At 50.2% G+C, this 231,370-nt stretch overlaps 7 protein-coding genes and 1 long non-coding RNA gene across 11 annotated transcripts; 4 read left to right on the plus strand and 4 right to left on the minus strand.

Moving 5' to 3' along the window:
- The first annotated feature begins 4,620 nt into the window (after positions 1–4,620).
- PIAS1 (protein inhibitor of activated STAT 1) lies at positions 4,621–59,095 on the plus strand. 2 transcript variants are annotated; one of them, XM_084293638.1, is made up of 14 exons: positions 4,621–4,651; positions 23,689–24,133; positions 36,926–37,010; positions 37,623–37,670; positions 39,174–39,264; positions 39,900–40,034; positions 42,849–42,954; positions 44,455–44,528; positions 49,784–49,944; positions 51,527–51,657; positions 51,976–52,153; positions 53,064–53,206; positions 53,531–53,568; positions 55,091–59,095. In XM_084293638.1, the coding sequence occupies exons 1-14, from the start codon at positions 4,628–4,630 to the stop codon at positions 55,385–55,387; spliced, it is 1,956 nt and encodes a 651-aa protein (XP_084149764.1). In that variant the 5' UTR covers positions 4,621–4,627; the 3' UTR covers positions 55,388–59,095. The 2 variants fall into 2 exon arrangements, with proteins under 2 accessions (XP_084149764.1, XP_084149765.1); XM_084293639.1 differs by having other exon boundaries at positions 55,291–59,095.
- Positions 59,096–60,235: 1,140 nt separating this feature from the next.
- On the minus strand, positions 60,236–63,707 carry CALML4 (calmodulin like 4; the record flags this gene model as incomplete). Its single annotated transcript, XM_084293551.1, has 5 exons — positions 60,236–60,333; positions 62,054–62,242; positions 62,474–62,614; positions 63,447–63,477; positions 63,579–63,707. 5 exons carry the CDS (start codon positions 63,705–63,707, stop codon positions 60,236–60,238), a joined length of 588 nt encoding a protein of 195 aa, XP_084149677.1.
- Positions 63,708–64,536: 829 nt separating this feature from the next.
- On the minus strand, positions 64,537–72,407 carry CLN6 (CLN6 transmembrane ER protein). The gene is made up of 7 exons (XM_084293112.1): positions 72,255–72,407; positions 70,719–70,833; positions 69,989–70,087; positions 67,366–67,554; positions 67,199–67,254; positions 65,933–66,055; positions 64,537–64,919 (listed from the first exon to the last, which is right to left on the minus strand). Exons 1-7 carry the CDS (start codon positions 72,335–72,337, stop codon positions 64,631–64,633), a joined length of 954 nt encoding a protein of 317 aa, XP_084149238.1. The 5' UTR covers positions 72,338–72,407; the 3' UTR covers positions 64,537–64,630.
- Positions 72,408–75,478: 3,071 nt separating this feature from the next.
- Positions 75,479–81,869, plus strand: FEM1B (fem-1 homolog B). Its single transcript, XM_084293104.1, has 2 exons — positions 75,479–76,093; positions 78,825–81,869. Exons 1-2 carry the CDS (start codon positions 75,846–75,848, stop codon positions 80,458–80,460), a joined length of 1,884 nt encoding a protein of 627 aa, XP_084149230.1. The 5' UTR covers positions 75,479–75,845; the 3' UTR covers positions 80,461–81,869.
- A 5,187-nt stretch (positions 81,870–87,056) lies between these two features.
- ITGA11 (integrin subunit alpha 11) lies at positions 87,057–125,216 on the minus strand (the record flags this gene model as incomplete). Its single annotated transcript, XM_084293238.1, has 30 exons — positions 87,057–87,128; positions 87,473–87,586; positions 87,808–87,903; positions 88,234–88,344; positions 88,528–88,614; positions 89,274–89,387; positions 89,470–89,560; positions 90,671–90,760; positions 91,597–91,673; positions 92,584–92,682; positions 93,873–94,080; positions 94,962–95,047; positions 95,527–95,637; positions 96,424–96,566; positions 97,700–97,866; positions 98,525–98,655; positions 99,207–99,410; positions 100,121–100,261; positions 100,401–100,549; positions 102,249–102,393; positions 103,110–103,180; positions 103,869–104,034; positions 104,189–104,333; positions 105,025–105,173; positions 106,232–106,359; positions 107,277–107,391; positions 107,650–107,741; positions 109,533–109,642; positions 119,812–119,923; positions 125,165–125,216. 30 exons carry the CDS (start codon positions 125,214–125,216, stop codon positions 87,057–87,059), a joined length of 3,576 nt encoding a protein of 1,191 aa, XP_084149364.1.
- A 38,035-nt stretch (positions 125,217–163,251) lies between these two features.
- On the plus strand, positions 163,252–176,016 carry CORO2B (coronin 2B; the record flags this gene model as incomplete). The annotated part of the gene is made up of 11 exons (XM_084293739.1): positions 163,252–163,452; positions 171,723–171,839; positions 172,671–172,820; positions 173,094–173,258; positions 173,447–173,563; positions 173,797–173,901; positions 174,005–174,101; positions 174,455–174,567; positions 174,989–175,079; positions 175,207–175,346; positions 175,779–176,016. The coding sequence occupies 11 exons, from the start codon at positions 163,252–163,254 to the stop codon at positions 175,908–175,910; spliced, it is 1,428 nt and encodes a 475-aa protein (XP_084149865.1). The 3' UTR covers positions 175,911–176,016.
- Positions 176,017–182,368: 6,352 nt separating this feature from the next.
- ANP32A (acidic nuclear phosphoprotein 32 family member A) lies at positions 182,369–202,126 on the minus strand. Of its 2 annotated transcripts, none has more exons than XM_084293706.1 (8): positions 201,927–202,126; positions 188,990–189,139; positions 188,726–188,848; positions 186,869–187,067; positions 186,569–186,655; positions 184,959–185,056; positions 183,997–184,057; positions 182,369–183,801 (listed from the first exon to the last, which is right to left on the minus strand). In XM_084293706.1, the coding sequence occupies exons 1-8, from the start codon at positions 201,978–201,980 to the stop codon at positions 183,740–183,742; spliced, it is 834 nt and encodes a 277-aa protein (XP_084149832.1). In that variant the 5' UTR covers positions 201,981–202,126; the 3' UTR covers positions 182,369–183,739. The 2 variants fall into 2 exon arrangements, with proteins under 2 accessions (XP_084149832.1, XP_084149831.1); XM_084293705.1 differs by having other exon boundaries at positions 186,569–186,667.
- A 301-nt stretch (positions 202,127–202,427) lies between these two features.
- On the plus strand, positions 202,428–204,548 carry LOC311213593. 2 transcript variants are annotated; one of them, XR_014618767.1, is made up of 3 exons: positions 202,428–202,503; positions 203,442–203,579; positions 203,853–204,548. It is a non-coding gene; the product is annotated as an uncharacterized lncRNA (long non-coding RNA). The 2 variants fall into 2 exon arrangements; XR_014618768.1 differs by having other exon boundaries at positions 202,434–202,535.
- Positions 204,549–231,370: the final 26,822 nt, after the last annotated feature.

Below are 231,370 nucleotides of genomic sequence, written 5' to 3' on the forward strand. Positions count from 1 at the left end.
TGCATAAAATCCAACGAGGCTGCATGAATGCCTTTTCTTGGGAACCCTCGGCTCCTGAAGCCTTTTTATCCCCACACACCTTGCTTTATGAGCGTGTAAAGCCCCAAATGCCCCGGACAGCAGCAAAGCACCACTGGGATCTGTGGGCTGCGTGGTGCAGTGGGACTGGTCCCCAGGGAGCCCCATGGGGAGACCTCTTTCTCTTCATCCTCACCGAAAAATGCGGTCTCCACTTGACATCACCGATGCTTCCTTTGACACAGCCCAAATATAGAATAGGTTAATTATGAAGGACGGGCCTTAAGGACATCAGCAGGGCTATGAGCAAGCACATATCACCCGCTGATATTAGGGCGGAAAGGGCTAAGCAAATAGTTGTAGAGAATGGGCTAATTGTTGTGCCTATTACTATTGTCCTGCAGCTGCAACACTTTGTATGGCAGAGCAGAGCACACAGGGAGCCGGGCTGGACTTGGCATCAGTAATCCCAGGCAGGGAACACAATCTACAGGGCATTCAAATAGCAGCGAGCACAATTAAAATTTTGAAAGATTAACGCAAAATTGCAACGCGAAAGGAGTTTTGTATCACGGCCAAGGCAGGCTACGGGTGCTTGGCGTTGTAAACTGCGCTCGTATGTGTACAGTAATAAGGCGAGTTGATATTTAGGAACTGAAAAAACAGGAAATACGCAGATGAAGCCTGTATGTGTCACGCTGTAACGCTGCATATGTAATTAAAGATTATAGTAACTCATTTACATATGCTTTCCATACTGCAATAACATTGTTATACTGGCAAGTCTGAGGATATAAAATAGGTAATGTTAACAAAGTGCTTCAGTATCTTTTTCTAATTTAGGATTTTAGGTGATTAACTCCCTCTCTGTAAATTTTAATAACACTGCCAGCAACGATGTAGTGAACGTTCTTTTTCTAAATAAGCAGCAGCCCTTGTTTTGGGCCTAATTTGAGAGATGGTGATAATATATAATAATAATATAATATAATATAATTAATATAATATTGCACTTGGATGTGTATTTAGAGGGAGATGTGTGTACAAGCTGAATGTGAGTTACTTCACATTGTTGAACTTACTGTATAGCACATTGAGCAATTCCATGTGTATTTCATATAAAGAATTAAATGGACTTATTTTATCACCTGTTGTACTAGCTACTCCATCATTCAATTTCTTCACATATATTGAAGTAATTTCCACTAAAATCTACCTCTGCAACCTTTTTATTTTTATTTTTTTCACCAGTGACACATCTAATAATGTTATGCTTCCAACAGTCTCAGAAATAAAAGATGATTTTAATTGTTTTTATTGGCTTGATTGTGTTTTTTCTATCAAAAAAGACAGTCATTGAGAATCTCTCTTTAAGTGACTTTTAACATTGATATTCAGGATCAAAAACACTTCCCCTCCCTTGCTTTTGAGCAGAAAGCAAGTTTGGACTATTGGAAAAAGGGGAAAGTCTTGGAGACTCAGACTAATGAAAACAACATGTCAGTAGAAAAACTGAATATCTGTATAAGAATGTTATTGTACCCGAACATGGTTCTCAGAAAGTGACTTATGTGACATGGGGCATTTCTGGGGAGGTTAAAGAATAGGAAAATGGAAGATACAAGGGTGGAAGGTAGATTTTGGCCAGTCATTTACTTTACTGCAATCTGGCACAAAGCAGGAAATGAACTTCTGAAAACTGAGAATTTTAAATACCCAAACTATGAATACCCAAACTTTGAATGGTTAACAAAAGCCTTTGATCTTTATTTTCATCCCTCTTCTCCTCCCTTGGCGGATGTTTGTGTGTGTGTGAGAGGTTAAAAGAAGGAAATATTGCAGTTTTTGCTCAGAAAAACAGAGGTGACTAACAAGTGGAAGTCTGTTTTGTAGTTGTTCTTAACCTGCTCTGGTAGCAGCCTTGTTGCACTGCTTGAGGGCCATGTCCTCTTGAAATGAAGACAGAATTGTGACAAATCTGAATGTTGCTATCACCGACAGAACTGCAGTAGAGCTGGAACAACTGAGAGCATCTCTGGAAATTACTGTCTGTTGACAAAGTCTTTTCTTGGCAAAGAAACCATCATTTAAGTCTCAGGAGTAGAGAGGAACAAAGTTTCATTACTTGTAAATAATTGTGTAAAAATAGAAGCACAGATTGTTTTTCACATTAAGTTCCTTCTTCAAACCAAAGTCTATACTGCATTAAAAAAGAAGGGACTATCAAAAGTCTAAACTCAAAAACAAAGGGCCTGTACTAGCTTTGTTTGTAAAAATACAGTACTTCAGGAGGACTATTTTGAACTGAATATTCTGTACCCTCTCATTTAGTTTGCTTCCTTATTTTAATGTATCTGAAGACATTCTCAGCCTGTTTTATTTAAAGCGATTTTTGAAAGAGGACACTGTGGTTTATGGCCATGTGTCAGGTTTGATAGTGTTATGCCATGATTTAGCAAAGCACTTAAGCACATGTCCACATCCCACTGATTTTGGTAGGAAGTGAAGAAGCAGAGAAAAAAAAACTGTTTGCTGTGCAGCAAGCTTCTTTCAGGAAAAAAAAAAAATAAATGAAAAGAGGATTAGTCTTTATATGATCATAGATCTTTTCGCCAAATTCTTTAAATTAGACACAAACTAACATATTAAGATCGTGTTTATTAAACATATTCAATCAATTGCAATGAAATATTCTAAACTGGGCTGGTTCAGACCACTGAAATAGATCAGCTAATTATGGTACATGTGGGTGTACTGGGTAGTCATCTGACTTTATTTTTTTTAGATATCTTGCCTAGCGCCCTCCCCCCTCCCCACACCAGCCTTTTAGACACCATGATAACTCTTCATTACATGCAGTATTAAGCCAGAGTATCTGAGTATCACTTATCAGCCTTTGCTAATTGCTCCTCATTTTCTGAATGTTTTATTCGATATGCCAATGCTGAACACCAAAAACGGTAAAAGAAATCAATGAGAATGGTGGATACTTGGCGTATCTGCAGCAGAAATGGGACGTACACATGACCTGGGGAAGAAAGTGGGGTACCAGAGAAGTCAAAAAATGCACCTGCGACTTTCTGTCAATCTGGTCTTGAGACCAAGCTGGGGAATGTTTCTGGATGAAATGCTTAGAAATTACATGTTTTTGAAGCGATGGAGGTTGTTTTCCCTTGTTCAGAGAACCAGGACTTCGCCTGCATTCTTACTAATAACAGGATGGTATCCAAAAGCTACTTAGTAGAAAGATATTTGATACTGCTATCGCATTTTTTCCTCAATGGAAACTGCCTAATTTTAAATTGTGGCTAACTATTCAGGTCATATGGGAGATATAAATTATAATTCAGTAATAATCATGAGTGGTAATCTCTTCACCACTGATTCCCTGTGTGGCCTCAAGCATGCTTCCTTCAATCTGTAGAGTGGAGACATTAATGCTTTTATATCTGGCAATGCAGATAATGTGAGTGCTTTCTGAATGCATGATGATGAATTTTATAGAAGCTATGGAAAACTAGCAAATTTGGTCTCTATCGCACACTTAAAAGGATGTACAATATTGACCTTGTGTTCCGGAAAACTTTTTCATCCTATACTCTAAGGTGAAGGCCAAGTGGAGAAAGTGCCATGGTGCTCAGTAATTACAGAGCAAGCCACAAGTAGAAGGCAGCCGAATCGAGGCAAGGGGCATGACAGATGCTAGCGTTGAAGCTGATTGACTTCACAACTGCTGCAGTCATCTTGTCAGACAGCATTTTCCCCTCTATATTATCAGGTGTGCTGTTGTACAGCTTCCACCCCAAAACGAGATGACACAGGCAATTACAGATCTTAAAGCTCTGCTCTGGTGCTTTAGGCCTCCCTAAAAAGATGCAAACGGTGGATACTCGCTGCTTTTTGTGATTAAGAGAAAAACCCAGGGAAGCTTGTATGGATTCCCTAAGAATTCTGTGCAGCGGTTCAGGAAAATAAAACTATTTTTGGATCTCATTTTTGGATTCGGGTACCGGGGGACAGAGGGCACCCTGCTCCCTCAGCCCCCGGCTCGCCCCGGGTTGTTTCGCTCCTCAGGCGTTTCAAGCCGCCGCTTCAGTGGCAGGAAACAGAGTTGAGAATTCCCATTTTTAATCAACTTCTAACTGCAGGAATGCGCATCCACCTCTCCCCTCCGGTGCTCCGCTTCGGGAGCCCCGGCACCCCGGGGTGGGGGGCAGCTCTGAGGGGAACCCAGGGACCCCTCACAGCACCGGGATGGAGGGGAGAGGGCTGCACTGTCTGTGTGTGTATGTGCTGGGGGGGGGAAACTTTCCACACTGAGCTCTGCCCGAGGGGCTGTGGGGGGGCTCATCGACCCCCAGCACTAGGAGGGGACGGTGTGTGAGTGAAGGGGGGGCGATCCACCATAGCCCCCCGGGAGGGGAGGCACAAAATGGCGCCGCGATTCAAACGCTGCGTGCCGGGGGGGGGCGAGGCGGGGATGGAAGAAGAAGAAGGAGGAGGAGGAGGAGGAGGAGGAGGAGGAGGAGGAGGAGGAGGAGGAGGGAGAAGGGGGGGGGGGGGGCGGTGTCCCGGCGGGGTTCACTGCGCCTGCGCCCGGCCTCGCAAGATGGCGGACAGTGCGGAACTAAAGGTAGAGCGCAGCGCCCGTCCCCCCGCCGAGCCCCCCGCGGCCGCTTCGTCCCCGCTCCGTGCCCCGGGGCGGGCGGGAGGGGGGGGGGGGGGAGAGGACAGCAGGGAGGCGCTGCTCGGCTTCGCTGCTTCACCGTGGGGAAGGCGAAGGGGTTGTGGAAGGGCCCTAGCTGGCTGAGCGGGGGTTGAGGTGGACGAGAGCGGGGCGGGGAAGGAAGGGAGCTGTCCTCCGCTTCCCTGCCGGGCAGTGCTCCTCGTTTGTGGGGAGCCGCTGTCGTCGCTGCCGGTGGTGGTGGTGGGGACAGCGGCTGGGTGGCCCCGGGGATGGTGTGGAGAGAGGTGGGGGGGAGAAGCAAGGAGAGGGCGGCGGCCGGGAGCCCCAACCCGGGGGTGGGAGCTCAGGGGGTGCTGAGGTGCTGGGGGGGGGCAGCACCGGGAGCCCCGAGAAGTTTCCTGAGGGGCTCCGGGAGCGGCACCGGGCACGGGGAAAGCCGCGGGGTTGGGGGTGTGGGGGCTGACAGGCGGCCTGAGCACGGGTAGGGGTGGTGGGCAGCCCGCGGTGGGGTGTCGGAGAGGGGTTATTTGTGGCCGCAAGGTTCCCAAAGAAAGTTGTTTGTGCCCTAAAAGCCCCGTGGAGAAGTGATTTCTGCCCTAAATGCGTGAAAACTCGGCGGGGGCCGCCAAGAAAGTCGGTGGGAGCCGGAGGGGGATGGAGGGGGGGATGCGGCTCGTCAGGGGCTGCAGGGTGGGTGGCGGGGGACACGCTGTGTAAGGGGGGAAAAAGGAAGAAAATTTATTAAAAAAGCAAAAGTTTCCAGCCGCTTTGCGTTGGCGAGGCGGGGGTGCGGGCTCTGCGGTGCACGGGTGTGTTGGAAAGTTTGAGAAGCTCCCTGCGGCTGTCACAGGGTCGTCGTTCGGCAGGAGGGCTTCGTTTTGGGAGCATTAACTTCAAAACGACAGAGGATGCACGGATCAGAAGTGTACCAAACATAACACAGGCTTCAGAAACTAAAAGTATGACCGGGGAACCTTTTGTCTTTCCCTAGAAGCTCTCAGCTCTCCGTGCACCAGGGGTCCTTGTGCTTTCGTTTTGAGGTGCTTACAGAGCTGGCAGGATGGAAAGGAGGAGAAATATTTTGTGCATGTTCCAACTTTTTGGGGTCTGTGTCTGCCAGGTCAGGACAAACACTTACAATTCCCTTCTGTTCTGTGTTTTTCAGGGTATGTTGCCCCCAAGATTTCTTTTTTCTTTCGAATTACGCTTCCCACATAATGGGATAAAGGGTTGAGATTTGATTCCAGCGTTAAACTTTTGTTAATCTTGGCAAGCCGAGTGGAGTGGTGTGTTTTGGTAGCTGGCTCCAGAGCTTTTGGTGCACAATAGCTGGTTTGGGTACACGTGAGCCTGACCTGAGTGCGGCGAGAAGCAGCAGGAACTAGGGGATAAAGTTTTTCTTTTTAATATGTGGTAAGGTGGCAGGATGGTGGTCCACGGGCAGCGTTAAAAGGCATGGCTTTCCTATGAAAATCAACAACTTATTGATCTCGGGAGCTTTGAAATCTGAAGCCTCTCATCCCTCGCAGGGCCGCCGGGCTCTGTGTCCATCTACGTGTTGCAGAGCTCTCTGCCAGCACGGCGGAGGGGAGAGGCCCGTCCTGCTCTCAGAGCTCTCCTGGAAGTGTGTTGGAGTCTGCTTGTCATCCCTGACTTCTTTATTGATCTCTTGCTGCAACCTGCTTCTCGAGAGCCAGCGGAGGGAAGTTATGATTTTTTTTTTTTTTCTTTAAAGTACTGTTGCTACCTCAGGGATCCGAAGGGTAAATGTCAAGCTGACTAGTTTATTTTCAATCTCACTTCGCCGCTCAGGATATTTAGTGGTGCTTGCAAGCTGGGACTGTAGGAGGGCAGCTCTGCATTCTGTGAAAAGATGTTTTTTGGTAGCTGTGAGGGCTTGGCAGTTTACATAAGGGGGAAAAAAGTTAGTTCATAAATCCATACTTTGAGGACTTCAGCGTGGAGGGGCCTGAATGCATTTTTTCTCTAGTCTGTACAAATTAAAAGAGGTGTGTGGATGCCCTCTTGGGGGGAGAGGGAAGGATGGGGGCGTGACGTTTCTGTGCAGAGTTGTGGCTGTCACACACTGGGTTATTGGGCACTGGGTGAGGTTGGTGCTCCTTGGAAAAACGAGGCTGATGGAGAGCTGTTACCTGCTGCACCCAGCTCCGAGGTATTTGCAGGCAGGAGTACATCCCCAGAAAGCACACTTCTACATTCCTTGGGTTTTGAATGTTGAAAGGAGACGTAGCTAGGAGAGGGTTTGTGATAAAGGCTCTGCTATTTGAAGAATGAGCGGTGAATTCCTTTCATTATTTTAATTTTCTTGGGTAGAATCCTTCCGCGTTTCTCCTCTGATCAATTAGCGAGTGGCATTGATTTTAGATCTAGTGACCTTTAAAACTGAAATCAAATGGAAGAGTTGCACAGTAACTCACTTGGCTGTGCAAGGTGAAGTTTGTCAGAGAAACTTGGTCACATTTTTGTCTCTAAAACTTGTCTTCCTGTGCAAAGAGCCGTGGGGTAACGTGTGGGTGTAGCGTACGTGTGTAAATAGAGCGTGACATACAACACGTGTTGTGTGTCAAATGCACAAGGTAAAATAAAAGGTCTTGCTTCTGTGAAGAAAAATAGCAGTCGTTCTTGTTTGCCACAATTTTAAATCACAAAATAATGTTTTCTGAAATTTGTTCTTACCGTGATCAAGAGTGTTTCAGTCTTTAGCCCCGTTTGAAAATGTTTGTCCTGCTGGAAAAAGAAGAAAATGAGATAAGATCAAACGTACTTTGCAGGTCCCAGACTTGTGAGGTTACTGAATTCCTTGGTGCTCTCGAAGTTTTGGATTAATCGAACCAATGTGTTGTCATTATTGTTGATGAAACAAGGTAACTGCAAAGTCTGTTCTTCGCTGGCTTACCTTCCTAGCTATAGGCAGAGGCATATGTGAATTTTCCTGATCTTAATTACTATTCGTGTATAATTGCGTGCAGACTCTAATTTATCTCCAGGTAAGCTATTTAAAGCTCTTTCTAATTGGAAGGAGTATACTTGAGTGATTAAATCTTTCCTTCAATATTTCTTACATCTCCTTAAATTGGTTATTAGATTGTTGTGATCTTTGCCTTCTCCTCCAGTCTTTTGGAAATCATTACACAGTTTGCAATAATCAATTCAATTATACGTGGATCAAAGAATGAAAAAGAAAAGCTTATGTTCTAGTATTGTCATTCTTGATACTGTCCTAAGAAGCTGCTTTGGAAAGCACACGCTGGGAGGTTTTCTCCTTTGTTCTCTCTCCTTTTAAGAAAGTGCCTTTGGGGATTGGAGAGATCCCTGGTGTGTTTCTTGTTAGACACAATTTATACTTTAAAAAAGAAAAAAAGTGAGCCAAGAGTTTGAATGAAAATTCATAATAGCATTTGCACACAATGGTGATGGAAAACAGGGCATTTAAAAACATGCGGTCGGGCACTACCCCTCCCCTAAATGCAGGGGGGAGTTCGCTGAGGGGAGAAGCTCTCAGGTGGCGGTGGTGTTAGTGCCAGGCAGAGCTCCGGTATGGAAATGTGTCTGTGCTAAATTACATTGTCAATGCTAATAAGCATAAGCTACCTATTTCGGCGTTCAATTAGAATTTTACTCTTCTGTATTATGAGCTATTTTTGCTTAATCCTTTTATAAGTTGCTGGGGTTGCGTGTTTCTGTGATTAAAGGCAATATAATCCACTTTTCATTGTTATGCGAGTCCACGGATTACGTTACTTTCATTCCCATAATTTGGCGTGTTGTCACTGTAATTGTATTTTTACCTGTATTTTGGTCTCAGTATCTTTTTTTTTCCGAGCTTTTGGTCCTCAGCGCTGGAGTTGCAGATATCAGATGACTGAAATTGGCAGCTGGGCATCACTGTTTAGCTGTCAGATTCCCAATCCATAACGCTTCTTTATGGCCGATAAAAACAGATTTGCTTCTTGTATACACGTAAATACGGCGTCAGCACATTTCTCGTGCAAACCCCTCCCAGGCCATCCTGGAAGTGTTTGTAGGCTGTGCAAATAAAGTTCTGATTTATTGCCACTTGTGAGGAGGAGGAGGAGGAGAGGTGTAACAGCCAGTCCTTCGTCGCAGTGGGCTTCTGGTTGGTTTGGGTTGCAAAGGTGTTTAGTGATCGTGGTTAAAAAGCTTAAATGGTAAGAAATGAGCAGGTAAAAAGGTTCCTCATTTAGCTTTATACAGGTAAAAAGGCTCCTCATTTAGCTTTATGCCATTAAAAAAGGGAAAAGAGCCACCCTAGGTATCGGAGAGGCTGAGGACAGCTTGTCTGGTGAGGATGGCTGTGGATCAGCCACAGAAGAGCAGTATTTAAAAGCATCCCTTGAAGCAGCAGGTAGACACAGATGTCTGCAGGTACGGGGGTGTTTGTAGGGCAGCAGCTGATCGGTGTGGTTCATCCTCTCTTCTCGCAGAAGTCAACATCTGATCTTTTTTCTCTTTAGTGCCATTATGGTGAAAAATAAAAGGGAACTTCTGAACGCTTGAGACGTGAGTGCTGTGTAATTGTGCTGAGATAGCCCAGCCCCTGCTGCGCTTCCCTGGTCCTGAGCCACTGGGCTCCGTCCCCTGCAGCAGCTGCATTTGGGGCACTTGTACCTGTCTTGCTCTGACTCGGTGCTTTAGAAAGGTTGCTTGTGGGGCCTTGGGGTCGCCCGTTGTTCAGGGGATTCGTGGCTGGGAAATGGATTGGGTTCTCTTGCAGCTCTTCTTACACGGTGATCCCGGTGTTTGGCCCTTCAGCTCCACGGGGAGGGCTCGCTACCTGCAGGCATCTCGGAAATGTTTGTTTGCTGCCGTGCTTCCACTTCAGAAACTTCTGCTTTGATGTAAGACGTTACAGGTGCCCTTCTGGAGGAAGGCTCTGCTTTATGGGCCTCCATAAAAAGAAATAAAAGTCTCAAGAAAGCCGTGAGTTTGTGAAAAATGTGGATGTGGTTTGATGTGAAGGAGTTGTTGATATTTACTGTGTGTGCTTTGCAGTCCAGCTGCCTCAGCTCGTGCTGTCAGTAAGTAGGAACTTCACCTTCGGGTAACACCCAAACGTGCCTGCAAGAATCAGAAATGTTTGCCCAGGTCTTAACAGGAGACAAAAGGGAAATAGTGTTGTTTGGGTGGCTGCTGGGACGTGCTCGAGCAGCTTTGGAGTCCTCCGTCAAGCTCAGGTATTGATTGTCTCGTTGCTCTGTCACTGCTGCAGCTCTGTGTAGAGCAGTAAGTGTGCATTTGGGCTTTTTTGAAACAAAACCGGATTTCACAATGCAAAAATTGCATATAGTACCTTCACGAAAATAAATGCCCTTCTTAAAAGTAGGTTCTTTTGCAAGTAAAAATGATAGGAGGGGGTGAGGAGAAGAAAGGACTTCTGGTAGTTTACAAAATGGATTTTATTTCTGTAGCTTAACTCGATGCTATCAAAGCTATTTGGAACAACTACAGTCATTGCCAAACCTGTGGCTATTTCAGAATAATTTAGAAGCTTTGGGGCTAAGACAAAAAGTAGAGGATATTTAAACCTTTGAAACGGAGGCTATACAGAGTTGAGGATGCACAGGATGGGAGATGCTGGCTCATCCACACTTGTTCAGATCTTCCAAAACGTTTGGTAGCAGCCAGGACCAAATTAAACCAAGTAACCTTATACTGTTGCTCACTGAGTGCTGTGACATGGACCTTTATTGTCGTTTCTGTTCTTACTCCTTTGCTGATACTCCTGTGTCTGCTACAGTTTTATTGATCCAAGAATTTCTCAGCCAGTTGCTTAATCTTATTCTCCTGCTGGGATTAGGGATGGCACGTCCCTGCTGTTATCTTCCCTCCCTGAGCATGTACTGCAGGGACAGCAGAGCCTCTGTAAACAAGCATCACGTCCTGAGACTAAGGAGATGCCTCAGTCTACTCGTGAGTAAGGCAGGCAGCAGCAGCAGGTGAGTATTACGGGGCTCATCTAGGGTAAGTGAAACAAAGAAATGCAAAGCTGGAACAGAACTAGCCCAAAGGTCAGCCAAAGCTTGACCTTTATGTCTATAGGAGATGATATATGAGAGATTTATACAGGAATTAGAACGATAATTAAGGGAGGAGGAAAAGGAGCATCTTAAATCCATCACTTGATGTGGATAACACGTGAGGCTGTGCAGCAGAGCAAAAACTGTGGATATGGTGAGGTTTGTTTAGCATGGCAAACGTGGTTTCCTTCTTCAGAACAACTTCTTGGCTGGTTTGCCACGTGAGCAGAGAGCTTGCCTCCACTCTCTTGCCACACAAAGGAATTCAGCATCACCTAGGGTGGGACGGTCAGCTGGGAATCATTCAGAGCCGAAACCTCTTGCTTAACCTCATTTATAGTCTTCTGCAAGATGTTCCTCCGCTCCCTCTGTACAGTGGGGTCTAAACTTAATCAGGCTCTTCGACTGAAAACAGCACTTGCTAGCAGGCAAAATGCAAGGTGGGATGGAAATAGCGGTGAGCCTGGTTTTGCTTGGCAATTTGGCATGGGTGCAGCTCACTTTTTGAGAAAACCAGAAGACACACACAAGCAGAGGTTAAATCCAAGAGGGACAGCGTGTTTGGTTCAGGTAAAAACTCGTAATCTGAGCTGCAGAAGTGTGCCGTAAAAAGTTGTGTGGATGAGAAAGTATGAGGAATGAATAGATCAGAACAGAGTTTCTTGAGACTCCCCTGACAAAATGATCTCACTCTTGTGCAGATGTTGTATCTGGTTTCCCTGGTGCAAAATAAGAGGCTTTGAAAGAGTCCAAGTATTTGTGTAGATTTTCTCAGCTTATTGAAAAATCTGTTAGAGACAGCTCTGCTCAGGCTATCTATGGAGTTGTTGGTACACCTATAAATATATTGCACCAAAATGAAAAATGCAGGGACTTGAGCAGTGGAACAGAAACAAAGCTGTTCTTTTTCTTAGCTTCCATGTTGATTTAGCAGTATCTCCGCAGTGAATCTGCTGAGGCCACTTGATGGCAGGACTTCAAATTTTTTTTTAATCAAGTACCAGAGCTATTGTCGGGTTGAATTGCGAGTACTTGGGATAATATTTTTCTAAGGGGTGTACACCCAGGTTTTCGTGCAGTTCTTAATTTTCACTTTTACCTCTTTGTTGCTAAAGCTCGACTCTTTCAGCTGAGAAGTAGCATTTTTGAGAGCTCTTGACAGTGTCATTTGGAAACGGCTAAAAATAGGCGTGGGTTATAAACAGAAGTTTAAGAATATAAGGCCGAGAGTACAGCTAGCCCCGTGCTGTCTCCTTACAGCTTGCAGAAGTGAATGGCTAGGGAAGGGCGAAAGGGGGAAGAGCATGAGAAATAATTTCCCCCCTCCCTGCAATCTTCCTCTGAACCTGCTGGGGGCTGCGAGCGGGGCAGGCTGTGGCAGAGCTTTCCCCAGTGCTCATACAGGTTCCTCCCCAACCTTTCTAAGCTGTTTTTTTTGTTCCCAGCATTTTGACAGGCATTTCTGTTGTTCTGCTGCTGGCTGTGTGAAGACCCTTCTCGTTTCAAGTCTTCTCATTTGAGCTTCGTGCCGTTTGGTGGAACAATGGGGCTGAACAGCTGATCCCTGTCCACTCTCCTTGTGCTCCGTGGCCTTATAAATCGCTGTCGTGTACATCCCTACGTTCTCTATTTTCAAGGTTGAGTAGTCTTAGCTTTTGCCAGATGACTTCTGTCATCCTTCTGTGAACCTTGTCACTTCGAAACTTTTTTAATTTTTTTTTTTTTTTAAGGGGAGCCCACCAAAGCCACCTGCACTTTGCGATCAGGGTGACCCAGGGATTTGCATAGCCTGTAGTGATTTATCGCTTGTCCTGTTTCTTTTTCTAATAATTTCTGGCAATGATTTGTGTGCTGGGCTGCTGCTGAGCTGATGTTTCCGTCTGTCTGTTTATCTTGGGCCCGGAAGCTTGCTCTGGAGTGGGAAAGGTCACGGCAGAGCCCATCATTTCACATGGAGAGCGAGGGCCGCCCGTCTCCACGGGCATCGCTCTCCCTTTACGCGCGTTGGATTGCTTTCGGTCTGAGGTCTTTCAGTGGTTCTTCAGCCTTACAACCACGTTGTTATGTCAGCAGCTCTGTCAACACATTGATTACTTCGTTTTCTAGGTCGTTAACAAATGGGTTAAGCTCCATGCTCCAGCATAGCCCCTGCAGAACTCCACACCTGACCTTCCTCTCTGGTTTGGACAACCTGGACAAATTCATGATAGAAGAACTTTGAATGGCAAGCTAAAGATCTCTGGCCTGTTTATTTTTATTTTTTAATAATGCTCTAAGAATACCTGGTTTGTGTGAGTACTAGGTTTTCCTAGTTTCCTTCAACCTGCACTATTCTCTTGTTTTTAAACATATGTACAACTCGGAGGTGTTGCCAAGCTGTTTTAAGGGGAAGCAGAGATGTGTTGGAACTTGTTCCCTGTGTTCACTTAATTAGATAAGTTTTTGTGAAACGTACTTCATGTTTCCCAGCATACATTCACATAGCTCAGTGAAGGACTTGAGCTAAATGTTAGTTGAAGCACTGCTTCATTCCTTGAGCCCTTTGTTATTTTTTTTTCCTGATACAAGGCTGCTCTTCTCTTTTGATACAGAGGCTGAGCAAGGCTATGAAATAATGCGATGCTTACAACTTCTTTACCTGGAAATAGAAGCTGTGTGTTACCGAGCGAGTGCATCAGGAGGCAGAAGGGTGAAGATGCTACTAAAATGCTGGGCTGAAACCCAGAAGATGCTTCTTTTGCCATGAGATCCTAACTTTTTTTTCCTTACTGCCCCTGACCCACGTGTGTGAGAAGGGGCAGGCAGAGTCCAAGTGCATGGACATGGGAAAGTCATTATTTGGATGACATTAATGAGCTACAAAAGGCTTGTATATATGCAAATTCCTGCTCAGAGAGGGGTTTGGATGAGTGCAGCTGATGAGGTGGGGCAGTGGTTTGGTGGCTGGAGCAGTGTCCCCCCATCCTGCCCCCTGCCTGGGGCTGGGAGGGCGAAGGAGCTCTGCCTTTGGGGCGGTGCTGCGGGGCCGCCCCGCGCCCTCCGCTTCCACTTGCTCAGGATTTCCGTGGAAGTTTCAGCTCGCTATCAAAGTTTTCTTAGGCAGCTCTTTCAAGCCTGGCTGTTCTCGCGGGGAAAGCCAAGTTAAACGCCGGATCGTTTCTGGAGTTTACTCGCGATGGTTTTAATGTATTTTAGATCATAGGCGTGGCTGGAACTTGGCTTATAAAACCCTTCATTCCATCATGCGGCTCGGTTCCAGGCAGGGCAGGGGTTATTGTGTGAACGGATCAATTTTCTTCGGTCTTGTTTTGATCCTGAGAAAAATGCAGTGCTCGAGGGATGAAGCAGCGGGGCAGGTGTCGGTGTGCTGAACTGATGGTGTGGGGAAATGGGGTGTCCCTCGCCCCGCTGAGCACGGATCCCTGGCGTGTCCCCGTAACGCACACCGGCATGGTTTTGGAGGGAGTGCTCCTATAGGCCCCGTCTGCGCTGTGTGTGCCAGGAAAATATTGCATAGGGAATGTATTCTTAGCTTGCTTTCTAACTCACTGCTGAATGTTTTGTCCTGGGATTAATCACGGCTAACTAATGGGTTCTTAAGCGCTGCGTGCTCGTCTCCAAGCCTGGAGGTGACACGATGCAGTTAACACACAAAAAAGTTCATTTTTCTATTGTAGACATCCCCGGAAGGCAGGAGGACAGCACCTCAAACTCTGCAGGGCGAGGTTGGCTTGGGGGTTAGGATCAGCTCTCTGAGGAGTCTGGATGCCTCTTGGCAGCCTGTGGCTGTCTGGTGGTGTCACTTGAAGCTTTTCTTTATCCTCGTCTGAATGCAGAAGAAAGGCAGGAAGGTCTGCTTCCTCTCCTATTATTCCATCATCTCTCTGCATTTTTCATAGTGAGAAGAAACCAGTCGTGGCGGGGGCTATGAAAAACGGAGCTTCCTGCTTTCTCTGCCTTTGTCCCCTGCCTCTTTTTAGAGGGGTGGCTTTCCCAGGCTCTGGTGGGCTGCTGCCCACCGTGCTGGGATCGCCGTGATTCCTGCCAGTCGTGGGGTGGTAGCACCGGGAGCATCCACTGCAAAAATCATCCACATCTTGATAACTGGACTCACCCAGGATCCTGAACCTGGCTCGGTAGGGACTAGTGAGGTTGTGGAAGCAGGAGGTGAGCTGCAGAGTTCAGCATCTCCACCTGCCTCTGGACGAGTGACATAAGGGTTGTTTTGTTTTTTTTTTAGCCAGGGACTCATTCTGCCTCTACAGTAATAAATGCATTTTGGCACTTCAGAATTGATCTGCCTCCATCTGATGTAAACGTGAGTTCTGTGTCGTGTTGTTGCATGCAATAAATAATTCATTTTTTTTAATGCGTCCCTCCAGTTAGGAATAAATTAGCTTTTAGTGTACATTCAACAGCTCTGTAACCCGTCAGACCTGTGATTTGTGTTTCGTGTTGTGCTGTGACTGACAGCGGTTCTGCAGCGTTTGGAAAACTTTCCTCTGGAGTTACTGGGTGGCCACGTGTGGCTCAGGCACAGCTTTCCTGCTGGCACCCTGTTGCTTCTCTTTAGATGCCTTATTGAGACAGGACATCAGGTGGGTAAGAGTGACTTCCCTGGGCGACTTGGGGCTGGTCGGATGTGCAGCCCTGTGCATTCCTCCAGTAAATGTCACAAGTCCTGTTCCAGTGCTGGACCATTCCCCGATTGATGCCCTCTCCTCGTTTGCTAGAATAAGCCTGAAATCCATCCCTCGTTGAGGCAGAGGAGAACTTTCCGATGAGCTGTGCTTTGGGAGCACCGATACGCAAACTCCAGGCTTCCTCGGCTTCCAGCAGCGTTAGGCAGCCCCTGCAGATCAGGGGAGATGATGTTTCACTGCGTGGTGCACCTTACCTGATACTCCGAGGAGCAGTACAAGGAGAATTTCTCACTATTCAAGCTTTTAATTCGTCCTGACGACTCACTGCCATATGCCTGCTTAAAGAGAGTGTGTGCTTTGGCTTCCTTACATCTTTCTGTGTACGCCTCTGAAGGCCATAATGGGAGACTTTTAAAAATAAAGGAATCGTGTGCAGAATGACTAGCTTTTTTTTTTTTTTTTAATTAAGAAAAAATAAGACTATATTGATGCCAGTATGATTGCTTGATGGAATATTTGTTTTTCAGTTTATTGACACAGTGGGAACTTTTGGCTCCACTGCTTATTTCTGCCATAACAATTAAGACTAATTGTTAGTGGTAATAAATTATTATCCTCGGTGGACCTGTATTAGAAGGGAGTAGGGTATTTGGGCAGTGTATTTCGTAAGTATTTGGTGTCAGGAGATTTATTTCCTTTGGGTTCCGTTTCTCCCTTTGGAAAGGGAAATCTTTTAAAGATAAATCACCGAGCGTTCCCCACGCACGACGTTTTATCTGATCTCTGACTTCCCTGGTCTTCGCTTCCTCCGGAGCTTCCTTTTCCCAATTTTCTCTTGATGGACTTGCTGTTGCTGCCGTCCCTTGTATGCTCACGTGGCTGCAGATGAAAGCACCAAACACTTTGATGCCTTTGGTGAGAACAAGGTGGTGCTGCCTCGTGGTGCACGATGCCCTTAGCTCTGTGCCCAGATCCTGCCTGGTGCTTGCTGCCTCCCTGGGGGCACATTTCTCACAGTGGAGCTTTCTGAGGAGGGTTGCTTTAAAATCTAATAGGAGATGCTAATTTTATCACATGGCATTTTGGCTTTTTTTTATTTTTTATTTTAATGAGAATTGTGAACGGATTATTCCAGTTTTTTAATTTTCCTTCTCTGGGGGCACGATTGGTTACTTTCAAGGGAAAGGAGAATCAATTACAGGCTGGCTTCAGTCTGCTGTTCAATATTTTGCAAATCGTTATCCAAATTTAATATGGTTGCTAATGAAAACTTTTTTCAGATGTCAGTATGAAAGTCAGTCGTGATGCAGCCTCTATCTTGTGTTATGCCCTAGGAAAATGGGGCAAATGAGGGAGGAAAACTCCCCAAACAACAAAACAGTAGCTCACAGAAGTCTGTTCTAGGCATCTATGTGTATAATTTCATACCCTGAAGTGTTATCTCAGATGAAGCTAACTGAATAATGAAGCTTGCAGTGGACAACCAACTCTGCAGCACTTGCTGGTAACTTAAGGCATGTGCAGAATAAGGCTCTGTGCAGTTCTGTAATGTATGGAAGTAGTATTAAAAAAAAAAAAAAAAACTTGCATGAAAACCTGCATCTATGATGGCAATAATCCGTTTTACTCAAGTGATGCTGAAGTTAGCTGGCATGCATGAAGGAATGATGCCTGTCGATGCAGTGCAGACTTAAATAGCTTTTGCAAGCGAATAACAAAACCAAGAGCAGGAGTGGAAGTCCTGAAGCTGTTGCCTGGCCTGCTGCGAGGAGGGTCTGTGAGCTGCTGGTGGGAGCCGCCTCTTTATCCTCGCTGCAATGCGAGCGCATTCATCGAATTCCAGGTGCATTCTTCCCCAGCTCTCCTTTGGAATCGACTTCCAGCAGCTCCACGTGCTTCAGGCAGATATTTGAGATATTTAGGAACTACCCAGAGCTTCATTCCCTAGGGTTCTGCTGACAAACAATAGCCGAGCAGACCCTCGCTTGGTAATTCAAATCTGGAAATCCCCAATCAGTCCAATTGTTTATGTAACCATTGTTTGTTTTAATTGGATGTTAAAAAAAAGTGTATTTTCCTTTTTGACTTAAATCACTGGGTTTAGGAATAAATGCGTGTTGATGTCCCATATGGCTTCCAGAAGCTGAAACTTCTTGGTCCTAATTTTTGTTGCTTTTTTTTTTTTTTTTTTTTGGTTAAGTGAATAGATAATATTTTGGACTATTGTTGAATGCTGTGGAAGTTATATTCTGATTTTTATTTTTCCTACTAGTGTAGGCTTTTTGAGTTACCCCTTAAGTTAGAATAGGACACTCTGCGTTCAGGCAGGTCTTTGGCCAGCTGTGTTTGCGGCTGGCTTGGGCTCCGCTGAAGTTTATTGCGTTGGAATTAGCTCTTCTGTCAGCCGGTTGGAAGGCTTAGTTAAGGATAAGAACACGGTTAATAAAAAGTAAATTTGTCTGGCAATGACCCTCTCCCAAATAGCTGCAAATAATTGTCTTCATAATTAGCCTTAGGTGTAAGCTGTTTGTCTTGAGAGGCATGTTGTTTTGTATCCAGAGATTGTCTAAACTAGCATTTCTGCAATTACTTGTCATGAAAATTATGCTAGCGCATAGCTCTGTAAAAATAATTCCCATCTGCAGGGATAAATACACGAGGGACAATTAAGGCTGAGCGCGGCTGAAAAAACCTTTTGAGTCTCCAAGACCTGGAATGAAGATTACTACTGTCAGCAATCTTATTTAATAGCAAACGTACTAATATAGCTCACCTAGTGGATCAAATCTCTTGAGAACCATAAAACTTTTGTTACGGATTAAGATAAAAATGGGCCTTGCTTTAAATCAAACCCGACTGAAACTTGATGGGAGCGTCGGGCAGGCTTCCTGCAGCACAGCCAGCGTGTTGGGGTGCTGCTGTGTGGGTTTTACCTGTACCATGTTAAAAGAATTTGGGGTTTGAGTGGACAGGCATTGAAGTGGCATTTCGGGCACACCGTCTGTTGTGCTGTGCTCTTGCCAGAAGCATTGGGAAACGGCATGGAGAGGAGATCCGGGGGCAGTCCCCTGCAGTCATTTGCCAGGGGGTGTGTGTCAAGGCTTTTAGAGGGTATGTCACGTTTCTGAGACCATAACGAATACTCTACCACATCAAAAAAAAATATATAAAAAATTTATATAAACAGCACCCAGCAGCTTGAGCTTTGCATCTCACTCACTTCACTAGCATGGGAAGAAATATGTGAACAGAGGAAAGTCCTGAATACAGCACCTGACCTTAGGAAGCCCACAAAAGGAGATGAAAACAGCCCGGATTGACTGCTGGTGGCATTTGCAGTGTACGATCATCACACTGATGCGCTCCGAGCGGATTAAAATGATTTGTGTTGCCAACTGGGTGAACGTGGAGATTTGGTCACGCAATTGTGAAAGGTTCTTTATGAGCACAGATAGAGTGGGCAAACACCGAGTGCTGCTTAACCAAAGAAACCCTATCTCCCTCTGCGTGTAATAAAAGGCAAATAAAATTTGTACCTGCCATTGGTTTGCACCTATTCTTTGAGTGCTGCCTCCTTGCCAAGCCGTGGGACGCACCACGCTGGCCGACAGCTGAGTTTCTCATTATTAAACCAAGAGGCTCCTTCCAGGCTGCAGCGCGTTGCATGTTTACGGCCGTTCTTCTGGGCTTTTGCCTCCCTTCCCTCCTGAATTACTGTGACTTCAACCTTTTAGTGGTTTGGTTGCATTAGACAAACGCAGGGAGTTACAACCTGTCACAGAGGCGCTTGAGCTTCCATGAGTCGCTTGTTTCACTCCCTCTTGCTGTTTTTCTGTGGACTGATTTCTTTTTTTTTATAGTTTCACCTCGATAGTTTCCTTGCGCAAGTCTTGCAGATAGAAACGAGGGGATGCGCCTTCATAAAAGACGGGAACATTTTTACCTTCGTGGTCTCTCCTGTTCCCAAATCTGACGTGTCGAGGAGCCCAGGAGCTCAGCCTGTGAGAGCAGAGGTAGCTCGTGCGCAGCTTTCTTCTCCAGAAGATTTATGTCACGGGTTAAAGAGCCTGTTCATGGCGTGCAGGAACTCTCCTGTATTTTTACAGCTGGATGTTGGGAACACGCTGAGATTAATTCAAGACCATTTCCATAGTAATCTAATGCTTCCTAGTCCCTTTTGTTAGGGGGGGGGAAAAAAAAAAAAGAACAATGCTGGTTCTTTCTTCTTTTTCTCTCTTCCGCCTGGTGCGAGGTGTGTTCTACTTTTCTTCCTCCTCCAGCATTGGTGGTGACGGTTAGGGAGCCGTGCAGGACCTGTTGCATAGCTCTAGGCACACGCTGTGGTGTGGTACCCAGCCAAATGGTGCTGGTTGTCCTGGCAGATATTTCGAATGCGTTTTGGAGCCTGTTCACAGCTTCTGGTTACCATAAGCATCCGGAAATAACTGCAGTTCTCCGGATAGGTCCTGGGGCTGATCCCTGGCCATGGAGAAATAACCCCTTCCAGAAAGCTTTCGGCTGATGGCTGGGGCTCTAAATGCTGCTGCTCCGAGTGGGTCAGGGGCTGCAAAATGCACGGTGACACCGCGGTGTGTGCCAGGCTTGTAAAAACCTAACCTCTAGACTTAAAGTTTTCATGCCTGAGCTTTTGGTATAGCCACTGAAGGAGCAGCAATGCGGGAAGGAGCTGGGGGCAGAACGCCCTTTCCTATCGCCAGCCTCGGGGGAGAAGTGGGTGGCTGACGAAGGATCATGCCCGTGGGTTGCTTTTGCATCCTGAAGCTGTTTTCTTTCAGCCCTTGCCATTTACCTGAAGCAGGCGTGGAGCAGGATGGATGCCCCCTTGGCTCCAGATGGGGTGGCTGAGCTCGGTTTCCTCAGCGGGCAGGAACTGGATCAAGTGCTTGGGCTCCTGGCAGGGAGAGCCACGGCCCCGATTTGGGAACAGGGGGGAAATAAAGCAGCCTCGGGATGCTTCCGTGACCCTCCTCCCTGATAAATAAAACGTGGTGGCTTCTCTCGGGGCACCCAAGGGCTCTGCTGGCTTCGGGAGCCCTGGGCGAGGGGCTGTGGGTTGGGGGGATGTTTGCAAGCAGCCAGGCGATCCTGGTGACTTAACGCAACGTCTGCGGGGAGCACGTGGCTGTGTTGTGCTGTCGAGCAGGAAATGTCAGCTGTGTGTGTGTGCAGATCAGGGTTACCTTCTAAACCCTCTGAAGGTCTGCGCAGTGAGTCAAAAAAGCGCTCCGCTAAACTGCGGCGAGTTTCTGTAGAGCTGGTTTCTGCTCTTCTACTCCTTGAAAGTTTTTCCTCTTTTCCTCACCCTCTCTCCAAACTTTAGATGCCGGGTACCAAAATGCACCATTCCCTCAGCACACCCCCTTTGTTTGATACCGGTTCTCCCGCTCCAGTTACGCAAGCAGCTTAACCTTTTCTTGGCCAAACGGCCCCAATTTCCCCTGCACTGGTGCGATGTCTGGAGGAACAGGGATGTACTTGAGGACACGACACCTCCTTACCTGTAACTGCAGTTTGCAAATCTTTCCCTCTTTGATATCTGGATTTAACTCGAACCAACCTTGAGTATTTTTTTTTTTTTTGCCTGTTCCTTCCTCTAGCGTTAGGAAGGAGCAAACAAGCCTCTTGCCTGTGCTGATAAACAGCCAGAGGTAGGGCCGGGTCTCGTCCTGGTTATCCTGGCGTCGGGAGGAAGCAGCTGCACTGCCCCAAGCGAGCCGTGGCCGCCCAGGACCAGCAAGGCTTCCCCAAGCAAAACGCCTCGTGGCTTTGCTGATGTAGTTGAGCCAGCAAAGGGCTCGAATTGCCACGAGGTGTGGCAAAAAAAAAACGTATGGACTGGTGCTTTCTGAGCCCTTTCTCTGCCTGCGGGGGGCTGCTGCCCTGGTGGGGAGGTTGGCCAGGAAAATGCAAACCGGAGCGAAACCACAAAGCTCTGTTGCTGGTTGTGATTGACTGTTGCTAATTGACCCATCTGTCGGTGCCCCTAACGTTGCAAGCAACATTTTTTGTGTTCTTTGCAAGGACTGTTTCAGGGTGGGGAAAATCTGAGGAATTTTGTTTGCTTTGGTTCGAGAGCCTGGCTGCGCGACCGGTCCTGCTGTCGGTGTGCTGACTCCTTACTCGCCTGTAACTTCAGAAATGGAGAACTTCCAGGGCGTAGCAGCAGTTTCTCACTTAGCTCAATTATTTCTTATTCCTCAGCATTTATTTTTTATTTTTTTGCCAACGGGGCCTGTAAGTTTATAGCAAAACAAGCCCACGGAGCAGCTCCGGGAGCCGGCTGCCGAGGAGGGGATGCTTGATGGTGATGGTCACAGGCGGAGCCCTTCACTGCAGCTCCTCGTTCTGCTGAAGAAATACTTGCTAAGCATTGTGGTGTGCCTCTCCGTGTTTCAGAGCTGTTTGTTTCGCTTTCCTTTCAGCTGTCAACACTTCAGCCCGTAGCAGAGGTGTCTTGAAAGAGTAAGGCGTTGCGGCTCTTACGGAGTGCCTCGGCTGTTCCCGTTCGTGGCTCCGTGACAGGCCCGTAGTTGGAGGTGTGAAGTAGGTTTTTGGGGCTTGGGGAAGGGATGTCAGCAGCCTCCTGTGGGGAAGGGATGTCAGCAGCCTCCTGGAGGAGCTGAAGTCTTCGAGCCAGCCTGCAGCGAGGCTTCTCCCGGACTTGCAGCACGGTGGTTCGGTTCTGTTGGTGCAGTTCATCAGAGCACAAGTGTTGTGGCACAGTTAGGTAAATCTACCTGGGTGCATTCCTCATTAAGTACATGAATCATCTAATCTAGGGCCATTAAATAACACGACCTATTTCAGTGCAGGGAAATAGTTCCTTTGGACACCCGTTTGGTGAAAATCTGGAGGGTTGAGGAGCTGGTAGGAGTTTCAGGCTGTTTTCACTGAAGTAGGTATAGTGTGCTTCCTACTAGGGGCACTTCAGCTGTAAGAATTGATGGCAAAAGACCTTGAGTAACACGTCTGAGTATTTAACGCAGTGAAGAACTGGAGAGGATGAGACCATTTGTACTCTGAAGGCTGTTTGCGAACGCATGTGCTGAGTTTGGTTATTCAGCAGAGGGTATATTGCAGGACCCTGACATGCCGAATTAACTAGCACACACAACATCCTGCAAGTACTATTTAGAACTTGATCTTTTGGAATTGATGACAAAGTATTCAGGGTATTGAATGGCTTCAGGCAGAAGATCCAGATAGCCGCTTGTGGCAATGGGTTGTAGGCGTCTTACTCTCACAGGTTGCTTTGCGAGTCCAAAATTCCGCAGGAATATCATTTCAGCTCATGTCGTGGGCCTTGTTATGGTGAGTAAGCCACTATCAAGGGCTGAAACAGGCTTTAAAATAGAAACCGGGCTGGTGAGCTGACTTTCTGGCTCCTGCTTGACCGGCGGGGAAGTACTTAGTGCGCGCAGGCGATTGCTGGTTTCGCTGCTTTGCATAGTGCTTTTCTCAGTTCCTGAAGAAGTGAAGCAGTTTACAAGTCCTACCAGTCTGATTCATTAGCCCATACTGGGAGACAGTAAAAGACTGCAAATGAAGATGCTAATTACCAGAGGGCAAAGCCAAGCTGCTCTATCCAAAACAAAACACGTGGCTCTGATGGGAGAAGGGGAGTTAGCAGCTCGAAACTGAAGTTCCCTGTAACTCAGTAATGGTCATACGGGGTTACACATGACTCAAGTTTTAATTTCTTCTTTTTAGCATCAATCATTTCCCTCCTTTCCTTTGAACCTGTGTGGAATAGTTATGCTGCGTGGCAAAAAGTGAGAGAGGGACTTGAAAGTGAAGTAGGGTCCTGGAGTTAAGGGCTGGCGCTGCTTTTAAGTGCAAGCACTGGAAACTTGGGTATTGTCAATCCGTGATTTTTTTTTTTTGACTTGCAGCTAGATGAATAAAATTGTTAAATGTTACAGATGTTAGCAGAAAACTGATTAGGAAATAGTTCTGTTTACAAGTTTAATTTTTTGTACTGGCAAGTTGTCCCGGGCTCAGTTTTTCACCGGTATTGCTGTCCTGAATTCCTTATGGCAAATGGAAATCCCTTGAAAATTGCTCGTTACAGACTTTGGAAGTGGATGCACCTCTCTGTGAGCAAGTCCTGGTTTCATTGCATGTCAGAAAATCAGTGGGAGAAGAGCAGTGGTGGTGTGCCTTGAAAAATGTTATGCTTAACAGGCTTAAGCCGCATCCTAATGTTAGTGTTTAGGCTGATGTAACTCAAATACTAATTTTTTGTTTTGTTTCTTTTAAGCAAATGGTTATGAGCCTTAGAGTTTCTGAACTGCAAGTACTTCTGGGCTACGCGGGGAGGAACAAGCACGGACGAAAACACGAACTTCTCACAAAAGCACTGCATTTGTTAAAGGCTGGCTGCAGTCCCGCTGTACAAATGAAAATCAAAGAACTCTATAGGCGAAGGTTCCCGCAGAAAATCATGACGCCTGCAGACTTATCTATCCCCAGCGTGCACTCGAGCTCCATGCCAGCCGCTTTGTCTCCGTCTACCATTCCACAGCTCAGTTACGATGGCCACCCCGCCACGTCACCGTTGCTTCCCGTTTCGCTCCTGGGACCTAAACACGAACTGGAACTCCCCCACCTCACATCTGCGCTCCACCCTGTCCATCCCGACATAAAACTCCAGAAGTTACCTTTTTATGACTTGTTGGATGAGCTGATCAAGCCTACCAGCCTAGGTAAGGTTGCGAACAACATTTGAAGGCTTTTTAAACTAGTAATGGAGGAATTAATCCGCTCGTGCAGTAACTGGTTAAATATTGCATCACATCGGTGTTTAGAGAATTGCTATTTTTGGTAACTTTTGGAACAGATTGTTCTACATGGAGAGGCATCTTACGTAACGCTCATTAGTTGCTTTAGCTGAGCCACTAAATGTGGTTCAAAGTTCTGTTATATTTAAGGGGTGAGTTTGAGAGGAAACAACTGAACCTTAGAAAAAGGAACTTAAAATAAAAACAACAACTCACATCTGTCTGCTTTGAGTGGTTTTTAAAAAACATTCAGCTTAATTATAAAAAAAACAAACCTTGAGTCCATCAGGCCCACAAAAATCTTCTCGTCTGTGCTGGGAAAGAATGCCAAGCTAGATATTTGCTGTGATTCCTTGGGGCCTGGACATCCGAGTTCAGGATGACTTACGGTTCTTTTGCTGTTGTGGCGACTTTTCTTGAAACGCTTTTTTTTTTGGATGAAGGTATAAATCACTCGCGTAGCTGCTGAGAATCATCTGATGCTTACAGAGCATTATATAACAGTGGGTGATTTTTCTGGTGTTGACTCCATGTAGCACTTCAGAGCGTGGCTAACTTTTAATACTCGTAAATACTGCTGAAATACAATGGTCCTGTTGATTCCCGGAGGGGCTGCTCGGATGCTGGGGCCTTCTGCTGTCTTGAAACCCTGCGCAAAAATCTCTGAGAACAGCCGGTAGGAGGAAAAGATTTCAGAGAGAAATAGGAAGGTGGTGACTGAAAAGGTTGCCCTTTGCAGAAGGGATCCCTCGTAAGCCAAAATGAGCAGGTAATTCACACTGATAATTACCCCAATAGTCTGAGCTGCTGAAGGAGGCCCGATAGTGAGCAGTGCTGGTTGTCTGCAGGCTTCTGAAGCCTGTTGCACAATTGTCACACGCGTTTTAACTGCTGCATCTGAGACGTTGTGAGGAAAAATAGAGAGTCACGCATTCAGGTCCAGGTATTCTTTTCAGAGGTATGCTGGATCTATTTAGCTCTAGTCTAAAATCTGATTGATGGGTAAGCATTCCAGGCAGTGCTGGTGGTAGGGGATAATTAGGTACTTGGAATGTGTTTCATCACTTTTACATTATAAATACTTAAAAATAACGCTGTAATTTCAACAAGACATTCCAATACAGGAATTATGGCATGCATTTATTCCTAGATGCGGTAAGAACGCTTGGCTGTCAGCACCGTGCCTGCCAAACCAGCCCCGAATTAAGAGACCATAATTCACGCTCTGTCATTTCTTATTGCTTGAGGAGTTCACATACCATAGGAGATTTTTTTTCCCCACTTTGTGGACTCTGAGTGCTAGGGTAAGAAAATGGAAGTGGATGAAACTCCAACCAAGCACCTTTTAAGTAATCTATTTTGGTTTTTTTTTCGGTTAATGTTTGGGGTTTTTGTTTTGCACATGCATTCTTCGTCTTTCTGTCTGTCTGAAGCAGTCCTATTAAAAAGCTGATTTACCCCGTGCTTTGTGGGGAAGAGAGCTTCAGTGTCCATGCACGTGAGAGTCGTTTGTTTCCTTTTGTGATGGAAAGTAACGTGGCTACGGATTGTAAAATTGTGAGCTGTAAATGTCATGAGGGCGTTTTAAAGTAATTAATGTATATGTTGATGACAAAAACGATTGGATTAATAACCAGCAACATGCATTTTTATGCACTTTCACAGTATCCCAGAATGGCTGAGCCCTCTGGCTCCATCTGGTCCTCTCCAGGTGGTCCAGGCAGGGCTACCTGTGGGGGCTGCCCAGGGCAGAACAACTTGGAGCAATGGGCTGTGCAGCTCAGGGGCTTTAAATGGAAGTGCAGAGCGGACTTGGATTTCTAACTACATAAAAAAATAGCAATTAATTGTATCAATTTCTACAGTTACTGGCTCTCCAATTTAAAAAAAAAAAAAAAAAAAGGTTTTATGAATATTTGCCCCAAATGGTTAGAGCTTCCTCGGTGCTGCAAGCAGTGTGAGTTTCCTCAAGTACCAAATTTCGAGGTTCTCTGGCTCTGTTTCCGAATGGCAGATGCATGCTGCAAACTCAGAACTTCTCCTTGGCTCCTGGCCAGCGTTGCAGGCTCTCCTGCTTGCTCTTCCCCGGCAGATTCGTCATGAGGTGGCACAAGAAACTTTGAGTTTTACTTCGTTTCCCTGCACCGCAAGAACAAACTTAGGAGCTGATGAGGGATTTTGGATGATCGTCTCCCTGCTGAAGTGGAACCTGCTGGAATGGCAGAGATGTGTGAGAGAGAATGAGGAAAACCCCACTGGTTTGGCAGTATTTGGATTCTTCTGAAATAATAGTTATGTAGTTATGTAGAAATTGGGTGAAGCACATCTTTGGATGTGATTCTCCCTTGGTCTTTCTCTATTCAAGGTGGGGCTGTTTGAAGATTGCCCTTGGTAGTCCTCTGTCCCCTCCAGAAGTAATTGTGAATTTGACAAACAATAATTTGACAAAGCCGTGGGGAAGGGAGTTGCAGAGCAGGGCACTGGAGCATGCGTTCTGTGCCCAGCTACTGTACGCAGGTAGGCAGTGCGCAAGCTAATGTGAATAACAGATAAGGAAATTAAGTCTGCTAACTATTATTTTCGATGCGAAGAACAAAAGGAGGAAATGGATGTTACCTTCTTACACTCGCTTCCTCAAAATGTAGCTCTGACCTGAGATAAGATCCCTGTGCTGGCAGCTGGCTGGGCAGGACTCACATGGAGGAGGGAACTCGGTGCTTTATCTCCCGTGCCCTGCTCACCAGCAGCTGAGGAGCCTTTCTGCAATGCCTCTGCCTGAAACACGTGCAAAAAATCAAGGGCAGAAGGTTCCTGATTAACTTTTCATTTATTTATTTATTTTTTACTTTCTCTGGCTCCAGCAGCCCATAAAACTGGAAGCAGCGAGTGGGATGCTTGCGGAGCTGCCTAGCTAGTTGAGCTTGTAAACTCGGCCTCTGCTACTTCAACCTGCTCGTCTTTGAAGAGCCCCAAATTGCACCTAGGTGCTGCTGACGGTGGGGCTCCTCTCCTGCTGCTGCCCTGCCCGGTTAGCACAGTCTCTTGCTTTGCCTTCTGAGTGTTTCAAGCACAAAACCTCTGCGTGGTGCTCTCGGAGCTGTGCAGCTAACACTGGCAGTCATGATTGTGTCAGCTGGGCTTGGGGGGTGACGGCGTTCTCCTTATCCCAAGAAGACTGTCAAGGGCCTTGCTTAGCTCAGAGGAGGAGCAGCTCTCCAAATGCAGTGCAGTTTGATCCATATTTGATAAGTCATCCTCACTGCAAAATCAAGGAAGCACCCATCTTTGGTATTTTTGTGCACGAGTCAATAAAGGATGCTCTGTTTCGAAAGTGTGTGGTGGTGGGTGAATCTGTACCCTGAGCTCTTGCAGCACTAAGGAGAGCCTGGGCACACTGCTCTGTGGTGAACAATTCCATGTCATCCAGTTTTTTTTTTGGAGGAAAAGAGATCCCATTTGGCCTCGGTGAATGTATGAAAACTGCCTCTCTCCTTGGTTTTCCGCTTAGGAACTCCTTTAAATAGGGGAAGTTTGGTTGTTAGTTTCTCAAGCGAAGCTGCAGCTTTCACTTATTTTTTTTTCCTTATTTTCAGCCCTCAGTGAGTGCATAGGCACGGCTAATTGGTTGGTTTTTAAGCGTGGGGCCAATTTTCTAAAAGAAACTTCTATCACAGATAATATCTCGTGTGTGGTGAAACGTGTTTACTATGAGCTGAGTAATGAGTACCCAAATTCTGCCAGATTCTTAGGGAAGGGACATCAGATCGTTAAACAACATCTTAAAAATCCTTCTCGTTATAGCATATGTCATTGCTAATTGCTTTAGCTCTGTGGTTTTTCCAAAAAGCGCTGTGACTGGGTTACAGGTCTTTGTTTACCTGCCTGTACCGGGAGATTAACCTTTTCTTTGCAATTTCAGGGATTAAAGAGGTTGCGGGCTATGCTGTGGGATGTACGTACACACTCCTGTAAAGCTGTGTGAAACACGTAGGGAAGATCAGCCTGGAATTTGTTTGTGCTTCTGTGCTAAGTGATGCGGAACACGATGGTGGGTCTTAAATCAGGGCCCTAAATCGGAGCTGTGGAAATGGGGCTTTTTGCCTACGTTTCTTTGCACGCGATTGATCACGGACACGATGCCTTCCTGAAGGCAGAGCCTGAAACTGGTCTGACCAAAATCTTCAGGGTGGCTGTAGTTCTAGCTACAGCTATTAAACAATTTAAATCAGGTAGAAATCTAGGTTGGAAAGTATAAAAGTTTTGTTTGGCGAGTGTTTCACCCTTTCGTCTATCAGCAGGCTGATCTGTTGCTGTGTCTAATCGGTATCATGGTTTAGATGAAAGTCACGCTTTGACTGTCTTCTCTGTTTGTTATTTTTTTAAATGTGCTTTGCGGGAGGAAGTTCAACAAAATACTCCATTCTCAGCTCGGGCCTGAGCCATCTGACTTCCTGCTCGACAGTGTTTAATTGTGCAAGAGTGAGCTGAAATCTTCGCTCCTGCTTCGTGCTGGAGCAGAGCTCGAACTACAGCGTGTTGGGCTTTCTCTTTTTGGCTTCAGCTTTTATTTGCATGTGTTATGCTTCAAGGTCACATACAGAGAATCTTTCCATAGACTGTTTCTCTCGAGTATGAGGTAGTTTTACCCAGCTGTGTAGCTCTTGTGCTACAAGAAAAGGAGAATTATTTCTTCCTCTTCACCCCAGCAGATTTCTGTCTCCCCACGCTCAGATGCCCGGGTTCCAGGACCCTGCAGGATACGACCACTTCCAGACACCGCAGCTCTGATGTAAATGGATCTAGGAAGCTATTTCACTTCCCAGGATCAGATTAGGGTATCTTTTTGATAATTTTAGTAGAAGGAATTATGGCAGACCACACAGTTTACTCAAAATACACAAGGAATCCATGAGCACTCGGTGAATAAACTCGGAGCAGGATCCGAGTGTGCTGAGGCTCGGGAGTGTTGCTCACACAGCGTGAGGGAGGAAGCTGTGCTATTACAAGGTGTATTTTTAAGACTTCCACTTGCAGCTGAGGCGCTGGTATCGCTTCACAGATGCTAGAAGTGCTGCTGGGACTTCCAGTCTTCAGCTTGGACCCTTACAGATACTTTAACCTCCCGTTAGGTTGGCTTTCAGGAAAAGGTGTTGTGGGTTGTGCTGCTCGTAGTACCGAGCTCAGCAGGGACTCTGTTATCTGATCATAAACTTCATATTTATTGTTTTGCCTTCCTCCTAGGATTATAAAACTCGTTGCTAGCTTGTTAAGACCAAAAGCACGCTAGAATGGGGGTGGGCCTCGCAGTGATGTGGCGGTGCCAGCTTCGTAGCACGGCTCCCTTGGGGTCCTTACCCACTGCCTGTGCTCGCAGGGGTAGAAGCCAAGACTACCCAGCCCGAGTGGCAGCAGTGGAGTTTTTGGGACGTGCATTGAGGTGTCTGGGTCAATCAAGAGGCTTGAGCAGGGTCTGGGGGCTCTGGTGGGCTCCTTCCCTGCAGCAGCGTGATGGAAAAGGTCTGCAGTGGGGAGCTGTGGGCCCATGGGGTTTGGGGCCACTTACTGCATGGGGTGGGATGGCAGGGGGAGAGCCCTGGCACTCACAGTCGGCGTGGAGCTGGCCCTGTTGGTCGCCAGAAATCCGTGTTGCTCAGAAACGCAGGGGTATGTGACCGACATAAAGAAAACAAACCCAAAACCCCATAAATGTCTGTCCAATTGCGTGGAGCTTCCAGCTGATCTAGTCTTTTTATACAACATATCATGAGAAGTTATAAAATGCATAATACTTATGAATTAATTGTAGCCCTTGGAGTATTTCCAGGCTATTTCTGTACGTGTATATTTAGGCACTGTTTCAAATAAGCTCTCTTTACTCCCTGCCTTTCCCACCCCCACTGTAGCTATGCCTATTGCTTCTGAGTATTAACTGTTAGCAGCGGTGACTTAAATCAAGTAGAATCTGCAAATGGTCCTCAGAGATGAGTGCAGCAGACTGACCAGAACCCGAGCTCATTTTTTATCAGTTTTAAGCCCCAGGATGTGATGCTGTCACTTGACAGCAATGTTGTGTGGTTGTGAGGGCAGCTGTAAGCCGTGGAAGCGGGCTGGGAGCTGGGCCCTGCAAACAAGGGCAGAATGGGTTTAAATTTCCTTAAAACACTTCCCTCTGAGGGGTCTCGAAGTGCCTCGAGGTGTCAAGGTTGTGCGGTGTCTGCTGGGGTAAGTGGTTGGGGTGAAGTAAAGGAACTGAGTGATGGCAGCAAGCAGGGGGGTGATGCAGAAGTGGTGGCTGGGGACATGCAGGGTGCCAGGAGCTGGGCTCGGCGGTGGTCCCGGTGCCCACAGCTCAGGTAGGAAGAGCCCTGTGCAACCCCACGGCCCTGCTCTGCCCTGCCTGGCACCCGATCCTGCTTCAAACAGGGCTGGTGCAGCTCTGGTGGCCCTCAGGAGTTGGGTACGAGGAGGTGAGACCCAGAACGGGTTGCCTGGAGAGGTGGCGGTGAGTACCCCATGGCTGGAGGTGTCCAAAAGTGGGCTGGTGGGGGCTGTGGGTGGCCTGGGCCCATCACAGGGCCTTGGGGCAGGGTCCTTGTCACCCCCAGCACCTCTGGGCCCGCTTGGTGTGGCGGCGGTGCTGCTCGGCGCTGAAAGGCTGCGGTTAATGGGAAGGAAGCGCTGGCGGATAAACACTTGCATTACCCACGAGCTTCATAAATTGTGGTGGTTTTAAAAGCGCTAGTGGGGCATCCGGAGGTGCTGCGGGTCCCCAGTGAAGGTGTATCGGTGTCTCCTCGGTTCTGCGCCACTCAGCAGCTTGCTTTTTCCCCCTGTGGCTATTACCAGGTGCTGTAGCACGCATTCGGTCTCACCTCCCAAAAATCTCCAAAAATCAGGCGTGCAACTGAGCCCCTTCCTGGATCGATGCAAGAGGACTTGGGCGAGCTGCATTATCAGTATTTAGGTACATTGTGTTATGAATTTCCTGGTTCTCTTGCTGCTGAGCATAACCCAAAGCCTGCCTGAATTTTGCCTTTTTAAAAGGTGAATGTTTGCTGTGCCTCCATCTGAACACGGCAATTTTCTTCCTAGCGTGGAGCCGGCGTGTTAAATTTTCAGCGGTGCTACTTGAAAGGGGCTCGAACGTGAATTGGTACAACGCCTTCTGCAGGAGCTGGAAAGGACGAAGAAACAAAATGTCTGGTGCGACAAAATGAGGCACCTTACATGGGGGGGGGGATGCACATGAGTATTTATGTTGGGTTGACAGCTTCTGCAGCGCTTAGGCTTTTCTGGTCAATATTTTGACAAAATTAACTGATCAAAATTACGTACTCGATTAGCTCAGTGAATAACCAATTAGACAGCTCTTGTTTAGCTTACAGCATCGAGCAAAAATTTGCTGTAGTGCTGCTCCTCTTGCTTAACATAACTGTTGCTGCTCCCAGAAATAAACATGCGATTATTCCGAATCGCTGGGAAAAGGCCAAATCAGAGAGCTCAGGCCAACAGAAAAGCGAAGGTAATTGTTATGCTATGAAATGCAAGCTTAATTTTAGCCGGTGTGTTTCTGCATAAGAAATTAATGAGTTCCCTTTGCTGTTTAATAAGCTACTCTCCGTGCAGATGGATGAAGATCAGCCTCAGTTTATTGCCCATCTGATGGTCAGCTGCTGTCGCGTTAGGAAGCATCGGTGCCTGCAGCTTCGGTGAAGGCGTGCAGGTATCTGGGTTTGAATGGGACTTTAAAGGCTGGCTTTTTCCTCAAGACAGCGAGAGGTATTTCACTGCAGAGAGATTGTGTGGCTATTTTTAGCTGTGGGTACTGGTGAGGTGGAACAGAATATTTTTAGAGCTGGGGAAAATGCAGCCACTTGAGCTGCATTCGAGCCACTTCTTTTTTCACTCTGATGCTGTAGATTTTATTTTGTTTCAAAATAAAGAGTAGAATTGGTAGATTTATCGTTATTACCTATATTCATTATCTTCGTATATAAAATACTCATATAGATTTTTTAATAAAGTGTTCTAGGCCTATGAATGGTATTCCAATGTATTAAACTAGTTTTTTGCTCAAATTTTGAAAACTCATCACTCGTGTGAAACGTTCAATAAAATATGCAAGCAGCAAGGCGTAATTGAGTCACTCTCCCTTAATGCATACCAATCCCATATGTTGTTTGGATCATTACTTGAAGGAGGAAAGCTCGAAATAATTCGGGAGACTGTGGTGGTAGTGAAATGGTAAAAAAAAAAAAGAATTATTTTGGAGGAAAAACACTGCTCTGCAATGTTTGTGCAACGTTTCGGCATGTTAGCGCGTCTTGCACTGATGCTGGGGACCTGCAGAGGCAACAGATCTGAGCATGTGCTGATTCCTGATGAATGTAGGTACGTGTCCACAAGGAAACGTGTATTTTCTTCGTTGCTCTTCCCAGCTCGAAGCTGGCTGAATGAAGTAGTAGCGAATCGTTCCCTGCAGCACCCCCTGTGAGCTGGGAAGTGGGTATTTGTATGGCTTGTCTGAGACCGTTCCCACTGATGCTCATTTAATTATACAACTTTGCTCGGAAAGCTTTTCTCTTATGCACTTTCAAAAATCTACCCTTCCAAATTCCTGAATTATTCAGGAAACTTTTTAGCAGCGAGGTAAAGCGATACTTGCGATTCATGGCATTTTTTTTTGAAATTCTTTGTTCTTAATATGTAAATGCAGAACAAAAACCCATCCACTAGACATTCGTGCGCTGTGCCTCCTCCCTGAGATTGCGGAGAAGTGGCCTACAAACCCCTCCTGCAAGCTCTAGCGTTCACAGAGTGCTGGAGAAAAGGTTATAAAATTGAATAATTTATAATTATGGGGAAAAAAAAAGCTTCTGGCAACTTTTGTCAGCGTGTTCATATGAACTGTTGCCTTGGCTAGATTCCAGCTTTATTAGATTACAAATTCTATTTTAATCCGCTCAGTTTGCAGTTGGGGATCTATTTCTGCTTTTTTTTTGTTAAATAATAATAGCAGTTTGCGGGGCATGGTTGGAGGTTTTTAGCCATAAAAAAATGATTTTCTAGTATGAAACTGTATGTTCTTATTTCTGGTTTTAATCATACTCCAGAACTGTGAAAATAAACCCTGTTTGTCTCGTCAGGATCTGTTTGGTGTTCCTAAATCCAGCAGATAACACCAGGTGAATTAACAGAAACCTGTTATCTCTTCTACTCTCTTGAAGTCCAGGCTTCCAGTATCTCCTCGCTGGGAGATCTGAAATCCTTAGAAATGGGAGCTCGTACAGTCAGAGATGAGCTTGGAAGCCTCGCATTGAGTGGTGGAGCTGCTAAATTAGCTCCGTTTAATTTGTTTTGTTGAAACTTTCATGCATCGTTTGTAGGGTAAATAGATACAGAAATAATAGATAAGGATATAAAAAGATAGTGAGGAAATGTATGGGGAAAACCACAAATGAAAAAAAAATAAAATAAAATCCTCCTTCCCCTCCCGGGACAGCCTCGCGCTTTGTTAGCAGCACGCCGTGAGGATGCGTGAGCTGTCACCCCACACCCCCTAAAAACAGGAGGGGGAAGAAAACAACCTGAAAAACCAAGCCCCAAACCCTCGGGTTTCCACTGTTGCTCCTGGCTGTTTGTTTGCTCTTGCTGGTTCCCAGTATGCCAAGAGCATAATGTAGAGGTGCTGGGCGGTGTGGCCGCACGTCGTCCTCCTCTGGCCGCACTGCTCCATCCATCAAGGGTTTTGCAGTCTTTTAAGATCAGCGTTTGGATCATCTTGCTCTAATTAACAAGTTGCTTCTTCCTCCTTTGCATTTTGGCCTCGCTCCCATGGTAATCGCAAGGCTTGCTTGTACACAAAGCAGCAGATTGGAAACGCTGCGAGGGGGATTAATGCTGCTTCCCGGGGAGGGAAGGCTGAGCGGCGCGTGGTGGAGCTCATCGCTGATCACTGGGGCCGTGGACTTGTGCTTACAGATGCTGGGATGAGTGCATCCGAAGGTAACAGCCAGTGTAAGAAGTAGTGCTGGGGGCTGGCTTGCTCTTGGAGCTGCAGCTGGCAGTGTTAGGAGGAAACCAGACCAGCCCCAAAGCCTTCCTCCGTCCCTTTTTTGCTCGAGGTGGGCTCTAGTTAAGGGTCAGTTTAACTCTAATATGTGCAGCACAGTTCCAGGTATCGCTCACCTCTGTGATGTCTTAAAGCTTTTGGGTTTCTGTTGCAAAAGAACTTGATTCAGGCAGTGGCTGTTTACTGCCTTACCTCCAGAACTGCAGCTTGTGAAGATGACTTGAATTATGAAAAGCTCCTATGTCAGCGCTGAGGAAGGAACTCTCATTTTCTGCCATTTTAATACATAATGCTTTAACTTCACCGAATCAGGAACATGATGAAACTGAAGCTGGAAACTCACTTCAAAGAATCATAGAATGGCTTGAGCTGGAAGGGACCTCAAAGACCACCTTGTGCCAACCCCTGCCACGGGCAGGGACACCACCCGCTGGGTCAGGTTGGCCAGGGCGTCATCTAACCTGGTCCTGAACACCTCCAGGGATGGGGCATCCACAGCTTCTCTGGGCAAAATCCCACTATTTAGCAAAAATAAGCATTATTTTAGTACTAGCCAGTAACGAACAGAGGGAAGGGAATGAATTTTGGGATCACTTCTGCTGGTCTGCTTTGTGTTCCTCGCTACACCAGAAAGCCTTTGCAGAAATCTGTGTTAATTCTGCCCTTAAATTGGGAATGCTGCAAAACTGGAGCAGGCCAAAAGTTGAGCAGCTGACAGGGAAACAAGATTACTTGGGAAATCTGGTTTTAGACTTTCCTTTTGTGATTTTTGGTAACTGCAGTTTAACTTTCTTAGTTTTTAGTGAAGGTAGCCTTAGCTCGATGCCTTGTCCTTGTATTAAAGGCATTGGAGTTAGCAACAAGAGCTTCCAGAGACCTTCCAGAACTTCTGTAAGAAAACCAGAGCTGGCAAATTCTAGGATAAAGCAAATAATATATAGGAAGAAAACAAAATTAATAAATTCAGGCCACTTTTAAAGATATAAAAAATATGAAATAATTTATATTCATCCCATTCTCTGGCCCGCAATGCATTATTTAACATAACTGACTTATCTCGCCTTGATTACAGGACATAACTCTGCTCCTCCCTTTTGTAACTAAAAGTAGCTATAACTTTTATTGTTTGTGGCCCGTATATGACATCTTTTATAACACATTGCGTAAGCTGTGTTTGCATTTCCTGCAAATCTTTACACTGTGATATTATGGCTGGCTGTCATCTCGAGTCCTGCGTGTTTTCACTTGAAGAAATGGAACTGAGAATATATTAAAATAAAAATGGTGTTGGATGACACTGCAGGCAGGAGTGTAAGGAAACATTCACTTGAGGCTGTGCTGCACCCCAGCCCAGCGAGAGCTTTTGGACCTGACAGCACAACCTGTTATTAATACCTGTGCTTTATTTCCTATTTCTGCACTCCAGGGAGCACTCATGGTATGCCCGTTATGATATTTGTGTAGGAAACGACCAGTAAAAAAATAAATACATGTATATAAAAAACAAATATTTTGTCATATAACTTAATGCTTTTAGAAACACTGGCTATAGCTAATATTTTCACAAAAATAGAGGTTCAGGATATAGTGCCTATTCTTGCCCATCTGGCTTTAGAGCAGCTGATAAATGAACTGCACGTGGATGCTGCATATAATGTAATAAAATGCCAAGGTCTTGTACTGCTGTCATACGAGAAAGGTATAAATGTAATTTCGTGCGATTGCTGCTGTTAATATTTATACGAAGTCAGCGTCTCTCCTTTTGTTGGCTCCAGCCTACCACATGCTGTTTTTAACCAAGGATCTGAAGTATCACCCTGAAGTATTCACTCAGCTGTCACTTAAGAATGAGTCAGGAAATGTATTGTAGTAAAACAAAAAAGGATAAATTTTTATTAGGCTATGAACAGTTGTTCTGTACTGAACATTCAAATGCTAATAACGAAATCGAACGGTGAACTTGCTCATCAATACGGGTATTGAAATGAAAGTTGTCACCTGTCAGACACTTCGCTGGGAAGATGGTGATGCTTTTGGTGTGTGTTTTTTTTTCATTTTCATAGCCATTGGGTATGGTTCTGCTGGGTGGTGGTGCCTGCAGCCCCCCAGAAGGGGTGTCTTTGATATAAGCACTCCGTTGGAGCTGTTTGCATATTATACGTTTGGTGCATCTAACTCCACAACATAGCTTCTGGAAATGTGAGAAGTTGCATGCCTTGTACTTGTCTTTCTGCAAGCTTTTACAGGGTAATCCATGATCTCATGTGTTAAAGGAAATGAAGTGATTGAGACTTCCTAAGAGGGTTGTTTTTATTTAATATCAAAGAATGCTTAATGTTGAGTTACCGTGACTGATGGTCTTAAGCTGATTTATCTCAGTTTTGCTGGTGCCTGTATTGCTTTTTTAATGTATACTTTATATATGAATATAACATCTGTTTATTGTGTTTTTATTTACAAGAGGGATTAAATGGCAAACTTCTTGTTGGCTGTAAAATGGCTTACAGAAACAGATGTAAGCCGAACTAGTGGGCTTGCCATAAAAATGTGTGTATGTATATGTAAAGGTTTAATGAAAGGAGGTTGTTCTATTAATTATTCTCTATTTGCTGTTTTTAAAGTGACGATCTCTTGTTCTCTTCTAGCATCAGATAACAGTCAGCGATTTCGAGAAACCTGCTTTGCGTTTGCACTGACGCCACAGCAAGTGCAACAAATCAGCAGCTCAATGTAAGTGAGTTTGACCAAAAATACAGCATTTAAATTTCAAGGGGGGGAAAAAAAAAAGCTCAAATACCAAACCTAGCTCACCCCACATAAACCTAGCTCACTCCACATCTTTCATTTTAAAATGCGATCTTCAGCAACACAAATGTATGCAAAGTGTCTCAGAATACTCATGTGGGGAATGTTTTTCTCCTTTGCATGTATGCTGATGGAGAAGAAAAGGGTGAGGAACTAAATAACACCACCACTGTCTGGTGGTTTCCTTTGTACTAAGTGCTGTGTAAATTCATAACTGCCCTACCTGCAGCCCTGTCTCACCCTCGGTCAGATCCTTTTAAGTTCTATGTAGATTTGGTGTAAAGATGTTCCTAAAAGTGACCAACAGAACGCTCTTTATAGTATACAAAAAAAAAAGGTAGGCAGATGAGAACATAACCGGTTTATTCACCTTGGAAAAATAAAAAGTGCAGTGTATCTTGAGTGGTGTTTTGACTGACCAGAAGGCAAGTGCGGTATGTAAAGGGGTTTACGTACCTCTTACAGCAAACTCTGACAAAACATGGAAGAACCTGTTACACAAACAGCATGTTGTAACTTGTTTTCTCTCTTTGCTAGGGATATTTCTGGGACCAAATGTGACTTCACAGTACAGGTCCAGCTAAGGTATGTATTCCTGTGATCTGTTCTCAGTGTTTTTGATTTTAAAAAAGCCAAATATTTACTCCCTGACATGTCAGGCTTTCCTGTATGGAGAAGAGTCTCATCCTGCTGTAAAGCTTGCTGTTGGCCCCCTTGGAAAAAAAGGGAAGACTTAACTACTTGTCTCTGTTCCACGCAGCTTTCCTGAAGCTCCTGGTGGCCCAACATCTGGCATGTCAAAAATTCTGCATGTACTTAGCTGTAACCAGCTAATTTCTTCCTTTTTTTGTTTTTTTGTTTTTTTTTTGGTTTTGCGTACGCTCCTCTCTTTTAGGCTGCAACCCTCAGGTTTGAGGTGCCTGGGCCTTCACAATTTATGTGCAGGGAGGGTTATTTTTTCAGCAGAGAGGTCAAACACAGTATCTTCAGGTTGTGGCAAACCACAGTCTCCTTTTTTTTAGGGAATGGAAGGCAAGACTTCAGGAGTGACCAGTTCTGGTCTTAACCCATCAGTTATTTTAGAGGCTTTGACAAACTTATCATAAGTTGATTAAATCCTACGCATCCATGTAATTCTGTGTAAGTCAGTAAAGGTGATTTCACAGCTTACTCTCCTCCACGCTGGCTGTCTTGCCTTTCATCCTCCTGGTCCTGGAGGCTGTCTCAGTTCTCTTGCACTGGGTCTGCTGCTTGCATGACCCCACAGTGAGCAGAAAACAGCTGCTTTTGGGGCTCGTTCACCGGGATGCCCCCATCTGCTGCTGATCAGCAGGTCGGGCTGGCTTGGTGTGGGGTCAGGTGGACAACAGGACAAGGAGGGAATGGCAGAAGATGGGAGCAGAAGGCAGCAGCCCTTGCTTGCAAGCAGCAGGCTGTTAGGGTCAGTGTTGAGTAGCTGTATCCCAACAGGGGGTGCTTTGGGTGGCTGGGGCCGGCCCCTGGAAGAAGCCCAGTGGAGCTAAGAAACTCCTCTTGGTTTGTCCTCTGAATATCTATGGTCTGCTCTCTTGGCCTGTACACGTTGTATAGGGCAAGCAAAGCTGTATTTTTTTCTTGTTGCTCCACCAGCAAATAAGCCTTTGAAATATCAAAGCCTCTCCAAGCTTAACTGGGAAGCTTGAGGTAGGCACCAAGATAGCATTTGATGCCGTTTGCTGGCGTTGGAGTTGAAGAGGCTGTATGTGCTGTCCTCTGCGAAGGTCTTGCGTTGAAAAGTGGTGGGAAAGAAACGTGGATGATCTCTCTCTTGTAACAGGAACCTGCACATCTGAATGAGTCCATTGTTAGGCAGACCCAGCCTGAGGAATTCAAGACATCTTGATGAGAAACCTCTGACTGCCTAGATCCAAACCTGTAATTTTGGGGTGCTTTCCTGCTTAATGATCCGCACAGCTAATCTGGGAACTTTGTTTAGCAAGATTTGGCATGTTTTCACAACTCAGTGGGAGGAAAAAATGTTCATTCTAGCAAGTGGTGGTCTTTAAATTACATCAGAAATGAGTGGTGATGGAAGCTCTTTGCTTTTAGGTTTTGTTTATCAGAAACCAGTTGTCCACAAGAAGATCACTTCCCACCCAATCTGTGTGTGAAAGTAAATGGGAAACCATGCAGCCTTCCAGTAAGTAAGATGTTATTTTGACATACATAATTGGATAGCAGTGGTAAGAGCTGTCTGTCAGGAGTTTGCCTGAGAATGTATCCTAACCTTTGTTTTCACGTTTTGGAGCATTTGAATGAAGATGGATAGATGAATGAAAAAGGTAATTAAGTAAATTGTTTCTCAGGAGACCAGCCAGTAGATCAGGAAGATTTAATACTCTGAAAGCATGACAGTAAATTTTCATTTGACAAGCATCCGCCGAGCCTGGCTAAAATTGGACTATTTTGGAGGCTGCGTGTGCTGGGAACAGAGCATCAGTGACCAACAGGAGTAGTCCTGGGGCAAAGCACGGGGTTGGGTTGAGCAATGTTAGCTTGGCAGGTTGAATAAGAGCACTGAGAGACAGCAAAGCTGCCTTTTAATATTCCAGCAGGCAGGGTTAGGGTTTGGAAAGTGTCAGGCTTAGCGTAAAGAAGAAGGACTTGTGAAATATCTCGTGTTTGCTGTCCGACAGGTGTATTTTTTAAACAGAAGAGGGAGCCTGGCTCAGGTGGGACACAGCAGATACTGCCGTGGGGTTGGGGGGAGCGGGGAGGGAGAAGGCAAAAGCACTTTTCTTATTTTGCTGAGAGAAAAAGTACTTTGATTCCCAGGGCTATCTTCCACCAACCAAAAATGGTGTTGAACCAAAGCGACCTAGCAGACCAATCAACATTACCTCACTCGTCAGATTATCGACGACGGTACCAAACACAATCGTTGTTTCGTGGACTGCAGAAATCGGAAGAGTAAGTGACTTTGCTTGGTGCACAGTGCTGTCTGAAGCTTACTGATTTCTGCTTTGGCATCTGCTTGAAAGATTTGAAAGATAAGCAAGTTTAATTGTGCAGAAAATGCTTCATGGTTTAACAGTAGGATGTTCCTTCTTTTGGTTGTGTTTCTGTTACTTTATGCTAGGCAGATAGGACACGCTCCCTTAGATCAGTAGTCCTCCAATTTTTTGGCAGTGCGAGCTCTCCTTCACCCACTGCCTGTCCATCTTTGACTTGGTGAGGGCACAGATAACAAGTTCAAGAAATAAAACTTCTTTATTTGTCCTAACTTCAGGCATTAAGCAATTCCTGACTTGGGGACTTGACAAAAACCAACTTTAATAAGTCAGTCCTTGAATCAGGGCATTGTTTCTGCTGATAACAAAACACTGGATGTGCACTGTGGCATCTGTATGGGCTTGAAAAATTCTGGCTTTGCCACGGCAACCGTGCTTTTTTTTTGAAGTCCTGTGAATTGTCCTGAGATGCAGCTTTGTCCAAGAACTGGTCTGTGTGCAAAGCCCAGGGCTCCTGAACCAGTGTGGAAAAATGCTCACAGCTCAACCACGCACAGCAGGCGGTCGTAAAACATCCCGGTGGTATTTCATTCCCTCTGTGTCATGATGGATTTCTTTGGGGTGTAAAACAGCCGCCAGTTACATCACAGAATAAATAATGGCAGAATGAGTTTTTTCAAAGTTGTCTTTTATCTAACGAGAACCACAGGTGTCAGAAATAATGATGTAAAATATACCTATTTCGGTTTGTTGCAGAAGTATCTGCACACAAATTGAGGAATCTGGTTACTGCTTTCAGTAAGGAGCTGTGCTTTTGCTTAACATGAATTTAGGGAAAATAAATGTCAAGTCTGCATGGACTCCAGGCTGTTCCCTTGTGAACTAGCTCTTTTCTCAGCTTTCATAGATATTTCAGCTGTAAAGGAGTATAATGACTAACTTCTAACTTACAGTATGAAATCAAAGATAGGGGCAAATTCTTGGTGTCCTTGATGAGAATTATGTGCTGGTCAGAACTTCCCCACTCCTAAGATCTAATGCTCCCTAATGTTGGAGGCCTTGACAGTTAAATCTGGGGAATTTTATTTTTAGATGTGCCCGTGTGGAACAAAATTTGAATTCCCCTCCTCCCTTCCCCTTAAGAGTCAGTTGCATGCCTCAACTCGTGCGCTCTACCTTTCCTGAAGTCAGAATGGTGATTTTTACACAATCTGTTTCAAGAGCCTTCTGTACAAGATGCCTTGGGCAAGTTCCTAGCTTTGTAGATTCAAGCTGTCTGTAAATAATTTCACAATGTTAATTAGCTTTTTTTCTAACTTCTATACTAATTGAGGCATTAAACAAACAAGTTAAAGCAGTAGTGGTTTTTAACGATGTGAGAGGCATTCGTTGCAAGAATAAAATATTTAAAATGTGTTTCTGATGCTATTTCCATTTGTGTAATTCTGTACTAAGATGTACGACTGAAATCCTGTCTTTGGATTCTGATGACATCCTAAATAGTGGTAGATGTCACAACTGGATGGATTTTTTGGATTTGTTTTGTTAGTGGAAACCTACATGACAGTTGCTGGGGGCTAAGGGGGGGGGGGGCAGCTCTTTCATTTCTCAATTTTAAGTATATGGATGCAGCTACAGGTTCGGAGAACGCTCTTTATATCAAAAAGTAAGTGTGAGCATGCAAATTCTGTGCTTCCCTTTTTGTTTCTAGGGTGTGGGGGTGGTGGCGATGATGCTGGTGAATGCATAGTACAACATCCCATTTTTAGAAGGATGGTCTTATCTGCTGGTAGTAGCTTGCAAGAGAAATGAAAGCTTCAGGAGCCGTAGGTGGTGCTCTGAGACCCCTCAGGGATGCCAGCAGGAGCACGGTGCCAGTCCTACCTGCCCTGTCCCTGTAGTGAAGGGGGAGCTGGTGGGGAGGTGTTTGCCCTGCCTGCATGCCAAATCACCTTCTGGAGGGGCAGAAGCGAAGATCTCCGGCTCTTTGCTGACACAGATAAGGAAAATTCGCCTGGTCTGGTCTGCCAAAGGGGAAGGACAGGCGGTGGGGAGTGGTGATTTCCTGCCCCCCTTGCTGGATCCTGAGAGTATTCCTTGGCCCCCTGGCACTGCTGAGCTCTCACTGCCTTACTGCTGCTGAGCTTCGGCAGTGGAGTAGCTGTAACATTTCACAGACAGATAAGTGCAGGAGGATAAGAAAGGAAGGCTGAACGGTGCTTCCAGACCGAGTAGGGGACCCTCCAGATGATGCATCTTAGTTATTACTTTCAGAGAGACACAACTGTTGTTTTTTTTCCTCTTTTGAAAAAGAAATCAGCTTTTATTTTTAAAAAGAAAAAGAAAAAAAGATCATATTTGGTCTGACAGCTTCCTTTGGATGTGTTGCACAGCTGTAGCACCTAACATAATTTATGTGAAATTACCCTTTTAAAATGGGCTGTAGGCTACATGTCCTGATTTAGATGTAAGACTTGTAGAAGAGCCCTAAGTGCTCCTTTGATAGCTGAAGGAATAGCTTGTTTTGCAGCTAAATCTAATCTCAGTGAAGCCCGAAGTCGCTCTTGTTGCATCTCTAAAACTGCAGCCCTGTGAGCTTCCTGCAGCACTGTGGGTTTTGTTTAGGTTGAAAACTGCCTTCTGACGTTCCCTTACTCCTTCAGAATTGCAGGGCCCTGTCATCGTGTAACAAAGTGCATAAACATTGCATAAGATGCAAGCTATCTCCTGATTAAAACGGTTTTTATTCTGATTTTTTTGTCCTGTTTTCCAGAACTATTCCATGGCAGTCTATCTGGTTAAGCAGCTATCCTCTACGGTGTTACTGCAGAGGTTGCGAGCAAAAGGCATACGGAACCCCGACCACTCTCGAGCACTAAGTATGTCTGATGCACTTCTCGTTTAAAAAGGAAAAATAGCTTTTGTAAGCGAAGATTTGAAATAGAAATAGAAATACTAACCGAGGTTTGGACTTCCTACAATTCTCTGAGTTTCGAGAATCTGATAGTGGTGTTCTTTGTATTCAGTTCCAATTCAAAGACTCAGAGGCTTTTGTTTGTACTAGGAGCCAGTCCAGGAACCCTGTTGACACTGTGTAGGGAAAAATGCAAGAGAATCTTTCAGTTCAGTCATGCTGGCTTTGTTTCTTCAGAATACAACAACTGTATTTACATAGTTAACTGGTAATTCAGTACCTCGAGCAAGCTGAACTAAATGGCAAATACTGAACCTTGATGCTGAAGTGCTGGGGGAAGGTCGTCGTCAACACGATTTCTGTTCCTTTGGCACGGTACTGTGGTTGTGGAGAGGGCTCCTGGAGATAAAGAGTCTGGCACAATGCTCCCTCCACTCCCCTCCTTCCAAATTTAGTGTGAGGTTTGCTGCTTTGTTGTTTTCTCTGACAAGTACGCAGCGGTATAATAAAAATGCGAACAGAATCTGCTACACACCTTTCTTTTCAAGGGAAAGGATGAAAATACCAACACCTGCCAGCAGCTGTTGGTCAGACTCGTTCACGCCCTGGTGGGGGATGCTCAGATGATGTGTGTTGTGCACAGCACGGGACCTTCCACAGGAGGGAAGAAATTAGCCCACCAGTAAATGCAGTGCTACAAAGCCAGTGGTATATAGCACCGGGCATTAGCTTGTGCTAATCCAGTATGATTCACAATGCACAAAAATCCAGAGTTTTTCCAGGTGGCTCCTGCTTTTTGTCTACAAGGGGACAATGGGTGTAGGTACGGTTCATAGAGCAGGAAGAATGTGGAGCTGTGACTTGTTCATTTAAACAAAAGCTGCTTATAAAACAGTCCTTATAGATAAAAATAGAGGTTGGGCAGAGATGAAAGACTTCTGTAGTTTCACTGTTATTTCACTGCAGTTATTTAAAACACAAATTTTGTCAGGGTACTTCTGTAGTTTTCTATTTCTCAGTTTGCTCTTCAGTCTTGAATCACAGGATTGCTTGATGAGTATTGCAGAGGTTTACGTAGACTTGTCCACGTTTGAATTACCAAAGTTTTTTTTTCTTGAAGTTAGCAGTAGTGTTAATGTTGCTCATTTTATTGATGGATTTTAAGTAACTTCCAGCTATGTATTTGTGTATATATGGAAAGACACATCTCTGTGTAAATATTTTTTCTAGGGATCTTGGTTTAAGATGAACTTTTCCTGTTTTTAGCTTAAATTATCATTTATGATCCTTCTAGACAATAAAGACTACTTATGTTACATATTCATTGTGCAGGTTTGAAACAGTAGTTACTACTGTTTGCTTCCAGTAAATATGATAAATTGTTTAGCACAGTTTTAAATCTGTTTTGTCATCATTTTTTTTTTAAATCACAATAAAGTTAACATTCTTTTCTTTCAAATAACAGTTAAAGAGAAACTGACCGCGGATCCCGACAGCGAAATAGCAACAACAAGCTTAAGAGTTTCTCTTCTTTGTCCAGTAAGTGTTCTTGATACCCTCACAACTGATTCTGATCAAAAGGAAAAAACAAGCTGTTCACAGACGAGTGTTTGTAGAGGTTAGCTTGAGCACTACCTTTGTGGGGATGGGATTCTAAACTGAGCTTAAGCATGTGCTTTGGCCCTGAGCAGATGAGTTATTCCCTTTACTTGAAAATGCTGTGCAAAATTACATGTAAGCATACATTTAAATCTATCACTAGATCATGTGAATGTGCAGCTTGGGTCCTTGGTTGTGATAAAACCACTCTCAGCAGTAAGGTAGGTGAATCTATCTATTAAAAACAGCTCTTCAGATGGTGTCTGTAGCCAAAGAGTTGAGCATCTTTTAGTTGATTATATACGTGTGTACACTTAAAATATTTCATCAACTTAGATGAAAAATGAAGCAATGTCCTAGAGGATGTTCAAACAAAATTTGTCCCAACTTTGAAGTCGGAGAGTCCGATTCCAGTGAGTTTCTTGGCCTGTTAATTGTTTAACCAAATACATGCAGGGATAAGCAGTAGGTTGTACCTGGATTTGTTACCATTGTCTGAACTGCACAATATCAATATTATGTGTGCTTTCTTTTAAGCTTTGGGACATGGTGCTATTCTTGTTTTAAATATCATGCACCTCCAGAATACTGAATTGTTCTGTGTTGATTGACACATTGTCTTTATTGCCGTATAACTTTTTAACCTCTCGTCAAGATTAAGGATGCATCTGTTTCCTGGTTTGGCTCAATCCACTCAAGCTTGACACGAAATTCTCAGTTCTGAAATCTAAAGAAAGTTGACTTCATTTATTCTTAGAAAATGATTTTTCAAGTTACTAAATACCTGCTTATACTCTAACAACGTAAAGATAAACTTTTTACGAAGCAAACCTTTTATATCTAACTGCACATTTAACACAGTTGTTACTTTTTTTTAAAAAAAAAGTAGATTATCTGTGTGGTATTTGCACAATCTTCAGTCTTAAGACTTACCATCAGTGTTAATATGGAGAACTGCAAGTAATATATTTACTTACAAACATGTTCTGTCTTTCTGTAAGATTTAGGAATTGTCTTTAAGATAAAATCCTGATCTGTAAACTTAAAACCTCATAACTTGAAATCTTAGAAACATATAACACTATGAATCACATCGAAACTACTGCAGATGTGGAACACCAAAGTGTTTCAGGTCCACACCTGGCAGTTCGTTTTGCTGAGTCGCTTTAGTTAATTTTTGTTGTGCAGTCAATACTTTGTTATTCTAGAAGGTATCACAGCAATAACCCTGCTGCTTTTTACGTCATTCTTCAGGCATGATGTTTTTCCCACTTTATTAGTTTCGAATACAGACAAAAGTAGTGAACAATTAGTAGGAATTAAATGACTCTAAGAGTTTAGTACCTATGTATTAATTCATTATCCTAATCTTCATGCATCTTCTGAAATTACTTTTTTTTGAAATTATTTTTTTTTTACTTCAGCCATACTTAGTTTGTCAAAACTGCCACTTCAGGCAGTCAGGTTTCTATCCTGTCTTAAGTTTTCTGGCATACTTCAGTTTGCCCTAATTGTGTCCATTTGATTTCTAAATGCATCTTCCTCCTTGCTGACTGTGATTCAGATCAGTTATTAAAGCAGGAAGATACAAGATTAGGTATTTGTAAACTTGCAATCCTAAAAACAAACGCGTCAAGTTCTACTTGTCTTTATCAGTTTTGTCAGGGATTAAAATGAAAAACTAATCAACCATTAGGCTGCAGCTTATCAGAAGTGCTACTTTCTTCAGTATTTCCTCTTTGAAACGTAGTTCTTATCTGATAGGCATACAAACAGTCTGTGGCAACATATTTGTCTCTGTCATTTTAATACTGCTTACAAAACGTGTATGCTTGAGTTTGTTCCAGCACGTTCCGAATTCTGTGCTGTTTGATCTCACTGTAGCTCTTGGAATAATCCATCACTGCAAAAGCTCTTTGGGACAGAGCCTGGCCCTTTCAAACTGTCCTGTGAAGGGAAGGATGGCTAGCAGGATTCAGACTGTCCTCAGGTCTGAATGCGTTTTTATTATAAGCTCCATATTTTCGTCTGCTGGTTTGTAATCATTTGGCTTAGGCAGATATTTTTTTTGCCTGTACTTTGTGCTCACTTTCTAATGCTTGAGTGGAAAGTGGATGCCTCGAAAGTATGCCTTGAATATGCTTTAGTCTCCAATAGCAGAACCAAAGCTTAAAATATAATGCATCTTCGGGTCTGTTGATGTGAAGATGCTGTTCCTCATATCTCATTCATTATGGGTGTGATTCTGTCACGTTATGTACATGTGTGTACTAGCAAAATAAGTGGAATTGGAGAGCTGGATAAATAAGAGTGGCAGGTTTAGATTTTATAACCTTTATTTTGCCCTAAGAAAAAGCGCAGGGCGAGACAGCTTCCTCCGAATGTGTTTTGGATTGCTGCGGAGCTTTTTTTAGCACAGAGGCCTGCTCTCCCTCAGAGACCGTGTAGCGCAGAGAAAAAGCTGCCCTTAACTGCTGGCTGAATCTAAGAATCAGCAGGCAAGGAGGCTGGGCTGAATCTGCGTTTCAGGAAGGCACTTGGATTCATGTTCCCCCTCCTCTTTCCCCCCTGGAATAAAAATAAATAAATCCTCGGGCTCTGCAGCAGGACCAAATATTTAGCTGAACAAAAATTCCAAATCTAGCATTTTACTGTAGGTTTTGCAGCGTTGTTTACAAATTCTTAGCTCCTGTTTTGGGTGCATTTTTTAACATGAAGAAATAGCAATGTTTTGTAAGCTAGTAAAAAAAAAAATAAAAATAATAATGCAGTGTTTCTTCAGCTGATGGGAGGCAGGGATCAAACAATAACACTATTGGGAAAGAGTTTTTCAAAACTTGGGATGCATCCTTTCTTTTGTGACCTTTCCTTTTTGTCAGTTCTGGCACAGCTTGGCCAGTGTGGCAGAGCTGATCCGGGATGTTCAGTGCCAAAAGTGGGGAAAGGAGACGTGGCTCGTTAACGCTGTGTGTGCTGCTTCTGTCAAAGCCAACTGCTGCATAGAAGTTACAGGCACGGTTCTTGTACCAAAAAATTGTGATTTTTTTCTGGTTTAAATCACTTGGGAGCATTTGTTCTCCCTGCAGCATGTGTCTTTGACCTGTTTGCTTTTCTTTTGCATCGCACCGAAGCATCCAGGTTTTATCTCCCCTACCGTCACTCTTGCTCCTTGCTGAGCTAGGAGACTCGTTTTGTGCCCAAAAGACAAATGAGCCATTGACCTGCCATCTGGGAGATAAGAATCCATAACAGACATGGATCAGGGGGCCTTGCTTTGTCGGGGGTTGATTATGTGATAGAAATAATGTGCTTGGTCATGGATTTTGGGGGAGGGGGTGCCAACCACATGGCGCATCCAGCACCTCCTGCTGCCTGAGCTCTCCAGCACCATTACTGCAGACTCCCCAGGGAGTTCTCTGCTCCCCTCCCATCTGGTGGCAAGTTTTGTGACAGTGACTGAAAGCCAGGGGGGGAAGAAAAACAAGCGAGATCTTGTAGCTGAGCTGAGTTTGCTGAGAACAGGGTGGAGGGGTTTCTGCTTACAGGAGATGCAAAAAGAAAAAAAAAAAAAGTGCATCATGGAGGAAGTAGTGGGCTGTGAGGAGAGCCTTTGTTCTTGATATTGTTTTTAGTTTTTTGATATTCTGAGATTGAGTGCCATCCTGTGGCACCCATCTTGTATTGCTCATAATCAGTATGCATGACCACATCGCTTGCTTAGGCCAAACCAAAAACAGTTCCTCCTCCTAGCTGCTGCTGCAGTTGGCTGAAGGTTTTCAAATCAAGTAATCGTGTATTTTGATCAATTACATATAACTTCAAAATCCTTGGTATAAATAGTTCTTAATAAATCTCTTTTTTGTGTTTTTGTTTTTTTCCCCACCGAGGGGAAAGTCCTGTTTAGATGTTCCTACTTCTTAGTTTTAGTGAGGTCAGTTAAAGCCCTTCCTAAACTGCAGCATAAGGACTTCACCAGCAAACAGCTGCCTTTTTTTTGGGGGAGAAAAAATAATAAAAATAAAAAAAAATATCTGATAAAAAAATAAATAAATATCTGATTAATGAGAGAGGACTTTCACTGCCTAATCAATTTTGCATTCGTTGTAATCATATGTCAGTGTTTGGTTTGGGTTATCATTGATTTATCATTGATCAATCTAATCCAAGTCAAGATATTCCTGTTCCTAAATTCAGTCTGGACACCTCCTGTGGGTACCACTCCTGTGTCTGTCTGCTCTGTGTAAGCACCCAGCTGTGCTTTCTGTAGTAAGCCTGGGGAAGCTCTGCTGGCCTGCAGACCCCTGCTGTTCTCCTGCTCTTCTACAAACACGAAGGAAGGGTGCTCCCCATCTGAAGGCTTATTTAGAACTTCTTTTCTCCTATGTCATCTTCCACTAACATTTGCAGACACTTTATAAAGTTGAAAAGATGTAATGTGTGGTAGGGGATAGTCAGCTGTTTGTATTTTACATCAGAAAAAGGGCAGCAAACGTTCAGGGTAACTCAAGTGTATGCATAGCAGTGGTGTTTAGCACAGGGGAGGACGTATAAAATAGCTTCTTAAGAGTTAACAGGCGTGACTTATTTTGTGAGTAGTCACTTTCTGACAGCTCCTTGGAGAAGACAGTGAAAATAACAGAGAAAAGTACCAGGAAATGAGCTGTAACACTGCAAATGCATTTCTGTATGCTTGCTTCTGAGTGTAAAGTCGAGTAAGTAATTATAGCAGTGCCCTGATGGATGCAAGGTGGACAGCAGTTTGAATACACACTTTGTCAATTGTCAACTATGAATGAATAGGAGAGGACTGACCCATGTTCACCAGATTTTACAACACTAACAATCACAGAGAACTGTTTTTTGTGGTTTGTCCAGGACACTGGTATGCTACAGATGGTTGGTGGGCTCTGCATGTTGATGAGGGGAGTATGGAGGATGTAGTCCTTGGTTTCCTTCATCAAATGTAGTTAAAAATTTGATTTTTAGTAACATTTGTGTTGACAATCAAACCTACATATGAGGAAGGAGGGAGTAATGTACTATGGCATTTGTTCTAATTGAAACTTAAATTTGTGAGTTCCTTCTCAAGTAGAATTCATCCTGTCCCTGTATCTATTCAGACAGAAGACAGAAAAGCCCTGCTTGTTAATTTAATGACAAAGTGATGCAATCTTGTTTTTTTTTTTCTCTTACAGCTTGGTAAAATGCGGCTAACTATACCGTGTAGGGCCTTGACTTGTTCGCACCTGCAATGCTTTGATGCAACTTTGTATATCCAAATGAACGAAAAGAAACCAACTTGGGTTTGCCCTGTCTGCGACAAGAAGGCTCCCTACGAACATCTCATTATTGATGGGTAAGTACAGCTTAAACCAAAACGAAGGGTATAATTTACACTTGTGTTACTGCATTTGTGCAGTACAGAATACGTTGCTCTGCAGTCCTGGTTATCTGGCTGTGAGATGCTTTAAGCTACCTCGTCTTTTAATTTCCCTGCTGTTAGGAACTATTAACGAGTTGCATCTTCATTCAGTGTTCTGGAAGAATTGTGGTGGTCAGACCGTTATAATTAATAGCAATGAAAGGTGTTCTTTTCAATCCCAGGTAGACTTTCTGAGCTATTGTGCCTAAAGGACAGTTATTCTTTTTAACATTCCATATTTCTGGATTTCTAGGTGAAAACAGCACATTCCATTTTTTTTTTTCCCTTTTTTAAAATGGGGGCAACTGCACAGATCTGCCAATTGATAAGACATTCATGTTAGATCAAATTGATACTGCCACCTTGCCCCCAGGACGTACATACGATTTCACACTTGAGGGGTTGCTATATAGAGAAAGTGACAGAGATTGATTCCCTCCTACTGGCTACCTGCAGAACATTAGGAAACAAATATCAGTCTCTATGAAGAAATGCTGGATAAGAATTCCTGGGTTTGCAGTTTGATTCCTTAGACAGGAGCCTTTTTTCTGGAGTGTGATAAAGGAGGAGAACAGGTAGAGTATCTTGGAGAACTATGTATGAATGTTTTATGGAAAAGAATAAATAAAACAAAACAAAACTGAAAACCACCCACACGCCTTTTTGGAGACATTTAAGGCTTCCACAGGCTGCTTTAGATTCAGGAAGCCCTGAGCTTACATGTCCTCTGCTTTGGATCAAGGAACTGTAGGGTTCCTTCTTCTAGCTTTACAGCCTATACCAATAGAGGCTAACAGTAAATAATTCAAACAGTGTGTCATCCTTATTTCTTCTTGTGTTGCCCAGTGTGGATGGTGGCATTTAGGTGACGTAGCAGCAGAATCCCAGAGAGAAAGTTCTTTCTAGAAAATCTTTTAATCTGGGAAAAAGCAAACTTTCTCACTAATTAAAGCAACACTCTTTGCTAGGCGAGAACCACATGAATAGTCTTGGTCAGAAGCTGGAATTCCCTCTGGGAGTGATGTTGTGCCAGCATCCTAGACGCTTTAGGAGGCACAGCAGGGAGAAGAGTCTGAGTTTAGATTCCCATGCTCAGACTTTGTTAGGAAGTTTTCACTTAAAAAGGAAAAAGAGGAAATACTAGCCTTGAAATATTCAGCTGTAGGGATTGCTTTAATTACTTCCTCAGTTAAATATTGTTGAATATAAATGGGAGTAACTGAGATTTTTCATTTTTCCTTCATTTTGGGAAATGGAAGGTTCTGTGTTTTGAGATTTGGAGGATCCTACACCTGTTGTTTAAGTGAATGTGCAGATTTGTATTGTAAATTTATTTTTAGTTTTCAATAATTCCTTTTCCTTAAGGAATCAGATAAGGAAGGGTTAGAACAACAAAGTTCTCAAGTCTTTTTCAAAACTTATTCAAACTTATGCTAATAATAAAGACAGTGAATTTACTGAATTAGAAATGAGCTAAGCTCTTTTTGAGGACTGATAAAAAATTTTTGATCGACAGGTTGTTCATGGAAATCCTGAAGTATTGTACAGACTGCGATGAAATTCAGTTTAAGGAGGATGGATCGTGGGCTCCTATGAGATCGAAGAAGGAGGTGCAGGAAGTAACTACATCTTACAATGGAGTTGATGGTAAGTCATGTTTTGGGACATACAGACCGCCTGCCAGACTGTTGAGCGGTGCACTTGTTGGTATTCCTTTAACTTTGATACAAGGTGCTTATTTTTGCACTTTTTTTGTAGCTTTTGATAAACATTTGTGGGAAAGATTACTTGAGTAATACCTGCTTGGGGCTGGTGTTACTTCTAAGGTATAAGGAATGTTATATAATATTGTCTTCTATTCTAAGTTGTAAGCTTTGTGTATGAAGGCATATCATAATTGTGATGTTACGATGATTGTAGGGTTGCTGAAAGCTACAGCTAATAATGTTGTTTGACTTTGTGTAGGATGCATAAGCTCTTCCATGGAACATCAGGTGTCTTCTCACCAACAATCAAATAAAAATAAGAAGGTAGAAGTGATCGATTTAACCATTGATAGCTCATCAGATGAAGAGGAGGAAGAACCATCTGCGAAGAGAAGCTGTCCTTCCATATCTCCAGCATCACCATTGAATAATAAGGGGTGAGAATTAAGTATGCAGACCAATGCAGAGAGAACGTATTCACAATGGAAATATTGATGAATTTCAAGAGAAATTGTATCTAGAAAGTTCTGTATTCAGATTACATCCTAAGTTAGAAGTTAATAGCAAAGGAATTCAGTCTCTTCTGGGAAAGCCTGAAAAGATTGCAATACAAGAATGTTACATATGTTGTACGTAACAGAAGGTATCATACTTATAACATTACATATATAAGGGATGTGCAGCACATAAAGATAAATATATACAAATTCCTATAGTTGTGAAAAAGTAACCGAGTTTTTAGCTGTGTAACAATGGAGTTTTTTAATTGCATTTGTGAAAATGAGTACAAAACCATGCAAGAAGTGGTGGCTTAGAAGTATGTTTTTGTGGGTTTGAAAGTGCTTTTGTTCTATGGAGAAACAGAAAAGCAGCACATCTGGAGAGAGCAATGAGAAACGACCTTGGGTGTGGTATGGGAGTGTGGGTTTTGCCAGTGATTACTACCAGTAGTATAGTGATCAAGAATGCTGGAATAACCTGATTATACAAGTAGCCAAGCTGTTAATAGCACACTGTTTACACAAACACGTAGGGATGAAAATTGAGGCTGAATCTAAGGGATTGTGCAGACTCATTGAGGTGCTGGAGCACTGGAGATGGTGCAAGACTCACTGAGGTGCTGGAGCAGCATCTTGGTACTCTCCAGTGAAGCTTTGAGATTTAGTAGGGGAGTTGTTGCACATCTCTCACAATGTTCATTATGTGTATTGAAAAGTTGACTTTGTGTTAATTTTGAGAATAGGTATAACCTGCATGGGACAGCAATAAAAACTTTCAAATGCTGTACTTTTAGCCTTAAAGCCAATATTATATTTTACACTCATAACAAACCCTCGTTTCTTCCAGCATTTTAAACTTACCACATCAAGCATCTCCTGTGTCAAGAACACCAAGCCTTCCAGCTGTTGACACCAGTTACATCAACACGTCGCTTATCCAAGACTACAGGCATCCATTCCATATGACACCTATGCCTTATGACTTGCAAGGTGAGCTTCTGTTTGTTCATAGCTGTAAGTACAGCTCTGTAAGCAATACCATTACAAAAGGATTTAAACAGTCATTTTACAATCCAGTACTACAAAATACTATTCTACACCCACAGAAGATGAAATGGTATTTTAAAAGAAAGTTTAGGTTAGTGTCTTAAGGTTTTAAAAGCCTGACTTCAGACTCTCTTCATTACCAGAGGTTGCAAGAAGTGTAATCAGTTTTATGCTGATTACATTTATTTCATTTGAAAATAGGGTGGAAAAAAAAATGGGAGGTGCTTTTTTAAAGAAGCTGAACTTCTTTTTTTTGGCTCTTTACAGGTTTAGACTTCTTCCCTTTCCTGTCAGGAGACAATCAGGTAAGTTGAGGAGAATCAAGTCATATAGCAGATTTCTTTTCTGACTTCTTTTCTGACTTCTTTTCTGAGAAGGGGTTGCTGGCATGAGTGTTTAGGTGAGGAAGGAGCAGACTTACGATGCAGTTGTGAGTGCAGGCAGGCTGCAGCTTTTTCATATACAGAGAAACTGTAAGCAGACATAAGCATTGCCACCCTATTGGTGTAGGATAAGATATAACATAGGTAAACACTTCACTTCTCAAGGGTTTTAAGCTTGTCATCTGCAGCTGGACCTGCAGCCATGGCTGAGGATCATTCTACAATGCACCAGCCACCTCCTGAATTTTTCAGACCTTATGTCTGGCCTTTTGCTGCCTGACAGCACTGGGCCCCACCAATGGGACTCTTGACAGTCCTCTACACAATTCTGAGAGTCAGGGCAGCTCCTTTTTTTTGAGGTCATTTGCCTGTTCACTCCATTTGCCACTTTTTTGTAAGTGCTTACTGAAACAGGCTAGATTGGTGCTCTCTCCTCCAGTTTTGGGAACTAAACGGTTCGTTCTCAAAGGGAGTCTGGGTTGGCAAGCCCTCTCATTTGATTGCTTTTCTCCTGTGCCTTCAAGAAGAGAGGGGAGTCTGGGGTAGTTCACCTTCCATTTTATCCCTTCATGCCTGTTCTGCCATCTCAAGTAGGAGAATCCTATTAAATGTAGAAGGGATACTTCCATAACAAAGCTAATTCTGACTAGAGCCTGTGTAGTAGAATTTCATTTCAGAAAAGCTGTCTTGACTATCCTGATATTCAATAAAAAACACAGACATGAGAATTACTCTGAAATGAGTACTACAGAAATCTGGCATAACTATACCAGTGCATGAGTGTCAGGGAACAAGGCCAAATAGCCTGCTTGATGTTTCATCAAAGTGGAGAGAAATACCAAGAGTAAAATCACCTTACAGGTAAATTGCATTTAAAATCTGATCATTGATAGCTGAAGTTCTTGCATTTTGGGGGCTGCCTATCAAAGAGATTAACTTCAGACAGCCCTTGCTGCCTTCTGATGGAGCTAAACGTGCTATTTCTAAATGTATTTTTCACTGAAGTACGCTTTCCTCCACCAGCAGTGATTAGCACATAGTTTTACCAGCTCTGGTTGGTGACCTCTGAGTGGAGGAAAGGGATGGCAAAATGATTCTTTGAATTTTGGGGAATTTTTCTAACCAGGAGTTTTATGAAGAGGTAAAAGAGTGCTGCTTCTTACAACTTCTGTTTGGGTGTCTTACAGTACTGTTACATTTCTAGTGATTGTGCTTGCTAATGCCAGTATTTCCAATTTTTTCTTTGGCTTCAGAAATCAGGGGCTGCAGAGGTAAAAGTTCACTGCATCGATCCACTTACCTTACAGAAAGGTTGAGTAGACGAGCTGGTGTGAAATCCAGAAGCTGTCAGAGCTGTAGCTTACAAGTATATTCTCTTGTGCTGGTCTGAATCAAAACTATGGTGTCTGAAATGTAACTTGAAAATGTTGTTTTTCCCCCCCAGCATTACAACACATCCCTTCTTGCTGCTGCAGCTGCGGCAGTTTCCGCATCAGATGATCAAGAACTCTTACACTCTCGTTTTTTCCCATATACTTCATCTCAGATGTTTCTCGATCAGCTAAATGCAGGAGGAAGCAGTTCTCTGCCAGCCACAAATGGTAGCAATAGTGGCAGTAACAGCAGTCTTGTTTCCTCCAACAGCCTGCGAGAGAGTCATGGTCATCCAGTTGCAAGTAGGAGCAGCACGGACACGGCGTCTATCTTTGGTATCATACCAGACATTATTTCATTGGACTGATTTTTGGAGCAAATGAACTTGTCAGCGGAAGTCTTTGTGCTTGATTTTACTTTATGTTAGAAACATAGACAAGTTTTTTTCCTTTTTTAGGGAAAAAAATTTACATGTACAGAGAACAAAACTATATTTTCAGTTTTACTTTTGTATATAAACCTAAAATGGCCTCACTGGTAAAAATAACAAAAAAACACAAAAAGAAAAAAAAAAAAAAAAGAAGGAACTTCAGTTCAATTTTATGGATGCTGAAGATTTTACACCTGTGCATTTGTCATGTGAGTTACTTTTTTTCCCCTTTAGTTTGGACACAAATGGCATTATTTTTCTTCACAGTTACATAAATGGGAAAGGAACTGAACTTTTGAAGTTCAAACGTGTAGGAGGGTATTTTTTTTTTTTTGCCTCTTAGAGACATTTATATGTGGTGGTGGAATCTAATTCCCCCATCTCATTTTTAGTGCAGAATTTTATTATGCTTGAAGTGGAATAAACCCTACCCAGACTGTTCCATACCATTCCCTCTGTTTGCAGGACAGCCTTTCAGGACTGTGTTTTGTCACTTCTGGTTCTGTGTGACCCTCTGTTCAGATGACATTTTTTTGGAACTCCATGCTTCAATCAGGCATGTTGCAAGCTCATTAGTGCACCAATTATTCTCGAGGGCCAGACTCAATAAAATCTTAGGCTGAGAAATTACTTGGCTGTGCTTATGTGGGACAAGACAGAATTTTTTTATAGAATCTAGCCCCGACTAAAAGCATCGACATATTTGACTGTAGGTTTTTGTTTCTAATAACTTGCTATGAAATCCTTTGAAAATAACTGAAAATCCTAATCAAAATATTAAGCATGTGTCAGTTTTAACTTTGTGGAACTGCTTGTGCTTTCCAGTTAGCCATGCGTGTATAAGCGGCCTACTGAAGCGAGGCCTATCTCGTTCTGTCTGGGAAAACCTACTTTTAGCTGCCGTAGATCAAATTCCTGCTTAAAAGCGAACTTTTCAACAAAAGGAAGAACATACAAATACCAACGCGCTATTGCATGGTTTGTGCAGCTGGTAATGGTTTTGGTACACTGTCTCTTGATTTCACATTCATCAAAATTGCGTTGATATTACGTGTCCAATGCGAGTCTGCTAAACCAAAAACTAATCCCAAATGCCCTACCCTGCACTTAAATGAATTTCTGCCTATTGAAGTCTCTTAGGGTAGCGGGTTTCATATTCAGTTTTCTCTTTTTGGACTTGCAATTACTGATTTCCCAGTTTTTCAGTATGTTTATGTTGAACTTTTTGAGCCACACTTACTTCCTGGTTTCTTTTCTGGTTTTTTTTTTTTTTTTTTTTAGGTTGTGCATGACATAGGAAAATCTTTTTTTAAGAACTGGTGGATCATTTGGGCTGATCCATTCTTGTTACAGAGAGAAATGTGTAAATAGCTGGAATGCAGTTTTTCAGGAGATTCTTTAAAGTAAGAGTGGGGGGAGGGAAGGAGGTGATTCTCTTGCGTCCCAAAGTCCACGTCAGAGAGAGTAAATATTTCCTCTGGTGTGAAAAATATTTTTTTAACTGGTTGAAAGTGCAGGTAACAAGTTTATCAGGAAAGAGAGTAAGGAATACTAAAAATAGCAGATTGTTGTCTGAATTTTTAATGTCCAAAACTGCAGCTAGTTGCTTTGAGCATTGACAAGGGCCACCTTTTGCCTATGAAGTTGTCTCAAAATCTTGCATTACTTAAAAAAGAAAAAAAAAAAGAAAAAAAGAAAAAAAAAAAAGAAAAAAAACTTTAATCCAAGTAGCATTAGGTATTGCTGTATGATCAGTTGTATGGTTATTTGAAAGGTTCACATGATTATGTGGCATCAAAATTGTTTTTAGTGTTTTTACAGCATCCCTCTGCCACTAAATAGTTGACTTGAATTTTGAAAACAAATGTTTGTGTTTATATGTATATGTGTGTGTATATATGTATTTATAGATCTGTGTGTGTGAGTTAAAAGTGAGTTAAATAGTTTTTCCCATGCATGTGTATTTCATACATATCTGGCTGATATATATATATATATTTCACCATACACCAGTTTTATAATTTATTAAATGTCAGTTAAAAAATAAATAAAAGGATAGAAAATGGGAAATACTTATTTTTTAAACTCAGTCTGATTTTGAAGTGATTAAACCTACATTAGGAATATGTCTCATACATTTTAGTCATGAATCCTAACCTGGTAACTTCAGAGCATATGCTTTGCTATGATACCTTTTGTAAATCTGGAGTAACTCCGGTCCTTCCCCACTGCCATCCGGGTAACTGGGAGCGTGCGTGTCCCCAGCTGCTGGAGCACCTAAGAGAAATTCTGGAGAGCTTTTGCTGATGATTGCACAACGTTGCCGTTGCCTGTATTGTTCAAGGTGAGCTGAAAAACAGCTTGCGTCAGTTTTGACGATGGTATTAAAATCCTGTTAATTCACGTATAAAATTAATCGTGGCAAGCGTATGGTAACACAGAACCATTCTGGCACCTTTCTGCCTGTGTTAGTTTTTGGAAAGTGAGGTCAACTGATGATGTCTTCCACTTCCTCACAAGTTCCCCCAAAGGGAAGGAAGGCCGCTCAGTTCTCTGCAAACTCATTTTCTAACCTCATTGCTCTACAGAGAAGGGGGAGAAGTGTTCCCAAGTCCTCCTTTGTGGTATTAATCCCATATGCTTTGTGAGTTTTCCTACTTCATGCTAAGGTGTTCTTTATAGGTGATAATTCTCTGTGCCTCTGACCACAGTTAACATTACTTGGTAGAAGTCTCAGTCTGAGTTCTCGAAGTTCCCTGCAAATGTATCTCCAGAGGTTAATCCCCGTTAGTTTGCAGTAACTGAAGATGCAGCGAGGTGACCCAGCACGTGCCTGGCTCGCGGTACTGCTGGCTTTGCTGTAGCTTCTGAAGCTCCTGTAATCCTTGGGCCGGTGGCTTCGTGTCCTCAAATTCTTCACTAGAAGGGTTTGGGGTGCGCACACGCCTGCGTGATGTGTGTAGGTACATCCACACGTGGCATGGGGAAATGCCGCTGCTCCAAGAGCAGGGTGGAAGCAGCTCTCAATCACTCTCGTGGGCATTATTGGTGTGTCTTTGGGAAGAACAGAACACACTGAGCTATAACCTAGAGCGTGCATTGCAAACACCGTGGTACGTCCACAGTTAAAGGCGAGATAGCGATTTGGGCTTGCCCATCCCTCTCCACGGCAAGGATTCAGTAAGGCAAGGATTGAGTAAGCCTTCCAAGGACGGGCTGCCTGATAGGTTTTCCTTGGGCTGTCTTGGAGCTGCCTCCTAACACAGAGCTAAGGACTGGGAGGAGAACAAGCTGGAAGTTAATTCTTTGCTGCAGTTCAACATTTCAGGGTTTTAAGCACACTTTAAATATTTGCAGAAAGGGTTTTGTTTTGTCAGTGTAACTGTTTTTCTTTTTTTTTCTTTTTTTTTTTTTTTTTAACCAGAGCTTAGATTTCTAACAAGGGAAAATTGCTGGTGGTCCCCGAAAGTGCTGCTGTTAATTGTTTTAATTAACAAAGGGAAAAATGTATATAAGCAGAATATTAAAATTACCATTAATTCCATGAATTTAAATCTGTCATTCATTGCCTTAAAACTTTCTCTTAGTTTCCATACGGCATGCCAAACCAGTAAATGGCTTTTAAAAATGTATAGTAGACCAATGTCAGTTTGTATAAAAGTACCAAGTGAAAATATTTATTATATGCATTGGAAAAAATGGTTTACCTATTGAATGTTACCTGTTTATGTAGAAATCTTTAGATGTAATAAAAAGCATTCAGCTATGTTGTGTTCTCTAAAAAAAAAAAAAAAAAGGGAGGGGGGGGTTTGCAGGGTGCTTTCTGTGAGCTCAGAGTTGCAGAGGAGCCTCTTGAGCAGGAATGCTTTGCTTGGAAATGTTTTGTGGCGTGGAGTGGTTCAGGCTTGGCTCTCCCAGCTCTGACAATGCTGCTTTGTTTTGTGAGTACACGTGAAGTGCGGTTCCCTTTTGCTAGCTTTTCTGCTTTTATTTGGGTAGTGTTTACCCAGCCTGAGAGGGCAGCACCAGCCTGCTGCCATACGGGTGTGTTCTGGGGTGATCCGAAGCGATTCTGAGCTGATCAATCCCTGGAACATCTGAGCTTTTATTTTGTCTGCAGATGAACAGATTTGTTAATCAGCTGTTCTGGTTAATAGAGAAGTATTAAGCACGGTGCTGGATCATTTCTAATTTAGCTATTGATGCATCTTGGAAACAAATCATCCTGAATGAACTCCTTGTTTCATAAGCTAATTGTATTCACTCAAAGCGAGCCAGGGTCTTGCTCCCTTGCCCTGCTACGAAGCACCAAAGCTCTGGAGCAGCTCCCGTGGGCAGGAGGCTGCAGCCTGCGGGCGGACTCGGGGTGCCCAGAGGCTCTGCACCAAGGTAGGTGAGGTTTTGGCCAAGTGTCGAGATGAACGGGGCATAGTGGGGACAGTTACAGGGAAACGGTGTCCCTGCTGTTAGCTGGAACCTGCTCCTGTTCTAGGGAATCCCAAGCTGTATGGCACACCATGGACGTAAGTGCACTTGTTGAAATAAGAGTTGTTTTTTTTTAAGCACGACACGTTTGACACAAGGAAATGTTACATCCCGTTTATTTAAATATCAGCTCACACTTCGCAGCAGAGCTTCTCTGGAAATGGGGTGGGAAGCTGTGTAAGTGCAGTCGCAAGGCAGAATGGGGATCCTTAAAGGCAAATGCTGATTCCTGAGTCCAAGCAGTAAGGAGGAAAAACTGAAAAAAGTTTCAGGTCCTGCCCTTATCAAATCTCCTGAATTTCAGTAGTCGACTGTAGGAATACAAATGGCGTGGGCAAATTCTTCATATCTTATTGTTCCATTTGGTCCAATCTTAGCCTCTTTTAGCAGGTCATCAACTGAAAGAAAGCACAAAAGAAAATACAAAGATCAGATTTGGTACATATAATGGATGTTTCAATATTCAAAATAAGAGGTTTTCAAAGTGAGTTTCCAGGATCACTCGCAGGTGCCAGCCAGTTTTAAGCTCAAATTGATTTTGATTTGATCTTGGTGTCAGTGTCTAACTTTTTAATAAAAATTTGGAGCAGACATTTTCTCTGAGTTCCTGTGAAGTGTGGTGCTGGTAATGAAGCTCTTGCTGGGTCACACCAGCTGAAGATCGGTTCCTGAGGCTTCCCCATGGAAAAGATCCACAGATTGAATCCAAATCAGCGTATAACCACTCTTGGTAGGTTGGGTTGTTGGGTTTGAGTAACAAAATTATTCCTATTCAGTTTAGCTGAACTAAGTGCTTATATAGATTACATGCCCGGCTTTAAGTAGATTTGTGTGCCACCTCTAATATCAGCTTTGTGTTTGAAAGCAAAGCATCCCCCTCTTGGCTGTGGCTCCAGCTGAAACCCATTCCTGGAGAAGCGGTAACTGCGGTCACCGCCTGGCAGCAGCGATGCTCCTCGGGCTGGCGTTGGGAATGCCTCGGGGGTGATGTCAGTTATTGGACTTAAAACGTTCCTTTCTGCAACAACTAAACCACTAAGAGGTATTTTCCCATGAAATAGTAAAACGTCAGTAAAATAAGAAGCACATGAGGAATTATGCATAGAAAATACTTGCAGGCAGGTATCGGTGTATGGATAAAGGGATATGGGACCAGCAAGGCGCTCCGGGGAGCTGCAGACACGGAAGGTAAGGAATGATCCCTTGCTTCCAGATCTAATCCTCTCAAAGAGAATATTCTGATGGAAATCGAATGCTTCTAACGGCATAAATTCGGAAATAATTATTCCCAGAACACTGAGAAATAACACAGAAGAAAAACGTGTCGGTTCTCATTTGGTACGAGTACATTAGAGGAAAACGAAGCGCGAGCTTTTCTGGAAGCCCTGTAAATGAAGGTATGTGCCAGTAGTTACTGAACAGCCGCAGATGCTAATGAAATTGAGTCTGCTCTGGCATCAAATATTTATGGCAGCTTAGCAAGCTGGAGTTCAGCGTGTCAAGCCAAAGGGGGAATTTCTTGTTGAGAAGAAGCATCGCTTGCTTCGTGGGATCTATGGTGCTGCGTTAGGAGCTGGCGGATGGGCTGCACATTTACTCCCAGAGTAATGGGAAATCCCCCCCGCGCCTCCCGAAGCTTCTCTGTGTAATAGTGGTTCTTGCTGGGATGCCTTTAATTAGGGTTAATGCCTCCGTGTCTTCACTGTTTGTTCAGCTCTCATAATAGCTCCGAAAGTGTTTTCAGATGTAAATAGCTGCATAAACTATTATTCCAGTTAAACAATTGAGGAAAACGCTCAACGTTGTGCCTTGCTGGCACATCACCCGTAAGGCTGGCTCAGCTGATGGGTGCACCAGGATGGACAAACCTTGTCCTGATGAAATCCAAATCTCCTTTACCATCAGGAAGGCCCTCAAGGAGCCTGACGGGGGCTGCACAACCCCAGAACCTTGGTAAAACTGCGGTAAAATGCCCCCCTTGCCTGCCTCAAACCGCTAGTAGGGGTTTCTGGTGCCCCAATTTTGGCACAGGGGAGCAGCTTTCAGACAGGCAGGACTATTTTTCTCAGCTCAGGAGCACACACTACGTCTCTGCTACATCTCTGTCTGGTGAAATACCTTCTTCCTCAGAGAGCTTTTCTCCCAAGTTTGTCAGCTTGGCCCTCAGCTCCGAGACGGTGATGACCCCTCTCTTCTGCCTGTCTATCATGGACAAGGCCGTGAGGATTTCCTTCTCGGGCTCCTCCTGCTTCGTTTGCCTGTACATTATGTTCAGGAAAGTGGAGAAATCCAGTTCAGCATTTCGCTCTGGGGGGGGGGGGGGGGAAGAAAAAAGAAAAAAGAGCAGATTCTTTACGAGGGGCTCAGTGCTGCAGTCCCCACCCAGCCCTAACACCCTCCTCTGTCCTCCCCCCAAAAAAAACAACCAACCAAACAAAAACCCCTGCCAGGACCAGATAGTTTAACTTCAATGTGCTCATCATTTTTTTTTTTTCTGGCCGTAGCCCAGCTTGATTCCCTCGGCTGCCCTGGACTCACCGATTTTGTGCAGGTGAAGGTGCCTCTGCACCTCCCCTGGCGTGGGGCTGGCTCCCAGGCACCGCATCACGGCCATCAGGTCGCTGGCTTTGATCTTGCCTTTCTGTTTCTTGTCGTACAGGGAGAAGCATTCCTTGAACTCTAATTAAAAACCAAAACTCGCCGTTATGCCATGTAAGGTTACCTCGAGCTGCAGCCCTGCTCCTGCTGCCTGCGGGGCGGCGTTGGTCGGGTTCCAGCGGGGATATTGTGTCTGCCTCCGGTGTCTCCTTTCACAGAGATACAGGATGGGAAGGTTGAAGGGAGGGGGGAAAGGACCCAGAATATACTGCCAAGGGTAATTAAAAGTCCAGGCTGACAACTAACTGAGCTGATTAGGGTCCTTCGGTCTAATGAGGGAAGTCTGAAAGCGGAGGCTGGTCTGCAGCCGAGTTCAGGACCATTAGGAAGCGTTTTTCTCCCCGTTCCTGGGGGCAGGAGGGGAGCTGGAGGCAGGGATCGGTCCCTGCCGGTGCTGCCCTGCAGGTGGACAGCTGGACCTTCAAATGCCAGGTGAAGGAAGGGGTAATGCAAAGCACAGTGGGGTTTGCAGAGGAGCTGGGAGAACCCAAAACCCCAAAACCAGCCTCTTCCACACCCCCCCATCACCCCCATCCTCGGTGCCTGTGTGGGGGCCGGGTGCCCATGGGGGCTGTGGCCCCGGCTGCCCCCTCCCATGCTGCTGAGCCGCAGCTTAACAGCTTTGCAGTAATACTTGCAGTAATACTCTTACTCCAGCTCTCTTCCGTGTTTCTCGTAGCAAACCCTTCCTGCTCGAGGCAGGGGCCCCCTTCCCACAGCCAGTCCCCATTTCTCGCCCCGAGCCCCCGCTGCCCCGGACTGGCAGCGAGGGTTTGTCCCCTCACCCCTCTTTGCTCTGATCAGAGGTGAAATGATTGTAGGTGAAAAAAAAAAAATACAAAAAAGTACTTACCATTAATTTGATCCTGTGACAGAAATTTTGCCTGCAGCGAGAAAAAAGGGAGAGAACAGCACCACAACTTTAAAATCTGGAAGGGGGGGGCGCAGGGGGGTGCGGTTTGTATCAGCCCAAGCCCTCGCTCACCATTATTTTGGGTCTTTCCGTGCGTTTCAGGCTGTGGGGACGGGCGGCTGCTGCCTTCGGTGTCAGAAGGGCTAAAGTCCGCCAGCCCTGGGTGGCGAGGCAGGGCTGTAATAAATACCCCGCTGCCATGGCTACCGGGCCTGATCCCTGCCCGGCCGCATCCCGCAGGGCCCCGAGCTCTTACACAGGGCCGGGAGAGGAGGATTTGAGCCCAGATGCCGAAGCAGAGGGGGGTCTGCAGGAGCTGGTTGGGTTTAAAACCTTTTTTTTGGGGGGAGGCAGCAGCCTCTGGCTTGTGGGGCCTAGCCCGGGTAGCTGCGCTGTGTCTTATGGCCCCTTGTGGTGCCAGGCTTCTGGCACTCGGTTGACATGCAGGGTATTAAAAAGCAAGGATTATGTATAAAAATGCTGAGCAGAACTCACTGTTTTGTCCGAAAAGAATAAAAACTGAGCCACCAGCTCAGCTGGGTGCTGCTGTGCCCTGCTGGATCCACCGGCAGCCCCTAAATAATGCCTTCAATGAGCGCTGCCCCTAAATAATGCCTTCAATGAGCGCTGCAGCACGGCCGTATCCTTCCCAGCCTGCTACACCCCAAGGCACCGGGTCCTTGAGTCCTTGGGATGAAGATTCTCCCCTCAGGGAACAACTGCTTCAAGTACGGCAAGTCACTCGGCTTTTATCAAACGTTTTTATTCAGTCTGTTTTGCTATTAACTTTATTTTTTAACCACGTGGGTTCTGTCACACCGGGGTTTGGTACAGACTTTGTGGACATAAACCATGACAGGGATTCAGCTGGGGTTGGAGGAGCTCAGCTCCATCACCTGAGTATTGAGCGGGTACAGAAAATAATGCTACCGGGGGGGGCGTAGGGGACCTGCAGGATCAGCCCTTTGTGCTTGGGGGCTCGTACGAAACCTCCCCTCCTTAGCTGGGTCTGGGTAACACAGGACATGCCTTGCGCCTACGTCAGTCAAGGAATTTATTTGAAATGCCTCTACATTAGAAAAACTATTTTTTTTTTCCTTTGAATCACTCAGAAATATCAAAACTTATAAACTTTCCTTTCCTGCGTGGAGGTTGTTCATGTGCAGGGTGTAAAAAGCCCATGGCTCAGGAATATAGATCACGCCAGGGTACTTCTTCCTGAGGATTTTGTCATTCCACAGCCAAATCACCCAGACAGCAATGAGGACCAGCGTTATGATGAACGAGTAGAAGAGGAAAAGCCCATTGCTGTCCAGGACGAGTCCTTTGCGTTTCTGGTGCATCACCAAAGCCATCATGGCGAAGAAAGTGAAGATGTAGAGGATGAAGATCTGCCCCTCTGTCACGAGATACCTGCAAAGCAAAAGGAGCCGTCAGTGCTCTTCGTGGGGAGCTGGGCTCTGCAGCCAGGTGAGCCGAGCTGTGCTGCTGCCTTGGGCAGCCCTAAAATTCACGTTTTCCACGAGTAGTTGTCCAGGCTGTTTGTAGTTGACAGTAAGAGCTCCTAGCAGTAAGTATCCTACATATTTTTCCTTTATTAAAGCAGGAATTGGGGGAGAGGCAGCAAACTCATCGGGAGCGGAAGAAACCAGATGTTTGGGATGACAGCTCCTGGGAGAGCCCATGTGGGTGGAGGGGCAGGTGGGGTTAGCAAACGGGTGCCTCCTTGCAGAGACCTTGCTGAGGAGCTGCTGGGCTGCCAGGAGGAAGGAGAGGAACTGCACTCAATGCGTCTTAAATCACCAGCACACAAATTGCAGAGACTCACGCTGATGTATTTAAAGGAAGTGCAGTGGGGTAACTGGGAACTGACCAAATCATCCTGATGATTTTGACTATCAATAATTAATTTACTGTATAAGAACAGGCTCAGCAGGGGGGGCAAAGCCACAAGCAAGAGAGAGCATCATCTCTGAAGATGAATGGGAAGTTGTTTGGCTGCCATCAGGGAAACAGTTTGGGAAGATGAGGCTACTGAAAATGAGAAATAAATAAGACCTCTCTCAAAAGGCTATTTGGACCCGCAGGGCAAGCCAAGGAGGCAGCGTAACAGCATCAGGCAGGCAGCCTGGGCTCTACGTAAAATCTCTTTACCACTGGTGAGAGCATCCCTGTTACCACAAATGGCCTGAGACCAGGTGGATGTGCTGTGGGCACCAGGAGATCACCCCAAAATCTGTGCTGAAGCTCTCCCAGCTGGTAAAGGCTACACAGGCTGCCCATTGAAATGAGATTTGATTTTTCCAGGCTTGCATAGGAGGAGCTACAGCAACTTCTGCTCTGGGAGAGCTCCTGCTGCACCCTGCAGAGCCTCCTGTGCTGCTCCCTTCATCCCGCACCTCTCCGAGACGACAGAAGCCACTTACCAGTAATAAAGGCTGCTCGGCCCCATCAGCAGCAAGGCAGCCACCGGCATCCTGCTCTCATCTTCAACAGGAGTGAAGCAGCCGGTGAAATATATGAACAGGATCAGAAAGAAAGGGATGTACCTGCGAGCAGAGACAGAGCTCCCGTGGGTGGTGTGACCCCACAAAGCGGCACCGCGGTGCGCCGAGCCCTGGTTTACCTCCCCTCCTGTGCCATGGTGGCTGCAAAGGTGCAACCAGCGTCACAGCTGCTGAAAACAGCCTGGTGTGGGGCTGCTGAAGGTAACAAGACTTGTGGGGCCCTCATGGGAAAGGCCAGAATTTGCTGTTTAGCTCAAGTGCTCAGCCCAACACTTGTGGTTGTTGCCCTCGTGGGCTCAGAAGGCTGCGTGAGGGCAGTGGGGTGAGCTGTGATGTGCCAAAAGCTGAACGGCAGGCAAGCAGGATGCGGACCAGGATCTGAACAAGCTAGAAGTTTTGTTTTTAATTTTGGGATTTGCTTCGTGCTGCCTGAGGAACAGCAAAGCAACCTGAAAAGGGCAGAGATCTCCCTGTCCCCTGCCTGGGATGTGTAAGGATAACCAGCAGCGGATAAAGGGCAGAGCTCTGGGGCTGCAGAGGTTTGAGCACGGGGTGTGCTTGCACTGGGGGTGAGGCAGCACGCAGTCACACAGAACCAGGCACACGGTGCTTGTAGGATCAGCCTGGGGCAGCACTGCTGCTGTGGTGGTGAAATCTGTCCCTGAATTACCACGGGAGCAGCGTGGCCAAGCAGCCTCTGCCACTGCAGACACAAGGGCGCCTGCCCTCTGGCCGCAGGGTCACCAAATGGCTGCGTGGTGGAGGAGGAGAACAAGCACAGGGCCAGTGAGACAGGGCAAAATCAGGCTGTTTCAGCTGGTCTCCAGCAGAGCAAAACCCTCAACAAGTCTTCAGCGGCCTCAGCCTGGCACTGTAGCTGGCCTGGGAAAGGTGGCTGAGGGAAGAGAAGAGCAGGGCTGCTCCTGCTGCTCCCCACAGCTGTCAAACAAGCTGCACATCCTCGAAATATCAGTGAGAATGACAGGGGCAGAAAAAAAAAACCTAGCAGGAATGGGCAATTTTCCAAGGGAGAGAGCCACTGTAATTACACTAGCTGTGAGAATATTATTCCTAGCCGGCTCTCATGAGCTGTGCTTTATTTTTTACGTATTAACCTACAAAGAGCCCTGGCCTGCCTTTCCTTGCATTGTGCTGGGGCTACCAGATAGGCTGGAAATTGCTTACCACATCGAGTGACCTAAATATTCATCGTAGTAGTACAGCAGCTCAAAGGAATCAATCTGCAATGCAACGAAACAGATTTAAAAGGGCAAAAAGGGAACAGAGCACCGCGAAACGAGAACAAGCAATTAATACTTGTTTTAAGTGCTTGTCTAAAACGTCCTCTTTACCAGTGTCTCCGGCTTCAGGTTCTTGATGATGGGGTTCTCCCTTACAGACAGATGGTGCTGGTAGCCGCTGAAAATCAGGCGATGGTTTACGGAGTCCCCAACCAGGTGGATGCTTGCGCCCATGACGAACATGATGATGCTGACGTACACCATGGAGCGTGGCAAGGTCTTAGGGGAGCGCTCGATGAGCTGAAAGTGCAGAGATGGTGAACAGTCAGGAGGCACGAGCAGAGAGGGGCGAGGCCGTGACAAACTCTGCCCTCTCCCACTTTTACAAGGGCTTGGAAACGTCACCTTGAGACCTGCGGAGATGTTTCGCTGCCATAGCAGAGGTGAGCTGCTGCCCACAGCTGCCAGCACCCTGCCTGGATGTGTCCACCCCAGGCAGATCAGTGTGACCGACCCCAAGGGAATGCGCTTCCCTGACCACAGCTGCTTTCCCTACAAAACATCTCAGACGTGTTTCTACCAGCCTGGGTGGTTTTCAGTTTCCACTACGCACTCCTCTTCCTTTTTGCAACAAACAAACCACATTTTTGGCCTTGCTGAAGCTTTCTGCAAAGCAGCACCCTCACCTGAGCCAAGGCTTCGGCTGCAGCAGTGTCCCGGCACTTCTACTGCAGCACTCAAAGCAGCTCAGCCACCAGATGTGATCAAACCATGATTAATTAGAAACAAAAAGGCAGCTGCTTTCTAGAGCTCCTTGCCTCTTTGGAAGCCTCCCTGTGCCCTCCAGTGGCGAGCAGAACCTCCAGCAGCACTCCCACGGCGCTCAGCACGGACACTTGTTCCTTTGTACCTCTGCTGGATCGCTTTCAGAGGCCTCTTGGTGAGTTGGTGGTGTTTTTTTTTTTCTTTTCCTTCCTAATGGAATTGGACTCAACCCTCCCTGTGTGTTTGGCTCTAAAGAAGAGGCTTCAACCAATCTGCTACGTAAGAAAACTCTGCCTGCTGACACACCGGGGCTGTGGGTGAGGCAGCCCTGGGAATACCAGCGGTGGATTTAATGATGAGCTCTCCCTGTCCCATCTTGTGGTCTGCCCGGGTCTGGGTGGAGGCAGGCACGTGAGGCTGACGTGGAGCCCGGGGAGCCTGCGGCGAGATCTTGCAAGCCCGGTTGGGGAAGAGAAACAGGGGTGGCTTAACCCGCACGGAGCTCCCTGCTCAGCTTGCAGAGCAGGGAAGGTCTCCAAATACATCGCTAAGGTGCTTCAGCCTCTGGGACCCAGCCCCTCTCCAAGCATCTGCTGGAGGATCCTTTGCCTCCCCGTGCTGCCAAAGCAGCTTTGCAGCCCTTCGTCTGCATAAACAGGGAAAAGCTCCTTATTTGTAATTAATTTTGAGGCTTAGCTTTCCCTTTCTCTGTAACTGCTGCGTGAACGTCAGAGGATTCAGGGAGAGGGGAGGAGAACAAAAGGCTCGGGGAAGCTCTCCTCTGATGGAAAGAGAAGGCTGGAGGTGTCCTTCAGGGGGACAGCAGGTAACAGAAATGCACCAAAGGCAGCAGGTTTTAACCTGACAGAGTACTGAGCCTGCAGAAATCAGCTGTGTCAGGCTCGGACAGGTCTGACCAAGTTTCATAGCATTAGGTTCCCCCAGAGGACCAGGTGCTAAATATTTCTTTCCGGCCACAGTGGTGTTTAAAACCTCCCAGGCAGACTCAGGAGAGAGAGAGAGAAGCATTTACATCTTGGGACATAATTTACTTTCCAGCTAATGAAGGTTAAAATACATTTATAATTGCTTTCTCCTATCTTCTGGCTGCTAAGTATTTAATATGAAAAGATTTCTAATGATACTGGAGTCTAACCTCATAAACGGTCTGCACGATCCGGTGGCTGGCAGATGAAGCTAGATAAAATCAAGCTAAAGATATGATTCTGATGTCAAAGAGCAAGTGTAATTAAGCACTGAGCAATTTAGAAAATCTACTACAGCTCCAGCTGTCTGGGAAGGTTTTTAAGTTGTGGGCACACGTCATCACAGACACACGTTAGGTCAGCCAAGGTGAAGGGCTCTGAATTCTCCTGAATCTGGAGTTTCCGAGCCAAGTGCCTTGCTTTGTGTATTCAGGGAGCAGGAGTAATGAGCAAAAGGCTTTCTGCTGGGCTTGAATTTCTACAGCCTTCTCCTCGAATCTGTGCTGCTGTCAAAGGCAGGAGGCTGAGCTGCCAGGGGAACGTGCAGAACCCAGTCTGAGCAGGTTTGTTCCAGCCCGTAAAACACAGGCAGAGCAGCCAGCCTGGTCTCCTACTGCTTCGTCGCCAACAAACTGCACAAAAGTAAGAGACTGTGTGATTTGTCTCATCTATTGCCTATGGCTGGCTACTGGACAATTGTTAAAAATGTTTTTTCCAGCATGCAGAGAGGTGGGGAGATGGTCTGTGAGCTGTATGAAGGTGGGTACTGCTTCAGTCCTTAACAGCTGGCATCATAAATTCTTTCTGGAGTAGAAAACCTCGAGTATACAGTAGGACCAATCACTAGCAGGAGTGTGTGAGTAACTTCTCCTTTGTTCAGTAAGTTCCTAAGAAATTCTTAGCCTTTACAAAGCAGTGGTACTTGCCCTGCTTTTACAACTAGTGATATTTTAAAAAGTTACCACCAAAGCCTTGAGGTTTACCTTTAGCAGAAGAAAGGGTGTGATAACGTTGTAAGCCATGTGAAAATAATCTCCAGCACTCGGTTTGTTTAGAGGAAACCACTCCAAAGGCAGGATTATCTGAGGAGAGGGGAAAAAGGCACATCAGGACATCCCCGTGACCCAGCTCCCAGTTACCGTGCTTGGCTTTCGAAGCACCTGCAGCCCTGTAACCAGCTCCAGGACAGGGAAGGAGAAGATCTTTGCTCTGGACTTAAACCCCTCACTCCTGCAGCGCTGCCAAAAGCTGAGGCTGTGACATTGTGTGGCCCAGGGAGTGAGAAAGCAGCGGGGAATCCGACAGCAGCGGATCTCTGCTAAGGTGCTGTCATGTTCAGGTATCAGCAGGAAAAAGCAACCTCACGTTACTGAGGGCAAAGACCACTTTTGTCCTGCCATGCACCAGCTGGACAGCAGCAGCCCCAGGCTCAGGATGTCCAGGTACAGGGAAGAGCAGCAGAAACCTCTCCAGGTAATATTTATGTCATGAAAATGTGAATTTGTGGGACAGGCGCTGCAGAACTGCGTTATCCAGATACCTTCCCTGTGCCTGGAACCCCACACCAACACCTCGTGGTGGTCCTCGTTTCAAGGACAGCTCCTCCAGGGTTGTCCCCTGGGTGCAGAAATCAGCTCACCCCTCTGCAGGGGAAGTTCTGGGCCACCCCAAATGAGCGCGAGGCCAGCAAAGCAGCGAGCCTGCTGTGCTCACCATAGCAATGGGACGGCCGAAGTCCAGCACCCAGTTCTGCAGCGTGAAGTAGAACCAGAGATCGAGGTGAAACTGGGAGGTCTTGAAGTTGTCCTCATTCTTGCCAGCTCCATGCCTGGAGGGGGACAAAAGTCACAGTGTCAGCCCAGCACCACCGCTTTCTGGATGGGGATCGCTCCAGTTTTGCACCACTACGATTATTTCTCCCTCTCCTCAAGATTTTTGTCAAGAGTGAGTGTTTTGGGTGAGCTGTTTGGGTGTATCAGAGCCCTGCTGGCTCTGTGCAGCAGCACTGCCGCCGCCTGCTGCGGACGTGCAGCAGATAAGGGATGGGGAAACAGCCCAAATACCTGGGGTCATGCAACAGGTCCCTGAGGAGGCAGGGAGCAGGCTCCAGGTCTGCGTCCCCACCCAAAACCTGCGCTGTCCTGGCAGATGGTCGGAGATCTGTGGCACATTTACGAAGTTGAGGCTCCAAAGAGAGGAGGAGACAAAGCAGCACGAGTAAAAGCTGTCGCATCCCAGTAAGAAGGCTCTCCCCAGCTGAGCAGGGAGCATAAAGGCAGGATGAGAAGCTTAAGTGCTGAATTAAGTGCACCTATTTTTAACTTTTGCATGACAAAGCAAAATTAAACTCCCGGGGCACTTCTGCCAAACGCTTAAAAAAGTATCCGTGCCCGCTGGTGCTGGGGCCCGGGGATGCTCAGGATGCGCTGTCACCTTCATCCTCCTCTCTGGAGATCCTTCTGTCCTCTACCTCTGCAGAGCAGGGGCTGCTCCAAGCCCAAGGAAGTTTTTCCATCGAGCAGCCCTCCGGCTCCCTCGTCTCTTCCCTGGTGCTGAGAGCGGAGGGGGAGCAGGCAGCCAGGAGCTGTGCTACGAGAGCATGGGGTCTGCAGCGAGGGGTGGGCAGGGTGGTGGCGTCCCGTAAAATTTGGGATGTCCTGGGTGAGCCAGGACGGCCCCAGGGAGCTGGCGAGAAGCTGTCAAAGCCTTGAGAAGTTGGGGTTCCCTCTGCAAGCCGTGGCTGAGCCTGCACGAGGCTGGAGACCCCATTGATGTGGGACCCCCTGGGGCACCGCAGCATCTCGGGGAAGGCGGTGGGACCCGGGACAAGGTGGGGGGATCCAGGACAAGGTGGGGGGATCCAGGATAAGGTGGGGGGACCCGGGATAAGAGCCCAGGTAGCCCAGGATGAGCTGGGATGGGGGGGCTGGATGGGGCTGGGGTATCAGAGGGGAGCCCATAATGATCCCAGAGAGGTGCAGGGGGGAGATGGGGTCCCCTAACCCGGCTTGGGGTGCAGGGGGGAGATGCCTGAAGCTGGGGGGACCCCAACCCGGGTGTGGGGTCAGGATAACACTGGGGTGTCCTGGGGGTGCTTGGGGGGGGTTCAGGATCCCCCAGAGGCTGCTGGATGGGGTTGGGGCACGCTGCGGGGGGATGCTGCTGGGGTGCGGGGCTCCGGCGTCCCTAAAACAGCCCCGGTCCCATCCCCGCCCCTCTCCCCGTCCCCCCCCGGTCCCCGCCGCTCACCTGCCGGGGTAGAGCGGCCCGGGGGGCTGCGGGGAGCCCGGGGCAGCCGCCGGGAACGGCCTCCGCCTCGCCGAGCCCTGCATGAGCCCGGGGAGCCCGGCCCGGCCCGGCCCGGCCCGGCTCGGCTCGGAGCGGCTCCGCCCGGGCCCCGCCTCGGCGCCGGGGGCGGGCGGCGGCTGCGCGGCCTTGGGAGGTGGGGGGGGGGGGACACAAAAGGGGGGCCTTTAGGGGCTTCGTTACCGCTCCTGGAATCGATTTGGAGGGTCGATATTTTATTTTTCACTATTTTATTTTCATTTCTTATTTTTTTTCATCAATTGGATTTTTATTCTCTTTAGGCCTCCTCTCGTCGTTTTATTATTTTTGGTGCCATTTATTTATTTATTTATTTATTTATTATTTGGAGGATCAATATTTCATTTTTCACCATTTTATTTTCATTTCTTATTTTTTTCATTAATAGTATTTTTATTCTCTTTAGTCCTCTTCTCATCATTTTATTATTTTTGGTGCCATTCCTTTATTTATTCCTTTATTCCTTTATTCCTTTATTCCTTTATTCCTTTATTCCTTTATTTATTTATTTATTTATTTATTATTCTATTCCCGTATTTTTATCGTTTTTATTAATGCTGTTACTGTAAGCACCAAGCACACGCACACTGACACTTGTCCCGTGTTTGCACGCAGTGCTGCTCCAAAGGATCAGCGCCGGGGCTGAAATCCCTGCGGTTCAGCCCCAAAACGTGGAGCAGCCCGGCTGCGCATCACCGTGTGGGCCCAGTGCCACCCTGCTGCCTCTTCCTCCTTGGCAACCTCGTGCTGGGGCTGGGCGGTGCGGAGGAAAAGCCCCGAGTGCTGTTATTTCCTGGATCTGAGCACAATAATTCGCAACGCTCCCATGGTGTTTGCCCCAGCTTTCACCCACACCCTGCAGACTGCAGGGACCCACGGCACCCGGGGCTGGATGGGCGCAGAAAGGAGCTGCCGTGGTGTTGGAGAGGAGCCGTGAGCCCAGCTTTTCGGAGGGGCAGTGCTCAGGGAATCGGCCGGGCCCACGGCCTTCCCCTCGGCGGTCTGTCCCTCTGTTCCACAGGGAAAAGCCGGGCAGCTTACTCGCTTTCCCCGTCCAAAGCACACTCAGATAATCTTTGCTATTTTTAAAGTAGAGGAAGGGGAGAAGCACAATGTTTAACTCTTTCAGGGCTCCTCAGATAAAGAAACAAGAACTACTGGCATTGAAGTACCTCCGTGTGCTCAGAGTACCTCCATAGACTCACACACCCTCAGGATCAGCCCCTTGCTGGCTGCACTGCAGTAATTCCACTGAAACACTTGTGTTTTTGTTTCTTTGTTGGTGTAAATCTGCGTAGATGAGAGGGTAATTGCAGAATAATAACTTCAGATGGTGCCACACTGACAAACTGTGGTCCTGAGTGCAGCCAGCTTGGAGTGAGGGGATTCCTGCTGAAGGCGATGAGGCTGCAGGACACGAGGGATGGTGGCAGTGCTCCACCACAGGCACCTTCTTGTACACTTGGGCAGCCGTGGCTTTGGTTGGTTAAAAAAAAAAAGCCTGCGAAGTGGAGGAGATCATTGATGTAATGGAGACAGGCTCCGCTGACACTGAGCGTGAACCCTGCTTGTCGGGCTGCAGCTCGGGGGCGCGTGTGCCTGTCAGGAGCTGATCCCCGTTGACTGAACACCGCGGCGCTGACCGCCTCCAGCCCGGCATCGCCCCCAATCTCCTCAGCGCTCGTTTTGGCGATGTGCGGCCTGACCAGTGCTGCCATGCATAATGCAGGGGGCCCAGCTGCCTCGCGACTTTCCACCGGGCTCTGGTTGCACGGCGTTAAATTAACTATTCATACGGCCGACACCGTATCCCCTTCAGCACAATGGCTCGCGGCAGGTGGCGGCGCAGGCTGGGGGTCGCCTATCGCTTTACTCGACGTGCCCTCGGCAGCACCTTGGGGTGCTGCTGGTGGTGGGGGATGCTGGGGGGTCCTGGTACAGTGGTGGAGAGCCCCGTTTTGGTGGTTGGGGCTGCCTTGGGGTCGCCTGTTGCTTTACTTGACGTGCCCTCAGCAGCACCTTGGGGTGCGGTGGGTGGTAGGGACTGCTAGGGGGTCCCACTACAGTGGTGGAGAGCCCCAGTTTGGTGGTGGGGGCTGCCTGGGGGTCCTGGTTTGGTGGTGGGGGCTGCCAGGGGGTCCCAGTACAGTGGTGGAGAGCCCCAATTTGGTGGTGGGGGCTGCCTGGGGGTCCCAGTACAGTGGTGGGGGCTGCCAGGGGGACTTGGCTTGGTGGTGGGGGCTACGGGGGTCCCGGTTTGGTGGAGGGGAGCCCCAGTTCGGTGGTGGGGGCTGCCTGAGGGTCCCGGTTTGGTGGTGGGGGCTGCTTGGGGGTCCTGGTTTGGTGGTGGGGGCTACTGGGGGGTCCTGGTTTGGTGGTGGGGAGCCCCACTTTGGTGGTGGGGGCTGCCTGAGGGTCCTGGTTTGGTGGTGGGGACTGCCAGGGGGTCCCAGTACAGTGGTGGGGAGCCCCAATTTGGTGGTGGAGGCTGCCTGGGGGTCCCAGTTTGGTGGTGGGGGCTGCCAGGGGGTCTTGGCTTGGTAGGGGGGGCTACGGGGGTCCCGGTTTGGTGGTGGGGGCTACTGGGGGGTCCTGGTTTGGTGGTGGGGAGCCCCACTTTGGTGGTGGGGGCTGCCTGAGGGTCCTGGTTTGGTGGTGGGGGCTGCTTGGGGGTCCTGGTTTGGTGGTGGGAGCTTCTGGGGGGTCTTGGCTTGGTGGCCACGACGTGCTGAGGGGAATGGCGGGGGCACACCACTGATGGGCTGCACAGCAAGGACTTGGATCTGGGGATGAGGCTCTGAGGCCGGGCACAGGCAGCCCACAGGCGGGTGGGTAAAAACTGCTGCCCTTTTCTGTAAAAATAAACACACAAAATAATAATAATAATAATAAATAAATTCAGCCTGAACCCAACTGCAAACAAATCCAACCCAAACCCAATCCCAGGCCTGAGGAGGGCAGGAGGAGCCCCGCAGAGGCTGGGCATGGACCCGGGGGACGGGAGGCACAACCCCAACCCCCCCCCCAAGCCCTTGCAGCCCCCGGAACTCCCGTTCGCTGCCTCCCGTTGCCGGCAGGGACCGCGGAAAACCCGTGCCCGCCGCGGCCCTTCCGCTTTCCCCCTTCCGGAGTCGGCGGCGGGGGCGGAGCGGCCGCGGACGCCCGGTGCCCGCCGCGCTCCCGGCGCTGCCCCCCGGTGCCCCCCCCACCCCCTTCCCATATCCCGGGGGTCGCGGGTTCGAATCCCCCCGGGAGCAGCAGCAGCAGAGGCAGAGGCGGAGGCGGGGGCCGCGGGTTCGAATCCCGGCGGGGACATCGGCCCACGGGGATGGGCCTGGGGTGAGGCGGCGGGCGGCGGGTGCGGGCCCCGCCGGGCTCCCGGCCCTCAGCGTGGGGCTGGCCGGGCCGCATGTGCCCCGAGGCGGCACGGAGCCGCAGCCCGAGCCGGGAGCCGGGGTGGTGGCGGCTGAGGAGGCGAAGAAGGAGAAGGAGGAGGAGGAGGAGAAGGAGGCGGCGATGGAGGGGCTGGCAGGGTACGTCTACAAGGCAGCGAGCGAGGGCAGGGTGCTGACCTTGGCCGCCCTGCTGCTGAACCGCTCCGAGAGCGACATCAAGTACCTGCTGGGCTACGTCAGCCAGCACGGCGGGCAGCGCTCCACGCCGCTCATCATCGCCGCCCGCAACGGCCACGCCAAGGTGGTGAGGCTGCTCCTCGAGCACTACCGCGTGCAGACCCAGCAGACGGGCACGGTGCGCTTCGACGGGTAGGTGGAGGGGTTTTGGGGGGCGTCACGCCTCGCCCGGCCTCGTCCCTGAGCGTCGCGTGCCTTTGGGATGAGGCTGGGTGAGGAGATCTGGGGGCCGTGGGGGTGAGGCTGGTGGCCAAAAGGGTTTTTCTGTGACATCACGCGGTGTGGTGTGGTGTTGTGCGCCTCTGGAGGCACTAAGTGAGGGTCAGGGAAGGGCACGAGGTGAGGGGCGGTGATTCTTCATCGCCACCCGTCACTGTGGGGATAGGCAGGAGGGGAAGGTGGCAGCCAGGAGGGAAAAGTGGTGACCAGGAAGAAAAGGTGGCATCCAAGAGGGAAAAGTGGTGACCAGGAGGGACAGGTGGTGACCAGAAGGGAAAGGTGGTGACCAGGAGGCACACATGGCATTTTAGGGCAGGAGCTGCACAGGGAGCTGGGTACACTGGTACAAACCCCAAGCCCAGCTCTGGTGAACAGCGGTGGTGAAAGGAAAGAGAAACGAGCACTGCTCTGCCACAGACACTGCCGCCGAGCCCTCTGAATGGGTTGGTTTGGGGAGATGCAGCCAGGTCGTTGCAGAAAGCCTGGTTGTAAACACATCTTCGTCTCCTCACAGCATCACTGTGTACTTTTTGGCACATCACTAAGCGAGCACGGTCACTGTTCTGTCACATTTTTGGAGTAATGCTGCTCATCCTCCCATTAAATCTGCACAGAGTCGTGCTCACACCTCCCTGAGCTGTGCTGCCATGACCTTCCTTACCTCTCCTGTTTATAAAATCTCCCACAACGCTCACCAAGTAGTCGTCCCTACGTCATGCTTAAAAATACGGCTGACTAAGCCCGCAGGTACGTTGTTGGCCCTCTGAACAGCGTCAGGTTTTGCAGGTAGCTGACTGTGTGCAGCTCCCATCAGATACGGGGCGGGATCACACTGCCCCCCCTCCTGATATCTTTCATCTGGCTCCAGCTTTACGGGCTGTAGCTGTGTCTGCACAGCTCCGCCCAACGCAGGGAGAGACCGATTTGGTTCTTGCTTGCTGAATGAGGGGCAGGAACTGGCTTCCCTCTGGCTTTCTGTTCCCTCTTCCAGCCCTCTTTTCACAAGTGGCTGAGACTCCCTAGGGTTGTGCCTGCCCTGATGTCAGATAAGGGAAGGGCTTCTGTTGGCAGAGCAGGCAGGGAGAGCTGTTTCCCCCTCTGCTGCTGAATTTTTTTTTCATGCCTGCTGAGCATCGATGGGGTGGTGATCTGCTTGCCGGAGCCTCTGCCTGACAGAGACACAGCTTAAAGGAGGTGTTGTTTGGGATACAATGGGCACAGTGTGCCGTTACCTCTTCCCTGGCCTCAGTAGGAGTCACAGCCTGCTGAGAAGAAAGGCAGCACATGATCCCAGCTCATGCTTGGCATTATTTTCATTTTTGTGATAAGGTGGCACAGAAACCCCACTGGGTTGGGCTCCGGGCTTTCGACTTGTAACCGGACCTGCAGCACACCGATAAATTACCCTCTGTTCGCTAGCGAGCCTTAGATCCTGCCTTACTGCTTCAGCACAAAAGTACTTTAATGTGGTTATATTGGTGCAAAATAAGGCACTTCTTGCTGTGAACAAAGGTAGCCACGTTGGTTACGCAGACATCTCTGCCTGCCAGAGCTCTTAAACAGCCTCTCAAGTGTTGTCTGGAGGTGCTGGGCTTCCAGACGGCCAGGCAGCTGCTCCTGTGCAGCCACGCGAGGGCTTTGGAAAATGATAAAAATTGCAGCCCAGCTTCACGTTGAGTCGGTGTTCCCGTGATATTTTAATTTTGGAAAATGTGACTCTCTGGACATCAGGAAATCGGATATTTGTCCCTCCTCTGCGCCTTGGGATGTGCCTTGAATGTATATTAGCTGCACCGCCTGCTTCTGCGTTTAAGGGCTACTTCAAAGGGCTGGGGGGAATGGAAAGGCCATCAGCCTTATCTGTGTAGGTAACAGCGCTGCGATTGGGAATGAGACCAGCTCAGGAAGCCGTGAGGTTTTGCTGAAGTTAGCTGTCCCCACGTTCACCAGTGCCAGCGAGCTGTCTGCAAGGCCGTAATGTAAAACAGATCTGCGAGGCCGTCCAGCTTCGCAGAGCTTCTGCTTTTGTGAATTTTACTTTATTCCTCGAGTTCTGCTTTTTTAACCCGCTCACCGGCCTGTTTGCAGCGTGCTCCCTCACACCAAAAACCGTCGGCACAGCGGAAGGGGTGGCAATTGCAGAGACCCAGAGAAGTGATTTGAAATCCCCAGGGCCAGGCTTGCTGCCACAGCCGGCGTATTGCCCAGCTGTGCTGTTACCCGTGCCCGAGTTCGGAGTCTCTTTGTCAATAGCTGAATTTAAGCTTTATCCGTTCCTCGAACGTGCCAGCTTCTGGCACAGGGGATCAAAGGCGTGGTAATTTGCTGTAGGCTGGGGGCTGGAGCCCGCAGGTAGGATCTTCAAAGCAGCCCGGGAAGTACTAGTGCAAGCTGTGGCTAAATCCCTGGGCTGCTTTGAAGTTCAGCTCCCATCTCTCCTTCCTTGAGGAGGTCCCTGTGCTGGGTAAGGCTCCTGTTGGCTAATCCACCAAGTCCCCTCGCTTTTAGATTCAGGGTAGCTGTAAAATACCTCCTGGTGGCTGGGTGCCTGCCTGCGGCACAGCACTCGGCTCTTTTTTAGAGATCCCTCGCTCTTCTCAAAGCGCAGCCCTCTGACGGCTTCTTTCTGCCCTTCCCTTCTCAGCTTTGTCATCGATGGAGCGACAGCTCTGTGGTGCGCAGCGGGGGCCGGGCACTTCGAGGTGGTCAAGCTGCTGGTGAGCCACGGCGCCAACGTCAACCACACCACGGTGACCAACTCCACTCCCCTGAGGGCCGCGTGTTTCGACGGCAGGCTGGACATCGTCAAGTACCTGGTGGAGAACAACGCCAACATCAGCATCGCCAACAAGTACGACAACACCTGCCTCATGATCGCGGCCTACAAAGGCCACACGGACGTGGTGAGGTACCTGCTGGAGCAGCACGCGGACCCCAACGCCAAGGCCCACTGCGGCGCCACGGCTTTGCACTTCGCGGCCGAGGCCGGCCACCTGGAGATCGTCAGGGAGCTGGTCAAGTGGAAGGCGGCGATGATGGTCAACGGGCACGGCATGACCCCGCTGAAGGTGGCCGCCGAGAGCTGCAAGGCCGACGTGGTGGAGCTGCTGCTGGCCCACGCCGACTGCGACCGGAGGAGCCGGATCGAGGCGCTGGAGCTGCTGGGCGCCTCGTTTGCGAACGACAGGGAAAACTACGACATCATGAAGACCTACCACTACCTGTACCTGGCCATGCTGGAGAGGTACAGAGACAGCGAGAACATCATCGAGAAGGAGGTTCTTCCGCAAATCGAGGCCTACGGAAACAGGACTGAATGCAGAACTCCTCAGGAATTAGAGTTGATAAGGCAGGACAGAGATGCCCTTCACATGGAAGGCCTCATTGTGCGGGAGAGAATCCTGGGCTCGGACAATATCGATGTGTCTCACCCCATTATTTACCGGGGGGCTGTGTACGCAGACAACATGGAGTTTGAGCAGTGTATCAAGCTGTGGCTCCATGCCTTGCATCTGAGGCAAAAAGGCAACAGGAACACTCATAAGGACCTCCTGAGGTTTGCCCAAGTCTTTTCTCAGATGATTCACTTAAACGAGCCCGTTAAAGCCAAGGACATCGAGAGTGTCCTGAGGTGCAGCGTCTTGGAAATAGAGCAGGGCATGTCCCGGATCAAAACCACCCAGGACGCCGACATCCACACAGCCATGGACAACTACGAATGCAACATTTTTACCTTCCTCTACTTGGTCTGCATCTCCACCAAGACCCAGTGCAGCGAGGAGGATCAGTCGCGGATCAACAAGCAGATTTACAACCTGATTCATCTCGATCCCAGGACGCGGGACGGCTCCAGCTTGCTGCATCACGCCGTCAATTCCAGCACGCCCGTGGATGATTTCCACACGAATGACGTCTGCAGCTTTCCGAACGCGCTCGTCACAAAGCTCTTGCTGGATTGTGGTGCCGACGTGAACGCTGTGGACAACGAAGGAAACAGCCCGCTCCACATCATCGTCCAGTACCACCGGCCCATCAGCGACTTCTTGACATTGCATTCCATCATCATTAGCCTGGTGGAGGCTGGTGCTCACACAGACATGACGAATAAGCAGAAGAAAACCCCCCTGGATAAAAGTACAACGGGGGTGTCTGAAATACTCCTTAAAACTCAAATGAAGCTGAGTCTCAAGTGCCTGGCTGCCCGAGCAGTACGGATCTATAACATCAGCTACCAAAACCAGATCCCCAGAACTCTGGAAGAATTTGTCAAGTTTCACTAGGCCACATAAGATCTTTCATGGTGGTGCTATCCCATCACGACATCCGTTGCAGACCACAGAATATATGTGTGTACATGGAGTTGTGTTTCTCTCTTCTGTCACTTTGGTTCCTTTGGATTCAGTCTGCAGCCTCAGTTCTCATGCAGATCTCGGGGGGGAAAAAAAAAAAAAGCCACAAAATTTTCCTGTAGTCAAATCTGGTGTTGGAGGTTTTGGTCATTTCTTTTAATTAAAAAAAGTAATAACTGTTTTGTTATCTCTTGTTTTTATAAACAAAAGGAAAAGATTCCTGATATAACTGGTGCAGAATGTTTTGTTTCAAACACACGTCTCTGCTGAAGATTGCTTTAAGTAGTTATACACAAAGGCACTTCTGAAAGCCCTTGTCACGCTGCTGCTGAGGCAGTGGCTTTACAAATTTTAAAACTTCCTGAAGTGAGGTAGGATTAAAAAAAAAATGGAAATTACGTGGTAGTTAAAAATGAAGTCTCAACATACAGAGCAGTCCGCTGCTCTCATACCTCACCGTCTTTTTATGCCTTTCAGTTAATGCTGAAGATGTTGGTAACATCTGAGTTTTATTTTATTTTTTAAATTAAATTTTGAACAGCAGTTATCAACAGCTACAGAAGTAAGGAATGCTCTGTTAGGAAATACAGGTTTAAATTCAGCTGTGGTGTATTCATCTAATAAAAGTTGAAACATCAAGCTCTCCGCTTCCAATGCTACAGTAAATACGGAATAACTTTTGAAAAATGAACTTGCACATTGATCTAAATGAACCAGAACCATGGTTTCTTTTTACGTAGCTAAGTTGCTCATATATAAAGAACATGCATGGATACCTAGAAATTTTATAGGGTATTTGTGTTTGTGTGTGTCCCAACATTTCAAAATGCTTTTAACTTGTTTTTGTTGTTCCAATGATCAACACGCACCTTTTTTTTGACTCAAAGTATGTAAAAGTGCACTCTGGATTCCAAATGCTGTATCTTCCTAATGGAGTAGTCTGTCGCCAAAGAGAGTCTTCCTTTGGAGCGTGATACTGCTTGAAGCTGGTTTTTCCAACAAGCGTGGAGTCTGTGCCTCCCCGAATTGGACTGGAGAATTTTTCATGATTTTTACTCCTTTCATTATGAAAATCTCTATTAAAACTGATTTTTAAAAAATTGTCCTATCATAAGATCTTTTATGATAAGCAACTGATTGTATATTAAAACCGTTGCTTGAGAAAGTACTTCTCCTTGGTAGAAGTTGCAGATGCTCCAACAGTAAAATGTCACTTGTTTTGACAGGCTACTGAGAACTCTGTTTATTTTAAACGCAGCTTTTTAACTGTCAGAAGATGAAAGAATGTTCTGTAGTTTTTTTTTAAACTATCCGGGTAGAACTTTAAGGCAGGATTTGGGCACACGTTTCTATTTGTATTACAAATAAATAAACATTGAATGTGGAATTAGTCTGTAGCTCTAGTTTTTGCCTGGTGCCAAGAATAGTGTCGCGTAGACTGTGCGATGCTGTCAGCCTTGGCTGTCGTGTCTCCTGAATGGGAAGTGCTTTAGAAACACGCCGGCTTCCAAGCTGCAAACTTTATTCTGCTGGAAGCTGCCTCCTAAAGCGAAAGTGTGTCTGTCACTTACATCTCAGGTAGGTTGGAAGTTTCAAAGACACGACGACTTGCAGCTGAAGGTCAGGCAAAATGGCAAAGCCACGCTCAGCCACCTGGGGCCTTACAGCATAAGCAGGTGTTCCCAAACAGTTAGGAAGGGGTTCGTGTTCCTGCAGGGGGCTGCCCCAAATGTCCTCCCCAAGCTGAGATGCGTCAGGAAACCTGCAGTTTGTGTTTTGCTTTAATTTACCATGGTGATTTTTAGCCTGACAGGTGGAAATATAAAGCATATTTAACTCGCTGTGGCTCCTCGAGACACGGGGAGTGCTTTTATCTCCTGCTTGAGGACCGTGTCCGCTGCTGCTGAAGCTTTGCCCCTGCTCCTCGAGCACCTTGCGAGCAGGCACCAGCTGGTTCTTGGCAATGCTGCTGGTGGCTGGCTTGGTTAAAATGAACCAACACCTGAATCAGCATTTGTGTGCTACACAAAAAGTCTTCTGTTAACCCGTGCCACGTGCTTGGAAGCCAGCTTTGATGCCGTGCTCTGCCTTTCTGTGTTTGCACATGTATAATTGATAGCGTGCATACAGATAAAATGAGAGCCCGTGGTCCTTGAATGGATTTGACCTGGGAAAGGGGGTGGGAGGTGGGGAGAGGGCTGAAAGCTTTTAGGAACTGATGCTGCTCTCTGTGTAACAAAACAGTCTGGGTTGCTCTACTGGAAACCACCACGAGTTGCTGTGCTTGATTAAGACAGTATTTCCTTGCACTGTTTTTCTCAGGGGCTGTTTCTGACGTGGAATAATCTCGGTGTTGTGTTCTTGTGAAATAACTGTGTAAAACCGCTCCTGGAACAAGCACGCATGCTGAAATGTCAGTAGGTAACAGTAAGGTCGAGGAAGATGCTCCTCCCACAGCTCTGCTTTTTAATGAGAAAAAGAAAAAGTTACACCAAAAAATCTTGTGGACGGGCTGCTTCTTCCTCCCTTCCCGTAGCTTTGGTCTGATCCTTTCCTGCCTGGGCTGCGTTGCAGGATATTTTCAGAGGTTCTGCTTTGTTCGTGCCGTTCCTGGGATGATTTCAGTATGTGAAGACCTGAAGAGAGAGTGTGCTGTTACCAGGAACAGTGATAAAGCTTTTCAGGGGGTTGGAAAGCATGTTATGGGGAGGGGAAGAGCCTGAGTCCCTGTGCTAGGCAGGAGGCTGCGTGGCGTTAAAGATTTCGTGCACGCCTCAGGGTGCGGCACAGCCCGGCCCTGCTCCCCCAGCCTGGGACCTTCCCGTTCCTTGGTCTGGAAATCTCTTTTTTTGAGCATTAAAAGCTGAAAAAGTGCCCTTGCTGTCTTTGTGGGAGTTATTTAAAGCTCTTTATAAAGCTCTGTGTGAGACGCACAGGAAAAAGGAGCCGCGTGCTGTCTCCTCCGGCAGCGATGGCTGGGTGGGTGCCTCACTTTTAATTTTTTTCCCCAAAAGGAGAGCCCCAGGTTTTGGGGTCGGCAGGGTCTGTGCCTCAGCCCCAGTGCTGCGGGGACACCACATGGGGCCAGGCCTTCCCCACACCCGGCCCAAATTCTTGCTGAGGGAGGGAGGTGCAGGACCAGGCCCTGCCTCGGGCTGTGCCAGTTTGCAGAGCTAAGGAGGTTACTGAAGAGAAAGAGGTGACGTGTTTCTTTCCAGCGGGCTTAGCAGGGCTCATTTCATTTTATTATGCCTTCCCCAGGTGCCACGGGGTGGGGAAACACTTGGTGACCCAAGGTAACTGCATAGAGCAGCTTGTCTGCCATCCTGCGCTGCCTGAGGTGCGGTGACAGACCCCAGTGGTGCAAATGGGTGCACAAATTTTACCAAAATGCCTCATTTTGGGCCTGCATGGGGACTTTGTTCTCGCCACGGGCAGGCGGTGCCCAGTGAGGCCCAGGGGGCATTGGCTGCTGGGCAGGGGACAACGGGGGTGTAAATGTATGGATGTGTAAGGGGGGGTGCACACATACAGGTAGAGTCACAGGCACGTACAGACACACCTCTGTGTATACACATGTAGATGCACACATTACAGACCTATTTTTATATACACACACCCTATAGATGTATATATATGTATAGATACATATACATACATATATATACATATATACACATATATGCATACACATAAAAATACGTATATTTAGCTGCGTGTGCACACATACATTCAAATACACCCCCAAACACACACACAGGTGTATGTACATACACACAGGCATATATATATGCATATGTAGAGCTCTACAAACACATACTATATATACACACAGAGAAGTATATACATTATGTATGTACATATTTGTATAGACACATATAATATGTTAGTATACATACATGTATGTACACGCATATATTGTATTATAATATATAATAGTACATGTTTACATATACACATGTATTTATATCTATCTATATCTATCTGTATCTATATGAATATCTATAGCTGTATCTCCTGTAGCTATAGCTATCTATAGCTACATGTACTGCTATATCTAGATCTCTCTATTTTCCACAGCTTTCAGCTCCGGGCAGTCTTATTCACGGGGGAGGCTGTGTTCCGTATTGTAGATGATGTGGGTGTGTGTATCTATGTGTGTCTATCCCACAGCTTTATTTATATATATACATATATATGTATATAAAATACACTCAGACTTCAGATACACTCTCTCTCTCTCCCCCCCTTCACCCCTCAGTGATGCACATTCTCTCCTGTGATCAGGAGATCCCGAGGGGTGTCTGTGTATTTCTGTACGTGTGTGTGCCCCCCATGTGTACGTACACCCCCTCACTCCCCAGAGCCCCCCCACGCTCACCCTTGCTGCTGGGTGGCCGTGTGCGGGGCAGCGGGGCCGTGGGCAGAGCATGGGCTGGGCCCTGCTTTTTCCAGCCCTGGGAGGAAATCCCTGCTGCTGCCACGCTTATTTTGTGGCATTGCAGAGCCACCCTGGTGTAAGACATCTTGAAAACAACCCAGGAATAGCTGCTCTGAGCTGGACATGCAGGCCATGTGGATGAAGCTTAACGTTATAGTTCAGTGTTGACAAAGTCAAGGGAAATAGCTAAGCACATTTGCACACCCTGTGCACAAACATACAGCTTGCACATCAGCCACACACCCTGGAATAAAACCCCCAATTCAGCGCCCATCCTGTCACAGAGCACCCATGGGTGCCATGAACTTGGGTTTCTCTCATGGGAGCTTTCCTTGCCCATTGCCTGCTGAAAGATACGGCCCTGCCATTGCTGATCTTGAGCTATTTTTTTGTTGTTGTTGTTGTTGTTTTCAGACTGCATTGTAATTAACGTGGCTGCTATTTTCACGGCACCAAGGTCTGGGATGCTTCTGTGCAAAGCCTTGAAAAGCAGTGAGGCTTTTTCCCCAGGAATCAAGCTCTAGACTGATTTCAGTAGGAAAATTGGGGGATCCTAAGAAAGGAGAAAAATTAAGCCGCAAAATTCAAGCACTTTGGTGAAGGCAGCGGGTGCCAGCACCACACCAGATTTTGGCTCTCCGGGGCAGCCCTGCACCCCAGCCGGTCCCAGGGACAGCCAGCAGCTGTGACATTTAGGATTTCCACCCCAGGTGAGGATGCCAGCAGTGAAAACCTGATCCCTCCCCATTTTATAGCATCAGTGGGGCTGATTCTGCAGCACGCTGGCCCCAAACCCGCATCCCCTGGCCACATGTCCCACCTGACAGCATCCCTTTAAAAGAAGGCTGCAAACCCCTTGCAGCCCATAATAAATCAGTGGCAAACCTCAGCCCTGTGGTCCTCATCCCAGGGGTAGGAGCAACGCCCCGAGTGCGTTGGGGTAGCAGAGAACGGGAGCAGAGGCTCTTTGTTTTTTTTAAAATACCGTATTTTTAATCCTTAAAAAATACTAGGACAGTATTTAACACACTTCATTACACATCAGGCGGACATATGCTTTCTTCTCCTTCATAAAATTAATATTAGCATAAATAATTCTGTTATGCAAAAAGAAAGATTTTTGTCGAACAGCACTGACCATCTGGCTTGGCGTGACACCAAATATATACACTTATAGTACACGTGCGGACCCTTGCTGGACGCAAGCTCTTCGAAACTGCTCAGTTTGTAGAAAACACTTTGAACATTTTATTTTTTTTTTGATTTTTTAAAAAAGATTTTAAAAAAGATTTCTTGATTTTTTTTTTCTCCTTTGCTTAAACAGGCAAATATTTCTAGAATAAGTATGTACAGCTGGATGCTGGAGATATGCGTTAAGGTGCTTTAATTTGCTATTATTCGTATTCAGTGCATCAAGAAGGCAAATTAAAACCTCCAGCTGATTGCTCCATGTAGCTGAGCAGTCCGAGAGCTGCAGCTTCGCTGTGCCCTGTGGGAGCCCCCCAGACCCCGCAGCCCCTCGGGACGGATTCATTATTTCCACCCCCAAGTTTGCTCTTTTTCCCCCCAGCCGAGAGATTCCCCTTCCTTGGGGCAGGGGAGCCCTGGGGTTTGACACAGCCCCACTATGAAAATTAAAAAAAAAAATCATGAAAAAATGGAAATTGCTAAAGATTGTTCCCCTGGGGATGCTGCACCTGGTTCACCCCGGGTTGTGGGGTGCGCGCTTGCCCCGTCCCTTCTGCACCACTGCCAGCCCCGCTAGGGCAGGGCTGTCCTAAAAGCAGTTTGAACCCATGGCATAGGGCCACCAAACAGGGGCTGGGTTTGTCTGCTTCTTGTTTTTTTTTTTTTTTTTTTTTGGTATTTTTTTTTTGGTGTCGTTGGTTTTTTTTTTTTTTTTTTTTTTTTTTTGGTATTTGTCTGTTTTGGACCTGTTCAGGCGATTTCACACAAAGGGGTGCGTTCTCGTCTCGTCTCTCAGCCCCCAAAGTCCCTCGGCATCGAGACGAGCATCTCCCGGTGAGCAGCGAGCGCCGAGGAGGGCGGCGAGAGGGGGCCGAGCCCCCCGGCCCCACCGGGAGCATCACTCCAGCACCTTGGCGCTCTGCTCCTCCTCCGCCTCTCTCCTGCGGCTGCCGCTTTTAAAAAATCCGAGCTGTAGGGATCAGAGAGAAGAGAAAACCCCGCTGTAACTTCAGCCTGGGGATGCCTTGCTTTTCAAGGGGTGTTGTCAGGCAGTTCAGGCCCCAGATATTAATACAGGGGAGGTGCAAAGAGGCTGGAGAAGGTTTTGATGCCCAATGGAGCATCCCCGGAGCTGGGACTGGAGGGTCCAAAGCTGTTTTCTTGCCAGGACCCCCGTGAGAGGAGGACGAGGTGGTGCTGGGGGGCTGTGGGTGTGGAGCTGGGGGCAAGGGGTCCCTCCAGGGTGGGACACCACAGATGGGGGCTCTGCCGAGCCGCAGCCACCCAAAATAGATGGCCCAGGGGGCTGCTCACCTTCCAGAGCGCGAGCACGAGCAGCGCCAGGAGCAGGAGCCCCCCTAACGTGCTCCCCAGGATGATCCAGATGGGGATCTGCGACTCCTCCGGCTTGGAGATTTCAAATGTTATCTGCAAAGAGCACAGAAACGTGATGGTGGGGATGCTGAGGGTGCTCGAAGTTTTGGGGAGCTGCTGGTGCCTGGCTCCAGCCCTTCTGCCGTCCTCGGGGCTTCGCCCTGCGGGGTCAGGGCTCGGTGCTGCAGCCTCCCCAGAGCTGCTGGGGCTTCATGGCACCGTCCTGCCCCACGTTTTTTTTGGGTTTCCCAGCCTGGGAGCTGGTCCTGGCTCACCTGGCGGCTGGGGTCCTCCTCGCGGAAGACGAAGGGGCTCCCGAAGCGTCGCTGGAGGGCGGCGTTCGTGGTGAGCTTCAGTGACTTGAACTTCAGCTGCACAAAGAGAGGCTGGAGCTGAGCACCAGGCGTGGCACAGGGCCCAGCAACCCCGGCTGGGTGCCCCCTGCTGCCCCCATGGCTTTGCCCCAGTTGATCGTGCAGGTCAGCGAGTGAGGGTGGTTAATTGCAGCAAGAAGGATTGCTTGGGATTAAATTCCCTGTGTTGGAATAAATCAGATTCGAAAGAAATCACCCCACACATACCCAGACTTCCTGGGAGAGAGAACAATTGCAGGAGAAAATAAAAACAAACATGTTTGCACCAAGTGAGGGCTCCTCGGGCGTATTTCTCAAAAGCCACGCGTCTGCTCTGGGAGGACTTACTGCTTTCAGTGACTTCATCCACAGATTGCCACGCAAGTGCAAGTTCATCTCCTCGTTGGGGGCTAGTTTCACATTGCAGTCGATGGAAACGACGTCGGAGTTGCTGTGGTTCTGCAAGGGGGGAAGGTGGTGAGGGTTGGAGCAGCACCCCTGCGGGCTCCGTGCCGTCCCCGCGTCCCCGCTGTGCCACCGAGAAGGGGACAACCCGTGGGGCACCCCTTCCATGGGGTTTCTCTGTGGTTTGGGGAGGCAGGGCTCAGCACGGGGCTGGGATCAGCCCATGGGGACACGTACCAGGAGCGGGGTGCGGGACAGGTCCTCCTCGGTGGGTGTGCTGCGGTAGTCGGTGGTGTTCCCCCAAACGTTGCAGGTTGTGTTCTCCTGGGGAGGAGCAGGCAGGGATGGGGACAGGGACACGCTGGTGCCACCTCCCCGTGTCCCACACCCATCCTGGTGGGATGGGGGGACTCGGACCTCCCGGGGGGCTTTGCTGATGTTTGGGGATCTCATCGCTGCACCGCGGCCCCGCAGGGGGGACATGGGGGTGACCACGGTGTGGGGCAGCACACGGGGCTCTCCCAACTGCTCTCATCAGGCTGTGGTGCTGCTCTCACTGGAGCACACAAAATACCCCAAAAGAGCCTGAGCTGCCCTCGATGCCCATCCCTCACACACCTCTCCTCCTTGGGGTCTGCTCCGAGCTCTGTCGCTGCTTCTGCAGCCGCTCAAGCCCCCGGTGCGCCCCAGGCACAGCCGGCTCCTTCAAGACCCTCACGAATTCATTCCATACCGGAGGGAGGTCCAGCAGGGAGAGCTACTTGGACCAAACCCGTTGGCTGCTGCCATTTTCCACGTCTCCAGCCAAGTGAACGCAGAGTGGAGAAGCTCAGGGCACGAGCCAAGACTTTAATAGGGGCGTCCGTGCCGCTGCGAGCACGGGAGGGGAGCTTACAGAGAATGGGGCACCCCCATCCCCACCTCCACACCTGCTGCCGAGGAACCCACCTGGATTTTTGGGGGCCGAAACCCCCCCTTCCTACCTGGTCCACCACGAATTCGGTCAGGAGCAGGAGGCGGTTGCCCGCCCTGGTGGCCACGGGGACGGTGAGCTTGATGGTCACCCCCTCCACGGGGAAGAAGCCCAGGTTCTGCAGCTGCGAGGACAAAGGACGGGGATGGGGGACAGGGGACGGGCAGGGTGACCACGTCCCAGCCCGGGACATCGCCCTGCTTTACCTTGAAGGTGCAGTGGAAGGGGGGGCCGATGCTGTCGTATCTCTCCAGGGAGCTGTTGGATTTGATTTCGTAGTAGTCCAGGCTGGACGCCCTGTCGTGACCGAGGAGGAGAAGTCGTGATGGGGGCTTGGAGCAAGCAGAGCATGAAGAAGCCCCTTTGCACCACCCCCAGCACCTCCAGCACCTCGATAAGCAGCTGAAAACCACCAAAACCACCCAGAGCCAGTACCCCAAGGAGAGGACCTTGGGTCTGTCTGGCTGCTTCTGGGCTGGAAACCATCGCCTGCCTCTGCCTCACATAAAAAGGACAGAGGATTTTCATGCTCTTCTGCAGAATTTTCCCCTTCTTTGTAGATTTTTTTTTATTATAACGGAGACATCCAAGGCCCTGCTCGGTGCTTTGAATCTCACATAAATCAGAGGAGGCAAATCACATTTATATCTGGAGGCTGGAGAGCAGGGAGAGGAGCCAGGAGCACCCGATGGGCGAGCTGCCCCGGCACAGGGCCCCAGGGCTCCTTGAAACGATTCCCCCTTTTCCTCTCCAGGATGCCCAAACTTGAGGCTTTTGTGCTATTACCTTTCCTCTGAGTTCTCCCTTCTCCCATAAAGGTGATTTTGGCATTTATTAAATTGAGAATCCCTCTCCCCATGGAAAATTTATGGAGTGAAGTGCCTTTATTTTCTGTGCCCCGCTGCCTCGCGCATAAAAAAAGAGTGGCTGCAGGTCTCCAAAACCTGCTAAGAATTACGGCGAGCAGTGCCAGGGAATGTGCTGCTTGGGCCCGTATTTTTCCTTGTAATCGGGTTAATAAATTATCGTCTGTGCCTGAGCTCCCTTCTTGCTCTGGACAGCGGACAGACACTGCTCTAGTTGATGCCGATGCCCAAACCCCTTCCATGCGCACCCTCCCTGCGTCCTTTTGGTGAGATGATTTTAAGTGGTGTGGCTACCGGCCCAGACACAGCTTTACAGCCCCGGCACGGGCTGCTAACACATGTTATGAACATTAATACCTACAAAAAGTCGATTTTCCCCCTTAAAAAGAAATCGCACTCACACCTTATTTAATAACACCCCTGTGTCTAAGTGCCGTGAAGCGCACACGGCACCTCCCTGCTTCTGGCTGCCGGTTTTTCTTTTTTTTGCCCCCAATTTTGTGCTTCCTTCACCCCCCCCGAGCCCTGTCCACCCGCTCACCTGGTGAAGAGCAGGTCGGCTTCATACTTGAGGTGGAAATTGAGGTGGGCGACGTTGTCCTCCTTGGTGCTCTCCTTTTCCTCACTGTCACTGAAACACCAGCGGAGCACAGGGTGAGCACCTCCCGGGGGGTTATTTTTTTTTTGGGGGGGGTGCAGGAAGCACATGGGGAAGGGCTCAACTTCTGCTTTATGGCAAAAGGCTCAAAGAGAAGCAATCTTACTCCTTTTTATGAGCCCAAGGCCATAAAAGCCAAGCTTTTGGAGGAAGGTTTCACACGCAGCAGCAGCAGCAAAGCGGTCCCGCGCGCACCAGCCCCAGCAGAGAAAACCCTTGGCTGCTCTCTGCCACGGTGATTGATGGAAACGAGAAACAAACCCTAACGAGGTTTCACTTGGCTGTCAGAAAAATTTACCTGCGCGGGGCGAGTGAGCGAGGAGGGTTTGGCGAGGCTGCTAGGAGAGGTTTTTCCTGGGAATATTTGCAGCTGAGCGAGTGGCTGCGGGGAGCAGCGGTGGCCAGAGACCCTTTGTGCTCAGCGCAGGACCTGGCAGCCACTGCCCGGCCCTCCCACACAGGGGAAAATGAGGGTTATAATCTCTAGGTAAATAAAAATAGCCTAAAATAAAAACGCAGGGCTCTGCAATAACCTATAGAAATTGGGTTTCCATGCGGTTACTCCCTGAGGAGGGTTTCTGGATGCCTCCAGCACCACCTACAGCTATGGAAGCAGCAAGCCCAGCACCAAGCAAAGCACCGCAGGGTCTGGCCCCCCCCAGAAAAACAGCTCCAGATGCAAATGGAGAGGGGGAGAAGGCAGCAGCAGCTTGGCTGCAGTGGGGAAGGTGGCAGGATCAGGGCAGGTGATGTCCCACTGACATTGCAGACCCGTGCGAAGGCAGCAGAGGGAAGAAGCAAGCGTGAACCTGTTGGCAGTCAGGTAGATCTCCATGCTCTGCAGGAAAATTGCCTTGCTGAATTCAAAATCCAGGCGAAAAGCTACCTGCGGGGGTTGGAAACAGAGGGGAGAAAATATTAAGGGGGAAAAAAACCCCAAGCGCCAGCCAGGGGAGTGCTGCTGGGCTTTGGGCACAGCCTTGCCTTCCCCGTGGGAAGCGAGGCCGTGCCGGGGATTTGCAGGATTTGCTCTCTGCCTACGCCGTGCTGCATTTTTTGCTCTGAGGCTGGAGAACAAAAAAAAAAAAAAAAAAAAGCATCCCCTTAAAAGAGGGAAATCTCCGGGGGACCGGCAGCGAGGGGCCGGCACCGCACATCTGCAGCACGGGGTCCGCTGGCGGGGGACGGGGGCCAACAACAATAAAATGTGATAAATGTCACATCTGCGCGAGCCGTGGCAATGACCTCAAACTGTCTGGGACGGCACAGCTGATTATAATATTAGCGCTCCTGCTGCTGGCCGGCCAAATTTCCATTTCCAGCTTGTCTTTGTCTTGGCAGGACCTGGCCTACCTGATGCCACGCAGATGCATTCCCAGCCCCCGTAGGTCATGGGGAGTCGGGCTGCTCCTTCCTCGCACATGGCCACAGGCATCCAAGAGGGCTTTATTTTTTTTTTATTTTATTTTTTGGGGAGCTTTAAAGCCCAGAGAGGTGCCTGGAGCTCCTCTGTCATTTTCGAGCTCCTGACAGGCGAAGGCTCTGGCCGGACGTGGTGGTTGGAAAGATTTCATCACGAGGGGCTCGGTCGGATGCCTGCAGGCACGTGGGGCGGGCAGGTGGCATCTCACGGGGAGCGTGGGGGCTTTGTGTTTGTTAATCCGAGTCAGGAAAAGGCGCAGTGGAAAGGCAGAGTGGAAAATTTGGGTCCCGCTCGTGAAAATGAAGTGGCAACCCCCTCACCCTGCACACCTGGGGCTCCCAAAGCGAAGCTGTTTTCGGGGGAACTGCCTTACCTTGGCTTTCGCTCGGAAGAAGGGGTAGCTCACGTTGCAGACTCGCTTGTTGGGGTGCTTCTCGTCGCTCATGCAGTCGATGTTGATGTCCGTGTCATCCTGAAACGGGATGCGGGGCGTTCATGACATGGGGTTTGGCCACGGGCACCAGCCCCACAGCCACACACGTCACGAAGCCAGCCAATGTGCCTCGGGAGAGGGGCAGTAACTTTCAGGGAACACAAACAAGCAAGCAAAAGCCTCCCTGCAGGCTGGCAGGGCCATTCCTGGAGAGCAGCACCTCTAACCCGCACCTTCCAGCTTCCCCAGTTAAATCTTCTGCCAAAATTCAGCTACGGAGATGAACGAATAAATCTGATTATTCTTGGCACCGTGGTCAGGAAGACGATTTGTCTGTGATCACGGCTCACAGGGAAGCATGAGGTAACTACAGATGTTATTCTGCAGGGCCACTGGCTAAGGGGTAATAATTAATTAGCTCGTCTCAATAATTGGGTGCCTGCTGCTGGAACGCCCTCCAGCTCGCCAGCGGGGCTGGGGAGCTTTTGCCCATTGCTCCCGACCGGCTCCCTCTGCTTGGCGAGCTGCTTGATGGCAGCACGAGGCTTCTGCAACCAGATGAAAATGTTTTCGGTAACCGCTGCTGCGTTGCTCTCCCTGTTACCTAGCACCGTGGGCTTTTCTTCCTCTGTTAATTAGGAGGAACCCATCACCAAACGCACTCCTCTTGCTTTGCGGGCGGCGTGCCCCACAATTTTCTGTTGGCACAGGGCTTAGGAAAACAAACCGTGGGCCACGCCACCCGCTGGAGGGTATGAAGTCACTGGGGGGGGGGGACCAGAGGGGGCTCAGCACCATCAGCAGCTTTCCCAGACCTCGCTGAGAGAGGGTTTTGCATAGGGCTGGGTGGACGAGGGGCAGGAGCGGTGCCCAGGCAGGGTGCCTGTGGCACGGAGCAGCGCTGGCCATGTGGCTACTGGCCCCTGTGTGCAGGAGGTGGACCTCAGCGGCAGCAATGCAGCCCTGACGGGAACTTGGCCACGTGCAGCGAGTATTTTTAAACCGTTGGAGTAGGAAAATAAAGAGGGGAAAATCGGTTCATCTGCATCCGACCTTAGTTCAGGCTCGGAAGATGAAAACGTTTCTCTGTTTCCAAAATAAAGAGGCCACGGATGCTCAGGAGCCAAGCCCGTACGCATGCCAAATTTACGAGGGGCAGAGAAATTTTGGGCTCTGGTTTTGGGCTCCCCAGCCGGGCAGGGGCTCCCTGCGCAGCCCCGGTGCCGTACCTTGGGGATGAGGCTGGCGAACTGGAGGTTCCTGGAGAAGGAGATGTTGAGCACGGTGCTGTAGGCGTTCTCGCCGCGGTTCTCCAGCGTCGCCTCCACGGCCACCCTCCTCCTGGTGCTCTCGATGACGAAGACGGAGGCGTCGAAGGAGAGGCTGAAGGAGGAGCAGGCGGGCGCAGCCCGGCGCAGAGCCCTCCTGCAGTACTCCCTGCGGGAGGAGGTGGCCGTGAATCCCACGGGACTCGGGCACGGACCCTGCCCCTGGGACCCTGCCCCTACCCGGGGGGGTTTAGGAATCACAGCTTCCTCTTGTGGACCAAAGAGGAACGCTATTTTCCTTCTGGTTTTTTGAATAATGGTGTCCAGCTGTCTGGGACCCAGTTATCCACCCGTAATGCAGCCGAGGAGTAAAAATAAAATAGATCTGATGCCACCGACAAAGGGTGAGGACGGCATTTAGCTCCGGCCAGGCTGAGATCGCCGTCCAGGGAAGTTCACCAACAGACTGCAGAGGCAGAACACGGAGTGATTTTGCAGACTTGGTGAGTGCTTGGGCCTTAATTTTCTTTATAAAAAAACACGGGGAAAGGAAATTATAAAAGGTTTCACATCAGGGCTGCCTCCTCCCTTTAAGAGCAGAGCAGCCAGGGCGCCGTTCTGAGGGAACGTGTCTATTCCAACAAGTAACCCCAAAAGTGATTTTCTCAGCAGAAATCACCATCGTACCAGCTCTGAGCAGGGGTTCGGGCTCCTGTGCTCCTGAGGGATGACCATTAAAAGCTCCTTAAGGGATCAGACACAGCGTGTAATTACTTCTGCTGCGTGAGTCAAGCCTGCGACTGCCAGGCGGGTAACGCCAGCCTCGCATTTCGTCCCCTGTTATTTACTGATTTCTCTTTGGGGCCCATCTCCACGGCACCAGATATCAGGAGCTTTGTGGGCTCCCTGACCAGACACCAGTTTGTTCCACCAGCAGCAGGAGCAGAATTGTCCCCAGGGACCGGGTCGCAGCTGCTGGTGGTCACTGGGGCTGCAGAGCCCCAGATTTAGGGAGCCCAGGGGGGAGGATGCTCGGTGACACCCACTCACATGGCACTGGGCACATCACTTCGGGCATCGAGGACCAGGTCAGGGACGCAGTGCTCATCCTCGTTGCATCCATTCCAGAATGGGACCTGGTGGGGACAACAAGACAGCGGGGTGATGCTCCGTGCCCCTGGCTGTGAGCTGCAGGCTGCAGGGGGTCCCGGACATCTTGTGATCACAGGAGGGATGGGGGGTCACAGCCCCAAGACAAAGCAGCAGATGGTTCCCCCAGAGATAAGCCCACTGACCAAGCTTAGCCCCAAATTGGCTTTTCAGCTCCAGCTCCGGACACCGGTGTCCTCTACAGTCCCTGAGCCCCTCCAGCTTCCAGCACCCCTGTGGGACACTAATCACTCCTGATATGCACCCAGCCTTCACCAGTTAAGCTCCTCTTAAGAAATCCCACAGCAAAACCACCCAGCAGGGAAACAAGAAACGGAGATGCTCAGCCTCTGGAAGAGCTTTGCAGGATTGCCCTTGCTGGGTGGGTTTTGCTCAGCTCCAGCTGACAGCAAGGATTCCTTGCAAAGCCCCTGGTAAGGCCCCCAGGGGAGGGATTTGCACGTACCGAGACCTTGAGTGAGGTGGGCCAGCCGTCATCCAGCATGGGGCCGCTCTCGGGGTGCTCCAGCTCGTAGTCGACGGAGAACGTCACCGGCTTCACGTAGTCAGCCGTGTCCTGGGACAGGCAGAGAGCACGGCTGAAAGGGGCAGGACCTCTCCCAGCTCTCCCCGTGCCTTGCCCCTAACGCACGAGGTGCGCTGGGCTGCTCTGCACCGAGCTCCTTCTGGAGCTCAATCCCCGGCTCCGGCTCCAGAACCGAGTTTCCCAGAAGTTCATGGCAGTTCAGGCTGGGGCTTGGGGCCGGGCCAGTCTGGCAGCTCGGCCCTCGCTGGCTTCCGAAGAATTCTCATCATTCTCTGGGAATGTTTGATTTTGGCCAGGTTTGTGCATCAGCTGTTCCCCACGAGCCATGCCGAGGGTTTTGCTGGCTCCTGCGCCTAGGGAGATGAACCTGATGGTCTGGGCTGCAGAGGATGAGAGCAGCGGGGGCTGGCACGGGGATGCAATGGCTCCCGACGGAAAATAAAAATGAATTTTCATTGATTTTGGAGCAGGAGGACCAGTCTGATCCAGGCACTGAGTGCACGCTGTCCCTGGTGCATGGTTAGTGGCTTGTAGAGGAGCGCACGGAGCAAGCTGGGGTGTGATGCAGCCCGTGCTGCAGCTCCGTGGCCCCGGTCCACCCCCGACCACATCAAACCCGGCGTGAATAAATCCGGGCTCGTGGCCCAGGCTTGTTTCCAGCCACGTGAGGCCATGGACACCCCCACCAGCGCCCTGTTGATGCATCCCCACTGCATCACTGCTTTGCGCGAGCAGAGCGGCTTCGCTGGGGCAGACACAGCCCCGCAGCAGAGGCTCCTGTCCCATCCCATCCCGTCCCATCCCGTTCCCACTTACCAGCACGTGGAAGTGGAGCCTGTCGCAGTGCTCCTGCCCCGCCAGCAGCACCAGTGCCTGGTGAGCGTGCCGCTCCCCGCTCTCGTCCAGGAGAGCCCTCGGCGTGTACCGCCGCTCGTCGATGGTGGCATTGTAGTGCAGCGCTGCAACGAGAGCAGGGCGGCTCAGGGCTCTCCCCGTCCTCACATCTCCTGTGCACCGACCCCGGGATAAAAATTGGGCTTTTGTGCACTCCAGTCCTGCCACCCTGCTGGCGCCGAGATGCCTCTGGGGGTGGAGGGCAGGGGCGCGCCGCGGGGAAATTCGACTTGGCTGCTGTTGCCTTTAACCCAAGTTTCTTTGGAATAAGCATCCACTTTCCAGGTCAAACCAGGAACTTCAAGACCGAGTAAAATTAGTGCAGGATATATAAATATTTGGCTCATATATCCACGTGCTGGCCTGTAACCCTTCTGGAGGTACTGCTGTGCTCTCCCCGCGGCTTTGCTGCAGATGTTTGCTTCCTGCAGCGCAGGGGCAGCAGCCGAGGGTCCCCAGCCGGTGCTGAGCAGGAGGAATCTGCACCCACCACAGCACCATGACACAAAACGTGCAGGGAAGCAAAGAGCTGGCAGCAGCGCTGCCCACAGGGAGGCATTTCTGGGTAAAAATCACGTGAAAATGAATACATTTGGCTCTGCTCGTGACCTGCTTTTTCCCGTGCCGGAACGCCCTGCGAGAGCGATTGCTGCCGGGTCCCGGGGGCTGAGCCGCCCTCGTCCCCTCCTGCTGAGCCACGGGCACCCCCTGGGTGGGCGCGGGGTCACGGCTATGTGCGGGGCTTTCAAAGCAGAGCCGGCCAACCCAGCCGTAAAGATCCCCTGAGCCGTTCAGCAGGGCGCACATCTGGTCCGCAGATGTGTCCCGCGGCAGGGGAAGGATGGAGGAGGTCTGCGGGACAGCCACGTCCCCTCCTGCCCTGCCCCGGGGGCTGCGAGGTGCTGAGAACAGCGCTGTCACATACATCATGGCCAGGCAAGCCTGGGACAGAGGTGAGAGGAGGCTGAGCCCTGCCAAGGGTTTGTCCTTTGGGAGCTCCTTGGCACGGCGCAGCGGTGGAGCGGGGTCCCCGCTACGCTAGCCAGGAGCAAAAAGGGTTTGAGGCTGCTGGTGGTGTGCACACCCCAAACACACCAAGCTCCTGGCTGGTTCCCCGAGCTGGGATCTCCCTCGGGGCTGGAGAGCCCCGTAATGAGTGATTTGGGGGTTTTGCAGCACCAGCAGCCCCGCTGCTTACCCACGCTGGCTGTCTGGAAGTGGGCCGAGAGGAAGACGGCGGTGAAGCAGATGAAGGCCGACATGCAGGTGGCATCCTTCCCGTTCCGCTTGCAGTCCTTGGTGAAGATGTTGATTTTGGAGGGCTCGAAGCGGATGCTGGCGTTGATCTGGACGACGCTGCGGGACCTGGGGGGGTGAGCGAGGGCCGGGAGGTCGCTGCAGCACGGGGCACCCACGCGCGGCTCAGCAGCCCCCGGGAGGCTCCCACGTCTCCAGGGGAGCCCTTTCCACACCGTTCCCAAAGGCCACCACGAGGTGCTGACCTGCCCTCAGCTCAGCTGTGTAATGTTGGAGGAATAAGATCTCCAGCATGCGTTGGCCTCCTGCTTATGGCAGTGAAGAGGCTCAGCACTGAGGGCAGGATTCGGCCCCTTGCACCCACATCAGCGTGTCTGAAGCCAGCCCCGGGGTGGGTGCAGGTGGCACAACTCTGCTGGGGCAGCTACCTCCGTCCTAACAGCCTCAAGGGGCCTTAAAAATGTTAATCAGATCGGAAAATACCGAGTTGCTTTGTTAAATAAGGAGAGAGGGAATCTGAGCGAATCATCACAGATGAAATCACTGCTATGTAGCTCCTGGGGAACTAACAAGGAAATTGCGCACAAAACAACCCTGATGTCCGGCTCGGGCTCTGCTGCATCTGAAATCCCCTGGCCCTGCTTGGAGAGGGGTTGTTATTCTGGAAAGACGGGTCGGATTTTTGGGAGGTTACTTCTCCCCTGGAAACGTGAGCGAATTGCAACGAAATTGGGGCAGGGGCAGTGCCAAATGAGACGCAGCTAACCAGAGCAGCACGGCGTTCCCAAGAGAGCCGACAGCTAAGTCCACGAGCCCATCTTCGTTCATGTCCAGCTGTCCGTGGATGCTGCATCCAAAATACATCAGGCCTGGTCCGAGGTCTGCAGCTGCTATCCGCTGAAAAAGCAAAAAAGGGGAAAAAAAAGTAATCCAGCCTGGTTTCCATCAGGAGCACCTCTGCCTGCAAAGCTGGCCTCCAGCCGCAGCCACACAGAGGGGGCTTCACACGTGAGCAGGGGCACACCGAGGGTCGCTGTACCAGTCCCTGCCACGTTACTGGGTTCCCCTTCCCCAGTAATTACACCAAACTTAATTTTGGGACTGAGAGCAGTTTCCCCTCGGAGACACCATCCAAAGATTTCTGCTGACGTCTACTGTTTCTCACAAGTGTTTCTAATATTTTCTCCAAGGCAAGTCCCTGCACTGAGCACTAAGCATTTCCCCTAATTTTTAACATGTTTTCCATACCGTACACTTGTTTTGCCTCGGGCCCACCAAAACAGAAGCTAGCTAGTGACTGTGCAAGGAGGAAATACTGAGCAGGAATTCCTGGCCCGTGGAAGTCTGTGACCAAACACCCTCCAACTGTGCTGGCGCCCACGGACATCGACTTCACGCTGGGTTTGGTTGGTGAAGGATGGGGCCAACTGAAGCCCCGGGAGCTGTACCTGCTTGTACTTCTTCAGGATGGTCTCCTGGAAGCCGAGGAAGATGTATATTGCTCCTTGGTGGTCATCCTCCAAGGGCGCCCCAACCACGACGTCGTTGTAGGAGTCCTGGTTGAGGTCGGGCACGGCGGCGATGCAGGAGCCGAAGCGGGAGTTCTGGTAGCTCTGCAGGTCCCCCAGGGCCCCGCTGGAAACAAAGCGGTTCTGTGGGGATAAAAGGGGAAAAAATAACTCAGCAGCAAGTTTGGAAAGCCAGGAAAACCCCCAAAGGCAAAAAGACAAGAAGCAACCCCTTGGAGCCCTATAAAATAAAGAGCCCGACACCTATCCACAGAGCCTTTCATCCCCTGGGTTGCTGGGATGAACGGAGGTGCTGTGGGGTGGAAACGTGCCCCTGGCAGTGGGGGCAGCTCCGGGGATGCTCTGCTGCTCCTCTGCAAAGCCCGGTGCATGCACAAGCTTGGGGAGAGCCAGGAGCTCGCAAAGAGGAGCCCAGGAAGAGGGGTGCTGAGTTGGCATGAGAAGGAAACGGGGTGAGCCTTCAGCCGAGGTGTGGGTGAGCCCCATGCTGATGGCTGCTTTGCCTCCCTTTTAAAGCAACATAAATAATTGCACGAAATTTTTGCTTTAGATATGGGGACCCCTGGTGTGCCGGGCAGCCCGCGCAGCCTTGAATTCTGAGCACCATCTTCTTGCTGCTCCCGAATCCCCAGGGCCCATCAGATTTGGGTCAGAAACTGCATTTTTTTTTTTTACCAGGATTTTAGGGCGGCAAAGCAGCAGGCAGGAAAACCAGTATGATACGTCCCACCTGTGCCCCAAAGTGCTCGTGAAAGGGACAACATCGCCTGGGGGCTGTGGGCGAGGGGACCCCAGGGACCCAGCCCCGCGGTGGTGCCCGGGTGTGCCCGTACCTCTCGCAGGGCGTAGACGTAGACCTTGCCCCTCTCCCTGCCCTCGCTGAAGTACATGGGGGCTCCCACCAGCAGCACGTCCGTGACACCATCACCATTCACATCCAGGGAGCTGATCTCGCTTCCGTAGTAGGAGCCGATCTGGGGGAAGACAGGAGAGGACGGCTCAAACCCCTTCCTTCCTCGAGCTTTGGAGCCGTGGGTGCAGGAGATCCCTGACCACGGGCAGGTTGTGCTGCTGAGCCTCTTAAACACTCTGAGCACCGTGCCCCGGCGTTACCTGCTCTCCCTTCAGCGCCTGGTGGATGGTGAGGTTGCGGTTGTTGTGCATGGTGAAGATGATGACCTTCCCCGTGTGGTTGAAGCGCGGCGCTCCCGCGACGTAGAGCCGCTCGCGCGCGGTGGACACGACGGAGGAGACGGTGTAGCCTGCATTTCGGGTGTGGGGGTGAGCAGGATCTGTCCCCCTGCTCGCCCCCCATCCCACAGCCTGCCTGGGGTCACCTCCGTGCTGCTGGCACAGCCCTGAACGTGGCTTTGCCAGCGATGCAGTGATGCAGGTAAACCCCTGTCATCACGCACGGAAGGTTTTGCTGATGCTGGGTGTGAAAATTTAGGGTGCAATAAAAGCTGTGCATCCGTCCCAACCATTGCTCACAAATACTTATGCCAAGCTAACGACCCCCAGCCATCCCAATTTCTGACCCCGCAGGATTATTTTCTGTGCTGGCACCAGCAGCGCTGCATGTCACGCACTTGCTCACGGTGGGCTTACACAGGAATATAATGCTGGGGTTGCAAAATCCCCTTTTTCAGACTTGCAGGCAGCTCCAGGCTTCTGCACATTCGCAGCTGGTTTTAAATGCTGCTTAAATTATCAGACACTCAAAGCACGGCCAACACTACAGCTGGATCAGATCCCTCAGGGTCACACCAAACTCAGTTTTCAGTAAGAGAGGGGCTGGTGGGGCTTCCAGAGCCCTTTCCCTGGGCACTGATCGTCCCTTAGTCTCTGCCTTCCCATATATTCCCCTCCTGGGAGGAGATTTCTAAGCAGAGCATCAGCCCTGAAGCACCCAGGTCCCGGAGCTGGGCTGCCGTGCCGCAGGATGCACCAGGGCTTTCTTAACATTCCTGTCTTTCCCATTGCTTCCAGTAAGCAAAACAGCACCTGGGGTTGTTTGTGTCCCCATCCACAGGGGGAAGAGCCTCCACGTGCCGGGGGGTGACCCCACAGCCCCCAAACCCTGCTCCGTGCCCAGCTGAGCGCACACAGCCCGGGCAGAGGCTGCGTTTTGCAACCAGCCTGGGATCCTCACCGCGGGGCTCCCACACATGGAACGGATTAGCACAGCAGGTATTTCCTCCCCGGGCATGAAATTTCATCAGTGTTTCTTAAACTGTTCCAGTAAGCACTGCGAATGACCCGGGCTGGACGGGGTCTGAGCTGCTTCTGCACTCGAGTTGTATTTGTGCGGCACGAAGCAGGCACCGCAGGGCTCTCCCCGGGTGCCAGGGGCAGGGCAGGTCCAAATATTAAGCAAATATTCAGCACCCAAATATTAAACTCCCAAATATGAAGAGCCCAAATATAAAGCAATTATTAAGCAGTCAAATATTGAGCCCAAATATTAAGAGCCCAAATTTTAAGAGCCCAAATTTTAAGCCCCCAAATACTAAGCCCCCAAATACTAAGCCCCCAAATATTAAGCAAATATTAAGCACCCAAATAGTAAGAACCCAAATATTAATCAAACATTAAGCACTCAAATATTAAGTGCCCAAATTTTAAGAGCCCAAATATTAAGCAAATATTAAGCAACCAAATATCAAGCACCCAATTATGAAGCACCCAAATATTAAGCAAATATTAAGTACCCAAATATTAAGCATCCAAATATTACGCACCCAAATATTAAGAGCCCAAATATTAAGCAAATATTAAGTACCCAAATATTAAGCATCCAAATATTACGAACCTAAATACTAAGAACCCAAATATAAAGCAAATATTAAGCACCGAAATATTAAGCACCCAAATATTAAGCACCCTAATATGAAGCACCCAAACATTAAGCACCCAACCACGACCGCATCCCAGCGATTGTGCCCGGCGGGGCTCCCTCACCCAGGTAGGCGCCGTGGTTCTTCAGCTCCTCGGGGAACTCCTGGAGGTAGGACTCGCGCAGTGGGATCACCTTCCCGCTGCTGGTCTCCTTCAGCACGGCCCCGTTCCAGTCGTAGGCGCCCACAGCCCCCAGCAGGATCCCATCCTGGGAGGGGGACAGCAGCCGTCGGCACAGAGCCAGAGCAAAGGGACCAAAAATCCCGTGCCAAAGCTCTGCAGGTGGCCTTTGGGATGGGTTTTGGGGCCTCTTTTCGTGCTATTTTTCTCCTATTGGAAGCAATTCTTGCCCTCACTGCCTGTAGGGGTAAAGCTGATGCATGCTGAGGATGAAATGGGTGAGGACCCAGTGGGCTGGGTTTTGTGGGGGAATGCTCACGGGGGTCCCTAATCCTGGGCTGTGTGCCCACTGAGGGCTGCAGGGTGCGGGGAGGGAAAACAGTGAACGGTCCCTCCCAGAAATCATGGGTTTTGCAGGAAGGGGCAGGAGGAAGGCCCCTTCTTAGAAAATAAAAAATAAAATAATATAAAATAAAATAAAATAAAATAATAAAATAAAATAAAATAAAATAAAATAAAATAAAATAAAATAAAATAAAATAAAGTAAAATAAAGTAAAATAAAATAAAGTAAAATAAAGTAAAATAAAGTAAAATAAAATAAAATAAAATAAAATAAAATAAAATAAAATAAAATAAAATAAAATAAAATAAAATAAAATAAAATAAAATAAAATAAAATAGGCTGAACAGCCCGAATTCACAGCCTGAACTCCTCTGCACTCCCTCCCCACCCGTTTTCCACCGGTCAGCCGCCCACAGCAAACACGCAGGCGGGAGCAAAGCAGCGGGGTCACTCTCTTACTTCCACGATGTGAGATGAGAAGCCCGTCTGGGACATCTCCAGTCCAAAGGAGATTTCATTCTTGTTGGTTCCTTCAATAAAAACAAACAAAGGCGCTGTCGTTAAGGGGAAGCTTTCCAGGAGATGATCCCTGGGTCTGGCTGGGCTGCAGGGCCACCTCCACCCTGCTGGAGCACAAAGGTGCCCGTGCCCCCCCTAAATACCTCCAACTACACATGCTCGTGCTGCTAATGAGCCACTGAATAAATGCAGAATAAATAAATAGTGGGAGTGCTGCCTCGTGTCCTAGCTGCAGACTGCAGGAGCTCATAAACGTGCGGATTCAGAGGATCTCACTTAATTATTGCAACTGGCTGAAATTCCTCACCCAGCGAAATGTTCTTCCACAGAAGTGCTGGGCTGGCTGAGATCACTGGTGGGGAGTTTATGGGCTGGTTTGACCCCAATTCCCCCAAACACAAACGTTCAGTGAAAACCCTCCACCTTTTGTTTCAAGGCTTTGTCCCAGTATGCCATTTTCTTACGAAATTTAGAGAAATGTCGTTTTAAAGACAAACAAGCGTGGAAGGAAAAAGGAAAAAAAAGCTTTTTATCAGACAAAACGTGCGTGCTGGGGTGTGTGCATCAACTGGAGGCTCCATATTCCTGCCCCCCCCAGCACGAACCATTCCCAAAATGACCCAGCACAGCAAATCTGGCTGGGATGCGTGGTGCTGAGCAGCGTGTCCCCGGGGAGGGCAGGGGAGGAGCCCCGCTCACCTTCCAGGCTAAAAATCCTTTCCCCCAGCGCGTCCACGATGTCTTTGAGCGCTGCCTCGTCGGTGACGTTGAAGAAGTGCTTGTCATCCGGGTCGCTCGCTATGAATTTTATCTCATTCAGAAAGGCTTCGGGATTGATCCCTCTTCTGTTATAATAACCCAGTACCTGGGGTTGGGAGAGGAAGGTGTCAGGCGTTTCCACGCGATGGATAAAGCTGCCCCAAAGCACCCCAAATCTTTGTGCCTGGCACCCCGCGATGGGAGCAGACTGGGGGGCTGTAAGGATGGATGTGATTCGGGTGCCCACCCCCAGCACTCACCGCCACCGCGTATCGGGTGACGTTGTCCTTCTCGCTGTCCTCGATCACCTTCTCCAGGTCTGGGCTGTCGTGCGACTCTCCATCTGTGATTACAATCATTACTCTCTTTGCCCCTTTCCGGCCACCTTTCTGAAACGCTTCCGAGCTGCAATTGAAGAGATGCCCTGGGCTGCTCAGCGTCGCCGGCGGGGTCGTGGCAGCCCCCGCGCGCTCGCCCGTGTCCCCGAGGTGTCACACAGAGCCCTGCATGCCCTGCGGTGGGACACGAGCCCCAGTGGCCAGGTCACAAAGCACAGGGGGGGAATTAAGGGGCTTCTGGCACACAGGGAGCTGCAGCAGGGTACAGGATGCTCAGGGAATGCTTTAGGACTTTGTAAAAGGGTTTTTTCCTCTAGTGGAGCTGGCTTTTTGCAGAGAGCATCCTTTAACTCGGCAGGATGCACTAAATCTGGAATATGGGTCAGGCTGCGGTAAAAATACGCAGGGACAGAGTTAGCCCTGGGTAAATGAGGAGATGGAGCTGTGGGTCGGGGCTGTGCTGGGCACCCCAGTACCCACTGGGTGAGCAGGAGAGCGGGGCAGCTGCAGGGCAGCACTGGGGGCTGAGCTCTGGGTGCTTTCAGAAAGAGGAGACACATTCAGGATCTGCTCCTGTGCCCAACCCCGGTCCCTCTGCAGCTTGAAAAGCATCAGAAGAGGACTGGGCATTTTTGGAGAAGCATGCTGAGCCCCTGCCTTGCAAACAGCAAGGAGGGATGGAGCGTGGTGGTGGTGGGGGGGAAGGGAATTAAAACAGTCACTGCAAACTCGTTGGGGTGAACGTGAGAGATTTTTACCGAGCAAACTCTATCCCATAGGCGGTCCTGGTTTCTGTGCCTCCTCTTTGCTCTATGTGACTGGCAGCCGCCACCACGTCTTTTACAGACCTGTAGTCATTTAAGTGAAACTCGTGGACCACGTCTTCTCCGTACTGAACCACGCCGACCTAGGGAGTACAGACAGGTCACACCAAGAGCACAGAGGGCTCCTGCTCCCAGGAGCACCGGGTCTGCATTTTGGGCACCCCGGCGCTGTGAGCTGCCTGGGAACCATGGGCAGCAGCACGCTGCTGGCCTGGTGCCTGCTCCACGACCCAAAAAATGCACCACGATGTTGCATGACTGAGTATCCATTTGTGTGTGCACAAGCTGCTGCAGGGGGGTTTGCCACAGATGCCTCCTAAAATTGGGCCAGGCAAAAGGATAAAATAAAAGAGGTAAAAGCGCAGCAGGAACTGGATGATATTTTGCCAGCGTTTGGGGCTAGCAGTGACAATAAATATCAAGGCCCAAGAGTGTTTGCAGTTGTGTTCACCCACGGAAGAGGAAGCCACTGGGAACAGGGACTCGGCAGTTTCTCAGCCAGTTTTGCTCCAGGTTAGCGGAGCCAGCAGCTGAGCATCTCTCACTGTGTTCCTGCTACTACTGGGACCTGACCTCCCCGGCTGTCCATGGCCACCCATAAAATCTTGATTTGCTCCAGTTTTCCTTCTATGGGACCACTGATTGGGACCAATGCTCAATTTTCTTTCCATTTTCTGCCTGCTTTTGCCCCCTGCTACACAGGTGCAGGACAAAGCGTCCGTGCTGTGTTGTGGCCCCACAGCAGCCCCAAAAAAGACAGGACAAGGTTATTTGTACAAAACACTGAGGACTCAGGAGCAGCCAGAACACATCTGCCCTCCCTTTCTTTGCTTGTCATGGAGCTGAGCACAATCCCTGCGCAACCAAGCGCACGACTGCAGGGCAATTCTCCGATATTTCCATATGATTTCATCCTCCCCATGCCTGGCCGGGGTGTGGGTTGCTGCTCTCCCCGTAGCTCATCTACGGACATTAATGTGAGCATTATTTCCATGGGCTCAGCTTTACAACGCATACGTTGGAAGTTCCTTTTGAGAAAGCACAGGGCTAAATTACGGTGCTTTTTGGCAGAAAAGAGACTTTGAGAAAAGCCGGAGGAATCTACGTGACACGGGAACGCACGAGCCGTGCACGGGCTTACTTGTATCTGGCCGGGGCCGATGTAAAATTTTTTCAAGATGTTTATCAGGAAGTGCTGAACTTCAACCCAAGGATAGATGCTGTTTGATCCGTCCAGGACTATGATTATGTCCATGTACGTCTGGCACCCTGTGAAAAATACGCGGCGCGTTATTGAACGGCCTTGGCAGCACTTGTGAAGGGGGGATTTATGGCCTCATTCCTCGCAGGCAGGTACTTGCTCTTGTGATTTGTTGGGAAGAAAAAGAAATCTTGCTTCAATCGCTCATAAAGCCCTTCACTGCAATATTCACTGCAATAGGGCAGACAGAAGCCACGTGCATCCTCTCTGCCAAGAGAAGTCTGGATAACTTTCTAAGAATAACGCCCCGCGGTCCTGTCTCTGATTCAGATTTGGGCCTCTATCCTGCCTCATAAGCTACGTACATCAAAGGGCATCCCCCTGCGGGCAGGATCCGGCCCCTGCTCCCCCCTCAGCGCCGTGTGGTGCTCCCGAGCCTTTTCTGCCTCTGCCACCCAAAAATCCCAATTCTCCCCCAAGCCAGGATGGGGAGAAGGAGCACTTGCAAAGGCTGGTGCAGGGCAGCCCTCTGTAGTTTCCTACCACCCATGGGAAAGCCAGGAAGCTCATTTTATTGCCTCAAAATCTAATCGTGTCCCCAGATCTACAAATTTGGGCCAGAACATTTAGCATCCAGTCAATGAGCTCTTTGTTTTGTGCGGCCAAGCTCTGAATTCTTCCCCTATTTTTCCTCCCGAGCCACGCTGATAAAATATTCTGGATGCTTTTTGTTCTGTTTTGGGGAGAAGAAGGTATTTTTTGTCTTCCCCGGGTGTCAGTCAGAAGGAAAATGTTTACCAGATGTCTGCGTTTGTGACCCCCTTTGAATCACTTCCCTGCAATAATTTCCTCCGCTATCTCGCCTTCTGGCAAGCACCGACGGAGCTTTGTTTGCTCAACGGTACCGAAGTGCTCAGGGCACAGAAATTTGTGCTAGTTTTGAGCTCAGGGTGAGGGCTAGAGGCTATATAAGATTTTCTCCTACTCTGCAGAGCCGGGGCCACGGTCTTGGCGAATCTGAAGTTGGCGTTGACGCGGGAGCACATCCCCGTGGTGTAGTAGGAGCTGCCGCACTCGTGGGACCAGAGCGGGCTGCAGGCCTGGGGAAAAACAAAAAGAAAGCATCAGGGGTGGGCCTGAAAATGCCACTTTTTCACTGCCTGGGTGCCGAGAGGCTGGGCAGGATGAGGTGGGGAGAGCAGGGGCTCGGAGCATCACCGCCAGGCAGAGCTAAACCCCGAAAGAGCAGAGAGGGGTGGCAAAGACCTGGAAAAAGACGTGCCCGCATGCAGACATCCAAACATGCACATCAGGGCGCACTATCTGCGTGCACCTCTACACGGACCCTTGTCCCTCACCAGGAAGCTGCTGTCCTTGGGGTTGGTGGCCAGGCTGAGCCCCAGGCGCATGTTGTCCTTCCTCTCGGACACGTTGGACAGCGTGACTCTTCCTTCGGAGAGAGGAGCTGGTTAGTGGGGCGCAGCACGCCTCGGTGCCGTGGGGTTTTTGCTTTCCCTTTTGTTTTTGCAGCAGTTCAAGATAAGACTTTTTTTTTTTTTTTTCTTTTTTTTCTCTTGCCACAGCCAACAAAAGAGAAATTCCTTCTGGAAATTAGACTGTGAGTCACCGAGTCTTACGTAGTAAATCCTTAGGAAAGAAACCCTTCTGAGCAGCTCTAGCATCTCATCCTTTATTGTCAGGCCAGCACACACTTAGTGGCTGATTTATGTTTGTGCCTTTCTCTCATTTCCCATGTCACAGTCCAGAAACCAGAAATGGCCCACGGGGCCACCCTTTATTTAGGTTAACAGGAATAGCATTTAGCCCTGGCAAAAACACTTTCTAACCATCCGTTCCCCCAGCACAGCTTCGTGAGGGCACCCAAGCTTCCTCCGCCCCGGCTGGCGATGCTTAACCCTCGGTGATGGCCAGGTGGGGACCGTGGGGGTGACAGGGATGATGGGGACAAGGGGGACGATGGGGATGAGGCTCCTGCCAGCCTTTCTGGCTCCTGGGACTGCTCTGCACAAGCAGCACAGGACAGAGCCACAATGGTCACCTCGGCCACACAGGTACCTGGCATCCCCACAGGGCAGCCCTGTGCCTGCTTTTACTCAGGTGACCTCAAGGGATTGTGCCAACAAGACAAGATAATCAAAACCAAAATAAAATAGAGTGTGCTCACGGAACTGATCTTTTCATCTGAAACTGGTTTCCAATGGGAAAAGATTGCTTTTTAGCAAGACTCAAATTTGCACACAAAAGAGGTTTATTCCCTGGAAAAATCTTGGTGTTCTCACAGCAAAAACCAACCAATAAAACACAAAAAAACCCAACAACAACAACAACAACAAGCACCACCGCAAAACAAAACAAAACAAAAGCCAAAGCAAAACAAAAAAATGCCCAACAAACCCACAATGCTTTCAAACAAAGATGTATTTGGTTCCAATCAATCAAATGCTGCAGATGAGCCAAAGCTCCTCCTCTCTTATCAGCTCTGGTAGAGACCCAGAAGAGTTCGGATTAATGATGATGACAAATAAAGTGGGAACTGCTGCTCCAGCGGGAAACCTCCCCAGACTTTGCCCCCGAGCCCCATCAGTGCTCCTCGAGAACCTGGGAAAGTCCCTGGCTCCCACGTCCCCCGCTGACATGGGGTGTGGGGCTTTGTCCCCTTTGGCCTCGCTGTCAGACGGAGACAGAGGAACCCTGACAAAGGGCCAGGCATTTCCCCCTCCTCGGGGCTGGCTGGAGATGTGTGAGACCCCCCAGATCTCTCCTCCTGCCATGGAAGGGCCCTGGGGGTGGTGGAGCTGGGCACCAGTTCCCCCAGTAGCTGGGCAGGATGGTGCTGGAGGCGAAACTTGCCTCCCTGAGCATCCCCTAGTGGGACCACAAACTCTGTGACACGTTATCAGGTGTTTGATAGTGGGGTAACTCTGCTAACTCTGTCCTGATCGAATAAACTGAACATTTTAAGCTCCTTTAAATAAATCACTTCTTTTACTCTTGCCTGATTTGCTTCATTTTACCCTGTTGATGCTTAAAGCCCAGCACCGGGAGTCATACGAACACCTGAGCTAATGACCTCGTTAAAAAATCCTCCTGAAATGTGGTCCCCATGATTTTGGGAGCAATCTGGGCAAGGCACCAAGGCGAATTTTAAAGAATAAAGCCGTGACAACGAGCAGAAGCTCATTAGAAACGCCCTGCTCCCCCCGCACCCCGTGCCCCGTACCTAGGTTGAGCTTGGTGCAGTTGCTGGGGCTGTCGCTGGTCACCGGGCACTTGTAGACATCTCCCGTCTTCTGCTGCCCGTTGGTCTCGTAGGGGGCCCCCACCACCAGCCTGCAGGAAAGAGGTGCCCGTCAGTGGCCTTCAGAAAACAGAGCGTGTTCCTGCAGGGATGGGGTCCCGACCCTCTCATCTCTTGCCTCTTGCAGGGTGAAACCCGGTCCCCACCAGCCCCAGGGGACCCTCCAAGCTGGCCAGATGAATCATGGAATCGTAGCATGGATTGGGTTGGAAGGGACCTTAAAGATCACCTAGCTCCAACCCCCGACCCCAGATGACTCGCTTGGAAGCAAAACCCATCAGGTTATGGGGTTATGAGGTCTGCAAACCCATCTGCAGCACGGGGAGGAGCAGAGGACCCCCTTGTCCCCTCCTCTCGATGCATTTTCACGGCTGGCACAGGCAGCAGGACCAGCACCGATGCCCTCAGCATCCACCCAAGGTCCCCAAGGTGGCACTTCCCACTGCTGGGATCACCTTCTGGGCATGGATGTGTGCCAAGGAGTCCTAGTTCCTGCTGAGATACCCAAAGTAATAAGCAGCTGTAGCTCACGCTGGGGTCCGTGGGGAATTTTCCCCACTAAAAAGCTAAAAATGTGAATTTTTAGGACTTTTGCACCGAGCTGGGGTTGCTCGCTAGCAAACAGCCCGAAGCTGGTGGTGGGGTCAGCAGTCTGCAGGCGAGGAGCTGGCACCCATCTGCACTTCAAAATAAGCAGAGGTTTATCAGCTGATAAAAGCACAAAGAGCCAGCGAGGGTGTGGGATGTATCTGGGACATTGCAAGCATTTTTCTCACTTTTTCCTGTGGACTTGACCAGACCAGTCGAAAGCAGCAAACCGAAGGCGGAGGAGAGCAGGACCCGAGGAATTTGGCCGTCCCTTCCAGGCTAGTTCAAAAATACCCCGAACCGCGGGTTTCTGGCATCTCCTGCTCCCGACGTGTTAGCCCAAAATAAACCCAGTCCACTGCTTTTTGATTTTACAGCCCGATTGGTGGATGCAGCCATCCCTGTCCGGATTGCTGAACAAACAGGACCTCTTTTGTTCTGGGTTGCCCTACACAACAGCTGGCGAAGCGACCGCTCCCAGCACAGATGTTCCCTGTTAGGCCAGAAACGGCCTTTTTTTTCTTTTTTCTTTTTTCTTTTTTTAAGCACTGCTTCTACAAAGACACTAAACACTCGTTCTTTTATCCCATCACTATAAAATGGGATTGCTCGCCAACTGAAAACCTCCAGAATCTAAGAAGCATTTAAGGATTCTCATGGAAATACTTCCTGTCTTACAGCTTCGCTGCTAACGAGGAGACTAATTAGGGTAAAATAACAACCATCTGGAACCGTCCCCAGTAGCATTCAGAGGCTCAGGCAGATCCGGTGCCTGTCCCTGGACCTGGATGAGGAGGTTGCTCGTGGGTCCCTGCCGTTGCCACACGATTGATGCTCACGGTCAGAAAGGGGGATGGCAGCAGATGTGAAAAGATATTGGGGGCGAGGAGGGAAAAAAAACCTTGAAGGTGGGAAGGAAAAAAGGTTGAGGTGCCTCAAAGGATGGTGTTTTCCACTCTTTGTTTCCCAAGGATTTAACACGAACAGGATTTGTGCTCCCCTGCCCCCAGATTACCCCACCATAATAAATGCCAAGCTGGGAATCCCCCAGTAATTCTCCCTCCCTCATTAACAGTGTCACACCACCCATTAATTCGCTCAGCAGCACCCAACTGCAGCATTTACGAGGACGAAGCAGCTCTGTAAAACACGAGACGATGACGACTGCACAGCAGCCCATTCCACCCATTCCCCAGCCCTACGTCAGGCCTCGAGGCTCAAAGAAAGCCCAAATATTTACAGCCGCTGCCACAAACGCAGCAGAAATGCATGAAGGGGCTGTGAAGCTCGCAGAATTTTTTGTCTCCCCAAGACAATGGCATTGTTTTCCCTTTTGGGTTAAATTGAAATGATTAAGTAGCTGAAGCTGTCAAATTCCCATGGAAAGTTGGCAGCTCAGGGGAAGATTTTTCCAGCTGTTGGGAAGGTGACGGTGCTGGCCGCAGGGCTGGGAAAAGGTTCCCCAAAGCTGGCTGGCAGTGCTGCTGCTGCTGATTGCACCAGCTCGCAGGTTACAGACCCCCTCCTTTATTTCGTGGTTTAGAAACTTGTGGTCTAAATATTTTTTTTTTTTTTGCTTGTTTGGTTTGCTCTTTTTTTTTGCTTGTTTGTTTGGTTTCATCATAAATGACCCAAATCTAATGAGAGCATCCTGAGCATCCGCAGGGAGCCGTCCCCCTCCCTGTATGCACCCAAAATCTCCCCCCTTGTCCTCCCTCAAGGGTTGCAGCCCCCGGTCCTTGCAGAGACCCGAGCAGCAGGCCTTGCATCATGGTTTGGCTAATGGAGGAAGATTTAAAAGAAAATAAGAACCAAACAAGCCCTCCCTCGCCTTCCTTTTTCATGCGCTCCTTATGGGGAAAACAAAAGCAAAAAAAAAAAAAAAGGGATTAAATGTGAAGCGCGCAGACCGCTCAGAGCAACAAGTCTGAGGACATATTTTTAACTTTTATCCTGGGAAAAAAAAAACAGAAAACCAAGATGTCAGTGGAAATGCCTGAGGAGCATCTGCTCTGCCAGTGCAGGAAGGGGAGCAGGGGCTGAGCTCCTGCTGGTCCTGCAGGAGCTGCGCGCTGGGGCGGCTGGGGCTGAGGCTGCAGGCTGTGTGAGGCTCACCTCAAGCACCAAAACGAAGCATCAAAGACAAACTGGGAATTTTCAGGGTTTTTTTGCACTGTTTTAAATGGTTTTGTCTCACGTGAATGTCAGTGGCTTGTACAGTGCCCTGCTTCTAGGCCAGCGGAGCAGCACAGACCCTGGGAGGCTGCAGCACTTTGGTGTCTAGAAAACCTGGTACCGAGTCATTGTACTTTTTTTTTTCTTTTTTTTCCCTTTAGCCCAATTATCTGGTGAAATTCCCTGTGCCACGGGCATTAATTCACGCCTGCTGTCTCAGTAGTGAACCCAGCAAACGATGCTTGGCTGGAGCACATCTTCCCCAAAACCATCCATCCGTGCTTTGAAGGCGTCGAGCGCTGGAGAATCCATCCTTTCCCCAGGGAATTTGTTGAAAATCCTCATCCTCTCAGCCTTCAGCCTCATCCCTCAGCCCCAGGCTCCAGCACCGAGCTGAAGGCACCACGAGTGGCCACGTCGTCTCCCAAGGAGGGGGCACCACCGCCACCAGGTCGCCTCGTGACACCCCCAGATCTCACCCCCGTGGTTCTGCTTGACCTGCACGGTCCCTATTTCTCTTCATTTATCAGTCTCTGGTTCATAATTTTTTAATTTCTGCTTATTGCACCTAATGTGCTCCTGGTCCCTGCCTCGCCTGCCCTCCTGCTCATACCGCGGGCCATCCTGCCCCGAGCTGTGCCCCCCAGCCCCTTCGCCCAGGCTCAGGTCACCTCCAGGCAGCAGAGAGGTGCAGTCACCACTGGTGCTGTGCACCCCGAATTAGGGATGCCCGAGACACCCCCGAGACTTTCTTCACCCCACCAGCTCCTGGCTTCTTCAGGCAGCAATCCCCTTGCTCACCGGGCTCTCTGCGCACACGGCGGAGAGGTTGCAAAGCTCATTTGGAGACCCAAAATGTTTTGATTAAATGGAAAGGAGTCAGGAAAGGAAGGTATGTCTAGCTGGTGATCCGGGAATGCAGGGATTAGGGAGGAATGGAGAAGAAACTATGCTTTTCACAGGATTTTTCAATCAATGGGACACTTAATCTCCTGCAAGGCAAATTCGCTTGTAGTTAATTTATTCAAGATGGGCCTGGATGAAGAAGTGATTAAGGAGGTTCAGGAAAAGGAGAGCTCAGCTGTGGAAAACTTTAAATTGCTTTGTGGCTCCTTGGACAGGACGTGGCAGGGGAATGGACTTCGAGATGTTTTTCTCTACATTGGCAAGGGTGGAAGAAAAAAAAAAAAATAAAGACCTGGTGGGAGTCCAGGGGGAGGCAGAGCCGGCAGAGGGATCACGGCATGGGAGGACGCGGGACCTGGAACCAAGTCCTAGACCTGGCTCTAGCAAAGCGTGCTGCCAGCCCGTGGCCACAGCCTTGATTTTGGGACACCAGTGATGCCATCCAGCCCCTCGCTCGGTGACTGTCCCATCGCACGGCGTGGGCAGGAGCAGGGGGCTCCCAGTTGCTCCTGCTCACCTCGAGCAGCCAAAGCCCTTGTGCTGGGGACCGAGTGCTTCTACAAAACCACACCTGGGACAAACGGCTGTGGCTGAGCTCCACCACGCTCTGATGGAGCTGGAGTCAGTGTCTGGTTTGTTTTCAGACCCAGAGCCATCCTCAGCATGCCCTGAGGCACAGCCAACGCCTGGCGAGGTGCAGCAGGGCCAGGAGGTGACCGAGTGCATTTCTGTGTCCAAGTTAATGGGTTAATTTTGGAAAGCACGTTTGAGAAAGGATGGTGCACAAGGCCAGGAGCGAGGTAGGCCTTTGCTTTCCTGTGTAATGGCAGTGAGAGGGCTCATCCAGCCTCCGTCCAAGGCTGGGTGCATGGCAGGGAGGTGGAGGATGAGGATGGCCACCACCAGCTCAGGGCTGAGCTAGCAGTGGCCGCAGGGGAATGTCGCACCCTTTGCAAGACTCCTCTGTCCATTGAATGCCTGCTGAATCATCCCTCAGAAGCATTCCTGGCTTCAGAGCCCCCAGTTAGCAGACAGCAGAGCAGTTGCAGAGCTCTGTCCCCACGGTTTGAGGGTTTCAAGTGGTTTCTCTCCCAAGACACGGTGCTTCCTTGCTCTGAGGTTTGGGGTTTGGGACACACCAGCCCAACAGAGACCAGACCCAGACCTGCTCCTGGACACGAGGTTTGTCCCTGTCCCCTCCTGGCCACCTTCTGCACGGGGACAGCCAGCGGGAAGCCGTCCTGCCACCGATGGGCACAGACACCCTCGGCGGTTGTTTTCCTACGGGCCGATCGGTGTTTTCCCTGCTGTACAACAAACCCTCTCATTGCAAAACAAAACATAAACACAGCTGTAATTTAACCAGCTGCTCAGGTCGAGCCAGGAGGCTCCAAATCGCACAGCCCCATCCCGCGGCTCCAAACGCTCCCCACGGACCCAGGGGGCTGCCTCCATCCATCCAGCACCCACATAATGGGAAGGGGACACCACCAGGACACGGGACCAAGGGACCAGAGCCCAAGACAAGCAGTGGCTGATGTGAGGGATGCACCAATCCTGCCATAGGAACCCCGTAGCTGTCTCAGTAAGCGCAGCTCCCGGAGCTCTCCTTAAAATAGCACACGACGGGCGTGCTGCAGAACACGGCCGAGGAGCTCGCAGAATAGTGTGGTTAGAAATAATGATACTTTATTTTTCTCGGTGTCATTTTTTCCCTTTTACTTAGGGATATCATAACCCAGAGGTGTTTACAGGCGAGGCCCCTCGGCGGTTCTTGCCTGGGCTGTGGGTTTCCAGCACTGGTTGGTGCTTTTTGTCGGCAGCAGGCACTCTGTTCATCCGGACCTGTGTGATTTCTGACTTTCTGCTGGGGGTTTCCAAAGCAAACCCCAATCTCCAACTCCAGTCCTTGCCGGGTGCCTCTCGCCTTCCCAAATTGCCCATCATCACCAGCTGATGGTGTTCGTGGGGGTTCCCACACCCCAACAGGTCACCGGCTCCATCCCGCTAACCTGCGGTGCTCTGCGACCACCCAACCCTAAATAACAAAGATGTGACCACAGAAACCTTTTCATGGTCGAGCAATATGAGATGGGAAGGAGCAACACCCCTCTAATTCATGAAGATCTGCTGCAAAATACCTCCAGCCTCACTTTTTCTCTGTCCTGATTCCTGGAGGGCAGTGAGAGCATGCGGAGCGCTGCAGCTGCGGGGTGGGAAACGATGTCTATTTTCCTGCTTAGGCCAAAATCTTTCTAAAAAAAAAAATAAATGAAAGCTGAAGAGCCTAACCTTATAGCTGATGCTCACCAGCCCTGGAGCTGATGACAACCATGCTGCTTCATGGCAAGGAAGATGTGCCCCGAGGATGTCAGATGTCCCCTGTCCTCCTCGGTGCCAGGCAGTGGGGAACGGCCCCAAAAACCCCGTGATGCTGGTAACAAAGCCCCTGCTAAATCCCCCGGAATTACACCCACAATAACACCAAAGAGGGGACGACCACGGAGCATGGGAGATGGGAAAAGGGAAGAGCGGGGCCGTGGCACATCCCGCAGCCCTGGCGTGGTGGGAGGGAGAGCCGGGAGCAGACACGGTCCCCGCGCCGAAGGAATGCTCTGCAGCTATGTACCCTTTCACCAAAATAATCCCAGCGCTCGGGTACCGGCCAAACCACAGGAGAATTGCAGCCAAGAAAGCCTCACAGTAGTAGGGAAATAGCAAACCCTTTAACTGTTTTTCCAGATCAGCACAATTACAGCTCGAAATCCACCGAGCAGACTTTTCGCTCCTCTCCCTCCTCCTGCTCCCTTCGGTCGTGCTTGGTCTGGAAACGTCACGTCTGTGCCTGGAGCTGCCGGGCACCCAGGGGGGGTTTAACCACGGGGGTCCCCTGCTGTGGTTGAGGGGCCAAATCCTGCACCCAGGCTTTGCAGCACCCCCCTGGTGCTGCTGCACAGTGAGGATGGGGCTGCACGAGCTCCAGCAGCTGGGGATGCTCTCCTGGGCGATGCCATCTTGCCAGCAGCATCAGAGAAACCCTGGCCCCAGCCAGCTCGGGAACGCTGTATTTATTATTTTTATGGCTTCTGAAGTCTAATGGATGTTTATCCCCAGGGCTTTCCTTCCACAGCCAGTTTTCCTCAAGCATCTTTATTTTTTCTTTGCATAGCTGGAAACGTGCAGCCCGCAGCCACAAGCTGGTGCAGGGCCCTGGTGATGCTCTGGCACAGCCCAGCCTCTGCCTCCTATTCCTGAATTTTTGATTTAGATGGGAAAGGTGGGGATGGAAAGCTGGGGGTGATGGCTGGGCTTTCTGCCTGGCATTGGACTCGCTGTCAGCGATCCAGCTCAGGTGGTGAAGTGCACCGCTGCTGCTTGGACTGCTCCCCAAAAAACCTGTGCCCTCCCCAGCCCTTGTCCTGCCAGCATGGGGACCCATCCCCACTCCAGCTGGGGCACAGAGCAAGCGGGGGGCTAATCCGAGATACCTGGTGGCACAGCCTGCAAGAAAAGGGCTGGAAAAGCTTCCAGGTCAGCACGAGAGTCAGCACGTGAGCAGAGCAGGGAGTTCTCCTTCCCTGGGGAGTGACACTAAGGCCAGGATGGTGGGGAGCTGAGAGAAGCCAAGAGGAGAGAGCAGGTGAAATAAGGAGGGAACCTTTTCCACTTTTTCCCTCTTTTCCCCTGATCTTGGACCTCTAAGAACGTTTCACCCTGAGCTCCAGGTGATTCTGGTTTGTTTGACCCCCCTTAACCCTAAAAATCTGAACGGATGTGAGTGGAGCAGAGGAGAAGCTCCAGGCCCTTTGGGACACCACCACCGTCACCTCTGCCCTTAAAACACCTTCATCTTCTTCAACCCAAGCTTCTGCCAGGCTGCTTCACCCTGCTCACGGCAGCCTGGGGGAGCTCAGATCCCCCTGGCTTCATGGTGCCACCTGGGGAACCAGCACCATGGTGCCGGGATGCTCAAACCCCTTCACTCCAGGCAGAATTTGGCCCCAGGTGCAGCAGGAGCACTGGGTTGTTGCCACTGCGTTGCACGTCTGGGTGAGTTTCGGTAGCCAGCTGCCCTTTTTTTTTCCATTCACATACTTGGAAAAATCACAGATTGCACCTCCTGCTTGATGAAAAAGGGAGAGAAAGCGGCGAGAGGGAGGTCTGAAAGTCAGCTGCTGACTGCCAGCAGGAGAAGCGACCCCCCGAAGCGGCGAGCTGTTAGAGCAGTAAATTTCCAAGTGCTTTTTTTCCCCTGGAGTTTAATAATCCGAATTCTTTCCTCCCAGGTTTTCCACTATCAGGGCTGCAGTTATAGCCCCCACGTGCAAGCTATCTGGCTCCCTCCTGAAAGGCTGGGGAAAGAGAAATAGCCACAGCGAAAAATGCGCCTGCAGAATGTTTTATGTGTGTGTGTACGTCCGTACACACAAATAGCCTGTACACTCACACACACACATATAGAAGCTGCTTTGAAATCCTTCTGAAGCTCTCCACGCTGGCCAAAAGCAGCATTAAACGGTTCAGACCGGAGCAGAGGTGCCAAAGTCCTCGGATTCCACACTTGGTATTTGGCAGCCGGCTCCCCGCGTGTTGTTGGAGCAATCCCTCCTGCAGCAGCCACGTTTCTGGGATGGCCATTCGGCTCCTCCGAGCTCTGCTGTACTTTGGGGGGTTTTGCTGAACTCCTCAGGGCCAATATTCGATGATGCTTGCCTGGCTTCTGCCTTACTAGCAGCTGGGGTTTCGTCTTATCATCCCCTTTTCTTCTGTTTTCTGGCAGCTCCTGAGCCTGGCCGAGGCTCTGCACAATTACCATCATGTGGCGGAGCTGCTCCTTCCCTACGTCCTCGGTTTATACTACAGACGTTTTGTTTGTTCAGTCATTTATCCTCTAACCAGAGTGAGTCATGGTGGCTGCAGTTTTTAACTATGTACACATTTAACAGACATCCTATACTGTGTAATTGCATGCTATAGTGCACACTGTATTTATGGAGATACCTATGCTTACTCAGGGCGATGAGCATCCATTTTTGCATGCAGAGGAACCAACAGAGGAGAAAAGCTCCAGCTCTGCCCTGGCCAACGTTGGCTGGGGAGATGCAGGAGATGCCAAAGCCAGATCTCATCACCCCCTGCTGCTCACAGCAGTGTGGTGGCACCTGGTCATGCCAGGGCCCTGCTGTCTTCCCCTGTGACACCGATGTCCTGTGCAGACGGATGTCAGCTCGTTGCTTGAGGAACACCAAGCAGTAGCACACCCATGTGCCATCCTCGTTGGGTTATGCTGCTCTCCGCCAAGGTTTTTTGACATTGGATGGATGAAATGTGATACGGAAATGATGTTTTCTAGCAGCAGAAGTGGTAGGAATGTGATGGCAGGGACACACGGTTCCTGTTCCTTCTCTCCTTTGGAGAACTGCGGGCTCCCATCTGCATTTCCCAGGCTCAGCCTAACCTGGGTAGCACAGGGCCAGAGCCTCTTGTGGGGGCAGCTCAAAACCCACTGAGCTGGGGTTTGGGATCTGCTCCTGGGAGGAGATATTTCGCAGCAGAACCTGGTGCAAATGGGAGGCTCGTGTATGCCGGAGCTGCGTACACGAGCACTTTTGGAGAGGTGGTCCCCACCCTTTGTGGGCAGGAGGATGAGGATGGAGGCAGCAGGCTGTGCTGGTGTGCCCTGAGAAGCCACCCTGTGATTTTTGGCAAGGTTCTGCCTCCTTTCCTGGCCCTACCAGCACACTGACAGCCATCCACTGCACCTCTGCACACCACCACAGCTTGCATTTGGGTTGCAGTAAAGAAAGACTACGAGGGTTTGGGGCTAGAAAATGGGCTAAGAAACGATTCCTTTGGGCTCAAAGCAGCTGTGCCTATGGGGACACCTGCTCCAGCATCACACGGAATGAGACCACAAACGAAAACTTGATCAGCATTAATGCCAGGCTCACTTTTTGCCCTAAGCCTGGCTGTAAAGCACCCATGGGGCAGATCTTTCAGCTCGGTGGTGATAGAGTTTTGGGGTGTTTTGTCTGCTTTTGGCTGTAGTACCTGGCTGTGACCTTGGAGAGCACCCAGTGTCCCCCCAGCCTCACTGGGTGGCCACTTCACCCCCCCAGCACCTTAGTTAGCAGCACAATGCCCCAGAAACCCAAACCCCGAGCAAAACCCTGAGCAAAACCCATCCCAGCTTCTCCCCACACCCCCGACAGCCGCAGGCGGCTCTGATCGCTTCTGCAGACCTGGATTCTTGGAAACTCTATAAAAAGGGATGGCCTCAGCCCAAAACCCCGATGGGTTTCCAGCAAGTGCTGGAGCCAGGGAGCTGTGAACCTGCCCGGGGCGGCTCCTCGCAGCACCTGCGAGCCCTGCTCCGAGCTCACCAGCTTGGCCCCAGCACCACCAGCACCAAATCTCGCTTTCCTGCCAGGCTTGGGCTCTGCCAACCCCAAAAAGGTGGTCGGGAAGAGCAGGAGATACTCAGCATTCCTGTAGGTTGCTGTAAACCCCCTCCTTTTTGGGGTTCACTCACCATTTCTTGCCCCCGATGTCGTGCTGCTGCACCGTGTAGCCAAAATAGGCGTCCTTAGAGCCGGCTATGATTTTGGGCCTCTTGGTGTCGATGTTGAAGGTGTCGCTGAACCCTGGGGAGAGAGGAGAAGGATCCCATCAGGCAGGGTGCTGAGGTGCTAGGGGAAGGCGCTTTTATAGTGCAGGAGGCCAGACCCCACAGGGGTCATCCTGAGGGGTGCAGAGCCTCCATCCATGGGGCCGTTCATGCTGGCCTGCCAGAGCTGTTTTGGGCCCAAAAGTCTCCAAAGAAGCCTCCAGCCCCAACCTTTCCCTGAATGCTGCTCCCCACAGTGCCTATTGGGTCCCAGGAGGGCCCTAAGAGACACGGGGGTGGTTTGATCCCATCACAGCAGCTCTGGGGCACCTCACCAGCTGGACGGGGTGGTTTTAGGTTTGCCTTAGGGATGCTCTCAAACCCTCCATGGGTACAGATGCTGCACGGCTTCTAAGAAGAGTTTTTTTGTTTGTTTGTTTGTTTGTTTTTGTGTTTTTTTTTTTTCTTTTTTTTTTTTCTATACAATATTATTTTCCCTGCTGGTTTGTGCCAGGGCCCAGCAAGGAGACGAGGCGGATCTGATGCAGGGAGGGATGTGGGATGGCCAGCGTGTCCCTGCTCTTTGCTCGCCCTCGGGCAGCAAACAGGTGCTGGATGGCTCATCCCTCTGCAAATAACAGTCCTGGCATCACAGCAAGGACGGCTTTAAAGGCAGCAGAAGCCTCACGTTTGGTATTTGTGTGGGTATAAAGGGGATGTCAACAGGAGAGGCTGGGAATGTCGCTTCCCAGGCAGAAAGTTCAGGGTGGAAAGTGCTTTTGTAGGTAGGAATGTTAGGAATAAACCTGAGGGTTTTTTTTTTTTTTTGCAGTCATAGAAACAGATTGGCGACGTTGGCTTGGTAAACAGAGAGAAGTAGAGTCTCGCCAAGGAGAGCTGAGGTAAGAAGCTTTAAAGTCCTACAAAAAGAAATTCTAGAAAGCAAGGGGAAAAAAGGAGACGGGGGAGATCAGAGCCAGCACATTTTGTGGTAGATTGACCTTATTTAACATTGCAAAACAAATTAAAACGTCCTCTGAGTCAACCGTTACCCAGTGGCAGCATCGCGAAATTGCGTTCTGGCCACGGGGAGAGGCGATGGGCAAAGAGGGTACGGGGGGGGACAGGGCAGATGGGGCATCCCGGGGGGCACAGGGGGCACAGGGGACATGGGGGGACATGGGGGGACATGGAGGGACGTGGGGGGACATGGAAGGGCACAGGGGACTTCCTAGAGGAGGGTGCTCGGGGGCATTTCAAGCGCCAGCCAGCAAGGCTCAATTCCAGGTGATGCAGAGGCATCTGCAGCGAGCGGAACAAGTGTCACAGAGAATATCACAGGTTTTCCCCTGATTTTTGCAGAGTTTCTCCGAATTTGCCCCCAAAAGACATTTTCCTAGGTAAGCCTAGCTGACGGGAAAGCAGATGTCTTTGGCAAGTTGGGGATGCCCATCCCACGGCTCCTTGCCTCCTGGAGCAGTAAAATGCAACCAAATTGCTTGCAAAAGGCATCTTAGAGGGGCAAAAAAAGCACACACAAGAGAACTAGTAGCTTATTCAATGCGAAGGTCTCTAAACCAGGAGAAGCAGGGATAAGCATGAGATGAGCACATTAATGCAGGTGGAAAATGTAAAGAAAAAAGCAATTTCCCACCCCTTTTGGCTTGGCTGCCTCCCCAAAGGGCAGCACAATGCAAATTGAGGGGCCAGGCGTGGGCTCCAGTCTGCTGGTCCCTTCTCTTTAAAAGTACCCAAATGCTCGTTTTTAACCAGAAATAAAGCCCATGTGGGCATAAGGGGCTGCAGCCATCCTTGGCCCGATCCCATAGCAGAAATCCATCGGATCCCGAAATTGCAGAGAGGGGGCTCTGAGGGCTGCAATGCCCCATGCTGGTGGCAGGTAGTGGGCAGAGAAATGAAGAGGTCAGGAGGAAAGTTTGCAGACAAAGGATGGTAAAGCCCCTGGATTTTGGGCATAGGAGGGAAGGAATTGGCGTGGGTGCATTCGAGGCAGGAAGACAAAAAAATCGGACAGAATTTAAACCGTCTTAAATTAATGGGATCTTTTTGAAAGGCTGTCAAGGAGACTTAGCAACCCGGAGAACTCAGTCTCGTTTTCTTGTCAGGAGTGACATCACTGTCATAAATAAGTGACCAAAACCCACATGTTTTGCTTGCGATCGTGCCAAGGCAGGAAGCCTCAAATACCTCCTCTCCGAAGTGGAACTTCGGCCGAGGCCAAACCTTTGATTCCTGTCAGGTCAAATATTGAAAAGGAAAAACAAAAACCAACACAATTGGGGAACAATACTGGGAGTTCAAGGCACCTTTCCTGCCAAAAAGAATAAAAACAAGTCCTCCTTGTACCTTGAGGTTGGTTCTGCTGCCATAAGAGGCTGGTGGCTTTAGCTGGTTGCTTTGCTCCAACCCTTGGTGATTTGAGGAGACCTGAGCAGGGCAGCAGAGCTGCCGGAAGAATTTCACTTTAATTTAATTTTATTTTATATCTGACCGCAGGCAGGACAGCACGATGTGACCCTAAACCCAAACCTGGCGTTTTCATGGCTCTAGACGGAGGCATCGTGGGGCGAAGGCTGTGGCTCTGGTGCCCAAGAGCTGTCCTTGCAACCCTCCCTTGTTCACCACTCACACCCACATGGGAGATGCAACCCCTGTGGTGGGACAGTGCGTCCAAAGACCCCACCATCACCACTGAGAGCCACCACACAGGGGTGACCCACGCCACCCCATGTCCCCAGGGCTGCTGGCCACGTTCAGCCAGGCTCCTGTGATGGGTCCCCATTGCCATGTGGGCTTTGGCAGCTTGGGATGCTCCTCTGCAACCCATCTGTCACACACATTGTTTATTTTTATATCTAGGATTGCCTTAGAAAAGCCTTTGAGCTTGATACGGGGTATTTGGGCAAAAGCTAGCAGGCCCCGAGGAGAAGCAGGGCGGACCAGATGTTCCCAGGCATCCCTCTAGCCTCAGCCCCTACCGCGCTCTCTTTGCAGACCGAAATGCTGAAAAAGCACCAAATTCCTCCCCAGGTCGCTATCTCGAAGCCAGCATTTGTCATCAGCTATTAGGAAACAAATGGGGTTTGGTGGCTGCCGAGGCTGCGGACGGAGAGCCAGGGAAATAGTGGAGATGACCAGGAGATCAGTCATCGTGGCTGCGTGTGCTGTAACATTCCTGGTTACCCACAGAGTCCCGACCAAAACAGCCCTGGGGCAGCAGCTACACAAGTACCTTGTGCTTCCACCGTCCCAGCTCTCTGGCCCCCAAAAAGCCAGGGAGGAGCTGCCCGAGTGCTTAAATAGCAGCCGGGCACGTTAAGGAATGCGTTGATTGCTCGTTTGCAGCGTGTCCTGCAGCCAAAGGCACCACAGCGCTTGGGGGTTTGGATACCATGGACCCTCCCTGGCCAAATCTCAGCTAGGGATGGAGGATGTTAGGTGTGGGATGTCCCTGCACTGCTCTTTGGGCCATCCAGAATTTAGTTCCCAGCCCCAGGTAGAACTGGGGGGGTCCCTTGTGAACCTACCTGGGCCAGCCCAAGCCCCCCCCATGGAGCAAGTAGAGCGCTTTTACTGCTCAGTGACCCTCTGGTGAGGGACCAACAGACCCCCTTGTCTGGATAAAGCAGCTAAGGAAGGAAAAGAGCCGCATGGAGTGGGACAAGGGAAGTCATCCCAGGGCAGACACCCTGTCCCCATGGCCGTGGGTCACATCTTCCCTGCGATCTGACCCCTGACGGCTGCTGCTGGGAGGCGTTTGTTTCAGCAAGTCCTTGGCTGGGCTCTCCTAATTCAGAGCTGCACCCCAAAGCCCCGGGGGAGAGGAGCTGGCCTGGACCTTAGGGACAGCTCGGTTTGTCCCCCAATTGTGCCCAGACATCACAGTGCCTCCGGGGACTCCCAGCCTGGGAAAATGTCTTGCAGCCCATGGCACACTCCAGGACGCGCGGGGGCTGCCCACACAGCAAAGGGACCGTCCCCGAGGCCACATGTCCCATCCCGGTGCCAGGGCCTCCCACGCGTGTCCCAAATTTGCTTTGAGTTCAGCCGGTGAAACAAAATATACCACAAAATATACCACCCCACAGCCACAAAGCATCCCAGAGCATGGGGACCACCACGGCGCGCTGGAAGCTGCGCCCTAACCCTTGCCACCGGCACAGGGCTCGTGGGGCAGCGCCGTCGCCCGCGGGCATGGCAAAACCCCGTGGGCAAAAACATTCACCCGGAGGAGTTTTGCTCTTGCAGGGGAGCTCTTGGAGGGGCTGCTGCCCACGTAAGCACAGCCCCGGCAGCCCCGCAGCCCCCCGCGGGCAGCCCCGCTCGCCCGCCGCCATGCGAGGCATGCACACATGTTCCCCATTAGGCAAAGAAAGGCAGCTCCGCCGCGGCTGGCTTCAGACGATCGAGCAACAGTGCAATTAGAAAAGGGGAAAAAAAAGAAAAAAAGAAAAAAAAAAAAAAGAAAATTCTGGCGTGCTTTTCCACCAGGATGTTTAGAAATGTTTACAGTGGCATTAGTGCTCGGCGCTGCTGGCTGCCGGGGGTGCGTTAGCGGGCGGCGGCGCTCCTGGTAGCGGTAAGCAGCTCTTTTTTTTTTTTCATTTTAAAGCTAAGAGAGGTCCCAGCCTCGCTGCTGCCAGCCTGGGAGGATGTCAGCCGTGGTCAGAGCCCAAACGGAGCCTCCTGCTCCCAGCACCCGGCCGGCGAGGGGCCAGCGAGACGCCGAGCTCTGCTCCCACCCCTGGTTGTGCTCGTCCCGCCGCGCACCGAGCCGAGCAGGGGGAGGCTGCAGGAGCACATCCTTAAACCAAATATTGACCCAAAGAAAGCCCCTCGTGGGTTGTTTAAAGCCAAGCACTTCTCTTTTGCGCTGACCCCTCACGTGCGGCAGGACAAACCACCTGAGGGATGCGAAAATTAACCCTGCCTAAGAGGGTCGGGCTGTCTGGGGGGCTTTTTTCCCCTCCGTCTGATGCTCCAGAACACTTCCAACTAATCTGCTCGTGCCTGCAGCCCAGCGCTGGGAGGAAGGCAGCGCTCCCCGCTCCGTCCCAGGAGCCCATCAAAGCCCTTCATCCCCTTCAACTCCTCTTCGCCTGCCTTGAAGGCGCCCGGCTCTCTCCCTCCCTCCAGCTCCTGACTTTTCTCATTAAGCCTGGGCATTCCCAGGCACCTTTCCCTCCTCGCCTAAAAAAAAGCAGAAGGTATTTCCCCGTTGCTGGCAGCAGCCGTGGGGAAGGGAACGGGAGCTTACCGGGCAGGAGGCAGAGGGAGCAGGCGAGGAGCAACCCACTGGGAAGGTCCATGGGAGCACGGGGGGCCCCGCTCCCCGGCCCCGAGCATCCGCCGGAGGCACCCAGCCAGACTGGTAGCCCTGCTCAGAAAACCTTTTCCTTATCCCCAGCCTTCCCCGGCTCCCTGACAGAAGGCGAGCATTGGGAGGGAGTGGGAGGGACGAGCGGGACTTGTAGGAGGTACAGCAGGAGAGGACGGCAGAGGGGACAGCCCGCGTGCAGCCGTGGCACCCTTTAGGGATCAGCTCCGTGCTGGGGCTCTGCTGGCTCGGACACGTGGCCCCGTGGCCCGTGCCGGCCCCACAGCACCCGCTGGGGTCCCTTGGGTGCCCTCACCGTGATGGGAGGGTGGTGGTGGGAAGCCTGCGTGGTGCCACTGGTGGTGGCGGGTGCCAGTGCTGGGTGGGTGCCACCTCTCCCCCAATGCCACCGAAATTCAGGGTGCTAATGAGTGCTTTCTTCCCCGCTGCCAGGGCTGGCCCCATGCACAACGGGGTGCTCCAAATACCCACAGCCCTTGGACCAGATTCCTAATGCCCCCCCAACAGCCATGAGATGTCATTTAGGGCCCCGTCACCTGCAATCCCAAATCTCTGATGCACAACAGCATCCCCAGGGCAGGATTTTCTCCCTCCATCCTATTCCTCTCTGATATGGGGACACCCTTTGGAGGAGGCAAACCCAGGGCAGCTCCAGCAGGAGCTCAGCTGCCCCCACGGCAGGGTTTTGGGGCTGGGACACAACCCTGAGCACCTGTGGACCGGACCCCAGAGCTCCAGCACACCCAAACCTTGCTCCTAGCTGGGGTGGAAGCAGCCTGGGGGGCTCCTCTGGGGAGGCAGGAGCAGCCAACACCTTGCTACGTGCCCTCCCTTTTCCCAGTGGGAAAGTTAAATTCCCCCCCTTCCCTCCTGAGTCGATACGTTTTGGGTCTCCAGGCGGGAGAGGACACATGTCTGGAACAGAGATCAAAGCAGCAGCAGGATCCAAAGCGTCTCGGAGATGCGGATGCTCCGCAGCTTGTTTCTATAGCACCCCTTCCCCCAGCAAAACGTTTTGACAAAATTGGAGATTTTCAGTCCTAACTACGTTTTCCAGCTGTCTCGCCCATGCCTTACCCTGGAACAAAAATCAGAATTTCAGGAGGTAGCAGGAGATGAAGGGCTTTTGTTGTTATTTTTGGGTTTGGTGAAAGTTAAAAGTTTTTTTTAGGGACTAGAAGGGAATATTAAAAAGCTCCAGCAGTAAGCACAGAGGAGATTTACAACACGGTGTAACCAGAGCACAGGGGGAGCGATTGCTGCTTCTCCTGAGCACAAACAATCCCTCAGGACGTAGGGAGCATCCCAGGACCTTTCCCTTGCTCCTGAGCCTTGAGTTTCCTGCAGCACCCGGGGTGCCAGGGGGACCCCTGCCCTTGCGGCTTTGCTCGGGGCACGCGAGCGCTTCCGAGCAGCTGGAGAAACGTCCTGCTGGGAACTACAGCCTTCCATTCCACTGAAAACAAAACCATTTTTTTTTTTCCCATGGGGAAAAATAGAAAATACAAAATGCCCACGTGATCTCGAGATTTGCATCTTGGGGCAGTTTTCGGAGCGGTGGCTTGGAGGCAGCCCCCTGGGAGCAGCAGCTCGAGGGTGGCAGAGGTAGGGCAGGAAAAGGAAGGGCTGAGAAAGGGACGGGGGCCTTACACCACCCACCCCTCCCCACGCGGAGCTGAGGGGTCCCAAGCACAATAATTCAGGAGTTAAAAAGCTCCATGGAGAGCAGAGCTCCTGCCTTGAACACCCTGACCTGGAAACCAGCTCCAGGTGGGATTTACGGGGCCCCTTGTGCCTGGACCTGGTGCCTGGAGCAGGCAGCACTCGAGGACATGCCAGCACCTCTGCCTGTCCCCAAAACAGGACCACTACCAAACGCTGACCCCAAGTTTGGGAAAAGCAGAGAGGTTTTTGCCCTTTTTTTGTCTCCTATCATTATCCGATAGGGTTCCACTTTGTTTTGCCAGCTGTCCCCCAGCAGCTTGCAAACCACCCAGGGTCTCTCATCAGCCTGGACGCTTTTGGGTAGCAGGGGTTTGGGGTCCTGTTGGCCTGATCTTTTGCAGAACTGGCAGAAACTGCAGCCACTGACAGGGCTGTGGTGCCACGAGGGGGGCTATCAGCATCCCCCTCCTCTGCCTCCAGCCACGCTGCTTTGCTCGGGGAGAGACACCATGGGGCGAGGGGAGAGGAGCTGTGCTGCAATACCATTGATGTAATGCTTCCAAAATGCACGCAGCTGTCACTGGAAGTGATATAGGGGAAAACAAGGAAATAATAGTATTTCACCCCCTTGCAAAAAAAAAAGAAAAAAGAAAAAAAAATGTTATTTGAGGAAAGCCAAGTTGTTCCAGGGCGTCCCATGATATTCCAGCAGAAAACGCAGCAGCGGGGCTCTTTAACATCCAAAAAGCCTACAGAAGATAATTCTCATGTATTCATCATATGATATTAATCCTGCAAAAAGGAAAAAGCTGGGCTCGCATTAAAAGCCTCCTTCCCATTTCATTTTGGATCCCGCTGCGATTCGAGCGCTGTTTTGGCCAGCCCAGGCAGCGCCTTCCAAAAAGCCTCGCCTGCAGCAGCACGGGGGCAGGGGGGGGACCCAAACCACCCTCCCCCAGCAAGAAACACAGCACCATGGAAGCTTTTGGGGGCAATTCGGTGACTTTCTTTAGTTTTATTTGTTTTTTCCCCTTCCCCATGTCCCAGCTGCGGGCAGCGCAGCAGCCAGCTCCAGCAGAGAGCGGCGGGGCTGGAAACAAACAGCCGGCCCCAGCCCCGCACAGCCGCTTGGAAGAGAGCTAGGAAAAGATGTGCTGCGATCTCTGCCTGGCTCTCAGCGAGCCCTTGTGACGGGTTTCTTCAGTTTGGGGTTTGCTGGGGGTGAAGAAGGGGCAGGGGGTCCTTGGGGCGGGGATGTTTGCTCCGCAGGTGCGTGCAGGATCAGTCCCGCTGGTGACCCGGGCATCCCACTGGGTTGCAACTCAGTGAGACACATTGAGCCCTCAGTAGCCAGGAATAAGTTGGTGGAGAAAGCAAGAGGAGGAGAAACTTTCCCTTGAAAACAGAGGAAAGTGACAGCTCTCGGTGGTGACAGCAGCCCCTGGTTTCAGCCCCCCCAAAATTCCGTCCCAGGTGCCAGAAGTTTGTGACCGAAACTCTCATATCGTCTCTGTAAGGCAGGCACCTGCCAAGAAAAGTGCCAAGGCACAAAAAAAGACTCACGGACACTGGCACAATCAGTGCTCTGCGGCCAGACACCGCTGGGATAAAGCCACCCCCTCCCCTTAGCTGGGAAGCAAAACCCCCAAGGTGAGCCCTGCACCTGAGCCCCGGGCAGGGTTTCGCATCGGGACCGTTGGCGTTTCCAAGTGCCACTGCCTCTCCGAGAGCCCCTGAAAGCTGGTAAAAAGCAAGGGGAGAGCAGGCAGGGACAGCTTCGACCCAGGCAGCAAGTTCACTTGGCTGCGGGGCTGCTCAGGGAATTACACAAGCTGTTTCTCAGCCGTTCCCGAAGGGAAGGTCTCGTGTCTTCCCCAAACGAAGAGCTTTGGATGGGCTTCCTAAAAAAGCTGGAGAGGAGGAAAGTGCGCTGACCGGGCCCTTGCTCGGAGCCAGGAGGCAGCACCAGATGACCCCGAGTCCCCTCCTGAATCAAGCAAAGCTTTGTTCACCTCTTACAAAGAAAATCCTACACGCACCAGACATCAGCATCCATCCCCGCATCCCAGCCGAGCCCCAGCTCGAGGGTTTTTTTTTTTGCCCCAGTGACTCCAGCGCCAAAAGCAAAGCCCAGCTGACCTACTGATGACCTGACCTTACTTCCCCTGTGTTTGGAAGTCAACCTACACATTGCTGGTGCGTTTTCCCCACACGTGGTCATCTTTTCCTAAATCCAGCCTTTCCCTACAGCAGATGCCTCCTTGAGCCTGACCTTTGGGAGGGTGTCATGCGCTGGACGCTACCGCTCTGTGAGTTTCAGAAGAATTAAGCTAGGATACAAGGAATGTAAACAGAGCCCGGGAATGAAAACAAAATCCCCAATTCCCTAAAATAAGCGGAGGAAAGGCTGACGGTGTTGCATGGGGTATTTCATGGGGAGCTACCCCAGCACGATGGTGCTGCGGTACCGGGTGCCGCCAGGGCTGCTTCTCCCAAAATCCGGGGGCAGGATCGGTGCGGGGGGGGTGCTCAGCACAAAGTGGGACCGGCAGCAGCCCCCTGGGGTCTGGCCACACTCGGAGCCCCGGGTGGGCAGGCGATTGTCACCTTAGGGTGGCGGGGAGCAGCCCGAAGCTGGCTGCCGAGGGGGCGCGTGGTGCCGCCCCGCCTGGCCGTCACGCGGCCCCGCTGAGCTAAGAGCTCTGGAGACTCGGTTGTCCAAAACAAAAGCTGATGTAAACAGAAAGCCACGCTCTTCCAAGATTACCAGCTCCACGCGACGCCAGGAAACGTTACGTCTTTCAGGATCACAAGGCTGGAAGTGAAAGCATTAAACCCGAGCAGGAAGATTGCAGGCAAAAGGGGCTGAAAAGCCCCAGGGCGCAATCAAAAAATGTCCCAGCGCAGGAGCTCAGCCCCTTCCCTGCCTCCTTTGCTGCCTGCAGCACTGTGTGGGAGCCACCTCGAGCATCCCCACGCTGGGATGCTGCAGGGCTCTGCGTGCCCTGGGGTCTCCCCACAGCTCGTGCTACCCCAGGGCGGCACCAAAGGCACAGCTGGGTGAGGTTTGGGGAGGGAAAAGGGACCCCAGGGTGGCAAAGGGGGGAGCCCCCAAAGCTCTCAGCGTACAAAGCAAGAGCAGAGCGGTGCAGGGAAATAGTTTCACCCCCGGAAAGCAGAGCCTTGGAACGGGTGCAGTGTTTGCAGGAACTCTGGCCCCGAGCTGTGAGCCCTCCCACGGGGCTCTCGCCAGCTCACGTGAGCTTTCACCCGTGGGTTTAGGAGGGTGCCAGGCTGATTGACCCAGCAAAGCCCCCCCAGGTGACATTTCTGCAAGAAACCACGCAGAATCCCAGTAACCCAGGCGTTTGCTGTCGGGTGTTCCCTAGCTGGCTTGGCAGTCAGCACCCTGCTGTTAACATCCACCTCCCGACAGATCACTTCGCACTCAGAAAGCCACTTCCCGAGCAGGTTAAGCCTCGCTGGAGGAGCTGGGGCTTGGCTCCATCCCTCCCCAGGTGCCTGCTGCTGCTCGGTGACTTCACCCTTCAAGCAGCTTCCCCAGCATCGCCCTCACCGAGCTGTAACCTTAAAAGCAGCGTTTGCTACTGAGGAATTTCTTTGTTTGCTCATCCAGCATTATTTTTCCCATTTATTTAGTCTCTCCCTGTTTATTTCTTACTTCTGATGAAATTCAAGCTCCCAAGCATCCCAAGCACTTAATCTGCTGCAAGCCAAGTCGGATGTGAAGTTTGGGGCTGTTGCACTAACCTGGATGAGGCTCAGGGCACCCGCGTGGAGCCAGGACAGGGCACAGCACCGCACGGCCCTGCTGCCCAGGGGCTCATCACGCTCCGCCACCTCCTCGTCTACTTTTAATTAAAAAAAAGAAATTAAATACCTCACCAATAAAACCAGGATATTTCCCCTGGGAAGCTTTCCACGGTAGGAAAAAAAAAAAAACAAACCTCTTGCGTAACTCCCCTAAACTATTATTAATATTCCTTTATCTCCTGCTCCACAGAAGAGCTATTTACAGCCGCGCATTTCTGCTGTCTCCATTTGCCCACATACAGAGATTCCTCTCCGTCTGGAGAGAATTGCTGTGCAATACGAGTCCTGGCTATTTTTTTTTTTTTCCAGGTTAATTCTACTGAAGTGACACACGCAGCTAAGCCCCACGTACAAATGGTAAAGCCATTCGAGCCGGGATTTGTTAGAGAGGGTGCCAAACTGGCCGTGTGCAGTTGGCAGCCCGTAAAAATCACAACTTCAGAGGAGAACTTGATTAATACGCTGCTGAACATAATGGAGGGGAAAATATGCAACAGTAGAAGAAACTCTGGGCACACTCATTCGTAAAGAAGAAAAAAAAAAGTGTTTCAAACTCGCTTTTTCCTTTCTGTTGTGTGAAGTGGGGAGGTGGGGAGGTAGGGCAGGGAGCAGGGTGCTGTGGGCATCTCCCACGCACCCATATTTCCCCAGGGATCAGACAAGGGGCACTGCTTGCACCCACACAGCTCCGTGCCTTCCCATCCCAGCCCTGCCAACACGGGGACGATGTTCATGACAGGGCCAGGAGCATCATCACATCTCCACCACCCCGGATTCTCCCCCTCTGCTCCCTTCCAAGCACATCCAAACCATGGCTGGTGAGGTGGGGACCCAGCCCTCTCCCCGCTTTTATGGGATTTATCGCTTCTCCTGATTCAAGTCAGGGGCTGAAGAGCTTTGGTCACCTCTCCAGAGCAGTCTGTAGCAGGAAACAAGCACGTTGCCTGCTCCAGGGCACAGCCTGGCTGCTACAAACTGCCCTCTGCCTTCACAATTCTTCCTCCGAGTTCCTCCTTCCAAAGCAGGAGCGAGCGGGCCAGCACCACATCCACAGCTCCCCGTTCACCTGACCCCAAGGGCGCCCGGTGCTGGCCTTCCTCACCCATTCCTCTATAAAAAGAGGAGGATGAGCCGTTTTTAGACCCTGGAGATGGAGGTGACACATTCCAGGCGTCTGGAGAGCGCTGGGCTGTGCCAGCGGCACTCTGCTAAGGCCATTACTGGCCTGGTGCTCCGGGGAGGGCGAGCACCGCAGTCCCTCTCCCTCAGACACTGATGGCCAGGAGCCGGGGCCGCATCCTGTGCCCAGGTGGCACTGGGGACATTGCAAAGCTGTGGTGGACCTTGGTCGTGCCATGGTTTGCCCCTGCATTGGGGCAAAAACCCTGGAGGGAGCGGTTGGTGCAGGCAGGGAGCCCTGCTGTCAGCAGCCCGCTGCCAGGAGCGCATCCTGCTGGCCTTCGTGTCCCCGCCGTGCTCCTGAAGAAGCACGCTGCTCTTCCAAGTGCTCCTGCATGCAGTGCTGTGGGGTTTCCAAAGCTTCCGCCTCCCATTCGTTTCACCTGCTGGGTGCTTGCAGGTGGCTTTGCAGCTTCGCACCCTTTTGGGGATGTCCAGGCATCCAAAACCTTTCTGCTGCAGGAAGTTTGAAGCACGGACAAGCTCCTTTTGCTGCATGTGCTGGCCCTTTGACTGCTGTCTTTGAAACCAACAGGCTTTGATCCCTCCAAACTTGTGATTTCCAAGTCACAACACAAGATGTGCGCAATATTGAAAACGCTGGAGTGCCAAAAACAAGAGAGGCACCCCCAGACCCACGTCCTGTGAGAGCACAGGGGTGGCACCGCTGCCAGGCAGGCGCTGGGGATGGCAGAGATGCAAGGTGTGAGCACGGCAGGGGACAAACACGGTGGTCGTGGCACCCCCAGCCCCACAGCTCTAACCAGGGACCGAGTCAGTGCGAAGCTCCCTGCTCCTGCCAAAGAGGAATTTGCAAGCTGGATTTTTAAGTCAGGAGCAGCCAAGGGAAGGTGCTTGCTTTGTTAATGAAACTTGAGGTTTTATTACAAAGCTAAACGCCAGCACATTCTCAGCTTGCTTTTTTTTTAATGTATATTTTATTTTGGAAAAAAAAAGGTTGAAGGCATTAAAAAGAAAGGGAATGCTTTTTAGGGAATGCTGACCCCACTTTTCCCCCCTCCCCGAGATGCTGAGCTGTCTCCTGGCTGCCTGCCCTGGCCACAGCAGCCGCTCTGCCATGCGGCGTTGTCTGCAGACCAGGAAATACCAGCCCAAGGCATCCAATTAAAGGAACCAAAAAGGACGGAAAAAGGAAAATGTGAGCGCGTTTAGCACCGCAGCCATCAGACCGGCTCTCCCCCAAACAGCCTCCGTATCTAAACAAATGCCTCGCGGATGCTGGAGATAACACCCCGGGAGTATTTCAGAGCTCGCTGCCTTGCCAAGCAGGTGGCTTCCCCTCACCCAGTCCCCAAAACCAGCCCCGAGCCGTCCCGGTACGAGGCTGCTCTGAAACCTCCCAGCGCCCTGCCACCCCAGAGCTACTCGCTCTGCCCAAAAATGCACTGGAAGTTTGACTCTGCCACTTGCCCAAAGTCATGTAACAGCTTTGCTAAGTCTTTCCCTCATCATTTGCTTGGATTTGGGCTTTCTCCTTGCCATTTACCACAAAATGGGGTCGGGGGAAAGGGTCACCCCTGTGCCACAGCGGCTGCAGGGTACAAATCCCCCAGCCGTGGGGGCTGCGCTCACGCTCCCTTTCTGCCTACCAGCAGAAGCTCCCAAACTACATTTTTCCTCCGGCTTCCCCCACCTCTTCCCACGTCTGATTTTAGCTCTGTTATTTTCCACTGCGCTCCCCGGTCGCTGGGCATGTGCAGGAGGAGCGCGGGGCCGGGCGGGCGGCGTGGAAGCGACTGCCTGCGAGGAGCGGGATGACTCAGTGGCACGGAAATGCCGGCTCACAGGGGAGGGTGCAGCATCAGCAAGAAACCTGCCCTGGCTTGTAACGAGAAAAAGATGTTGTGCTGCCCAACCCAGCCCACGGGCTGGCAGCGGGTGAGGAGCAGAGGAAGCTCCTGGCCGGAGCACACGAGGGATTGCCGGTGGCTGCAGTGGGCTGGTGCTGGCTCGTGTTGGCCGGGGAGCACAGAGCAGGGATTAGCTCATTCTTGCTCTTTTAACCCAGGCTCCAGCCTCTCCTCCAGCAGACGGTGCTGCACGTCACCCACGGCAGCTCCCTGCAGCTGTGCCACGCTCCTGCTTCGCAAGCCTTTCCCGAAGCAGGGGACACCCCAATGTCCCCACCTGGGGACGGTGCAGAGGAGCTCATACAAACATCCCCAGCGCTTGTAACACTGCACACCACCGATAAAGTCACTGATTCGTGCACCCAAATGAAATAAGAGCACAGAAAGCAGGCTGCCCACTCCATCTTCCAAGTTATGACACGAAAAACAGCTCCATTCACAGGAGATATTTATACCAAATGCAGCGCTGCAAGATACGAGCACCTTCCCAAACGAAATCTGTCCGGAAACAGGTTTTAAGATCTTCCTTTCAGCAGACAAGCAGATTTTGACGTGCCATCTGTGGGCCACATTTGAGGTGGAGTTGAGCACAGCGCGTGCAGAGGCCCCGCTCGCTGCACCAGGAGCCGCTGGGGGCTCCGGAGCCAGCCCACGAGCAGCCTGGCTGGGTACACGGAGGAAAATGCCTCTAACAGAGGAAGATGGCTTGGGTTTCAGATCAGAAAAGGGTGTTGCAACTGAACGGCAGCTCCAGCAGAGCTCGTTTTGCACAGCTCTCCGAGCAGGAGTCAGAACCCACACCCATGCAGAGCCGTGCTTGGGGCAAAGCGGCGCCGACGGCTTGTGGCATGTCCCCACCTTCTCTGCCTTTGCTTTCAGCTCCTTGTTAGTAAAAAGCTCTATTTTCTGCTTTTAGGCACTCAACACCTTTTGGTGGTTACAGATTTAAAAGGCTTGAAACCATCTTGTAAACCTGGGGGTTTAATTGCTCCCACTTTTATTTTAAAGCCAGCCTTCTCCAGCACGCCAGCGCAGAGCTGACCCTCGCTCGGCGTGGGGGTTCATGAGCACCTCACTTGCTTCCTTTTTAATTAAGCACATACAGCAGGACAGCATCCACCCGCTGCAAACACTCCCCATATTAAAGCAGACTTCAGCCTTTCTCCCTCCTGCCCAACGTGCAGCACATCCACCCGCTGCTCCCGCGGGGCGCGCGCTTTTCTCCTTACTCCTGAGTGGGCAGAAGCCGTCCCACTCCTGACTCAAAAAAAAAGCTATATTTAGCACTTTGCGAAAAAAAATCATACAGTTTTGCAAACTGTAACTAGAAGAGCATGTCATTCTGCAGACGTTTTCCTCCAGGCCAGACTGCTGGGAAAACATGTGCTCCATGAGCTGCGGCAGCTCGTGCAGGTGGTCGGCTCGGGGGGAGCCAGCCCCCTGGCAGGCAGCCCTGCTTGTTGTTTGCGGAGGGGAGCAGCCGCAAATGATGTCAGGAAACCTCTGGACATCACGCTCGCAGTTCTAAAGAAGTGAGGTGGGACTTGCCAAAGCCTTTAAAGGTGATTTTTATTTTTTTTTTTCCCCCCAGCACCACCGGAGTTTTGCAGGAAGGAGACCACAGGAATTCAGCGCGCCCAGGTGCAGGCACCACCTGGCTCTGTAAGTCGCTGCTCACCGGGCACAGACACAGCCCCAGGAGAGCAGGTCCTCGTGGATCAGCTCTGTTTTAGATGTGCAACAAGAGCAAGAACAGGCAGGGAGGGGAAGGAGCTGGATACCACAGCCAGAGGCCAAGCACCAGGGCACGGCGATGGGGACCAGGCACAGCACCGCCCTTTGCCTAAAGCGCATCCTCCCCAGCAGGTCAGTAAGAGCTTCACCCCAAGCCCACCATGGTCCTGCTGTGTCATCCAGCCCTTGGTGCGATCCCACAGCACCCACAGAGCCAGCTGGGGACAGCCAGAGACCTTCCTGCAGCAGATGCCTTCAGTGGGACCATCCAGGCTCAGCCGGAGGTGCCCTGCTACATCCATCACCGCAGCGCCTCTCAAGTGTAAAATTACTGCAACTTTTTTTTCCATACTCCTATCACGTAAAAAAAAGTATCTCATTTTATGTGTCCAGCTCTCTATTACTCTTAAGCATGATGTATTGGTAACGCAGCTATGGAAGCAGAGCCGTGCCTTTCATTTGGCATTACAGCCCCTGTTACGCTACCGAGTCACACCTGAAAGCCATTTAGGGGAGCTCTAAATTATCGTGTGCTGCTGCCGTGCTAGCCAGGGTCTGTTAGAAAAATCAGAGTGAGCAGAGTGGTGTCTCCTCTGCAGCACTTGGCAGCCCGTCCCAGGCCCGTTTCAGCTGGGTGAAGCTGCAGAGGAATCTTTTATGGCATTTTTCACTGAGGCACGCAGCCTCCTTTAATCGCCCTTCCAAGTGGTAAGTGGGCCCATACCGAATGTGAGCACCTTTGATCCCAGGGCAAGGGGAGTTTCCAAAGCCCCTGCAAAGGGAAAATTTAAATTGAAGCAGAAAACACCCCCAAGAAGCAGCTTTGCAGCTATTCCTGGTGTTTTGGAGGCTGTGCTGACCTCCCCAGCACCACGGCTGGACCTGCAGCAGGGCTGCTCCATGTCGGAGGGGTTTTTCTTTTGCTTGCAGAACCTCCTGCTGTGTGAGGACAGCAGCAGCAACGTCTGCATGAACCAGACTTTGCATCACCTCTTCTCCAAGGGTGGGACAGGAGAGGGATTAAAGCCCCATTTTATTTTTTTTTGCTTGCTGGGCAGGGTGGGGAGGGCTGTGCTCCTGCTTGCTGCCCTGCTGGGGAGGACAGGGGGGCAGGTTCACGTCCCCACACCAGCACCCTCCTCAGCAGCAACCTACAGGGAGAACAACCCAGTTATCAGCACAACTGGCCCCACAGCACCTGGGGAGACCAGAGATCCCCCTGTTTGGTCATTTCCACTCCCTCCGCTCTCCTCCAACGTCTGCACATCCGCAGACTCGTGTGAGCAATTTTGCTGTTGAAACTCCCAAGTTTATTCACAGGAAAGTGCATAATACCTAAAAAATGAAAGTGCTGGCTCCCCTGCTGCCTGCAGGCAGCTCTCCCCAGCTCGCTTTTGCTCACAGGAAGGGAAATTGCTTGGAGCCACCCTCTGAGCAGCAGCTGGGCTGTAGCAGGCAGCCTCTCCTACCACAGAGCCCTTCAGGGCTGATCGAGCTGGAAGAAGGGGGTGCTGGCCCCAGGGTGCCCCCAGCCGTGGTTTATGTTAGCTCAAAGCAAGTCAAGAACAGGGATCAAGACATCTCACTCTACACAGACATCAGATTTGAGAGGGGAAAGGGAATCTCCAGCAGGTGGCTGAGAAGAAAGCGTACCCAGGGCGAGCAGCAGCAGTTCCCTGCTGCTTTCTCCTCCCCTTCACAGAGCAGCAGGACCCCAAAGCGTTGCCGAGAGGAGAAGCCACCTCTGCAGCAGCCAGGCAGGTAACCGGCACCAGGCTGGGCCCCCAGGGCTCCAGCAGCACAGTGCTCAGAGCTGCCAGGCACCCATGGGTGCTGCAGCACCCAGAGGGGCCCAGCAGGCTTCAATAAACAGCCCCAGAGCAACTGGGATGAATCCAGAGAGCGCTGCTCAGCACCTCACATGCTCAGGAAGACCCCAGTACCCACCACAGCTCCAAAGCACCATTCTGACTGCAGCTCCAACCCTTTTAAGCAGAGGCTGCCAATTAGCACTTTCAGCTTAATGAGCCCATTTGCCTTTGGGCTCGCAGCTGGCAGCAAACTCCTCTTACACCCTGAAGTGGAGCATCGAGGTGCAGCCCTCTGGACAAGGACAGGGGAACAGAGGGAGGTGAAACAGCCCGAGGTCCCCAAGCCAGATGGGACAGACAGCAAGAGCGCTTGGGCAAAAACACCCCCAAACTCCCCGTTTGAGCCCTTAGACGGGCTCCTTCCTACATCAGTGGCAATAAAAGGTGATGAAAATAAGCAAGAAGTGGGAATCATAGGAAAAAAAACTGGTAGAGAGCAGCAGCAGGGAGACTTTCCTCAGCAGTACTTGGCAGAGCTGCGAGCTGCACGCGGATGTGCTTCCAGTGTGAATCACCCCACGGAAGCGGGCTCTGTGTTGCCGGCCCCCAAACCACGTTTCCAGCAGGACCCTGCTGCCTTTTTCCAGAAAATTAACCCAGGGGCTGCACAAAGCATGTGAGGCATGTGTGGGTGGGCTGGGAGCACTCCTGGTGGAGGAGAGGGGTCAAAGAGCCTTAGAGATGCTGGGAGAGGCAGGAGCTGATGTGCTTTCTCCACGTGTCAGGCACCAAACGTCTGCCCTCACTGCCTGGCTTGGCCTGGGGACTGCAGACAGTAGGAACAAAACTCTCCTCTCCCAGGCAGCAAAAGTGTGTGTTTAAATAAATCATTTAGCAAATAAACACATCTGCTAGCAATGATGCTCAGAACGTTTTTCGTGTGTGTGTGTGTGAAGGATTCTCCAGCCGACGTGTCCCAGGCACTGCAGAAACCCCGCGCCTGCACAGTCAGTGCCTCAAGGCTCCTGGGGGCTGTTGGGGTAAACTGAGGCACAGGGGGGCTCACAGCACCACGGGGTCAGCAATTACCTTGTGGGAAGCACGTCTGAGCTCTGGCAGGGCTGGCAGGGCTGCTGGAAACACACCTCAGCATCACAGCTCCTTGCTCATGTTTCGTGGTTTTCCCGGGAGGAGCCTTGTTTGCTTTTATTTTGCTTGGAAGTATTGGCAAAAAGCTTTGGAAATGCAAAAGGCCGTAAAGCCATGGGGTCAGGTGTGCTGGGAATGCGGTGGATGGTATTTGATGTCAGGCTGTGGCATTGCCAGGACTCTTCTGGAGTGTCTTGTACCGTCCCATCCCCATCCCCATCCCCATCCCAATCCCATCCCCATCTCTATTCCCATCCTATCCTAATCCCCATCCTCATCCTCATCCCCATCCCATCCCATCCTCATCCCCATCCCATCCCATCCTCATCCCCATCCCATCCCCATCCCCATCCCCACCTCCTCACGCACAATTATCCCCGGCTGCCTCCAGCCCTCCCCTCCCTGCGCTAAAATACCTGCCGCCGGGGGAAAAGCGGTGCATTTTCCCCTAGAACCGTAGAATTTCGTTAAAAATACACACCCCTTTCACAGCCTCGGTGAGCCCTGTGGTGGCTGGAGCACACCCCAGCGAGCCCCCCCCCATCCCCGGCGGTGCGGGTGCGGCGCTGCGCAGGGCGGCTGCGGGCGCTAGAGGGCAAACGCGGCCGCTGCTGCTGCGGAGCTTGGGCTCGGCCCTATTATTACACTGCTGTGCCTTGGGCTCGGCCCCCCCAAAACGCCGCTGAGCCCCCCGATCAGCCCCGTAAGCACGGTGCTGCGCACCCCGGAGCCGCCCCCCGGGACCCAGAGGTGCTGCAGCGCGGGGAGGCATCGGCCCCGAGGGCTGCTCTGCCCCACCGAGGGGGTGGCACACAAAACCACCGGGAAAAGGGCTGGGTTTGGGGCTGTGCTCAGCACCCAGGGGGGCTGGGGCAGCCGGGATTCCCCAGGGAGGGCCGGGCAGTGCCGAGTCCCCAACCCTGAGCACCCCTGGCCGGGAGGTGCCCTCCCCGTGCCATCCCCGTCTCCATCCCACCCCACCTCATGGGGAGTTGTGAGGATGCTGCAGAAGTTGGGGGAGCTGAGGAGGATGAGGAGCTTTAGTGGGGGGTCCCTGAGTGCTGGATGTGGCTCTGTGATGGCCCCAAGGATCCCTGGTGGGCAGCCCGTGGGCACCAGCAGGAGCGATGGAGGGGGCCTGGCCGTTTCGCCCACCCCAGGGGCTGGCAGGGATGTTGTGGACAATTGTCAACGGTGCCACCACTCCCTGCTGCCCCCAAGCCCAGGGGGTTTGGGGCTGCTTGTGCTGCAAGGGGAAAAAGAGCAAGTGGGCCAGGCGTTTCGTGTTTCCCTTTAAAATGCGCGTTGGATGCGAGTGCCAAACACGCTCACCAAACAACAGACACGAGCTATGGAAAACCCTTCTTAAATTGCCCGGGCTGGCTTCCCACAGCCCAGGACTCCTGCCAGGGCTCTCTGCTTAAAATGGAGTCCTATTTCCACATCCTCCTCCCTGCAGGGAGAGCTCCCGAGTCCTGCCACTTTCCGATCTGCCACTGGATCCTCCACGTTTCCAAATCCAACCCGTGCCTCTCCCCAGCAGGAGATGCGGCTCAGCGCAGCCTTGAATCTGGCCGCTGCTTAAATATAAATCACCCTCAGGCATGCGACTGTCTGAGCCAACACAGCTCAGCCAGGGGGATGAGGCTGATGAGGGGCAGAAAATGGGCTCGGGGGACTCAGCCTGTGTCCCGCTGGGAGACTTCACCTTGCACCTGCCTGACATTTCTGCGTGTTCTTCCCAGACAGCATTAAGACCCTGAGAAATTTTTGGGATGCATCCACAGCCCGTGGGTGCCACGTCACCCAAACGGTGCTGGGCAGGGCACAGCTCCTGTAAGAGCTGAGAGGCTGAGGCTGGAGCTCGGGGCATGGTGTTAACCTGATGTTTTTCCCCTTTTCTCCTGTGCTTCAGCCGTGGGCGCTGGAAGCAGAGAGGAGAAATGGAAGGAAAATACTGGGGGTACCACCAAGCACAGCCACCAGTGCGAGGAGGGCTACCCACCTCGGGCAGGCTGGGGAGAAGCTGGTTCCCAAAGGATCTTTTTAAATGCTTTGGGTTTTCCCACTCGTTATTCATTTACTCATTTGCCTGTGCTCCCGGGGAGCCCATCCATCCCAGCTGGTGGCCAGGAGCATCTCCAGCAGGAGAGCACAGGAGCAGGAGGGGCATTGCTGCATCTCAGGCAGGATTTTCTAGGAGGAGAGGGGCTCTGCCTTCACACCTCCCAGGGCAGCAGCGTCTCCCCCAGGCTCGGGATCCAGCACCCACTGACAGGCACCCAGAGGATAGATCTGATTCCAGCTCTGGGCATTACACGTGTTGGAAAAAGAAAAAAAAAAGCTCTTCCCACCAAAGGCCCAGCAGCCCTCTCCTTTCCGAAGGGCACCAAACCTCCCCAAAGCACGGCGAGGGTGGGTGGTGCAGGGGGAAGGCTGCCTCGTCCTTTGTCTGTGAGCAGAGCTGCCGGCAGCAACAGCGATTGTGCACGGGAGGAGCCGTAAATCCATCCCCGGGCGGCGTGTCGGGGAGGTCAGCGGGAACACAGCGTGTTGCCTTGTTGGGACACGAGCCACAAAACCCACAACACGCCCAGCGCATCAAAAGAGGGCGAGAGCTGTCAGAGGGCTGCTTTGGGGAAAGAATGGTGAGGTCCTTGTGTGCCGCCAGCCACAAAGCCCTGGTTCAGCAGGCAGAGCCCAGCCTCCTCCTGAAAACCCACGGGGAAGGACTGCCTGAGAGCATGGGATGCTCCGTGTGGCACCTGGAGAGGGTGAGGAGCCACCACCAGGGCCACCCATGGGTGCTGCTGCAAACTGGTGGCTCTGCCAAACCAGGGAATGCGGGTGGGGAACAACTTGTGACCACAGGGACAGGGTGAAGCAGGTCCAAAGGTGGAGACCAGCTTGCATTGCTGGAGAAATCTCTCTCTGCAAAATATTTGTCAAAAGTCACTGCCAACAGGACGAGTTTTCTTCGCTAATCGGGACCTGATGCAGCTGAGCTCAGCGCGCTTTGCCTGCTGCAAACGGCACCCAAACACCTGCCCTTGTCTTTGGGTAGAGTAGAAAACCAAAAGCACAGCGGCTGCCCTGCAGCTAACGCACCCCGTGGCTGCCCTGCAGGGAGCTGGGGCCACTTCAGACCCACATCCAGGCAGCGACCTGAGGCAGGACACGCAGACCCCAAGCAGGTCCCTATTTCTGCCGCGTTCAGGAGTGCTGGCGTGAGTGAATTGCTCCTGTGGGGCTCAAGGACTTCAGGTCTTCATTTGCAGCAAGTGCTGCATCTCCCCCAAATCCACGCATTTCTTTGCGCCCTCTCGTTGCGCTCCAGCCCGTGAGGCGGTGGCAGTTTTCCCTGTTTCTGCACAGCCTTTCCCATTCATCACATGCTATCAAATTAGCAGCTATGGCAAGAGCCGGCTGGGAGCAGGCGCTATGTAAACAACAAGCCACAAGAAGCTGCCGGAGCTGTTCGAGGCTCCCTCTCCCCTTGGCTTCTCTTGGGAGCAGCATTTCCCCGAGGCTCTGTCCCCAAGCAGCCGCAGAGGTGGGTGAGGAGGGGGCTGTGGGGCTGCTCCTGGACCCTTCCCTTTGAGGGGCAGCACCTTGCCGTGAGCCTTGTGGGGTGAGGAGGTGATGGGAGCCAGGGGTGCGGGTTGGGAGCCTCCCAGGGGAGAGCAGGGAACCCCCAAACCTGCGCCTCGCCTGCAGCATCCCCTTGCCAAGGGTCGCTGCTGCCAGTCCTGGTGGTTTTCTGCGATCTGGGGCTGCTCCGAGGTGGACGAGCTCCCACCACCCACCTCGGGTGCTGCTGGAAGGGGTCTTCCAGCGGGAGGAGCTGCGACATCTCTTGGATTCCCCTCGTTTTGTCTGCGTTTGGGCGCCGCGTTCAGTTCGTATTTGCGACGAGCAGAACGAGCTCCAAGCTCCCCTCCTCGTTCCTTGAGCAGAGCGGGACCTTATCCAGTCCTAATCCGAACCAGATGCCTGCAGCGGAGAAGAGCAGCGAGAGGCAGCAGTGGGGAGATGTTTCCATTTAAAAACACTGTTAGCAAGAACAAACATCTTGCTTTCAGGCACAAGGGCCTGGGCTTGCAGTGCGATCCAAGCACTAGGCTCTACCCAGTGCTGTTATTCCAGATGAACTCTCATCAACGCAGATAAAAGCCCGTCCCCGGACTTCGCCATAAATTATCTGGTATGAAACCCCAAACATTAACCTCCATATCACTCACAGCTGCGCTAACTCTGGGGATAATCCGGGATAATTTGCCACGCACAGGCTGCATGTGGTATCGACGCTGTATTTATTTCAGTGCAATTTTGGCCAACACGAACAATGCGCTTGTTTTTGGCCACCCCACCAGGTGGGAGCATCACTGGGCGCTGCGCTTCGTTTCCAGCAGGGCAAGGAACCAACAATTAGGATTTTTCCTGAAGAATCACTGATGGAGGAGCAGACTTTCCTTGTTTAAAGGGGATTGGTGCTGCTGAGACCCAGCACCGACCTGGGAAGTCGAGGACTTGCTTCCTTGCAGCAAGGAGCTCGGCACACCTGGCACAGGGACAGGGACCTGGCTGGTGGCACCGCAGCAAAGCTATCACGGGCTGGCAGCAAGAAACTCACCCCGTGCTCTTCATGAATTGTCTCATGATCGGGGCTCTCTGGGGGCACAGGAATTTGGTGCTGCCTCCCCGTTAGCCTCAGACATCCGCGAGCACAGACCCGTGCAAAGGAGTTGTGTCTTTCCAAGGGCTTCATCAAACCAAGAGCCAAACTCGTCCCTGGGGTAACCGGGTCAGCCTTGGAGCTCGCCCCGGAGCTGAGCCCAGCTCAGGCTTGCCAAATATTGAGTAACGGGCTGGTGGAGTCTGCAGACTTACGATTCGGGATGGGCTCAGCAATATTTCTCCCCGGAGCTTCCCTTGAGCAAGGTGATGCATTGCGCTGGGCATGGATGTGAGCGGCTTGGCCGCGGGCACCGGGGCCGTACTCCTCGCACCACCACCATGCCCACGCCGTGCGGCCAGCCAGCCAGGCAGGCTCCAGCCTTCCCCGTTCTCGCTTTAATTGCTCGCATCCAGCCAGGCAGCATCTCCTTTCCGCCGCTCAGCAGTGGCAGGGACTTGAAGGCACGGGTAAATAAAGGGGTGGGATGAGCGGCGCGGCAGGAAGGGCGGAAACGCAGCAGAGCTCCGCGCTTGGGGGCCAGATGCAGCGAGATGGGAAGGGGGGGGCACAAGCACACACACACACACCCCCCCCCCAGCCCGATTTTCAAAAATCTTTTGTTAATTAGCCCAGCTCAGAGCCCTGAGCACCCGCCTGCTCAGGGTGGGCTTGCTTTGCTAGAGCAATGCCTGGGGACTTGGCTCGCCCTAAGGGATTTGTCCCCTTCCTACAACGTCCCCAGGGACCCCTGGTGCACAAGGACCCCCCCCTTCCCGCCCTTTTCCACCCCTGTGCCACCCGTTGAGGCAGCTGTGTGCCCACAGACCTGCAAGGCCATTGCCCAGCATCCTTCCCCTGGGGCAGGATGGTCCCATCTGGGGGGTTGTTGGACCCCAACCCTCATCCTGCCCCAAATTTCACCTGCAGATAACGCCAGGGCTGGCTTAGAGGGGCTCAAGGGACTTCGTGGCACCGCAGGTTTCTGCGCCAGCTCCTCTCTGAGCATCATCCATGCTGTACGTGGGTTCCCTTCCAGCAAGGGCTCTGCTGGGCAGCACAGGCAGGGTTTGGGCTGTGTGGTCCAGCCCAGCCCCACGCAGCCCCCCTGGTGACCATCCCAGACCCTCCTAGACACATTTCCACGAGCCTTGCACGCAGCACAGGACCTCATTTTTTTTTTCCTGTGGGCTCCCCAGAGGAGGCCAGGAGGGGACCCACACCACGCCAGCAGGAGGTGTTAATTCTGCAGGCGCTGAGCACCCCCTGGCCCCGGGGGCTGTGCCAGGACTGCCCGCAGCACCCACGCGTGGTGTGGGAGGGGAGCAAGCACCGTGGAAAAAAAAAAAAAAAAAAAAAAAAAACAACAAAAAAGCAGCAGCAAAGCCCATGCAGCCTATTACCACCTAGATTTTAGTCCAAAATATAATAAAATCCTCTCCAGCCTGCCAAAAGCCTGATGATTTGGGCTTGGAGCTGCTATTTTCCTGGCCGGGGGGCAAAGCCCAGGGCCCGTTTGCTGTCAGCAGTGCCCCACGCACCCATCGATGCCATTCCTGCTGGGAATCACGCAGAGACCCCAAAACGGGTGCCTATGGGGCTGCAGGATGTGACCCCAGCTCACAGCCCCCCAGCCGTGCACCCTTCCCTCTTGCCCTACCTTTATCAGCTGTCCCGGTTCATGGGTTGCTTCCATCAGCTAATTGGTGCTAATTAATCCCAGCAGCTCCAGCTGAGCTCGAGAGGCGCTGCTGCTTCCACAGCAGGCATGGGGCCGCTCTCAAAGCCGTGGATTTTGGAAGTCTTTGGGCCAGCAGCGAGTTTCCCCACAGCATCCCCAGGGCTTTGCAGGATCCTCTTTCCCGTCCCCTCCCCGTTTGGCTTTACGCGGGCCCTGGTGTCAATTCCCAGGTGCTGCTCGGTTTTAAGCCTCCTCCATCTGCACCGAGCCTCCCGCTTCGGTCTCCATTTGGGGAAAAAAATAGGGTTTTTGTTGGGAGAGGTCACTGCTAGGTGGCTGGGGAATTAGAGGTGGCTCGTTCTGCTGGCCAACGTCCTGAGCTCCACGTTAGCTGCATTAACCTTCCCCACAGTTCCCAGCACACGGTTTATCTCCGCACACGGAGCTGCTTTTCAGAAGAAGACCGGAGGGGACGGGCAGTTGTTTTTTGGTACTCGCCCGTTATCGGATCCGCTGGTATCTTCTGGGGGAGCTCGGCACAAGAACGAGACTCCATAATCTTCCATCAGACTCTTGGCTGTCTAATCTCCTTACGAAAAGGAAATCCTTTGTTTATTGGCGGAGTACTTCTCCGTGAGGGGAACTGGAAACGCGTTCGGTTTGGGGCTCGAGGATTTTGGATTCGGCAACAACAAAATAAGTGGGTGCAATGTCCAACCTGCTGCCTGGGTAATTCCCTGCCTGCTGCTTTCATTCCCACCTCGCCGGGAGACGATGAGCTAAAATGGCTAAAACGCTCCTTTTTTCTCCTCTCCAGTGGTGGGGAAGCTTAGAAATGTGACCAAATGCTGCTGGGGCAAACCCCGTGTTAGCAAGGGGGTGCAAGGGGGTGCAAGGGTGCAGGGCCTGGCTTTTGGGCAGCACGGCCAGGTCGCTTTGCTCCGTGCTGGGAAGAAGAAATGGGGTCAAACTACCCAAATTTCTTCCTGCATCTGTGGCCTCTTAGCAGCCGTTTGTCCCCAGCCCGTGGGGGTCCCGGGTACCCAGCCCCATGGGATTTAGGGGACACCCCCCTCCCGAATCACCCTGCGCATCCGAGTGCCCTTCAGCTAGGAAATAGGATGGGGAGCTCTGGGGCAGAGCCGTAGGGTCTGGCAGTGACTTGTGGTCAGGATTTCTTTGGTTTGAGGCACGTGCAGGCACTCCCCTGGGTTTTGGGGTCTCACCAAACCTCACCAATGCAGCTCGACAACCAGGCAGGTTTTGCACCCGAGGTCAGGGATGCTGTAGGACCCCCCCCCTAAATTCCCTGAGCCTCCAAAGCAGCCTCAGTGCGTGGGATGCCCCACGGTGCCCTTCTTTGGGGAGAAACCCAAAGGCTGGGGGGGCTGCTTCACCCTGGCACACGGAACAGGAGCAATTTCCCCTGCAGGAGCCCCAAATGCTCATTTTTGATTTTTTTTTTTTTTTTGGGGGGGGGCACACACACCAAGCAGCAAGGTGCAAACCCCACAGACAGCACCTGGGGGGGGGGAGTAGGGAGGCACAACCTGCCCCCCCCCATCCCTCGGGGATCCCTCGGGGGGATGCTCTGTGCTGGTGGGGGGGGGGGGGTGCAGAGATGTGGGGGGGGTGCGTAGCAGGTGCTCACCCCCCAAAAAAAAAAAATATCAAGGGGAAGTTTGGCTGTCAAGGAGTTAACCCCCGGGGGCCTTCCCCTCCTCGTTTGCTCTCTCTCTCCCCCCCCCTTCCCCACATCCCTCCCCGTGGCCCCCCCCCCGCTGCCAGCGCCGTCAGCCCGGGGGCGGGGGCTGGCCCCGGCCGCTGCCTGCAGCCGAGCTCCGCGGGGAGACAGCAGCGGCGGCTCGGGGCGGGGGAAAAAAAGGGAAAAAAAAAAAAAAAAGGATAAAAAAAAAAAAAAAAGAAATCCTCCACCTTCCTGTTTGTTTTTTTTTTTTTTCTCTTTTTTTTTTTTTTTTTTTTTTTCCTTTTTTTTTTTCTTTTGGTTCCCTCCCCCCCCCCCCCCACCATCGACAGCCCGCTCGCCCTGCATGACTGTCACCGAGGTAAGGAGCTGGGTGTGTGTATGTGTGTGTGTGTGTGTGTGTCCCCCCCTCTTTACACACCCCCCCACACACCCTGGGGGGATGCTGAGCCCGTTCCCACGCCCCTCCGGCCGCCAGGTGCCGGCACCGGGGATCGCGGACCGGGCACCGGGGGTGCGGGGGGGGGCTCCCGGAGCTCGGCCCCGGGCGGCTCTGCTGCATTTTTAACCCTTGGAGCAACGCCCGTAGGATGGGGGGGGGGTTTATGGGGGGGGGTTGTGGGCACCCCATAACGCTCGGAGCCCTACAGGTGGCTGTGGGAGCGGATTTGGGGGCAGGGAGGGGATGGGGATGGGGATGGGGGGGGGGGATCCGTGTTGGAAGGGGATGGGGGAGATAGGGGAGAGCCCCCCCCATCGGAGCATCCCAGCCCTGGGGGTGAGGTGGGGGGGGTCCAGGTCCTCAAATCGCCCCTGCAGCAGCCTGGGGGCTGCCCCCCCACCCCCCCAAGCCCTGCTGAGGGGAAGGGTTGGGGTGTCTGGGGGCTGCCCCCCCGGTTCTGGCCCTGCTCACGGTGCTGGGGAGCAGCAAGTGTCCCCCGGTGTCCCCCCCCCCCCCGGCCCGGTGCAGGCTCAGAGTGCTGGGGGGTGGTGGTGCTGGGGGGCACAGGGCATATTGGGCATTGCTGGGGGGGCACAGAGCATCCAGAGGCACTACTGGGGGGGCACAGAGCATCTCCTGGTGTTGCTGGGGGGGCACAGAGCATCCCCTGGTGTTGCTGGGGGGGCACAGAGCATCCCCTGGCATTGCTGGGGCTGTGGGGGCAGCGGCTGGCCCAGCGGGGAGCGGAGTGGTCCAAGCTGGACCCTCGTGGCCCAAGCCCCCCTGGCAGGAGGTGGCCGTGTAACGAGGCTGGGGGGCTCCCAGGTTCAAGGGGATGCCCAAGCGAGGAGCCCCCTGGGTCCACAGCCCTCTTTGGGGCTCTGGTGTGGCCCAAGGGGCCGGGCACGGGGTAATTTTGGGCCAAAACAATGCCACCAGCCCCGGGCAACCCTCGCTGAGCACCGAGGTTGGAGCTGCTCTCTGCACCACGCTCTGCTCAGGGCCCAGACAAAGCCTCTGCCCGCTGCGATGGATGCTGGCGATGTGCGGTGCAGGTGAAAAAAAAAAAAAGAGGAATTATTTCTCCCCTGCTTCTCGTTCCTTAGCAGACAACTTGCATTTTTGCCTGCTGCGCTCTTGCAGGGCGGTCACCGGTGGTGGTTGCGTCTGTTGTTGGCTCTTTGCAGCGCTGCCCCGAGGTCCCCGCCGGCCGGACAAACCCAGCAGCTCTTGTGGGTAAAAAACACTCCCAGCCCTTCTGGGTGCTGAGAGGGGGATCGATGGGCTGGCCCAAAAGGTGGCTCGGGTTAAGAGAACCGCGAGCCTGCTGATGTGAAAGTGTCACGGCTCCCAGCCAGGCTGGTTCATTCGGAGCGCTTGTTAACGGTTGTGATTTTTTTATTTTTTTATTTTTTTGTTTGTTTTTTTTTTTTTTTTTCTCCTGAGTGTAAACAGATTTATTCAGAGCTACATTGAGAAAAGGCCAGGCTGTGAGGAGAGCGTGTTCAGGAGTACGGGGAAGGAAGCTGCCGTGATTTTCAGGGACCAGAGGTGTGCTGGGGTGATCTGTACTGGGTGCGCTGAGTACACTTCTACCAAACCCCTGTAAAGCCCTAACACACCCCGTGGGTTTTATTCCCTGAAATGTGGACTGTCTTTGCAGGCTATGAGCAGGGCCCTGAAGGGGCAGGTTGGGACCCAGGCCCCAGCTCTGCAGTGACAAAAGTGTCCTGAGCCCATGGCACACCTCGGGCATGAGGCTGGTGCACAGATATGGAAGGGGAATAAAGCAGCACGGGCACCTGTGGGACAGGAGATGCCTTTTCGGTGTGGTTTTGGCTGCTTGCAGGGAGCTGGCAGCCAAGGTGCTCTGGGAGATGGCTCTGGAGCGTTTGGGAACTGGGAATTGTGCCTGTCCCCATGGGAGGAGAGCCTCAGGGCTCCCCACAGCCGCCCAGGGGCAGGTGCCTGAGCCCCAGCACGGCAAGGACAGTCCCACGCCGTGTTCCTACAACAACTCCCACGCTGGGGCCACTTCCCAGCAGCTGCAGCACACAGTGGCGGTGGGAAAGGTTTTACAACCTTGGCAAACATTCCTGAGCAATTCGCATCGCGAGGAAAACCGATAGGATAGGCAGGCCCAGGTGCCCAGCGCCAGGTAGAGCCAGCTGAGCGCACGCCCGAGGCGTGGGGACACAAAAAGCTTTTCTTGGAGCATGGGGGAGCCGGGGGAAGGCGAGGAGGGGGCTGAGAAGCGCTGTCAGGATGCGGAGCGAGCTGGTTTCCTTCGCATCCCGAGCCGCCCCCTCCCCTCCCACGGCGAGGAATGCGAGCGAGCGCGGCGCATCCCCAGACCTCGCTCTGCCGTGGGAGTTTCCTACCCAGGAGAGTTGAGGCAGGTTATAAATAGGATGGAGAAGGGCAGATTGCAAGGCGAAAGGAGCCCACTCCTCCTCGGGGATCTGCCCGAACGCTGCGAGGCCTCCTGTGCATCACTGAGTTATTGCATCGTGCTCCGTGCCGTGCCGTGCTCCCCGGCACCAGCTCTGCTTTCTCCACACCCTGCAGTCAGATCCAGCAAAGTGATGGCCTTCATCTGAGACTTGCTCTAGGAGCTGGGGCAAATTCATCCCTGCTGCAGCTCAGCTGGCTTAGGGGCGCCTGGGGCTCAGGTTTGGGATCCGTTGCGTGCAAGCAGGCCAAACCCATTCTGTACGGAGAGCAGGGCCCACGCCACAAAGCCAAACAAATCTGCCAGCAGCAAACACACGGAGAGCGCCTCTCCCCCAGCCCGACATCTGTCTCCACTTCGGGGACCTGCTGTGCCCTCGGGACACGGCTGTGCTCCGCCGGGTGCGAGGGACAAAGGCACTCACCAGGCTGCTGGGACCCCCCTGGCAGAAAACCGAAGGGGAGGGATACTTGGGGAGCAGATTTTGCCAGACTTGCCTGGTATTTTGCCCGCAGCTGCGTGCTCGCTTGATAAAGCTGCTAGCCCTGACCCCCATGTTCATTAAGGGGCAAAGTTTGTGTAAAAAGAAGCGAGAAGTTAGCTGTGGGAGCAGCAAAATGCTGTCTGCTGGGCATGGGTTCTGCAGCAAGTGGAGCTTTGCTGGCTTTGCTGGGCTTTACTGGGGCTGGGTGAACAATTTTGCGCCCTGCATGACTGGGGCTGGCGTGGTGCTGTGCTTCCAGCTCTGCCCATCGCCAGGGGCTGTTCCCAAAGAATAATTAACCATGAACACAAATTAACAGGGGCCCAAGGGAGTCTTAATTCGGGAAATATAGTTTTAAAATGACTGGAGGCTTTTCTAAAGGGCAGGGTTTAGCCAGGAGGCAGTTCGGGAGGTCCTGTGGCATGCGTTAGGCGGAATTATCCGATGGGCTCCCCTGGTTTATTATCTATTAATTGGTATTAGTCATCAAGCTACGCTGCTTGGATAACAGCTCATCCTCTTAGTTCACTGAGTCGATGAAGCCAAAAACGCAGGGAGGAAATTGCATCCATGGCCTGTCGTGGTCAAAGATGGTAAAGAAGCGACGCAGCCAGACACGGTCGAGCCGTGATTATTACCCCGGGGCCCGTGGGAGGCTGTGGCTACAGCACCACGGAGGTGCTGGCCCTGGTGGCCCCGTCCTCTGCTGTGCCACCGAGGGCAGGTTTCGTGTCTGGGGCAAGTGCTGAGCCCGTGGAAAAGCTGATTGCTGGTTCGATCGATACGAAGCTTGATTGGAGGCACGGGGTCGTGATATCAGGCAAAATGGCTTTGTGGAAAATGGGCTTTGGGAAGCACAGCTCGACTTGGTTTCTGGAGAACTGGCTGGGGACATCTTCTCTGGATGGTCACGAAACCCAAATTTAGGGCAGTGCTGGGTGTGCTGTGGGTGATGGTGCTTGGGGATCGGTGCCAGATCATATTTAATAAGCCTCATGTTAAAGGGAGTGGGTGCAGGGTAACCAACATACACAGCAAGCAGATTAATGGGATTTATCATTGCATGGGGTTTCGCTAATGGCTTTCAGGGCAGAGCTCTCTGCCTCTTGCTGTCCCGGAATCAAGGCTGGAGAATATTTTTAGTTGAGATTCAGCGATGTGACGGCTGGAAAACCCTCGTGTCTTTGTGCAGCCCAGGTTTTGCTCGGAAATAGGGGCAGGCACGGTGCTGGGAGCCGTGGAGGAGCTGTTCTGTAACATGTGGGTGGCGGAGATCCCATAACGGTGCCTGGGGCCACGGCTGGAAGGAGGGAACAGCTGGGGCAGGAGCAGAAGAGGGCTGTGGGTCCGGGACTGCTAATAAAGCACAAATAATAAGGAGCCCTCAAACAATGTTCGCTAATCTTCGGCTTTGCCGGGATTTCTGGGGGTGGGGAGCGAGCATAACGGCCCGCTTTGAGTCTAAAAATGGAAGCTCCCCATTTCCAGAAGCATTACGCTCATCAAAGGCAACTTATCTGGCCCCGCGGCTTTTTAATGAGTTTTAATTGTGCTTCAATGCAGCATTAATCGGGAGCTTTAGGACTGCCCGGCTGCGGCCAGCAGGCTCGCTCGCTGTAACCCATACCATGCAGAATGCGACGCGGGGTCACCCCCGCCCCCCTTCTCCTTTTCATGGAAATTTTATCAAATGATGAATAGTTCAATTCATTAGCCAGCTAGCGGAGAGCTCGAAGGAGTCGGATCCCGGATTCCTATCTCCCAAGTCAGTGTGTAATTACCGAAAGCTGGCAGCAGGCAAAACCTACGTGACGGGGCCAGCTGCTAGAGTCCCCCACAAATCTGTGAATCGAATCTTTCACCGTCTGGAAGGGAACCAGCGCGGAGCTCGGCTCCCAGAAATCTTTCTCTCCTTTGTTCCTCACCAAGCTGTGAGCAAAGCCGCTCGGGCTCGCTCTGCAGGGCCTCGAGCAGCAAAACCTCGGGCAGAGGGTGGAGTGGCTCCGACACCACTTGTGTTGCTAAAAATGGGGAAATAGGGCAAAAACCTGCAGGTCTGAGCTCGGATTTGGGTATTACTGTGGAGCACAAGTGATGAGCAGGGCAGGGACAACGCTGGAGGATGGGGACAGGCTCATCCCCAGGACATGAGCCCCCAGGCTGCCCTGTAGTGTGCTCCCAGCCTCATCCCATGAGGATGTGGCTTTCTTCCTTTGCATATAGTGGTTTTCCCCTGACATCCCACTGTCCTGGTCCCTCAGCGGAGCTGTTGGACCCTATGGAAACCCCTTCAACCCGCTCTGCTGTGGCTGTTGTCCCTGCTGGGGATGGGGACGGCAGCGCTGGGCACTGCGGCGTGGATGCGGTTTGGATTTGCTGATTTGGGTTTACACATCTGGTGGTAGCCACGGTGTTTGTGGGGTTGCCCACGCCAGGCAATCGGGGTGGTTTTAGCTCTGTAGCAGGGGCAGAAGGCAATATTTAAACCAGCTTCTGCCATCAGATGGGGAAGTGCTGCAGGCTCCAGCCCCGTGTTGGCAGCGACTGCGCTGCTGGTGGGAAGCTCTGAGGGGGCTGGGGGTGGTGGGCGCTGCTCTAACGGGGCTGTCCCTTTCCTTTAGGGCCCAGGAGCCTCTCCCTGAGCCCCGAGCCAGAAGCTGGGTGTCAGGAGGTGCCCGGTGAGCCCACGGAGCAGAGCTCAGGTGAGGAGCCCTCGCTGTGCCCACGCCGAGCCAGGCCCTGGGTGGGGGGGCATTGAGGATGGAAACAGCTCGATTTTGTTAAAAAAACCCTGCTGAGGGCTTGCTCCTGCCCGAACAAGGAGGCTCCGTGTGGCTCCCATGGCTGGTTCCCCCCCCCGGGCCGTGCACAAGGCCGGGTCTGTGAGCAGCGCGCTCGCCCTCGGCACGGGCTGGCAGCGGGGGGGCCGCGGGACTCGGCCTTGGTGCCTCCCACGTCCCTGCCCCGGCACTTCCCAGCCGGCCAGGAAATTTCTGAGGCCTGAAATATTTAGAAGATAGCGTTTGTTTTCCTTTTCTTTTTTTTATTTTTTTTCTTTTTTTTTTTCTTCCCCCCCTTTTTTTTTTTTTTTTTTTTTTTTTCTTCTTCTTTTTTAATCCTTTTCCGGATAACTTTTGGCCCCGCGCTGGGATAAACTTCCAACAAACTCTTCCAGCCTTACAAGCTGCCCAGGACCACGGCACAAATACCTGGGGACATGAGGGGATCTGGGGGGCCGTGTGGGGAACCCTTTGGTGTCCTCAGGCAGGAAACACCACAGGGCAGCGACGTGCCCGACCTGCTCGCCGCCGCAGCATCTTCCTGCCTTAGAAAACCATCATTTCCCTTCATGAATGAGTTTCTGTGGTTCGTTTCCCATATGAAGCTGAGACTTAGCGAGGATTTTGTCAGGATGCCACCTAAATAGAAATGTCAGCGCTTCCTGTGGTCCTTTTTCCACCCCAGTCCCTCAGCATCTTCCCAGACCCCGCAGGGCGCAGCAGCCGCCCTTCTCCCACCTTCCCGGTGTTTCATACCCATGCGTGTGGTTCTTCAGCTCTTTATAACAAAAATCTGGTGAATTTAGGGAGGTTGGATTTATGGCATCCTCCCATCGGAGGCTTTCTCTTGGCACATCGGTAACCCCACTTAACTCTTCCTAAATCCGTTTGGGAAGCCTGTTGTGACCGAGTCCCTGCCTCGGTCCTCCTGGGGACGTGTGGCACGGTTTGCTGACGCCGGTGTGAAATCTGCTTCGTTACCCGCTCATCGAAACACCTGAAAAGGAGATTTCAGACCCTCCAAGTTTCTTAAAAGGCTCTCAAGCTGAGAACGAGCGTGCAGTATCCTTGCCCGAAGGAAACGCTGCTCCGAGAAGCTGCAAGCTCTGCAGAAGGAGGGCGAAATCCCATGCTCGGCGCGGCTGACCCGGGGCAGCTCCGGGGGCCCCGAGGTGCTGGCCTGGGAGCTCAGCCCCCCCCCCGGCCCTTTGTTCTCCATCAAAATATTTCCGCTGGCTTCGCAGGGTGGGAAGGAGTTGGGAAACAGAGTGGGAGGAAAAGCGGGCTTGTTTACGTGATTTATCGGCCATGCATTTCTTCTCAGCACGTGGGCCCGGGAGGTTTGTTTTGCCTCCCCCAGAAAGCTTCCTGGGGGAAAAACAGCCCCAAACGGGGCCCCTGCTGATAGGGAAGCAGCTGCAGCTGCTGCCATGAGCCCCGGCACTGAGCTTTTTGTGGTTTGGGACGTGGGGGGGACCCGAGCTTTGCAGCCTCATTGCCACCAGGATGCTTTGGGGCTGACCCTGCAGAGTGTCCCTTTGTCTTGTTGCCCCCCCTGTGGCATCCCTGGGCTCGTGCTTGTGATGTGGGGACCCCAGGGGAGATGGGGTGCCAAGGGGGACCAGCAGGGCTTGGTCTGGGATTGAGTGCACAGCACCAAACATCATCCAGCCCCGAGGAGGGATGGGGACAGGAGGTGACAGCCCGGCCGGGGGGGGGGTCCAACCTCGCCTGGGGTTGTGTCCCCCAGCTTGAGGGGCAGAGGGGCTCTTCCCCTGCAGCCAGCAGGCCCTGGGAAGGAGAAATCTTTGACAAGTTGAGCTCAGGGGAAAACCCAGGCACTTCCTTCCAGACTGGAAAAAACCTCAGCTGGCAGATACCGCCTCAGAAATGGTCATCTGCCTTTTGTCCTTTGTTTAGACCCCGTTCATGGGACAAACCCTGAATATTTCTCAGATGGGCCTCCCCAGCCTCCCCTCTGCCTGTAGGGGTATCGCCGCAGCACCTAGAAATGGGATGTGGGGCTGCTGATGGGTGTGGGGCTGTGCAGGGGGATGCTGATGTGCACGGGAACTCGGTACCCGTGGTGCCAGCCCGCCTGGGATGGGGGCAGCCAGGCCACGTCCGCGCTGGCACTCGTGCTTCGCAAGCCAATTCCATCAATAACCTCATCTTTGGCTACAGCAAATGCAAAACTCTGCAAATTCAGCATCAAACCCCGTTTTTATTTATTTATTTTAATGCGACCTTAAGCCAAGCCGTGCTCTGTGGATGCAGCTGCTGCCACGAGCCTGTTTTAGAGGAGACTGCTCTTCCTCGAGGTGCTGCTCGGTGCATTGATCCCGGTGTTTCTTGGAGCCCCCAGGTGTTTCCTGAGGCTGGACGCGGAGCTAAATCCCCCCCAGCTGCTCCAGGTGCTCGTGCTGGCAGCCAGATGTGTCCATGAGGAGGAAACAAGGAGCTGTGCTGGCTCCTGCAGGATTTGGGGTCTCCAAAGTGTCACAAATGGGTTGTTGGGCCGTCCCCTGCTCCATGGACTGTGTGTGTGTGGGGACAGGGAAAATGGGACCTGGCCTCAGTGGGGCAAGCGTGCACAACTGGGACAGCTTCTTCCCAAGGAGGAGGCTCTTTTCTTGAACATTTATTACTAATTAGGGACACAAATAACGGCCTGGTGGGGGCTCGGTGGCTGTGGCCACCACCCCGTGCTGGCCTTCCCGCAACTCACCTTCAGCCAAAGGCCAGTGCTTCTTGTGCTGAGCTCTCCCAGCCCAAATCCTAAGACCAGGACCTTTAAAATTGTGCAATTTTAGGAATTTGCTTCGTGGCAGCACGCTAACCAGCTTTTCCCTTGGTGAGACCTGCCTTTTCTGGTGCGAGCTGCACCGGATTTTTGCATGCACCCCAAAACATTCCCCCTTTTGCATTTTTTCCCAGTTAATGGACATGTCGTAGTGCAGGGTTTGGGGCTGGCAGTGCTCCAGGGGAACGAGCAGCTGGCTGTGTAGCGGGGTTTTTGGGCAGGTTAATGAGCACCTTGACGGGCTGTGAGTCAGGGAGTGCACCTACCTACGTGCACGTGGCAACTCCTTGTGCTGGCATCGCTTTGTGCTCCAGGGGAGCGTAGGCGGCACCGTGCGCTTCTCCTCAAAGGTTGTGGGGGGCTGCTGGCCCCGGGGGGGGTCAGCACAGCACCGGTGCTGGGCACAAATTGCCCGAGAGCATCCCCCTGGGGCAAAGGGGCCGGATCCTGCCACGTGCTGGGCCCCCGTGCAGGGTGGCTTTGCCCATGGGTGAGCAGCTGGGGGGCATCTGGGACACCCAAATACCCCCCCGGCTCTGCCCCCAGGGGCGGGCAGGGTTTGTGTGTTTGCTTGCCTGCGCCCCCCTGGGACGGTGAATTGAATGTTTTTGCTTTCCCTCTCTGCACAGAGCTCTTGTCGAGTCAATGAGAGACCTCCACAAGTCTAGCGTGCTGGGAAGCAAGCACGGCAGCCTGGTGAGTGTCCCCGCGGGGCATTTGGATAAGGCTGTGACGGACGCAGCGAGGCCAAACCGAGCCCTGGGCCCTGGGCACAAAAGAGAAATCAGTTAATTCACACCCGAGGCTCGGCAGCGCTCAGCACGGCTGATTTTACACCAGGCTGGGGCTGCAGATGTGCCTAAAGGTCCAAGCGTGGTGATCCCGAGCCTGGATTTTGGGCCGTGGTGGGGCAGCCCCCCTGGACCCGTGGTGCCCTCGGTGGCGGAGGCGTTACCGCAGCGAGGAGCGGGATGTGCCTCAACCTTAAATCTGGCTGAGCCTCGTTAGCATGAAAGCCATTAACGTGAACAAAAGCTGCTCTCAAGGTTGAACTGAGCAGCGTAGGGGAGCACCGAGGAGATTAAACCCGGCGTTTGTTTGGCTCTAATCTCATGTGCATGGAACAAGCAGCGTTTGATGACTAATTTTGGCAGTGCCGGGGATCTTATCGAAATAGTGCTGCTTAATTTCCAGCTTTTCCTTAGGGAGTGGATTCCAGCACCGCAGATCCCACCTGTATGCTTTGCCATCACGCTGCTCGTGCGCCCAGCAGGTCCCATCCTCTGGGTCCAGAGGAGCCTGGGCCCGTGCCTGCCCTGCCCTGATCCTCATTGTGCCCAGGCTCCTCCTGCTTGTGCATTTCCCCCTTCCCAAATGGTAAAAATACCATTTTTTATTTTTTATTTTTCCATTTGCCACCACTGTTTTATTGTTCTTGGGACCTGGGCAGGGTCGTGCCCAACCCACAGGGTCTAGGGGGATGATGGCTGTGTCCCAACGGCACGTGCTGATGTGCCTGGGCGCTGACACGGGGTCTTTCCCCTCCAAATTAAGCCCCGATGAGCAGTTTTGCTATTTTCCCCCCTGCTCCCCATCTCCCCGGGCAGGGGATGGGGACACGGTGGCTGCGTGCTGCCTGGAAATGAAGCCATCTCCTCGGCTGCGAGCTGCCAGCAAGCAGCTCTTTTCTTGCCTGGTAACACTTCATTGCTGCAGCGGCCGATCGATGCTCCAAATGTCAAACCCCAGCTCCGCCGACCTTCCCGATGGAAAACAACCCTGCCCTGTGGCTGCCAGGGACGTGCAGGCAGCGGGTCCAAGCTGCCTGGGAGAGCAGGGGGGAAAAGCAGCCCCCGGGGAGCCCTCTCCTGCCGGAGCTCTCCCCGGTAGCTGGGTTTAAGGCAAGCCCCAGGTTGCTCTCCGTCCCATGGGGAACACAGCGGGGACACAGGAGCACTGGAAGGAGGCATGGAAAGTGGGATTAATGGGCTTTTGGAAAGGCAAAGTCTCCTGGAGCACCACAAAGCCCCTGGTGAAAGCCCCGGATACTCTCGGCACAAGGCGGTTGCCAGGCTTTCCTTTTCCCAGCACAATTCCTTCATGCGACGGTTTTCTTGGGGACTGAAAAGGCTTTTTCTCGGGAGCTGAAAGCAGCCCTCTCCCTTCAGAAACCTCTCTGAGCTCACGGGCACGCTGCGTGCCATTGCACCAACCCTCGTGGCTGCTCCGAGCCCCCCGGCCCCTTCCCACCCGCAGCAGCCAGAGGGCAGGGGCTCGGGGAGAGGGGGCAACCCCCGCTCCCTGCAGGTGAAAGCAGAACTTCATTTCCCTGAAAGCTCCCACCACGGAGGCCGATTAGGCAGCCCTATATAAAGGACGCGGAGATTTTTAAGGGATTACAGCACCCTTTGCTGGGTGGCTGCCTAGTGCCGCGTCAGGGGCTCTTTGCGCAAGCTCTCCTCGCCGGCTGCTGTTGCCAAGACTCCCGATGCTTGAAAAGATGCATTTAAAAATAAACACATTGAGACAAGGGCTGTGTCCTGCCGCTGCTGGTAGGCAAAGGCTGGAGCTGCCAGGAGATCAGAGAGGCGGCCAAGCAGGGGCTGGGCTTTGCTGCTTGGTTCCTTTTCCCCCCGCCAGCCGCAGTCGCCGTTCCCAGGGTGACCGAGGGGTTTTGTGCGGCGCCCACGGCTTGGATCGGCTCTGCCAGCTGACGTGGGGCTGGAGGGGGCACCCCTGGCACATCACCTCCAGAATGGCTTTTCATCCTAGAGAAAAGCCTGGAAAACGGGGGGGGGGGAAAAATAGCTCTTTGTGTGTTGTTTTTTTTTTTTTTTTTCTTTTCAATGCGACTGCTTCTGAAGCCGCTCTCTTCCATCAAACTGGAGGAGGGCCTGGGACCAGCACCCGAATAAATGCCCGTTTCCAACCCTGGCATTCGCCCCCCTGCAGCCACAGGATTTCTTTAGGCTTTGTGCCCCAGGGAGCCCCCTGCGCCCCTCACCACCTGGGCGGCTGCAGCCGTCCCTTGCTCCCCTGCCAGCCCTGCTGTGTGATACCACTCCTGGGATAGATGTGGGGAGAGGCAGGGCAGCTCCTTAAACTTAAAATATGAGGAGCAGACGATGCAGTCTGAGAGGAAAAACTGCCTGTCCTTCACCAGAGCCGTGTGCTGGCAGGGGCTGCAGCCACCGACAGCTCCCCGGTGTCCTGTGCCTTCATCCAGCACCGCCCCGTATGGAAAATCTCTCGCTAACCGACCTACATTTCATGCTCCCATTCATCTGCTGCACGTAGCTGCTGTTGCTGTGGGGCAGTGTCAGGGTGAGGAATTCAGGGGAGCCTGCAGAGGTGCCAGGGAATGTTGTAGGCTTCCCCCGAGGCTGCGAACATGGGGCTCCCTGCCCGCAGTGTTGCCCTGGGTGTCTTTCCCGACCCTCTGCTTTTCCTCTGCTTTTGAAGAACAGCACAAAAGCGATGCACTGACACACGCCCTGAAACAAGCCAGCTCTCCTCTGGTTTTCTTCTAAAGGCATCTCCAGTGACATCCTTTTTGCTGGAGGAAGGATGTGTGGAACAGTTTCCCTTGGCGCAGCGAGGAGCCGCCTCTTTGCTGGGCACCGCGAGCAAAAACCTCCCCAAATCTGCTCCAGCCCGGCCAGGGCAGCCTCCCCCAGGAGGCAGCGCTGGGATGGAGGCTGCCCTCATTGCAGCTCCGTGGCTGCAGGGAAAAAACTGAGCTGGGCTGGCGCAAACACCCCGTGCTGCGGATGCCGTGCCCTGAGTCTGAAACAGCTCCGTGTCGCTGCCGGGAGCTCCCCAGCACGCCTATTTTCTGCTATATCTCTTGCTGGGAAATAGGTTTCCCCCTTCCAGTGAGGGATTTGGGGACACGCTCTTCCCCTCAAGCACTTAAAGAAGAAAAACGTTGCAACCATCCCAAAAACGCTGGGGCAGAGAGGAGAGTTTCTGTGCCGCCGCGCGTTCCGTGGGGTGCAGCGTTGATGCTGAACGCCGTGGTTGGGGACGTGATTTATTTTATTGCCGTGCCTCAAAGTGCTTTATGGCATTCTCGTTTTTCTTGTAAGCGCTGCTCGACCTAAAACAAGGGAGGAGTTTTGCAATTACAGGAAGAATCCGAGTCCAAGAATAACGCGGGGCTGCAGCGAGCACTGGAAGCGGCGGCGCATCAGTCCGAGTCTGGGGGATGGATGGAAACGGCTCCAATAAATCAATAGTTTTGTATTTTAACGTCTCCGAGCCAGGAGGTGATGGAAAAACAAACTGCCATTAGCATCAGCAGAACGTAGAGAAGTGCTCAGAGAGCAAGCTTCATAAAAAATGTGCCTTGTAGGGTGGCTGGTGCTGCCCCTTGCTTGGTGCTGCACGGTGACGGGAGCTGCTCGCTTGTGGCCAGGGCTGAGCAGGAGCCGACCGGGGGCTCTGGGGCTGCCTGCGGCTTACAGTGAGCGTGCAGGTGGATGGCCGGGGCTTGCTGCACGTGGGAGCTAAATTTAGCAGGGCTTTTCTGGTTCCTGGCATCCTCTGTCGCCTGGAGAGCAGCCGGCAGCAGCGCTCCCGTCGGCTGCCTGAAATGAGATCAAGCAAGGGCTTAAATTCAGGGGGAAGGCAGCAAACGCCGTGTCTCAATCTCAGTTTTGGGGGGAATTTCCCCATCCCCTGGCACAAGGAGGGCTCACTACACTGATGCCAGCATGTCCGTGTTGTCCACACACCCCAGGGGACACGAGGTGCTTCGCTCCCCCCAGGCACGATCCTCAGCAAAGCCCCCAAAGGAAGCAGAGGACAGAAGGGCTGGGGGCTGCGGCGTGGGACAGCAGCATGCCTGCGAGGTTTTCCCAGCATTTCCTCTCCCTTTTGTCTCCACTGAGCTGAATTCCTTCGGGGCAGGGGCTGCTTTCCTCCCCGGCTGGATTGCACAGCCCTGGCTAGAAACCTGGACGTGTTTGCAGCCATTTTCCATAGCAAAATGGTGTTTCTGGTGAAATCACAAATTTTGACTTCCCCGCTTGCAAACTCTCAGCAGCCGTGCCCACAGCAGGAGGTGTGAGACCAAAAGGCCTCAGTGGGCTTTGCCTCTGCACCCCCAAAATGCACTGACAGGGGCCTCACAGAGAAGGTCTGAACGCGTGTCCTGGGGAGGAACAAACGGAGGAATAAATAATGGAGTGAAACGGGAGAACAAAGCAGGTGGCTGCGTGAAGGCTCGGCGTTTTCATCCCTCCAGAACTGACGCATCGCTCACAAGGAACACCCAAATGGGACGGCGCGATGGGAAACCAGCTCTTTTTGCACAGCCAGGAGACCTTGCCCATTTATTTCTGCATGAAAATCCTCTTGCATGGCCGCGTGCTCCCTGGGGAAGGGGTTCAGGGACCCCCGAAAGTCAGATCCCACCAGTGCCAGGAGCACCTCCACGCACCAAGGCCAGAGGCAGCTTCCCCTGGGTGCTCCCTGCCATCCATCCACGTCCCCAAATCAGCAGCGGGGGGACCTCGGGATCTCCCCCGTGGCACCAGGAGCTATTCCTACCCCGGGAAAGCCTTGCTGGCTGCCAGAACAATAAATCTGCAGGAAATTGGGGGGCTGTGGGCAGCCCCCAGACGTTTCCCGAGATTCTGCTGGCGTTTCCGTGCTGCCTGCGACCCCGGGGCTGCCGGCCCCTGTTTGCAGGAAACACTCCCGGAGGGCAAAGGAAAGAAACTGGGGGAGCTCTCCAGCCAAACCCACACTCGAGCCTATTGCTTCCTTCCGCTGGCTGCGGCGGGGGTGGGATGGAGGCTTGCCCAGCTTTTGGTGAAAGAACAAAGGGAGGAGAGAAATGGAGAGCTGCTGCAATCCCCAGAGCAGCACGGGGAGGGCGGGCGGCCTGGAGGGCGCATCCACAGCTCGCCTGCAGGGCCCTGTGCTAGGGGTGAAGGGTTTCTGCAGGCTCCTCGGGGCTCGTTTGCTTTGATGCTTCGTTGGGCAGATGCTTCGTTGGGCAGAGGCTGAGCAGGCTCCGTTTCTGAGCGCACGAAATATCGGGAGCCCCTTTTTCCGCGTGGGGCACCCCCCTGCATGGGGACACACTGAGAGTCACCTGAATTTAGTGTGGAAATATGGAGAGAAGGGCCCTCCTGGTAAATGTGGGGCTTTTTCTTACGATAGGTGTGGAGCAGAGCGGCACGGGCAGCAGGAATGGGAGCAAAGCTTCACCCAGGGGCAGGGGAGCAAAGCGAGAGCTTAAAAAATATGAAAAGATATTTTTGTGCTTTTTTAACTTCGTAAATAAGTTAATTTCGTAATAAAGAGTGATCTGTTCAGCAAAGGGAAAATGCAAAAAGCAGTGAAACTCTTGAAAGAAGCAGCCTGGGATGTGGTCGGGGCTTTTTCTTGCCCTCCCTCGCTCTGACCGCTCGGGTAGGTTTGGCAAAGGCTCGCAGCGCTTTGTTGGATGTGAGTCTGCATTTTTCAGAGCAGAATTGTTTCCATGCAAAAAACGTCTGTCTGCTCTCCTTTCGGGTTAAATCCTCAAGGATCCGCGTCCTCTTTTCTTGTGGCCCGGGGACAGCCTCTGATCCAGGGGGTGCAAACCCAGCGCCCCGGGCAGAGCAGGGGCCGTGCGCCCACCTCCCCTTGGTGCCTTTGCACGAGGAGAAGGCTGGTGCCCTGAACCCAGAGCTGAGCCTGCTGATGAGCTGCTCGTAGGAGTTGGGGATGGAAACAGCACCGTTTGCAGTCCTCTTTCCTCTCGGGGAGGTGCTCAGACCTTGTGCCTGTGCCCTGGGGTTTGGAGGAGTCGCTGGGTTCCTGGGCATCAGAGCAGCCCGCGGGGATGCTTCCCTGGTGGTGCAACTTGCTGAGAGCTGCTCTCAGCAGCTGGCCCAGCGTTCGGGTGCACGCTGCCGTGCTTTTGCCAGCGGCTGTGAGGACAGGAGCTGCGCCGAGCCCTCCAGCAGGCAATTAGCAGGGTTTGGACGGAGCTGAGTGCTTGTGTTGCTCTGAGGTGGCTGGGACGTTTCTGCTCTTCCGCACACTCAACGTGCATTAAATCTTTATAGGGTTTATCTGGAACACGAACGCTACCCTAAGGACTGTTCAAGAAAAAAAAAAAAGGACCCAAAAGCCTTCCTTTTACTTAGAGAAAGCAAAGCAGGCAGTACAAGCAATAGTGCCCTCATCTCTGTGCATGCACGGGGGGCCTCAGCTTGCTGTGGGGAAGCAGGAGGGGCTGGTGCAGCCCCCGTGAGCAGTGCCCGGCCGCAAGGGGAGACCTGTGCAAAAGGAGCCGGGCCAGCTGGGCACAGAGCAACCACGAGCTGCTGCCTGCTCACTGTCGGAGTCCTCTTATTCTGCGCCGGTGCATGCTTTCATGCGGCTCAGACTAATCCATTTCCAAGTCATCGCATTAAAAGCCTTAATTCCTTTGTCATACGCGCATGAAGTAGTGGTGCTGGGTGTTCTAGATGAGCAGTGCATGCTGAAAGGGCCATCAGCTTCAATTTTGCAACAGCGCCGAGGCTCTTAATGCCTTCTGTGGGTTGCATCTTGCACCGGGGACACCTCTGGTGCCTTTTTGGGGGTGGTGTGCTTGCAGATCTGCCCTGCCACGCTTCCTCGGGCAGGAGCCATCCTGCAGCCGGGGCCGTCCTGAACAGATTTGGGTTGGAAAATCCCCAGGGGGGGGACGTGCTGGTGGTGGGCGAGGGGGATGCTGAGCGCGCTGTTTGCCCCGCAGATGTCATGGCGCCCGCAGTACCGCAGCTCCAAGTTCCGCAACGTCTACGGGAAGGTGGCGAGCCGGGAGCACTGCTTTGACGGCATCCCCATCACCAAGAACGTGCACGACAACCACTTCTGCGCCGTCAACGCCCGCTTCCTCGCCATCGTCACCGAGAGCGCCGGCGGCGGCTCCTTCCTCGTCATCCCGCTCGAGCAGGTGAGTGGCACGGACCCCGCTCGGAGCGCCCCAGGCACCCCACTGCAGGGCGGTGTGGCCCCCTCTGCTTTCCCTTATTGTGGTGTCCTCGTGCTGGGACCATGACTTGGGGGAGTTGGGTTTATCCTTTACGAAGAAAATGCAAGGTTTGGACTCCATGATCTTTGTAGGGCAACAAATTTTCCAAATGGAAATGTTCTGTTCCATCCCATCCCATCCCATCCCATCCCATCCCATCCCATCCCATCCCATCCCATCCCATCCCATCCCATCCCATCCCATATTCCCATCCCATCCCACCCTATCCATTTCCATTTCCATTTCCATTTCCATTTCCATTTCCATTTCCATTTCCATTTCCATTTCCATTTCCATTTCCTGCCCTACCCTATCCTATCCATATCCCATCCTATCCCATCCTTTCTGGTTCTGAAAGGCTTCTCCTCCTTTTGGCCTCTCCACGAGCACATGCCCGCATGCTGACGGCAGCAGAGGCCCCGCAGGTTTTCCATCCCTGTGTTTCAGCAGCACGGCTTCCAAAAAGCCGGGGGTCCCCAGGAACCCCCATCCTGCCCAGCAGCTCGCAGGTCCCTGTCCTATATGGCTCAGCCATCAGACGTGGTGCTGCACAGCTCTGCACCCAAATTTTCCATTGCAAAATCGCCATTCCAGCCCCTTTAAAGCTGGGCTGTGCCCACCGTGGTCCAGATGAGCTCCGCATCCTCAGCTGGCACAGCTCAGCTCGGCACAGCTCAGCTCAGCTCAGCTCGGCACAGCCTGCGGCTGCCCAGGTCCCGGCTCTGACTCATCCGCAGCAGCTCCAGAAATGCCACTTGTGACGTCCCAGTGATACGGAGAGAGCCAAGGAGAGGAAGACAAGGAGGAACAAAACCACACCCGATCCATCTCTTTCATTTCCATCAGCTCTCTGTCCTGCTGCGAGGGAACGCCTGGCCCCGGGGACGTCGCTGTCCCCGAAGCCTTTCTAGCAGGGCATTTGTTCCGTGCCCTGCAGCAGTGCCACCCCCAGCAGGATTTATTTTTAGGACTTCATCACCAAGCTGCAGTCCCTCACGAGCAGCTGATGCTTGGGAGCCACGTCCTGTGCCATGCTGGGGGTCGGTTTGCAGCTGAAGCTGCCCGGAGCACTGCATGGAGGCACCCAGCACACTTTGGTGCTATTAGCGCTCTTTGCAGCACGTACTCCTTCCCCCTGCAGCATGGGGCTTTCACTTCCCCACGAAAGCTTCCCTCAGCTCTTTGCAGGAGTGTCCGCACGGATCTGTGCATCTCTCCTTGATGCAGCTTTAACCCCCCCGAAATAATTCAGCCGGCTCTGCAGAAGCCACCCAGTCGGGAGCGGCCGCTTCTCCCCACGTAAAGTCCGCGCCTCTTCCGCATTTTTATTTAATTTCTCGAGTAGCACCAGCTACAGATGGAAGAAATTATAATCAGCGTTTTAATTGCAGTGCACAGCTTGACTCTTATTAATATTCTGCAAACAAGGAGCTTTCCCTCAGCCGTCGGGGCGCTGCCGCCTGCATCTCTGCCTCCTGCCCCGTGCTGCGGCGTTGCAGGCACCGAGCCCCAGGCGCTGAATGCGCCCATGCATGCTCTGCTTGTTCGAGGCCCCAAATCCCGAGCTGTTAACCCGGGATTGCCAGAAAATCACCATTTTTTTCCTGGCAAACGGAGCGCAATCCCAGCAGGATGGGAGCAGAGGGAGCGCGGTGCCGCTCGCAACCTGTTCGCACGGGACCGTCGGAGCAGACCTTGGCTCTCCGTGTCAAGTGGCTGCACGCTCCTTGGTACAACCTAATCATTTCATTATTTATTTTTTTTTTTAAATAGGAACTGATTAGCTCATTAAGAGTAAACTAATTTTCTTTGGAAATCGGCAGCCATCTAATTAATTGGCATCCATATTTAGCCGAACGTAATTAAGGTAACCTAGATACCGCGGATCTGCTCAGGGTTTGATTTGCTGCCATCTTTCCTTTTTTTTTTTTTCTTTTTTCTTTTTTTTTTTCCCTTTCTACATCTCTGCCCTCTGTTCTCGCCAGAAATCTTCCCCAGAAAACCCCTCTGCTTTGTGCGGGGAGTGACAATGCATTTGCATACGGCGGGCCATATGTTCCTCGGCACATCAGAGGCGCTGGGCCCTCAGCCGCGAGCCTGCCTTCGGGTGCTCAGCAGGAGCCAAACCCGGCTCCTTGGGAAGAAAAACCTCGTGCAGGAGGCCTGGGACGTCCCCGAGCAGGAATCTGGGGCTACCCAGCTCTGTTTTGGGGGAAGAAACCCCCCTTTTGCAGCACCTTGGGAGTGAGAATGTGAGGGCAAAGGCGCTGAGCAAGGAGGAGCCGTGGGGTTATGGGAAAGCCAGGTTTTGGCCCGTTTTTTAAAATATCCTCACAAAAATCCTAGAAAAAACAGAAGCGCTGTGTCCATGTTGTAAATACTTTATTAATTGGTTGATTGATTGGCACAGAATGGGCTTAATTGTGCTGTGCAAGTCACAGAGCGGAGCCTTTGCATCTTCGGGTTTCTGGACCACAGCTGCCCAGGACCTGGAGGTGTCGGGGTGCTGGGGCTTTGGGCAGCCCCAAATTAACGGGGCAGGGCTGGGGGCAGCCCCTGGGCACGCAGCGAGCTGTGGGATGCTGCGGGGGGGGGGGGACATGGGGCAGCCTCTGCAGAATCCTGGCTCCTGGCGCCGCAGATTTCTGCTTCTGCAGGGGTAAAAAAAAGCAGCTTATTGTCCGAGGCTGGACAATGTCGTCTGGCTGTGCCGGGAGGAAGGGGAGAGGCAGGAGGAGGAGGCGTTGTTTACCCGCAGAGAGCTGCAGGCCAGGGCTGGTGCCCGTCCCGGGCTGCTTGTGGAGCTGGGCTCATATGGGGCTGAGCCGCTGTGCCCACGGGGTGGGCATGGGGACACCCCTGCCATGACCCCAAAGTCCTCGGGGGAGAGCAAAGCCCAAACCCTGCAGCAAGGAGCTGCCCGCAATTAGTGCTCGTCCCTTCGTTAACCAGGGCTGGCACAAAAGGACTTTGCTTGGTGTCAGGGACCAAGCCCCAAAACCTGGGGGTCCCCAAATCTGCACGGTGTGCCTGGCCCCGTAGCGCCCCGGGATGCTTCTGCGGGTTTTTCTGTGCCTGATTTTGGATGGAGGGAGACAAATCCTTTTAACCAAGAGATGAGCAGGGAAAAATAATAATAATAAATAAAAAAAGCCCTGAGGCTTACAGAATAAAGTCACCTCTTCGCCGTGCTCTGCCCTGGGGCGCAGACGTCCCAGCAGGTCCCAGGGAGGTGATGGGGAGCAGTGGGGGGGTCAGGCCGGGTGCTGCCCCCCTGCAGCCCCATCTGGCCCTGAGGTGCCCCCCACGGACCGGGGGCAGCGAGGGGGGGCCCCGCTGGAGGTGCTCAGTGCAGCCCTGCGGGCACTGCCTGCACCCTCTGCCGGCTAAAGCGGAGAGAAAAGTCCCGGGCTCGCCATTCCCAGCAGGCAGGAGGGGGTATTTTTAGTGTCTATAATCCCATTTAACGGCAGCATTACGCGGGCTTTTGTCTTTTTAATTAACAAGCTTGATCCCAGCTGCTGCTTTTATGGTGCGGATAAATACCTCTGCAGCCAGGCTGCGGCTCCTCGTTGGAGCAAAGTGCCTGGCTCTGCTGTCTGGTGTTCGGCTCTGGCGTGGCTGGAGGAGTTTCTGGTACCCGAAATTCGGATAACGGGTGTGCCGCAGTGTGGCTGGGCAGGAGATGGATGTTTTTAGCCCACTGGAGTATTTATATCACACGAGGGGAGCGGCTGCTGTTTCAGCCTCCGTCCCAGCAAAGCAACGATGTGGGTTGCTTTCCCTGCTCTGCCTCGCATGGTTGCCTTGTGCCTAAAGGAGACGGGGTCCTCGTGCAGTGCTGGGGAGCGCCCGCTGGAGTCTGGGGGCTGCGGAGGCTGGAGGGGGCTGGAGGGGGATGGAGGATGCTGGAGGGGGCTGGAGGAGGATGGAGGAGGATGGAGAAGGCTGGAGGATGCTGGAGGAGGCTGGAGGATGCTGGAGGAGAGTGGAGGATGCTGGAGGAGAGTGGGGGATGCTGGAGGAGGCTGGAGGATGATGGAGAAGAGTGGGGGATGCTGGAGAAGGCTGGAGGATGCTGGAGGAGGCTCTCTCACAGCTCTCTGCGATGGCATGGCTGCTGCTCTCCAGCCATGTGCCTGCTGAGCGCAGTGGGAGGTAGCAGCGTGCATATTCTCCATGCAACCTCCTCCTCTTTCTCCTCCTCCTCCTCCTCTTCCTCCTCTGCTGGCTCTGGCCACATGCGTCCTGGCGGAAGGGAGGTGGAGAGAGGCTTGGGGCATCTCTTCATTCAGCTGTCGGGCAGGAACATCTCCTTCCATCTGTACGTGGGAATTTCCTTTGGGGTTTTCCCCCAAAATATATATATATTTTTGCCATCTCTCAGTGCACCGCCTCCCCTGGCTGAGCTGCCCAGGATCTTGCCCCCTCCTTGCTCAAACAACTCCCCTTGCCCCGCTGCGCCTGCAGCTCTCTGAACCCCCAGCTCTGGTGCCGGCATTGCATGGCTTGCCATGGCTTTTTTGGGTCCCTGCCGAGGATTTCTCCAATTTCCCTCCTGCCTGTGCTGGTTCAGTTGGAATTGGCTCCTAATGAAAACCGAGTCACCTGTGGTGACCTCTGTGTGCGCCCAAATCAGCTGGGACCTCCCCCAGGCCAGCCAAATCCAAGTGATTTTCTTTTTTTTTGGTTCTTGAGGAAGAGAGACCTCGTTTAAAGGAGACAGCCACAAATGTATTTACTCTTAATCTCGGCCGCTAGAGACCTGTGTGTACTCAAGGATTTCCAAGGAAACCCTGCAAATCCCGGGCAGCTTGGGCAGACCTCCCCTGATCCCTGCACAACCAGCAGGGGGTCGGGGAGCTGCGGGGGGAGGCGAGGAGGAGAAGGACCTGGAAGGGACCCTGGGGCTACACCGGGATGGACTCGGGCATCAGAATTACTCCCAGCAGGGCCTGGAGAATTCACAGGGCTTGCAAGGAAAGCCTGAAGGAGGAGAAAGGCTTTTCTCATCCCAGGGGTGGTGGTCCCTGCCCTGGGGCCATGTGTCTGCACATCCTGGGGCTCGGCATGCTGCTGGTGCACCTGAGCCACCCCCGTAATGCAGCAAGGTGACCGAATGAAGCCACCTGCACAATTCCCTGCCCTTTATTTCCCCTTCTCCCCGCAGGCACAGCACAAAACCCTTCTCAATCCACAGCCCTCCTGCCCAAAATGCTGCAGCGGCCGGGCGAGGGCAGGCTCTGGGCGGCTGCGGTTGCAGGAAGCATCGCTCCTGCCAGCCCCTGCCCTGAAAATGCCAGAGCCCGGGGGCAAAGCCCGTCTGTCCCCCTCAGGAGCTGGTATTTGGGTCACGGAGCTCCGGGCAGCCCGAGGCAGGGACCCAGTTTTAGTTTAGGATTGGGATTCACTGCAGCTCGCCGCGCTGCTGCCAAGGTGCCTCCGGGAATGGCAGCCTGGGAAACTGTGACCTGAACCCCTGCTTTTTTTTTTTTTTTTTTTTTTAATTTTTCTTTCCTTTTTGCCACTATTCTCACTGCTTTCACTCAGCCTGAGGCTCCTTCTCCTCTCGGAGGTGAACCTGGGCATGGGAACCAAGCCCACTGCTGCCCCGGGCTGTGTTTGCCTTGATTTAATCAGAACTCCTGGCTTCTTGGATAGAAACTACGACTCGTAACCAAACCCCGCTTTGTCCTCCGGAAAGCCTAATGAATTTTGACAAAAAACATCAAATCTACTTCGCAAAGAAAATTACTCAGCTGGTTGCCCAGAATTAAAGTGATTGCCCATTAACTCGTGCAGTTAAAAGGTCTGTCCTCCCGGAATTCGGCAGCTGCTGCGCACATCCCTGCTCCAGACAGGGTGTAGCGATGTGCTAATGCAAATGGGAAAAGAGGGGGGGAAAGCCAGATAATCTGTGCTGTTCGGGGAGGTGATGGCTGCTGTCATACTTAATATAATAGCCTGTAAAGCCGTGCTGGCATCCCATTAATTCCCGGGAGGTGGCAGGAGGGAGGGGGATGCTGGCTGCGACCAGGCGGCCGAGCTCGGCAGTAACACGGTGAGGTGGCTGCTGTTTTCCCCTCCACTTCCAGGGCTTCACCTCGGTGTTTCCCTTCCCAACCTGGCACACTGGCCTCTGAGCTCCATCCCTGCAGCTTGTGCTTGCTGGGCCTTGCTGCAGGTGATGCTCATGTGCAGGATGAGGCCCTGAGCGCACCACCTCCAGGGCTGGGGGCGCAGGACTGAGCTCTCCACAGCTCCTCCCTGGCTGTGCAGAGTTCTATTATTATATTGTTATTATTTACTATAATTTATTTATTATATTTACTATAATTTATTATTATTATTATTATTATTATTATTATTATTATTATTATTATTATTATTATTATTATTATTATTAAAACACAAAGACCATGATAACGGGAGTGGCTGACCCTGGGGCTCTGCAGCTCTCCCCAGGCAAGGAGCAGTGCTCGCTGCCGTGTTGTGGCAGACGGGCAGAATTATGAACATTTAGGTGCTCGGAGCACGCCCAAATGATGCTTTCAGCACCTGGAGGAGGATGCGGCGCATCCTTAGGTGCTCATCACGGAGCCACCCTGATGGATATTGGGAAGGGACCTCACCAAAGGGCAGAGGCAGCGGTGCGATGACCCTGCCATGGGCATGGAGAACGTTCACACCAAAGGGACCAGCAGCAGGCACCTGATTTTTCCCCTTTCCCCAAGAACTGAGCTGCCCACATAACCACATCCCTGGTGCCATAAGGCCAGGCTGGTTCTCATCTCACACCTGAGCCATGTCCGAGGGATGACTTAGAGCCGCTCCATCAATCTGAGCAAGAACTGGCTCCTCGCTGTACAAATAACCCCAATTTACGAGGCAAGCAGCCCCCAGGGGGGAGATTTCCCCGGGCACAGCAGCAGCAGCAGCCTGGTGCGCATCCCTGAGCGTGCGGCCGCCTGGAGCTGCCGGCGTTTCGCAGGGTGGATCCTACACAAAAACTGCAGAGCGCAGGGATTTCTCTGTGCAAAGCCCGCTGCTTTTCTTCTCCGGTTCGCTTTGCACTTCCAGCTGAAATGCTCATTTCTGGGCGTGCCAAGGGAAGCTGCGGGGCTGGGTTTTGCTCTGGGGGCATTTGGGGAAGCGCCTGCTGGCCGCGGGCCATTTCTCCTTGTGCTTCCCAGTGCCTCGCGTGATGGTTTTCTGCACTGTCATGCTACAAGCGAGCCGTCCAAAAGCGGCATCACTGCTTGATGGAAAGCAGGCTCCAGGATCTGCGACCGTCCCTGCTTCATCATGCAATTAGCAAGCTGCGTCTCCCTGGGAGCAAATTAATTTGGATAAATCCTCCCAGCAGCGATGGTGCAAGGGCGAGCTGCTGGGCCCGATCCGGCTGCGCAGAGCACTCCTGGCCATTGCCCTTGGCTGCGGACACATAAAGTGCAGCTCGGTGTCCTCCCTGCGCTGCTTTGCTGGTGTTAAATGAAGCCAGGAGCTCGATACTCCGAAAGGTCAGAGCTGGAAGGGCTATGAAATATTCAGCGGCTGTGTCGCGCTGACCTACTTTGTCTGCACGCTCCGAAGCTTGCCACCCCCTCCTGGTGGGTACCCAGGGATGCAGAAAGGACCAGGGGAAGGAAACGGGGGGGGGGTTGTGGGGTACCGGCTGCGGCACGAGGAGCTTTTGTGCTGGTACAGCAGGATGCTGAGCGTCGGGTTGTGCCGGGTGCCCTTGTCTGCTGCCGCTGCCCTTGCCCAGCCGGTGAGGCTGGACCATCCTAAAAGCCTTGCCAGGGTTTCCATCCATGTGAAAGGATCACCTCAAAAAGCCTGGTGTAGCTGGTGCGTTATTGGCATCGTTAAGCAAGGATTTTTGTGGTTCCAAACTCATGGGGGATTTGTTAAGTGCAGCCTTGTTCAACATTGCCTGTGACGTTCAGGAGGAAAGTACCCAATAATTCCTAATTGACCTAGCAGCTGATCCTCCCAGGGATGGGTTCGGTGCCTCTCGAGTCTCTTCCAGCCCTTTTTTCCTGTCTTTTTGGGTGATCATACAGAGATTTCTTCCTGAAATCCCCGCTCAGTGCTGTCTCCCCCCGCAGATGCACGGGGGCTCACGTGGAGCAGCCCTGTTTGCAAAAACCTTCATCGCTAAATTCCTTATATTTTATTTTGATTTACAGACAGGCCGGATCGAGCCAAACTACCCCAAAGTGTGCGGTCACCAGGGCAATGTGCTGGACATCAAGTGGAACCCCTTCATCGAGAACATCATCGCGTCCTGCTCCGAGGACACCTCGGTGAGCGGGGACACCCGGGGCTGGCTCCGCGCATCCTGGGCACAGAGAAATGGGCAAATCGTGCAAAAAACAGGCAAAAACCTCTCAGGTGTCCCCTTCAGCTCAGTGTATCAGCGTTTTTTCTTAGCCCAAAGCCTGTCGAGGAAGATTTTGAGTGGGGGAAAAAAAAATCAGAGCGTGGCCGTGAATCACGGAGAGCTGTCTCCCACCTTTGATTACATCTACGCAGAGCTGTAGGGGAAGAGGAGGTGCTGGGAAGGCCTCCTGAGCCTTCACCGCTGTGTCATTAACCTGGGAAATCAAATTAATTGTCCCTGGGGCTGTCCCCTGCTGGGGATGTGCTGGAGGGGACGGTCCCCACGGGCTCCCTGCTCCTGATGCCACCCCACGCCTGGGGTGCTGCGACGGGCACGCTGTCAACCCCCCCTCCACAAATACCTCGAGGTCTCTGCTCGGTAACGGCTCCCCCATGGGGACAAGGCTCGTTAATTAATTACCAGGGGACAATTAGCAGCACGGCGGAGCCTCCAGCCCCCGGTTCCCTCTGCAGTGCTGCTGAAATGCTGGGGGCTGCAGCGCGGTGCCATTTTTGCAGCACACGTCTCCCTGCAGAAAGGGGCATTTTGGGGCAAAATGCACCCAGTTTTATCCCTTCCCTGACACCTGGTTTGTAACCGGCCGCTCTCACAAGCAGCCCCTCCAGCAGCCAGCCACCGGGGTGGGCTTCTCCTCGTGTTTCCCTGTTTGAAAACCTCTGATGTCCCTCCGGGTGGGGGACGGGGGCCTCGGGGGGGTCTCCAAAGCCCCCCATACACTCACCCCATCCCGCAGGTGCGGATATGGGAGATCCCCGAGGGCGGCCTGAAGAGGAACATGACAGAGGCTGTCCTGGAGCTGTACGGGCACAGCCGGCGCGTCGGCCTGGTGGAGTGGCACCCCACCACCAACAACATCCTCTTCAGCGCGGGCTACGACTATAAGGTGAGCCCCAGACCACGTAGGATGCCGTGGCACCAGTGGGGAGCACCTGTGAGCAGCTGGAGCTGGACCCTGGTGTCCAAAATCCCCCCTTGGTGGTGGCCAAATGGCCGTGTGCGCGGTGCTTGGTGCCTGCTGGCTGGGGGTGGGTGGGTTTGGCACAAGCAGCAGCCCCAGAAGGGTGGGCGAGGAGCTCTGGAGGGGCCGAGCAAGCTGTTTGAGCTCCAAAATAGATCTTGGGATGGCCAAAATGCAGCCTCGCCCCCCCCCACGCAGGTCCTCATCTGGAACCTGGACATCGGGGAGCCCGTCAAGATGATCGACTGCCACACGGACGTCATCCTCTGCATGTCCTTCAACACGGACGGCAGCCTGCTGGCCACCACCTGCAAGGACAAGAAGCTGCGGGTGGTGGAGCCGCGCTCCGGCAGGGTGCTGCAGGTGCGGGGTCCCCGGGGAAGGGTTTGGGGATGGGGGCACGGGGAGGAATCCCCACCGAGACACGGCGACGGCCGCGGGGTGCTCGTGGTGGGATGCGATGGAAATCAAAGGGGGAGAAATGTGGGTTGTTTAGGGGAAAGCGGTGGTTTCTTGGGGATGTCCGACCCCTGTCCTGCCCTGTCCTGCAGGAAGCCAGCTGCAAGAACCACCGCGTCAACCGCGTGGTGTTCCTGGGCAGCACGAAGCGGCTGCTCACCACCGGGGTCTCGCGCTGGAACACGCGGCAGATCGCCCTGTGGGACCAGGTTGGTGCCAGGCCCCATCCCAGACCCACATCCTCCAGCCCTTTGGGGTGTTTAAACCCCAAAAATCCCACACTGGGGGGCTGGGAGGGCCCCATCCATGACAAAGCCTCACTGGAGACCCCCGAGCTGGGGACCGGGACATCTCCTGCCATGGTGCCGCGGGGCAAGGCGCTGGGTTTGTCCCCGGACACCTTCATTGCCAGGCTGTTAATTGGGATTTTCCCCTTGCTCAGGAGGATCTGTCTATGCCCCTCATCGAGGAGGAGATCGACGGGCTCTCGGGGCTGCTCTTCCCCTTCTACGACGCGGACACCCACATGCTGTACCTGGCTGGCAAGGTGTGCCCGGCGAGGCCGGGGGCTTGGGGCTGCTATCGGGGTCTTTGTCCGGCCCCGTCCCCAACCAAACCCTAACCCTGCCCTCCTCCCGCGCTCGCTCCAGGGTGACGGCAACATTCGGTACTACGAGATCGGCTCGGAGAAGCCCTACCTGAGCTATCTCATGGAGTTTCGCTCCCCGGCCCCGCAGAAAGGACTGGGTAAGGATTGCCGCGCCGCTCGCCCTCCGCTGCCGAACCCGAACGTGCCAAAGGTGGCTGGCAGAAAGTGCCTAATTAAACGGTGTAGGTAATTGTGACCTCAGCTGCTGATTCCTGGGATTTTTCCTCACTTTTGGTGCTCGTCCCTTTCCCACTTCCCCCTCCAAATGCCCCCAGTGTGGCCCTGCCTGCACTCCGGGTCCCCAGGGTGCCTTTGGTGAGGGTTTTGGGTCTTTTGATGAAGAACAGTGACTTTTGGGGTCCTGCATGCCATGGAGCTGGCCGGGTCCTAGTGTTTCCAGCACTTGGGGGGTTTTGCCAAGGGGGGGTCATCTTCCACGCCTCGTCCACAGGGGTGATGCCAAAGCACGGGCTGGACGTGTCGGCCTGCGAGGTCTTCCGCTTCTACAAGCTCGTCACCCTCAAGGGGCTCATCGAGCCCATCTCCATGATCGTGCCAAGGAGGGTGAGTCTCCGGGGAGCGTGCAGGGGGGTGTGAGGACACGGCTGGGGCTGAGCAGCACCCCTGGGTGCCCAAAATTGGTGCAGCTTCTCCCTGTGGCTGCCTGTATGGACCCCCACTGCCTCTCCCTGCCTTGCAGCTTCAATTCCCAGCCAGAGGGAACAGGGACAAAGGCCTTGAAGGTCCCATATGGCCCCGTGCAGCCCTCGTATCATTTTCTTGCAAAGTGTGAGCTAAATGGGCATCACTCAGAGGCTTTATTTCTGATTTGACTTAATGGGGTAAACACCAGCTCGGGATTTGTAACCAGCCTGTGCGGCTGCGTGTCTGCATGCTGAGGGAGGGAGCTGCTGCTCGCAGCACTTTGGATGGGTTTGGGAGCAGGTTTATGGAGGCTGCTGCCTTTATTTCCCCGTGTCTGTAGTCGGAGACGTACCAAGAGGACATCTACCCCATGACCCCGGGCACGGAGCCGGCCCTGACACCGGACGAGTGGCTGAGCGGGGTGAACAGAGGTAAAACCCTAAAGGTGCCGGGGGTGTCCGTGGGGGTCTCTGTGTGGGGATGCGCCAGGGTTGTGAGCAATCATCCGGGGAGGGAGCCCCAAAAGCAGCCCCTGCTCACCCCCGCTCTGCCCCCCAGATCCCATCCTGATGTCGCTGAAGGAGGGCTACAAGAGGACGTCCAAAATCGTCTTTAAGGCGCCGGTGAGAGAGAAGAAGGGCGTTGTGGTGAACGGCATCGACCTGCTGGAGAACGTGCCGCCCCGCACCGAGAACGAGGTAGGGCAGCGCCGCGCGGCCCCATCCAGCCCAGGAGCAGCCCCGTTGCTCTTCACCCAGCCGCAGGGATGGTTGGGTTTGGGGTTTCCCCCACTTTTACCCCCATTTTGAGCATTTTACCCCCATTGCAGCACGGTGCCTGCAGCTCGGGGCAGCCCGCTTTACCCGCAGGGCGCCCCGGCGGAGCGGCGTTAAAAATGCGGCTCCTGAAAGCTTTTCCCGAAATCCTCCCCTGGAAAAAACACGGGGAGGAGCTGGGGGAGCGTGGCTGGGCGCATCCCCGGAGGGCTCCGCTCTTCTCGTGCCTGCAAACCTCCTGTGTGAGGCTGTCACCGAGCTGGGAGGGGAAAATTCCTCTGCAGCACCTCGGATACGCCGCGGGGGCACGGAGCCGGAGCCGTCCCTCCAGCTCCTGCCCCTTTCTCCTTCCAGCTCCTTCGGATGTTCTTCCGGCAGCAGGACGAGATCCGGCGGCTGAAGGACGAGCTCTCGCAGAAAGACATCCGGATCCGACAGCTACAGCTGGAACTGAAAAACTTACGCAACAGCCCGAAGAATAATTAACTTCCAGGGACGTTTTATAAATAAACTTTCTTTGTTTATACTCGCTCTTTAATTTTATTGTATCCACTTACACAGAGTATGAGCCAGAAGCCGAGTGACCTGCCAAGAGCCCAGATGCTAACTGGAAAAAACGTCCTCGTAGCCTCGTCTAGCACTAAAAAAACGGCCTCCACGCTCTGAGCGACAGCCACTGCATGAAGGGAAGCCGGGCAGTGCTTGCACCCCCTCGCTTCTCGGAGTCGGTAGGCGAGCAGCGTCGTCTTCGTCGGGGCCGGGCTGAGCACGAGGGTCCCTAGGAAAGCACCCCGGGTGCCTCGCCGTTGATTTTCTCCTATGCAAGGTGTGACAGCGATGCCCGTCGCTGCAGGAGCTGGGATGGGGTCTGTGGGGTGGTGTGGGGCGGGCAGGGCTGTGTCCATAGCCCTCGGCTGCGCACCCGCCCGGCTGCACGCAGACCTCGCCTCTCTGAAGCCTATAAAAATTTTAAAAAAGGAAAAAGAAAAAAAAAAAAAAAAAAAAGGAGAAAAGAAAAAAAAAGGAGAAAAGAAAAAAAAAAGATAAAAGAAAAAAAAAGATAAAAGAAAAAAAAAAGATAAAAGAAAAAAAAAAGATAAAAGGAAAAAAAAGATTAAAAAAAAAAAAAAAAGAGAGAAAATAATAATAATAAAAAAAAGAAAACAGAGGCTGGGTTTCCTAGACAGAGAGGGATTTTTTGCTCCTTAGCCCTCTGCAAAGCGGGACTTCACCTCCTCCTTTCCCCCCGGGACTCGTGCCAGTGCCCCGGGGAGGGGCTCGCCGGGCGCAGCACATGTGTACAGTCACCGTGGTTGTGAACTAGGCCTCTAGCACAGGGAAAGAACCAAATACTGCTCGTTTTTCTCTCTCTTTTCACGGAGTCCAGTGGCTGAGCTGCCCAGCACTGCCAGTGCGACGGTTTCTCCTCCCTGTTCGTTCCCTTGTGCCCCGTACCCGACGCTTCCCTGTCTCTCCGTTACATGTGCTGTCATTGCCTATTATTTATGCTACTACGGAATAGTGACAAAATAAAAGGTTTTCAAGATACCAACCCCTTGCTTGTCTTTTCTTTCTTCAAATTTAAAACCACCAAAAGCTTTGGGCACCCTGGAGGGCCCCAAAGGGCATTTTTGGGTCTGCATGAGGCTGCTCTTTGCCGGCACCGCAGCTCTCCCCCGGCTGGGGCAGTGTTTTTGGGACCAGCCCCAGATTTGCAGGTAGCATGCCCCAGACAGTGGTCCCAGACTGCCTGGCTCCCCTGGGCTCCTTGCACGTGCGAGCAAGAGGGCAGTGAGGGGATGCTGCACCACCGGGGCCGTGTTTCCCCATGTACCCTTTCCCCTGGCCTTGTACCAACCCCAGAAGTCTCAGTGGTAAAAATGTTTGATTGAAAAGAGAGTTTTAAGCTTTATTTATTTTTTATTTTATTTTATTTTATTTTATTTTATTTTATTTTATTTTATTTTATTTTATTTTATTTTATTTTCATTTTTTTTTAATTTAATTTCATTTTATATTTATTTATTTTTTCCTGGTGTTGAGGAATGTGTTATAATTTGGTGACAGGGATGGAGTTTCCTGCTTTTATCACTCCTCATATTTAGAAGGAAGCGCGTCCCTAGGAAATTAACTCAATTTGAGGATTATTAACATCTTGGCTGCTTCGTTACTGCCCAAAGCCCCTCCTGCTCCCGGAGCCCAGCCACACATTCGGAGCCGCGATGTCCTGGTCCCGCTTGGGGTTATTTATGGCCGCAGCCTTATTCAGAGGCGGTGTGCTGGGCCTGATTTCACCAAATTATCCTTCATGAGGGAAGAGCGAGCCTGCCTCCGAAGCTCCCGGAATCCACACCAAGCGAGCCCAATTACAGCCGCGGGCGGTGATGATTAATGAGGCCATTAGCATACCTGCAAGCATCAGCACAAATCCGGAGCCCTGGGCTTGTGCTGCAGGTGAGGGGGATGTGGGTGCCCGTCCCCATCCCCTGCTCCCCAGCTCGTCCTCTCGGCTCCACCAAACCCCTGCCAGCAGCCCCGGTGGCTGCGCACCCCTGGGTGCCTGCAGAGGGTGGCCGCAGGGGGACGTTTGCAGGAGGGGCTCCCAAAATGTCCCCGCTGTGCTCGGGCTTTGCCAAAACCTCCTGAAGAAGCCACGGTGCTGCGGGTTGTAGGGCGGGCTCCTGCACCTTTTTTTCCCAGCTCTCTTGGGAACAGCTCGGGATTTTTCCTGCCGCTTCCCCCTGCGCCATCTGGGCGCTATTTAAAGCCGGCAGGCCCGTTTTGGGGCACTCCACACGGCCAATTTTAGCCCTGAATTCCCTGCGCTGCTGCAGCCTCGCCATAAAGACCTGACAAATCAAATCACCCTTTTGGGGTGATTTGGGGCCGCTTGGGGTGTGCTGGGGGCCACGGGACCGACCACTGCTCGGGGTGAGCCTGCGCTGCTGCGGGGGGATCTGATGCTTTTGGGTCATTTGCAGCGTTTTACCAGGGTTTGAATTAAGACCCACGAGCCTGTAACCTCCCGGCTTTTCTTTTCCATCCCTCTTGAAGACAAACAAGCATTACAGGGTGCTAAAGGCCAGCAGATGCTCACCCAGCCTGCAGTGCTCACAGGGATGCTGCCTTGCTCTCCGGGCTGCAGAGCACCTCCAAGACCCCCCGGAGAACCACAGCAATGCCCAAATATCCTACATACCCCTAGGATTCTCCATCCTGTCCCCTCCCAGATCCAGGCTGAGGTCTTCCCCTTCCCATACGCTGCTCACCACAATTACCTCTTGATCCGACATCGTTAGGGGCAGCAGGTTTTAAGGAGGAAGGATTCAAGACCTCGGCTGTCCGCAGCAGACAGCCCCTTCCCCGTGCAGCTGTGGGACGGGTTCCCTCCTGCTCTGCTTTCCCCCTCCCCGTGAATGCCATCCTCCATGCTCAGCCTTATCGCCCTGACCTACTTTCTGCTTCCTGGAGGGCTGGCTCTGCTCCAGGCGAACACTTTTAGCTTGGCCTCCTGGTGCTGCCCGTCCCCAGCGTTACCAGTTCCCAGCATCTTCTGAGCGCCTACCAGAAGGGATCTCTGGTGATTAACCCCCCTGTTAATTTATTGACAATATAAGGTCTGCTTTTTGAAAGCTAAAATTAAGCAAATGTAGAGAAGATGCCACTGAGCTTGTTTGTTTGTTTGCTGTTGTTGCTTGTTTTATTATTATTATTATTATTATTATTATTATTATTATTAAATGGAGTTTCCCATCACCTTGCTGAGGACGCTCCGTGCTGGCAGAGCCTGGCCCTGCTGGGTTCAGCAGCTCCGCTGTGTCCTTGGGGACCCCCCCTTGGGAGCTCAATTTTCTCACCGCAAAAAAAATTGTGGTTTTAAAATTTTGCCCCAAAAGGAAAGCTCCAGAATGTGATTTTCCCATCCTTTCCTGGAAGGAGGCTTTCAAACACCCCAAGGGCTCAGCACGGCAACACCCCATCCATCCCCTGCGCTACTGCCCTGCAGCACCGAGCTTCTGAACAGCTGGAAAATATCAGAGTGAATCAGCAGTTCTAGCAAAGGGGCTCCAGGAAGGCGTTAGAAGTAAAGGCAGGTGGTTTGCTCACAAGGGAGGATGTTCAGGTTGAAGTCTCAGATTTTAAATTATCTTTAGGACGTTTCTTCCCTTCATGTTGTGGACTGGAAACCCACAGCGTCTCCTTCCCAGGGCTGAATTTCTTCCCACCATGAAGCCTGCAGTCATGAGACTTCTAAATTTCAGCGCGGGATGATTCATTCTGAGACGTAAGGCATCTTTAAAGGAAACCCTAAGAGATGCTTGGTCAGAGCAGGCGCTGTCCTACAGAGAGCAGGGGGGGGTTTAATGCTTCCTACCCTACATCACAGCACAGGGTAGGACTATGGACTCGCTGCTTTAGGAATCCACTTTGGGCAAGGATTGTCATGTCACATCTGGCTCCAGAACAGGGCATGTCCCTCTGCGTTTATCCAAAATTTCCATTCAAAGCGATCTGGAGTGCTAAATGTAGACAAGCAGCCCTGCTGTGGGCAATGGGACGAACCCTTCCCTCGCTGCCACAAGGTCTTAAGGCTGAAAGAAAAAATATTTAAACTCCTGGGGGTGGGGACTGAAGCAGAGTCAGCACCTGCAGCCACCCTCCTCCTGCCCAGCTGGTGGCTCTGTGGCCTTGGGGACCCTTCCCGACCTTCACCTGAAGCCTGTGCTCTGCCTTGGAGCTCCTCAAGTAGCTGAGGTACAAACAGCACGATCAGATCAAGCAAGGAGAAGCTGTCCTCGAGTGCCAGAAATGCAAACCACCAGGCCATTACGTTATTAAGGCAGCACAGGGATCGCAGTCCCCATCGGTCAGCTGGGCGCATTGCAAGCGTGAGCAAGAGCATCTCCTCCTGAGCATCTCCTCCTGAGCATCTCCTCCCTGCCTGGCACGCATCCTCGCAGGCACTGCACAGCCCCAGGGAACGGGGCAGAAATGCCTCGTACTGAGCAGAGCATCAATCCTCAGAGCTGTGGCTTCACACACTGCCTGCTGGCTTCACCAACAGATGCAAAAATGCATATTTTGGAAAGCTGAGTCTGAAAAGCAGGGTCATTCCCACAGCCCCAGCAGCACGTTTTAGGCAGTTTGAGCATTACAGCAGGTTGAGGACAGCAAGGCGAAGTAAAACACCCCAGAAGCAAACTCTTGAGATGTCTGAAATAGGAACCAAGGGAGGGCTCCACGTTGCCTTCAGGCTTCCCGCAGCCCCTAACGTGCTCCAGGTAAAGCAAGATTCACATTACACGTATGCATGGCTGTGGGTTTTTGGTTGTTTTCCAAGAGGAGGCTGCAAGCTGGTAAATATCTTTATCCAGCATTCACACACAGGCACAGCACTGGGGAAGCAAGCCCTGGGGTTGAAGCGTGACAATTGGGCACTTGGAGAAAAAAACGTGAAGTTATCCAGGTTGGGCAAACCTCTTTTTTGTTTTCCATGGAGCCTGAGGGCTGCCCCCTCTCGGCACCCAGCCCTGCTGGCTTCCAGCTCCTGGTCTCCCCCCTGAGCTCCCCAGATTGGTGTGGGTTTTTGGGAGGGCTGAACAGGGAACGGGACCCTGCTGCGGTGGGATCGCAGCAAATTCCACCCCTGGGCAGCAAGGGGCTTACTGCTGCAGTTTTCTTTGAAACCCAATTAATTCCAAAGCAAGCTTCGAAACAATTAGCAGCACAAAGAAGTGTCACTTCAGTGACACCTGGGCCATTTGTGCTTACAAAAATGAAGAGCTTAAGGGTTTCTGAATGCTTCCAAGATAAGCCAGCGGTGGCTTGCTGGAGCCCCGGGTGACTCAGGCTAAACCAAAAGTCCCTTCAGCATCACCCTGTGAAGCTGCACCTTTGGCATACAGACCGGGGCACGGACCTGGGGCGCTCAGTTCCAGGTCTCCAGCTCATTCATGCTGCAAGGGAAGGTCAGGGCCAGCTGCTGCTGGAGCCTTTGAACAGCTCCAGCAAAAACGTACATCTTCGGAAAATCACTCAGAAGTCGAGTTTCCCAGAATAAAGCTGAACTGAAGCCTTTGAGTCTAAGCTGGTTTAGCGTGACCCAAGGACTTTATTTTTTTTTTTTTGGGTTGTGGCTCCTGGGCTTGGCTCTGTGCTGCTATTTGTGCTGTAGGAGCCCAACCTTGCCCTGCCCGGTTCAGGGCTCGGTTTCGCAGCAGCGGACCCCGGCTGGGGAGGGAGCACCAGTTTGCCTGGTTCTCAAAATAAATAAATAAATAAATAAAAATAACAATTAAAAAAAAAATAAATAAATCAAAGCAACCCACAAACCAGCAGCACACCTACAAAGAGACAAATCTTTGTGAAGGGATGCAAGGACGGAGGAGCAGTACGCGACCTTCCACAGCGTCTCGCTCTCTGGCACGGCACGGTGATGGGGCTTTAATGCCCACTACACCCCTCACCCCTAAAATGCTGCTCATCGGCAAGAGGAAAACGTTCAGACTTAGCTTAGACCTGGCAGCAACTGCCCGGGATGGTGGCGGGTGATGAAGCCCAGGTCCCAGCCACAGCGCCCCGGGGCTCGCAGGAACCGTGGGATCTCGCCCGAAATCAAGGGTTTTCTTCTGGGTCTGGGTAAACAGGGACAGGATTAAACAGGCAGCAGAAGGGAACACGCCAAGTGTAATATTCATGGTGGCAACGCAGGAAAAAAACGCTCCTTCTGGAAGAAAAATGGCACGCAGTTATTTACATTAAAGCTGTAACCTCTCCCTTGGTTTCACCCAACCGTGGCTAAGGGTAGTCGTGCAGAGCAAAAACATATGATCAAGCTACTAAAAATATCGGGGAATTTACCAGGATAACTTACTGAATGCCTCCTTAAAAAGCTAAGCAGTTCATTCCCCGTGGCCCATTTTACTCAAATAAGCCACAGAAAAAATTGTATAAAAAGATTTATTGAAATTCATCAATGACAAACAGACATAAAACTCAAAGTTTGGCTCTTCTGGGAAAAAAAAAAAAAAACTGTTGCAAATGTATTTATACAGATGAAATATTGACTAGGAAATACAAGTCACTTCTAAAGCTATTTTAAAGAGGGATATGAAAGTAAAACTGTACATTCACTAGGTATTTTCAGTCATTTTACTGACTTCCACTAGGTAAGAAAATACAATTTTGTATTAGTATCTCGTGCTTGAGTGTATGAAAAGAAACCTCCTACCCTACATGCTGAACTGCCTCCTGTATTTAGGTTTGTAAAAATTTTCAAAGTATATAGCACAAGTGGAAGTAGTTTCTCATCACTTAAAATTGACTAGGTGTTATATATTACAGACCAAAATAGTACACACCTTATTTAAAAGGGTTGAAACATTTTTTTATTACAATTGTCAAATTCATTTCACTAGTAACTCAGGAATTAGGAACACTTTTTATATATATTTATATATATATTTAAATGCCTGCCATTTTCAGTGTATTGGCTATACCCTAGCCAAAAAAAAAAAAAAAAAAAAAAAAAGGCAACAAAACAAAGAGAAAGGAAAAAACACAACACACAGGGAAGGAGGGGATTGCAAATTCACCCCACAAACCAGATCCAAAGGAACACCCCAAAACAAAACAAAAAGAAAACAAAACAAAAAAAAAAAAGAAAAAGAAAAACAACAACAAAAAAACATTTGGTCACTATTTACAAACAGCAAAAGAAAAGGTACCTACAAAAGCAGGGAAAGCATTGGCTGAAAATGGCAGTCATTCACGGACAGGCAACAAAGAAATCACTTTATCAATATGCCATTCTCACACCTGTTGCTGTGGAGGGACGCTTTGCCTAGATTTGAAGCATCCCCCAAAAATGCTTACAACGTATTTAGTGACTGGCAGCGGTGGAAAATCCCAACAACCAAGGATATTCGGCTGTCTCAGAACAGAATATGTGTATTTGGGGTATCATCCACTGATCTTAACTTTTTTTTTCTCTTTTTGAAAGATGTCAAACTATCCACTCCAATAATAAGAAACAAATTACCACTTGGTTTATACTTACTATTGCAGTTACAGGGACTAAGAGAGGGACAAAAAGAAAAAATTTAAAATGAATAGGAGGAGGAGTGGCAGTAAAAATAGTATTTTATTCCCTTGCCCACCCAGTCTGCTTCTCCCTCTCGTTCCCACAGCAACATTACAATCAGAAAAAAAAAAAAAAAAAAAAAAGAAAAAAAAGGTTGGGGGTGTGGGGAGGGGAAATACAGGGTAAAAACAGTCAAATCACAATAGGAAATTTTCAAAATAGGTTATTCAGTTTAGTCATCTTCATCCCCTTCGTCTTCAGGTTCTCGTTTTCTCTTCTGTCCCCGCTCTTCATCTGAAAAATAAAACACAACTTGAGTTATACGGGTGCTCCCACATGTTGCTGAGAAGCTGAACAAGTTCAACAAGCTTCTACTTTGGCAACTGGCTTGCTATCAAAGGAGCAGGAAGAAAAACATGAGCCTGCTTTTTATATATACATATATACATATATATTTAATCTCTAGGAAAAAATAGATTACTGCCATACCGGGCTCTTCTTCATCTTCGTCGTCATCTACCTCACCATCGTTATAGCCTTCTTCATCCTCCTGGATTTAAAAAAAAAAAAAAAAAGACATTTAAGAAGTTGGTTTCAGCTCAGAGCCTTTCACAATTTGGCAATATCCAACAGCATTTTACAACAGAGAGAAAAAGTCCTTGAAGCATCTTAAACAAAAAGCAAACAAGAAGGCAGACACTTCCCACACACTTATATAAGTGTAGTTGCTGGAGTTTTTTGCAGCAGCATAACTGGACTCTGGCCCATGTTTCACTGCAGAAAGCTGTAGCAGCCACTTCTAGCTTCAGCTCCTCAGCAAGTAAATGGCTTCGTACTTCAGCTGCCACGAAGCTGCAAATTTTGTTACGACGCCCTGAGCTTAGCGAAACGCGGTGATTGCTACGGGTGAGCTCAGTGGGAGCAGGCACGTGTTCTGGGGTGAGGAGAGGTGCAAGAAGCTCCAGGTTCTGAGCAGCTGGCCTTCAGCAGATATTTTAGCCCCATTCCCAGTGGTTCTGCTACGGCTGAAGCAGAAGGTGACCAGCTCACACACAGCAGCTGAACCACGCCACGAATTCAAGCATCCCACAGAACCACGAGATATGGGTACAGGAGGAAGCTCGGTCTCGCAGCATGGGGTCAGTAATTCAGGCACCACTCTCTGTGTGTAAATCCAGCCCTCCAGAGGCCCCCACGCTAGGCCTGCAGGCATTCCTGTCAGTACTGACAGCAGCCCAGGCAGCAGAATGATTTCATGTCAGCGGTCACTAGATGGCAGCTGGCTCATAGACAGGCGCTCCTCAAAGCCACCCCCAGTGATGCTTCTCAGGTTAAAAAAGCAAGCACGTGCATCCCGTACCAAAACCCTCTGGTGTTTGATCCATTTCTTGCCCAATTATTCCCTGTTTGTGTTCGTTCCACGCCCGTTATGGGCTGCATGAAATCCTTACCTCCTCTTCTCCGCTTACGTCCTCCTCTTCTCCTTCCTCCTCCTCTTCCTCATCTTCTTCGTCTTCTACTACCTGAGCGTCATCATCATACTCCTCTTCTACACAAACAAGATTAACCACTCAGACATTTAAAGGTTATTTTTTTCCCAACATTGCCGTCTGACACAGAAGCTGCAACCAACACCAGGAGCGAACTGAGAGCATTGCTTCGAGGCGGCGCAGAATTAAAAGCAGCTCTCCAGCTGCCAGGCAGGGCTGGACAAAGTCCTCTGCCTCTTCAGTCAAGTGACAGGGCGATGTGGCAGCTGTGCCCATGGTCAGAGCTGCTCCAGGGCCCTGACAAAAATCACAGCAGCCTCAGGACTGCCTCAGCTGCTCCAGTTCCCCCTGCTGATGTGCATTTTAGAGCTCGTGGGACACTTGCAGCTCTTCGTCTGCAAGCGTCCACCTGCTCCCAGCAGAGGCTGGGCACGACTTCACAAGCCAGCCATGCACTGGGAGCCCTCCCCGGGAGATGCTCCTTGTTTTTATGCTACCAGAGCAATACAGAGGGGTCACACACGATCCAACACGAGTTTGCAATCAGGAGGAAAAGTGCTTAAATGCAACTAGCCCAAGCAACAAACCAGGAACGTTTTCCATGCTGCAGGAGTGGCGTTTTGGAGCTTTTTCATGCATTTCAACACAGGCTCAGACTTGTGCTCTGAGGAAGAGAACCTGTCCCTGCTGAATTCCTGTGCTGCTGGGTGACAGCACCCCTCTGCCTGGCACCGCTGCGGCACTCGCCCCTTTCACCAGGGCTCGCATTCAGTGCTCGAGGGAAAAGTGCAAGTCCAGCTATTCTGCTTTTGCTGCGCAGCTGGGTTTGAAGAGTCCAGCAAATTCCCCAAACTCAGCCTGACACCCATCCAGCCAGTACACGGCTGCCTCTGAGTGCAGCCTGCCAGGGAGGCAGAACGGCACCTACATGCAGTGGGATGCAGAGTTCACTTTCCTAGCATTAAAAAGTTCATTGCTGCCTTTCACAGAGCTTGCCCCAGGAAAACTGCAGCACTTACCCTGTCCTCTCCTCCACCCGATCCCAACCAGTTCCCTTTCTCTTCACGGATAAGCTATACCCTCCTGGTATTGCCTCGGCTCCTCTGCTCCATTCCTTGACTCAATCACTTTGTCCTATGCCCACTCTGCCCTTCTCCATCAGGGTCTACACAACCACACGTGGCTTCCCTGATCGTGTGGCTCCTGGAAAACTGCAGCATCATCTCACCTTCTCTTACCCATTTCTCCCTTTCGTACCTGTCCCCTGATATTTACTGTTCCCTGAACATTTCCAGCTTGTCTCTGCATCTCTCTGCTTGTCTTACTCCTTCTCCTGGCCCCTTTCTCCTACCAGCCTCTCTCTCCCCATCATTCACTAGAAGTAAGACTGAGAAGCTCCCTCAAGCTGTGTCCATCTCCTTTCCCCTCGTTCCCCCAGAGGACACGGAGCTATTTCTCCTTTACAGTGGTCAGGAAGGAGCTGCTGAAGGCAACACCAAGCCAGAGCTGGACACAAAACGCAGCCTGTCAGTCCTTCCACTTCCTCACACCAAGCAGCACAAGCCACATACCGTCTTCATCCTCCTCCTCGTCGTCTAGGCCCTCCACGTAGCCCTCTGCGTCAGAGTCCGGCGCTTCTTTGTCGTCCCGATCTTTCACTAGAGATAAGACTGAGAAAGTAGTTCTTTCAGGCCCTGCCCCTCTCCTTTCCCCTCGTTCCTTCAGAGGACACTGAGGTACGTCTCCTTTACACCATCAGGAGCTGCTGAGAACACCCTTCTCTTGCCAACAAGTCAGAGCTGGAAGCAAAATGCACCAGGCAGCATATCGCTCTTTTAACTTACGCACACCAAGCAGCACAAGCCACATACCATCTTCATCCTCCTCCTCGTCGTCTAGGCCCTCCACGTAGCCCTCTGCGTCAGAGTCCGGCGCTTCTTTGTCGTCCCGGTCGTAGCCATCGAGGTATGTGAGTTGCGGGAGGAGCTTGAATACGTTTTCTCTATAATCGTTCAAGTTGGTTACCTCGCAATTGAAAAGGTCTAAACTCTTCAGGTTTTCTAACTTTTTCTGCAAGGAAAGAAAAGCCTCTGAGGCCCAGTGTTGTGATAAACCTCCAAAAAACAGACAATTCAACGGAGTTAAGGTGTTCGAGAGCTTCCAGGACAAAAGGGGTCGTTTTGCTCTCTGACTCCTAAATTGGGGTGGGACAGAAATCTGCAGTGCCTGGCCACTGCTTCTGTGCTGTCTGAGTGGGAAATGTTCTAAAATTCAGCATCTTGCATGTGGAAGACTGAGGTTTGGAAAGAGGCAATGGCACAAAATCATATGTACTGTGAGGGACCAAGCTAATGAATAGCAGTCCAGTGAGTTACCCCAAAGGGCAAGGCAAAACATTGGGGTCAGATACATACAGAGTGCTACTTTCAGTGGAAAAAGAAACAGCTCATACTTTAGACACAGGATTTTTTACTAGAAGAGATTCTACAATTTTTTGATGATTTTTTCATTCTAGATGAAAAAGAGGCTTAGAATAGGGGCAAATATTTAATTTATTAATTTTTAATAAATAAATTCTAATATATTAGATATAAATATTTTAAAAATATTTAATTAATTCATTTATTTTCTGGAGGAAGTGGGCTGCATTGCCAGCTGCACTTCCAAGCACTTCCAATAGAAGCACGAGCAGAGGGGTTAAGGATTTGACTCGGGTCTTATGAACTGTCTCCCTTCTGGAGTTTAGCACGCAGAGCAATGGTGATGTCAAGAAAACAAGTCTGAAAGTGGGAGCAGTTACAATCCTCTCGCTCAGTTTAACAGCCCTACTTTCCCCTTCTGCCGGAGGAAAGGCGAGCCAAGACGAGCTCATTGAAAACTGCTCCTTGAGACACTTAGGAGCAAGTATTTGGGAAGTAGGCATGAGCTGAAACTCTTTGGTCCTAGAAAATCAAGGACACGCACACCAAAAATTAGGAAGTAGTGCTAAGAAGCACTCCTAGAACTGACAGTTGAAGGTTTTTGGAACGCCAGCCTGATAAACCTGACCTGTGCACTTGAAATAAGGAGAATAATGGCATTGTAAAACAATGGAGTGTGATGGCAGAGAGCAGGAGAGGTGGTGGGAAGCTGCAGAAGGAGCTAGAGGCTCTGTGACTGCTGCCCTGCTGGGACCAGCAGGCTGAGCACGGTGCTGCAGCTGGTCCTACCAACACCCACACACCCCGAGCAGAAGTGGTGCTGCTTATTTTAGGCTGAATATCTCAGGGATTGTACATCCAGTCCAAGCAGGGACCCCGGCTATGGGAGACAGACCCACAACACGAGCCAGCCGCCAAGAGCCGACTCTTGGCCATTCCCTCCCCTTGAGTTATCGTGGTGCAAAGCTGCTGCGCTTCCAAAAGGCACTGCTGGGTGAGAGCAGCTTGGGGGCTGTCCCCACTTTGCCTGGGGCCAGGACAGGTCCCCGGGGCTGCTCCTGGCAGAGGGCTGGCCGCTAGAGGGAAGCAGCAGCTCGTGGTCCCCGCCGGGACACTGCACCCTCGGATGGGTGTCAGCTCCATGGGACGGGTGTCAGCCCCATGAGATAAGCACCAGGGCTGAAGACATTCAGTTGCAAGCTCATTTGGCGTTTCAAAACCCAAAATACCATCCCCACCAAGCCATCACATCGCCCCTTCTCATCAAAAAATTAAGTTTTTATTTCACCCCGCGCCGCACCGACTTACCAGAGGTTCTATTGTACCGAGATCTTTTATTTTGTTGCCACTTAGATTTAGATGCGTGAGGTTTGGACACTTTTCTGCCAACACTTCCAGTCCTCCTGAGATTCTGTTGTCACTTAGCTCGAGCTGAAAGGCACGTAAACATCTTGAGTTTTTAGTGCAAGCATGCATCACAAAGCAGGTTGGTCAGTCATTAATTAAGTCAGGCAAATGACTAATTTACATGCAGCATATCGCAAAGAGGGAGAGACAGGGCACTTTATTTACCTTCTTAAGTTTGTTTAACTTTGGTAAGTTTGCAACTGAGGTTAAGCCTACGTTGATTGTACTTAAGAATTCCAGCTCTTCGAACTCATCTGTAAGGCCTTCGATTTTGCCTTCGTATGACCTGCAGTTGTCAAGAACGAGTTCTTTAACCTGGAAAAAAAGAGAAACGCAAAAAGAGGTGAATAAAGGGAATAAAGATTTCACTCCCAAGCAAAGGACGACACAGCTCAGGCAGAAATGAAAGGTATTCCATCAAGCTGGCAAGTATGCAAGAGGTTATCTCCCGGGTCCGAGCCCTCACTTTGCCAGGTGAGCAGCGTTTCAAGAGTGTGGTTGTTGGGCTTTGCTTCAACCTCTGTGTTGTTCTATAAACGGTGGAACCAAGTCAGAAATATTAATCCTGGCTTGAGTTATTTGGTTGTAAGGAGTAGGTCTGTCTTTGGTAAATGCGGGCAAAAAGCACTCTTAAAAAAAAATAGGAAAACAGGGTTTTTAAACTAACCTATTGCTCCTGCTCCATGCAAGAACTCGTCAGGCTTTTCAGGTCTGCAGAGACCAGTGGCTGCTCAGGCAGCCCCAAAACCCAAAGGTGGGCACGGGCAAACCTAACCCGGACCCCCAGAGTCTGCCCCAGCCCCTCTTGTTAGGGCTGCCCCGCTGCACTTTAGGGGAAGATGAGCTTCAAGGAGGTGACTGCTTCGATGGGAAATGACAAGGTGTGATCCACACGATGCTGGCAGGGGAAGTTTAGCCAGTGTAGCTGCTGCTGGAGGAGCATTACCCCCCTTTTCTTATCTCCCCTGCCCCATTGAACCTCCTGGCTGCAACGGGAGGGGTGAGATAATGTCCTGTGGGACTGAGCAGCACAGGACCTGCCCGTTACAGGCAGGGTTTTTTCTTTTTTTAAAAAAAGAAAAAAAAACATCACTGCCCTTTTTTGCAGGTGCTATCTTTAACGGCCACAGAGCAACAAAAAGAAGCTGAGGGAGCCCCACCCCGAGCAGAACCGCGGGTTTCACCCCGGGGCTGGGGCAGCCCCGCAGGGCTCGAGGCCACGAGCAGCAAAGGCTGAATGATTTTTTTTGGGGGGGCTCTCTGGAAGCTCTGCCCCGAGCACTGTGACTCCACAGGAAGGCCTCACCCCCGGGAGGATATCCAGATGTTTTTCGACCAATTAATTATCTCTGGGGGTTACTTTCGGCCCGGCACACAAATAAATACCCAGAGCCACAGGCAGCCGGAGCAGCCCCGAGCACCGGGCTTTGCTCAGAGGCCTGGAAGAGGAAGAGGATGCTGCTGCTTGCACAGAGGATGGGATAAAAGGAAGTTTGCAAAAAGGGCGTACGTAAAAACATGAAGCAACTCCTCAGTTTGCACCAAGGACAGTTAATATGCAAATATTTAATTTTCTTAATATATATTTTTTTGTTGTTACTGTAATGCTGCTGCACGGAGAAGAATCCTGTGTGGTGTTACAGCTCCCAATAACATCCCGAGGTTTCTAATTAAATCCCAAGCACTGAAGTCAATAGGGAAGTCAGCCCAAAGCAACACGAGAGCACAAGTGATTCATTGAGAGTAGGAGGATCGGAGATAGACAGGAAATACGTTTTCCAAGAGTCTACAATTTTCCTAGAAGAATTATGATAGGGAATGGCTACACAAAAGTCTCCCAGAAGAGTTTGAGAGGCTGGTTAGAAGAAACCAAGGAACGAGTCAGATGCTCCAGGTCCCACATACATCTATTGCACTGAAAGGCAAACCAAACAGAAGGAAAATTGAAATTTGGATGGCAGGAAAGGTGCTTTGAAGGCGAACATGCCTATCTCCCTGCTCTAACAGCATTTAAGTATCAGGGTCCTCCAGCGAGATCAGCTCGGGGGCAGACACGCTCAGCTGTCTCAAACATCTGCTTCACACACACCCCGAGCTCCCACCAAACAAAAAAAGGAAAAAAAATATAAAAAAAATGAAATAAAAGAAGCCCCACCCCGAAGCCAAGCCTCCCAGCAGCTCATCTGTGCCTATCTGCCCCCGTCCTCGCCCCGTTATCTGCGGGGGCAGCGCGGGGCCAGCGCCCACCTCCCGGGGGGGCTCGGGGAGCGGCTCCCTCCATCCTCACAGCCCCGTGGAAGGGAATTTGTGAGAGCACGGTGGAAGAAAAGCCGACTGCCTTCTGCTTTTAGGTTTCTCCTCTTAGAAACGACACTCCTCTCCGCAGTTTCTCCTGGCTCCACTGCGACGTGCGCTCCCCGTGCCATCGCAGCCAGTTCTCCCTGCACTGACAACTGCCACCAGCTCAGATATTTTTTCTAAGTATTAGACACCTTCAGCAACTTGCCCATGTCTCCTTAGGACTCGTTATTTGGTGACTGATGAGTATTTGGTGATTAACGGGAGCCCGTCAGGCAGTGATGTCCCATCGGTGAGCAGGCACGGCTCTTAGATGCCCCGCGGGTTATATCAGTGGGACACTTTTCCAGCTTGCTGGCTGCCAGGCAGGTCTGCCCCCCAAATTTTTCCCCCTTCTGAGGATGCTGGGCCTTATCTAGGTACGCCCCAGGACAGCCTTGACAGAGGAACAAGCATGGATGTGACTGGGAGCGGAGGGAGGAGAAGCCAAAAGTGACCTTTGTGGGGCCACATTCCATCTGAAACAGCTCACCACCACGGAAGTGTGACACAGGGACTGCGAGCCTATTCCTCCTTGTATTCGGAAATCTGCATAATTTTAAGGAAAATCCCAGCCCTTGAATCACTCTCTGAACATCCACTGAACTTTGCATGAACACCCCGCTGAGGCGCAGTACGGCTGTGACTTCTGGACGTGTCTTCCCTCATATTCTGCCACCAAACCCCAGAATATGCCTCTGCCTGATGCAAGCCAGCGCTTTTTCTGAGTCTTCTTACAAACTGGAGCAAGATGAGAGGTCCTCAACGTGGCTGTGTCCTGCTGCAGCCCGTGCATTGCGGGGTTTGGGTGCCAACCTCATGGGGAGAGGCAGGAGCTGGGGTCCCGATCCAACGCACGTGGCCAGCCCCACCACTATCTGTGCCACAACACGTAAGCTACTTGAAGCTCTAAGGGGAGTGGGCACTAATTTAGGATCAAGAGAGACCATACAGCCTGTGTTCATCTTTCCTCTCTCCTCTCCAAAACTGCTAGATAGCGGGAAAGAGCAGAAGAGCACCACGCCACAGGTAGCCAGCCACTGCAAACGACACTGCCACACTCACCTCAGCAGCCACCAGGGCACCCGTGGGTGTCAAGCAGGAAACCTAACGCAGGTGCAGCTGGGTCCTGCCGTAACAGCCGTGTTTTCAGCAGCACTGGTGGCAAAAGAGGCTCTGTCACTGCCCCGGGCAGGGACACCCTGCATCGTCCAGCCGGCAGCGCTGTCTCGGCCTCGCCGCCCTCGCAGGTGCTTCCTGGACGTCTGCGCCTTTCTGCCGGAGTTTTGCTTTGTGGTTTGCTGGTATTGGGCCTTAGCACTCAGCAGCCACATGAATGTACATGAAGGGATTGCAGTTTCTTCAGCAAAGCCTTCAGATGGCGAGCTTCGGGCTTCTTGTCCCGCGGTCATCCCGGGTGCTGTTTCTGGTGGTCTCAGACGCCTTCAGACCGTGGTATCGGGCTGCTGGTAACGTGTTGTGCTGCCAGCTGCGGGCTGCAGCATCCCTGTACCTCTCCAGGACTTCCCACCACACCGCCTTGCTGCCTGCTCCATAGCCAGGGGCTGTGTCCCAGCACGGGTACCAACCACACACCAGGTACCCTTACCACAGCCCCGCAGCGTACCGCGAGGCTGCAGCCAATTCCTGGAGCAAGCACAGGCAGCCACGTGGAAACAGCCACTGGATTTCATGGGAGCCTCAGCAAGGAGATCACAGCTGGCTGCACGTGTAGGTACGGGGCAGAATATGGGGCAGACCCTCCTTCCCCTGCCTCCCTCCTCCTCGCTCCGCTGAGATCCCAACACACACGAGCAGCAGAATTCAGTTACACACGGACAGCCACCACGCAGCACAAGACATCGCCTTAACCTTTAGTCTACACATTCCCACAGCAGCACGTAAACCAGACGAGTCTCTGCTGCAGAAAGCCTGCAGCCCACGGGCTGGGAGATCCAGGGAAGGGGGACTCGGGTCCCGAAGCCAGGTCCGCGGCTGGAGGCTTCGCAGCGTGATGGAAGGACACGGCTGTGAACACAACTTTGCAAAGATAAAAGGTGAATTTCCAAGTGCCGTTCTGCTGGCTTTTCAAGCAGGAACAGCAAAGGCTGAAACACCTCGTTTCCAGCACAGTGGGTCGGATGCTTCTGAAGCGCACGCTGTATATGGTACCTCAAGGATAGGGATATCCCACTATGCGGCATTTTAACCCGAAAACGGGTAAAGAAGAGGGCGTTAACTCCATCTTGCACTGCTTCCAACCAAATGAGACAGGGAACATGGAGAGATGTCCTTCGTTCCTCTCAACCCAATGGAAACTTCATCTGGAGGAGGGCAGAGCTGTGGGAAGCAGGGACGCCTGCTGTGCCAAGTGGAAGCCAAACCCAAAGGACTTCTGAAAGCAGAGCTTTGTTTTCTCCCGGTTGTACAAACGTTTCTTCAAGACACTTGGGTTTCTGTCTTTGGGGTTGGATTTTTTTGGTCTCAGAATTGTGCATAGTGTGCGCAAAGCCCTGCATTGCTCCACGGTAAAGACCGAGCACGACCTTTGCTGCTGTTGCAGCCAGCGTGCCAAAAACTGGGCTCCTCCTGTGCGTACGCTGTGTTCTGGATCTGCTCTCACGCAGAGCTGGGGATCCCTGAGCAGAAACGGATCTCCTTAGGTTTCTATTCCACCCGGTTTGTGCCTCAAGGTTCCAGAGAAGCCAACCATCCATGGTCACGATGTTCCTGTTGGCTGGGGGCAGAATGGCTTTGACAAGGCTCAGGACGCTGCCCAAGCCTTGCAAGGAGCCCATCGTTCACGCGGAGCTGCCCAGGATGCTTTCCGTGCTCAACTTTTACAAGCTTCTCCCAAAGTTACTTCTGGAAGGAGTTAAATGTTGCAAAAAAATCTCATTTCAGGTACCACCTGCAATGTGATCAGGCCAAAAATGCTTGAAAAAAGCATCTCATTCAGTACCTTGTGCCAACGAAGCAGCTCTGAAGGCTCAAAGACACGATAAATTCCACTCTAAGATGGTCACCAAAACGTAACCAACCTGAAGACCCGATTTTATTTCTTGTTTAAATATCAGCACGTAAACAGGCCCTTTGCCAGCTGCATGGAGGACAGATCCTCAGCCACCCGAGAGCACCCCGTGGTACCCCACACAGCTCATCTCCTGCTGGAACACGGCGAGAGATGGAGGAAGGTGGAACCACCTCTAACCCAACGTGGGGTTCAACGCCGATGAAGAGGCACCCAAATTGCTGCTCGGCCTCCCCAGGCTGGCTGCGTGCCCCCCCTGCCCCTGGCGTGCTGCCCGTGTGCAGGGAGGGAGGTTAGCAGGTGGCAGGGCACCCGCTGCCTCCTGGCGTCCTGCCACCGGGATTCCCCATCGGCAGCTCGGGATCGCCCGGCGGAGACGCTCGGGGTGAGGACTGAGCCACACGAAGAGGATTTCCCAGCTTGAATTTTGCAGGGAAGGGAAAATTCAATAGTGTTGGCGTCCTCTGACCCACCTGCCAACATACACGTGGCAGAATGAAACTCACGGGCACCTGCTACAGGTTACAGAAGCAAAGGTGGTATGTTATTTATTTTTTATTTAATTTTCTTTTTCTTTCCTTTTACCAAACCAATGTTTTACCTTGGATTTTGGTATGTCCCCGCAAGGTTTTTATTTATCGCATCTCAACTGCTCATAATAATTTAACTTACTTGCAGCACATCTTAAACTCTGAAAACCAGTTAGCCAGCTACCAGGTACCCTGCACAGGCTCTGGGTAATCTGCAAATCCTGGGGCAGAGAGAAATGCTGCCCCAAGTAGGGCCACAAAACACCAACTATCCCCCTTTTGGTACCACACGATTCACTGACGCTGAGCAGAGCAGTTTCCACTGCAGCCTGGTCCAGTGCAACCCCTCCACATCCAGTTATTTTGCCTATTTTGTGTGAGATCACGTGAATTTACCATCAGGCTTCAAAATTCATCTAGGGTTTCTCCAAACGATGCAACCCCCAAACTTTTCTATTGGAATTCCTCTTCCGTATCTTTCCCAGAAATTCCCTCAGATTTTAGAACAATAAAAAAAAAAGGAACTTCCACTATCACGCCAACACGGTTTAGATAACTGGCGTTTTTCAACGGCAGCATCAATATGCACGGACGTTTTTCCACTGGAAGCAGCAGCGTGCATTGACAATCACATGATGAAGAAACTCCGAATGTTTTTTTTGATTACAGTTCTGCAGTTTTCCACCCTTCCCCTTCCAGCATTAAGCCCCGCTGGCAAGGGGTGCACCAGCCCCAACACCAGAAGGAGCATGAGGCCAGCAACACGGCACCACGCTCGGGATGTGGGAGGATGCAACCAAGGAACAAGAAGAAAAAAATTGCCCAGGGACCACATGGGCACCTCTGCGGGCATCTGGCCCAGCCCTGGCTCTAGCAGGTTGTACAAAAGCACAACAAAAGCAGTTTAAAGCCACCTTTTAAACTCCTCCTAAGCTGAAGGATCCATGCTAGGGATCCCCACCTGAAAGCTGGGCTTTGTTGATGCCTGCTGCCACGAGGCTGGGCGCAGGACAACCTCCTCCTGGCCCCTGCCTCACCTCTGCCCCAGCAAAAGGGATGGAGCAGGGGAAAAGCGATGGGGAGACACGTGCCTTTTCTTTTCGATGTCTTTGTAGCTGAAGCTACTCGCACAGCTCAGAAAAATCTGGCTGAATAGCAATGAATTTACGTTTTCTACCCTCTAACGTTTTATATGCCATAGCCATAAGCTCTGAGAGCAGCTAACACAGCTCCAACCAGCCCTATAACCCTTCGCTCTGCTCCTGCCAGAAACCTCCTGCTCCAAGTAAAACAGAGAAGCAGCAGAAGGGTTAAAAGTCATCACGGCTCTGAATGCACCTTGCACTCGTATCCAATTATGAAGCCTTTCCAGCACTACAAAACTTGCAGAGCAGATAACCTACTGCTGCCTTCCTCAAGGAACAGCCCCCCCCCCAGCCAAGAAACCCCATGAGTCACATAAACACACTTCCACACATTTACAAGGGTCACTGTGGCCATATGCATGAGCAGCTCACTAATTAATAAATCAGGGACAGACTTTGGGGACACAGAAAGCTGTTCCATTCAAAAAAGTCACTAGTTTCCATTTGGGTTTCTACTGCTGGCGGCAGAACTCCGAAAAGACCCCAAATATTTATTTAGACAGAGGCTGTTTCAGATATGGAAATGATTAAATCGCTCCATCTCTACATTAAATGCTTTTTAAATTTCACACTGACGTTGGTTGCTTCTCCTTTCCCAACTCCAGGGGCTCTGCCCATGGCTGGGACAGCGTGCTCCACGCTGCCCTCGGATGATGCAGGGACACGCGTCAAGGAGCGCTGGGTTAAATTAACACCGGCTTCAGGAGCAGGCTCTGGAGATGTCAGCTGCTACACAACACCTTAACAAATCACACCAGCAAAAGATAAGCTTTTCCGAGCTCTTTTATGGCTTTGGAGGGAAAGCCATTCATTCGAGCACCCGCTCCTATTTTGCAGGTCCAGCTCTTCTCAGGCTTCCCCAGCTCAGCAATTCCTGTACCTGTAAGGTGGGAGGACGTGGGGGAGGAAGGAGTAATCCATGGAAAGCATGAAGTGGGAAGAACTGCTCGACATCAGCCTTCTGGGCCATAAGCATTTAAGAAAACCACTAATAATTATTCCGCCATTTAAATGGACAATTAAAGAGGCATCACTGGCATAGATAATATGGTCTTTTAAATACAGAAAATAAGATAAAGTCCTCAATCCCTGCATGCAAGTGATGTTACTTTAAAACTCTGAGAAGTTCTGGGTGTATGTTTAGAGGAAGGTATATCCTATCCACTGATACATAATGCACAAATCCTGCTGCGAGGATAGTTACACATAACTCAGCCACATCGCCTATACCATAGGTTTGGACTAAGCAGCTTTTTTCCCCCTCACTTCAACCTTGTTTCTTCAGAAAACGCACTCCCTGATGGTTTACAGTACAATTACACCACTTAAAATCCAGCTATTTCTCTTCTTAATTAATTTTCATTAAGCCAGTTCCAAAATAAATAAAATTTAAAAAAAGTTCTGGATACAAAATCACTTGTATGGCTCAATAGTGCGACTGCCCTTTAGATATTGCTGATATTAGATAAAAGCTACCTCTCTGTTATATTTACACCCTGCTGTCAGCTACCTGAGTGGTGAAGTGATTGAAGTCTGCACAAACCCACGATAACCTGCACGTGCTGCGTTATTTTGTGCGTGCTGATCCTGTGGCACCCTAAATACTACCACACAACCCTCTTGTCCCACTTGGTGTCACACCTGGAGTAGATCCCCTTTCCGTCCGTAGGTGGTTCAGCTGGGGGAGGAGTAAGAAAGCGTGTATCTGTGCCCGTTTACAACACCCAAGCTTCTTTAAAATGCAGGTCTTTAAAGGGATGCCTATCACTTTAAACTCTTTACTGTTATTATGAGCATCACACCAAGGAACTAGCTAGGGGAAAGAGCTTTTTATTTATATTCTTCATATGAGAGCACACTTTGCATAGATGCTTGCACTCTATTTCCCTTCAGTGTTAAAACCGACAGAAAACCAGCGAGAAATCAGAATTCAAATAAGCTTTAAAGCGCAACAAAGAGTTGGAAGAACTGTAAGAAATACCCAGTGCTGCAGTCAGTATTTTATCACTGTCACAATTTTGAGCTGATAAAGCTCCTTTCAAAAGCAGCATTCAATCCTCAGACTAAATGACCCGGCATGGTAGCTCTAAGCCACCGGAGTTTTGTGCAGTATTTCAAAAACGTACCTCTGCGTCCCGCAGCCAGGGAGTCCCCCTCAGCACTGACCTTGTTTTACTGCCTCTGCATGGTACAGGTCGAGCTACGTGCACCAGGAATGAACGGGAACACCCTCAAATGTGCCCAGGTGAGCATCCTCTCTGTGGAGAGCAGTGGTTATGCCACTACTGGCTGATGGTTTGGAGGAAACCCACGTGAAATAGCTGTATCTGGCCAATTTCTGGCAGGCAGTTATGTGTAACAGGAGACTACAGCGATACCATCAGCAAAGCGCCAAATTCTTTGGTGAGTGCACTACCCTAAGTGACCACGCCGTGTAATGGGTTAAAAAAGTTGAAGTAGCTGGGCTGAGAGTAGATGTGAAAGCTCAGCCGTGGCTGTGCAGCACGAATTTCATGCACCCAAACCAGGGATGTCTCACCAAGACACACAGACACAACCACAACCAGATTTCTGATGCTATGGCACCCCAGACCTCTCACCAACAGTGAATTCATCTAAAAACAAAGCGAGGAAAAAAACACAACACAGCAAAAAAGAAGTCTGAGGAAGAAATAGCTACTATATAATCCACTTTGAGACACTTATATTACATTTTATTAGCTAAGATGTAACCTTACAGGGCTGTATGATTTAACAGGTGAAGTATTACATAGTATTCTACACCAGGACTGTATGAGATAACCCATGGCATAAAATAGTCTGGTAAGATCAAAAAGAACCCCAACACCTTATCAACATCCTCTTACCTAACCTTGATTTACAAAAAGTTCTGATCCTGCAAGCTCTGATAATGGATTAAATAGGAGATGTACGGCAAGAATTGAGCACCTATAGGGCAGAAGCTCCAAAAGAAGTAAATAAACGTATACTTGTGCAGTTATTTTCACAGAGATTTATATATGTTACATTTAAAACTTTGAGGAGGAGGATCTTTCACAGATCACACAAGAAACACTGTGTTTATCAAAGCAAAGACTAACACCAGCGACTGACAGAACCGTCCTGTTCATGCCCAAAGACTTACAGAAATCCGTAAATAAACGACACCTGGCTCTAGACCTGCTTCTAAACTCAGTTTCAAACGTCTCACCTAAAGCAGGAGGTGGATTCAGATGACTTATTTTAAAAGGGACTTTAGAAAGGCAGAGTTCAGGCTGCACCCCTAGCTGTCCGCAGCACAGCCGCACGTGCACGGTCTGGGATCGAGGCTTCCACAGAACCGACCGTAAACACAGCGGCGGTCCCAAACAGCACCAAACCTGAACGGATTTACTCCTCTAATGGACCTGATGGGCCAACGGAGCCTGGGAGGGCTGCTGCGGACAGCTCGGTGACAGAACTAAAGGCTGACGGGTTAAGAAGTAAAAATAAAAGCCAGGTTAACCAAGCGCTGTTTTACAGCCCACTGGAGGACGTTCCTCAGCTGCAGGGGAACAGAGAAACACCACCAAACAGGGGCTCTTTCTGTGTAAGTCCGAGCAGAGCACGAAGTGAACAAAACCCAGATGTGTGTTTGGGAAGGGGGGAGGCACAGTCCAGAAAGCGTTAAAAGGATTAAAAGCCTTTGGGCGGCGGGGGCTGCTTAAAATGGTGAACAAGCCTCCGGCAGCGCGCGCGTGAGGCAAAAAGTAAAAAAAATAAAAATAAATAAAAAGAGACAAAAAAATGCCTTAAAAGATGTAAAAATATATTAAAAGGGTTTAAAAAAAAAAAAAAAAAAAGGCAAAGCGGAGACCTACCTTCCCGCCGGGCCCTGCCCAGAAGAAGGCGTTTTCCCGGCTCACGGCCGCAGCGCCCCCCCCCCCCCACCCCGGGCAGCCCCCTAGGAGCCCGGTTGGGGCAAAAAAACAACGAAAAAGGGTTTGGGGAAGGCGGCGGGGAGGCGATTTTCCACCCCGGGGGTGGTGGTGGTGGGGGGGGGGCTCGTTGTCAGAGCCCGGCGACAGCGGCGACAAAATGGCAGCGCGGCGGCCGCCCGTCATGTCGGAGCCGCCGCCCGGCCGCCCCCCGCCGCCCCCCGGGCGCTGAAGGGGAGAAGCCCGGTCCCGCTCCGCCGCCGCCCGGCCCGGCCTCGCTGCCTCCCTTCTTCTTCTTCTTCCTCCTCCTCCTCCTCCTCAGCGGTTCGGGAGGGGAGGACACAACATGGCGCCGCGTCCTACTTGCGCTGCGCCGTGGCGCTGCCGATGCCAGGAGCGGCTGAGCCCCGCTAAGGGAGGGGGGCTCCGGGGGGCGAGCTCCCGGTCCCGGCCCGCTTGAGGAGGCGGAGGGGAGGCGGCTCCCCCCCGGGGGACCCCCCAACAATGAGCCCCGAGGGCCGGGCAGGGCCGCGCCTCGCCGGGGCCGGCGGCGTGTGCCGCTACGGCGGGCGGGCGGGCGCCCTCCTCCTTCCTCCTCTTTCCTCCTCCTCCTCCTCCTGCTGCTGCCGCCGCCGCTCGCCCAGGACTTTTTTTTTTTTTTTTTTTTTTAAAGTTTAAAGAGCAGGTTACATAAAATCTGCCCGCCTTTGTCCCCCCTCCCCATCAGACGTCGCGCTGGCCACCGAAAAGCCGCGGGGCCGCGTTCCAGCCGCCTGCCTCCGCCCTCCCCCGGGCGCCTCCCGGAGAGGTACGTTCCCCTCCCCGGCCCCAGAGCCCCGCTTCCAGCCCGGTCCCGCTCCGGGGCACCCCCGCGACCCCTTTCTCCAGCTTCCCCACAACGTGTGGGACCCCCCCCCCCTGCCCCTCCGGGACACCGAGGGGCCGGGGCAGCCCCCGCCGCCCTCAACACCCCCCCCCCGGGGTTAAGGAACGGGGGCTGGGGGTGCCGGGACCCCCGCTCGGGGCCGCGGGTTCGAGCCCCGCCGCCGCCGCCGCCGCCCGCCCGTCGGAGCGGGGCCCGACCGCATCTGGGCACCCCCCCCCCCTCCAAACAGCCCCGTTCCCGGACTATTTTCGTGTCCTGCCAAAGTTTCTCGCCGCCGTTTATTTTCGGGGAAGGCGCCGAACAACAAGCCCCTGAAGCTTGTTTTTTTTTTTTTTTTTCCCTCCCCGAGAGGAGGGGGAAAAAAATTTTAAAAAATTAAAAAAAAAATAAAGAGAGGGGGCAAAATGGGGAAAGGAGGAGGAAAGGGAAAAAAAATTAAAAAAAGGGGGGAAATAAAAAAAGGAAAACACGCACACACACACATCCAGCCTTTTTGTGCGTGTGTGTGTGTGTGTGTGTGCGGGGATGGAGGGGGTGGAGAGTGCATTTATTTCTTGCAATATTTTGTATTCCACGCTCACACTACGGGCAGCGATACCAGACCTCTAAAAACGCTAAGTTATTTGCTTAAAATTCTTTTCCTTTTTATCTTCTCAGCATCTGGAGAGAGGGAGAGAGAGAGAAAGGGCGCGTTCATGAGGACTACAAAGTTACAAATATGGCTCCCCAGTCTCTCCTGCCTGATCACTGCACAGAAACGAAGACGCACTTTAAACTCAAAACCATTCGCAACTCACTCGCAGCCCCTGCCTGCTCTCCCTGCCCAGCACCCAGTCCAAATATTTGCGAACTAAACACGCCGGAGAGGAGCACCAACTTATTTTTATTTCATGCACCGCCGGCCCCCTTCAATGCGTCTCACGCCGGCGGGGCCGGGAGCAGCCCCCGTGGGTCCCCGGGGGTCCCCCCCCCGGCCCCATAGGGCACAAAGCGGGCGCCCCCCGCGCCCCCCGAGCCTGGCACCGGGCACGGCCACGCACAGGTAGGCACCTCAAGGGCAGCAGCGAGCAGCAGCAGCGGCCCTGCCGCCTCCCCCGCCGCCCCCTCCCCAACCTCGCCGCACGTTTTCGACACGTTTTAACCCCAAAAAAAAAAAAAAAAAAAAAAATCAGCGTTAAATAAAATACCGGATGGATTTTTTTTTTTTTTTTTAAAAAGGGAAGGGGGGGGGGGGGAGACGGACACACATTGCTTACATCTGAGGGCGTCCTGTTCCGCAGCTCTAAGTGGATCCTTTTCTTCATGTCCATGGCCGCGGCTGCTGGCGGGAGGCGCTCGGCTGTGCCCGGCTCCGCTGGCGTGGCGCTGCCCCCGCTGCAGACCCCCCCCCCCCGAGGCCGGTACCGGGAGGACTCGGCGGGCTCCAGCAGCTCCGCTCGGAACCCCGAGCCCAGCGCCGCGGCGAACACTAACCTGATAACTGCGGAGGCGGGCGCTCCCGGGGGCTCCGGCTTGAGCGACGTCTCCCTCCTCCAATCGCCGCCGGGCTCCGCCGGCTCCCAACCAATCGGAGGAGACGAGGGGAGGTGGGAGCCAATAGGAGAGCGGCGCAGCCGGCCAGGGGGACAGCCCGGCTGGGAGCGGAGCCTCATTCCGCGCTGGGGGCTGATGGGGAAGGAGCGGCGGCGGCGGCTCGGCGGCGGCGGGCACGGGGCTCGCTGCGCCCCCCCCCTTCGCTTCATTTCCCCCCCCCCGGCCCCCTCCGCTCCCCGGGGGAGGCGCCGTGGTTGTGGGGCGGGGAGCGGAGCCGGAGCTGGAGCCGGAGCCGCCCGGGTATGGGGCGCGCAGCCAGGAGGGAGGGAAAGGTGCGGAGCGGGGCGGCGGTGGGGGGTGTGGGGGGGGCGGTGCCGATCGCCTCAGCGGCCGCCATGAGGGGAGGAGAGAGGAGGGGAGGGTTGGGGGGCTGCTGGTGCTCGGGTGAGGGGTGTGAAGGGGCTGGGGGGGGTCTGAGGGGGATTAGAGGGGGCTTGGGGAGGTCTGGGGGGGGATTTGAGGGGGCTTGGGGGGATCTGAGGGGGTTTAGAGGGGGCTTGGGGGGGTCTGAGGAGGATCTGGGGGGGCTCTGAAGGGGCTACAGGGGTTGAGGGAGATCTGAGAGGATCTGGGGGGGTGTCTGAGGGGGATTTGAGGGGGTTATAGGGACTGAGGGAGCCCTGAGGGGACCTGGGGGGGATCTGAGGGAGATTTGAGGGGGATTTGAGAAAGCCTGAGGGGGCTACAGGGGCTGAGGGAACCTTGGGGGGGTGTTTGAGGTGGATTTGAGGGGGCTACAGGGGCTGAGGGAGCCCTGAGGGGGATGTTGGGGTGCTGAGGGGCTCAGGGAAGGGGTCCCGGCAGTCCTTACAGCCCCTCTGGGTGCCTACGGCCTCGCCGGCTGGCCCCACTCATGCAGGTGGTGGTAGCGGTGTCAGGCTCCCCAGCGAGGTGCCCAGCACCCCCCCAGCCTTGGATCCGCTGGCTCCAGGCACTGCCGGAGCCCCCAGGCTCGCTTGCTAGTGTGGAGGTGAGGCTGGCTTCCTCAGGCACGGGGGCTGAGGTGAAATCGCTTTGTGTCCCCACCGGGCCCTGCATATGGTCAGTGATGTTCCTGTGGGCTTGGCAGGGAGTTGGGAACAACAGAGGGCTGTAAAAACCCTTAACAGTTGTTTTGAAATGCTTGATACCCATTATCAACAAAAGGTGACGGAATTGTCTTATCAAAACATTCCAAGGTGTAGGATGGAAGCTCATATATACATAACGAGCTACTTCAGCTGCGGATGAGCTGGGATGGATGCCCTGGACAGCTAAGCACAAATTCTGCAGGAGCGTGAAAGCTAGCAGAAAGGTCAAGATGGATCCAGCTTCAGGTAAAAAAATATAACTTTGTTCACTAGTGTTTTGCAGCAGGTTAATATTTTTGTGTGGTGATTTAGAGCTTCTTTATGGTTTAGCTGTTAGAGACATTGGATTTCTGCTTTGTCTGTGGCATGGACAAATCGACATTTTATTTATTGTTCTGTGGCGCTGGCTTCAACATACTAAAAATTACTGCGGTGGTTTTAGGATGTAAACTTTGCAAAGCTTTAGGACCTCTGCGTCAGAGTGAACTGTATCTTAGCTCTGTTTTAAATTCTTTACAGGTGTGAACAAAGGTGGCCCCTGGGCTGAGGCTTCACAGAGGAAGGTCTGATCTGGAGTTTGGTTTAAAGGCACAGGTGAAGATTTTTGGAAAAGAACTTTCATTGTGGAAACAGTGCCTATAAGTATTAACTAAACCTTTATCACAGGTGGGGAAAATAAGTTTCTGAGAATCCAGAGATTTTTTTTTTTTACTTCCTTGTAAGTAAGATTTTTTTCTTTATAAACTGCTCTCCTCCAATATATCAGGGGAGACTTATTCAAAATTCAAAACCAAAGAGAAACGTTTAAAGCTGCTGTTTTTTTCCCCTCTGTCCTGTGCATGCATACCTTGCTTATATTGCAAAAGCTTTAGAAGTCTTGAAAACTGGAAGAACTAAAAATGCATGGGAAATGTTCCAAAGGTCAAATATCAAAGTGTCCTCTCATAGTGGTACATGCATTGTAACTAAAGTCTTTGCAGAGCATAGCTTTTATTTTCTTAAAAACAGTTTTAATGTCTGGTCAAATTTGTGTTTTTACTTTTGGGATATGAAAAAATGTTAATCTGCTTCAAAATTGTTATGCTTGTGCCATAAGGATTCAGTTTCGTGCTTTCTGTAATAGAGGAAGAATGTGTTACATCTTGATGAAGCAATGCTAAGTCTTACTTGGGGAATTCTTATTGTCTGTTTCTATGAATAAAGCAATCAACTCTATCTGTTCTAGATGTTGTTGATTAGAAATACTGCCTACTGACAAAATGTGTGAAATCCTGTCCTGTCAGAGTCCTTGTCAGAGCTGAGCAGCAGAAGTGATCTGAGCTCTAGCTTACAGTGGTGGGGAAACTAGTCTTGAGGATCCCTGGTCAGTCTCCTGTTGGAAGATGAAAATATTCTCTGTGCTTATCTGTACCTTCTGGCTTTTAAAGTTGGAGTACGAAAAAGTATTTTGACAAATCACCATAATGGTTACAGTTAATATTTAATAATATTTGATTTTGTCTGGGGTTCACATGTTTTTCCAACTCCTTCGTTGCTCAAAGTACTGTGTTGTTAATTGTATGACCAGCAAATGCTAAATACAGGTTTACACAAAAAAGCTGATTACGTGTCAGAATCCTGGGCCAAAATATAAAATGCTAAAGACATTTACTCTAGAAGTTGTTCAGTTGTTGCTGAGCCTGAGTTAAGTTTTTTTTTGTGAACTTCTCTATGATTATCTTTTAGGTATTTTCTGATCTAGCATTAAAAACTCTTTAGTGTAACTAGATTTGCCCAGTTAAGTGATTTTATCCAGATTTTCTGAACCATTCATAGCAATGAACCACCACCTTTTTATTTTTAAAGCATGAAATACCTTTATATCCATCTTATATTAACAAAAGTTTTATATGAATTGATACTGTACATTAAATACACGCATCACACAGAACCCAGAAGGATTTCCCATGTCTGTAATATCAATGGATAGTTGAGCATTTGCTAAAATGAGCTGCTGATTGTTCTTTTCCCTCTTATAATACTCCTTTGTATATCTGCTGGTATCTTGTTTGTTCCTGTTGCATTTGCACAATGCGTTCCTTCATGTTTTGTGTAGCATCTTCAGTCCTCTTTTTGTATGGAGATACAGCAATGTGAAAGAGAAAATTCTGTTCTTAAATCGTCCCTCTTCCTGCCCTTACTTCTCCACCCCCAGCCCCTCCAGTGTAGCTGGAAAATGGGTCATTAAGGGGAATTGAGAGCAATATTGATCACTGGTATCTGGAGTTCTGGGGAAAAGGGACAAAAGTGAGCACAGGAAAACGATATGTGTGTTCTTGAAAACATACATTTATGCTTTGAGACTCTTAAAATCAATATGGGAGTGCTATAGCTAGAAAAATAAATAAATGAAGACCTCGAGTCGTTGGCTGAAAAAGCACCAAAGCTTACTGCCATTATAAGAGGCTTGGATGTTGGTGTTGTGCCTTTTGCCTCTTGGTTGTTTGAATTTCTCCTAACAGTGGTTAGCAACGTGCAAGCAGAGCGCTCAAGTCTAAACCAGAAGGGATTTTGTCTAATATTATTTGTTCTCTTTTTTTTTTTAAATGTAATCGCTCTTTTGAGTTAGGCAAGTTTAACACAATATATCTTGCAGTGCTGACTGCTGGGACTGTTGTATAACTCCTCTGGCGTATGAGTGATTCCCATTGATTTCTGCGCTAATTGTTTGCAAATGTTATATTTTTTGTCACAATATTCTGTTTTCTAGCAGTGTTTCAAGTAAGAGATAAGAACTGAAGAAAGGTAATTCAAAGCCAAGTGTTTAATGGGAAGTAGTTGTTTTAAGTTACCAAACTGAGAAGAGATGAGTACTTGTTACATCTCAAAACTGGCTTTGTTCCCCCCGAGCTTAGCATAGACCATTCCCTCTGGTTTTATTTGCACAACATCAGGCATACCAGTGGAGCCTAGAAATTAATGATGTTTAGCAAGACGAAGAAAGAAATCAAGTTTCACACACTTCTGCTGATTTACAGCCATAGGCAGATCAATATATAAATAATATAAAGCTTCCATAACTTGTACACCATTTTTTAGAACTGTTTCCTGCAGCTCTTTCTGGAACCATTTTTCTTCCAGTTTCTGGCTGCCAGATATGTTTTTGATTTCTTGTCAAAGCCAATTGTTAAACTTATGCTAATAGGAGAGGGCTTAGATGAGTTTCACAGGTGCATTTAGCAGCAGATACATAACATTTTTCTCTTTTTGTGGAAAGAACACTTAATGAATACTCTTAAGGTTACCCTTCAGTGTTCAACAGGTGATCAAGCTATTTATTCCTCGTGTAAGCTGGTGAATTTCTCCGTATTTCTTTTCTGAAGCATTAAGCATTTTATTCTGCAGGTAGGCTGACATCATTACGAATAAGAGCTTTATGTCTTCGATACTTCATACTATTGCAAGGAAGATTCCTGTATGGAGTTTAACAAACGTTGTTCAGTTTGTGAAGAGCAATGGTTCCAGTTTTTTTATACTTATTACTTGTTTTGTATATAAATACTCAGCCATTCCAATTGCTGTTGGTCGTCCTTTTCCAAGCTGTCCTGTCCATAACCAACTTCAAAAGTGTAAAATGTCATGAGTTAGATATTATAAACTAAAAATAATAGACTTCCAGGATAATTTGGGAGGGAAAGATGTGTATAATATGGATTGAAGACGTAGCATAGCTTTGTAAGCAAATGAATAGGCCATGCAGCTTCCCTGGGTCCTTTGTGGAGAATCGAAGTGCAATAACTTGTTAGTTGTGATGTGAGGGATTAAAAATAAAATCAGCGTTATATTTTTAAGCTGTTGTAAATCTGTGTGTTGGTCAGCAGAGAAGCAAGGCAAGAACTCGAGAGATTCTCGCACCATCCCGATAAAGGTCCTTTGCAAAAGCTGGCGAAGTCGGCTGTGATACGGTAGAATAAAACACAAAATCAGAGGTGGGAAAGAAAAGTGTCAATTTTTGGTACAAAACTGAGAATGTGATTATCAAAATTCAAAGCTAAAAGTGTGTGTTAATATATTATTGAAACTAAGGTGGAAAACAAGGTGAATGATGATGTCAAAATGAAACTGTATGAAATGAAGCGTATGGAAGAGTTTGCAGGAGTGATTTAGCAGTTCCTGAAGACGACAAGAGACATCTGGAGAACTCTGAAAATACAAAATGCAAAGATTCTTGTCAAAGCCTGTATCCGTGTGTGTTGGGATAAGAAGTTTTTGTTCATTTTTTTTTTTTTTTTAAAAAGCAGTTTGAGGTATTTAGAGCAGCAAGAACGTGATGTTAGGTATTTACAAGGCCTGCACACCAGGAGCGTGAATGCTGTTGAAGCTAAAGGAGTCTTGATCCACTAGGACTTATCATAGATAACTTCAGGAGCATTTGACCAGTTCTACTCTATTCATGGGGAGGAAAAAAGGAAATGGACTTCCAGTTTTATACTTTACTGAATGATTAGGTTTTGATTTAGCAGAAGTGCCTCAGAAGAACAGAGTCTGTTTTTTTTCTTGCACTCAAAATAAGAAGCACCTACTGTAGAAAGAGCGTATTGTATGAAATCTGCTGCAGTGGATGTGAGAGCTTTCAAGTCTGACAGTTTAAGTAGTGAAGATGAAAGTGAGGACAGTTCTTGGGCAGGGGACTTCAAGAGGAATGTGATTCATGGGACACAGTGAGTAGCGTAATTACCAGTGCAGCTGCCGTAGTAACTTCTGCCAGTACTAAAAAAAAAACACCTGTCATGCCCAGTGCTCTATTGGTCGTAGTGTAAATGATAAAGATGGGAGCAGCGGCGTAATGCCTTGTTCCACTTGCCAACTGCAGATCGCTGCACGTGGATGGAGCTATTTCTGCTGGGTTTCAAATTGGCGTAAAACCTTCACAGGATTTCCTAAAGTGCTTAGGCTGAGGAAGTGTTTTGGAACTGGAGGTAGTGAGATTTTTTTCCTTTTCTCTAAAGAATAGTGAAAGGGCAGAGATTCAGAGGGGTTGAATGAATCTGATAACGGGTAGTACCTGTCAAATTCAGTCAAGATAAAACACTTAAACACTTTTAATTTCAGTGTTTTTAATACGTAAGGTTTTATTTCAGTGATTAATTTGTTTTGATATTGTATTAGGACTTTTCAAGATCTCTGTGATCATACTTTCTTTCTGTTACGTAATATTTGAAAGGTCTGACCTGTAGTTCAATATTTGCTTCCAATTTAGCTGAATGAAACGTTTCAGACTTAATCCAAAATAGAATTTGGGGTGAAGAGCTCTTGAAAAATTTGGAGGGAAGAGCGGGAAGGAATGTTCTGCTAGACTCAGGCTTCATTTTTACTTACATTTCTGGATCTAGAAAAAAAAAAACGTTACTGGAGAGTGAGGAAATTCTGTAATATTAACCACAGAACACTCTCTCGCTAACATGAGTTGTCAAAACTCACTTCTCCAGCACTCAAAGAATTTCTTTTAAGTGCAATTTCCATTTTAAAATGTTGGAAGTGGATTGCTAAAGGTCATGGATCAGTCTACCATCAAAGGTGGGTCTAGAATTCTGGAATGCTGATTTTTGTAGTCAGGGCTGACTATTTGACTGCCTAGCCCCAATGTTGTGTTAGCAGATCATAAAATTTCACCCGTGCAATATAAATGATCATTGTCCTGTTTAAGAGAACACCTAGAGTCCTAAGCTGTTCTTAGAACACGTAGCTGTTCTGAGCATCAACTATACATACGTACACATGTAAACTTCCTGATTTCATTCAGTCTTTGTTATCCTCATCAAAGAATTTCTAGATCTTGCTTTTTTTTTTTTTCTAGCCTTTAATTTGCCTATCATTCCATTTTTGTCATTTCCACCTCCTGTTTCTTGAGAAACTTGCCTACTTCAGCTTGTTTGGCGTTCTTAAGCAAAGGCATTTGTGGCTTGATTCAAGAAAGAGGTAAAAAGGGAATCTCAAGTTCCTGTACACACAATTATTACACAAAATTATCACACAATTGTTACTTATTTCATGAAAATGTTCTGTAAAGATTCCTCACTGTTGTCCCTGTTGACTGATGGTACCAGTTCCACGGGCTTAAATCCAGGCACGAGGGGAGTCCTACAGCAACGCTGCAGGGCTGAGCTGTACAGCAAGGGGAGACCCTTGTACCTAAAAACATCCTGACTGCAAGCAGAGTGACGGTAAGTGGTGTGCTTCTGTAGCTTACACATCCAGCACCCGTATGTATGCACTGGGGCTCAGCCCTAATAAAGCGACCTTTTTATGGAAGTTATATTGCGTATGTTCTTTGTCAGAGGTTGCTACCAGTTTATGGAGTGAGAGTCATGTGGCAGCTGTGAAAGTGCTATTAAAAATTAAGATTCTCATTTTGCTTGAAGATTGTAGTTCTTTTTTTATTTCTAATAATGAAAACACCAAGCCTGAAAATGGTAGTTTTAGACTTTCCCATGCATTCTTTGAGTCTTTTTTTCTAAAATGGAAAGCAAGGCAAAAACAGACTTCTTTTTTTTTTTTTTTTTTTTTTATTAAAATCCCCATTCAAACCCTACGAAGTAGTACAATTTCTGCTGGTGTAAAAGGAGATCAGCTCATCCCAGAGCTGATTTTGTTTTCTTCCCCGTTAAGTATTAAGTCTCCAAAGGCGGTTAACAGGTAGGCTAGAGTAGTTCAGTTGGAAGGGACCTACAAAGTCTTTGAAATCCAACTGCCCGACCACCTCAGCACTGGCCAAAAGGTAGAGCATATTAGTGAGTTTGATAGCAAGTTGTTCAGATTCTCTTTTGACTTTTTTTTTGGCCTAGTGTAAAGATACAGTGTGTTGCCTGCCCACTTTTTTTTGCCCAATTATATAAATAATTCAACTGTTAAACTACCAGGTCACAGGTGGTGACAGGACATGAAACTTGTTTTATTTACCCAGCTCCCTGAAAGAGGATTTTGCAATTGTTCTAATGGCTCCAATTGTCACTGGGGGGAGAGAAATTTTGACCAAGGGACTGATACCTGCAAATAATACCCATGAAATGTACAAACCAGGAGGAAGACTTGAATTTTTCTTGTAGATGGGTAAATTGAGATGAAGTAAGTGATGTGCTCATCATGTGGTAAATGTAGATATATCAGAACTGACTGCAAAGTTCCTTTACAGCCAGAAGCATTTGGTGCTGCTTGGCCATGCAGGCTGGTCTTCGTGCATGCTGTGCCTCCTGCCAGTTCCATGCCCAGCTACAAGGAGCTGCATCTATTTTTGTAAGACTTGCATGAAGCAAATGAAAAGTTAATTTAACAAATTGAAGACTTGTGCTAGGATATGTGGGTGTTTTCTTTGTTCGGAGACAGAGTAAAAGGGGAGGAAGCAAATTCTGTAGCCTGGAAGTTACCAAAACCAAGTTAATTTTAAAGATGAGGTAGAAGGGCCCCTTTAGAAACCTATAAAGCGAGATTCTTGTGCATCTGCACCATTAATGCCTGTAAGGTGGAGGTGATCTACTGGAGTGAGCGGAATGAATTGGTGCAGAAGAGGAGGCTGAATGCAGCGGGGATGTGGTGACCTGGCTCGTGTTGTTGATGGAATTGCTGCCATTGACTTCACCAGCACTTTGGTTTTGGCTCCTAAGCCACTTCCAGTTCCACTTCTGCAGTGAGGATAAAGAACAATCAGCAAGTTCGTACAGAAGCTGCTGGTAGGCATCAGCAATGAGATCTAGCCTAGCATTTAATTAAAGCTTAAATAGATGTCTTTTTTTTTTTTTTCTGTAAATATTTGAGAATCCTAATCCTCTGGTGGTCACATTGTGGTGCTTTCCCTCCTAGGTGGGCATGAAGCTTTTGGGCAGCAAAAGCAGGAGTTTTACAAGTGTTCTGTGTACTTTGTGCCCTCTGAGGCTGTAATTCAGCCGTGTTTCACGTCTGCTGAAACAATAGGAGCTACGGGGGCGAAATAGGACTTGGATAAGTGATGCTCAGTTTTACTTCAGGAGAGGATGGGGTGAGGGTCCCTACCTCCTTCCTCGTGGGAAGAGGATGCTAATGGGGAGCTTCATCCACCACTGTGGTGAGTGGAGGCCTCCACAGGAAGATAAGGCTTCGTGTGCTTTTCCAGTGAAATATATTACACATTTGCTACTTTCTGGGTAACAGCCAAGTCGTTTGTTGTCCCACCCCACACACACTTCCATTTATAAATGAAGTCTTCAGTCTTTTGAATGTCATACAAAACCGTTCAAAACCAGACTTGAGCAATTGAAATTCAATTAGTTCAATCAGAGCAATTCAATTGACACAGCTGAGTTCTGTGATCTGAACAAAAGATTTTGCTTTAATTGTGTCGGAATATCCTGATGCTGATATGATTGTCTTGTCCCCAGCCCTCCAGAAGGACTAATGCGTTTTGTAGTTTACTTGCACACGCCACAATTTGCTGCTTGAGGTTTATGTGGTGCCATAGCCTTTCATGAAATTGGAGGTCCACTGGAAAACAAAAGAAGTGTTTGTGTTTCGTGTGGGCAAACCTGCTGAATGCTGGGGTTTAACACGTAACGCTGCTAAATTTGGGAAGCGGCTCGGTCATCCGTTCTGTCTGGAGACAGACGATCTTGTAATAGCCACTTGCAGATGATATTTCTGATGAATCATTTGAGGTTGTGATTCACAGCTCAACTGAGATGATGTTACAAGTTAATTTTTTAAACTTCATCTTAGAGCACAAAAGGTTATGATAGCTGCTTTCCTGCATCTACACTTGTCAGTCTCCAACATACGGTGGGATGCAAAGCCAACACGACACGTTTCTTCCCTGACCAAGGTCCTCCACTACCTCGAAGCAGAGGTTTCCTTACTCATCTTGCTTCTGCCACAAGCACTCTCATTCTTCGACCTCTGTTTTCCTGTGGTGTTTGTGACTGGTGGCCACCAGTGTTGTGTTTTTTTTTTTTCCTCGTCTTCCTAGATGTTTCTTTACCATGTCATATTTGTCCCTCTTTGGGTTTCTGTAGGCGATTAAAGACCAGAGGAGTCATCTTGATTCCTGTTTTTTTGCATGAGCGTGAAACTAGTGGTCATACCAGCAGGTCTGGTGTTACCTAGTTCTGTTTTCTGTCAGAAGTTAAAATCTCATGTTGGCTTTCTGAAATTGTCTGTGTAAATGAAGCATCAGCCTATGCATTGCGTAATTAAAGTGGAGATTCTCATCTTCCTCTGCCAGCCCTCCTTCATCACTGTCTCCGGCACAGCAGATGAAACAGCCTTATTTGCTTATCATGCAAATTCAAATCAGGCATCGTCTTTGAAATAAGTTTCTCTCTAATCCTCAATAGCATTGTCTAAACCTCCATATTTCTTCCTATGTGAGATTTTAGAGATGAGGTCCTTGGCCATCTGCACGTGTAAAACCTCTGCAATATTTCGCCAGCTATTTAATCACTCCTTCCAATATTGTTTTCTCTACCTTGACAGATTTCATGTGTTGCATCCTTACCGAGTGGTGTTGCACAGGGTGGTGGTTTGCTATTGCATCCCGTTCTTGTGCTCTGCTCTGTTGCTTCAAATAGGAAGTATTTTTCCTTGCATCAGATCCCAGGCTGCTTGGCACAGCGTGCCAGCCTCCCTTGTCTGCCTGTTGCTTTTAGATCGTTACTTTCCTACAAGGATCATCTCCTGAACAACCCATAACTTTCCTCTACTATAACAAATTGCTAAGATCCTCAGTTATTTGTTGATGTGCTGTTGGGACCATCAGTGCTGCCTGGATGTATCTTTGTGTCTCCCTACCTGCCTGTTCTGCTGTTGACTCTCACATGACATTTTTGTGCCTGTTATGGAATTTCCCTTGCATGTTTATTCTGTCCCAGGACTTGACGTGAGTCAGTGGCTAGACTTCATAGACACAATAGTAAAACAAATAAATAATGATGGAATATGGAATAATCAGACATAATAATTGACTCACAAGTATGGAAGGTGATCTAGTTCGTAATTCCACTCAGGGCAGGGACAGCCACACTTAATGTTCTCCCTAACAGATGTTTATGTGGGCTGCTTCGGAGGTACGTGGTATTGAAATGGCTGCTCCCCAATAATTTGCTCCATTACCTTGCCATCCTTGCTAGTCATGATGTCTGACCTGAATCTTCCTTGCTGCAGCGTAAGCCCATTGTTTTTCATACAGGCCGTGAAAGGAAAAAAGGTATTTTCATTTGTTGTTGTTGGCATTTTGTTTAAAGTACTTACAGACTTTGTGGTCTTGTTGTCAGGGCAGCTACCTCCATTTCTCCAGTCTCCCTCGTGCTTGTTTCCAGTTTTCTGTAGCCTCTGTTAGGCAGATTTCATAGGGCACAGCATTCCAAAGCTGGGTGCTGTACTCCTGGGTTATATTTGTCTTTGATCACCATAAAGTGCAGCACTGCTGTCAAACTCAATAAACAACCCCTGTTGACTCACGCTCACCTTGTAATTTCACTCTAACCATTAGATTTTTTTTTTCCTGTGGAGTTTCTGCACAACGTTTGTGGTTGAAGTGGCAGTAACAGGCAGTAGCTGCCGGTTTTTCCTCACCAAGGATCCAGGTCTGGATGGTCAATGTGTTAATGCAAATCTGTTACTAGAGGGACGTGTGATCAACGTGAGGAAGCTGTATGACTTCGAACTGGAAACGCAACTGGAAAAGATGCTGAGGCTGTTCGGAAGTCCCTGGTGGGTATCAGGCATCTCATTTTTTTCTCATGGTGCTTAGGATTTACCCTAGCAGTAGCAATATCTGTTACATCAAATAGCATTACGCCTGACATTTATCCCCTCGGTATATAAAGGGAGGAATTTTATCCTCTTTCAGCCTTCACTTTTGTGAACCTGAACACGTGGAGCACCTGTGTACTCGATGAGATCCATTACCAAGATAATCTGAGTTGTTGTCCTCTCAACTTGTTCCTTTCTAACAAGAATAATTAGATTTTTTACTCGCTTTTCTTAACTGTTTCATCCTGGGTGTCACTTACAATGTGAGATATCCCATTTCATCACTGACTCTTGAACTTTAGAGACAACTTACACCTTTAAGTCTTACAGGTGATGCTTTGAAGTGTGACTCTTCAGGCCAAGTGGCTGAAATCTGTCCACAGGATCCCAGAGTGCTGTGATGGGTGAGGAGCTGCCTATGCCAACGCTGGACCAAAGTCTCCCAAGGATTCTCAGACTGAAAACAGTGCCAGAGGGGATAGAAAAAGTTCTGGGTGGAGAAAGAGGGTTTCTTATTATTAATCAGTCTCCACACTGAGTGCAATACTGCTATTCTGGGCCTTGGAAAATGACATGCTATTTTCCTTTCCTTTTAAATATGACAAAAGCAAAGGCTAGGACTAAGTGGTGGATATTAAATATTGAATATTCCAAAAAAATTTGTCATCTGCTAAGCATAAGATGACTTTCTTCCAAAAAGAAGCAAGCTGGCTAGGCACTATATGTTTGTTTTTTTGTTTTGTTTTTTTCACAGAGGTCATGTATTCCCATTCCTGCTTAAGCTAAATTAACAGGTGGGTGAATGGAAGCAGTTTCCCTTAACAGAAATGCCCTTACAAAAACCAGTAAGTGATTTAATCTACTGAGTTTCACTGAGTATTCACAGTTCACCCTCTTGTGTGCTAGAGTTCAGCGTTGTACAAACAGGATCAGAAATTCTTTGCTTACCTAGCAGCAAATTGGCTGCTTAGTCAGATACGCAAAGCACAGCGGTGAGCGTACAATGCTGAAAGAAAGTTTTGATAATTTCGCTTTCTTTTATAGCGCCATTTGTTGCGGGGTCAGACTTTTCAGATAATAGCTGTACAAAGTGCCTCAGCATGCTGTGTGTCTTCTGAATGAGGCTCCGAACACAGATCTCTGCGCTGGAATGTGCGGTTGGAGATGAGCTAGGGAAATATTCAGCGGCTTTGAATGTTATTACTGCTTATGTGCTGCGTTATTCTTTCTGAAAATTCCCAGAGCTTGCAATATGTTGTGTGTATATACATAAAAGCCCCGTGAGGGGAGGAATAAAATACATTTTTCTTTCTTTCCTCCATTCCTCATGAATAGCTTAGTTCCTGAAAACCGAAAGTGATGTAACCTTGTTTATTTTCTTACTTCCACTTGTGCTGTTTTTACAGTCATCTTAAAAATGTTCTGCTTCTGTCATTGTTCTTTAAATATTTGCTTTTCTATCTCAGACAGCCTTATGAGTGGAAATCCATGGGAAAGGGATGTTTGTGGCTCATTCATGTTATAAGTTCTAGTAGTTGAAAGATGTAGAAATTACAGCAGTATGGTCAAAACGAGTAGAGTTGTGTTTTCAAATACTGTAACTGTGCATGCAAATGCTGTGGCCACCATCTATTTTCTCTAAGGTCAATCAGGCGACCAAAACTTGCGATTAATTTGTGTGAAAACTGATCCAAAAAAAAAAAAAAATGTGTTGGCAGTTGGCATCATCTTAACACAGGCAGCAGAAAGCCAGGGTGAGTGCGTGCATGTTCCTGAAGAAGGGTGGGTGTTACCCGGACAGGAGCTGTTCCAAAAACACAAAAAGCCTGAATTAGCATGTGCAGGTATGTGGAGCTGCATTCCAAGTGCGTGTCCTCATTGGCAGTGACCATGCAAATGGAGCTGTTGTGCATGCAGATGAGCTCTGCTTGTTCCACTGTGCCTGCACCTAGCTCGCACACCAGCTCCAGATAAATGATTATACGAAGGAGAAGCCGAATGGCCCGAGTGGTTTGTATTCAGTAGAACGTTTCTGAACTTTAAAACAAAACCAACCAAACAAAAAACCACTCATATAATGTGGTTATATTTCAAAAGACACATTTCTGCATACAGGTTACTGAATGTGCGGTGTAGTATCAGAAGTTAGTGCAAGGGAAGTCCTGGTTTTTGTGATCTAAGTTAATCAACTTTATTCTGTGAGGTGGAAAAGAGGGATTCTGGTATATAATTTACTACGTAGGGTAAGTGTTAGGGGTGGCTTTTTGTTCTCTAAAATGAAGACAGTGATTCACCAACTTCTGTTTTTCAGAAACACCAGTGAAATATCTCCCCCTTCATTTAATCTGCAGCTTGTTCCATCTTTCTACCTTCCTTCTGTAAAGAGCCACGTCTTTTTCAATGTTTTTCTCAATATCTCTGAATGCAAAGGAGACATGGGTGGGACTTCAAGCTGGAAGTAGGAAGTAAAATTTTAAGCCAAGGGAGGTACTATGTTAAAATACATACAGATACACGTGTATTTCTGTGAAGGGCTGCTTCTATCACAAATCCGATTTATTATCATGTTGTATTCTCCAGGAATACATGAACCCCACCAAAGAGGGGGGAGGCAATAAATAAAGGAGGCACAGAAGGATTTGAATTAACCAGGCTGTCCCATTCCAAACCTCAGACAGCAACAAAAGGACTGCTCTGGAATTCTGCATCTGGATTTCTAGAAACCAGTTTTTGTTGATCTTCCGAGAATTTAGTAAATACACACCCCAAAACAGACTTTACTTTGTATTTTGCCTGGGGACTGTGTGCGCAGAGCACAGCACGAGTTTGGCTAGCTCTATGTGATTTTAAGAAGTTGAAGGAGTTAAGTAGGGTAAAACTCTTAGTGTACACCAGCTCAGTGCAGGAAGAATTCATATACCGTGAAATTTGGGTGAAAGAAAGGTGTTTGACTCCTTAAATTATAACTTTATATAGTTATGTTCCTTGGACTTTCACACTGCAGTTTCTCTTTACCCCAGTGCTCCACAATTTGCAAATGTGTTCTTCAGCAGAAATAACGAGCTTGCCTGTTTTGTAATGCTACTGCTGGAAAATGCAGAGGTAGTGTTATTTAGCAGCAGTATCACCTTGTACAAAGTTTACCGTTCCTCTGATAGTGATCTCTGGCACATATTAGATGCAAAAGACCTGAGAGTGACAGGAGCACGAGCCGTAGCCCTCGTGTATGAGCAGGAAGAAGGAACAGAGCGATGGAGCAATCTGAGAGCATCGAGAGCCCTGCGGGTGTGACTGGTGGCCTCTGGTCCCAGAAGGGGGGACAGGTCTAGCTCAGGTGTATGTAGTACCCGAGGAAGCACCCGACCAGTCCTCAGCAGGCCCTGCAATGCTCTCGGGAACCTTCTGCCGGTGTATGTGCTGCTGATCAAGTGATTTTTAACTCGGGTTTCATTGGGGAAAGGTGGTGTCAGTCAGCATCCTGCCAGGCAGGTTTAATGGGGTGGAGGTTCTGGGAAAACTGGTGGGACTGGAAGCTGTACTCTCCTAATAGGAAAATGGAGCTAGGCTTCTGAATAAAAAGGAGTTATTTGCCTAATTTCCCTTCAGATGTTCTAATATACACAGGGGTCCAAAGCTAATTCTCTATTTAATTGCTTTTAGTTGGCTAAGACTCAGACCTCAGAGATGGGGGGGTGGGGGGATAGGAGGGAGGGAGCAAACAGCAACCTGTGGGTGGGAAACCAGGTAAGGAATAAACTTACTAAGGAATAAAAAATATTTAAAAAACATCCTTCTAAATTCTTTTTTTCTGTTGTTTTTGGTCTGTGTTTATTTTCCACCTGTTCTCTCATTCCTTTGTGATCTATTTATTTGTATGGGAATTTCTCAGAAAGCAGCTGTTGTGCTTGTGACATAAAACAGAATGGGGAGAAGTGCTTCATGACATCACCTCTTACAAATCCTTTCCCCCATGCCTTAAAAACAAGATGAAAATCGCCCAGGTTTACAGAAATATGACTTTTATTTATTTGTTCATTTATTCTGTTGGGAGACTATGGGCGGGGGGGATGTGAGCTCTGGAAATTCTTGCTTGAAAGGGCAGGGATTTAAGTCTCAGCCAACATTACTTCTCCCTAGGTATTTGAGTTAATGAACATAAATAGAAACCAGATAATTTTAAGACACCTGTGGTATAGCAATTTCCTTTTGCAGATCAAATTTTGCTACCATCTCTCTGATTTTTCCCTACATGTACCCCAGGGGAAAGTAAACCTCAGTGTCCAATGCGAGATCTCAGCAGGCAGGAGAATGCTGCTCCTTTTAACAAACTGTAACTGGTTATGCCCTGAAAACAAAAGAAAAAGTATATGGGGAACATTCACAACCTTAATTAAAAAAAAAAAATAATAAAAATCTTTACTGAAATAAATGAATTTGGAATGTTTTCTTTGAGCAGCCTGACTTTTCCTTTAGCTGTCCATGTCTGATACCTGTTCTGTAGGCTGTTTTTGTCCAAAACCTGGATATTTAAGGCCTCATTCTTGAATGTACCACGTGTAAGACGCTTCACCCAGCAGTTGTGAGGGTACATCTGAAGCTGAAACTCGATGCAGGTCTCGGCATTTGCATTAAGAAACCTTCAGCCGCTGTTGAGAGCAGAGTGCCCGCGGTGTGCAGGCACCTTCTGCTTAAGCTGTTTTGGGTCGTGCTGCAGCCAAACAGCCCGGTGATGCCTCGAAACAGGGAGTTGTCATCCTGGTAAGCTGCTCATGGCTCTGTGAGTGCCGTGTTTTCGGGCAATTATTGTGCTTGTGTTTTTCTGTAGGCTGTGTCAGCTGTGTCTGCCAGGTACTGGCCATTTTTCCTCTTTTTTTTTTTTTTTGTCACTGGATGGACCTTTACTCAACTCTCCACTTTTAACTCTGGTTTGGTCAAAACAGGCCGCCCAAGAGCTTGGTTTTGTACCTCAGTAGTTAACTGACTTTATGAATTCTCAATGTGTATACAAATGCAAATGTATAAAATCTGTGTGTAGCCATACCTTTACTTTTGGGAAGGTGGGATGTGTTTGGTAAGGTGCATCATTATATTACTTGCCTTCCTCAAGAGTTAAAACTGAGGAGTTGGTGTGAGATACTTTAGGGAATAAATTGGCTGTTAAAAGAAAAAAATATATTACTTTTTGTAAATATAAAGATGTAAGATAAATTCTCTTTTTGTAAAGAGATTTATTTACTTCCTTGGTTGGGGGAGTAGGGGGCTATAGATTTCAAAGAAGAAGCATGTTTGACAGGCCATTCAAAAAGTTTCAAGTGTACTGTAGTCTAAAAACAAAGTCAAAGCAACGTGCAGAGTGAGTGTTTTCATTTGGGTAATGCTATAATATCAACTTTTCATCCTGATTCTTTTTTTCTTCAAATCCAAATACCTGGCATTTGCTTGGAACAGAAGTCCTGTTTTAATGTATGTGCCCTTCCATTGATTTTTTTCATGGGACTGCTCACATAAAGTTAAATAGCTATGGAGTTATACTGAAATCAGAGCTATACATTTCATAATAAGTTAAAGAAAATATCCAGTCAAATTTTGGATAGTAGATTTTGGATATAATGAAGTTGTTCATAACTTTTTTTGGGGGGGAATGAGCGTGACTACGTTTCCCCAGTGATTTACAATGGCCACAGTCTTTAAGAGGCCTAAATTCCCTTTCCAGTTTCTAATTATTTAGAACACTTCCATAAAGAAGCTGTGGTGTTACGTTGGCCATACTGCGATCTAATTAAATATTTACTGTACTCGTATATCTGGTGGCTGAGCCGGGCCCGTGGAAGTGCTGATGCACGCAGCCCTGCAGCTGATGGTCCTGAGCTGGCGACCCAACCCCGTGCTGCCCGTCTTTCATCCCCAACACTCTTCTGGCTCGCCTGGGTTTTATTTCCAAGAATCTCTTGACAGGTGAAGATGTCTGTCTTTGAAGTTCCTCACAGAGGCAGATTCCCCGTTGGCCCGCAGTGTGCTGCAACAGCACCCGCCTTTGTGTGTTTGGTGCTGTGCCTCTTGCTTCTCCTGTGCCCTAAATATTCCTCGTTTAATGAAGTGAAGCTCTTTAATTACTATTTTTCTTTGTGGAACGGCTCGTGGTCCCTTGGTCTTTTGATACTATCAGACTGAAAGGGAGAGGAAAATCCTTTAAACAATTTTCCAACTCCCTCTAGAGGATTTCTTTCCAAGCCCAGAAATAGCTGCGCAGTGGGAGAAGCGGAGCGCTCAGTCGCTGTGCCTGCACACCCAGGTTTCAGTCCAGATTATATCTTTTTCCAGTATCCACAGACTGCTTTTTTTTTTTTTTTTTTTTTTTTTTTTCCCTGTCAGTTCCTGCTAATGTCTCCCTGGTTTTATTCCTGCTGTTCTTTAAATATGAATGCTCATGGTCCATTTTTCCTTAGGCAATGCAAGCCTGGCATTCTCTGCCAGGGATCCAGCAGCAGTCATCGCTACCTGGAGGATGGCTGTTCTCGTGGTGTGCTGATTCCCCCGGACCAAACCTTCTGAGACTGTCCAAGTAGAAAGCTGAATTTTAACACCTCTTAGCTGCCTTCTTTCCCATCACGATATTGGCATTTTAATGTCTGTTGCACATAGCAACTTGTTTTCATGGTGGTGTCTTTTACCCTTTTGTGCCCCTAAGTTGCTTGCGTTTCTGTAGCAGTCCTTTGCTGCCCGTTGTGTCGTGCCACAGCTGCTGAAAAGCAGTTCAAGTTGTATGGACCGATGGGGCTGCTTTATAAAGGTCACAGGAAGAAGGGAGACCTTTTTATTAGGGCATACTGATTTGGTCCCTCTCAGAAAGGTGCTCATGTCGGGTCTGGTCTGTACAGAAAAATGCTCCAGCGTACTCTGTGAGTGTTTCTGATGGGTGTTTAGATGATGCAGGGCTCACTCCTCCTGTTCCAGGTGCAGTATCTTATTTAGCCATTCAATACCTTTCCCCTGGCACCAGGGAAATCTCTTAGGGGAGTATTGGGGTAGGAAGAAGCCACCCCAGGCTCTCTTGGTTCCAGATTCCTGCAGCCTCTTCTTAGCAAGCGGTTGTAGGTAAGGGCTAAGGGCACTAAATCCTTCTCCGTCAGACACAGGCTGCAGCCTCCTCTTGTCCACCTCCTCATTTCCTAAAGGAAGCGTTAACCAGACCCATCACCCCAAAATCAGCAGCTGATGATACCCAACACCATCTACTTCATTTCCCCTGTGCACAGTCCCGGAGAATCAACTCCCCGCGTGCCCACCTACCGGTGCCATCCATCCATCCTCAGCCCGGTGCAGATTTGGGGCTATCCTGCTTCTAGGGGCGGGGGTTTATCCGCAGCCGAGGTGGGACCGTGCGCCTGCCCCGTGCGCCCCCCCGGGTGTGCGCAAAGCCGGGCGCGCCCCGGCCGTTACCGGCGCCATGGCCGGGCTGCTGCCGGTGCTGGGGCTGCTGCCGGTGCTGTCGGTGCTGCCGCCCCGCGGTGAGTGGGGCCGGGACCGGGGGGAGCCTTCCTTAGCCGCACACCCAGCCCAGGAGTGCCCGTGGTTAAAGGCAGGACGGGTTTGAGCAGAGCGGTCCTTACCCTGCTGAAGGTGTTCGGTGGAGAAGTGCCTGCATGCCACGGAGCTGCTGTGTGCTCGCATATACGCGTGTCCTGCCTGTTGCAGGGTGAGGGTTGTCACCCCGTTACATCACGAGGGCCCTGAAGGAAGACAACGTGCATGAATTTAGGGAAGTGGCAAGCTGAAACAGCTCTTGTGCAGCGCGGAGCGGTGGCATCCTGCTGGGGAGGCAGAGCGCGAGGTGCTGAGAGCCTGGCCCTGCTTCTCCTGCTACTCATGTCTGTAAACTTCATTTTCTTCATCTCCCTTTCTACATATTTCTTTGTGTTACTCTCATTTCGAAGCGTGCCCTCTGTTTCGGTGGGTTTGGTTAGGTCCCAAACCCTGGGCACACTCTATAACAGCGTGCTGCTGCTGCTCGTGATGCCAGCTTCCATCCAGCCTTTGCCCAGAGCGCTGCAGTCAGGTGAAAAGAGGGTGCACAGCCCCAGGGCTGGAAGTCGAGGGCTGGACAGGAGCAGGAGGATGAGATGGTGCTGGGACAGCACAGGGACAGGAGCATGCCTCAGGACACCCAGGAATTTATGCTGAGTGTGAGCTCTCCCACGGTGTATCGCTGTGTAACCTTTGAAAGGAGGAGATGAGATGTTCCTGCCTGTACCCAGGGCTCTGGCTGGACCTGCGTGAAGCTGTTGCTCGTGTTAGTCGTGCTGCATAACCCACCTTTGTCCCTTGGAGAGTTCCCTCAGCAGCGACTTGTTAGAGAAGCCCCAAAAATTTATGTCCTTGCTATGAATGAGCTAGGTTGAATCTCTGGCACGTGCACAGAGTCTTCTCTGTACCTTTCTGCAGAATGCATGTTTTTAAGTAGAGAAAATTTTACAGAAATAAAAATAATACTGGGCTTTGCCTCCTTCATAGTAATAACATCCTGAAGTCTCTGCAAATTTCTGCCTGAATGAGCTGTTAAAACATCATCCGCAGCAGGATCCAGCACCAAGTCCCCGTTTGCTGTTCTGGGGAGGCCTGGAGGAAACTTTAAAGAAGACAGCTGAGTGCAAATCAATATTTTTCTTGACAGCCCTGGTCCTCTTCCTCTCTTTCCAATTTACGTCTGTCCTCCAGAAACGGCAAATCTCTGGTAGTCACCAAAGAGGCCTGCCATCTTCTGGACTGCAGGGGTTTGGGGGATTTTTATTTATTTATTTAATTTACAGACAAAATGGGTTAATCAGTATACTTTCTCCACTGTAAACCCTTTGAGATCCCATAGTTTTTCAGTTTTTTCCTTTGCTTGAGTAGGGATTTAGCAGTAATTTCCCTATTCTCAGGTTAATCGTTGGTCTTTAAGGTTTTTATCTCGGATATGAAATTAGGTAGAAGTCTTCACACAGCTGAAGGCACTGTGAAAGTCTCTGTAAAACCTGACTTGTTAGAGAACCGATCGTGTGAGGAAAGCTCTTTGACATCAGAGGTCAAACTCGTTTGCTCCAAACATGGTTTCTTGTGTGGATGCTGTTCTGAAAACAAGTTCTGGCCGAAAGAGTTACAGACTCTGAGTTGTTATCTACACGGTAAGGTTTTGATGAAGCCTCATGAAAGACAGAAGTTTATTTGCAGTCTTTCAGCCAAAATCGCACAACGTTTTTAGCCAAAAAAAAAAAAAAAAAAAGTATAACACTTAAATTTGATTTTATAACATAGAGGGTTTTTTTTGTTTTGTTTTGTTTTTTGTTTTTTGTTTTTTTCAACTCTGTTTACAAGCTTTTGGTTCCTGATGTAACTGAAACTGTTGGTATTTTACACTGTTGGCATCTCGGGAAAGCACAGATTTAGGAAATAATGTGAAATATTTCAGGCTGAGCGGTTTCTGTAACACAGCCTTACTGTTAAGGTTCATTATTGTCTTTGTCATTTTTCCTTTGTGTGTCTTGAATTCTGGAGCCTTACGGAAGGGCAGTTTTTAAATGAATATAATAAAATAAAAGTTCTTGGCAGTACCACAGCCGTTGTGGTGATCCCATCACAGCACCGGCTGGCCACTAGGCTGGCTCTGCCGCACATCCAGTAGCCCAGGTGGCAACTCGCACAGCTCCTTTATCCAGCAGTAGCCGATCAGATCTCATTTTTACATTAGCTTTCATGTATTTTTCCAAAGCTGCTCTTTTGTGTGGCTCAGGAGGGACCAGCAGGATGTTCTGTGCTCACGTAGCCTCGTGTGGGCACGTTGCTGCCAGCTGTATTCCCGCTCGCTCTGAAGTCGTAGGGTGAGTGGGTTATGCAAGGCTGAAGTCAGTCCCCCCAAATAAAGCTCTGAGTTTCTGTGAGTGTTTGAACGCTTTCAAATATGTACCTGGGGAATTATGAGGGCAGCGTGGTGCTGGGAGAGGAAATTCATCACATTACCTAGGGGGTCAGTAACGAGGCTCTGCAGGGTTTCATTGTAGGTGCTTAACCACTAGACAGGGAACTTTGGTGTGGTGTTTTTGGTAAGAGGCTCCGTGGGGAAATCATTTCATCTTCTCTTTGTTTTTAGAGGCCCTGATCCTCTGAAGCAAATTCTAGTTTCATGGGAGAATGCATATTTTGGAAAAAATCTGTATGATTTCCAGAGGACTCATTGAGCAAAAAACAACCAAACAAAAAAACTGTTTGTAAAAAAGAGCCCAGCCTCTTCTGTGCTTTCACCAGAGAGCTGTGCAGCTTTCCTTTACCAGGGCTGCTTGTGACATGGCAACTTCTATTCAAAGCAGAAGATTACGAACTACAGAGAACAGCAGATTCAGGCCTGTGTACCAAAAACTGAGATCACGTTGCTTGTGTTTGTGTTGAGTGACTGATTATGTCTCTCATTTTTTTTTTCTTTCTTTTAGCATTGCAGCATAATTTGAGGAATGTGAAACACGTGAAGGTAATTTTAATGAGGGGGATTTGAGACGTGAATGTATTTATGTGTATTTGTGCTCGCAGAGTGGCAGAGGTTCTTTGAAGAGAAGAATCTTTCTCATCCCACCTGGATAGACACAATTAGTGACATTCTGGGGTACTTTGCATCAATGTAATATGTCTCATTTCTTTTTCCCTTGTCTTAAAGCCAAAGACTTTTCTTGTTAGTTAGTGACAGCTCTAATGCTGCTGAGCGTATGTGTCAAATTCTTCTGCTCTCGAAACTATTGGGGAGCTTTCCTGATGATTTTTATGGGAGCAATGTCAAGGGAGGCAAAGGGAAATCCTAATAGGTTCTCAGTATGGAAAGATTTGGATGAATTTAATTTGAAAATTAGCAAGGTGGGACCTTTCCTAAAGATGCTTATTTAGTATTAGTGAAGAGCATCTTTTTCACCGAGTGACGTTTTTCATAACTTGTTGCTCAGTTTCTATATGCCACACTATTCCAGTGCTAGGATTTTAGTGATGATGTAGGAACAATAGTCATCCATTGATTCCTGATTTCATGAGTTTTCAAACTTAATAATAGGATTTCCATGGTTTTCAAAATTTAGTGATATGCTGTGAATTTTGTGACGTTTTATTGTAGTTGTTAGTGATGATCAGCTTTGTCCAGTGTTCTAGAATAGCTCTGGGGAGAGGAACTTTGCTGCTTCTGAGATGCAAGTAATTTTACATAGTACAGTGTGCATTCTTGCAGTTGGAGGTACTCTTCCAAAGTTGTATTTCCTTAGTTATACTGTGCTCTTCAAAAATACTTAGTCTAATGATAAAAGAATATACTGTGTACCTGTAGGGCCAACTAGCTTCATAAGAGGCTTTTAAGGCTGGACTATACCTTAATTTATGTTCAAAGTTTGGCATGTGTAGAAAACTACATTTCTTGCATCTTGGTGTGCAGACCAGATAGCCATTTAGAATCTGCCTGCTGTAATTTTGTCCAAAAAAAAGTAGGAAAGCAAAGTGCAAATTAAAATGTTCAGTTAAAAGTGCTCATTTTCAAGTTGGATGTAGACATCCTTAAACTTGAAAAAGCCTGTATTATCCCCCACGTAGTGCATGTAGAGGAGAAGCAAATTTATGAGTTGTGATCATGGTAAAGAATGTATTCACGAATATACTGATTTTTTCCCCTCCTTGTCCTGGTTTGATTACTTCGTTACTAAAAATGGTAACCTTAACTTTGAGTTTCCAGGCCTTTCTAGGCATAGCATGATAATTAAATATGTCTCCCTCCATCCAACTTTTTAACAGTAGTTTGTCTTAATTTGAGCTTAAAAATTCAGTGGGATAATACGGCAATTATAATATTATCACTTCAATGAGCTGGAAATTCTGATGTGATTAAAGTTAGTTTTTATATTTGACAGAAGATGTTGCAACCGTACTCCCCTGCTGAGATTTCAGCTGAGGACACAGCCCGTGGTAAGAACTTTTTTCCCTTTCACAGCAATGATCCCCTAGAAAACCCTGCAGTTCAGCTGCATGCTGAGCAGCAGGACTGACTTCAACCCAAAAGTTCTTGATGAGGGCTTCCTGTGCTCATTGGGACATAAAAAGCTGCAGCTTTCGGGAGCAGCATGGAAAAAATTCCATTTCAGTGCAGAGACGGTGTGAACTGAAGAATTCACTGCATTATTCATCCTTCCAGAAAGTAGGGTTACCATCTAGTATGGCAGCACTAATGGATTTTCTTTAAATATAAAGATGATAATTATTCTAGCAAAAGTGCATTTGTACTAAAGTTTATCTGTGATATTGACTGAAGGGTGAGCAAAGCCAATATACATCTGACATCCGCACGAATGCAGAAGGTAAAAGCTGTTTAATTATCTTTTGCAGCACCTCAAGCAACCCTCTCTAGGACAGAGGCAGGTAAAGAAGAGGAAACCCTGAAGAACCTCGTGGACGTTTTGCATCACGTCATGCGCAACGATCCCTCGCAGGGCGCGCTGGCTGCACCTTCAGCAGCGACACCCACTCGTAATGATACCGTCGATGCTCTTTGGTTAAAAGTATACAAGAAGTACGCTGAGAAGCCAAAAAAAACGGGAAAGGTTGCAATGACAAGAGAACCTACTCCAACTATGCCATCACTTCTGACTCTCCAAGCTGACCCAGATTTTTCTGCTGCTTCGTGTGTTTTTGAGTCTGCTCAGCTGACAGCAGCACTGGAAGAGCTGGCCTTCATACTGCAAACTGCTGTTCCAAAGGGGAAAGATAAGATTCTTGATCAGCTAATAAATGGATTTAGTGAAGTCTTTAAGGAATGTTTTAAAAAAAGTGATGCCAAAAATCGCAAGTAAGTTTGAAAACCCAAAACCTACTAGCAAAATGTTGAAAAAAGTTGCATTGCTGTAAAAAGATGGAACATCGAGTTCTAGCCAAAGTCATCTTGGGAATGATTAAAACGTTATAGATAGCGGTAGGGAATGCATCTGACAGCATTAAAACCCCGCACCTCAATGGGCACGTTGAATTGGATGGGATCCAGAAAGCAAAAGCTCAGGAACTAGAAGCAGAGAATTTGCAAAAGCAAGCACATAATTTTTATAAAACTCCCTCAGCTCCTCCCTCTCCATCTCTGTCCATTAGGTCTGGGGGAGAGCTCAGCAAAAACCAGGAAAGTAAGATCTTTGATTAACCTGCTTTAAGATTTTAGCCCTCAGTTAAATTCATATAGTAATAAATTTAATTAAAATATATATATATTGATAATTATAATGAGAGAAATATCCTGGAGGACATTGCTGAAAAAGTTGCTCCATTGTCTAAGGCTCTAAAAAGTGTTTCAGTGGAAGCCAGAGCACTACAAGAAAAAATCTTGAGAAGATACTGATTTCTACACCAGGCTTTTAAGAGCTATAAAGAAATTCCATATATATATGGAAGATATGGGGGATATATATATATATTAATACTAATATCTGGAATATTGTCATAGTCTTTATGTGAAGTTTTAAAATTAAAAAAAAAGTCAGTCATCCAAGCCAGATATAACTATTTATCCCCCCAATTAAGAGTTATTTATAAAAGTTCTGTCTCATGCCTGTTGTGTGACAATGATAAATTGGAAATAAAATACTGAAATAAAGAGAAATGCTCGGTGGTCTTTTCCTAATTTTTGTGTTCCATATGCTTCTACGGGAGATGACCACCAAAGTCAGTCATATTTTTAATATTTTTAGATTATACTTAATGTTCTACACTAATGGCATGAAAATAAATTGTCTCCAACACTTTCTCCTTTTTTTTTTTTTTTTTTTGGTGATCATATTTTCATTTTGATCACTGCAAAATACATCATTACTTAAAAACAGTACAATGCCACATTTACATTTTCTGCTGCTAAATGCCAAATTTTGGAGCCTTACGTTATTTCTGTTTTCTCACTGTTTGGCTTTCCTTCAAAATGCCAAAATTCACCAAAATACTCAGCGCCTTGAGGCCTGCTGGATGGAGGTTTGGGCACTCGGTGCCTTGCGTGGTGCAGCCCTGTACTGGGGGGGTTGCTGGCGAGGGTCCCTTTGAGCACCTCCTACCGGGGGGGCCAACATTATGAAAAATAAGTGGGGTTTCACATCCCTCTTTTGTAAATATTTTGCCATCATGGATGTGAGTGAGCTGTGCTCTGTTGTGGGGCAGTCGTATTTGGAGGGGTCGTGGCTGGGGTTTCTGCATCGCCCTTCGAGCAGCACCCGCTGCCCCCGGGAGCAGTCGCAGCTGATGTTCGGTGGTGTTTTGGGTGAAGAACTTGATTACTGGCATTTGAAGAACCAAATGTGCTCTTTTATTTTCCGAGTCTTTAGATGGGGATCCATGAGACAGTTTCAAAGTAGTTCTGAAATAACGAGGTAATTATGGAGATGTCACAGCCAGATGCTCCTTAATGGTTCTGTTGAATTTTTTTTTTTTTTTTTTTTAATTTGACATGAAAAGCTTTACCAGGATGAAATTACCTTAAACCTTTAAAAGGGTAGGCATCTCCATGGCAAAATCACTTAGATCTGAACTCACAGCTGCCTGAAGAGCTCTGGATCTTTGAATGAACAAGACTGAAAGCTGTAACTCATTTGATTTAAGGTGAGTTTAAGAATTAAGAATGCCGAAATGTACGATTCTTCAAATGAAAAGTTGTGTCATTTTTGCAATTTTTCAGATAATCTAAAGATCTTTAACTTTTTTGCTTTGTCAAAACATTTGTGTCAAATCAGAGCAGAGTTATAAAATATATGAATATATAGTTGCATGGTTTGTTAATATATGCATATGTGCATCATTTTTTGCCTTAATGCAAATATTCTAATGGGTGGTAAATGCAAAATCAGCTAGATTTCTTCTTCTTCTTTTTTTTTTTTTTTTTTCTTAAAAAGGAAATCATATATTTTGAGGATAATTCTTTAGACTGATATAGATTGGTCTATAAAAATGTGCCCTATTTGTGCTTCATTTGAGTATTTAAAGTATCCATTATAGATAAGTTTGTGAAATTATAAAGTGATCAAGTGTGTTTTGCTTAGTTCTAAGAAAAGAAATGGAGCACAGCTCTTAAATCATCATGATTCTGTGCATATTTTTAACATGAAAGACTAAATTATACGGGTGAGCAATTATTTAAATCATATTTCTTCAGAAATTTTTGGGTAGTATTTTTTCTTAAAAAAAAACAAAAAAAAAAAACTAAAAAGCCTTCTCTGACTGCTGAAGAATATTAATTTCTCACATCTAACACTTAAATTTGTGGTCAGTTTATTTGTGTATGCAGAAATTTCTTATTTTCATTTAATAAAAAGATTTTTTTGTGTGTGTAGGAAGACACTTTGCTCCTTTTTTTTTTGTTTGTTTTTGGACTGTCTTTCTGCACTGAGTGATGAGTTTTAGGTAAGCTGATAAACTGCATTATCTCCATCCTTCTTTCAAAAGCTGCCTCTAAATACCTTTAGTTCATACCATAATCAAGTACACCTGCATTGTATTAAACTTGAAATAGATCGGCGTATATTCAGAACAGGATGAATTTTACTTGTGCAAAACACACGAAACTCCTCCTTGTGCTTTACCTCCATCTCCACCAGTTTGGAACACTTACAGCCAAACACCATCAACACTTAAGGGGGGATTTGCCAGAATTGCCAGCATCAAACAGTCCCATGGGACGCTGATTTCCCCCTGCCACCAAGCAGAAGCGTCTCAGAGCTGCTGTAACTGCACTAAAAGCTGCACGGCTTTAGGCAGTGACCAGCTCTGAATGCTTCCAGTTCTGGAGATAAAACAAAGATTTGTTCAGCCGTGCTCTTTGTGGTTCTCCAGTCAAAATATGTCGATAGCAAAATGGTTTAGTGCCAGGATAAAAAGCGGACAAATTTGGAGACAGTTTGAGGCCCCATCCCATAAAATTTTGCGGGTGTGTAATTTGACTAAAAGTAGCTTGAATGGGTAGGAAGTGATAGGGAAGCAGCCTGAGCTGTGCTCTGAGTGTCTGTGGTGCTGGGCTCCTGTCTGCTGGCAGCTCCCAGCGCTGCGAAGGCTCCGGGCTCGGGGTTGCTTGGAGAGCCTGAGAGGGGAACCTCTGCAGGCAGGGAGGACAGAAGGGCTTTTTTGGAAGGGCTGACTTGTCAGACTGATTTTCATAAACTTATACGAGGAGTTTAACTCAAGAACTGAAATAAAACGGACTTGGGCTGGAATATCAGCTGGCTCGAAGGGGAGCAGGTAATCCAGCATCCCACCCCGTGCAAAATCAGCTGTCTGACTGCAGTGTGTCAGGTTTTCCTTCTTTATATTAAATTCTGTTCTTTTGGTAGCAGCCTGACCGTAAATTATTGTGTCACATCAGCACATTAGGTCTTTTCTAGTTGAGATGCCCACAGTATGTTTGTTCAGGGGAAGCACTGGGTATAAAGGGGGACTTGTGTCCGTAAGACCCAGCACGTACTTGAGGATGATTTATGTTTTACTCTACCCGCTGCTAGTAAACAGTTTCATGACCTTGGTGAATTTATCTGGGCTGTGAATTGACAGCTTCAGCTCGGTTCAGAACTTGCGCGTGGTTTCTGCTGGGGGCCCAGCAGGGAATGCTGCAAGTTCAGGCAAAATAAAACAGTTTGGGGGGAAATACTGCTGTCCTGGGACAGCGGGAGAGCAACCTCCTTGAAACGACACTGCCTCACAGGGAAGCTCAGCAGCACGCCGTATCCACAGCACCTATTTGTCAGCTCTCAATTGGGTTAAAATATTTGCACGTTTTCGTGTGCTATTTTAAAATCTGTTTGCTGTAATCGTGTTTCGGCATCACTGTGAATTAAAGTTTTATCGTGGCTGAGGAAATAATTCTGTATGTGAATAACGATCCTGCCACGTCCCAGGGAGGTGCGTTTGGGGATGGTTTGGTACCTTGGAGGTGAGCTGAGCATCTAGGTGATGCCAAATATAAAGGGATTCCCCAGGTCCTGGATCTCTTCACACCAATCAGCCCTGGCACGGCCCCGCGCTCACAGCGAGCTGTGCAGGAGGAGGCAGCGGGAAGTGCTTGGGGCCAAACAAAAATATATTTCAGCCTTTGGGGGTGGATGCTGATCCCTGTACGTTTTGCCAGACTGCTGGCTCCTCTGCATTTCTCCCTGTTCTTCAAACTCCAACGTGTGGGGTGCGCGTCCCCGTGCCACCAAATGGTGATGGAGGGGTGACTCGGGATTGTGGGGCTCCCTGCCCCAAAGTATTCCCTGTTCCCTGCCCCAAATATT

Source organism: Netta rufina (assembly GCF_964035555.1).
Source record: "Netta rufina genome assembly, chromosome: 11".
In the NCBI taxonomy this organism is placed as follows: Eukaryota; Metazoa; Chordata; class Aves; order Anseriformes; family Anatidae; genus Netta; species Netta rufina.

Bases quoted from the DNA above. Each gene is read 5' to 3' on its own strand.
- FEM1B (XM_084293104.1), top strand. From the start codon at position 75,846: ATGGAGGGGCTGGCAGGGTACGTCTACAAGGCAGCGAGCGAGGGCAGG. The intron at 76,094-78,824 runs GTAGGTGGAGGG...TTCCCTTCTCAG, and splicing joins GGCACGGTGCGCTTCGACGG to CTTTGTCATCGATGGAGCGA.
- PIAS1 (XM_084293638.1), top strand. From the start codon at position 4,628: ATGGCGGACAGTGCGGAACTAAAG. The intron at 44,529-49,783 runs GTAAGTGTTCTT...TTTCTCTTACAG, and splicing joins GAGTTTCTCTTCTTTGTCCA to CTTGGTAAAATGCGGCTAAC. The intron at 53,207-53,530 runs GTGAGCTTCTGT...GGCTCTTTACAG, and splicing joins TATGCCTTATGACTTGCAAG to GTTTAGACTTCTTCCCTTTC.
- CLN6 (XM_084293112.1), bottom strand. From the start codon at position 72,337: ATGCAGGGCTCGGCGAGGCGGAGGCCGTTCCCGGCGGCTGCCCCGGGC. The intron at 67,255-67,365 runs GTAAAGAGGACG...GTTGCATTGCAG, and splicing joins ACCTGAAGCCGGAGACACTG to ATTGATTCCTTTGAGCTGCT. The intron at 66,056-67,198 runs GTAAGCAATTTC...CTCTGCTCGCAG, and splicing joins TATTTAGGTCACTCGATGTG to GTACATCCCTTTCTTTCTGA.
- ANP32A (XM_084293705.1), bottom strand. From the start codon at position 201,980: ATGGACATGAAGAAAAGGATCCACTTAGAGCTGCGGAACAGGACGCCC. The intron at 186,668-186,868 runs GTATGTGGCTTG...CTACTTTCTCAG, and splicing joins CGAGGAGGAGGATGAAGATG to TCTTATCTCTAGTGAAAGAT. The intron at 184,058-184,958 runs GTAAGGATTTCA...TTTTAAATCCAG, and splicing joins ACGTAAGCGGAGAAGAGGAG to GAGGATGAAGAAGGCTATAA.